Raw genomic sequence first — 288,358 nt, forward strand, 5'->3', positions numbered from 1 at the left:
TTCGTGGCAGAGCCGGGAATCGAACCCTGGCCTCTGGGGATGGCAGCTAATCACACTAACCATTACACCACACAGGCGGACTGTCACGATATATACGGCCAAATAAGCAAATCAGTCTGTGGAAGCTATCAAGTACGCAACCTTACCGCATCCTAGGCAACTGGCTGTTAAAAACAAGTACTTGCGTGGGATTCCAACCTTCGAACATCCACTACCGCATATCCCACCACGCTCTTGTCATGTGACCTACTGCCAGTCTTGACATGCAGCACGCAGTTTCCAGCCTATACAATACCTGCTCCTGGTCTCTCTGTGCACCTCCTGTTGTAAAGTACGTGTTCTTCGTATCTGTGTTCGTTTCACTGGTTCATTCGAAATACCCATAATGAATTAATTGTGGTGCTCACGATTGCTGCTGCCTTTTAGCCCGAAACCACATATCTCGTTATATTACCCCAGTTTAGGGAGAGGGACCGATGTATTTCAGAATTTTAGTGAAAACGGTGGGATGCATAAAACTAAATTGCAAGGGGCTGGTGAACCACCCGGTATAGCACACTCGGGTCCTCGCAGTGATGGCACCCGCCTCGCAGACAGTAGCTACTGTCTCCCGAGAATCTCTCTGTGTGGACCTGTCTGACGCATCCCATTGCTAGACAAGCGCCCTTTGGAGGTCAAGAATGGTCCGTGGTGGCGGTGTTAGCGCTTCAATCCTTCGGCCTGAAGCGTCCCATGAATATTCAACCCCGGTTTAGGGAGGGGGCCGATGTATTTCAGAATTGTAGTGAAAACGGTGGGATGCATAAAACTAAATTGCAAGGGGCTGGTGAACCACCCGGTGTAGTGCATTCTAGGCATGTGATAACTTTATGTCATCCATACAGACAACACCCATCACAGTACCCCTAGGAAATACATGTAGTGGGGTACGTGCTCCAAACAAATGCCGCCCCACTGGCGCCGTCATGTCAGCTCCACAATATTGGCAGGGTTGTAACGTCCAACGGGCGACAGACGGCGAGAGTCACTCTCCAGGCTAAACCACGACTCATCCGTGAACAGGACACTTCTCTACTGTTCATGGGTCCAGTCATGAGGAGTAAGGAGTAAGACATCACATTTGACAAGCCACCTCTTGAATTCGACGATAAACAGTCTGACGGGAGATGTTTGACCCAGAGGCTGCTGCGAGGTCTCTAGCCAGTGTAGGTGCTGTGCTGGTTGGACGTCTTCGGGCACTTAAGGCATGATAACGATCCTGACGTTTGGTTGTAGCACTTGGTCGACCTGGCCCATACTGCCGTTGAATGCCTCCTCCCTCCTGGAATTTTCTCCACAGCCGTGAAATGATGCTACGGGTGACATTAATCTCTTGACCCACTTGGCGCTGATTGTGGCCGGCCTCTAATCTGGCGATGATCTACCCAAGCGTAATCTCTACGTGTTCTCTGTGCCATCCTGCTTCCCTATCACTCGAATACTGTGCGCCAAACGCACACAACACGCAATCAGCACCGTTGTACCCAAGACCTCTGCTCACACGGACTGTTTCAGGCACACTGATCAGTCTCGTACGGAGCTGCGAGGATTGTCACGTGTTTTTGCGCTGTCCAAGTAACAGTGTAGTCCGTACATTATCGCCATGACACAGTGACATCTCGTGAATCTCCAAGAACCCTTAACTTACGGACATACATAAGAAAGGTGATACCACGATGTGTTCTAACTATAGAGGTATCTGCCTATTATCCATTGCTTATAAATATTTTCCAATATTTTCTTTAGCAGATGGGTTCCTTACATGGAAAATGCGGTTGGTGACTATCAATGCGAATTTTGCCAAGGAAGATCTACTATTGATCAGATCTTCACAATCCGCCAGATACTTGAAAAATATAAAGAACTAGCAAGATGCCCGTGCTTCCCTACGGTATTATACTGTCATTTATAATTGAATGCTTATTGTTTTATACATAATCCGCCGAAATTCGCGATCTGACTCGTCTTCTGAGAGAATCCGCCAAAATTCGCGATCTGACTCGTTTCCTAATAGATTACGGCAAGTTTCCTCCCATTTTCAATCTTTCTTTCCAGCAATCGATTTCGTACTTCCCGGCTAGGTCCAGGTATTCCACCCAGTCAGTTGGGTCCCTAAATCTTTGCCATCTTTTCCTATAAGCATTTTTAATATGGATCAAATCCTTCAGGAGATCCGGCGTGGTGTCGTCTTGGGTGCCTTGGTGGTACTGAAACCGCGGCCGGACTGCATTCTTAGTCATTACCCGTCCAGGACCCGTTTCCAGCGATGTGCGCACATTTGACGACGGTCCAGATTATTATTATTATTATTATTATTATGATTATGATTATGATTAGATGTTCTGGGCCCCACAGCAAGATGCAAGACCGCTACTTGGCGGTAAATTACATCTGCTGCCATTGTCATTGTCGACAATGTGACCAGCACCATTGTCGCGCGTAGGCAAGTGTGCGGGATTACTGGCGATACGAATGACATACTTCCGTGCATTATTGACCTTATTATAGAGGTGAACAATTTTATGGTCAATCTCATTCCCATCGTTTATTTCAAATGTGTTTACATTTTTATTTATATGCCAGGATAATCTACTGTAATCTAAGAACGTTCTCCGAAGGAAAAGATGGTTGTTGAAAACGAACCCAGGAAAGATTAAAAATGATCGGTTTATGATCAGAATAAGTACATCGAAAATCTACAGCCTGTTTCCAATCATTCGACAGGGTCAGGAATGGAATGAATAAAGCCCCATCTAGCGGCGACAGTAGGAATTTTGCCGGCTGCCGAAGCACACCTCTGGGGTAATGATCGATGAATGACAAATGCAATAAAATATTGGACAGTGTTGCTGGGATGAATGATGACAGGGAAAACCGGAGTATCCGGAGAAAAACCTGTCCCGCCTCCGTTTTGTCCAGCACGAATGTCACATGGAGTGACCGGGATTTGAACCACGGAACCCAGCTGTGAGAGGCCGGCGCGCTGCCGTCTGAGCAACGGAGGCTCTTTATAAGTACGTTATGAACAGTAAAATCAATTGGCCTCACCTCCTTTTACACCCGACCGCCGTTAAGTTTATTTACCCCCTCCCCAAAAAATAATTCAATGAAGGCGTGTTTCTTTGTGTTTAAAGGAGATTCCAAACACCAATGTTCACGTCTATTACCTTCAGTTTTGAGATATAAATACCCCATAAAAGTAATTCACTTTTTTTCACTTCCTTTCACCCCCCCCCGTAAGTGAATTTTCCGGCAAAAAATACTTGTTTCTTTTATAGTAAAGGATCTTCTAAATACCAATTATCACGACTCTAACTTCTTCAGTTTTTGATTTCTATGTCCTCATGAAAGGAATTCAACTCCTTTTCATTCCCGCCCCCCCAAGATGCTTTCCCCCAAAAACGCGTTTTTCTTTGTTTTTAAAGGAGATCCAAATACCAATTTTCACGTCTGTAACAACTTTAGTTTTTATTAGATGTGTGTATTCTCATAATTAAGTCAATTAATTTTTCAATTTTTTCACCCCCCCACCCCCACCCTTCATTGGATTTTCCGAGAATACGAGTTTATTTATTTTTAAAGCAGATTCCAAATATCAAATTTCACGTCTGTAACATCTTCATTTTTGAGATATCAGTAGCCTAATTCAAAGAATTCAACACCATTTTTAGTCACATTTACCCACCACCTCCACCCAAGTGGTATTTCCGAAAACTCAAAATACCATTTTTCACTTTTGTAACATATAAAGTTTTTTAGATATACTGTAAAAATTCTCATTTTAAAATTTCACCCCTTTTTAGTTCCCCTTAAGTAGAGTTTCCAAAAACAAATCACCTATGTTTCTTTACATTTACAGGAAATTCCAAATACCCACTTTTTACGTCTGTAACATTTTACGTTTCTTAGATATTCTGTAGATATAGTCCTTCAAAAAATTCACCCCAATCTGTCACTCCTGTTTAACCGCCGTTAATTGGATTTTCCATAACAAAAGTGCGTTTTTCTTTATTCTTAAAGGAGATCTCATATACAAATTTTCAATTCTATAATATCTTCAGTTTCTGAGATATACGTATCCTCATTAAAGGCATTCAACCCATTATTCACCCATTTACACCCCTCCTATTCGGATTAACAGAAAAAAACGTGTTCCTTTATTTTTAAAGGAGATTCTAAATACCAATTTTTACATCTGTAAACTTTTAAAGTTTTAGGATGTACACACTCATTTTAAAATTTCACGCCCCTTTACACCCCGCCCATTATTTGGATTTCCAAAAACAAAACAAAAAATACGTGTTTCTTTATTTTTAAAGGAGATCCGAAAAAAAAATTGTCTGTAATATCTTCAGGTTCCGAAATAAAATTAGCCTCATTAAAGGCATTCAACCCATTTTCACCCTTTTCCACCCTTCCTATTGGGATTTTCCGAAAACAAAAACTACGTGTTTCTTTATTTTTAAGGGAGACTCTAAATACCAATTTTTACATCTATACACTTAAAACGTTTTGAGATATAGATACACTCATTTTAAAAATTCACCCCCTTTTCACGCCCCATTAATGGGATTTTCCAAAAACAAAAAAATACGTGTTTTAAAGGAGATCTCGAATATCAATTTTCCGGTCTGTAATATCTTCAGTTTCTGAGATATAAGTATCCTCATTAAAGGCACTCAACTCCTTTTTACCCCTTTTCACCCCTCCTATTGGGATTTTCCGAAAACAAAAAAATACGTGTTTCTTTATTTTTAAAGTACATTCTAAATAGCAATTTTTACATCTGTAAGCTTTAAAAGTTTTGAGATATAGATGCACTCATTTTAAAAATTCACCCCCCTTTTCACCTCCCATTAATTGGATTTTACAAAAACAAAAAATACGTGTTCCTTTATTTATAAAAGAGATCAAAAGTACCAATTTTCAGGTCTGTAATATCTTCAGTTTCTGAGATATAAGTACCGGCATCCTGTTTAAAGGCATGTAACCCCTTTTTCACCCTTTTTCACCCCTCCTATTGGGATTTTCTGAAAACAAAAAAAAATACGTGTTTCCTTATTTTTAAGGAAGATTCTAAATACCAATTTTTACATCTGTAAACTTTTAAAGTTTTGAGATATAGATACACTCATTTTAAAATTTCACCCCCCTTTTCACCCCCTTAGCGACCCAATATCCAAAAATCCTCTCTTAGCGAGCACCTACATCTTAATATGAATATATCCCCAAAATGTCATTTCATTATGTCCAGTAGTTTTGGCTTGGCGATGATGAATCAGTCAGTCAGTCAGTCAGGACAAGTTATTATATATATATACTAGCAAGATACCCGTGCTTCGCTACGGTATTATACTGAAATTTGTAATTGAATGCTTATTGTTTTAGATATATAAAATGCCGAAATTCGCGATCTGAATCGTTTTCTGAGAGAATCCGCCAGAATTCGCGATCTGACTCGTTTTCCAATAGATTACGGCAAGTTTCCTCCCATTTTTCAATCTTTCTTTCCAGCAATCGATTTCGTACTTCCCGGGCTAGGTCCAGGTATTCCACCCGGTCAGTTGGGTCCCTAAATCTTTGCCATGTTTTCCTATAAACATTTTAAATATGGATCAAATCCTTCAGGAGATCCAGCGTGGTGTCGTCTTGGATGCCTTGGCGGTACTGAACCCGCGCCCGGACTGCATTCTTAGTCATTACCTGTCAAGGACCCGTTTCCAGCGTGGTCCGCACATTTGACGGCGGTCCAGAACATTATTATTATTATTATTATTATTATTATTATTATTATTATTATTATTATAGATGTTCTGGACCCTACAGCAAGATGCAAAACCGCTACTTGGCAGTAAATTACATCTGCTGCCATTGTCATTGTTGACAATGTGACCAGCACCATTGTCGCGCGGAGGCAAGTATGCGGGATTACTGGCGATGCGATTGACGTACTTCCATGCATTATTGACCTTATTATAGAGGTGAACAATTTGACGGTCAATCTCATTCCTATAGTTTATTTCAAATGTGTTAACATTTTTATTTACATGCCAGGATAATCTACTGTAATCTAAGAACGTTCTCCGAAGGAAAAGATGGCTGTCGAAAACGAACCCAGGAAAGATTAAAAATGATCGGTTTATGATCAGAATAAGTACATCGAAAATCTACAGCCTGTTTCCAATCATTCGACAGGGTCAGGAATGAATAAAGCCCCATCTATCGGCGACAATAGGAATTGTGTCGGCTGTCGAAGCACTCCTCTGGGGAAATGATCGATGAATGACAAATGAAATGAATTATTGGACAGTGTTGCTGGAATGAATGATGACAGGGAAGACCGGAGTATCCGGAGAAAAACCTGTCCAGCCTCCGTTTTGTCCAGCACGAATGTCACATGGAGTGACCGGGATTTGAACCACGGAACCAAGCTGTGAAAGGCTGGCGCGCTGCCGCCTGAGCAACGGAGGCTCCTTATAAGTACATTATGAACATTAAAATCAATTGGTCTCACCTCCATTTACACCCCACCGCCGTTAAGTTTATTACCCCCCCCCCCCCCAAAAAAAATAATAGAAGGCGTGTTTCTTTACGTTTAGAGATTCCAAAACCAATGTTCACGTCTATTACCTTCAGTTTTGAGATATAGCCTAAGGGTAAGGTAAGGGTTATTCTGCCCGAAGGCAGGTCCGAACCTCCGCAGAGGTGTTCCTGAGCCGGAGTTTATGTGCGGTAGGGTGGCCAGTTCCTTTTCGCTCCTCCATTCCCTTACCCCTCACCAACAGCGTGTGGCAACCCGACCAACTCCTGACCACGCCCAATGTTGCTTAACTTCGGAGATCTCACGGGATCCGGCGTTTCAACACGGCTACGGCCGTTGGCATGTAGCCTAAGTATCCCCATAATAATAATTAACTTTTTTTCACTTCCTATCACACTCCCCCCCCCGTAAGTTTATTTTTCCGGCAAAAAATACTTGTTTCTTTAATAGTAAAGGATCTTCAAAATACCAATTATCACGACTCTAACTTCTTCAGTTTTTGATTTATGTGTCCTCATGAAAGGAATTCAAATCCTTTTCACTCCCACCCCCAAGATGATTTCACGATCCTCCCCCAAAACGCGTATTTCTTTGTTTTAAAGGAGATCCAAATACCAATTTTCACGTCTGTAACAACTTTAGTTTTTATTAGATGTATGTATTCTCATACAATTAAGTCAATTAATTTTTCAATTCTCCCCCCCCCCCCATTGGATTTTCCGAGAATACGTGTTTCTTTTCCTTTAAAGCAGATTCCAAATATCAAATTTCACGTATGTAACATCTTCATTTTTGAGATATCAGTAGCCTAATTAATTCAACACCATTTTCAGTCACTTTTACCCCCCCACTCCACCCTAGTGGTATTTCCGAAAACTAAAAATACACGTTTCTTTATTTTTAGTAGAGATAAAAAATACAATTTTTCACATCTGTAACATGTTAAGTTTTTTGAGATATACTGTAGAAATTCTCATTTTAAAATTTCACCCCTTTTTGTTCCCCTTAAGTGGAGTTTCCAAAAACAAATCACCTATGTTTCTATACATTTACAGGAGATTCCAAATACCCAATTTTTACATCTATAACATTTTACGTTTCTCAGATATTCTGTACATATAGTCTTTCAAAATATTCACCATTCACCCCAATTTGTCACTCCTGTTTAACCACCATTAATTGGATTTTCCGAAAAAGAAATGCGTGTTTCATTATTTTTAAAGGAGATCCCATATACAAATTTTCAGTTCTGTAATATCGTCAGTTTCTGATATATATGTATCCTTATTAAAGGCATTCAATCCATTATTCACCATATCCAAAAATCCTCTCTTAGCGAGCACCTACATCTTAATATGAATATATCCCCAAAATGTCATTTCTTCATGTCCAGTAGTTTTGGCTTGGCGATGATGAATCAGTCAGTCAGTCAGTCAGTCAGGACAAGTTATTATATATATACTAGCAAGATACCCGTGCTTCGCTACGGTATTATACTGAAATTTGTAATTGAATGCTTATTGTTTTAGATATATAAAATGCCGAAATTCGCGATCTGAATCGTTTTCTGAGAGAATCCGCCAGAATTCGCGATCTGACTCGTTTTCCAATAGATTACGGCAAGTTTCCTCCCATTTTTCAATCTTTCTTTCCAGCAATCGATTTCGTACTTCCCGGGCTAGGTCCAGGTATTCCACCCGGTCAGTTGGGTCCCTAAGGCCCGGTTTCATCAACACATGTTAAATATATACTAACAAGTAGTTAGTTAATACGGAGTTAGAAATTTAACATCTTGTTAGGTTTCTTGCGTTTCATCAAACTTTTCTTGTGAAATGTTAACTAATCGACTGTTAACTCTCCCAATATTGCGAACTGGTGCGAATCAAGGAGGCAGTGGTACGAACATGCTATTTTACAGCGCGCTCCGATGCGCTTTTGTTTGAGCACAGCTGTAAAATATGGCGCGTGAAGTGAAACGGAATCGTAGTTCTAATTTTTCCTCTTTCGAAAAAGAGTTGTTAATTGAAAGTTATTAAATATATATAAGTTATTGAGTGCAAGCGCACAGATGGCTTGACGATAAAAGAAAAGGACGAGGCGCGGGAAAAGTCCGCGAGGGTTTCAATGGGGTAAACAGATACTTTCTTTAGCGGGTATCCGCTGTCACCTAACAAAATCACTTCGTTAATTGTCCCACTTCAAACTGTGCTCCGATATGGGAGTTATAAATATTGTATTGTCGTGTGCAGAACCAGACCACCTAGCAAGTATATCCCTGATTTGGAGGTTAGGCTCACGAATCACCTGAACATTAACATTAACAGAGAAATATCCCTTTCGATTACGATATATTTCGGCCCAATTGCCTCCAGGTGATTGGATTCTTACATGTGTGCAATCTATTGCACGTAGAACAAACACCAGGAAAACGGCTTATTTCATAGAAGTCGCGGATAATTTGCTGACGCTCTTCTACTGAAGGGAATGTTACATACCTCCTCATGGTTGCTATTGCTGCAGACACCCGACAAACAACTCTATTAACAGTGGCTTTAGAAATTCCAGCATTGTCTCCGGCCATTATGTGAAAATAACCTGTAGCAAAAACTCGTAATATTATCAGTACCTGCAACATTGGAGAAAGAGGTATGTTTCTCTTCGTAGGATATTCTAACCTCACTTGAATTTCGTCAACAACCTTAGCAACGACTGTTTTCGATAACCTGTATCTATGAAGAAATTTCGGATCCGTCAAATTTTCAAAGTCATTACGTCGCTGAATTCTTCTTCGATCAGGATTGTTTTGTAAAAGATCTAAATAGAGCAATTCCGCCTCGAAAGCGCGATTCACAGCAGCCATTTTGGAACAGGTTGCTAAATGCTAATGTTAGCCATTTAACATTGGAAATGGCTGATGTTAACTTTAATACGCTGTTTAACATTTGTTAATGTAAACATTTGTTGATGAAACGCACATTTTCTTAAATGGTATGTTAAAATGATTTAACACCTTGTTAAGTACTAACATGTGTTGATGAAACCGGGCCTTAATCTTTGCCATGTTTTCCTATAAGCATTTTAAATATGGATCAAATCCTTCAGGAGATCCAGCGTGGTGTCGTCTTGGATGCCTTGGCGGTACTGAACCCGCGCCCGGACTGCATTCTTAGTCATTACCTGTCAAGGACCCGTTTCCAGCGTGGTCCGCACATTTGACGGCGGTCCAGAACATTATTATTATTATTATTATTATTATTATTATTATTATTATTATTATTATTATTATTATTATTATTATTATTATTATTATTATTATTATAGATGTTCTGGACCCTACAGCAAGATGCAAAACCGCTACTTGGCAGTAAATTACATCTGCTGCCATTGTCATTGTTGACAATGTGACCAGCACCATTGTCGCGCGGAGGCAAGTATGCGGGATTACTGGCGATGCGATTGACGTACTTCCATGCATTATTGACCTTATTATAGAGGTGAACAATTTGACGGTCAATCTCATTCCTATAGTTTATTTCAAATGTGTTAACATTTTTATTTACATGCCAGGATAATCTACTGTAATCTAAGAACGTTCTCCGAAGGAAAAGATGGCTGTCGAAAACGAACCCAGGAAAGATTAAAAATGATCGGTTTATGATCAGAATAAGTACATCGAAAATCTACAGCCTGTTTCCAATCATTCGACAGGGTCAGGAATGAATAAAGCCCCATCTATCGGCGACAATAGGAATTGTGTCGGCTGTCGAAGCACTCCTCTGGGGAAATGATCGATGAATGACAAATGAAATGAATTATTGGACAGTGTTGCTGGAATGAATGATGACAGGGAAGACCGGAGTATCCGGAGAAAAACCTGTCCAGCCTCCGTTTTGTCCAGCACGAATGTCACATGGAGTGACCGGGATTTGAACTACGGAACCAAGCTGTGAAAGGCTGGCGCGCTGCAGCCTGAGCAACGGAGGCTCCTTATAAGTACATTATGAACATTAAAATCAATTGGTCTCACCTCCATTTACACCCCACCGCCGTTAAGTTTATTAACCCCCCCCCCCCCAAAAAAAATAATAGAAGGCGTGTTTCTTTACGTTTAGAGATTCCAAAACCAATGTTTACGTCTATTACCTTCAGTTTTGAGATATAGCCTAAGGGTAAGGTAAGGGTTATTCTGCCCGAAGGCAGGTCCGAACCTCCGCAGAGGTGTTCCTGAGCCGGAGTTTATGTGCGGTAGGGTGGCCAGTTCCTTTTCGCTCCTCCATTCCCTTACCCCTCACCAACAGCGTGTGGCAACCCGACCAACTCCTGACCACGCCCAATGTTGCTTAACTTCGGAGATCTCACGGGATCCGGCGTTTCAACACGGCTACGGCCGTTGGCATATAGCCTAAGTATCCCCATAATAATAATTAACTTTTTTTCACTTCCTATCACACTCCCCCCCCCGTAAGTTTATTTTTCCGGCAAAAAATACTTGTTTCTTTAATAGTAAAGGATCTTCTAAATACCAATTATCACGACTCTAACTTCTTCAGTTTTTGATTTATGTGTCCTCATGAAAGGAATTCAAATCCTTTTCACTCCCACCCCCAAGATGATTTCACGCTCCCCCCCCCAAAACGCGTATTTCTTTGTTTTAAAGGAGATCCAAATACCAATTTTCACGTCTGTAACAACTTTAGTTTTTATTAGATGTATGTATTCTCATACAATTAAGTCAATTAATTTTTCAATTCTTCCCCCCCACCCCCATTGGATTTTCCGAGAATACGTGTTTCTTTTCCTTTAAAGCAGATTCCAAATATCAAATTTCACGTATGTAACATCTTCATTTTTGAGATATCAGTAGCCTAATTAATTCAACACCATTTTCAGTCACTTTTACCCCCCCACTCCACCCTAGTGGTATTTCCGAAAACTAAAAATACACGTTTCTTTATTTTTAGTAGAGATAAAAAATACAATTTTTCACATCTGTAACATGTTAAGTTTTTTGAGATATACTGTAGAAATTCTCATTTTAAAATTTCACCCCTTTTTGTTCCCCTTAAGTGGAGTTTCCAAAAACAAATCACCTATGTTTCTATACATTTACAGGAGATTCCAAATACCCAATTTTTACATCTATAACATTTTACGTTTCTCAGATATTCTGTACATATAGTCTTTCAAAATATTCACCATTCACCCCAATTTGTCACTCCTGTTTAACCACCATTAATTGGATTTTCCGAAAAAGAAATGCGTGTTTCATTATTTTTAAAGGAGATCCCATATACAAATTTTCAGTTCTGTAATATCGTCAGTTTCTGATATATATGTATCCTTATTAAAGGCATTCAATCCATTATTCACCATTTAACACCCCTCCTGTTGGGATTTACAAAAAAAAAAAAAAAAAAAAAAAAAAAAAAAAAAAAAAAAAAAAAAAATTGTTCCTTTATTTTTAAAGGAGATTTTAAATATCAATTTTTACATCTGTAAAATTTTAAGGTTTTAAGATGTAGACACTCTCACTTTAAACATTCACCCCTCTTTTCACCCCCCGCATTAATTGGATTTTCCAAAAACAAAAAATACGTGTTCCTTTATTTTGAAAGGAGATCCCATACACCAATTTTATGATCTGTAATATCTTCAGTTTCTGAGATATAAGTATCCTCGTTAAAGGCATTCAACCCCTTTTTCACGCCTTTTCACCCCTCCTATTGGGATTTCCCAAAAACAAAAAAATACGCGTTTCTTTATTTTTAATGAAAATTCTAAATGCTAATTTTTACATCTGTTTTGAGATATAAATGCAGTCTTTTTAAAAATTCACCCCCTTTTCACCCTCCCATTAATTGGATTTTCCAAAAACAAAGGAATACGTGTTTCTTTATTTTTAAAAGGGATCAAAAGTACCAATTTTCAGGTCTGTAATAACTTCAGTTTCTGAGATATAAGTACCGGTATCCTGATTAAAGGCATTCAACCCCTTTTTCACCCTTTTCACCCCTCCTATTGGGATTATCCGAAAACAAAAAATACGTGTTTCCTTATTTTTAAAGAAGATTCTAAATACCAATTTTTACATTTGTAAACTTTTAAAGTTTTGAGATATAGATACACTCATTTTAAAATTTCATCCCCCTTTTCACCCCCTTAACGACGGTATATCCAAAAATCCTCTCTTAGCGAGCACCTACATCTTAACAGGAATATATCCCCAAAATTTCATTTCTTTATGTCCAGTAGTTTTAGCTCGGCAATGATGAATCAGTCAGTCAGTCAGTCAGTCAGTCAGGACAAGTTATTTTATATATATAGAGAGAGATTTGGAATTGATACACACCATCTCTTCATTGACTTCAGATCAGCCTATGGCAGCATTGATAGAAGTAATCTCTATGTAGCAATGGAAAGTTTGAGATCCCTAGGAAATTGATCCCCCCTGTGAAAGCCACTATTGAAAATACTCGGAATTAAATAAGGATCCAGAGTATGTTATCAAGTGCTGTAACGACTGAGAACGGAGTTAGGAAAGGTGACTCATTATCATGCCTTTTATTCAATATAGCTTGGAGAAAGTTGTTAGAGATGCGAGTATCTACACAAGGCGAACTATCTTATATAAATCAGTTCAAATTTTGGCATATGCATGATGATATTGATTTGATCGCAAGAACACCAAGAGCATTGAGAAAAGCTTTTCACAAGCCTCGAAAAAGCAACAAGAAAGATGAATTTACAGATTAATGAAGAAAAAACTAAGTACATATCCGTAACCAAGAAAGACTACCCTAGTGGATCTACATTCATAGAAATCGGCTCGTATAAGTTTGATGTTGTGCGTAACTTTACGTACCTTGGATCAGAAGTTAATTCCAAGAACAATGTTAGTTATGAAATCCAAAACATGTACTGTTTGCTAACAAGTGGTATCACGGCGTCAGAAAATATTTGAAGTCTAAGCTGCTGTTCAGGAAAACTAAAGTCCTAATGTATAAAGTTTTACTAAAGCCTGTATTAACATATGGTGCCGAGACCTGGGCACTCTTCCAATATGATGAAAGACAGCTCGGTATATTTTGAAAGAAGGATTTTGAGGCACATTTTTGGGCCAGTGGAAGAAAACGGTGCCTGAAGAAGAAGATATAATCATGAATTGTATAATTTATATAACGAACCAAACATTGTTAACTGCATCAAGATCAGAAGGTTGGTGTGGGCAGGACATGTGCTGCGTGCTAATGACAGAATGATAAAGAAGATATTTAATGCAGTGCCAGAAGGAATCAGGAAAGTTGGAAGACCAAAGGGCGAGAGAGGATGTAAAGATAATATTGGAATCAAGAATTGGAGGAGCTCTGCACTTAACGGGAAAGATTTGGGAAAACTACTTCAGAAGGCCAAGGCCCACAAAGGGCTGTCGCGCCAGTGATGATGATGATGATGATGATGATGACTCACCGGGCGAACTGGCCGTGCGGTTAGGGGCGCACAGCTGTGAGCTTGCATCCGGGAGATAGTGGGTTCGAGCCCCAATGTCGGCAGCCCTGAAGAGGGTTTTCCAATTTTCACACCAGGCAAATGCTGGGACTCTACCTGAATTAAGGCCACGGTCGATTCCTTCCCAGGGCCGATGACCTTCGATGTTAGGCCCCTTAAAACAACGAGCATCATCATCAAAGATTCCTTCCCACCTATATAATACAGGGTTATTCACCTAACATGTTACACGGAAATAACTTCTAAACCATTAAAGATATCGGCATATTTGTAAATGGTACCCAGGGTCCTGTAAAATATCGTGCTTCGTAGTCTCATGGGGTGTTTATGACCAATTATGATGATGCTTGTTGTTTTAAGGGGCCTAACAACGAAGGTCATCGGCCCAAATGTTTCTAACCGAGATATTGATACTTACTCCATATTTTTAAATGGAACGGCACAAATTCAAACAGCTGGCCTAAAAGTTCAACTGTGTACAAGTACAAATATGTAAGTATTTTCAAAATCGGACAATTACTTTTTGAGATATATATAAGAACAACACGCGTGGTTTTGCATGCCGCATCAGACGGCGTGAAGTCGGGCAAGGACATATTGACGCGCAAGCACTTTCCTGGGAGTGAGTTCAGCTACAGAACGGATACCAGGCATACACTGTAAACACAATGTGATGTACCGTAACATACCCTGGGTGTGCAACGGTATTGTATAACTGGCAAACACACAACGGGGAAGGGAGATTAAAGTTGTTTTGTTTTGCAATCCTGTCAAATGTTTATTAGCCTCTTCCAACCCATCTCCATACCATATGCCAGCATACGAACATTCCTTTTCAGGGCCAATAAACAAATAAATCTGTGAAAACTATTATGTATGCAACCTTACCACATCCCAGGTAACTGGTTGTCAAAAAACACTAGCGTGGGATTCGAACCTCCCACCTCGTAACCCTGGAGTACTATCCACTATCACCGCACTCTTGCCATGTGAGCTACTGCGATTCATGACGTGTACCGTCCATGTTCCCACCCTATACATGTGTAATAGGTTGCGCTCAGTTTAGCGTCTTTTTCCACGGATGGGAATGGGAAGGATTTGGAAAGGAAATCGGCCGTGGCCTATCCCAAAGGTCATCTTCTCATCTGTTTACCTAAGAATCCCTGCGTCGAAATTTGCCCTCTGTTACCGCTTTTTTATGTCCGTAACTCATATCATCACAATTTAGTGACGGACATTTCATTTTCCAATACATCCACTTAGTATTTACATATTTGTCCTATCCGGCTGTCCTCAGTTATAATCCTATTTTGATATTATTTTCAACTTTCTTCTGTAATTACTCCGTATGTATGCGAGTGCTAATGCTGAAACCTGGACATTCCTTCCTTAGAGGAAATATTCAAAGCTGTTCAAATATAGGCTATAACTTTTTGACTCCGGAGTATATCGAAATGTGGAGGCAATTTTAATTACGTTTGCAGACTTTCGTTTCAGGGCAACTGTTGGCTAAATGGTAAGTCGTATCACAGAACAGATGACACAATCGCCGATCAATTTTTAGAAATCTAGAACTTTGGGCCTGTGACTTTTGTCGTATCCCGATTCTTTGTACGTTAGCTAGCGCTGCACTTCTCGATTATAATCAGCTCTCTCCAACTCGATTGTGACTGTCATTAGGAAAAGGGGACTTTATTTATAATGAAAACTCTCCATCTCTATTTTGAACGACAGTTGGCAAGTGGGTCTTCCGTTATAGGTACATCATCATATATCATCAAAACTGCCCCAATGCCCACCTTACATCGGAAACATCGTCCTCCCTGTTTTGTTTCTCGGATAGCACTAAGAGACATGCAATTTAATACATCTTACTCACTGCGTGTACAGTAATTAACGTAGAACTCCGTATACATGGTAGAATACCGTAGCGAAGCACGGGTACATTTGGTAGTTTGATATAAACTGAAGGTTGGAAGTTCATTGCTCCATTCCGCTATAACATAAATCGCCACTGTTAAAGACAATATATAGCAGTTGTGACAGATAACGTGACCAATACTGTAAATGTTGTATATCAAATGAGCATCATAGCATAAGGCGATGGTTCAGGTAACGGAAGATTTCACATACGCGGCGCATTCGATTCACGTCATCAGCGAAATCCTGAGGGAGCCATTGGTTCAGGACCTTTGTGAAATAAGTGGAAGACTGGAGGAAACTTTCCTCATTCCAACATATTTTCCTCAGCTTTACAAGAAAAGGAACAGCTAAATATGCAGTAGCACAAGCTAACGCAGAGTATTAAAAAGAGCTGGAATTCCGAACTTCAAAATTTGAAACGACTGCTTATGAACGAGGTTTCTATCACCAATTTTTTAATTGACCAATCTCCTACATATGCTCTATAGCTAGAAAATCAGAAGTTACAGATATGCAAGTAGGATATCTTATAAAGATGTTAGAATCTCCATAAATGGCCACCAGCTCACCTGTATCGACGGTACGGCTAATTATCTCTAAAGAAATCGCTAACTACATGAAATATTCTGATAATAATTCCAAAATGACTATAATATTAAAAGAAAATATTGCATTCGGTGTTAAAAATATTTTTCATCTAGAGTGGAATGTTACATCTACCGTCAGTGTCCGCCAAGAGACCTCAATTCTAGATCCCCGCTTCAAAGCTTTAGTGGGTGAGCCGCTAGGGGCACGACAGATTGTCGGGGAACAGATTGCTACTCCAGGGTCAAGATAAACATCCTGTTGAAGATAGAAACGCCTCAACAACAGAAGAATTGGATAATTGTTCGAGGCAATTAACTCCTTTTTATTCCAGGAAATCGAGCCTTATCCCCTAGATGCCAATGTGCAGTTCCAGAATTAAGTGAACGAACCACAGCTGCATTTTAGCTTAAATCACTTCGAACGATGGATGTCCCGCTAAAAACACATATCCTGGACTGGTGCTCCTTGCTAAAATGTACTTGTGCATTCTATCTTCCTCAGCAAGTTCTGAACGTGATTTTTCGGCGGAGCTGCCTGAATCCGAACAATATAAATAGGCTAGTGTTTTTCTTTCAAAACAGGAAACTCATACCATGAATTTATATGCCAGTAACACATTTGCTGGTAATTTTGTTTTCTATGCGCTCTAATGAATCGCCTTTTTAGTTACCGGTATTCGATTGACTTGTACTGCACATGCTACGTTGGTTCTCTTTGTATTTCCTTACTTGATACAAAAACACAAACGAATTATTTGAATATTTATTTTATTTAAATCATTTTTTTACGGGAACGCCATATCGGCATACCGGACAAACTGGCAGACATCGAAAGTTTATTGTTAATGTTTGTTTGCTTTTGTTGAAAATAAAATGGCGTAGGCTGTTTGTGAGGGAAGACATTTGACCATATTTTTGAAAAATACTCATGAATACAAATACTATCCTTGTTCCTATCTTTGCTCTGGCAAACTTATTAGTAGAGTGTTTAACATTAGTGTTAATTTGTTATTTAACGACTGAGAGAAGTCTGGAAAGATTCAGATCTCTTCGACGCTGACAAAGTAGCTGTGAAGGCCCATCAGGAACTCTGAAAAGCGGTGGCAAAAGGGGCCCTGGTTAAGACGCAGCAGATCGTTATGCTAGTTAGGTTCTAAAATAAATAAATAAATAAATAAATAAATAAATAAATAAATAAATAAATAAATAAATACAATGTGAATTTTAATCTTATAGCAGTTGTATAGTATTATTTGGAGTAATTCCACATACTGTATATGCGTTGACTATGTTTGTAAGTACAGAATATATTATAAGGAGAATTTTGTAAACGATATAAATTTATTAAGGATGAGCTGTGTGTTTACTACAAAAAAATTTAGTGTAAATTGTATAATACTGTATTCTAGGAAAATGGCTTCTTCTACTCTTGTTAATTTAAAATTTAGTTCTTGATAATAATGTATTTTAGTATACCATTTGCCACCGAGATAGACACCTCATTTGCAAATAAAGTGATTTTGATTTTTGATTTTGAAGTACACTATAGACACAAATACATGTTAGACAACGTCCAACATGGCTAACAGACAAACGTTTATACAGTGAATAACAACAATTTAAACGTCTCATGCTATAAACATTTAATTGTTGGAGTCGTACCGTGTAATACGTATTAGTGGCAACGCCGCCAGTATACTTATCTGAAATACGTATGCCGTACTATACACATTATCCGTATCCACGTACACACGTTAAATATGGAGCACTGGTATATAACGATCTACAATTTCAATGACGAATGCTGTCAATGGAAATTTTGTTAAGCATTTAAATCCCTTCATTTCTGCTAGGAATGTTGGATCATTAATAGATTGATGGAGCCGTAGATTTTGTAATTACATAAACTTGTTAAGATAATTTATTTGGAAGCACAGTTATTCACATGTTCACGCTCAGGACTGCAAAAGATAAGGGCATAAGCAGTTATTTCATTTGAAACAGTTTACTAATAGTGGAAGTGGGTACTGTAATTCGAATAAAAAATGGAATACATAAACAAATTCCAGAATTTATTGCAACACACAAATACAAGACTAGCTTGCATTCTTATTATACATAATGTTATATGATTCATGTACCGTTATATATACTGATCCTGTTTAATAATCCAGTTATCAACATGCCAACAATTCTTGATGTGAGAGCCAATATATTTCTGTGTTGTATGCACTGTGTCAATTTATTTTGTGTTAAAGAGTCACATTGATAACAATTATTTAGTGCCAGTTATACACGTGGTTTTTTACTTATTTGGACAGTATGCCAATCAAAATATTAACAGGTGATCATTGAAAATAATTTCTCAGCTTTAAACGTGTGAGTCGTTGTACGTACATCTAATCAATTGCAGACGGCAAAGAGTTCGCATATTACATAATTATTATGAGATTGTCCTGTACATATAGAGGACAAAATTTTATTCAGTCTACGTAAAGGCTTCTAGCATTGTATAGCCCCTTACGTAGAGATAGGCAACACTTCATTGCTTAGAAAGACAAGTGTAGTTCTGGATATGTTTGCAACTTAAGATAAATGTTCAAGATCGAATCTGAAGATTGAAAAGTTAAATTTCCACTAAATTAAATTTGTGCAACATTAAATAATACTAATACTAATACTAATACTAATAATAATAATAATAATAATAATAATAATAATAATAATAATAATAATAATAATAATAATACCTTAGATATAGATGGTGTGATATGATATACCCATTTTAATATTTCTTAAATATCTTGGTCAAAAAAGTAGATCATTTTACTTGAAATAAACACACAGATCCAGAACTATATGTATCATACTAAGTACGCCAAATGTTTCAGGGCAAGGGAACTATCAAGAAATAGCTTTGTGCGATTTCATGAATAAATGGGAATCAAACACTTAGGTAATATCATGATTTATATTTCCATACAAATAACAAAGGAAACATCATAGTACATCATTTCTCGGTATGGTATGGCCTTGGATGATAGAAAGGAAAGAACTGTGATCCCCCAAAGGTTTATCACCTTCTGTCATTGATTTCATACTTTTTGAAGCAAAGAAAAGGAACAACAAGTACCTCTCTCTCTTTCTCTCTCTTTCTCTCTCTCTCTATCTCTCTCTCTCTCTCTCTCTCTCTCTCTCTATATATATATATATATGTGTGTGTGTGTGTGTAGGTGTGTGTTTGTGTGTGTGCACAATATGTAAGGAAGTTGTCGGGCTGACATTCTGAAAGCTTATTAAAAAGTAATTGTAATTTGAGACTCAGATACCTTAGGTCACTCCTTGTAAATTTTATATGTAGTATGTATTTATTGGAAAAGTAAATGTCAAATTAATATTTACTTTATGATATGAATACAAATATTTCTTATCATAGCTAATACTTTGATACTGTAAAATTATTATAGCGTGTATTATTTAAACACATAAAGCCTATAACGTCATTAAAACCGCTTGCATCTCTTTTAAATAAATAAATGTTTTATTGCGCATAAATGTGCATGAACGAAATTCTTATGAGCAATGACTTTTGGTATCATGTTCAGGATTGTTCACAAAATGAACGAGATTTTCTAGGTTCAGGAAGAAGTTCATAGAAAAAGTCAGAATGGACAATATCATAAACTGGTAACGTATTTCCCAATACCCAATACACAGCAAATATTGATCAACTCTTAATTTTCCTTTTATTTAACGTTAACTACCATCTGAGTCAAATAAGAGCGTCGGGTATAATTAAAAGTAAGACAATTGCTAAATAATATTGTGTGTCACATATTTCGGGGATCAGATAACCTTGTGTTTTTCATATTTTGAGTATCTTAGTTTCTAGCGAAAAATACTTTTCTCTTGGGCATTATTTCCGAAATTCAGGAGTGCGATGAAAGTAAGGCATATCTTGATTGCCGAGGGAAATAAAATAATCTGGTAAGATAACTGTGAGTTGTAATCAATTCTAAAGCAAGCCCTGAGAAATTTCTGTGATGCGGGCATAATAAAGAATGCTTAGAAAGTTTCAGGTTGTCTATATGGGAAGCTCATAAAATTAGTGTCTAAAACAGTTTTGAAACGAGATGTTTATTTCTGGAAAGGTTGTATGTTAGTGGTGAAAACTGAATACTTTGTAAATATGAGGCTACGGGCTACGAAAAACAATAGTCACCATCAATCACTCACGCCATACGCCGTATCTAGTAATTCACAGCCAGAGTAAATAGAACTCAAGTTTGCTTGGTCAGTATATACAGTACATAAAAATAGTTGACGTATTATACACACTTTTCTTCACCATCTCAATTTAGAAACAACTTGACTCATTTTCTGTATGTCAACAATTGAAAACCTGATCAGGAGATAACATCATATTTGTGCAAATATAAGATGACCAGCAGTAGTAAAAAACATTGTATCATACTCTGATATCGAATAATACATGTAGTCTTAAAATCTTGCTTCTTTCTTTTACTTTTTTCTGACAGCCTTTGAATACAACAGTGTCTTCCTTTGTCAAACATTCTTCTTTCTAAAAAGCCTAGCATTTTTATTTCTCTTTCAGCTCTCACTACATTATTAAAATTGATCTCTAACTCACATTTTTTTTGACAACTGCTGTTCCTCTGAGTCTGTTCACTAATTATTATAAAAGGAGAATGATTCAAAGGGTTAAGTCAATTTTTTTAAAGGTTCTGAGAAAGGAGGTTTACTGGGACGGATTATACCAACGAACACCACCTCGTTCTGATACAACAACATAAAATATATTTCCCTAGAGTTCTTTCTTATCACTTTGTTGAAGAAGTTGAACAATAGAGGAATGGTTCAGTATTCTTCATCCTCTGCTTCTGAATCTGCATCTTCTTGTACTTCTTGGTAATCAAGTTCTAGAGCAGCTAGGTCCTCTCGTGCCTCGGAGAATTCTCCTATAAAAATAATAGTAATAATATTATGTATGTTGACATCATTGCCCTGTACAAGAATAAGGGGCAAATTTATATGCAGAAAGGTTTGATTGGTTGATGATCTATCATTCTCCCTCTCAAGAAAACTTCGATATCACTTCAATGTAAAATATTGGTAATAAAGCTAGTACGGTTTATGAACTTGGTTCTCTTTGGTTTGTTACTGATATTTGACAAAGAATCACTACTAATCTGCAATTACGGCTGTTCCCCAGGTAGCAAATTACCTATCAATTGCTTATCTACTCTCTCTCTAAATCACTTCAAAGAAGTTGAAAATTTATGGAATATCTCCCATGGTAAATTGTTCCGGTCCCTAAATTCCTCTTCCTGTACACGAATATTTGTCCCAATTCGATCTCTTTACTTCAAACTTTATCATCATATCACTATCTTTCCTACTTTTAAAAAGCATATTCACCTACGAACTTCATTATGTAGATCCGTGTTGATACAGTTTAAAGAAACAATGTTAAGTTCAATGGTCCACCCAATTAATACACCTCACTTTACAAGTGAACACTATTTAATATAAAACATATTAAACATATTCTGGAACATGTTTCGTCTCATTTGAGACTTCATCAGCCATAACTTCGCCATCTCTCCACTGACGACACTGAACATACCGCTCAGTCGAACAGCTCCTCTCCTTAGCAGATATTTTGACCAAGTATGACTTTACTAGCAAAAATGTTTCTTAGCAATATCTGTGAGATTGATAATACACCGTATGTATGATATTGTTAACAGCATGTGGATTTATTGTTATAAGTCCGTGAATGCTGAGTATTTGTAGAACTACAGTAGAACTACTATCTACAATGAGTGAAGTTGATTTTAGTGGAGTTCTATAATGTATAAATTTAGCCGCGAAAAAACTTAACTCACCTTCCTCCATGCCTTCTCCAACATACCAGTGCACAAAGGCTCTCTTAGCAAACATTAGATCAAACTTGTGGTCTATCCTCATCCAAGCTTCCATGATAGCTGTTGTATTGCAGAGGCAGCACACAGCTCGATCGACTTTAGCAAGATCTCCTCCAGGTACCACAGTTGGTGGTTGGTAATTGATACCGACCTGTAGGGCAATTTAGGTGAAAATAAAATCCCTTGGTACCTCAATATTTAGAGTACCACAAACGATAATACATATTATACTGAAATAATGGCAGGCCAAAGCCGGGGCGTAGATATGGGGGGATTATCAGGAAGTCTGAAACCCCCAGACGCTAGCAATTTACAATAATAATAATAATAATAATAATAATAATAATAATAATAATAATAATAATAATAATAATAATAATAATAATAATAATAATAATAATAATAAATAACTTCTTTTATCATTGATATGTGTCCAAATACTCCAAGTCGTTTTATGTCAATTGAAATTTGAGCTGTTGTTGTTCTGTTATGAGTAAAGTGTATTAGACAAAAAATACATGATGGAAGGTAACTGATGCACCAAGTAACACGAGTAATCGATCTTGGAGATGGGATCATAGTGTTACATGTTACAAGTCTGTAGATTGAAGGTTCTCGAGGAAAGTCGCGTTTTGGGAATTGCAACGCAGTGGCTGGCGGTAGCTACTGATGAGGCTGACGGGATACGTACGCAAGTGTTTAAACGAGTTGTGGCCTGCTGTTATACCTTCAAGGTCGAGCGTCTGCTGTCAACAAGAACAATAACAACACGTATAGGAACGACTAGCACTAATGCATTGACGGAGTTTTGTGACAGTACAGGGCGTAAATTCACGCTTTAAACTTATCAAACGTAATGAACGTTCGGTAATTATTCAACAATATGATATTAAGTGAAACGTGTCCTTTTCCAATGATAATGATTTCTGCCCCTTATTTGTACCCTGGAGGTAAAAATGGGGGAACCATAAATCACTCTCTTCAAGACGGCCGGCAGTGTGATTAAAACAACTCACCATTCGATTGTAGCAAACTGGCCGGAATAGCGCGCCGCTGACAACTGCATCATGCTGCTCGGGCTGGCCAGCCCGTTAACAAATAATGCCACAATTAGAACAAAACTGTCCGGCTTCATAGCTAAATGGCTAACGTTCTAGTCTTCTGTCCTCCTGGCCTCGTGTTCGATTCCTGTCCGGGCCAGGGATTATTATGTTAATAAGTGCATTCCTATGGCTCAGATACTGAGCGTTTCTACCCTCTTCAACACTTGCACGCAGCACGCAACATGACATGACTCTCACCACCACTGAATTAATAAGAAGCATTTCTCCTGTAGGGGTTGGCGTCAAGAAGTGCATCCAGCCGTAAAACTTTGCTAAATCTCCTACATCATCATCATCAATCATCAGTCACCACTGATTTGCATTTAGGGCAGTCGCCCAGGTGGCAGATTTGCTATCTGTTGTTTTCCTAATCTCTTCTTAACTCCTTGCAAAGAATTTGGAAATTTATTGAACCTTTCCCTTGGTAAATTACGTATTCCAATCCCTAACTCCCCTTCCTATAAACGAATATTTGCCTCAATTTGTCCTCTTGAATTCCAAATTTATCTTCATATTGTGATCTTTCCTACTTTTAAAAACATCACTCAAACGCATTCTCGTGGCCGACTGAATCCCTCGCTGTGCTCCTTATACCGGCCTTGACAATCGCTTGTGAAACTCAGCATAAAGTTGTAACTGGAAAGTTTCACCATGATGCCGCTGGAGCGCTGGCCACCTAAGTCACTGACAGGAAGCTGTATACTGCAAATTAACGCATTTCCAGATTAATTTGTATTGTTTTGCTGTCGTAAATGTTGGTAATGTATTCGTAAAAAGGTATTTGTTGGCTTGTTATTGAGAGTTGATAGTTAAGCGCTAATCAGTATATTTTTTATTGTGTAGTGTGGTGATTTGGAATCTTGGAATATGTGTTATTGTTGTGAGCCGCGCGTTTTGTACTTCCAACAGAAATTTTCTGCAAACAAGAAAAATGCAATGAGTGGCTCAAAATGATTTCTCGCCGTAACTTCGTCCTAAACAAGAATTTTAATTTATCTGCTAATTCGTCTTTTTAAATTGTGTAGTGTAGTGATTTGTTTTTCTTTAACTGTGTTTGGAAATATTCGAACATTTATTGCGATGTGTCTTTTTGTACTTCTAACAGGAAAAAAGAGCAAAGGGACACTATCATTTCACGAAATTCCTGTAGACCAGAACAAAATTAAGGAGTGGCTCAAAGCAATTTCTCGCGATAACTTTGTCCCTAACACTAATTCTGCTTCTTCTGTTGTCTGTAGCCTTCATTTCAAAGAAGATGATTATTCTTTTGTAGGAAAAAGTAGAAGAGTACTAAAGAGAGAGTTTCTGTACCATAAGTGTTCTCTAACTATTCTAGTTATAAGGTGTTTAGTACCAAGAGTCCTAGAAGAAAACTTACTAGAACCGCACCACCCTCACCAAAGAAATGAAAAAGAGTTGAAGATACTTATCATTTATAAAATCCAGATGCAAGCTGTTCAACAGCCAATAACGAAGGTACAGACAGGTTTTATGGAAAAAATTATTGATATAGATTCAGTTTTGAAGATGTCTGTAGACAATACTACCAGAGATATATAAAGGTGTGGTATTTACGTGTTCTGAATTTCTTCTTTTCTGTGATCATTGGTTTTTGAAATTAATGTGATTAGGCGGTAAAAATTGTAATCTTTCAGGAAATCACTTCAAAGTTTTTGCATTTTTTGAGAAATCATTTATTCACTCCCACTAAATCTAACAAGCTGACACAAAGCTGAGAACGTTACGTTAAAATCTATGAGAACATAATCTGGTGAATTCTGATATTGTTGACATTTACTTACACATTCATTTTCAAATGTTAGTTTCACTGTAGAACTACTAGCATACCGTGAAGATATGCCTGAAGCAGAAATTACATTACAAGCACAAGGATGACTGAAACATCCAAGTTTGTATTATAGCCTATTGAATTAGCACTTTCATCTTAGTTTTCCGTTTCTATTTTCGTGTATTTATTACTTAAATTTTCTTTCACTGAATAATCCTTTAGGCGGAGTCATATTTGTCACATGACAGCAACACAACACATTTTTATCTAAGATAATCCGAACTTTAACATTTAAACACTGACAAGTAGGAACCATACTGTTATGAGCATGAAGCTGTTACCTGTGCAATGAACATTTTACCAAGTATATACTCAAAATACTTTTATCTCGCTGATTTTTTATTTAACATTCTAGTGCAAGGTATGAATGAAATGTAATCTGAAACTATATATATTGACATTAAAATTTAAACATGTTTGAGTCAGAATATTTATATTATCCATACACCAAATATTTAAACATAAAAAAATATGTTTCAACCACGCCCCCTTCCTGACAGCAGCACTTGAAGAATTTTAAAACTCTAATCAAACAATGACTCTTAATCTCAAGATTAACATCAGAAGACAAAAGTATTGTGGTAAGTTCCGGTATGTATCTAAATGCTATGGCCCTATGGATAGAAAAAGTGATTACTATTATTCCTCACAGTTAAGGAACGTCAGATGGACTACTACATCTCTCCGATGCTTCATTTCACGACGTCATTTTGGAAAATATAAACGAAAGTGGCCTTTAGGATAAATAATTTAACATTCTTAGTCAATGTAACATACTCCTTTGTTCCTCTAAATTAAGGTAAGTCGGCATTCAAAGCCAATATCAGAACGTAGCCTGAACTATACCATCTTTCCGCAGTTTCATTTCGTGACATTATTTTGGCGAATATCTACGAAATTAACCTTTAGATTAATAATTTTAACAGTATTAACCTATATAACATTCTCCATACCTATAAATTACGATAAATCGGCAATCAAAGACAATATATTTTCCATAGAGGAGTATGCATTTCTACCGCAAAACTCAGGCAGCCAGCGCCATGTGTAGAACTATGAAACTACACCGATTGCAGGGAGTGGAGCCGGTTGTCAAGGCCGATAAGGAGCTAGCTAGAGCAACGCATAGAGTTGGCCGTGGTATTCGTTTATTAACCTCATTCCACGCGCCATCTCTTCACTGACAGCTCGGAACATACCACTTAGTCGAGCATCTCGTCTCCTTTCTCCCAGGTCTTCCCAGCCCAAACTTTGCAACATTTTCGTAACGCTACTATTTTGTCGGAGATCACACAACCCCTGACTCTGCAGGTAAAACGGGATAAAATGGGGTGTAATAGAAACAATTCCAATGGCATCGTTGCTCGCTTCGTACCAAGGCAGTCCGGTTTTGATTCACGACCAATGCATGTGGTAGGCCTATTATAAGAAGAAATGTCACATCCTATGTGTCTTATTCTACATAAAAATCGTGGTCCCATGGCTTATGATCACGAAGTGTGAACAGTTTGTGAGTAGGGTTGAACGCAATAGTTGAGGAATGTAAAAACAGGTATGTTTAGTCCTCAGCCCGAAGGCTGGTTGGATCCTCAACAACTCCGCCATCAGCTGTCATAAATGGCCTAGGCATCACTGAAGAGGTGTACTAGGGAAATGAGGAGTGAGGTAGTTTCCCGTTGCTTTCCTCACCGAGCCAGAAGTTGCTATTACATATCAGTCTGCCAAGCTCACTGAAATGCATGCACCAACTGACCCTATGAGCAACATTTTCACACCATTCATAGCAGGGACTGGCTGCATAAGGAATGGCATTACTAGCATCACTTATACCTCAGTCACTTTCATCTTGTCAAAGCTAAGGATAAAGCTGAGACAGATCAATGAAAGTAACAATATTGCTCTAGCCCATACCAGAAGACATAGTGCGCTGTAAACACTACGTCCTGCCAGCAAAGGCATAACAACAGGTATATACCTTTAAAGGTAGTCAAGAATTGTAAAGACCAAGTATATTTTAAAGAGAAGTAAAGAGACTAAGAAGGAGGTGAAGTATGGACAGAGAGCTAGAAATGAGTGTGAAAGCAAGGAGAAATTGAAGGAACTTGCTAGGAAACTGAAGGCTAACATGACGGCAAGCATAAATAGCATTCTTTCAATTGTAGAGAAAATTGGATGGGTACCGTAGTTAAAGGCAGACACGTTCCAAGAAGGACATTACAAGAATAGTTAATGACCAAGGGGAGTATATATGTAAGGAACAGAAGGCAGAAGCAGTCAGTCAGCAGTATGTAACGATTGTTGGTTACAAGGGTAATGTCCAGGTAGAGGAGGTGAGTAATTCTAACGAAGTATTCAACAATAACCAAGACATTTACCATAAGATACAAAACCTGAAAACTAGAAAATCGGCTGGAATTATTATTCCTGTATATACCTGATTACTTATTTGATTACTGTTTACATAAATAAGCTTCATCAAATGAATGGAGAGTTGCTATAACAGTCCCTGTGTATAAAGGAAATGGTGAAAAGCATAAAGCCGATTATTACGGGTACAGTCTGCTTGATATTTGTAGCATGTGAGCTTTAGGAAAGCATTCTTTCTGATTATATCAGGCATGTTTGTGAAACTACTGTACTAACTGGTTTGATACATGAGTTTTCAGAAATATGTAGCAGCTATTTTGCTTTCAAGAAATCAAATAGACTCCATCACGATTTTCCGATCTAAGGTGTTTGACAGGGTTGATTATGGGAGAGTACTGACAAAGAAAGAGTACAATTGGACTAGACGCAAGAGTGGCTGAAGGGATGACTATATTTCTGGACACTAGAACTCAGAGAATTAGAGTAAGTGAACCGTTATCTGTTCTGATCCTGTAATAATTAAGAGGGGAATTCCTCAAGACAACATTACTGGACCTTTATATTTTATATACCTATATATATAAACTAGCAGATGTACCCTTTCTTCGTTAAGGTATTCTACAATGTACACGGATTTCTCCGTAAATTACTGTAAAGAAAGTGTGTAAGATTATATTAAATTGGATTATATTAAACTGCATGTCTCTTAGCACTATCCGAGAAACAAAACAGGGAGGACGCCATACGTTGTTTCCGATGTAAGGTGGCATTGGGCAAGTTTTGTTGATAATGGCAGGCCATATTTTCTACTGCCAATCACAATCGAGTTCGGGAGTTTCTATTATAACAGCAGGCTCACTTGGCAACCACCATTCACAGTAGAGTTGGAGAGTTTTCATTATAAAGATAGGGTCCATTTCTTAGTGACAGTCACAATCGAGTTGGGGGTATTTGCTTATCATCGAGAACTGTAGCACCCTCTAACGTATCGACAATCGAGACACAGCAATAAGTCATAGGACCAAAGTTGTGAATCTCCCCAAATTGAACGGTGACTGTGCCATCTGTTTTGTAATACGACTTACTGTTTAGCCACAAATTACCCCGAAACGAAGGTCTGCACCGTCATTAAAATTGCATCCATATGTCGACATTTTCCGGGGCCAATAGTTATACATGTGAACAGCTTGGCATTTTTCCTCAAAGAAAAGTGTCCAGGATTAGCACTCGCATTATTACGGGGTAATTTGGGAAGAAAGTAATACAGTTAAGAAAGTTGAAATTGATAGAAAATAGGATTATAACTGAGGACAGCCGGATAAGAAAAATATGTAAATACCAAGTGGACTATTGGAGAACAAAATGTCCATCAATAAATTTTGATGGTACGAGTCACAGATATAAGAAGTGGTAATAGAGGAGAAATTTAGGCGCAGGGATTCTTAGGTAAACAGGTAAGGAGTTGACTTATGGTGTTATTACTTAAGCCTAAGGAGGCAAGACAGAGGTAAGAAATTAAAGCGGAAAACAGAAGTGGAAGAGAAATACAGTACAAATTATAGAAAATGCCAGAAAACACCTTACGGTGTGAAATAATGGGTTACACACCGCTGTACTTAGTGCTATCCGAGGACGATTGTAACCTCCAACAGTATTCCACCAATATCCCGCAGAATGGCCGATTGACGCCTCTCTTGCTTTCTTCCCAAGGAACAATCACAAGTTTACAGGAATAATGACGAAAATGACTATAGCCTACGTAACCTGTAAGTTCGTTGTCTGCCTGTCAGTCACTCAGTGCAGATCATAAGACCCGCAGGAAGTAGTAATTTTCTCCGTCATTCGAAGAGGAAGCGAAATTATGTACATAACTAAGGTTGTTTATACTGAAGGGACATTTCACATACAGTCGACGGATTTTACAGAAAATCAATAGTATAAGAGAAAATGGAAGAAAACGGTTCTGATTTCCCTACAAATCCCCGTCTATTCAGATATTTTTTTTGCTAGGGGCTTTACGTCGCACCGACACAGATAGGTCTTATGGCGACGATAGGATAGGAAAGGCCTAGGAGTTGGAAGGAAGCGGCCGTGGCCTTAATTAAGGTACAGCCCCAGCATTTGCCTGGTGTGAAAATGGGAAACCACGGAAAACCATTTTCAGGGCTGCCGATAGTGGGATTCGAACCTACTATCTCCCGGATGCAAGCTCACAGCCGCGCGCCTCTACACGCACGGCCAACTCGCCCGGTTCAGATATTTTAAAGTGATATGCATGTCAAAATCTTTCCAGGGATAAGTATACTCCCAATATGAAGTTTGGTGAAGATATATCCAGCCGTTTCGCCGTGATAATGGAACAAGCAGATACGAAAAATAAAAACAACTGATACGGTCTTGAATTGACCTAAAGCAAATAAATAAATATCTGAAAAATTGGCAAAATAAACGAAATTAGAGACAGCGGACTCCCTTCAACTTTATTGATATAGATAACATGAATAACATGAACTGGAATCAGAGATAAAGGTTTTTGCGGATGGTGTTATAATGTGGTGGTTTGTAGTGTGATGTTTTGTATACAAATGAAGAAGTGTTTAAAGACCGACACAAGTACCCAGTCACCAAGCTAGAGGAATTAATCAGATAAAATTAAAATTCCTGACCCAGCTGGGAATCGAACACCGATGCCCTCTGAATCGACGGCCAGTACGCTGACTGTTCAGTCAAGGAGCATATGTGCCGAAGACAACTGAATGGCTGAAGTTTTCCATTATACGAAACTTGACACCTAACCCATTCGATACTTTACGAAAATCCTTGACTTGTTAAGGCCATAAGTAACCTACGAGGGGTCAATCACTACTGATCCGCATTTAGGGCAGTCGCCCAGGTGGCAGATACCCTATCTGCAGTTTTCCTAGCATTTTCTTAAATGATTTCAAAGAAATTGGAAATTTATTGAACATTTCCCTTGATACGTTATTCCAATCCCTAATTCCCCTTCCTATAAACGAATATTTGCCCCAATTTGTCCTCTTGAATTCCAACTTTATCTTCATATTGTGATCTTTCCTACTTTTAAAGACACCACTCAAATTCGCACACTGATGTCCTCCCACACCAGCTCTCCACTGACGGCTCGGAACATACCACTTAGTCGAGCAGCTCGGCTCCTTTCTCCCAAGTCTTCCCAGCCCATTCGTTGCAAAACTTTTGTAACACTACTCTTGTCGGAAATCGCCCAGAACAAATCGAGCTGCTCTTCTTTGGATTTTTTCCAGTAGAATCAAGTAATCCTGGTGAGGGTCCCATACACTGGAACCATACTCTAGTTGGGGTCTTACCAGAGAATTATATGCCCTCTCCTTTACATCCTTACTAAAACCCCTAAATGCCCTCATAATCATGTGGAGAGATCTGTACCCTTTATTTACAATCATATTTATGTGATTACCCCAATGAAGGTCTTTCCTTATATTAAGACCTAGGTATTTACAATGATCCCCAAAGGGAACTTTCAACCCATCAACGCAGTAATTAAAACTGAGAGGAATTTTCCTATTTGTGAAACTCACAACCTGACTTTTAACCCCGTTTATCATCATAACATTGCCTAATGTCCATCTCACAACATTATCGAGGTCATTTCGCAGTTGCTCACAATCTTGTAACTTATTTATTACTCTGTACAGAATAACATCATCTGCAAAAAGCTTTATCTCTGATTCCACTTTTTTACACATATCATATATATAAGAAAGCATAAAGGTCCAATAATACTGCTTTGAGGAATTCCCCTCTTAATTATTACAGAGACAGATAAAGCTTTGCCTACTGTAATTCTCTGGGTTCTATTTTCTAGAAACATAGCCACCCATTCAGTCACTCTTTTTTCAAGTCCAATTGCACTCATTTTTGCCAGTAGTCTCCCATGATCTACCCTATCAAATGCCTTAGATAGGTCAGTCGCGATACAGTTAAATTGATCTCCTGAATCCAGGATATCTGCTATATCTTACTGGAATCCTACAGTTGGGCTTCAGTGGAATAACATTTCCTAAACCCAAACAGCCTTCTATCAAACCAGTTATTAATTTTGCAAACATGTCTAATATAATCAGAAGGAATGCTTTCCCAAAGCTTACGTGCAATGCATGTCAAAGTGACTGGCCTGTAATCTTCAGCTTTATGTCTATCACCGTTTCCTTTATACACAGGGGCTGCTCTAGCAACTCTCCATTCATTTGGTATAGCTCCTTCATGCAAACAATAATCAAATAAGTACTTCAGATATGGTAGTATATCTTTAGTATATCTCCGCAACCTTATCAATTCCAGCTGCTTTTCTAGTTTTCAGCTTTTGTATCTTACTGTAAATGTCATTGTTGTCATAGGTAAATTTTAATACTTCTTTAGTGTTAGTCACCTCCTCTATCTGGACATTATCCTTGTAACGAACAATCTTTACATACTGCAGACTGAATACTTCTGCCTTTTGAAGATCCTTACATTGTTCATTAATGATTCCTAGAATATCCTTCTTGGAACCTGTTGCTGCCTTAAAGTACCTATACATACCCCTCCACTTTTCACTAAAAGTTTTATGGCCGCTATTATGCTTGCCATAATGTTATCTTTAGCTGCCTTCTTTGCTAGATTCAATTTCCTAGTAAGTTCCTTCAATTTCTCCTTACTTCCATAGCCATTTCTAACTCTATTTCTTTCCAACCTGCACCTCCTTCTTAGTCTCTTTACTTCTCTGTTAAATTTTGCAATTACAGACAGCGGACTCCCTTCAACTTTATTGATATAGATAACATGAAAAAGGAACTGGAATCAAATAGTGGATCATTACCATTCTTTACAACATTTAAAGGTACAATCGTATTTTCACATTCCTCAACAATTGCTTTAAACCCATCGCACAGTCTGTTTACATTTTTATTTACTGTTTCCTATAGATCAGATTTACTTTTTTTAAACTCCCTCATGCCTGTTTTATCAGCCATATGGTATTGCCTAATAGTCTTAATTTTAACATATTCCTTTCTTTCACATTTATTTCTAACTACCAAAAAACAGCTTCTTGATCACTAATACGATCTATTACTTCGGTTTCTCTATAGAGCTCATCTGGTTTTACCAGCACCACATCCAGAATATTCTTCCCTCTAGTTGGTTCCATCACTTTCTGAATTAGATGCTCCTAAATTGAAATCACCCGCTACAATCACGTTCCTTTCCTTATCGTTTCCCACATAGCTGATTATCTTATCAAATAATTCTGAATCAGTGTCAGCGCTACCCTTTCCCGGTCTGTACACTCGAAGGGCATAAAGTTGCCTATTATCTTTAGAGATGAGCCTTACACCTAGAATTTCATGTTTATCATCTTTAACTTTTTCGTAGCTTACAAATTCTTCCTTCACCAGAATGAATACTCCCCCTCCTACCATTCCTATCCTATCTCTACGATGCACCCTTCATTTCCGCGAGAAAATTTCTGCATCCATTATATCATTTCTCAGCCATGATTCAACTCCTATTGCAATATCTGGTAAGCATATATTTGTTAAGTTACTTAATTCTATTCCTTTCTTTACAATACTTCTACAGTTGAGCACTAACATTTTTATGTCATCCCTACTGATTTCCAGTTCCCTGTTCCCTTATCACAGCTCCCTAGGCCACTCCATTTTCCTGCTTGTACCTCCCTATAATCCTTCCAAACAAATTGGGCTAGTTGCTTTACGTCGCATCGACACAGATTGGTCTTATGGCGACGATGGGACAGGGAAGGGCTAGGAGTGGGAAGGAAGCGGCCGTGGCCTTAATAATGTACAACCCCAGCATTCGACTGGTGTGAAAATGGGAAACCACGGAAAACCATCTTCAAGGCTGCCAACAGTGGGGTTCGAACCCACTATCTCCCGAATACTGGATACTGGCCGCACTTAAGCGACTGCAGCTATAAAGCTCGGTTCTAAACAAATTTTTTAACTTATATGTACCACTGAGGTTTAGGTGAAGGCCATCTGAGCTCAGATCCCTATCTCCTACCCACCCATTAGGATCTAGAAATTTCACTCCCAGTTTTCCACATACCCACTCCATAGTCTCATTTAAATCCGCAATATCCTTCCAGTCAGTATCCCTCCTACACTGTATTCCACTGATAACAATCTCCGCTTCCTTAAACTACACCCGTGGTGCATTTACCACATCCCACACATCCCCAACTATGTTGGTAATTATTGCTGCTTGTCTTACGTTGTTAGTACCAACGTGAAACACTACCACCTTCTCCTTTCCCTGCTCCTTCTCTTCTACTTTCCTCAACATCCACCTTAACGTAATTTCTGGATAACACTGTACCCTGGTTCCCTTTCCTCCATACACTTTCTCGAGATGTCTAACGATGGAATCTCCGTGACCAGAACCTCAACCTTATCCACCTCTTTTGATACCGTTCCCTCCTGGTCAGTCCTATCTTCCCTGACAGCTGCAGAAGCTACTTCCTCCTCCCTTTTTTCTATCCCATGGCCTACAGGGTAACCACCATTACATTCTAAACGTCCGCCTTTTGCTGCTGACCACTTTGCGCTATATCAATTGCTGTTCAAATCATATAGGCAAATAATTTGCACCAAAATCATTACCTGTATTGATTTTGACTGTGTTGATGAGGATGTTGCTACCGCTGCAACGGCTTCTTGAAATAATTTCGTGAATTGAAGCAAGGAATACTGCCGACTTGAAATCATTTTCAAAGTTAACTGGAACATTATTATATGGTTTATGGATTTTAAAAATATAACTCAACGTTTTTTGCAGCACTTCTTTTCGTTTTCAACTACTAATCAATCGCACCATACAGTACGTTAAATCAGTGCAATAGATATGTAGTGAAACCCTACCGATAGATGTCTCACGGTATGCCATTTCCGTTCATTTTTAATAGAAAAGTATTGGCGGTAGTCTGTCACCATTGTAACGGCCTCAGAGTTTTGAATGTTTTGTAGCTTTACTAGAAATAAAAGACAAATAGCATGTAGCTCCCCTGGTTCACGTTTCTTGTTCTCTAACAAAGTTGTAATTGATGTAGATGCACCTTTATTTACTTCAAAGTAGTTACTTACTGTCAGTAGTGGCGATTAGTGGGGGGCGAGTGGCCCTCACTTTGTGGAGAAAAAAATTAAATTTTTATTCCATTTTAGCCGCTTGAAACAGGGAATTATTTTTTAAAACATTGTACAAATTCTGTTGTATTTTCAGCGAATTCTTTCCTTTAATTTATTCAATTATTAAGAAAAATACGTAGCGGAAACACGCACAAAATGCAAAACGTCGTTTGTCGCGGCTAACCTAATTCTACAGCGCCAGAGCAAATAGCAGAGACTTGCGGAGCAATATGTAGCATGTTCTGCGACGAAGGGTAGCAGGGGTATATTTTTGCCAGGGTCGTACGCCTGCCGCGCGCATTCGTCAGTCTGGCTATCTCAGCTAATGTGTCTGTATATTTCTATCTGGTGTCTGTTACCTTGTTAGTGTGTAGTCAAATCTTCAATTACTTTTTAATTGTATAATCACGCCGTAATTCTATTTGATTTTAATACACGTGTAACTATTGTCTTTTGGTGAAAGTTTATTTTATACTACGATTATTACCGTACTTAAGTTGGTAGACTTTCAACATTTACGTCTCTATCGAAACTCGCTCAGAAAGCACCATTTATAGCCATTTTTTCATTTTTGATGTCTACACCCCCTCTTCTCTCACTTTATCCTTTGGACCCGGATCTTTTTGTGCTACCCCCCCCCCACTTTTAATTCCTAATCGCCACTAATGCTTATTGTAAATTGTTTTCGCTGTTTCAGTTTCTCATAGTAACGCCTATTGCTTTCTTTTCATTTCATTTTTTATTCCTTCATTATTCACTTTTTTCTTTTCAGCCCTTCATTTTGCACGTTTTTGCCGAATCGCAATTAAGTCTTTATTTTCTACTGTTAAATTTGTTATTCTATACGACTAACTAGGATGTATTCTCAACGACAGATAACCTCCAGCTGGGCACGGGAGTCAACACAGCGCCATCTAATAACAGAGTATGTGTGACGTCACATATTTAGCACAAATGTTGCCTTACTTTAAATCGCTATTTCATTAAACTTCCCTTCAGATCTACAGTCTTATGTTTCTTGGAACAGGCATCCTCCTCCTTTATCTGTCAAGTGAGACATTGAACATAATCGTACGTGAAATACTCTCGGCGATATACCCATTCAACTCAAACACTAAAAGCATCTTAAAATATTTCTTTCCATGTACCTGTGGTCGAGGAATGCAAGTCTACTTTAAAAATGACCAAAAAGTACGAGAAAATCTGCAATGTATGACTATCGTTGCGTTCCAATGTTCCACAGTGAACGCCAACTGTATTCATTGCATCAGTTTCCTAAGCGGGAGCCCTTTCGGGGACAGTGGTTGCATGCGATTCATAGCAAGAACTTGAGAAATAAAAGTACGACCCGCAATATCAAATCTGTTCGAACCTGACCTTCCCTATAAAAATACTGCATTGGATTGTGCTGAACATTTCACAAATTCAATAAATCTCTGTGTCCCGAGTCACAGAGTGACCTAGAATTTGAAACTGGAGACCATTGATTTTAGACTTGTAAAAACGAAATAATTCATCGATATCAAGTTTTAATATTTAAGTTTCTCTTATGAGCTGAAATAATGTCTTGAAACTCATAAAGTGTTGAAAGGAAATTGGATTTAAAAGTTTTCCTAACACTCTACAACGAACATGAAAAACACTCCCATGGGTAAAGATGATGGTGATGATGATGATGATGTTGATTTTGTTCCTGATGAAAATTAATAACGATAATAATTATATTAAATATATTATTATTCTTTAGGTAGTTACTGCATGGTAACTGGCAATGGTACATTGTGTCATGGTGCTGCAAGTGTTGTGTCCAGACGTTCAAGTACACATACCGTCTAATTTGGAATGTATTAACTAGATATTGCGACAGAATTTGTGGAAAGTCATGCTAACAAAGGAACGTAGTATATTGTGTTTTAAAATTTATAAATATAACCGCCGGAGAGTTTTAATGGGCGGGAATATGTCTAGAATATGTCTAGAAGATGAATATACGGATTTGACAAATTTTCAAAACACCACTTACAGATAGAAAGAAAAAAGGAATGGACCCAGAGCTCAAATCAACTAATGAAGGTATTTGGCCGCTGAAAATCTTTGATTAAAAAAAAATCATTGTGAAAATGTTATTGATAATGGCGATGAAAGAAAAACTATATTATTGATACGTGAAAGTAATTTCATGCTCATTTTAGTCTAATAATGAAGGTGTGTTACCAGACAGTACAATTCAAATTTATCCCAATTTTTTCAAAGAGTGAAAGTAAACGAAATATGCTATTATTTTTTGCTTTTCTGCTTGGTATTTCAAAACAGGACAAGATTCACGCCTCTATTATCAATGTGATCGTTTTAAGGATTTCACTATCAGATATATAACGTGATGTTGCTATTTTACATTGAAGGTGGATATTTGTGTAAGAGACAAACCAGGATACAGCATTGCCAGAAAAATAACTGAATAGAATTTAGGAAATGAATGTGCCGAATTAGTTGAAAATGAATTATGATGGGAAATAGAACGTCAAGTACCTTATTAATTTTATGAGGCCAATTCCAATACTCTCTAGCCCCTTCGCTTTCTATTGTGTCCTGTTAATTGCATTTCCAACCTAGGAATGCCGGTTCGTCGTAGGTTAGAGATGAAATTTGTCTCTTTCAGTATGCTGAATTGAAAAATACTTAGTCAACACCTGGTCTTTAATTGTCCTGTCTAGTGACGAATGGAGGACTATAAAGTGGTCCTTGAGATCGTCAAGAAGGATAACCACGTTAGAGTGGGTGTAGTTATATTATTGAAAATTATTTCACCGATCTCCACAGAACATTTTTATTCATCTAATTATGAGCAGAGCGTAACTTAGCGTATATGCTAAGTCGGAAGTAGTCAGATTGTCCGTAGAGGGTTGTTTTATTTGAAGCATCAGTATGCTGCGTTACGGTTTTTCATACGGTAGCGAATGTTGCCGTGGAGTCAAAGGGCTGACGCGAACTCTTCGCTCAGGGGTAGGTTTGTCAAAAAATTCAATTTCTAGCCTACGATCACGAATACAGGAAGGTAAGGAGTAAGTCAGGAAAATATCAATTTGTGAGATGTAACAGAATTTAAAGTAACCAGCAGGCATTTTCATCCCTCTACTAGCCTTGCGTGCCACTTTGTCATTTATGTCCCTTAGTCTAAGTATATCGAAACTTGTTATTTTCTCCGCATCTTCGAACAGTTTGTATTTGTCAATATGTAGTGTATCGATATGTGACAAACTTGAGTTTGATCGTTGGGCAGTTAATTGAATATACGAGGGCAGATCTGAAAATAAGTTGCACTTTCCAGTTATGGCCATTTATTACACCACCTATACAACAGCAATACGACTATAACGACATACACTGTAACGTCACTTTTCTACATAGTTTCCAAGAGACTCCAAACATTTCTGCGAACGCACAACCAACTTGTCGATGCCGGATGCATATAAATTTCCTCCAGCGTTCTGCAATCACTCGGAGACAGCGGCCTTCACCTCCTCATCGGTCTGGAAACGTCGACTACCGAGCTCCGTTTTGAGCTTACCGAACAGATGAAAAACACATGGCGCTAGGTCGGGACTGTAGGGTGGGTGTTGCTAGACCTCCCACTTGAAACGCTGCAGCAGTTCTCTCGTTTGGCGGGCCTTGTGAGGTGTTGCGTTATCGTGCAACAAAATCACACCGGCGCTCAATTTCCTCCGGCGCTTCTCTTTAACCGCTTTACGCAACCGGTGCAACGCTTGACAACACGACGCCGCGTTGATCGTCGTTCCTTTCGGCATGAATTCCACGTGCAGCAAACCCTGCATGTCAAAGAACACTGTCGCCATAACCTTACCGGCTGAAGGTTGAACCTTGGCCTTCTTTTGTTGTGGTGATAAGGGGTGCACCCATTCCATTGATGTTCGCTTCGTTTCGGGGGTGAATTGGTGGACCCACGTTTCGTCGCCTGTGACGATTCGCCGCAGAAACCCGTTGTCGTCTGTGGCATAGCGTTGCAAAAATGCCAGGGAGGATTGGTAACGTTGTCCCTTGTGCTCATCGGTGAGACAGCTTACGATGTCCAAGGTCCTTGTGAACAATGGCGAACACACTGCCATACGACATGTTCAGCTGCGTCGCGATTTCTCTCAGTTTAATGCGCCGGTTCTGTCTAATGGTCGCATTCACACTGTTGACCTTTGCACTGGTCCTGGACGTTGCGAGCCTGCCTTCGTTATGGTTGTCCGTGATATCCGTGCGTCCGGCTTCGAATTGCTGACACCACTTTACGATACCTTGCCGGGAAATAGCCCGCTTTCCATACACAGCACTAATTTCACGATGGATGTCCGTACAATTCTTCCTTTTGGCCCGTAGGAATCGGATCGTCGCACGCACCTCATATTTGGAATGAACGTCCAGTTGACGCGCCATTGCATTTGGCCGCTATTCCCACAATACTAAAGGAGACACCACAGCGACCTTCCTAACAGACGTGTGGGCAGTGTCTGTCCCTTTCTCCGCTGTGCCCACGTTTGCGACACACAGCGCGCTGCTGCGGCGCGTTAGTGCAACTAACCTTTCGATCCACCTACGTAACATAAAAATGCGGTTGTGATCGGATACGCCTGGAACGGATACCTGTATATGATTCATAACGAGGTAAGGATTATTGACGAATAGAAGGTCTAATGCAGAGTGTTGCCATGTTTTCATTGATGGTGAGTATTTTCGTTTTGGTTATACTTACGTGATAATTTTGATTTGTTTTTCATTCATGTGGTATATGAGTAGGCCTATATATCCTGTCTTCTGATGTCCAATACTGTTTGCTGGGTATCTTCCTACTTCTCTGAACATTGGCTAGTACAAGGTTAAAAATGTCTGTTGATAAATTTTCCTTTCTGTTTTCTCTCTCAAATGGATATTTTCCTGAGCTTCTATGCCACTGACTTTCTCCTGTCCTGCATACGTGATCATAGTTTCCACTACACACGCTTCCAGATATAAAAAAAGTCTACATACTTTTGCAATTCGAAGTTTGATATGTATATTCCTTCCGCGTAATGATGACATGTTCTGTGTGCTGTGTAAATCTTGTATATATATATATATAGTGTATATACAGTCCACTGGCACAGGCAGTTCAAAAGAAGGCTTCTTTCCTTTTTTTCCTCTTGGAGTGATCTCGTTGTTCTCCATCGTCATCCACTTTGTGTAAAGCCTGTGGACATATCATCTTCCTTGGAAACCTTGTTGATGTATACAGTTAAGGGTTGCAAACATGATGTCAGTCCACCAGAAATAACATCTATTTTCAAATCGTTGAGCTTTATTTGGTTTCTTGTTCTGGTTTTCCTGGAAATATATCTCACATATAAAGCTTTGGGCATCGTAGTAAGATTCCATAGTGTTTCTTAGCCAGTCATGAACGGCTTTTGTGTCCATGCATCCGTTCTTTTGCACTCCAATGTCCAAACTAGGGGAATATCTCGCTTTGAGCATGGTTTCGCTTTTGTTAATTACATAACGTAGCAACTTCTTGCCGTCTGTGATGATTGCAAATATGATAGTGTAAAGTTACTTTTCATACTTTGTCGTGTGAAATCTGACACTTGAACACTCTTTACCTAACTTTGTCCTCTATGGTATGTCAAGATTGAAGGACATCTATCGGTAAGGTCTATTTCGGGTAGCATGTAGGTATGTACACGTTGTATTACACGCCAAGGAAAGGATGATATATTTTCATCAACATTTTTAGCATGTGATATTCGCCGAAGAAGGGCGTGGTCTTATCCCTTGATAAGTTTTGTGATTCATCCTCTGCTTGCCTTGAACTCACTTATGCCTGTTGTCACATTTCTCCGCCTACCTACGTGCTGTCTAAAATTTAATTTGTTTGCCCGTAGTAATTGTTACGAAAACATGAAACGCACCAGTAGTGCATATCCCTGTTCCGGAAAAGTGTGAATTTATGGTCGCCAAAACGCTTCCGTGGATTTATTTACTTTGGAAAGTATTTTTCTGTTTGTGGCAATTTCACGTATTTATTTCAGATACAGTGAATTCTCGGTTGGCAGTTTAATTATCGTATCTTTTGACACAGTCAGTTACTTTCAACTCGAAACCTGAAAAATAACTAACATACTTATTCAAGATAAGTGATAGTCAGCTCAACAGTTGCTATTGGGCAATGACGCGATCTTCTCGGTACTGCATAGAGCGATCGATTGCTGACTTTAGCAGTAGTCTACTGATGATTCACATTTTAAACCAGCATAAATGTCATCCCAATATCGAGTTTTAACTGACTTTCAATATTGCGTTAACAAATTGGAAACGTGTAACGAAAATTTCTTCCAATATCGAAGAGATATCATTCAAGGTGCGCATTATATGCAGGTAAATATGATAGTATTGGTTTTACGAAATAAATTCACGTAACCATGTTTAATCAAATCCAGTATTATTGGTTTGTTTGATTGGGTAGTATAATATGTACTAGTTTGAAAGAACTATGTGGTCAGACTAGTTGGAGTTGATAATCATGATAAACTAGCTCATCTGTTCGAAGTAGATTTATCGTCAACATATCGTTGTGGCTCTAAATACCGTTTTGTGTAAATGTTGAGGGGAGAAATACTGACCCGCAGCACATGTATCGCTTAGAACGAAGATTCGTTGAGATAGTTTATGCAATACTGATCTTTAGATGACAGAACCTTTCTGATCAGATTTCTAAGCTGAAATATTATCACATAAAGGTTTTTCCACGCTCAACGACGATTTGTTAGACAAGTTGACTTACGTAATTTAGGAGAATAATGTGCTGATATTGTATACTCACTTTGAATCCAGTTGGGCACCACTCCACAAATTGGATAGTCTTCTCTTTCTTGATAAGCGAAATGGCTGAATTAACATCCTTTGGTACGACATCTCCTCGGTAAAGCATGCACACAGCCATGTACTTCCCCTGTCGCGGATCACAGTTCACCTATATTCAATACATAATATTTGTAGTGGAGAGTGGACGCTATGAATGTATCTAATGTTATGCTTTTAATGATTCCAGTTTAGAAATGTTTTGTTATGAAGGGAACCATACTTTCCAATATCGACTCAGTTAAATGTAACTTAAAAGCTTTTCAGGGAATAAAATCCTTGTTTAATTGTGTGTTTTTATTACAGCTACGGTATGTTATAGTGTAATATTTATATTGAACTTGTGCGTTCGACAGACTAAAAAGCTAGCTTTTAAGTTACATATCACTTTAGAGATGTTCATCTTAGGAATATCTTAAAGAAAAATTATAGATGATAATGCAGCGAGTTTCTGTTAAAGCTTACCAATCAACAAAGGCACAAATATTGATTAATTTAGAATGAGAGATAGTCATTCTGATCCAAGTATTCATTAGATTCATTATTAACGTAACAAACCAACAAACTTGTGGTTTTTGAGTTGATGCTGTGATCGTGGTCACAACATCGCCAATTTTAACAACATTCGAAACACAAGGATCTGTTCCTTTATTTCAAAAATCTCACGTGAAGTGGCCAGGATTTGAACTACGACTACCTTGGTGAGAAACCAGTGACGACTGCACTCAATTGTTACATCTCTCCAGGAATTACAAGAAATCGAAGGGAACAAGAGATGAGGCTAAGGTAGATACTAAGATATGTAGTTTCTATAACAATCTAATGAAGGCATATTTTAGAAATATTCTTAATTTAAAAATGCTCAAAGGAAAATTAAACATTCAAGAAATTGGTGTTATTCGAGAGGAGTAGGCTATGTGCCGACACTGGGTTTCGCCGTCTATCTACCTCATTATCGTCATCATGATCATCATCACACCACACACATTATCACACACGCAGGTTGCCCATGGGAGTTAACTAGAAAGAACTGCACCAGACCTCTACTGCGGCCACACTACATCATATTTCAGCTGTGCAGATATTTAAAGAACTGACCAATATGAAAGTACCTGATGTTCAGGTGTTTGTTAACTGCTGGTGGTTTTTAGAGTAAAAAGTAGCTGAGTGAAAATTTGACAGAAGTCACAACCAGAAAGGAGAAATTAAGTGATGAACTGATGATATACACCGGAATAAGTTTGTATTTCAGATTATCTTCAGTCAGTGACCTTCTGGTCAGAGTGATAGAAACATGCGTCATAAACGTTGCATCATTAGGTGTTGAGGGTGAAAACAAGGCAGCATAGTGACTAGATTATCACCAAGGCAGCCGAGGTTCGAAACCCGATCAATGCATGTAGAGTTTTGGAAATGAAAAGTGGTTAGGATTTCACAGACTGGGAGATACTTCGACTATGGACACGATATCCATAGTCATGTAAAACTACAACTTGTTTTCTTACTTTAAACCAAGGTCCCAATATTTTTATATTTATATTATATTTTATTATGATTTCATCAAGTTTGAAAAGCCTAGAATATCATTCCCATCAGAAATGTGAGTTTTTATGTTCGTTATTCATTTTTCAGATGACATTTGGCTCACAATCCTGTGCTGAAAATGAGATATTCATGCTAAGGTTGAAAGTTAGCTGGTTAGCTGCAGCTGAGTAAGCTTTGCGAAAGTCATCTTGATAAGCTCACCATTTGATTTTGAGGCTCAAAGCAAGCTTTGGTGATTTCTGCGACGCTAATTTGCTCATGTCCTGCCCTCTCGGCAGATAGTACGGGAGCATATGTTGCCTTAAATGAAAGAAAATAATATCATTACCATTTGTTTGTTGAAACGATGTACTATTATCTTCATATTCCATAACTTACCAGAGGAAAGTGGATACGTGGATACGGTACAAGATTTGTTTGAAATTCCGTCAGGTCTACATTCAAAGCTCCATCAAACCTTAGTGATGCTGTAATACTGTCGAAACAAATACAGATATATATAGTTTTCTTATGTGATTGCCAAGAGAGATTCAAAGATTTGAGAAGTATTGAGTTGTCTAAATGGAATTAATAAATATACAAATTAAACTAAACATACAATATCATACACATTCTAAATCTCTCCTATTAATTATTAACTAATTATTTTTAGTAATGTACTTAAAATTATTTCCAGTATCATTTTATTCATATGTAGAGTTTGATAGTAAAACTGATTTGATATGGATGCAACACTTATCATACACACTTTGATTTAATTATAAACTTAATGGTATGCATATTGTTGTATTACAGTCATCTTAGAAATGGATTGCACAAAGTAAAACTCATATTGTAGGAAGAGAAAAAGACAGTTTCTACATGTTTATCAGATAAATAGCAAATTCAATACTTAATAGCACTCACACCGCACATAACCGTTTAAAATTTGCAATATGTTTATACAGAGTGTATCCGTGATGATGTTGCAAACTTTCAGAGATCAAATCAAATCAAATCAAATCAAAATCTCTTTATTTGGAGATGAGGTGTCTAGCTAGGTGGCAAAAAGTACACTAAAATACGCTATTGTCAAGCACTAAATTTTAAATTAACAAGAGAATACTATATTATACAATTTACGGTAACAATTTTTTCTATTAAACACACAGCTCATCCTTAATAAATTTATAGAGTTTACAAAATTCTACTTATAATATCTCCTGAACTTACAAATGTAGTCAACTCATATACAGTATGTGGAATTACTTCAAATAATACTATACAACTGGTATAAGATTACAATTTACATTGTATTTATTTATTTATTTATTTATTTATTACCCATTTTGGAACCTAAGTAGCATAACAACCTGCTGCGTCTTAACTAGAGCCCCTTTAGCCACCGCTTTTCAGAGTTCCTGAAGGGCCTTTACAGCTACCGTAGCGGTCCCAGGGCCCTCGAAGTCCCCAATGTACACCCCTACAGGCAGTCCTCTACTTCGGCTGTCCAATCTCCATAGACCAGGGGATGGAATTAATTTATTAACACTCATTTTTTATTTACAATAACCTGCACTGGTCGAATGCCTTCTACCATTTCGTTTATTTTCTCTCTTGCTGTTTATTCTCTTCTTGAATATCTGTACAGATTTTGGAAAAGGATCAAACACTACCCCTGGTAAATTGTTCCACTCCTTCACACCCTTCCCAATGAATGGAAATTAACCCCAATCGCTTCTGCTAAAATTCCTTCTAATTTTATACTTGTGGTCAGTCCTGCCGATATAAATATTTTCCAACTGAAGCCTCTCACGGATTTCTCCCCATGCTTCTTCTGCTGTATAGGCTCTATATAATCCTATAAGTCTAGTTTTCTCCGTTATCTTATTTAAAGTTTCCCACCCAAGTTCCTCTAACATTTCTGATACACTACTTTTTCTTCTGAAATCCCCTGTTAAGGTGCGTCCACACCAAGATGTTTTCGTTAACTTTGTTAATAAACATTGATAATGAACAATGTTCATGAACATTTCTGTCTGTTAATAAACAAAATCGCGTGTTCATTAACTTTTCGAGCATGTTGATAAAAAAAAATTCTTTAACTTTTGTGAATGAAACTTTTCATTAATATTTCGTGTTTTCGTTAACATTTCGGTTCGCACGTGCGCAAAGACGCAATTAGAAGACGCAAATTCGTAGCACGGAATACAATACAGTATTTTTTTTATTTTTCGAAATCGACTGTCGAATCGCAAGCAACTCGCATACACCATACACATACATAAGCGAAGTGTAGGAGTATTTCTCTTACATGATTCTTGGTAGGAGTCACCAGTCGCCAGGAATCTTCAAGTTAAAATAGTTAGCCTAACATTAATGGAGATGACATTCCAATAATTTGTATCATTTCTTAAAATTTCAGGCCAAATTGAAAGCCTGCTGCATCATGAATTAAAAGTTCTGATATAGGTCTAAGTGTCCTCTCCAAACTTAATTCTAAACGCTTTTCCAATATTTTTCTTTGCCACACTTTGCGTCTGCGCTTTTCTCTAATTGCACTCATTAAAATAATGAAAGCTGCAGCTGTAAGTTCGAGTATTTTCTTCTTCCTGGCCCTGTCCATTGTAACCTCACAAAGAGATATTTTGGTGTGGACACAATGTTAAAGAGGTTTGTTAACAAAAGTTTATTTGGTGTGGACACAATGTTAAAGAGGTTTGTTAACAAAAGTTTATTTGGTGTGGACACAATGTTAAAGAGGTTTGTTAACAAAAGTTTATTTGGTGTGGACACAATGTTAAAGAGGTCTGTTAACAAAAGTTTATTTGGTGTGAACACAATATTAAAGAGGTTTGTTAACAAAAGTTTATTTGGTGTGGACACAATGTTAAAGAGGTTTGTTAACAAAAGTTTATTTGGTGTGGACACAATGTTAAAGAGGTCTGTTAACAAAAGTTTATTAACATCTTGAGAAATGTTTTCGTTAACCTTGTTTATTAACTTTGTTTCGTTAACATTGTTTATTAACTTTGATGTGGACTAACCATTACAAATCTTGCTGCTTTCCTCTGCACACTATCTATTTCTTTTATTAGGTATTCTTGGTGAGGATGCGAAACACTGTTTGCATATTCCAATAATGGACGAACTATACTTAAGTAAGGACTGTAAATGGATCAATTTGAGATAAGGAACCATATTCCGGAAACGATCGAATCACACGTCAAACAAAATTCTACTCCTTTAAATCCGTTTCCCTGCACAATTTTCACATGTTCTCCAGTTAAACAAATGTTCGAAATGGCTTCCCCCTACGTCAATGCAGACATGGCATCGTCGCACAAAGTTCTGTCGTACCCGTTCGAATATCCCCGGTGCCGTTTGAACAGCGTCGCAGGCAGCGAGAATTCTTGCCAAGAGATCTTCTTCCGTCTCGACAGGTGTCTCATACACAAGGCTTTTCACATGTCCCCGGCACGTTAAAGATCTACTGCGGGACGAAATTCCAACACGCCGGCGTCTGTTAAGAACGGACGGACGTTAAACAACTTGGATTATCAATAACTCTTGACTCGAACCTTTCCGGACTACGGTTCCTTATCATATGCCGTCCTCCATCATCCCTGAAATTTTATAACATAATCACGGATACACTCTGTGTGTGACTGAAGTATTCTCTCTCCCCTTTGAAGGGAAAACTCTCTTCAGGGCTGCCAATTGCGGAATTTGAATGGAACGTAACAGCTACGTCAACCAAACCGCGTTGCCAACCCAATCGGTAACTATACATAAATTCCCTGGATATATTCTTAAGGCATTTCCAACGAATCTCTATATATCATTCAAAGTTTACATATTTTATTCCTTAGAATATGAGTGATATTTTGATACAATTTACCCATTTACCTCATTTTACGTTATTATTACATCCTATATAACTTTGTTTAAAATTCTAAAAATGACACATACTTTTAACTTTTCTTAAGTTGATTGATGTTGACAGTATTATAAACATTCAACTTTCACTAATTCTCACTACTGTCACTACTGTAAAGTTTCACCAGGGGTTGTCAACATTCACTAGCTTTTAGCCTATACTTTTACTGTTGTTGTCAATAACTGTAAACCTTTGTTAGTCAAATCTGAAAGAATAGTAGAACAAAGTCAGATATTTGTGGTTACTACTTTACCTGGATACAATCTGTCCGATGAGCCGATTGAGGTTGGTGTACGTTGGCCGCTCTATTCCCAGGTTCCGCCTGCATATTTCATATATGGCTTGATTGTCGACAATGAATGCTACTTCACAATGTTCCAGTGTGGGATGGGTGTACAAGATAGCGTTATATGGCTCAACGACTGCAGTAGAAACCTGCAGTTTACAGGTAGCATAATTGTTTCTTGTTAGGCTAGAATCTTAAGAATATTTTGCATAATTCATATGAGCATAGCATTAAGATTCAGTGGGGATGAAAGTCTTAATCATAATATGTGTTATAGTTTTAATCAATTTCTTCTTCCATGTGGTAATAACGTTTTTGAATAACGTGTTCTGAATAATTAGCCGGCAAGTAAAATTTTCACTCTGATACTAAAGTAAAATTATTCTCTATACAGCCAATGAGAGCCCATGGAAAAACCCAGAACTTTTCCCTTTCTAGAATTTTGCTGGAGTTAGATAATCAGATTATCACTGAAGATTAATAGATGAACGGTTTTAATGGAAGGTCAAAAACGAAATTTCTCCCGAGTCCATATGACAGAGAGGGGCTGACTGGCCGAGGCGGTAAAGGCGTGCTCGGTTCGCCCGGAAGGACGTGGGTTCGATTCCCCGTCAGGAAGTCGTAAATTTAAGAAACGAGATTTTCACTTCCGGAGGTGCATATGGCCCTCAGGTTCACTCAGCCTACACCAAAATGAGTACCAGGTTAATTCCTGGGGGCAAAGGCGGCCGGGCGTAGAGCTGACCACTCTACCCCATAACGTGCCGAGGTTAATAATGGTGGAAGCCTTTACCTTCCACTCCTCCAAGGGCCTTCATGGCCTGTACGGAAGTGACTTTGCTTTTGATTTTGCCATAAGACAGAATATTAAGCAAATGCACTGAAGGGCATTTAATTTTGCTATTCACAAATCTTCTCAATTATCTTTAACTTGAATATCAAGTAGAAAATTTTGGAAGAAATTTTAGTTGAACAGTTTGAAGTTAAAACATTGATGAAGGGTTGCAAATGTGTCTACAGGATGTACCAACCACTGAATACAGTACCGTATCATACTCGGTTCTATTATGTACTGCTTCTAGAGGTAATGCATACCATCGTACTATTTTTGCAACAAACAAAAACTACACAAAATTATTCTTCCTCCAAATCTCCAATTCTTTATACGTGTCTTATGATGAGTTATTGCATAATCACTGTATAAGACCTACGTATTGAATATGCATTTAATTTTGATACAGAGAAGGCAAGATGCCGGTTTCTTGTAGTTAATTACTTTTCTTTTGTGATTTGGTTCATAATTCTTTATTTCTTGATTTCTTTAAAAGTTGAAATATAATTGAACTTCAAAGATTATGTTCAAGGATTTCAATGTTAAAGTGCTATGTATCATCAACAAACAGGAAAGACATGTACTCATTGAATCTGAATATTACCAACGTCAGAAGAGGACTAAATTTGATACCATGCTGAGAGGTTTGATTCAGAGAATGAAAGGGAAAAGCTCTGCACAAGTAGGTGGAGGCATTTCAAATTAAGCATGACGATGCATAGTTGCTATCTAAGCCTAATATTTCAGCAGACTCTGGATTACAAATATAATCCTTTATAATTTGAATTTTTGTCAATAGAGAACAACTTAGAGGGCAGGCAACTGTTGTCATAGTAACTCATCAGGTTTTACTAATCACAACTTAACCTCACATTTAGTCTTTTAGATAAATATTATATTTATCTGTTTCTAATGTTATGAAAATGTTTTCCTTCTAGAAATTTAAGTCACTCATTAAGCCATTCATCCCCACAGCCATAAGAATCAAAGGAGAAGTATCGTTGTATTTCAAAATATTTACAAGTTCTGTATTCAAAAGTAAGAAAATTCAGCAGACTACTCTACGATATAGCATTCATTTAATTAACTTTCTTCAGTTATATTTTAAAGTTTAAAATCATGCATACATACAAATTGTTTTATTGAATTCTGGGACTTGGTTATTTAAAATAAACTTAACTAGGGATTTTGTTGCATGTAGAATGTAAATGATAGACATAAAATCCTTGATATTGGCGACAAGTGAAATTACAATGCACATGAACATCTGTAAATTTAACTGATGCTGTTTTATTTTTCTACTCATTAGATGTTTGGCTGAAAAATTTTCAGAAATATACGGTATTTAAAATTGTCATTCCATAATTTGATAGTAAATTGAATTTACTTGCAAACTTTGTATTTTACTTGATGATGATTATTAGCATGCCCTTTCTTCTCTTAAAAGTCGTAGTCAAATTTAATAAACACTTTGACTCATTGATTCTAGCATAATAAAGAGGAAACTCTTAGTGTCTGAGATGCCCAAGGACTTGAAATTAAATTTCAACCTGATGATTCTTGGATTGTCTATGAAAATCAAAAGTAATCAATTTTTAATATTGCGTATTTATATCATCTCTGTGATTAAAATGTATTTAACATAGACAAACATTTCAAATTTGTTGGTGATAAAGGTTACTTTCTGGTAATTTACATGGAAGAAGATGGACTGCATTAAAATGTTCGTATATAGTGTTGAACAATAAATGATAGGATAATAAACTGATATAAATTATTAAAGTAAAATGTCAAATAGTATATTCTTTTCATAAAACTTATAAATTGTCAGTATTGGTATTATGTGACACATTGACAAGGGAAAAATATTGAATAATGGACTGATATTTGAATTCTTTAATATTGATGTGCACTATGTAGTGATGACAAGAGTTATCAAGGAATGGTAACGACTTTCTTGTAGAGCATAAATAATATTACTAAAATTGTTATTCTTCATTGATGGATCCAGTTTTTGACATATTATTCATATTTTACGTAGTAGAAATTTAAAGGTATCATTCATATGTTGGTAACGTGTTTGTGCCTTCTATCACTTGCAAGAGGAATTTCACATTCATCATTTACATTCTGTAACGGTATATTCAGTTATAAAAAGAAAGTATTATTCAGCCAATTATATACCGTGTCTGAGATATTAGAGCCTTAATACTGGACTACCTAAGAGGGTTCAAACCCTCTGCCCTGAGTCCCAAAGGCAGGAGCTTGCTTACATTTGATAACAATTTTAACAGTAGTGGGCACGATCCTCATAAAAAGACTGTTTTGTTTCCAAATAAACATTGATTCTAATTACCATATTTTCATATTTGGCCAAAGTAAGGATGATCATATGTGTCCCTACTGAATTTTATTATGGTAGAATGTAAGTTGAGAAAATATGGATTGAGAGAGAGGTAATGACTAGTATTCCACCACGTAATGATTGTATTTCAAGATAACGCTTTGCTTTATGTATGTAAGAGCGTAATATGTCATGAGTTGATACTGCAGCTTATTTTTAATGATTTAATGTGATTTGTTTAACATAGATTCTTGTCGTAACGATTTTAGAAACTATAATAAAAAGTACCAAGTGGATAATTCACCAAAATCCATGGTATTTCAAGGTAGTTATTTCAGTGATATATTTCGTATAATATTTTCTGTTTGTCTTCATTTTAGATTGAGAATTTCTCACTAGAATCACTAAACTAACAAAAACTGGGAGTCATTAGGCCTCCTTTTACCATCGCAAACTCTTAGTCCTAATTTTATGTCTATAATTACCAAGAAAGGATAGTCCTAAAAAATTATTGGAATAATGACACTTGAAATTCTTGTGGAAATCGATACAAAATTGGCATATGAGATGACTATAAAGTTTCATTAAATGAAAATGAGTTCCGTGGAAACAGTGTCAATTATATTAGGGTAGTATTAATAGGTTACAAGATTGTGAGCGGCTGCAGGGTGACCTCGATAGTGTTGTGAGATGGAAGGTGGGCAATGGTATGATGATAAACGGGGTTAAAAGTCAGGTTGTGAGTTTCAAAAATAGGAAAAAGTCCTCTCAGTTTTAATTACTGTGTTGATGGGGCGAAAGTTCCTTTTGGGGATCATTGTAAGTACCTAGGTCTTAATATAAGAAACGACCTTCATTGGGGTAACCACATAAATATGATTGTTAATAAAGGGTAAAAATCTCTGCACATGGTTATTGAGGGTATTTATGGGTTGTAGTAAGGATGTAAAGGAGAGGGCATATAAGTCCCTGGTAAGACCCCAACTAGAGTATGGTTCCAGTGTATGGGACCCTCACCAGGATTACTTGATTCAGGAACTGGAAAAATCCAAAGAAAAGCAGCTCGATTTGTTCTGGGTGATTTCCGACAAAAGAGTAGCGTTACAAAAATGTTGCGAAGTTTTGGCTGGGAAGACTTGGGAGAAAGGAGACGAGCTTCTCGATTAAGTGGTATGTTCCGAGCTGTCAGTGGAGAGATGGTGTGGGAGGACACCAGTAGACGAATAAGTTTTAGCGGTGTCTTTAAAAGTAGGAAAGATCACAATATGAAGATAAAGTTGGAATTTAAGAGGACAAATTGGGGCAAATATTAGTTTATAGGAAGGGGAGTTAGGGATTGGAATAACTTACCAAGGGAAATGTTCAATAATTTTACAATTTTCTTGCGATCGTTTAAGAAAAGGCTAGGAATACAACAGATAGGGAATCTGCCACCTGGGCGACTGCCCTAAATGCAGATCAGTAGTAATTGATTGATTGATTGATTGATTGATTGATTGATTGATTGATTGATTGATTGATTGATTGATAGTTTGTGTTGTGTTATATTAAATGATCTAGCAAATACCTTTCCTCATCAATATCCCATAACTATTGGTCCCAATTTTTACATCATTACTAGATAAAAATTATTATTGTTTAGTCCCTTATATTGTACACGGTAACTTGTTCTCTTCATTGTCTAAAGTAAGTTTCTGTGATATCCAAAAAAGGATTTATACGGTGCCATGAATAAAATATCCATACACCTCAATAGTTCTAAAATTCTATACAGATCTATACGGCAAAGTCTCTTGCATGGTCTATCAGCTTATATAGCTTGGCAGTAAAAGTCATAGAATGAATCATTTACACCAGTGATGGTCAGTTTTAACTCAAATAAATGTACATTTTTATTACATGCAATTTTGATTACTCACTTTTGTCTTTAGGAGTCTTGAGAACAGTATGCCCTATATAGAGGATGACCCAAAAGTCAGATTTCCCGAGAAGAAAACTAACCTGGCGGTACCTTTTAGCTAGATAGATACGTATTTCTCACAACCAATACAACCACATTCTAACGTATATGCTCGATATGTTTCCACCAGATTCAAAACATTCTAAGCAACGATCAAGCACAGATTGATAAATCTTTGATAACAAACACTTGTTTCGATTTAGTTCATAAAACCTCTTTCAATTTCTTCGAATTTTGTGTGTAGACGGCATTCTTAATCATGCAGGATAAGGTGAAATCACTTAGTGTGAGATCGCGGGAGTGAGGTGGCACGTCGAACGTCCCGCGGCGTCCGACCCATTTAGGGACGTGTTCATTTTAAAAAATGCGAACGGATATCGGGTAGTGCGCCAGGTAATGGGCGGGACATTGCGATATATCGGGTTGTTTGCAAGCTCTGGCATCACACTTGACCGAAACATTTCCAGGCAGGACTGTCCCGTTACAGTTCCTGCGAAAAAGTGTGGCCCAATGAAAGCAATCCTATTGATCCCACCCGAAACATGGAACCCAGGCACACTGAGGTCTTTCTAATAGTGATGGCAATGCTCTCACTCGAGACTATCGAGACCGTCGTCGCCGATTCTCTTGTGCTGCGACCTGTGCGACGTCCCAGTAACTACGATCGTAAGCTTGATAGAATATCAGCAGTTATTGCGTGAAATAACGTTCTCATGTGGAAACGTGTGTACCGATAAATTTTGTCAAAAGCATGGAAAAGTACTGCATGTTCATCTATGAGCGCCCGTTTATACCATTAACGAAAGTGAGAACAGAATGTCAGTATCTTACATGGATCACGAGTTATTTGAGGTGGACATCTTAGCTGAATAATCCTGCGTAATTTGTAAATAACTGTAGATAGCTCGCAATTGTTGTCGACAGGGTAGCTTCTTGTGATGCAAACCGGCACTCTCTCTTCGAACATGGCATGTCCACGCTTTTTTCGGCTGGGTGGCGCTCATCTCTGCTGTTACCCAGTCGGCCCAAGGAAAATCAGACGGGCAGACGCCTAGATGGCTGTCGCCTCCCCTCTCCACTATGTACTCGTGCCTAATCAAGGGCGTGGACACGTCTTATTCTCCAACCTCCATCCGTGATGAAATTCGCCGCAACGGAACCTTTGTTGAAGCGGTTCTTCGTCTCCAGGATGGCCTCTCAGGACAACCTTCTCCAGACGTCGTCGCCTTCTTCCGCTTTCCAGGCCCACCGCTCGGCATCATTGAAAATGGTATACGACTCTATGATGCTGACTACGCTGCAGTCCCTACTCCGGAGCATCTACTACAGCAAATGATTTCCCTTCCTGACTTCCCCATCTCTCCTACCATCCCTCCCATCGTTACTCACTCCACCCCCACGTTTACTACTACTACCACCACCACCATCACCACTTCTGTACATTCTGCTCCGTCTAGTTCCATCTACACTGTTACGTCCAGTCACCCCTCTTCTATCATGTCTGCACCAGTTATCTCCCTACCTGCTCATTCGCAGCCGCCCCCTGCTCACTTCACAGATGCCACCGTTGCAGCTCCGCCACTCTCCCCCAACACTGAAGACTCCTCCGTACCAGCTCACAACCGGCCTTCGTCACCGAGCTGTGTCATCCGTGGTCTGGACCCTGCCTTCACGGAGCAAGACATCCTGGTTGAACTGACCTCCGCCGGCGTTCCTGCCCGTCGAACGCTCCGCATCTTGAACTCCAGCGGCCCGACCTTCATGGTTCGTTTCCAAGTCTCCTCTGCAGCCGACGTCGACCATCTCATCACCACCGGCGTCCGATTTCGCGGGCGAACATATAGAGTGGAGCCTTCTCGCTCCCCACCCCGCCCCGCTCGTTCCCCTCTTCTTACCTCTTCTCATAGTCTGCCGTCCGCCCCGCCACCCACGCCCCCACCGCAAGCGGTCCCCTTACCAGCTCCACAACCTAACTTCTTCCTACTGCCACTCCCGACCATGGATCTCCTCTGTCTTCTTGCCACTTCCCTTACCAACATTACCGCCTCCCTTTCCTACCTTCTCTCACAATACTACACTCCACCTTACACCCAATTTCTACCCCCACCGTATATGTAATACGATTATGTACATATCTGTAAATAAATGTCACTCTCTGTAATGCGCGCCCGAGATACATCAGTTTTCAATAAAGTCACTTGTCCTCTCTTCCCCTGCAGTTCGTAGGGGTTTGCCTGCGCGGGGTGCTTTGCGGGCTTCGCCCTGGGTTCCGGCTTGTTGTGACGGTGCCCTTAAGTCATATTCATTCACTCTTTCCCCCTCTGGTGTGTACAACACACACCCCCTCCATTTTCTCTTTTCTGTAAATTCTTCCCTTTACACGGCCGAAGAGCTCCTTAGTTGAGCTGATGGCCCGCCCCTCCTCGTCTGAGGAGAGGGAGTGAAATAACTTGTTTTTGCTTCGCTTCGCAAATCGGGCCGGAGGTGTTTTCTGACGCAATTCCTCTTCAGTGGTATTATTTTTTAAGTACCGGATCATCCCAGAAGTATTTCTGCTGACGTATTTCACTTCTTCTGAACAAACAACACAGTGGGCTATGCAATGTGCTACATCATCAAAATACATCTCACGTCCACGACTTATGCTGCGTTTCAGATATCGTCTTATAGTTGTCGCGTACAGTTAGACACAATTACACATCGCAACGTCATATAACGAAGTACCCAGTTATTACGTGACTACTCTATAAAATTGTAAGGAAATATTTCCTTCGTCACCATAATGTTGGTAAACACAAGCACAGGTTAAGTGGATACTGAATGTGAGGTCTGGTAAATTACGAGTGATAACGATGTACTCATACAATAGCCGTCAGTTTCTGTACTTAGCCTACTTATTTGTGTACTTACCACTGCATACAACGCCATCCTTTATAATTACCATGTTATAATGCGTCAAAATAGACCTCGGTAGAAATGAAAGAAATGGATGCCCTAGTCGCTTGTTGACACGTATTTACGGAATGGGGAACACCCGTGGTTTGCTCTTTGCATACTCGGCACAAACAACATTCAGCTCCGTCTACCTGTAGGCCTACGACACGTTGCTTGCCGCACAAAGCGAGGACAGCGGTCTCGAGATCTCTCGAATTTTTTCGCGAGAAATAGTGGTTGCACTAGTCTCGAGAAATCTCAAGAAATCTCTGAACCCCGTCTAAGAATGCCCATGACTACATTCTAGATGATTTCATGTGGGGTTTTGTCCACCCACTATCGGTACACACAGTTATGTCTATTCATGCGGCCATTCAATTTGAAATATGCTTCGTCCGTCCATAGTACTGATTTATGGAAATTCGCATCAGCGTAACAGCGAATCAAAAACAATTCACAAATTTCCAGTCGTCTGTCCCAATTATCCTCACGCAGAGCATGCAGCAATTAATTGTGGATGGACTGGTTTGAAGTGAAAAAGTTCTCTAAATATGTTGTGCACTTGTTCTTCGAATTTACAGCTCAGTTGACACTTTTCGCGTTGATTTCCTTGAACTGTTCACAATAGCTATTGCGACAATTTTCGTGTTCTCTTCTGTCAGTGCAAAACGTGGCCATCTGGACTAAGGAGCATCAAGAACGGTTCCAGTGATTTCAAATTTCATATTCCACTTACGTAATTGTTGTTGTAACAGCAACGGAATTTCACGCGGTGTTCTCTATGAACGGCGGCCGTGCGTTCATCAAATTTCAACCACAATTATTCTCTCTTCTTTAATAAACTTACGCGCCTTTTCGTATACAAGGAAAATGGCAGCCTAGAAACAACAGTCGTTTTCACTGTCGCGAAATGTAATTACCGTTAGATGACCTAAAATGTACTGCATACGCCTTTTCAGTGTAGTTTCTCCGTAGGAAAGACACTTTTGGGCCAACCTGTATTTAATGTCTCAGAAAAGGTTGAATTAATTTTTAGTTCAACTTCCATATGTGATCCTGGCAGAACTTCATATAGCTTAAATGCGGGACTGGCAAATAGTTGTGGTTACACAGTTACCATGGACCAAAATATTTACCATATATTATGCAGTAGGAAAAATCATTATCATTTTATTACATTTAAACTTATTCTAATATAAATGAGCGACTGTGTTTATGGATAACAGTTTAGTTTGATTTAAAACTTTTACTCTATCGTCAAGCAAATTACCAATAGAAGTAAATAATACATGTTTTTTTGTAGTAACATAATCCTTTTCATAATGAAAATAGGATTTTTCAGAAAAATTCAGTGTCTATCATTGTGATTGTATAGAATTTCACGCATGCACACCATTAAAATTTAATGGCGAAAATGTTACAGTGTGTAGTAAGAGGTTTACAACTGTTTTGCCGCTCCTGTGCATCGAAAAATTATAGCCTCAGCCCGTAACTGTTCCATATTTAAAATTAATTAGGACGTCATGACACTTATATTCATAAACAATTTCATTATGGAATACTTTTTAACAAATTTTATGTTTTATTCCTATCAATTGGGTGTTTTTAAAAATTATTTTAGAATATGTCATAAGTTGAATAGTTGAAAGATAATAAATTAAAATATGACCATATATTAAATAAACATTGCCATTGTTGTTCCTGTGTACATTTTTGCATAATCATATCATCACTGTGATTGCAATGCACTTCATACACTCAACCCTTTGTTTGTGCTATAGGATACCTTTTATGGTAATTTATATGAAAATATGTGTACTGTACTCAATTTCATATAGTTGTGAGCAATAAATTATAGGTACATAATATTAAATTAATATAAATTTTTGAAGCAAAATTTAAAATTATTTACCAGGTCCCAGCCCATTGTATTAAAGTTGATTTTTAAATCTATATGTTTTAGCGTCACTAGAACTACTCTACACAGGAAAATGTGCTGCCACACTACCAGTATTCAGGTGCAGATAGACCGCAGAGGGTAAAAGTGTAAATACTCTTTAAGAATTTGACTACGAAGTTTAGCAGGATGTTTAATGCTGTATATCAGCTATGTGTGAAATTTGCATCAGTTTCCTAAACATGAAGTACACCTAAGTTACTACAAATTCAAATGACAAACATTTTGTGGTTAATTATTTCATTGTTTGTAACATGTTTACAGTTATAACACGTGAAAACTGGTTCCTACTCTAACACTATGTCATGGACAAAGCCAGCCAGGAGATGAGGTAGAACGTCACTATCATAACAATTATACTTTTAAGGAAGGAAATAGACAGTTTGTTGAATAATATCTGTGTACCACAAAACAGAATAATGAACAACCTTGGTAGGTTCCGGTTCTACCCGCATAAATGGGGAAATATCCTGGACATTTTATTGTAACTGTGGAAATTGCCTCAGAAGTGGGGCAAGTAATGAAATCCTGACCACCCATCGCTCAGACAGCACAAATAGCTGGTATTGCCAAGTAGATATACTGAGACTGTAAAAATAATGGAATATCCAGGTTTATCATTATACGAGTAGATTTTGCTTTTACTGGATACCAAGGATTTAAGAAAATTCTAGGTTAATTGTGAAACGTTATCAAAGGATTTTCTGACGTTTAAGGAAAAAATAGATATTCTTTTGCCATCTTATTTTCATTCAGTTAATTCAAATGGCTGTTAGTGTAAGTTGAATAATGTTTCAGATTTGCTCTTCATGGCGGAAACTGATTGCTCTGATATAAATATTTGTTGTATGTAGTTTATATGCAATATTAATTTTTGTGCAACACTACAGGATATGTGTACTCTATATTACTTTACTACAGAATTTATATGTAGATTTAACATTTAAAAATGGTATTAACGGATAAAATCCTATATGTTTATTTAGATTTGAGCCGAGGGTATTCTATTTCCCTGACAGGATATGTCAGGTTCGAATCTCGGAGCAATTCAGTCTGTGAGAAAAAGGATTCTTTATCAGTATTGGCATAATGTGGCACACTGGCAAGTAGAAACTAAGTATTGAACAATCGATTGATATATAAGTTCTTCAATATTGATGTGTCCTATGAAGTGATGGCAAGAATAACAAAGAAAAACTATTTCTGTAGAATCTTTCTTCATTATTTGTTAATATTTATGGTTCCGTACATGTCTTTAAGACAAGTTTAACAGCCATTGCTTCATAATTGCTTTGTACACAATTAAAAATAAGCTATTAAACTATAAAGAAAAAAAATATAATTTCCTTATGATGTTGTACAGGCATGTTAGTCACACCTCCCGCCAAATAGTTATTTAAGATTTGTACTTCTTGAACAGTTCTTTTATTTTTTTACATTTTGGATTTACAGAATGGAGAAAAATTCCAAAGAATTATATTTTTAATATTTCATGAAGAATTCACCCCTTATTAATTTTATTCCTCCTGCCCTGTTGTTCCCAATAACTTACATTATATTGCTTAGCCACACTTTTAACATGATAACGGTACTATTCTATAAAGCATATTTTTTTCATTCCAGTGCTCATAAAGAAGTATCATGAAAAATATTTTATGATGTTCTTAGAGTAATTTCGTTCATCTTTCTTGGCATGTTTTCTAGCCTTGGGGCGTAAAATCAATACATTTCTTAATACTGTATGAAGCCGTCTTTTCTTCTCCTATTCTATGCATAATTTTGTAAGACTCTAGTATTACCCATCTAATATTTTGAAGCGTACTCTGTAATGAAGTTCTCTGTAAAATCTCCCTTTAATTTCTCTGCGGACAAATCTTCTCTTTTTGAAATGTATTGTATTACCAAATCTTATCAAAAACCAGATCCCATGGCGCAACAGCCTCGAAGCGCCATGGCCTACAAAGCGACCGATGCTCAGCCCGAAGACCTGCAGATTACGAGGTGTCGTGTGGTCAGCACGACGAGTCCTCTCGGCCGTTATTCTTGGCTTTCTAGACTGGGGCCGCAAACTCACTGTCAGATAGCTTCTCAATTGTAATCATGTAGGCTTATCACTTCTCATTTTGAAATTTAATTTCATAATTATTTATAAAATCGATTCTATTTATCGTATTGGTTCTTTTTCCTGCTTAGTGAAGAAGAATATTTCTCTGGCATTTCGAGCTGATGTTCCCTGTAAAACAAATTGTGAGCTTATTATTTGCTAAATAGTCAGCGTCGAGATCTTCGGTTCAGCGAATCTCAGGTTTGATTCATGGTCGGGTTGGGGATTTTTAACTGCGTTTTGTTAATTTCTGTGGCTGGGTGTTAGTGTTTGTCTCAATACACTACTCTTCATATACACAAAGCACTCCACACTAACAACCAGCACAGAAATATGCAGTAGTGAATGCATCCCTCCACACGTGAGGTTGCCGTCAGGAAGGGCCTTTGGCTGTCCAAGGGGGTCAAATCCTCATATACGACGCAGATTGTATCTGTGATCACAAGGGGTATGGGTAATGTGGTGGAAGAAGAAGATGAGAATAGAAAATGTTAAAAGAATAAAATAAAAATCTGTATGCTCTCTTGCTTGTTCATAACGTCTTTCACCTCAGGAGATACTGGGAGTGTAGTTTGGCGACCATGGGCCCTCAGCTGAGTCCTAGCATTGCTTCCACTTATGCTAGGCTCCTCACTTACATCTATCCTATCCGACCTACCTTGGTCAACATTTGTTATTTCCCGACCCCAACGGTATTAGAGCATTCGAAACCTAGGGAGACTTTCATTTTCATGTCCTCCGTGGCCCTTGCCTTTCTTTGGCCGATACTTTCACATTTCGAAATGTCGGACCCCTTCCATTTTCCCCTCTGATTCCCTCTGAGGATGGTTGCTTTGTTGTACTTCCTATTAAAACAATAACCACCACCACCATCTTTTCTCTTTGTTACTGATGATGCTCTACAATTTTCATTCACAATGTGTAAAATACACTATGTATACACGCACACTTGGTATTTTCGAGTATTACCCCAATAAGCCACAATACATTAATGCAGTAGGCCTTGCTGCCTGATACGAGTCTATCTATATGTGCTTTATCTGGAAACAGATATTAAATGCAGTCTTGCCATCATCTCCTTGATCTGTCTGCGCTCCTAATGAACACATTAAACTCTCAAAGAATTTCCCGTAATGTATTTGTATCCATCACTTGTAAAAATTACTGCAGTTACGTTTTTGTGATTGTCAGCTTCCATTTTTAATTTTCGACTTCATGAATGCCACGGTGATATATCGTATAGCAACAGTAACGATATTTCGATGATAATGAGAAATGTCGATAGTTGAATATCATTATATTCATTATTAGCTTTCAGGAATTACAATTAAGTTTGCAGTGTGCACACATTATGATATACCTGGTAGTTTAATATTTTTCCGTCTATGCTTGGATTATGGATTCAAGAACATGCAGGACTTTGTTTTGCTGCTTGTCCTACTACAGCTTTCCTCGCTGGAAGGTAGGGGATAGCTGAAGCTCCAACTGTTCACTCTGCGTGCAACTCGGGGAATGTGCCCACTACGGTGATGTTGTGGTCAGCTCCTACCTTGGGGGCTGGGTAGATGGAAAAGGTGAGTTTGCTCTTCTTTGGGTAGTCCACTGATAGTCGTTCCATGAGGAGAGACGCAAACCCTGATCCTGTACCACCACCGAATGAATGGAAGATGAGGAATCCCTGAAGTCCAGCACATTGGTCAGCCATCTTACGGATCCTGTCTAGTGTGAGGTCGATACATTCCTTACCTGGAAATAATATACATATTATCTTCCTGATACAACTGAAAATGTCTATAATAGTTTTACTACTGTGTGATTATATAATACGCACACAAAAATAAACTAGAATGAGCTATTAAAAGTGAGATTCTCTTCCGTCCGTTTTGGATACGTGTTATGTAGTAGCAAAATCTAAACTAAACCAGGGCTAAATACAGTTTATTTATTGTTTTAGCCTCCCAGGTTGAATGCTGTTCTCGCTGCAGATGTTGGAGTGTTTCGTGGACAGGGTCACAACTTCCTTAGCCATATTAATCGGGCGACCTCTGGACAGTCAAGCACTTGGAAATTCAAAAATATACATGAAAACATTCCCTAATGATTATCAAAATATGTACTGAAAATTTAATAATGAACTGGAAATAAAAATACGTATGATGTCAGTTAGCTCTGTGGTATATTTTAAACATTTAAGAGCACAGTTCGTACATTAACAAAATAAGAAACAATCATATAGTAAATAGCAATGGCTCAGTTTCTTGAAGAAATCATCTAAGAAAAAGCTGATCTTAAATTTGAGCTACAATATTTTCAAAGTGAAACACTTCCATCTGTTACAAATTCTTAAATTTTCTGAACATAGGCATTACATACTTCAGTAACAGTTCTCTTCACCTTACGATTTGTAAATTAATTGCATTTAATTTCGTGTGGCTATTTCTAGCCGAGTGCAGCCCTTGTAAGGTAGACCCTCCGATGAGGGTGGGCGGCATCTGCCATATTTAGGTAACTGCGTGTTATTGTGGTGGAGGATAGTGTTATGTGTGGTGTGTGAGTTGCAGGGATGTTGGGGACAGCACTAACACCCAGTCCCCGAGTCATTGGAATTAACCAATGAAGGTTAAAATCTCCGCCCCGGGCAGGAATCGAACCAGGTACTCTCTGAACCGAAGGCCAATATGCTGACCATTCAGCCAACGAGTCGGACAAAACTAGTGTCCTCATCCCGAGGTGGTGCAGCTCTTTTCAGGCACACCCCCAATGGAGGTGAGCTGCGTGTACCCTTTCGACCACATACCAGCCCTCCTGCCATTCTTAAATTTCTAGCAGTACCGGGAATCGAACCCGGCCCCCCGAGGACGGCAGCTAATAACACTAACCGTTACGCTACGGAGGCGGACAATTACTGTAATTGGTAACAACACAGTATTATATACTTTCCTATATAATGCGGACCTACTTCAACACATCTGAACAGTGACTGAGAGAACTAATAGTGCCTGGATGGAAATGGTGTTCATACAGTTTGGAAATGACATTTCTGTTAAGTAAAATTTCAGTCATCTTTACGTGTCTAATCAGGTTGCAGTGAAACAAGGTCAGGGACAGACGAGTGGGTATGCAGTGTGATCGCCCGAGTGGAAGTGCTTTTGTGTGTGTGCGTGCGTGTGTGCGTGTGGGTGCGCGTGCGTAACAAAAGTTTTGAGTGGAAGACTCAAACGCGAGTGGACTTGTAATTACATGTGCGTAGTAGTTCAATACATTTATTGGATAGTGAAAGATGCTTCCTCCCTATGTTGTAATTTTAGTTTTAAAGATCTTGATAACCTGCCACAATATCCAATAACTTACCTATGGTGAATCATTGAATGTTTGCTGCATTTTGAGAATATGTTAAAATATGCTATCATGTTGTTAGGTCATCAGCCCAGAGGCTGGTTGGATCCTCAAATAGCACCACTAAAGGTTATGCGGTTATAAGGAAACCCCAAAAATCAATGACAGCACCAAAATGAGGCGTACTAGGCAAGATGAGGAGTGAGGTAGTTTGCCATTGCTTTCCTCACTGGGTCAGAAAGTACTGTTGCAGCACGACTGACCCTATGAACAGCACCTTTCGTAACACCCAGACGCACTAGTTGTGCTCTGAATGTCATTACTCAGCACTACTCATACCCCAGCAGCTTCCATATTGTCACAGCCATGGATGTTGACTGGGACTTCAGTGGAAGCTACACTTTACTCTGGCCTGTGCCAAGAGATGGAAGCAAAAGTACTGTATCCATCAAGAAATGCCATCATGGTTGAAAAAAATACAGAATATTTTCTGTTAAGAGAAAACCACCCCAAGTATGCATAATAATTTTTCGAAGCTTAATGACGTGTATTCTACCTCTCTGAACAAAATTAAAATCCTTAGGTAGGTTAGAAGGCAAAGCGCTATCCCTATAACATGGCAGTGGATTAAGTAAGTACTGGTATGTAGTAATCCGAGGATTAACAATGTTATTCTATATTACATACTCTATGGAAATATAGCAAATGACTTTTAAGGGAATTATTATTAGGATACAAAATACGGAGAAGAAATCAGAGCAATTGTAGATTATGTGGATCGCCTTAACTGATTTTGAAAATGTATATAACAACGTATCAGAGCTAAAATCTGGGGAAGTCTGGGACAGAAAGAAATTGGAAAAGAAACAATTAAAACGGAAGCATTAATACATTTTAAGTATACCACCTGTGTCAAAGTGCAAGTTAAAGAAACAGACTAACTAGTTTTGACATTGAAATCTGACTCAAAGACGTTTCCTTTTATCTTCACTATAATCTACAATTGTGATTGATAATACGAGAGCCACAAACGGGTATATGGACGTAAAGTAATAAATGTGAGGCTATAATTGTGTTTTGTAATGAGGATGAGGGAGAAAGAGAAAGATAGATACTTGATACAGTTAGTGGGAACACTGTACAACGAATAACATTTAGTAAGGAGGAAATCAAGAAGAAATCAGAACGGAAACAATTTAAATGGAAGAGTTAATGCATTTTAAATGCTGCATTTGTGTCACGCTGCCAGCGGATAAAACAAAACTTGATTTGGAATTGATAGTAGACCCAAAACAAGGATGTGTTCTTTCACCTTCATTATATATATTTGTGGTGAGTTATAATATGAGGGCCACAGAAGGGTATATGGACACGCCATAATAAGTACAATGCTATTTTATAATGTTATTGTGATTTGGGATAAGGATGAGAGGGAGAGAGAGAAATTCAAGAGAAACTTGACTCGGTAAGTGGGAAGATTTGTCAACGAGAAAAAGAATCAGTGGGGAAGAAATCAAGATAGTGAGACAAGGAAAGACATCACCAAAAAGGACGAATAACAACAAGATAACAACAATACAAATAACAAATCAAATAACAATTTTCAAGTACAGGAGAATTGTAAGTACTTAGGAAGGGTGAATTATTGGAGAATTCAAGACTGGATGGACATCAGCTGTGGGTTTGTGGCATTCTCCATGGAAGACAGACGTGCAAGGTACGGCACATTGTCTACATCTTACCGATAGTATAGTGTCCTCGAGCATAGTTGTTTGCTGCATCTTCCTTGCCTGTGATGAGCTGCTCGGGATGGAATAGGTTCCGGTATGTTCCTGTGCGCACCTCATCTGGAACAGAACATACTGACTTGAAGTCTCTTTGCGTAGCATTAATTTAGGTGGTGAGAGAATCATCAAACATCAACTCTTCGCGTGCCAGCCGAGCTTATAACTCCACCTATTGCCAAGCTATTTTATCGAAAATGCATAATCTTTATATATTTTAACATTTTTAGAAATACCTTATGTATCTGCTTGTTCATTTTTCTATTTCAAAGCAGAAATTTTATTTTATAAACCAAGATTATCAAATTAACACCTTTGAACAATTTTAAAGTAGCAAATTTTCCTAAAACACTCACAAATTTTCAAACTTCGTAAATTGATTTTTAGTTGCAATTGCTTTTCAGCACAAGTACCGTGCTTATTATATTTCCATTAGATTACATCAAATAACTCAGTATTTTCACTTCACATTGCTTTCCAACACACCACTGCTTGTTCATATTCGATATGGATAGAGCTTCAGAAAATATTCATGCCTTAAATTCATTGGTCCACATAAGGTCAAGAAAGGGTGCTTAAACCTTCCAGTTGATTATAACACTGTTACACCATTTTCACAAGAAACATTCGCTATGCAACTGGCTAAAAGAGGTATAAAATCAAATACGATGGAAAGTTCAGCTGTAATCAGTGCTTATTGTATCAATTGTAGCTGCCCTTAGCGGTTACTATACATGTTTATGAGCCTAGATAGATATTGGTATATATGAAATGGAACTCAAATATAAAAAAGTGGTTATTCTACTAATTTTAGCTGTCCTTAAATATACTTTAAAAATGTTCGTGGGTCATGATGAAGAAACCTGTTAATTACAAATATAAACGCCTATAAGTAGACTGAATGAATGTCACATTTGTGCAGTAGAGAGTTGAGCAACTCGAAACTTCAGCGTACCAGTTAAAAGCTTAGCGTGAAATTTGAAAAATCGTATATATACTCCGTTATGGCAATCCACATCACATACGAGTGTTAAGCTATTAGCCCCAGTTAAGAATTGCCGGTAAATCTAAAACACTGAACGTAAGTTAAACATGGAAGCTTGAAATTTTCTTCACCAAACGAAAACGAAAACTAATTCATGCAGTACAGGGATAACTTGTCAGAAGCATCAGATTCAACTGGAAATACAGCTTTTTTCCAGACATGCTATTGAATATGGAGGCACTGAGCTGATTATCGATAAGCGCATGAAGGATGATAGCGTTACGGCTATGCAGGTTAATATAAATGTCGAATAAAATTCGCTCACAAAACAAGTTTTGCGAAGTTCTTCCATTGACAAAAAAGTGTACATCCAAAGGTTAAACAAGGGAAGTTGCACCCGATGGAATGGTTGTTACTTGTATGTGTCTATGCGGAATTACAAAATAGATTTTGTTGATGGAATGAAAATGCATCTAGAGCCACACAATTTTTGTTCCAATATTGAGGAAGAGGCAGTTATCCGTCCATTGTTCAATAATACTCTGGTTGACGTTGCCTAATTTTGACTAAGCTATATGTATGTTAGGAGGTCGGATCATGTTCTGTTGCACAATGGGACCATAAATGTGCTTTTTAATTCAGATAAGACAATGAGAAGTTGAGAGATAAGTTTGCCGCCCATGGATACAATGCACTGAATTGTATACGATGTAATATTCTGGACCTTAATTTCACTCACTTTTACTCATACTAAGAAGTGCGTGGTCTCTGTCAATTTAAAAATTAAATCCAGATTGGTTGGTATTCAGAATTTTGCTGATAAATAATTAGGAATGATATTGTCGGTAATTTCAATATCAAATGCAATGGCAGAATTTTCAATCTCTTCTTGCGATTGACCATATTTGTAAGTTACAATGTACGCAACTTTGCGAGTAACAATCTTGTAAACTGCCTTGAAATTCGAAACCTATGTCGATCCAGCTTTGAAATCAGTGAATTCAAACGTTCTGGCTTTCGTGCATACCCACCACTTATCATGCAGAGCCATTAGATTAGCTATTGCCTCTTGAAAATTAGACCAATGACGTTAAGTTTACTACGTTTTGCTCCTAGTTGTTCATAATATCCCTGATAATGAGATAGAGAGCTACTGTCATTGACCCAACTGAAGTAATGGATCAATGTTTTCAATTATCATCCTTTGTTTTTAGCTTCAATTACTTTCTTGACATAATCGAAAGGAACACAGTATTTAGCTGTATCATAATTCAAGGGCTCATAAACAGGCTCGACATCAGTGGTTTTCTCGTAAGTAATTTGCACCAGCTCTTTATTCTCCAGGATTTCAATGATAGTGGCATCTACAAATTTCTTGATCAACTAAAACTACCGGTAGTGTTTGTAATTTATCTTTCCACCTCGTGTATTTATCATGATGGAGACGGTAATTGGGTCTGGTGTTAAACCTCGTAACACCTTATTTGCATCAATTCTCATTGTTCAAGACACAAACACAAATGCACAATCTCAAGAATTCACCAATTACAGATCACAGAACACATTCATCACATTCATAAACGTAAACAGTTACTTTGAAGTCAGATAGATGATGATGCTTGTTGTTTAAAGGAGCCTAACATCGAGGTCATCGGCCCCGAAGTCAGGTAGAATAGCGTTGTAATAATCTGCCACAACAGTATATTGATGTACTCATGGAGTACCTCTAATGCTTATCTGTCACGAACGAATAAGTACCCGCAGGTAAAACTTGCGGCACTGCCATCTAGTGGATCATATATGCCTATTTACAAAAGATTAGGTAAATACCCGCCAGGCACTTCACGTACGTTCCTTGTTACACTTGTAACAAGAGAGCGATGTTAAGTTTGACACTAGGGCGGGGCCTCTCAAACGCCCAAAATCTCACGTGTGCAAATTGAGGCGTAGAGTTCCTGTGCACAGTGCATCGGTCCCATTCGGCTCGGCTCGGACCAACGCTTCGTCTCTGGGCTACTCGGCTAAGTTCGGCTCAACTCGGCTCGGATTTGGAGCGCTACGGAGCAAGTGAAGAAGAGGGAGAGAGGGGGAGCGAGCGAGACAGGCGTGGGGAAAGAGAGAGACAGCTCTATTGCTCCAAATCGAGGAGTGGGGGTCTGCACTCTGGTCAACCAAGCGAAGTCGTCTTTTGCACCGTGCGCAGTGCATGCACTCTGAGTGCCCCTGCTCTAGGGTTTAATATTTCGGATAAATAAATGTTGTTACCAAATTATTAAACATGAAATTGATACACATGCGAATACGTATCTTTTTCGTTGCTAACATACTGAATTTTAGACGCTCACGTGTGAGCCCAGTTCTATATTTGAGATCCTTGAAATGAATCATTTAATTTAATACTTCTTTGTACACCACTTTTGTCGTTTTGTTACCGTGAGCACAGAGAATGAGTGATTTACTGCTACAAACACGGGAGTATGTGACGTAAAGTTGCCCGTGTGAGAAGCAGCTCGACCTGAGGTCATGTCTTGCAACTTTCAGAGTCTAAACCTATGACTTGTTGATAGACATTGCGAAGCACGGATTGACGGGGAACTGCAAACGCTCGAAGTGGAGTAGGAATAAGCGGAATTCTTGGTATGACCACGGATTCTCCTTCGCCGCAGACAATGAGTATAAACGCCTCGACCACATGCCTGTGCAATGCCGGTTTTTTTGGTAGCCTGGTATCATTACAGAGTTTCGTCGAGGACAGGTTCTAGAGAAACACGATGGGTGGTCCTATTTTCAGAGTTATAATATGCGCCGGCAGTGACAGGGGCTGTCATATAACTGAGGTATTCAATAGGATAGTGCACCGCGTCATCCTGATTGACAACTCGGTTCAACCCATTGATAGATCTTCGTTATCGGAGTTGTTATTGTTTGCTCACAGAGCCATTCAGTTGAGTTCAGGTTTATTTCTTAAATACTGGAGCATTCTTTGATGATGACGTCATCGATACTCGGAAGTTATGTATAAATTTCATCTGATAAAATTATTATTCCAGTACTTCCACCCATTGTTCCATTGCTAGTCTTTATTTGTGGCGAAGTTAGGGCTCTTGGCCCTCTCTTACACTTGCGGCTTAATACTGAATCCAAACTTAATATTCTAACTTAACACAGTGTAGATAATATAATATTAATATAACTTAATATAGTCTAATACTAAAAGATTACATCCTAAGTCTAAAATTAGAAAAATAATAAATAAATTCAATATTAACTACTCTAGGTGGAATTCATAAAAAATAACAGTAATTTATGTAAACGTTTGGGAACTATTTAATCCAGACATTCACTCACACATTCACACATAACTACATGATATAGCCTACGTATTCAAGAGGAAATCTTTAGACTGTCTTTTGAAGGTAATTAATGAGGAACAATTTCTAATTTCAGGGGGTAAAGCATTCCATATTCTAGCGCCCAACACAAGGAAAGAATTACTGAAGGCAGATGTATGATGTGGAGGTATTGCAATTGTTGTCCCAGATCGCGTGTCACGGTCATGAAAGGAGGATAGAAAACGGAAATTACTGGAGAGATATTCAGGTATATTTTCGGTCAAGAGTCGATAGATAAGGGTTGATACATGGTGATTGCTCTGCTGCTCTACTTTTAACCAAGAAAGTCGTGCATAAAAAGGGGATACATGCGAGGCAAAATTCAATGAAAAGATAAATCTAATGCAGGAGTTTAAAGCTCTCTGCAATTTCCTATTTTGTTCACTGGTAGCATCCAGCAACACAACATCACAATAGTTAAAAATTGGAAGTATCAATGTTTGAACCAGTTTTATTTTTAAGTTGAGAGGTAATACGGTCTGGTGAATCTTAAGGGGATGAAGTGATGAGTGAACTTTCCTGCATACGTTAGTGACATGCTCATCCCAGTTTAAAGTTTCATTTATAGTGACTCCAAGGCTTTTTACTGATTTACAGAGTGGGATAGCAACGCCATTTAGTTGAATGACTAGAATTTGTAGACTGTGTAGATGGGCAAGCAGTTTTCTCTGCCCTAGTATGATAGCTTGTGTTTTCGTTGGGTTGATGGAGAGAGAATTCTCAGCTGCATAACAGCTGATCTGCTCTAAGTTTCGGTTCATATTTTCAATAGCTGCATTTATGTCATTCACTTTTGTGTGGCAGTAAATTTGAAGGTCGTCGGCATAGAGATGGTAGTTGCAGTTTTTCAACTTAGAAGAGATGTCATTCAAATATAAAATAAATAACAGGGGGCCGAGTATAGAACCTTGTGGCATTATTGTGGTACCTTGTGGTATTATCTCGGAAAATTGTGTGCTGTCGATATTGCCTCCAAGATCAACTCTCATATTTAGAGTGAGCGAACGTTTACAAATGAATGGCCATAAAGCTGATCTTTTCAGAGAGGCATTAACTTTATCTGCTCTGGTTACGTTGGCGACAACAGGCGAAGTCTGTAGAGTGTCACTAGAGAACCGTTACTCCAACAAAATATGTTGCAATGGCGAATATCTTGCAGCGTCCTGTCAACTGCCCCTATACATTTTTGTATGCCCTTGGGCACTTACCCTATATTATCAATACACAGTCCCGCAAAACTTTCTCTGGATTGTTCGTTTTCGATCTAATACAGCACACTGGTGCTTTAGTGTCGTCGAGACCAATAGGTACTATAACTATGGAATGTTTGATGTGTTGTGGCGATTCTGAGTGATGCAACAGCGACATTAATCTCGGCACTTGGTGGGGTAGAGTGGTTAGCTCTACGCCCGGCCGCCTTTGCCCCCAGGAATTAACCTGGTACTCATTTTTTGTGTAGGCCATATGCAACTCCTGAAGTGGAAATCTCATTTCTTAAATTTTACGACTTCCTGACGGAAATTCGAACCCACGTCCTTCCGGGCGAACCAAGCACGCATTTACCGCCTCGGCCAGGCAGCCCCTTGAATGAGTAGAATGACGGGGATTATTCATCTAAAATTCCCCTGGTAAAATGATCAGGTGTCCGCCTCTGTGGTATAGTTGTTAGTGTGATCAGCTGCCACCCCCGGGGGCCCGAGTTCGATTCCCGGCTCTGCCACGAAATTTGAAAAGTGGTACGAGGGCTGGAAAGCGGTCCACTCAGCCTCGGGAGGTCAACTGAGTAGAGGTGGGTTCGATTACCACCTCAGCCATTCTGGGGGGTGGTTTTCCTTGGTTTCCCACTTCTCCTCCAGGTAAATGCCGGGCTGGTACCTAACTTAAGGCCACGGCCGCTTCCTTTCCTCTTCCTTGTCTATCCCTTCCAATGTTCCCAGGCCCCACCAAGGCCGCTGTTCAGCATAGCAGGTGAGGCCGTCTGGCGAGGCACTGGTCATCCTCCCCAGTTGTATCCCATACCGAATGTCTGTCGCTCCAGGACACTGTGCTTGAGGCGGTAGAGGTTGGATCCCTCGCTGAGTCCGAGGGAAAAGCCAACCCTGGAGGGTAAACAGATTAAGAAGAAGAAGAAGAAGAAGAAGAAAATGAGCATGTTAGTTAATTATGAAAAATGCCATTGAAGTGGTGCTCCGTGCGTTCAAAACAACATACATTGGGTTTTCGGTATGAAAGCTATGCACTGAAAGTTCTCCAGATGAACATTAAAATGAATTACCGCAGGATACATATCATGAATTGGCAATGCGAGAATCCGCCAAACAGCTTCAGATGTACTTGCGCGTTTGGGTATTTCAGAGCTTCATGATGACCATTTTCCAACCCAAGAAAGCTTGAGCATTTCCCTAATTTACGTATTTGTAGATCTACTTGATAGGCTTCATACTACTGCAATGTGTTTGAAAGGCTCTGGATAAAACAGGCGAATACGACACAAGCCACCTATTATACATTTCAGTGACCTGTCCATTCGATGTAACGTGAGTGGTTAAGCCTAAAGTCTACCTTTCGATAGGTGGATTCTAAATATGAAGTTTAGTTGATATATGCCCAGTGGTTTTTCCACTTATAAATAAATCATCACTACGCACACCCACTTTTGGAATATGTCCGCCAGAACTTAGCCAGTAAAACATTCCACTAATAACATCTCCCTTATAAAGCCTCCTATCGAAAAAAGTGTACATGAGCCATTAAGGTTGGTAGATTTCCATTAAGGTTGATCATGGGTATTTTGTAGGAGAGTAAAATCACTGCTTACGTCTTCGTGTGAAACCCAAGTCCATTCAGAGATTTTGAAATTATATGGACCCTAGAACCTACCCTTCGATAGTTGGATTCTAAATATGGAGTTTGGTTGAAATATATCCAATAGTTATTGAGTTATAAGAAATCAAACAAACAGACACCAAAGCTAAAATATCTGTAGACGGTCATTATTTCACCTGAAACTAATAACTATAAGAATATTTCGCCAATATAATAAATGTACAGACACATGGTCATAACGAGTTTATTTATATAGATACCGTTAATGGACATTCAAAAGACGTAGTTAAAATTATATTACACATAAACATAATGGACATTGAAAGACGTGGATATACTGTAAAATGAACATTTTGGTAGTGGATATAATTACAATGGACTTACTGTACTTGTACTATGTGTGCCATTTCACAGTTCTATATGTGCACTAGTCGGAACAAAAATGGAGTTCAAGTTACTAAAATGTCAATGTGAAAACAGCTAACGTCAATACGAACTAAAATGATGATCTTTTCATCAGGTAGTTACCAAAAGAACCGTACATAGAAGGCGGTGAAAAAAGAATGACAAATGGAGATTATTTAAACCAATTATTAGAAAGAAGATATTTTTTCTAGGACATTCTTTAATCTGAACTTCAGCAAGCAAAACGTAGACGAGTACAAGTAAAGAAACCTGTTTTGACGGAGAGTATAATTCACGGCAACATGCACGACATCAGCTGCAGAAATTAAATTGCTGCGCGAAATTAAACGACCAGCGAAAAAGAATTATCAAGATTGATACAACGATACGTCACGACTTGATTTAGAAGACCTATATTTGTCCGATACTGCTTATTACAGACAGCAGAGACTGACCAGCTGTCAAGTGCATTTATAATAAAGAGAACATAGAGAAATCACATTCGCTTTCCAAGCAAGATGGATAGATATTACCTATCTCACCTTATTTGAAACTACTATATTGTGATTAATCGTCCCAAAGCAGAACTTACATAACATAAGCATTCCAAAACAGATATTAATTGTAAGATGACGACACTAAGTAACATATTTTATTATTCTGTTCCAAACGCACGAGATTCTACTATGATGCTGTAAAAGGACGAAGGCGATACTACTCGGGCTATGGCAGCGCGATCCGATGTTGATACTCCAGGATGATTAGAGATCAGCTGGGAGGAGCTGAGATGTACCCATGCAGCTAAAGGAGAACCATGGAGCGAGGTCTACCTTTCCGATGACCAGATGCGAGATGGCAACAGGATTCAGTAAGTAAAGTTAAGTCCTCTATGAGTCGTTTTCGTAAAAATCTTTCTTTATTTGGCTATGTGATAATATGTTTTGTGACAGTGTGAGTGTGTGCGTACATATACATCGAAATGAGGTTATAGGATATAGGTATTCATCTGCTATTAATGTCAAATCCACATGTAGGCATAGTCAACCAGTGATAACCGTTCGTAATATTATCAATGTGGTGTGAGAGAAGGTAACTCGTATTTTTATCATTATCAGTGAAGTGTATAAAGTGCGAGATAGATGTTAATACACATGTGCGATGATTTCATCAGGTTAGTGAGTTAAGAGATCGTATTTAGGAAATGTCTACGGTGAAATATGAAGTAGTACAGCTTAGAGTTATGATACATTTTTCTTTGACACTATGGCGGTAGGAATAATGTTATAATATGAGAAGATTGTGGCACATATGCATCGTGTTTAATGAAATGATGTGCTTATAATGTATTGAGATGTTTATTACGTGAAGTATGGAATAATAATTGATGAATAAGAATGATGATATAGGCTGATGATGATTAGTGATAGTAATCTTTGTTTTTCTTCGAGAGATAGGTCATAGTAGTCTTATGTGAGATGATGTTATTTCCAAGTTATGCATTCTGAGATATATATTGAAAACGTACTACTTTCAATTGCTAATTCTAATCCTAGGTACACTCAAGGTAGCTTAGGATACGATCTCAATACCATCAGTGCAATGTTATTTTGAGTATTAAGGGTCATCAAACGAGCCATGAGGCTAACGATGATAATAATTTGTCCTTCACTGAATTATTTATGACAATTTTAGAGAACTCTCACACATGATAACCTAATTTCTGATTTTGTTTAAGCAAGTTGACATATCACTGGAGATATCGTTACTCATATAAGGATTTTTTTGTTTGTTGAAGATAGAGTCTTCTAACATGCCGGAAAATTAGCAAAATACACTTTATAATGCTACTTTTAGCCAAATACGCACTTAAATTAATCCTTAACCTTGGATTAAGGTAATAATTTCTAGGATTTACCACATAAGCCATATGACTATATTATTTTAAGATCAATTACGACTTAGAGCGGACATGACTTTGCTTATGCTGAGGTCAAATACTAAGAAACAGAATGATGCAAGTACCACTTAAGCATATATTAATGAACTGAAGTTATTAGAAGATTGCAAATGATTTTCCATGTGATTTTCAGTTGTGTATGGACACAAAATATTAAGTACAGCACAGAATGACATTCGTTTTGCTAGTCATGTATGAGTTAAATATTAATTGACAGAATTTTTAAATTATTTTGAGGAGCAATTTAGCTCAAGAAGAAGAGATTCCAACTCTTAATGAAATATTTATTAGACATTTCAAACTGCATTCTACATTCTTTTGAACAATTGTGATCTGGAATAATGTACATATTAATTAATGTAACTTTCTTTTCATTTTCATCTAGGTAGATGCATCTAATATTTTCAATGTTATTTAGTATATTTTGCTTTACCAATACTTTTAATTTTTCAACTGATTTACTGGACATTATCTTATATTTTACTTAAATATTTTCAAGAGGCCAAAGTGTTAATAGATTTATAATTATAGCCTAGGTTTTAGTTACCTGCTACTAGCTTTCCAAACTTAATTTTTCTTTTACATCAATTTAGTAGTGACAGACCACTGCATACTGAATTAATGGATCAACGAAGATCGAATAACTTTAATTCCAAGCATCTTAGTTTGACAAACAAGAATTCTTAGAGTACTACGAGATTATTTACTCAATATGAGATATTTCAATGAGGTTGTAGGTGAACCTTTTTCCCAATATTTGAATTGAGCAACCAATAAATGATGAATGGTGAAACTTCGCACTTCTTTTAATGTCTACTTAGGATAGGAATTAGTTGTAAGACTATAATAATTTATTCTACCTGCGATTTCTTTGGCGACATATATGGATTAGTTGTAAGACCGTATTAACTTATTTTACCTGCAATTAATTTGGTGACATGTGTATATGGTATCTGACTGATAGCGTGTAGGAGACGTCCTTCGACGTAGGTTGAGATTTACCATAAGAACACCGGTATACTTTCTCAAGCGGAACTCATAGCCCATAAACGTTAATCAGCAAGAATTACTTATAGTAAGAACTAGTCTGGATCTCATGCGTCCTCACCTGGACGCAGGAACGGTGCATATGGATATTTATTTTTCGGATATAATTCCAAATGGACTGCATAAAAAGTGAATATTTTGTATATGGGCCTATCTCCTGAAACCGATTCCGGGATCTGCCACGTATTTAAGACCATTTTGGGGGACTAGAAACGGGATGTATTCAGCTTCGAGGAGTATAGTTTTAAAATTATATTACGTTTCAGCCACTATAAAAGTGGTTTTTCATGGTTTCCTGGAGAATGCCGAAATGGTACTAAATATCATCATCAACATTATAGTCATTTACTCACTAGTGATGGTAACGATTATCTCCTTAGTATATCGGTGTTGTCGATTATGGGTTCTTAGATGACTAAAAAGACTAATTCCAGAATTTCAAGCCCTGCCACAATTTTAGCACGTCAAATCTAAGTATAAGAACTTAGCAAATCAGTGTTCCAGTAAGGTGTTTGATAGTACGTTGAAAGTTGCGATTTTTAGAACATCACGACTGTAAACATTATTCTTGAGAATTTTCGTTAGTAGTACTTATAAATGAGCTTGTATTAGACCTATATCTTTATGTGCATAAATATTAAACATGGCTCTCAAACCCTTTATAGAAAATAATAAGAGTTACTATTGTCTTAAAATTGATTTTACACTACTTACACTACTTTACTTTACTACTTTACTACTACTACTTTACTACTTTACTTTACACTTTATACTTTACACTTTACACTACATAATCGATATTAAAATCACTGTTTCATATTCTTACCTGATTCTGACCAGAATTATACGGTATACAACATAATATTAAGTAAAATACATGCGTGAATTATTAATATAATATAATGACACCAATGACACTACTAAATAAATCTGTCAATTTATATTTGCTTTACGTCGCACCAACACAGACAGGTCTTACGGTGCGAGGGGTAGGACAGGAGTAGGACTGGGAAGGAAGCGACCGTCACCTCCAGCATTTGCCGGTGTTGAAGTGGGATATCATGCGAAACCACTTTTGGGACTGCCGAGAGTCGGGTTCAAACTCACTATCTCCAGAGTGCAAGCTGACAGCTACGTGACACAAAGTGCACAGCCAACTCGTTCGGTTCAGAACGAATTACCACATGCAGTTCAGCGTGGTGGAGCAACGGATCCGAAGTTTTGGAAAAATGATTATCTTCTTTCCTTCATAAGTTATTTCTGATCATAGTGGTGCAGTGAGTCATTGATCTTGTTTCCGCATGATTCAGTCCACCTAAAGTCGGTGGTATTTACGTTTTTTTTTTAAATGTGAAGGCTTTTTATTTTCGGGTTCCATCTCGTTGAGGAACTCCTATGGAGGAAAATTCCCTCATCTCGTTGTCTGCTAAAGACTGCGCAGTTGACGAAAATTTGGTGGCCAATGTGTCGGTTTTTACGACGCTAATAAAGAATGTCACTACCCAGATTGTATTAATAAAAATTGTGCTACCGGGCGAGTTGGCCGTGCGCGTAGAGGCGCGCGGCTGTGAGCTTGCATCCGGGAAATAGTAGGTTCGAATCCCACTATCGGCAGCCCTGAAAATGGTTTTCCGTGGTTTCCTATTTTCACACCAGGCAAATGCTGGAGCTGTACCTTAATTAAGGCCACGGCCGCTTCCTTCCAACTCCTAGGCCTTTCCTATCCCATCGTCGCCATAAGACCTATCTGTGTCGGTGCGACGTAAAGCCCCTAGCAAAAAAATAAATAAATTGTGCTATACTGCAGGAAGACGATGTTCCAGTACACTGATTATGAACAAGATTAAACTAATGTAAAATCAAGTTATGAGGTAAAATTTTGCTACCTCGTCTAACGTACGGCGTGCTTCTAATACATACAGTTCAATAAGTTGGGTGGACTAAAGTAACAGGTACTTCGCAGTACATTATTCCAGTCAAAACTTTCCATGTGCTGGCAACCTGTCTGCTTTATCTGTGCAGCGGGACGATCTACTCTATAGGAGAAAGCCTCGAGTAGTGAAACGAAGAAAAATGTAAAAATAACATGCAATTATATGCTCTACTGTGAGCGAAGTCACAGCGTCCGCAAATATCAGACCCCTTGTGAATAATACTTTAATCCTTGTCTAGTGAGTCGTAGAAAGACTTTTCTGCTTTTAAGATGACCCTATAGCATTCACCTTTAGTGAGAGTATTACCCCCACCCCCATTATAATTAATGCTTTAATCCCCTAGTGAGTTGTAGAAAGCGGTGGTGGTTGTGATTATTGTTTTATGAGGAAGTTAAACTGGGCAACCATCCTCTAATAAAACCAATCAGAGGGAAAACTGGAATGGTTCCGACACTTTGAAAAATGAAGTTAATGGCCAAAGAAAGACAAGGTCCACGAAGGGCATGAAAATGGAAGACTCCTAAGGCATCGAATGCTCTAATATCTTCGGGGTCAGAAAAGAACCAGAGTTTACCAAGTGAGGTCGGATAGGATAGATGAAAGTGAGGAGTCTGGCAGAAGTAAGTGGAAGCAATGCCAGGACTCTTATAAGAGTTCTGTGGTCACCAAACCACGCTCCCAAATTGAGAGCCCTTGAAGACCCTTTTAGTCACCTTTTACGACAGAAGGTGATACCGTGGGTGTTATTCTACTTCCCCACCCGCAGGGAATGGTTGTAGAAAGACTTATTACCGGGAGAGTTGGCCGTGCGGTCAGGGGCACGCGACTGTGAGCTTGCATCCGGGAGATAGGGGGTTCGAATCCCACTGTCGGCAGCCCTGAAGATGGTTTTCTGTGGTTTGCCATTTTCACACCAGGCAAATGCTAGGGCTGTACCTTAATTAAGGCCACGGCCGCCTCCTTCCAACTCCTAGGCCTTTCCTATCCCATCGTCGCCATAAGACCTATCTGTGTCAGTGCGACGTAAAGCAATTAGCAAAAAAAAAAGAAGAAGAAAGACTTAATTTGCTTTTGAGATGAACTTACAACAGTCGTCTTTAGTAAGAGTAGACCGTCCCGCTGCACAGGTAAAGCAGAGAGTTTGCTAAAACATCGGGTGTTGGACTGAAAATCTACTTCTCCAAAATACCTATCATTTCAGACAACCCAACTTATTGAGCAGTATGTATCTCAAGCATGCTGTACAATCCAGATTTTGTACCTTCTGAGTATAGTTTGTTGTAGTCAATAACACTATTTTTTCCAGGAAGACGATTTGATAATCTTGAAGGCATCACAATCACCTGAAAATCTACAGTAAGTATTTGTGTTGCCAACAAATTTCAATGCTGGCAGAGAGGTGGGTAATTGTAAATGATTGGCCTATGTTTTGAATAATAATAATAATAATAATAATAATAATAATAATAATAATAATAATAATAATAATGGAGTGAATTCACTAAAAGTAGCTATTCATAAATTATTTAAGCGATCTGTGCATAAAGTGTTAAATGGCTATACATGGTCAACACATCAAGATTCCACATTAAATATTCCAGTACGTGATAATTGTGCAAGAAATCTTAATAGTATTTACTAACGGCAACCATGCTTGACAAAATATGCTATTCGATTTACTAACGTAGAGTTAATCACATTAACAACTTATCAGAAAATATTAAATAACTGTAGAGTAATAATTTTGTGAAAGAAGAGATGGAGGCCATGTACACCTCTTTATATACAAATAAGAGACATACAAGTTATAACACAAAATAACTGAATGTTATTGTAAATCACAAGAACAGTAGTTGTATCAGAATTAACTGATCCTCTTGCCTCATAGTTAGAGAACAGTCCCTTCGTGTAATTTAAATAAATAAATAAATAAACAAACAAACAATTTATTACCATGTATTCTTTATGACGGAGTCCTACTTGTAGGAGGAACACTTCAGTCAATCTAATTTACATTCTGGAAGACTTGCTTCTAACTTAAAGTAAATAGAAGTTTTGTTGAACTCACCCACAACAGTGGGCTCCAGGTCCACGAACACTGCTCGTGGTACGTGTTTACCGGTGCCTGTTTCGCTGAAGAAGGTGTTGAAGGAGTCGTCCCCGTATCCTATGGTCTTGTCTGAAGGCATCTGGCCGTCTGGGTGTATTCCATGCTCTAGGCAATAGAGTTCCCAGCACGCGTTCCCCATCTGCACCCCCGCCTGCCCGATGTGGATCGAAATACATTCTCTCTGAAACAGTAAATACAACTGTTAATCTAGAGACGAGAGATTGGTGTGAATTACGGATGTCAGATACAGAATTCGTTTCACTCGAAAATGACATTGTAGGAGAAGGAACTACGGGACCATGAGAGGGAAAGTCAGCCATGAAGGTGTAGATAAATTATATTACTGAGCTCAAATTCCATTCACACATTTAGATATTTTCATCCTTTGATAACGTAATAATATAATCAAAATTTTAGACGAGTCACGTAGGAATTAGACGTTAGTGAATTAAGTAAACTACACCATGAGAACATTCACTCTTAGTGACATCGGGTGTTGGTGGATCTGATGTCTCCATATTACTTCCATCATTTGTCATGAATTTCTCTTACAGATACTTTATAATTTGCCCATGGTGCTAGTGATTCTTGCCGTTTACTCTATGAATCATAACCATCTCTCTTATTGGTATTGCATGAATAGTAATGAGCAGAGTCTGGTGTGTGAGTTGCAGGAATGTTGGGGACAGCACAAACACCCAGCCCCCGAGCCACTGGAATTAACCAATGAAGGTTAAAATTTCCGACCCGGCCGGGAATCGAACCCGGGACCCTCTGAACCGAAGGCCAGTATGCTGACCATTCAGCCAAAGAATCGGACAAAGAAATACTGATATCGTGCTTTATTCCACTAGAAGAAATACCTCGTCCCTTGTGAATAATGCTTTAATCTTTATCTGCGAGTCGTAGAAAGACTTTTGCTTCTAAGATGAACCTATAACATTCACCATTAGTGCGAGTATTGCCATCCCTTCTTCCCTTATATGCACAATACACTTGAGCACACACTTGAATTTACTTTCATATAATGAAACCGAAATTTAAATAATTATATTCGGGTTACTATTAGCATACAATAGTCGTTGGTAGAAATTAGGAAATAGTCATTGACTTCACCGGACAACAACATACATATTCTATATTTTTTCTGTTTTCCACTTTCTTTCAGACTATTAATTTTTCACTACCGAAAATGATATCCCCATTTCTACTGACACTGGAACATATGCAAATCATGTGACTGTTTGGATCACTATCTGCGTTTTTCACCTCTGAGATTAATCATTCGTATGTCTTTTAATTAATTAAAGTCCCCGTTATCGGCAAGAAACCGCTCATATGTTTCTCGTACAGTTCGGCTCACAATATGTGGATCCTCTTAAATTGCGTACTCAATGTCGTCCACAACATCCAGTGATTCTACCAGTATAGTGTTTCTCTTTCCAGGACACTTGATTGAAAACGGTACTGCAGAGTAGTTGGCAACAATAAACCAACAGTAACTGTTTCATAATGTGAATCGAATGATGTATCACCTTCACAAAGATTGCTACGAATATCCGGCATCTTGTTTCAGTTGAACAGTGCAGTGCCTTATCTACCCATTAGTCGCAGTTTGAATGTCGATAGATCACAGTGTAAGATTTTCACCGGAAAAGTTATGTGGCAACGGGAAGGGCATGTATCCTTAAACCCCCAGTTAAAAGCTAGATGAGACAGATGGCTCCAGTAACTACATAAATAAGTAGGGTAAGCTGGGATTTAAATAGTACATAGCTATGCGATCTTGAAAAGGAGGGTTCTTGAATTTACCCGTGCTTTATCAAGGATAGAGAGATATAAGTAGAATTGTATTCTGTGGACAAACTTATAGGAATATTTAGCAGTCTTAGAGAAGAATTATTATACAGCATATTTTGTGAAAGGATACGATATGAAGAAAGCAAACACTCTTCTGTAACTAATAAAGTTTTTCCAAATATTTTTTTCATAAGCGGTTTCGGGAGAAAAAAATGTTCGTCTCATTAGGATTTACCAAATTACGACACCTAGTTCAGTGATGAGGTTGTTATTTTAAAATAACAAAGAACACATTTTTCAGATCCTTGTTTTACCAATTAGATTGATGAGAAAGATGACTGTTTTATCGAAGAATGAGTACACATGCATTGGGTAGAAAGGAGAGAGCCTGTCAAGTGGCTAGTGAAAGACACCCCTATGTACTGTGAAACACATATCGTCGAAGATGAAAATACAGATAAAACGAAGGTAGCCTGGCGATCTAGGGTCCCATGGTATTAACATAGAAGCTGTGAGACACTAAAAGAAAAACACTTGATTAATGAATATTTCCTTTTTTGTTTCGTTTTACTATGGTATAATGAAAAGTACCCAGCTGACAGCATAGTGTCAGAATGTGTAGCAATCAACGTGTAATGAAACATCACACAGACATAATATTTTTAAAATTAACACTTAAGGCTGTACACCAAAAATGAGTACCAGGTTAAGTCCTGGGGACAAAGGCGGCCGGGCGTAGAGCTAACCACTCTACCCCATCACGCGCCGCGGTTAACAATGGTAGGAGCCTTTACCTGCCACTCCTCCAAGGGCCTTCATGGCCTGTATGGAGGTGACTTTGTCTTTTTGTTTTTGTCTAAAGGCTGACAACACGCTCATTCAGTTACGGTAGAATTAATAAGATTCTCCGGTAAGGAGAAAAATTAAATTATGGTGGAATGACACCTGTTATTTCTTAACAAGGGAAGGCCATTTAAACAACAAATCGGTAGAGACAACCATGATCTTTGCACTACGGTGTACATATCTTATTACCATTTCAACGACTTTTAATCAGTTGCAATGAATGGCAACACAGCAATGCATTGATAACTTTTCTTAGAAATTGCTTTACGTCGCACCGACACAGAAAGTCTTATGGCGACGATGGGGTAGGAAAGTCCTAAGAGTGGGAAGGAAGCGGCCGTGGCCTTAATTGAGGTACAGCCCCAGCATTTGCCTGGTATGAAAATGGAAAACCATATTCAGGGCTGCCGACAGTGGGGTTCTAACCTACTATCTTCCGGATGCAAGGTCACAGCAGCGCGCCCCTAACCGCACGGCCAATTCCCTAGGTCGCATTGATACTAAAGGAATTTGAATTATTGGTGCGTCCTTGGCCATATCCTACACCGATGATAAAAACCAACAGTACTTATTACAACAGTGAGGTAATGCTATTGTTTTATTATCTTTAACGAATATTTTAGATGCGTTACTTAGGTGTGACAGTGGTGGTGATTATTATTTTATGAGAAATTACAATTAGGTATCCATCCTCTATTAACACTGATCAGAGGGGAAGAAAATTGAACCAACACTTCATTAATGAAGGTTTCAGCAAAAGAAAGGCAAGGTCCACGAAGGGCGTGAACATGAAAGACTCCTAAGGCCTCGAATGGTCTAATACCGTCAGGGTTGGTAAAGAACAAGAGTTGACCAAGGGAGGTTGGATAGGATAGATGAAAGGGAGGAACCTGGCACAAGTAAGTGGAAGCAATGCCAGAACTCAGCTAAGGGCCCCGTGGTAGCCAACCCACGCTCCCCAAGCTAAGAAACCCTGGGGCCCCTTCTAGTCGTCTCTTACGACAGAGAGACGTGGGTTGCGTGTTATTCTGTCACCCCCACCGACAGGGGGGCGTTAATCAGGAACAAGTTTCTAGCCGTTTAACGTCGCACTAACAAGTGGTACGAGGTCTGGAACGGGGTTCATTCAGCCTCGGGAGGTCAACTGAGTAGAGCGGGGTTTGATTCACTCCTCAGCCATCCTCGAAGTGGTTTTCCGTGGTTTCCCACTTCTACTCCAGGCAAATGCCGGGATGGTACATACTTAAGTCCACGACCGCTTCCTTCTCCCTTCCTTGTCTATCCCCTCCAATATTTCCATCCCCCACAAGGCCCCTGTTCAGCATAGCAGGCGAGGCCACCTGGGCGATGTACTGGTCCTCCTTCCCAGTTGTATCCCTTTACCCAAAATCTCACGCTACATGACACTGCCCTTGAGGCGGGAGAGGTGAGATCCCTCGCTGAGTTCGAGGGAAAAATCAACCCTGGAGGGTGAACGGGTTAAGAAAAATAAATGAATAAACTTGTTTGCTCTTTCTTTTACATTACACCGACTCAGACACGTCGTATGGCGACGATATGATAGGACGGGGCTAGGAATGGCCTTAATTAAGGTACAGCCCCAGCATTTTCCTGGTGTGGAAATGGGAAACAGCGGATTCAACTTTTTTAAATAACAATTAAATCAAGAAGCATACAAGTAAGAACTGCAGTATGTCGAGCATGCTGCAACACGCTAACGATCGGGGGACAACTTGAGGCGGGGAATTCCAGAAACTGATAGACCATTAGAAAGTGTTTCGTAGAAGCGACTATTGAAACATAGCTGATTATTACAATCTCATTCCCTTCTCCCCAATCGTGGTACAGTATCAAGTTAATGGATGACTGAATACACTTAAGAGGCCGTGGCACTGGGCATCTGACAACGCAGCGTGGGATCGGTAATTCCGAAGATGAGTATGCTTGTCTCTGCCACACGTAATCTGTCTCAGTCTCATCCTCGGCTTCCACAATTTGAAAGTAACTGAGTTCTGTGATGAATGGCGTGAAAGTTTCGCTTTTATGGTCAGTTGGTGTGTGCATTTCAGTGGGCATGGCAGATTGGTATATAATGTCACCATCTGGTTCACTGAGGAAAGCAACAGGAAAATACCTCACTCCTCATTTCGTCAGTGCATCTCTTCATTTCTATGCCAGCAGATAGAAATGCGGATTAAACCAGCCTTCGGGCTGAGGACTTGACATACATATCAGTATGTATCAAATCTACTGTATAACATTTTCGATTCTGTACGAATGTAGGCCAGATAAGCCAATTCAGAGCCTTTCTGGAGCCTACAGGAACATGTATTAGTACAGGTAAAGGTGTACTTCGTCATGTAGAGTATGCAAAGTTTCAACTTAAATAAGCTGTGTAAAGTATTAGGCCGGCCCCGTGGTGTAAGGGTAGCATGCCTGCCTCTTACCCGGAGGACTCGGGTTCGATTCCCGGCCAGGTCAGGGATTTTTACCTGCACCTGAGGGCTGGTTCGAGGTCCACTCAGCCTACGTGATTAGAATTGAGGAGCTATCTGACGGTGAGATGGCGGCCTCGGTCTAGAAAGCCAAGAATAACGGCCGAGAGGATTCGTCGTTCTGACCACACGACACCTCGTAATCTGCAGGCCTTCGGGCTGAGCAGCGGTCGCTTGGTAGGCCAGGGCCCTTCAAGGGCTGTAGTGCCATGGGGTTTGGTTTGGTAAAGTATTAGACACACAGGCCTAATTGTAATTTTGAATTTTATATATTGTTCATGAGAACAGTCGGTTGGCTGAATAGCCAGCATCGAGGCCTTGGTTTCAGAAGGTCACCAGTTCAATTCCTGGCTGGGTCGGAAATTTTAATAGCGTCTGGTTAATTCTTCTGGCTCGGGAACTGGGTGTTTGTGTTTTTCCCAGCGCACTCCTCTTCTTCCACACACAGCAGTACCAACCACTACAAAAACTATAGTGAATACATCCCTTCGTATAGAGTTGGCGTCAGCAAGGGCATCTGCCTGTAAAACAAGACCAATTCCACTATGTGCGACACGGTTAGCACCCGCCATCCCCACCAATATGTGGGAAAAGTGGTAGAAGAAGAAGAAACAGCTCATCAACGAATAGTGATTATGTTATTTCATTTTTCACCCAATAGATCAATTTCATCATCATTATCATATTTTATTACGTTATACAAGCCGCCAAGGCCCGTGGCAGAAGACAAAAGTAACAGATATTTTCAGTCACAAACGGTCACAATCGCACGTATTAATCACAGATGATATTCCGTCTTCTTCTGTTGCTTGTTTCCTCTACATCAGCTGCTGGCTCTGCCTGTTGCAACATGGATCCTTCAATCTCGTTCTTGGACGACCTTCTGGTCGTTTTCTGGATAACCAAGAGTAGATTACTCGATTTTGGAGAGAACCCTTTCACTTCCAGACATGATCTTTTCCGTCTTCCAGCCTTTGCGTTCTCGAATGCATCAGTTCTGGAGTTTTCCATGTCCCGCACCCAATACCGGCAGTAAAAGAGTCACGTAAAGATGGATCTTACTTCTCTGAGATGCCAAGAGCGACGAGAACAGGTGGTTTAATATATAAATTTACCTAATGAAACCTTAATCTGAACTAATGTCTATGTTCCAGGCACTTCTTTATTCCGATTATACCAACAACTATACCTCAAATCAAGAAAGATATATGTATATATCAGTATTCCGAAACCCTAATGATTATGATATCGTGAACAAGACACAGCAGGTGTCCAAATCAAATTGTAGTGTATATTTTTTGATGCAAAATGTTAATCTTCTTGAGATAATGGTCATTACTGTGAATGAAAACAATATCCATTTACTAGAAAGCTAGTAATAAACACAAGGAAATTCAGAAGAAAGAAATATCGATGAATTTATTAACAGTTTATAATAGTAGATTGTATTACCTTGAATGACAATTAAAATGTTATTTGAACTGTACGTGATCGTCTACATGTTTCGTTTACCTCATCACCATGTAAGAAAATGATTTTGTTTTTATTTTACAAATCTTCCTCCATCTGGATGCTGTCTGAGACAGATAATATACTAAAACAAGGTCGTTAAAAATAAGGTAATTAACTGTCCGGTGATTACAAATCATGTCTGACGATCAGGAGAGAACACTTATTACATTCCCTACATTAATTAGTTTATAACACAGTCACTATTTTGTTCCAACAAAGATTTCTTCTAGAAAAATCAACTTTAAGAGAAGTTTTCACATTTTAGCAGACAGAAAAACGTCGGACTCCGATGAATGACATAAAGGTGTTGCCACGTAGCGATGTAGGGGGCCATTTTTATTACCACCACCGTTACTTGATATGCGTGTGAGTGTCTTCGAAATCATTAATAGAGATGAAATTAATTACTAAGAGAAAGGCTGTTAAAGATTTTAAAGAGGCTTTAACATCGCGTGCGTTACACAAATGAGGAAAATTACACTTTGGTGATGTAAACTTGTGATAGCTATTGAAGAAAGAGGAAGTGAAAATTGTAACCTACAAATATATAAGACAGTATATTTTTTTAATCAACCCACTGGGACTGTCTGGCTAAAAGTTAGCTTAGTCCGCTTGGATAGACGCGAGTTAGATTTTTTCTTCAGGCAGTTAGGAATTTAGAAACGAGATTCTCACTTCTGGGGAAGCACATGGCCCTAGGGATCACTAAGCGTACAACAGAAATGAGAGAGCATTAATTGTTAGAAGAAAAGGCATCGAGTATGCAGCTAACCACCCTATCCCTCATGTTGCTGAGTATGCTTTTTGCTAGTGGTTTAACGTCGCACCAACTCGGATAGGTTTTTGGTCGCGACAGGACAGGAAAGGAATAGAGCAGAGAAGAAAGCGGTCATGGTCTTTTTGAAAGTACCTGGTGTGAAACTGGGAAACCCCGGATGACAGTCATCAGGACTGCTGATAGTGGGGTTCGATCCCGCCATCCCCCATATAAAGCTAACTATACAGCTCGAAGTTAGGAGGTGATGAATACTGAATAGAACGAAATAATGATATTGTCCTTAAACAAAGCACATTTGTAACTGTCAAAGTCGATAACATAGTAAAATGAATTATTAGTAAATACATAAATTTCTTCCTGTATATCAGTGCTGGGAGCCAAGGTCTACAAACATTTAAAACTACAGTATTAACTCTATGATCACTTTTGCTCTTTAGAATATTGTGATCGATAGTATCGTGAAGGACGGCACAAGGAACTCATGGAAGTGCAAGAATGAGCACAATACTATTTGCTGATGAAGATTATGATTTGAGGAAAGGGGTTACGCATAGTGGAAGCCTTTACCTTGCACTCCTTTGTTAAAGGCCGCGATAGCCAGTAGTGAGATGGATATGCATCTTGTTTTCTTCAGGGAATGGTTCACAGAACTCAGGTACGGGGAATAGCATTACATTGTAATGAAAATTCAGAGAAAAGGAAGACATCGAGAAGGACAATAGACGACATGGATGTAGAGTTTCACCGGACTGAGTGGCTCAGACGGTTGAGGCGTTGCCCTTCTGACCCCAACTTGGCAGGTTCGATCCTGGCTCAGTCCGGTGGTATTTGAAGGTGCTCAAATACGTCAGCCTCGTGTCGGTAGACCTACTGGCACATAAAATAACTCCTATGGGACTAAATTCGGGCACCTCGGCGTCTTCGAAAACCGAAAAAGTAGTTAATGGGACGTAAAGCAAACCAAACTCACGTCAAGAAAATGTTAAATGTATACCTATTATCATGCTGACCTCCAGAAGCAACAGCGGCTATGATGCAGGTCTTTCTAGTTGACGCCTATGAGTGACTGCGCTTCTGGGTGTGTGTGTGTGTAATGATGATTGAAGTACTGAGATAACGAAACCCGATGTCGGCACATAGCCTGTTTCTGTTGAATAACACCAAGGGAACTGTTCAAGGTTTTATGCTCCCACTATGTAGAGTTTCCTTGAAACGGTTAGGAAAGCAGCACATAACATATCTAAAATATTCGTAGAAATGCACCACTGAAGTGTACTGGTAAATGATTCATCCAAGACTATTCCTGAAGAGGACGAGTTCCCTTCAAATGTCATTACCTCATTCATAATCCACTCAAGGTCGTCAGAGGAAAGATGGTTTCCACTCCTATGTTCCAAACCCAATTACCCATTCACCCAACTACTCTAAAAATGGTCGAGAATGTAATTTCTGAATGACCTGTCATTACTCAGAAAGAAGGTGCAGGTGCTACTTCATTGAAAGCAAAACACGTGATTATTGATCCTCGAGAACGTGTTATCAAAGAGCTCCTCCAGGTGGTGCTGAGGAGGCCTGCGGCGGTAGCCATGACAACATGAACACAACAATGGCCTCAATAGCGTAGTGTTACTCGCAGTTAAAAGTACACGCAATGCTGATAATGTATGACATTTTGCTCCATTAGTCAACTTGTAACCCTTGTAATTTAATCTCAGTAATCACATTCTGACCGAGGATAACTGTTGCTTAAGGTGATTAACAAACTGTGTAAAATATGGTCCATGAGTGAGAAGACCAGGACACCATATTATGAACTAGTCCTGGTGTCCGATGACTGCTCCCGAACTCACGTCAAGAAAATGATAAATTTCTATTATCATGCTCACCTCCAGAAGCAACAGCGGTTATGATGCAAGTCTTTCTAGTTGACACCTATGAGTGACCTGTGCGTCTGGGTGTGTGTAATGATGATTGAAGTACGGAGAGAATGAAACCCGGTGTCGGCACATAGCCTACTCCTGTTGAATAACACTAAGGGGACTGTTCAAAGTTTTATGCCCCCATCCGACGGCGAATCATTATCAACAGCGCCATATGGGCCCACTCCATATGAACACTGCGGAGAAGTTTGGAATTGAACTCAGCCTTTTGGTATGCAATCTAGTGATACGAAATTGTATTCCACCACCTCCCCTACCCTGCCGGTAACACATTGTTCGTGACATTTTTCCATCAATGGAACTCGAGCCAGTTAACCCCAAAAGGCTCCCCCTGTGGATGGGGCGGTAGAATAACACACGCGGTATCCCCTGCCTGTTGTAAGAGGCGACTAATAGGGGCCCCAAGGGCTCTGAACTTTGGAGCGTGGGTTGGCGACCACGGGGCCCTTAGCTGAGTCCTGGTATTGCTTCCACTTACTTGTGCCAGGCTCCTCACTTTCATCTATCCTATCCGACTTCTCTTGGTCAACTCTTGTTCTTTTCGACCCCGATGCTATTAGATTTGCGAGGGCGAAGGAGTCTTTCATTTTCACACCGTTCGTGGCCCTTGTCTTACGTAGACCGATATCTTCATTTTTCGAAGTGTTGGGTCCCTTCCATTTTTTCCTTCTGATTAGTGTTATAGAGAGGATAGTTGCCTAGTTGCACTTCCTCTTAAAACAATAATCACCACCACCAAAAGGGTTCGACGCCGTAACGATCAAAGCCACAGGCTGTCAGATTAACGGGTAACGCTCTTAGCAAGACTATCATCAAAAAGGGCTAGAGGAGGTTCAATTTTGGATACTGCCAGATATTTAAGCTTGATGTAAGTGCTGATACGAAGTTAATAATGGCGCGAAGTACACAATTAAGCAAAGTAAAAAGATGATGAGATGTGAAACTCAGGACTGTTAGTTCGTATTTTATATTCACCGGGATTTGAACCCCGATCACCTAAATGAAAATTTCCTGGCGAAAAAGGTGTTATAACAATGGAAAAAATTAAATAAGCAAAACTTAAGGTCTCCAGTATCAGAAGAACCTTCAACCTCTAGCGCAGCGGCTTGGTAACCTCCTCTCACGGCAATCCAGAATATCTAAAACCCAGCACGGAACATTCAATTGTTAATTTCTTCCAAATCGTATCCTACACTACAGTATCAAAATACACTGAACGATCACTGGTTTTTGAAAATATACTTAATAACGAGCTGGTAGAGCCTCCGTGGCTCAGACGGCAGCGCGTCGGCCTCTCACTGCTGGATACCGTGGTTCAAATCCCGGTCACTCCATGTGAGATTTGTGCTGGACAAAGCGGACGCGGGACAGGTTTTTCTCCGGGTTCTCCGGTTTTCTCTGTCATCTTTCATTCCAGCAACACTCTCCATTCTCATTTCATAGCATCTATCACTCATTGATAAATCACTTTGGGAGTGGCGACCCCATCGTACTAACAGCCTATATCTGCTTCATTCATTACATCCCTGACCCGGTCAATGACTGGAAAACAGGTTGTAGGTTTTCATTTTCAACGAGCTGGTCCAGCTCTCTGGCCGATCATGTCTTGTTGACGTCGGAGAAAAATTTCAAAAACTGGCAAACATGTTCCATGGGAAACTTGATCCATGCCTGTTGCAGTAGTTTCGAATATGGCCCACATTTTTCCGAGGAGCGGGAATGAATATCGTAGCGTTTTCTTGCATACCCTGAAAGTGTTGAATGGTGTTACAGTCCGGTGCGTTTGGTGGTCGGCAGTGTGGAGTATTCTCTAAACACTCTCTAGTGAACAAGATCGCTGACACGGTGCGTTGTCTGTTGAAACATGCCACAACTGTCGTGAAAGACTGCCTCAAGTTAACAGTGTAGATGGTCAGCTACCAGGTCTCTGTAGTGATTACCATTAAAGAATTTCGGTCCTAGGACATGCCAAGAGAACGCTACCGAGACCACGACGCGACCACCACTGGCCTGCTGGACCTTAGCAATCAGGAGATGCGACATGTTTTTTTACACCCGATGCGGACCCGACCGTTCCCATGATCAGCAGGAAATGCAACTCGTCATTTCAGACAACTTTATTCCATGGCCCAAGATCCACTTCACCTTTCCTCAGGGGCCCCTTAATGGTCTACGTTTAAGTAAACCATCCGACGCAAGGCACGTCGCACGATCATTTTCGAAAAATCTTCTCCTTGTCTGCTATTATCCTGGTGGGTCACATTCTCTAGTGTGGTAAGTCGATGCCGAGAAAAACAACTTGGTTATTCGACGCTTGCTTCACGGACCAACCACACGCGGACAGCCGCTGTGTTTTCTTCTGTCTGGTTGTGGTGATGGTGGTGATTATTGTTACTGGGCAACCATCCTTTAATCAAATGACGGAATGTAAGAGACAGACGTTCTGAAGACTGATGTCAGTCCATAGTCCCTTCACTTCTAATACGCCCTTAAAACCATAGCAAGCGAAGCTGTTTCCGAGATGCTGGTACACCTGACGGCCGCAGCTGTCTGCCCGGATCATCTCATATACCCGCGAATGATAAATGTTGCCTTCTGTTGTGCAAAGGCATCATCGACTAGCTATATAAGTGCGGATCGTGCCGTGATCACTGCGTGGCATGCAACATCGCTCGCAGGATGTCAGGCGCTTGGTGCTCTTAAACCAGTCACTCAGTACTTCAGTGTATAGCCAAAGCCATTTATTTTACTTCAAAATTTTTTTTTTTTACAATTTTCTTTACGCCACACTTACACAGATACTGTAGGTATTACGGCGATCATGGGATAGGAAAGGGCTATAAGTGGGAAGTAAGCGACCGTGGCCTTAATTAAAGTACAGCCCCAGCAATTGCCAGTGTGAAACGGAAAACCACGGAAAACAATATTCAGGGCTGTCGACAGAGGGATTCGCACCCACTATCTCCCGAATGCAAGCTCATATATACGTGATCCAAACCGCTCAGTCTCTTCAAACTGAAATTCACTCAAACATGCATAAACATTTAATTAAAGAGTATATGACTTCCGAGTATGGCTTTCTGCTTGCTGGAAAGTCATCCTGTGAGAAAGGTGACGTAATAAGAACAGTATTCCAACGATAGAGGAGGGTGCAGCAGATAGAGGGAAGTAGCACATCTGAAGTGTTAACGAGTAGCAGGGAAAATGCATAACAAATCAATAAAGATTGAGAAAAGTTTGCTAAATTTGTATGAAAAATGAAATACACAAAACACGATGGCGGTGTGGTGGTGATTTTTGTTTTCAGAGGAAGAACAACTAGGCAACCGTCCTCTTTTAGCACTAATCTGAAATAAAAATTGAAGAGGTCTGATACTTCTAAGTGAAGGTATCGACAGAAGAAAGAGAAGGTCCAAAATGCACCGTTGTCTTGTAGGACGCTAGCGGGCCTTCGGATTCCGGGGAGCCTGCACCGACATGCTCGGAGGTGTCGGAGACTCCACGAAACATCAGACATAGAGCCAAGAATTTCTTTGCTAACGTTAACGCCTATTCTCTCCAGAAAGTTGGAAAACTGAAACAAATCACAGATGTCCTCTATGAACAACAAATTTTGATTGCAGCAATTCAGGAAATGAGATTTACAGATGAGCAGGACTTTGAATCTAAAGGTTACAGGTTCTTTTAGGCTAAACCTAGTAAACGTGTCATAAAAACTGTCCCCCACCTCGGCAAAGGATTTGTAGTCAACACAATGATTCTGGACTCAATCACAAATTTCACCATCTCCGAATAGCAGAGTCTCGGCTCTGTCCTTTCAAAGCATAAACAAAATGTATACTATTGTGAACGTTCATGTGCCGATCAAGCAAGCGAACAAGAGAGACCCGGAGGAAACTGATAGATTCTGGGAAGAACTTGAGGATATTTTATCTAAGATTCCAGACAAACATACCATCACCTTGCGTGGAGATTTCAATGCCCAGGTAGGCAAAGAGAGGAAGTTCCGAAACATCGTTGGAAACTATCCTGCTCACCAGAGAACAAATCGTAAAGGAGCTGTGTAAGTCATTTAAACTCACGATGAAGTCTACTGCTTTCAAACACCTGCCCAAGAAACAGAAGAACAGGAACAGCCGAAATCCCCACCTTGGTGAATTCCAGATTGATCATGTCGCGATCGCACGAAAGGCTCAAAGAGAAATTCAGAATGTGAAAGTTCTAAGAAATGCAAAACTGGGCTCAAATCACTATCTATTCAAGATAAAAATCAAACTGCTCCCGAGAAACACAAGGAGAGTTCGAGCCAAAAGACTGAATGATTTGACATAGAAGAAGTAAGATATAACCATGAGTTCACGCAGAAACTACAGTCCGTGGATGCAGAGAACTGGGAACAACTGCGCGAGGCCCTGGTCGGAACAGCTAAAGAGACGGTTAGCATACTAAGCCAATGAAGCATGCTTGGTGAAACAGTGAATGCAATGCAGCAATAGAGCAAAGACGGTTCGCCTGGCAGAAATGTAACTCGCTAAAGAACCAAGTCAACTGGACAAACTCCTTGAATGAGAGAAAGTGTGCAGCAAAAACCATCCGCAGCGTTAAAAGTTCTTTTGATAAACACCAGCTGGCTCAAATCGAGCAGGATTTCAAGAAGAGCAATACACGCGACTTTGATAAAACATTAAGAGGCAACTTGAGGAAATAAGACCAACCGAGCCTACAGTTCAAAGATTCCAATGGAAAACTAGCCCATAACGACGAGGAAAACTGCCGGGGCCTTGCAGAATACTTTGAATCCCTTCTTAACTGCGAAGCCCCAATATCCAGATTCACATTTGAAGATAAAGCACAAGTCCAACCAGATTCAGCCCCATCCACGAAAGAGGAAATCAGACAGATCATCAAATCCTTGAAGGACAATAAAGCGCCGGGTGAAGATTCGATAATAGCTTAATTGTGGGAGTTGGCTAGTGACAATGCAGAGGATATATTAACATACTAGTAGTACGACGAGAGTAGAGTGCATACGCCATCCGGTTCTGTGTTTAAGACATTAATTACTGCACTGTTGCCTAGTTTTATGCATTGATTCCACTTTTCGTTACACCCGTTCACGAGGCGTGACATTTTAACATACGAGTAGTTACATGGTAAAAGGAGTTGGTACATGATTTCAAGGGGTCGTGTTTTGCGAACGGATGATATAACAATTCGCTAGGGTTCAGAATCTTGTGGAAAATGTGCTCACTGAACATTAGTACCATACAGTACACCTGCAGGGGAATAGCACCCCTATAACCATGTGCGCGTTAGTTGGGCTGCAGCAAACGATATAGGAAGGGGCTGTTGTATCACACTGTATGATTATGTGATGGCGGTACTTAAAATAACCGTATGCACTATGTTACCATTTGACAGGGTAATATCTAACAATTGTTTGCAATATCCCCCCTCCGAGTTATGAAAACGTACAACTTTAAGTGTTTGAAAAGTGTTTGTGGAACATGAAGAACAAATTACTACAATAATTTTTGTCGAGAAAATTGGAAGAAATTATGTAAGTCTTCCTCCTAGTAAACTGCATCCACGAAAGTTTAATTGCTTTACTAAATTTCCTCAATACTATTTTTAGGGATATAGTAGAATTATTCCAGTGACGTTCTGAAATGCTTTGAAAACTTACTTCTTTGATTTAGAAGTTCAGGAAATATCGTGTGATATACTTCTCTAGTTTCTCTTATTTTATGTTTTTAGCTTTCGGTTTAATGTCGCACTAACACATGGGGGTTTTCAACGCCGCTTCTTCTTCTTCTTTTATCTGTTTACCCTCGTACCACTTTTCAAATTTCCTGTCAGAGCCGGGAATCGAACCCGGGCCTGCGGGGGTGGCAGCTAATCACACTAACCACTACACCACAGAGGCGGACTGCGGACTTCGGCGACGCTACGACGGGAAAGTGATAGGATTGGGATTTTAGCGGCCGTAGCTTTAATTAAGGTACAGCCCCAAGCATTTGCCCTTTGTGAAAATAGGAAACCACAGAATACCGTTTTTGGGGCTGCCGACGGTGGGATTCGAACACACCATCTCCCGCAAGCAAGCTCAAAACCACGCGCCGTGCACGGTCAACAAGCTCGGTAGCAAACACTTTCACGTGTTCAGTTCTTTTAGTCATAAGAATTACTATTGACAAAATATTCAAAAAGTAAAAAAATCATGAACGTCATCCATCTTGTAAAGAGAGATATTTTTCGTCCGAATACGTATTCGATAAAAACCACTTGCCTCTGTCGAAGATTTCGGACGTTATAGTCAGAGTACCAGTTCGTCAGAATACCCGTACAATGCAACCGTATTCTAAGACTCTGCTTCACTTTACGGAATGTTTTGTTTTGAATATTCAAATGATCAAAGAACATTAAATATTAATAAGATCCGTAATCGCTTAAATAACTTTGTACAGTGAACGCAAAAACATTTGAACGACCGTTGCATTCCATGCCTTCTTGCAAACGAATGGCTTACCTAGACTATCAAACCTAACGCTACACTTACTGATTAAAGAGTTTATATCTGAATAGAGTGCACGTTAACATAGAATTCCAGATAGGTTTTGTAAATAATAATAATAATAATAATAATAATAATAATAATAATAATAATAATAATAATAATAATAATAATAATAATAATAATAATAATAATAATAATAATAATAATAATAATAATAATAATAATAATAATAATAATAATAATAATAATAATCTGCAAATGTTTTCCAATGCTTTGAGGTTTTGTCTCTCAAAGCGTCTTTTCCTTTTCACGCCAGTAAAGAAACCAAGAAGAGACCTCCGAATCAGGTTTCTAGAATTCTACAAATTTAATCCGCGATTGATTTTACTTCTCTTGAATTAGAGGCAGGGGCTGCCTTGCCGAGGCGGTAAAGGCGTGCTCTGCTCGCCCGGAAGGACGTGGGTTCGAATACCCGTCAGGAAGTCGTAAAATTCAAGAAACGAGATTTCCACTTCCGGAGGTGCATATGGCCCTGAGGTTCACTCAGCCTACACCAAAAATGAGTACCATGTTGATTCCTGGGGGCAAAGGCGGCCGGGCGTAGAGCTAACCACTCTACCCCATCACGTGCCGAGGTTAACAATGGTGGAAGCCTTTACCTTCCACTCCTCCAAGGGCCTTCTTGGCCTGTACGGAGGTGACTTTTCTTTGCTTTGCTTTGGAATTAGAGGCCTATCTCTAGACCACAAGGCACACTTCTCTTCAACTTGCAAACGTAAGCTATTGTCGTATCAGAGACTATATTCCACCGACCTATGAATTAGCCCTGACATCAGCGACGTACCACAGGCAATTATGTTGCCCTCACGCAAGCGACTTGTTTCATTAATTGGGCAGTTAAGATTAGACCGAGTTATATGTAAAAGGATCCACTTGTAATCCTAACGCTAATTATGAGATTTATCACTCACTGGATTGCTTGAAAGCCGATAGTTCTGCTTTGGTCTGGAAGTGGGTGCGCAGATTTTTGTAACGAGGAATAGTAAAATTATTCCCAGATTTAATATACTGTACAAGCTCCTGTTTCGAGAATTTCCTGAAGTGAGTGTGGACAATGTCGACCCACTACTTCGGGTCGATACGAAATAGATGCTTATTGAGGTTTACTTCTTCTTATAGTTTACCGTGTGAAAGCATGATCCACGATTTGTTCTTAGTGAAAGAGAAAAAATAATCACAAACGATTCATACTATTTTTATCTATGCGAAATTTATCGATAGAGATTTTTTTTCACCAGGTTGCTATGCTCCAAGTAAAAAGTGGCAGCTCTGAAACACATCTTACCATCCCGCCATACCATCTTATGAAGAAGGTGTTTGCATTTCTACATCCACCATTGGATAGAATAAAACTTTAATCTGGTTCAACAATTGCACTGGTGTGGTTAAACGCACGTCTCACAAAATGGAAGACATTCGTTGTAAACAAAGTCGCAGATATCCGAAAGTTGACTTCTACGTAGGCCTATCATTGTTTTCATGTCAAGTAAACTCACAGGATAGCCCCTCAGATCTACTCTCGAGGGGCGATACGCCTAGGACTCTTAATGAAAAAGTTGAATGGTTAAATGGCCCAATTTGGTTACAATTAGAGCCTTCAGATTGCCCGATAAAAATAAGCTGGCTGTAACTCCGACAATGATTCAAATATAAGGGCAATCTCTATGAAGAGTGGGTGTAAAATGCATCCACGGTATCCCCAGTAGGTTGTAAGAGGTCACTTCAGGTACTCTCAACTTGGGAGCGTGGGTCTAGCACTTGTTCTATATCGATCCTGACCGTATTAGGTTTGCAAAGCGAAGCAAAACTTTCACTTGCGTGTCTTTCGTGGCTCTTACTTTTCCAGTACTCATCTTTAATGAACCAATGATCTTTTCCATCCAAATCGAGATCTGTTTAACTTTCGGCCTCTAACATAATGATAAACATTTATTCGTCCCATCTAACTTATTGCAACTTTATAGCGTCTCTCAACTTTGGACCACGGTTAGTAACGACGGGCCCCCTAGTGCAATCTTTGTGATTTGAAAGTGATCTGGCGAAGGTGATCAGTAAACACGTCGAGTTTTTGTGTTCACACTTCTCCAATGAATTAGACAGGTAGAACGAATTTCTACTGTCGCTGAATGCCGAAAAATTACCTATTCCGTCGAAAACTAATCGCTTCGTTTATCCACCCAAGCCATATGGGTTACCACACATCGATTCAATGAATGAGCTGTCTGATCATCCATTAAGCTATTTTAATTATTGTATAGATTGTCCAGTTTTATGATATGGCAGCCACGCACGGTTTTGCCTGGCTAGACTACTTTGAGATTACTTAGCGAACATTCACGTTAATCTATTTAAGTGAAATAAAAGGCCGATATACCGATAGCTCTATGCAACGACTTCAACTTCAACCTGACACAGAACACGCAGTTCGACGGTTTCATGAAGGGCACCTTCAACATAGATTAAGCGACATGGGTGATAACGGACAATACTTGCCTAGATCTAACTTTTGCAAACAGCATTACCGTGGAATGCATGAATTACATCCCATGTTTCTTGTACCATCGTCTTGTGTCAGCAGAGCTGTGAGACGATTTTTAGGGGTTCCACTCGTGATACTGCTGTCACCTAGACGTAGCTGTGATATATAATCAATGACCCTGTTTCAGGATTTTCTCTTTTGCTAGTGGTTTTACGTCCACTAACACACTAAAGAGTTTCGGTGACGCAAAGATAGGAAAGGGCTAGGATTGAGAAGGCAGTGGCCGTGGCCTTAATTAAGGAACAGCCCCAGCTGTTTCAAGAATAATATTTTAATATAAAGCTACTTTACTTCAACAATAAAACCTGAACAAAAGCAATATTGTGATATTCAAACACAAGGTATCATTATTTGAACTCTCTCAATTTACACCATGTATTCACGTTAAAACAAAATTTGCGGCCGTGTCCCAACATAGTCTGCCCAATTTATGAAGAGACTTTGAGGTGTCGGTGTTTTCTCCCGAACTAGGTTCCTTTAGCGTGTCGTAAGCCAATGACTTACAATTTTATTAATTAAATGCCACAGACTTCAGGCGGAATCGGACACAAGATGAACGACTAACTGACTGCATGAGACTGGCTGCAAATGTCTTGTCCGAGAAATTGCTAAGCGCCATAAGTTAGCTTGGTGAGGAATTAACACTCACATGCAGCAAGTTGTTCCTTGCAACTACATTTCTGAAATAACTTGCTAGCATAAACCTAGCCTAACTGAGGTCAGCAAGAGCTTGAAGTGGCTTTGATCATTAGACCTGCGTCCATTGTGTATGGAAATTCCGATAAACTATGTCATTGCGGAGTCTCTGGTAATGTGTATATATACAAATTCGGGGCGTGGTGACGCAGGGACTTCAAATAAGAAACTACGCCAGCTTTCGGCTACCTGAAGTAATTCTAGAAAAACCTGTCTAGGATACCCATTATCAGCATTTAGATTATAGCCTAAAATCCTTTGTTACAAGTCATAAAATATTGTAATTGTGTGATGGTTGACTAAGAGGTTAATATAGGCTTGTAGATCAGAAATTGTGTAGAATAATCTCCTCACTTGCTAGCAATGAATTACGAGAATAGGGATACCTCCACAAAGGATAGTCAAGAATACATTGATAGGAGTGATTAGAATGAGTAATACAATTGTGATCTTTCAAGCCAGTGAGTGGTGATGTTAACAATTAGAACGCGAAATACGATATAACCGTATTAAAAAGGGATGGTCTAAATTGCCTGATATGATCTAAGCGTATCTTTGGTTTTCTTAACATTGCTCTTTTGTTACAAGGCAGAGAATATTGTAATTGTGTGATGGTTAACTAAGAGGTGTAAGATGAATTTACTTGACAATTGTTTGAATGCTATGGAACCAGACAAAGGACTATACTTTGGAGTACAATACATGGCGAATATGTAAAAAAAAAAAAAAAAAAAAAAATGAATAGCGTCTACTTTTAAGAGATGTGAGGAGAAAACACCGAGTTATTTGATGCAAAATATACATAATGCAAACTTATTGTGAAATGAAAGTGTAAATATTAAAATAAAATAAAGATTTTAAAAATAGTCTTCTTACGTAAGGTTCACTACAACATAAATGTTCAGAAGTGTTCATTTATTTATAAATACTTAAAATATTTATAAATATTTCTCAGTATACTGAAACCATATCAGAAGTCCTCATAAGCCTATTGTCCGGCTCCATGGCTATATGGTTAGCGTGCTGGCCTTTGGTCAGAGGGGTCCAGGGTTCGATTCCCGGTAGGGTCGGGAATTTTAACCAACATTGGTTAATTTCGCCGGCTCGAGGGCTGGGTGGACGTGTCGTCTTCATCATCATTTCATCCTCATCATGACGCGCAGATCGCCTACCGGAGTCGGATCAAAAGACCTGCACCAGGCGAGCCGAACATGTCCTCGGACACTCCCGGCAATTCAAGCCTATTCAATTACATGATAGGGAAAGCTGCAATATAATAATAATAATAATAATAATGTTATTTCCTTTACGTCCCACTAACTACTCTTTTACGGTTTTCAGAGACGCCGCGCTGCCGGAATTTACTCCCGCAGGAGTTCTTTTACGTACCAGTAAATATACCGTCACGAGGATGACGTATTTGAGCACCTTCAAGTACCACTGGACTGAGCCAGGATCGAACCTGCCAAGTTGGGGTCAGAAGGCCAGCGCCTCAACCGTCTGAGCCACTCAGTCCGGCAGCTGCAATATCAGCTGGGATTCCAGGGGTTAGTTTGTCTCTGGTCACTTCTGTTTATTTTTCTCCTAGAGTGCACAGTGGTTCTGGACTGATAGTAACGTTCGTGAAAGGGAAAGCGAGGTGCGTTCCATACGGTGATATCCGAGACCAAACAGGCATGCAAACAGGAAAAAATGACCGAGCTCGATAGCTGCAGTCGCTTAAGTGCGGCTAGTATCCAGTATTCGGGAGATAGTAGGTTCGAACCCCACTGTCGGCAGCCCTGAAAATGGTTTTCCGTGGTTTCCCATTTTCACACCAGGCAAATGCTGAGGCTGTACCTTAATTAAGGCCACGGCCGCTTCCTTCCCATTCCTAGGCCTTTCCTGTCCCATCGTCGCCGTAAGACCTATCTGTGTCGGTGCGACGTAAAACAACTAGCAAAAAAGGAAAAAATGTATTAATATGGGTTACATTAGATAAGGTTTGTGCAACATGCAACACATTTTAGTTTAACTGTCGACATGTCTGAAACTTGTTGAGGGTCAGTGACAAGAAAGTGTTAGTAAAGAGGTCATATGGATCGATGAGGTTGGCAGCTATGGGAACGACAGCACAACACGAACATAAACACTTGATGCTTAATATTTCTCAGTTTAATAATCGATATAAGCCCAAATTTTATAACGACCACGAGTATAGAAAAATCTTAAAACCCCAGCCCACATTAAGAGCATCAAGAACGCATAATTTGGAGTAAAAATTTCCAGCTTAGTCCACTCTGAGGACATCAAACATGGACGTTGGGTGCGAGGTCTTGTGCTTCAATCATCAATGAACACAAAAATCCTTGCAGTTTGATGTGAGGTCTTATGTTCCAGTCGACATTAAACACAACAAGACTTAAAGTTTCTTATGAGGTCTTGCTGCTGCAGTTGACCTCGAGGACAAAACCCGGAAGTCTGGTGAGAGTTTAAAATTAATTATTACATTGCTGTCCACCAAGCTCCCGTGGCTCAGAAGGCAGTACACCACCGGGTTCAATGGTTCAAATCCCAGTCAATCCATGTGAGATTTATGCTGGAAAAGCGGACACGGAATAGGATTTTCTCCCTGTACTCCGGTTTTCCGTGTCATATTTCATTCCAGCAACACTCTACAATACCATTTCATTTCATCTATCAGTCATTAAGCATTTCCCCAGAGGAGTGCGACAGGCTTTGGCAGCCGGTACAGTTCCTATCCTCGTCATCAGATGGGGGATTCATTCATTCATTTCATTCCTGACCCAGTTGAAACTGGCAACAGGCTATGAATTTTTCATTACTGCCCACCGTCGTACTCATAATCTCGTTGAAAGGTACGATGTTTGAATCCCGATCACCATAGTGTTTACACTGAATATGACGATGATAATTATAATGCAGCCAACGGCCGTAGCCGTGTTGAAACACCGGATCCCGTGAGATCTCCGAAGTTAAGCAACATTGGGCGTGGTCAGAAGTTGGATGGGTTGCCACGCGCTGTTGGTGGGGGGGGGGGAATGGAGGAGCGGAAAGGAACTGGCCACCCTACCGCACGTAAACTCCGGCTCAGGAACACCTCTGCGGATGTTCGGACCTGCCTTCGGGCAGAATAACCCTTACCTTACCTAATAATAATGCCATGTTTTCAAAATTTCTTCAGTTGCTGTGGATTTGAACAGATATGGAGTGCCAAAATTTAGCCGTGATTTGGTGTTCTTTGAAGCTGAACCAGACATTCCTTCTTTCTTGTGCCAGGCTTCCTACTTTCATCTCTCCTATCCGACGTCCCCTTGACCAGCTCTTGTTCCCTTCCAAGCCCGATAGTACTAGGTCTAGGGTGTCATAGATTTTCACGTTCTTCGTGGTCCTTCCGTCCTTCTGCTCCTCCCGTGAGGAGGTATACATCTACAGTATCCCCTGCCTGTCGTAAGAGACGACTGGAAGGGGACCTCGGGAGCTCTCAACTTGGGAGCGTGGGGGCGACCATGAGTCCCATAGCCTGGTCTTATCAATGTTTCTACTTACTTGTGCCGGTCTTTTCACTTACACCTTTCTTGTTCAACTCTTGTTCTCTTCCGATCTCAATGGTAATAGATTTACATGGCCAAAGAAGTCTTCCATTTTCACGCACTTCGGGCTATTCCATTTCTTTTGCCGATACTTGCATTCTTTAAAAGGCAGCTACTATTCCATTTTCCTTTTGATTAGTTTTAATAGTGGATGGTTGCCCATTTGTACTTCCTGTTAAAAAAATAATCACCACCACTTATTTTTCCCGATTAATGTTAAGAGAGAACTGTTGTTCGCTTGTACTTCCTATTAAAACAATAATCACCATCACCACCAGTTTAAAATACTAAAAGATGTCTTCTAAGCCTGAAAACCTGCAGATTACGAGCTGCCGCGACCAGGACCGCCACCTCACCGTCGGATACCTCATCAATTGTAATCTCGTAGCGGAGTGGACCTCAGACCTGAGGTGCAGGTAAAAATACCTGACCTGGCTTGGAATCAACCCACCGGACTCGTTTACGACACCACTAGCCTATATGTCTGGAAATGGTTTGGACAGAGAGACAGCGGTGTTAAAGTAACGTGTCCTGTGTGGCTGGACGCTGGACAACGACATTCTAGGCGTCGTTCGTGCTTGTCGGTGGATGAAACGATCATATCACTACCGCCTGGAGCCTGGTCGCCCTCTGTGTTTCTCCGCACGTATCCTTTGCTCTCAACACCAACTTGCAGCTAGGTCAGAACGCCCCAGACCACCACGATTCAACAGTACAACTACCCTACTTCTCACAAAGCTATGATACACCCGTCTCCAAGACCGGGTCTCCGTGTGCGTCATAGAGACATCTCTATAAAAAATGTCAATGCTCTATTGGTGAAAAATACCTAACTCCCTCCATGGGAGTTTAGAATGTTCCATTTCCACATCTCTATCAGTCAATGATTCATCCACAGCAAATCAGCTTCACATATGCAGCTCCGTAAACCTCTCTATAGGTCAATGAAGACATCTTGGACACGCACTGATGGCAGGACCCGGTGCAATCACACTACAACCGTAATCAATCCTGCGGCCCATTCGCACACTCCGTTTTGAAATGACACGGTGTTTCTTTTGGGTGCGTCACGTAATTGTCAAACAGTACAGACTTACATTTTTGGAATTCCACCACAGACAAACTAGTATGAGATTATAAAATACTCCGTTGTACTTCAACTTGTGCCTATTTGTGGCACTGGTAATTAGAACAGTGGGGAGTAAGGCTCCTGTTTATTGATCTCTAAGGCTGTACTATCTGCTCAAAGCTATGCACGAGACCACCGTCCTTGCAGGAAGAGAATCATATCACAGAAATTCCTGTCGATTATCTGCTTTAGAAATTCAGAAAAATGCACAAGCTAGGAAATGTGAACCCTGAGTAAATTCTATCTGTGTAACATAACATTTTTTTCTTAAGGATATCTTCCATTTCTTCTTCCTGACCTCTTTGAAATTATTTGGGGTCGGTACTAAATGTGAATTAAAACTAGTTCTATGCCGTGATGCCTTTCCTGACGCCAACTCCATGTGAAGGAATGTATTCATTATTGCGCATTCCTGTGCTGGTCTGTAGTGTGATGTGTTGCTTGTAAATGGAGACGAACACAAACACCTAGACTCTGAGCAAGAGGAATTAACTGAGAATTCCCGATCCGAATTCGAATCCGGGGTCCTCTGAATCGAAGACCAGTCTGCTGACCATTTAGAACCGAGCACCCTTCTTAAGAAGATATAAAATGAAAACGAAATGAAAATCCACAGCCTGTTTCCAGTCCTTCGACCGGGCCAGGAATGGAATGAATGAAACCCCCTCTAGCGGCGAGAATAGGAATTGTAACGGCTGCCGAAGCCTGTCGCACTCCTCTGGGGCAATGATTAATGAAAGATGAAATGAAATGATATTGGAGAGTGTTGCTGGAATGAAAGACGACAGGGAAAACTGGAGTACCCGGAGTAAAACCTGCCCCACCTCCGCTTTGTCCAGCACAAATCTCACGTGGAGTGACCGGGATTTGAACCACGGAACCCAGAGGTGAGAGGTCGGCGCGCTGCCGCCTGAGCCATGGAGGCTACTAAGATAAAAATATTATTTTTAAACTTACGTTACTACTAATGTTAACATTACTTATGGGGAGCAAGTCAGTAAAAAATGGGTCCACGTACCGAAATTGAGATCTTTTCCGTTTCTCTACTGTGCAGTAAACATTGTACTGAAAGTTGAAATATAAATTCGATTATTTAATGCTTAAATTCGAATTATATCTAAACTGTGTCACTTAGCATCTAAGACCCCCTATGCCTTGTCAGTCATTCCAGAAAAATTTTGGAAAATATATTTAAATATGTTTTATGAAATAGAAAACATTTCTTTCACGGAATCATTTGATCATTGTTCGTCACACCGTCTGGCAATTGAAAATCTCTCCATGCTGTTTCTGGTGGGAGTTTTAAGTATGTTAAGGAGGTAATATGTCAGTTGGAATGCTCTAACATATTTTTTCAGTTCACCATTTTCTAGTTGTCGGTGTAGAATTCTCCTACACTATTAATTCCAAAATACTGACATTACTACAGCAGTTAATATATTACACAGATACTAAAATAAGAAGTGGTATTCTATATCTTCAGGGCTGCCGACAGTGGGGTTCGAACCCACTATCTCCCGGATGCAAGATCACAGCTGCACGACCCTAACCGCAAGGCCAACTCGCCCGGTTGAATGCATGAAATAAACCATTCGTGAAAATCAATCTTTCATGGTACGAAGTATATCTAGGGACATGGCTTCTGAAATATTTCAGCTCGCATCGTTTGTACAAGTTCCGCATATCCCATTACTGTCAGATACGTTTTTCTCAGATACACTTTTGAGAATAATGCCGAATAAATGAGAAGTGAGTTATATAAAATAAGAAAAGGCGAGAATAAAGAATGTGTTGGGTTTGAAGAGAAGTTTCAATAAACAGGTCACACTTACTATATTTTCACTCACATTCATTTACTGATAATTTTCAAAAAAAAAAGTAATTTACTTTTAGGAACTAAACCTTTGTTTGAGTATATACATGCTCAGAGATGAGACATATTGAACGAATGGATGGAAGGAGAATACCGAAGAAAACCCTAAAATATGTGCCCACTGAGAAAAGACCTACTGGACGTCTGATTTAAAGACGAGCTTGGGCCGTAAGTTTAAATGTCGTACGTATAATAATATATCTCCCCATGTGTTTCTCCTTTTTCCTGAGTAAGTTGTCTGTGAACCCCGCCACCCCCACCCCACGTTTGAGAACCAATGGAGTAGGAAATACTGGAGTACTCTTGCAAGAGATAGCACTCTTCACACTCAGTGCAGATCTAGCGAGAACAGCTGTGATTCAACAGGTCTTCAGTTTTCTCCTTACTATGGGATTAACGTCACACAAGTTTCCGGTGACATTGAGACAGTAGATAGAAAAGAATCAGAATAACTGGAAAGTGACTTCATTTCAAACAATTTACATGCATTGACCGGAATTCGAACCGCGACTACCTTAGTAATAAGCTAGAGACTATGCGACTCGGCGATCACGCCTTGACAGGAATATACTAGAACTGGGAGGGATTGTGTGGTTTTAATTAAGATAAATACCTAAATTTTTCCTGGTGTGAAAATGGGAAAACCCCATGTAGTTAGTGTTATAAACCGGCTATGTTTAGTTTGTCCATCAGAGATTCACTTTACACTGCCGTATGGCTATACGGACGTGATGGCCTATTAAGTGACTGCTGCTCATCCCAAAGGACTGTAGATTGCGATGTGACGTGTCGTCAGCGCGACGAATTCTCTTGGCCGTTATTGCTGACTCCCGACCGGGGTTTCGCGAACTATGTCTGGGTTAAATTCATTTTGTAGGATAATGAGCAAATGTGTCATCACATACTGACATCGTACGACATTGAGTGTCAAAGCGATTTCATTCTCTCCTTCAAATATTCGACTACCTCTACCGGGTTAGAAGCCGATTTCTGGGAATCCGAAGGCCGATACTTCACCTCTGACCCATAGAAGGAGCTGCTTTTATAAGTCAGCTCTCTGAGGGATGCAGGCAGCATCAATGTGTTGTTTTTTCTGCTCTCCAGAGCTGTTTGGTACAACGTGCTAGGGTATCTTAGACAAGTGTTGTTCTCTAACTGGCAGGCTCGTGTGATAACAGTACATTAGCGAGCGCTGGTTAATAGCCTTGGAGGGAATGAACTTTACTCTCTGGTTTAGCACGGAAGGCTGCTACTTCACATTATCTCACTATGCAGTGCAGCCTCGTGTTTATTATCAAGGGTTACCGTGTAGGTAGGATCTGTAGAATACACCCACGTATTATCTGCCTGCTATCAGAGGCGTAAAAGGAGTACCTGCAACTCTCAACTTGGGAGCGTGGATTGGCGATCGCAGGACCTCTAGTTCAGACTTTGCTTACTTCTCTACTTCCATCTTTCCTATCCAGCTTCCCGTCGTCAACTCTCAGTCCCTTTCGATCCCGACGGTATTAAGTTCGTGAAGCATAGCGGGTCTTTCATTTTCACCATCTTCACAGCCTTTCCCTTTCAATTGCCGATACCTTATTTCAAACATTACATGCTTTCCTCTGATTAAAATCAAACAAGATCGTTGCCTCCTAAATACAACAATCACCACCACCATACAACTAACAGGAAGAACCTCCAGGTATAATAATTGTGAGCGTGGGTCCCTAGATGAGTCTGGCATTGATTTCTCTTATTTGTGTCAGGCTCCTCACTTCCATATTTCCTAGCTGACCTCCTTTGGAGACCTATTCTCCTCTGGCTCCGACGTTGTTAGTTTGCGAGGCCTAGGGAAACTTTCCTTTTCAAGCCTTTCTTGGCCGGTCCTTTTCGTTTGCCAATACCTTCATTCTTTGAAGGGTCAGTTTTCTTCCATCATTTAAAAAAAATTGTTTTGCGCCGCACCGACACAGATAGGTCTATGGCGACGATGCAGTAGGAAAAGGCTACGAGCTGGGAGGAAACGGCCGTGGCCTTCTTTAAAGGTCTATCTCTGGTGTGAAAGTGGGAAACTAGAGAAAACCATCTTCAAGGCTGCCAACAGTGGGGTTAGAACCCCGCTATCTTCCAAATGCGAGATCACAGCTCCGCGACCCTAGCCGCATGGCCAACTCACTCAGTCTTCCATCTTCTCTCTGATCAGTGTTAAGAGAGGATGGTTGCCCAGTTATACTTCGTCTTAAAACAATAATCACCACTATCACCAAATTCATTTTGTACTTCTTCTCTATTATTTTTATCTTCGTGTTGATTTCAGTAGAGAAGTTAAATTTTCAATGGAGTATAATGGACATAGACCAATATTTATTTTTAAAGTTTATTGTTACAATCGAAAGCTCTCTGAGATGAAATTCAATAATATCTTAAGAGCACGCCAAAGGAGCAATGATATCTTATTGAGCACCTCCTTGTCAGAGATATTCACTCTTCCAGGTAACAAAATGCAGTAGTTATCTTTTCCAAAGTAACCATTTTACCAGCGACATCCTGTTGACTTGTAAATTACTCGTTGGGAACTCACAAATGGTAACCATTCTTTGCATTATCACACTAGAACTGCCTAGACACTATTTCTCATACGTCTCAATAATCACATCGATAGTTTGGTCACATTTCCAAATGAATATCTGCATTTGCTCAAATGTTAAATCACCGGGGAAACCAACCCCTAAATAAAAATTTCTCAGCGTAAAGTTTCGGCATTAACTATCTAGTGGGGACGTTAAATCCGTTCGCACTGTAATCCAAACAGCAGGAAAATTCAGCCTGGGGAGGCCACAACCCGCTCTACAGCAGCGATAGAGCAGTTGCTGCCTCACTCAGTCACGTAGGCAGGGAAGAATGCCTCAGTTGTTCGGTGTGTACCTGACTGACGGTGACCTCGCTAACATCTCCTGCGGTTCATGCACGCAAGTGTTTAAAAACATGGCAAGTTTAAGTGAGCATTTCAGACACCTCATGCTCTTTTATTATCGCAAGAACAAAAACGCTTCACAAACTCGGAGGAATATTTGTGCTGTTTACGGTGAAGATGTGGTAACCGATCGGACATGCCAGAAATGGTTTCCTAGGTTTCGATATGGAATTCTGTCCTTAAAGGATAAACCTCGTACCGAAATATCCATTGTTATAGATGAAGAAAGATCAAGTAGACGGTTGGAAGTAAGCTAAGCTTGACAGCAGGAGAAATAGCTCAAGTACTGAGTATATCGTCCCGTAATGTGTGGAAAAATCTGAAGAGACTTGGTTACATATTTCGTTGCGAATGTTTGGTACCACATGAGCTCAGTGAACATATTTTGCTACATCGCGTGTCCATTTGTGATCTTGACTAAGGCGCAATGAACATGATCCATTTCTGAAACGTCTGGTAACGGGTGATGAGAAGTGGATCATTTATGACAACATTGCAAGGGAAAAGTCATGGCGAAGAGAAGGTGAACCCCCACTCACAGTTGTTAAACAAGATCTCCGTTCCTGCTTTATATTTTGTGGCATTCTCTACTACGAATTGCTTCCTATGGGCATTCCATCAAATCGGTGAGGTATTGCTCTCAGCTGGACCATCTAAAAGAACCCATTAAAGAGAAGCGGCCAGAATTAACAAACAATGAAGTGGTGTTCCATCAGGACAACGCAAGACCACACGTGTCTATTGTGACTCATCAGAAGTTGCGGTGTTTTGGCTGTGAAGTGTTACCTACCCGCCCTACTGCTCTTGGATGGATCCTTCAGATGATTATCTGTTTCTTTTCCTCCAGAATTTTCCGAATGGTAAACGCCTTGCTTCGTTGGAGGACTGCAGAAGTACCATCGAACAGTTCATGCAACAAAATTCTGCAACGTTTAAGCTACACGGGAAATGGCCGAACGTCATTGATAATAATGGAGAGTACTGTACGATGAAATAATGGGGAATTAGAGATTTGGAAATAGTTTTTTTAACACACTAATGCCGATTTAAGTAAGGTGTGATAGATTTTGTTCTTTCATATTTACTACTGCTCAGTATAGGGCGATTTCCAGGAACCGGGCTGGTAGGCTCAGTTGGAATACTGCTGGCCTTCTCAGCCCGAGTTGGCAGGTTCGATTCCCGTTATTACCGGGGCCACTTCAAGCTGTTCGAATACTTCAGCCTCGTGACTGCAGGTTTACTGGCACGTAAAAGAATTCCTGTGGGACAACATTCCGCAACCTGTGCGTCCCCGAAAAATCTTAAAAGTTGTTAGTGAAACTTAAAACCAATATTATTGTTTGAACTATCCCACTTCTCGACACACTTTTTGCCATGGTCTCTCGGCTCGAAGTAAAAGGGTTGGAGATAAAGGGGACTATAGCTGAGTTAACATTTCTTTTGCCGATACCTTCACTCTGTATTTTAAGTGTGGGGTCGGACCTCTTCCTTTTTATCTTCTGATTAGTTGTAAGACTCCATTTGTACTTCCTCTGAAAATAGTAATTACCACCACAGCCATCAACGACGTGTTAGTCACCGTTGAAATAGAAGAAAATTTGAACAATTCCATTGTCCTTTGGAACGGTCATCCATAACGAAACGTTTCTTACCTTGCTCTGTCCATAGGACCGTATAATATTTCTCGATCAATTTCTGTCTCCACAGTATCGATTATGGGAATGGCACCAAGGTTAAAAGTGTCTTACCGGGCGAGTTGGCCGTGCGCGTAGAGGCGCGCGGCTGTGAGCTTGCATCCGGGAGATAGTAGGTTCGAATCCCACTATCGGCAGCCCTGAAGATGGTTTTACGTGGTTTCCCATTTTCACACCAGGCAAATGCTGGGGCTGTACCTTAATTAAGGCCACGGCCGCTTCCTTCCAACTCCTAGGCCTTTCCTATCCCATCGTCGCCATAAGACCTATCTGTGTCGGTGCGACGTAAAGCCCCTAGCAAAAAAAAAGTGTCTTAAGATTTATATTTTAGTTTGTGACTTTACTAAGACCTTGGCAGTAGAACAAACTTTGCTCTGAAACACGAACAGACAATAAAATTACACCATTTGAATAAACATTCTTTTGAAATTTTTCATTTAACGTATTAATCAGTAAATAACTATTAAGATAATTTAAAGATTATGATGGCTGGTTTTAAGTGGTGAAGGTCAGTTTCGCTTTATAATAGTTTATTTTAAACTGCATATAATAGTAGATACTGTAAAATAACTGTAACTCGTAATATTAAACCTTTTATACGTTTTTAGTCATTTAAGTTACTGTATTTCAATATATTATGAAATATCCTGTGATAAATTAAAGCCTTATCTAATTATACCAGGGACATTTCCCACGTTAATCTTTCTTGAAGGGTTTCACTAATATGAATTAACTGCATAAATGCACAAAATATATTGTGTGTCCTATTTTTGACATTACAATGACCTAGCAAGGAAGAAATGAATGTATACAAGTATAAATGAAGAATGTAGACTAAATTAAAGAATTTGAGGATGAAGCAGAAACATGGGTGTTGAGAGAGAGAGAGAGAGAGAGAGAGAGAGAGAGAGAGAGAGAGAGAAATTGTAAACATTTGAAGTGTGTTTGTGGTAGAAGATGTAGAGAATGCAGTGTGTGAAGACCTGTTCACGAAAAAGGAGGTGCTGGGTTGGCTTAAATAGGTAGAAAAACAATTAAAGAATAGGAAATCCAGATGTATAGACTGAGTATAGAGGTGGAAAGGTAATTATGTTTTTCAGAAATACAATTGTACAGGAAAAGAACTATGGGTAGGAAAGAGAACTAGAGGGAGTTTCATAATGCTGTACGATTTAAAAAGGAGAATATAATGTAGACTGCAGGAAGACTCTCAAGATATTTGCGTAGAGATAGAAACACAGTGACCACAGTGGAACTGACCACATTAAACGTTCCGGCTCCTTGGCTGAATGGTCAGCGTAATCGCCTTCGGTTCAGAGGACAGCGAGTTCGATTCCCGGCCGCGTCGGAGGTTTTAACCTTAAAATGGTTAATGCCCCTGGATCGGGGACTAGGTATTTGTTTTGTCCCCCAACATCCCTGAAACTCCTACACCTCACAACGCTATTCTCCACCACAATAACACACACTTCCCCATATACAGCAGATGCCGCCCCCCACATTGGAGGGTCTGCCTTGCAAGAGCTGCACCAGGCTATCAGTAGCCATACGAAATTCTTCTTCCTTTCCTTCTTCTTCTTATTATTATTATACCACTTTAAATGAACCAGTTAATTCGAATCCTTTTTCTAAACTGTTAATATGAAATAGACGACATTAGAAACATTCCCAGCTGTCGATCACTGTCAGTCCCTGTGCCCACTCCCATAATACATAGAGCCACAGGCTGTTGCTGATACATACTCGTCAGAGAAAAACTACAAGTAAAATATATATCCATTTATAACAAAATTCAAAGAACCGCTATCCTCTTATTCCTATAACTCGCTCCAAAACCACCCGAAAACTTCTGCACGACGGCTGTAGTCATCAAGCTTCTGTGTTATGTGTCAGAAAAACGAATGTTAGTCTATACGGAGTTTGATATCTGTATGAATATTTGTCCATCTCCTTAGAAGAATGGTCAGTGTGGGCCCTTCGGTTAGGAGAACCCTAGGTTCGATTCCCGGCCGGGCCGGTTATTTTAACTGTGTGGTTAATTCCTCTGACTTGGGGACTGGGTATCTGTGTTCGTCTTAATGCACGACTCTTTATCTACACACAATACATCACACTACCAACCATCACAAAAAATGCAGTAGTGAATACATCCCTGGGCATAGAGTTGGCGTCAGGAAGGGTAACCGGCAAATTAGGAAGAAACTATAGAAGTGGAAGAAAAATAATTCTAATAATAATAATGTTATTTGTTTTACGTCCCACTAACTACTCTTTTACGGTTTTCGGAGATGCCGAGGTGCCGGAATTTAGTCCCGCAGGAGTTCATTTACGTGCCAGTAAATCTACCGACACGAGGCTGACGTATTTGAGCACCTTCAAATACCACCGGACTGAGCCAGGATCGAACCTGCCAAGTTGGGGTCAGAAAGCCAGCGCCTTAACCGTCTGAGCCACTCAGCCCGGCGAAAAATAATTATATGATGTTTCCTATCCCATCGTCGCCATAAGACCTGTCTGTGTAGTTGCGACGTAAAGCCACTAGCAAAAAAAAAGTATTTCAGTTTAATACACAATATGAAGTTTGGTCGTACTTGCTCGGGGATTTAATGTCAATCTTTATTTCAGAACGATAATGTGACCTGTATTTGTTCAAGTGATGATATTAAAGAGTAAAGAGCACTATAGTGGGCATCAAACCTTAATTATTTTTGTCATTGGTAGTTCACTGCGTTGCCCTAGTTGAAAGGAGAGCTACTATACGCGAACCTTTTGTTAAGCCCTGAGCTCCCTAGTGCTGAATCGGTAGACCTCGGTTATCTTTGACATCCATATTGGCAACCTTTGAAACACAAACTATGAATCGCTTATTCATCGCTGTGCGATATCTGGCGTTCACTATACGAACTAGTACTGTTATTGTTTACACAGCAAAGCCAAACTATATCATTCATGCTAGTAACAAGATTCACATCGGAAAATGTTATATAATGTTAAATAATGTATGTGTGACACAGTTGTTGACGTAAGATAATAAATGTTTAGAAAATTCATATCGATCGATCATATTATCGATTCGATTCAGATTTCATTTTCACCCACTTGGCAGTATAACCGTAACCGGCAGCGCTGCCTCTTTACTCCTCACCCCGTAAAAATCGGGCTCAAGGAAAGGTTCGCGTATAGTACACCTCGCAGTAAAGCGTAACTATGAATATCATCTCCGCCCAGACAGATTAATGTTATACCGAGCTCGATAGCTGCAGTCGCTTAAGTGCGGCCAGTATTCAGTATTAGGGAGATAGTAGGTTCGAACCCCACTGTAGGCAGCCCTGAAAATGGTTTTCCGTGGTTTCCCATTTTCACACCAGGCAAATGCTGGGGCTGTACCTTAATTAAGGCCACGGCCGCTTTCTTCCCACTCCTAGCCTTTCCCTGTCCCATCGTCGCTATAAAACCTATCTGTGTCGGTGCGACGTAAAGCAACTAGATTAATGTTATGTAACAAAAAGAACGGAGAACTATGAATATGGAAAACAGTTTTACAAGTGGCCCAGTGTTCCTTATCCTCAGTAGTTTGATTTATAACACATTTAATATTAATATCTCCTTGGCTGAATGGTAAGCATACTGGCCTTCGGTTCAGAGGGCCCCGTTTCGATACCCGGCTGAGCCTAGGATTTAAAATACATAATGATTAATTCCTTTAGTTCGAGGACTGGGTAGGTACTTGTGCTTGTTTTAATACACTTATCTTCATCTACACACAATAAACCACACTACCAACCACCACTGAAACACACAATAGCGAATACATCCTTCCATATAGAGTTGGCATCAGTAAAGGCATCCGGTCTTAAAACTGGGTCATATTCATATTAAGTGCCGACCGAAATAAATTGGGGAAAAGGCCAGGACGGAGAAGAAAAGGCCCATTAATATTAAGAGATAATTGGACATGAATATTAAAATTCCACGAGATACTCGTTTTAAATTTATTCTGTTAGCATTACGAAATTTATAAACGGTATCACAAATCTATGTCCTTTCTCACCTTATGATGTAATTATCAGGTATATCTGCTCTTTAACGTAGTTCCGGTCCTTTGGTTCGTTATGTATCATCATAATCGGGAGGAACTGCAATACTTCTGTTAGTAGTTGAAAATGTCCGTTTTAGTGCTTTGGTGTTATATGCATGTACCAAAAACATATCACTAAGAAAACTATATAAAAGCACAGGAAACATGTGTAAAAGAAGGGGAAGTGATGTTACAAAGTTACTCTCGAAACAGAACTGTTCCTGTGTATAAACGTGTGCGAAATCGTTTGGCGTAAATAAATAGGCGTTAAGACATGTGATAATGTACAATCATTCGCACTGCATGCTACTGGATGCGATTCCTGTTTGTACAGTAGTGTGACTATGGCGATGATTATTATTTTAAGGTGAAATACAACTAGGCATGTTTGTATGAAGTACATTTTGTATTTATAACAAAAAGGTGAAAATAAAGAACAACTTCGATTAAATTCAGGCATAAAATATCAATTATCGCTACACATATTAACGTTAACATATGTGCATTATGTTCATAAAAACGAGAACACCTCGAAAGACTACAGATAAGAAGTTTATATTCACAGGACATCTGCATTAGTATATTCTAAAGAAATGATTAGCATTCGAACCATGTCGGCTCTCAGATTCAAGGTCCACATCGATATCTCGGCGCACAGCCACCGGCTGATAAAATATGCCTGCGGCTATCGTTGTCGCTATAAACAGAAGGTAATGGATCAGTGTGACTTGAGCAGACGTGCAGTATGACTCGCAGACGTATACGAGAACCGTACCATCAAATGACTGAGTTTGAAAGAGGGCGCATTATTGACATGAGAGAACGTGATTGCATCCATCCGGGAAATTGCTGTTCATGTGGGACGAAGTGTGTCGGCAGTGTAACGGGTGTGTACAGAATGGTTAACAGAAGGCCGTAGAACACGACGAGATGGGTCTGGTCGCACCACCCAGACCACCCCCGGAGAAGATCGACACTTCATCCGAATGGCATTGCAGAACAGATCTGCGTCCTCCTCGGCTCTGGCGCAACAGTGTAACACATCGTACACTATCAGGAGTGATAGTCCGTCGAAGTTTATTACGGTCTGGGTTACCGGCGCGTCGTCCACTTCTCCGCCTACCTTTGACTAATGTGCATAAACATGCTAGACTGCAATGGTGTATGGAACGACGTCACTGGGGACAGGAATGGCAGCACATAGTGTTTTCGGAATAACCGAGGTTCTGTTTATTTGAAAATGATGGCTGCATTTTGGTTCGCCGCAGACAGGGGCACATTGACTGCATTCGCACAAGACATACAGCGCCAACGCAAGGCCTTATGGTGTGGGGTCCTATTGGGTACAACCACAAATCACAGTTGGTGCGTGTCCAGGGCAATGTGACTAGTTTGACCTACTTGAATGACATCCTGCGACCCGTAGTCATACCCTTGCTTCACGACACCCGAGACGCCATACTTTAGCAGGACAATGCGCGACCACATGTTGCTGCACGAACACGTGCCTTCTTGTTGTCACAGGTCAGACTGTTGCCCTGGCCCGGACTTGTCGCCAATCGAAAATGTGTGGTATATGGTGAAACGACAGGTGCAACGCTGTGACCCAATGCCAACCACCAAAGATGAACTGTGGAACCATGTGAATGCAGAATGGATGGCTATACCCCAGGACGCCATTCGCACCTTATACGCGTCGATGCCATGACGCATGGAGCAAGTTATCAGTGCCCATAGAGGACCCAGTGTCTAATAGGCAACAGGACACATGCTGAACCTAGGTGACTGAAATGCTTATCGTCTCTGCAGAACATACTACTGAACATGTCCTGCGAATATGAACTTCCTATCTCTAGTATTTCAAGTTGTTCCGTTCTGTATGAACATGGGTGTATTATCTTCGTATTAATATCGCCCCTGAAGAAGAAAGAAAATTCTCCCCCTTATACAAGTTCAAATCGGTTGATCACACGCTACCGTATATTACCTTTGACGTCTTATGTTGATGACTTGAAGATATCATGAGACATTACGTTACTTCCCTTCGCACTAGTATCATGTGCACAGCACGAGAATCTGGTGACACAGTTCGGTTTTTGAATAGCTGTTGCCTGTTGCTCAAATCACGTAATGTTTGTTGCCGAGTTTAGCGTTCATGATCAACGTTGCCAGCTGCTGGGAGCTCAGGAATGGGTACGGCTCAATAAACATGCCCAGGATAACTTGCTTCTTATTTGGAAGCTGTTGTAGATAACTTTTACAAAATTCTTCCTGAGATCAAGACTCTGAGCAGAATGCAGAAACAGTGTCACTGAAGATATGCACCAATCTTGTTCTGAAGCTCATGATGCTTGAAAAACTTGTTCTAATTTTAAAGTTTCTAAAACATTTCCTCTTCCATACTTTGTGCTAAATAGTTTAAGTTTTGTAACATTGCAAAGCAGACTTCAGTAACAATATTTGTTGGTCGGCAGCTGATGAGGGCCAGAAGCTCCCACGCAGTGCAATGCGGCACAGTTGTGATAAGGCCACTGGCGCAAAGTAGCAAGCAGATCGATAGTCTGACATGCAACATCGAACGGACAGGAAATGGGTCATTTCCGTTCAACAGGACATGTCTTATCGATAACATGCGATGTTCCGGCATGTAAATCTCCTTTTCAACTAGCAACCAGCTTTATTCGCCGTTAATAGCATAGACAGAGAGAGGTGGTACTGTTGATTCATATTCTGGACTTTTGTTATTATTACATCTGTCCTAGGATATACAGTTATTCTCTGTGAATAATATCATCGCTGAAAAATAATCACAATAAAAAACTTAAATTAGCTTCTTTCGTTTTATAATTTTTCACTTCATCATCAAGTTACTAATTGATTTATTTATTTATTATAGATTCTTCATATATTTCACTGACCTAACCCTCCTGAGGTCCTTAGAGTCGTGATGCAAGTAGCTGATGTATTGAAGGAGAGAACAATGGCCCTAGGAACCATGTTTACAATTCGCGCCCTAACCTTCTTAAGGAGCAGCGCATCAAGCGAACCTACTACTGTAAGTTCCAAAGAATGCGTCATTGCCACTTTTCCTCATACTCTCATGTGATCATGAAATTAGTCTAAATCTAGATTGATCCGTCGAACTACTTACAGCAGTTGCTGCGAACTCCAATATAAGCACCTCAACGACCCTGAAATATTATAACGCTCAACGCGGTGTAAACACGCAAACGATCGGGCGTTTGTGGTTTGTAGTTAGGGACACGTGGCTGTGAGCTTGCATCCGGGAGATAATGGGTTCGAATCCCACTGTCGGCAGCCCTGAAGATGGCTTTCCGTGGTTTCCCATTTCACACCAGGTAAATGCTGGGATTGTACCTCAGTTAAGGCCACGGCCGCTTCCTTCCAACTCCTAGGTCTTTCCTATCCCATCGTCGCCGTAAGACCTATCTGTGTCGATGCGACGTAAAGCCAGTAGCAAAAAAAAAAAAAAAAAAAAAAAACCACACGCAAACGTCCTTCTTTATTCCTCGATTACACTGTCATATATTTTATAAACAATATTTTACAAGATATCTTTGACAATTTTCTTTGATAGTGTAATACCAGACTAAGGAACGAGTACTATTATATTACGATCTTTCCGAGTGCTGCTAGCAGAACGTCAATTGATGGTACAGTTTCTTTTTTTTGTTTGTTTGTAATTGGCTTTACGTCGCACTGACACAGATAGGTCTTATGGCGATGATGGGATAGGAAAGGCCTAAGAGTGGGAAGGAAGTGGCAGTGGCCTTAATTAAGGTACAGCCCCTGGTGTGAAAATGGGAAACCATGGAAAACCATCTTCAGGGCTGCCGACAGTGAGGTTCGAACCCACTATCTCCCGGATGCAAGCTCACGGCTGCGCGCCCCTAACCACACAGCCAACTCGCCCGGTGGTACAGTTTCTAGGAAGCTGCTGAGCCTATTTTGTTCCGTGGCTGCAATAGTCAGTCCCCACATAAGATTATGCTATACTATACAATGTTTATTTCCTTACGGTCAGAAGATCTACCAACACGTAAAAGCAAGGTGTTTTTTTTTATTATTATACTTTTAAACTGGAAAACAACAAATTAGTAACTGAACAATAACTAGTACAATCAGAAAAAGTCAAAACCATTTCTTAAGAAGTTCCACACTAATTTCCCATAAATTAAGCACATTCAATAGAGTCACTGTTCCTTTCTTCCATTTCTTTTTTCACGTTCACACTGTAATATCGGGGCACTCATTTTGTGAAACCGCACTTGCACTTGGTTAACATAGGCCAGCTAGTTTACTGGCATATTTTCCGAGGCGCTTCCTTTTCTTCGGACTAGGAAGAGCTTTCCTTATTCAGGCACTCATATCCGAGAAGACATCTTCTTCACTTCCAGGACTCTTAGTTTGTAACACTCTGTGCATACAACACCCTAGTAGCAGCAACGTCAGTAGGCTGCTGCATCACAGCTGTTGGAGAACGAGGCAAATGAACACAGCTTTCCGATGCGCTAGTCCCGCGTTTACGCTAATGTTGTCACTTGCTGTTACGAAAAACGGGTCGGTCGCTAACAATGATAGTACAAAACTAACGTTAGCATGGCAATGAAGAAATATAGACATGTGTAGGAATACACTGACGAACGTTTCCGCTCCCAAACGAGAATGCACTACAGTCATGTGGAGTGAGCAGTATAGCGACTGCAAATTACCTTCTTATTCTTCTTCTTCTTCTTAATCTGTTTACCCTCCAGGGTCGGATTTTCCCTCGGACTCAGTGAGGGATCCCACCTCTACCGCCTCAAGGGCAGTGTCCTGGAGCTTCAGACTTCGGGTCGTGGGATACAACTGGGGAGAATGACCAGAACCTCGCCCAGGCAGCATTACCTGCTATGCTGAACAGGGGCCTTGCGGGGGGAATGGGAAGATTGCAAGGGATAGACAAGGAAGCGGCCGTGGCATTAAGTTAGGTACCATCCTGGCATTTGCCCGGAGGAGAAGTGGGAAACCACGGAAAACAACTTCCAGAATGGCTGAGGTGGGAATCGAACCCACCTCTACTCAGTTGACCTCCCGAGGCTGAGTGGACCCCGGACCTCCGGGGGTGGCAGCTAATCACACTAACCACTACACCACAGAGGCGGACGACTGCAAATTATACTTCGTATAAACAGAGTACTTTAACAGAGGATTTTGTCCGGCCCCGCGGTGTAGGGGGCAACGCGTCCGCCTGTTTATCTGTGCAAGTTTATAAGGCGGCCCCGGGTTCAATTCCCGGCTGGGTCAGAGGATTTTGATTGTAAATGATTCATATCCCTGACCTGCGGACTGGGTGTTCGTATCGTCCTTAACGTTCCTTTCGTCACATTCAACACTCTGCAGTCCCTCCATTCCAGTGATGCAAGTAGGGGCAAAAGATCTCTATAGGTCGACGCCCCGAACAAATAACATTAAAAGAAACAGGGTATTTTAACTTCGTCTGGTTAATTTCTCCAGCTTGCGGGCTGGGTGCTTGTGTGTGCCTTAAATGTATAAGTTAAATGAATCAAGTCAATTAATAATAAGAAAAATAGAAAACTGCAGCTTGCTGCATGGTCGATAACAACGAAAGCCAAAATTAAAGGAAAAAGAACGGGGTTCTTAACCGACTTGCGGATGTGTGGGAACATCATGTTTGCTTAAAATTACTGCGGTCATAAGCTTGTTCTTCCAAAGGTATTTGTGGATATTATGACCGTCCAATGGCAAGTGAGTCAACTGTTGAGCCATTGAAGGTCATGTTAAAGAAATGATTAACAGGAATTACTCGGAAATACGTCCAGCTGGGTCAATACCTAGAATAACTCGCCCATTCAGACAGGAAATTGGATGGATATAAGATGAGGAATGAAATTCCTAAGCTCAAAACCCCGTGGTCACCGCACGCTTACAGTCACGAAATATTATCTTATATGTGAGCAGAGATTAGCAAAATAATTTTACATTCTCAACAGTATTAAGAAGTAAGTCGACTATATGATATTCAGGTCCAGCGGTGTCATGAAGGAGGCCATGAATTGATGCCATATGTTACAGGATCAAGGCGGCGCTGAAGAGGTTAGGTCGATTACATACGACATAAAGACAATGGTGAAGTGTTCCTTTGTACATCTTTCCAGTCAAATGGGATGACGTTATCTTGGAATTCACATTCGAACTGTCAAAAACAGATGGAAGAGAGGTTACAAGTCAGTGAGTTGAGCCTAACGTATGGAATGCAGACCGATATTATTAGCATAACAATGTTAATGAACTTTTTTTTATGAATAATGGTATGGCATAAAAAAAACGGAGATTGAAGGTTGAACTGACAGTAATTAGCACGTCTTTAAAGGGAACGTCTACGTTCGCAGAACCTAAGAGAAATATTAGAGAACGTGATATATAAAATAATATTACTGTGTCGAATAGCGATCTGAGGTTTAAATACTGAACAAGGAAAGTTTCGGAAATAACTGTGAGATATTGTAAGACGCCTGTGTCACTGTGTTAATTTTGTTTTTCTAAGTTTCAGGTCCATGGACTCAAAAATGTATGAAGATTTTTCCAATGATGTAATGATGGAAATGAATATGAGTGCTTAAACATTCCGATATCCTAACAGGCCCGGGAGATAATGCCGAAGTGAGGGCCAAAACTATGACCAATGGAGCAAAGGACTGAGAGCGGTATCACATAATCTTCACTGATAAGTACCAAGATTTCATTTTCTTTACCCTATTTTATTGTAGTTGCATAGCTGTAGAAAAGAATGTATTTTTCTTTCATAATGAAGTGACGTAAATTTAAACAACTTGAGTGACCTAATGCGACTATCATTTAGTGCCCGGTTACTTGTGATTACGGTTATGTCCGAGGTTGTAATATTAAGATAATCTATTATACGCAAGATTTAGCTTGTAAATACGTGTCTTACCGCGAGTTACTCGGAATCTTCTTCACGTTTACGGTGAATGGAGGAATGCGGTGTCTTCATTAGTGAACCATACTTGTATTGCACGAATACTTCGTGAGGTGACTTTATTTTAATATTTATTTGTAGAAGGTCTTCTGCATGATAATACAATACGTGTTTATTGCGTAGTGGCGAATGTTTCGTGAGATTATTGTTGCGTTGATTGCGATACATTGGTGATGATAAAAGAGATTCTTCGGGAATGCTTGTGAATTCTCTTGGGTAAGTAAAGTGTGAATATGTATGATGTGCTTGAATATGGTGAATAATAAGGACAGGGTCGTCCATAAAGTGTTTTATGATGAATTAATGTTGTTATGGTAAGTGTTTCGTTGAAAAATAGATAATGGGAGTGTGATAAATAATTATTTGAGATTTAGAGATGGATTTAAGCGCTCGTCATACAATTAAGAACCCAGAATAGGCAAGCAATTGTGTCGTTGTTATTTTTGGTGGTATAAGATGTCCGAAGGTCGAGCGTAGGGATTGTTATATGATCATCGAAACACTGTTTCGCGACGGGATACGATGCAGATACCATTTAATTTGAGGAAATGGTCACTAATTAGACGTCTTCAACATTTAATAAGCATAATACGTGTGAAGTAGAAGGTCGTATTTATTGAATTATTGTCACCTGGTAGTAGATTGTATTCTTGCGTAGTTGCTTATAGTTTCCCGTAGATTGTGTGCCTTCAAGATTTTTCTTTCAGGAGGGCAGTGCCGGTGGAAGCAGATACTGTTAATCATTCTTTTGGATCATTGATGATTTTGTAGCGGCTAGATATTGTGTTTTATTTAGGTGGCTGATACGGATTCCTGGGACATGCTGTTGTTGACTGAGTTATGTCGTTATGAGATTCAATTATTATGTGGGTTTTCTACACTGTTTTTGCACTTTATGGATACTTATATTGAAACTGGTCACCATTAGAGAACTCAAGTTGGTTAGCAATTAGGCAATCTCTGAGATAATGGATAAAATGTAGGGTATTTTAAGATGAAATCTTGGATAAGTGACGGTAAAAGCAAGTGTAGTATTTTGAAATGTTTTAAATTTTTGAAATGTTTGAACGAAATTTTATTCGATCCTATTATTCATTGCGGGCGGACAATTAATGATAAATAATGATGATTTGCCTTCAGCAAGTTCTGTATTCGTTTCCATCAAGTTCGTATTTTCAATCAAGGTTTAAATAATGATGGTTTATAGGTATTTAGCCAACAGAGATTTTCGTTCGTCTATCTAGCTATTATCCAATCATCATGTAATGTATTATTATTGTATTAAGTCAGGTTTGATTTCATTAAATTGGAAAAAGGTCCTTCCAAGAAACTAACATTGGTTTTCTTATTTAAATGAGATATATTTAGCCTTCCGTAGTTTATTGAATACTATTATTACTATGATCATGAACGTCTTGCGTCAAATGCTAGTCAAAGTGCACAAACAGTAGTTGAATGTCCATGCCCTGGGTGGAGAATTATGCGTCACGACTGACTTTAGCCGAGGCTTATCACAAAAACCTACGAACCTTCTATATCCCCGGGCAATGGACGGGTGTAATATGTACCAAACATATACATGGTGGTCAAAATAAAACAGGCCCGGAAAATATTTATAACGAAATGCACACGTCACACTTCTGCGCGTGCGTATCTCCCGCGTCTCCCGAGTACGTGGCTGTGTCATTACGTGTGAGTGGGAGGAACAGACGTGTTTGGTGACCAGTTGAGTGCAACACAAAATGGTGCTCACGATAAAACAGCGCGTGTTCATTGTCGAGTGTTATACGAAGCACGATTCGCGGAAAACCAGTGCGGAACTGTTTACGCAAGAGTTTAAGACTGGAAGTGTTTTGGCAAAACCTCCTGCAATGCAAAACTTAGTCGCAAAATCGTCTGAAACGGACTCTGTAGGGAACAAAACTATCCGAAAAGAGTTCGAACACCAGAAAAAATAGCTCGAGTGAAGAAAAGCCTGGAACGAATGGAATGGAATGGCATGGAATGGCGTATGGCTTTTAGTGCCGGGAATGTCAAAGGACAAGTTCGGCTCGTCAGATGCATGTCTTTTGATTTGACTCCCGCAGGCGACCTGCGCATCGTGATGAGGATGAAATGATGATGGAGACGACAGATACACCCAGCCCTCGTGCCAGATAAATTAACCAATTGTGATTAAAATTCCCGACCCTGCCGGGAATCGAACCCAGGACCCCTGTGACACCTGGAACGAAGTCCGACGAATTCTCAACGCCGCTTATCTGTGCAAGTTTGATTTTTTTTTTTTTTTTTTTTTTTTTACCTTTTGCTTTACGTCGCACCGATACAGATATGTCTTATGGCGACGATGGGATGGGAAAGGCCTAGGAATGGGAAGGAAGTGGCCGTGGCCTTAATTAAGGTACAGCCCCAGCATTTTCCTGGTGTGAAAATGGGAAACCACGAAAAACCATCTTCAGGGCTGCCGACAGTGGGGTTCGAACCCACTATCTCCCGATTACTGGATACTGGCCGCACTTACGCGACTGCAGCTATCGAGCTCCGTCAAGTTTGAATTAAAAGACTGTCGTGTCGAAACATTATCAAAAAGAACCTACATCTGTATCCTTACAAATTGACTGTTGTGCATGTGTTAAAACGTCCAGACGAACCTTCGCGTGTTGAGCGTGCGGGAGATGTACACACACAGACATGTGACAACAACCGATTGGTTAATCAAAATCACGGTTTCCAGCATTTCCTCTGATGGGAAGTTCATTAACAAGGGTCGATTCCGCACCAGTCTTATAAATATTTTCCGGGGAAGATTCATTTTTCCCATCCGGTAGAATGATAGAACACGTGTCTGCTCGTAGGCCTATAACTCAATTATGGCGAATATTCCAGAATACAGCTTTCCGACCGGAGAACTTTTGAAGCCGTCAAACGACGTTATTCTCTATACACTCTCAGTAAATTCACCAGACGAGGGAGGCAGTGAATCACCGATCCGCCGCTCGAACAGGGAACAATGTGAATGAGGTGTATAATTAATTGGAAGGTGCCCTGTCAATCGTCACTAGTGTCAATCGCTCCCAGCTTACAAATGTGTATGTTACTGATGTACGATTGACATTGTTCCAATTACTAAATATGTATCTTTATACACAAATTCTCTCCTCATTATTTTTATTTCCAGAAGAAGAATATTTATACGTATCGAGGAGGGAATCATTTTCGCATTCACGATTTTTATTATCACAGTTTCTCCGTAATTCCATTAGATGAAATCTATTTCATTTTGAACGAAAATATGTTTAATATTGTATACAATATGAGTTCAAGTTTCATTTATAATTACCCCAAGGTTATAGTGCACTGTCTGCACTGCAGACATCTATGCTTACAGTACAACAACAGCCGTTTTCCATGCATGCCTCAAACCTCTTGTGGTGGTCAGCGTCCTATTATAGTGGAGTTAAGGAGAATTCAGGGTATAGATCTTTGCAGGAGTAGTGGGGAAAGTGGTGTCATTCACATGTATAATTTTCTTTGTATATAAAAAAATTACCACTATAAAATATTTATTCGTAAAACTGCTTTAAAAATGGTAAATATATCACGTTGCGTAATTGCTGCCAGGGTCCGGCGGTTGAGAAACACTGGTCCATGAGACAGCCGCACAAAGACAGACCACTGGGTCAGAAAAGAGTGACCTGCCATGGAGACTTTCCAGATTGGTGATAAGAATATCAAGTATAAGCCTCTTCTTGATCCCAATAAAATATTATAGTATTCCCGCTACATATAACGTTAGGCCTCACAAAGCAATATATGAAGGCTCTGAATAAGGACTGTGCTTTTTCCAACTCTATCTCCTCTAAATTTGCAGCATTGACACATGAGAAATTGAAATCCGAATTTTTGGTTGTCCTCAAACAAGGCTTCTAATAAAAGATAAAGAATTTTAGGAAATTATGAAGACCTTGGAGTATAATGCTTTGTGTGACATTTCTAATGATGAAATAATTTTTTTTGGTAACTTCAGCGCAGAAATCTACGGGGTTATAGTTGAAAAAAATGTTGACAGCTTATAAGAAGACAGAAATATAATATGAGTTTCAAACCGCATTTCCTTCACAGCCATATAAATCTCTTTCTCTCAAGTCTTGGTGCTGTGAGTGACCTATTCCATAAAGATATAAAGATCTTAGAACAAAAATAACAAGGTAGCTGGAACACAAAAATGGTATCAGACTACTGTTGGTTTACTTACAGCGTGACATTAATGATTTCAGATACTCCAGAAAATCAAAGATGCGAAAGTTCCTCTATAATTAAAATAGTATTCTGTGTTTCTGAACTTTGTGTACCGATATGCTGTGCAAAATTAATTACACTAGTCACTGTTAATTTTTTTGACCAAAGAAATGTTAGTACTACTTATTTAATACGCTGCCGTAACTCACACAAATTATAAATTATTGTAATAAATATTTTGTGACAAATTGTGACTTGATGGAAATTTATGACTGCGTATTTCGACCTCAAATTATGTAAAATCAGTTGAATCATCCTAGTCAATACAGAAAATCAATGCAAAAAATAGATCAGTGATAATAATAATAATAATAATAATAATAATAATAATAATATTGATACAGCCCTTATGACAGAAAATTTCGAAAGTGCAACAGAACAGATCAATGTGTTGAAGGAAGTAGCAGAACAAACAGGTTTACAAATTTCCTTTCAAAAGACAGAAGTAATGTCGAATATCAAAGATGATACGGCACAACTAAACACCAAATATGGAACGATAAACCGTGTTAGTAAATTTAAATACCTTGGGGAATGGATTCAGCAAAATGGACTTGACAAAGAGGCCATAGCAGCAAGAATCAAGAAAATGGAAGTCACTTTCCAAACCACCCGCAACATATACAACAAAAAGTGCTTTTCTCTGAAAAAAAAAATTCGTCACTACAACACTGTCATCAAACCAGTATCGCTGTATGCATCTGAATGCCTTATCCTTTCCGAGAAATGTTTGCTTGCGGATTTAGAGAGGAAATAAAGAAAGATCCTACACACCATACTTGGTCCAAACTACAAAAATGGCATGTACATTAGAAAATCCAGGCAAGAAGAAGATAGAGAAGATCACAGACACAATGCGTAAAGGCAGAGTTCGCTTCTACGATCATATACGACGGATGATCGACTCTCGATGGACGAAACGTATCTTCAGTATATTTGACTCAAAACCAAAAACGGCAATGCCATGGTACGTTAACGTCAAGAAATATCTTAAAGAACTGAGGCTACAAGCAAAAGATGCACAAGGCCGAAACCTTTTCAGAGCAGCCATCAATACTTCTGGAACTTTCCACGTCGAAAAACGGGCAACTGGTGCTAAATGGACAGAAGAACGTCGTGCTAAACACAGTGAGCTGATGAAGACGATGTAGATCAAGCGAAAAATGAACAAATGTCAGAATGTAAAGTGAGGCTTATCGTCGTCCCTAGTTGGCCGATTAGCGAAGTTGAAATGAAATGAAATGAATTGAAATAATAATAATACTTTACCGAAATAGAAAAAATTATAAGTGTGAGCTACACTGGAAACATTTTGCGATAATTTTTCTGATACTGTCAAAACAAAAGCGAAGATCAAAATTTAGACTTAATTCTTACCAAAAATATTTTGGGTGGGTTGGTTATGTGGTACGGGTGTAGATATGTAAGCTTAACTTGGGGAGATGGTGTATTCGAGCGACATCGTAGGCAGCCATGAAGAGGGTTGTCTGAGGCTTCCCATTCTAAAACCAGGCAAAACATGGCACTGGACCTTAATTGCTGAATAAATCCTTTCCCATCCCAAAGTCAACGGAAATGAGTTAGTGTGGCGTTATTTACTTGCAAATTATACTCTGTTGTTTCAACTGACTATTTAAGAATTAAACGCTGACAATTGCCGTTCACTTTAAACTCTCCATTTCTTTAGATTACTGGTTGGAGTGGTCTGTATGACTATATTTGTACGGGTTTGAGTGAATTCATCCCTATTTTTATGGTGTAATTCCATTGATGTCACTTAATTCGTAACAGTAGCATTATCCCGCATGTGTATATTAGCCACAGGTGATTTATTGGTCATCATTTCAATTGGTCACATTGCCTTCCTAACATAATTTCTCGCTTTACTGCAAGTTTGATGATGATGTTTGTTGTTTAAAGGGGCCTAACATCTAGGTCATCGGCCCCTAATGGTACGAGGTGCAACAAAATGAAACGATAATTAAAACTTCAAAATGTATCCACCGACTAGAATCTAAATCGAATGATACTGAAAAACTGACCAAGACTCCAAGCCAATCAGTGGATCCAGTTCACAACGCCGTATTTTCTGAGATGATGCTTGTTGTCCAAAGGGGTCCAAAATCCAGGTCACTGACCCCTCATAATAACACTAATCACTGGTAAAGCAGAACCATTGTGTTACTCCTGTAGTAGTACTAATCACAGGTAACGCAAATTCATGATGTTCCTCGCACATGTAATGTAGACCCATGATATGTCACACATAATGGCACCACTCATAGGTAACACAGACATGGTGTTCCTCACATAAGGGTACTACTCACAAGCAACGCAGACCCATGGTATTTCTCACTTAGTGGGACTAATCACAGGCCACGTATACTCATGGCGTTGCTTACATAGTGGTAGTAATCATAGACAATGTAGACCCACGGTGTATCACTAAACACAAAAGGGGGAAATACCACCTACAGGCAACACACACCCATGGTGTTCCTCATGTAACGGTAATAATCACAAGTAATGTAAATTCACGGTGATCCTCACATAGTGGTACTAATCACAGGTAATGTACTACTCACAGGTAACGCAGACCTATGGTGTTTATCACATAATGTCACCACTCATAAGTAACGCAGGCCTATGGTGTTTCTCACATAGTGGTACTAATCCCATTCAACGTTTTTTTTTTTTGCTATTTGCTTCATGTCGTACCGACACAGATGGCTCTTATGGCGACGATGGGAGAGGAAAGGCCTAGGAAGGGGAAGGAAGCGGCCGTGGCCTTAATTAAGGTACAGCCCCAGCATTTGCCTGGTGTTAAAATGGGAAACCACGGAAAACCATCTTTAGGGCTGCCGACAGTGGGGTTTGAACCCACTATCTCCCGGATGCGAGCTCACAGCTGTGCTGTAAACCCACTCACGATAATACTAATCACAGACCCATGGTGTTCCTCACATAGTGGTGCCCATTGTGTTCCTCGCGTGATGGTATTAATCACAGGTAATTGCATGGTTCAAGATCCATCATCCCTTGGTCACCCCTTTTAGTTGCCTCTTACGGGAGGCAGGGGATACCCACAGGATTTCACTGCAAGTTTGCCCTTGTATCATGATACAATGTCTGGAGATAGTATAAAATAGTTTATTCCTCTTTATATTGTTCGTAATTTTCAACGATGCGAGAAATACAATGAGTGGCCAAAAGTAATGGGAAGACACTGAATTTGATGTTAATAATGGGTTTCTCTCCCGCGAGGCCTTAAAACGGCAGCAATACGGCGAGGCATCGACTCTACAAGGTGTTGAAATCGTTCTGGAGGGATCTCGACCGACGTACCTTGCACTGCTACCCACAATTGGTGTTGTGCAGTTGGTGCGGGGTTCATGGAGCGTACACCAGCATCGACAGCATCCCATAATGCTCGACTGGATTAAGATCGGGAGATCTGGAGGGCCAATACATGGTCGTAACTTCACTGGAGTGCTCCTCCAACCACCTGCGTGCCACCACAGAGCGGTGACGTGGTGCATTGTCCTGTTGAAACATGGCAACTCCATCGGATTACACTAGAGCCAGAAAGGGATGCAGATGGTCTGATAGAATGTCCACATAACGTGTACCTGTCAGCGTTCCCTGAAGCCGGAAAATGGGGCCTAATTGTGACCATAGGAACGCCGCCCAGACCAGAACTGAGCCACCTCCCGCCTGGACACAGCCTTGTTGACACGCAGGATCCATAGCTTCATGGGGCATACGCCACACTCTCACGCGCCCATCAACTCGATACAACTGGAACCGGGATTCATCGGACCATACCACACGCCGAGGTCCATTGCCGATGTTCGCGGATCCATGCACGTCGTTGAGCTCTGTGTCGAGGTGTCAGCAAAGGGACACGAGTTGGTCGTCGGCTGGTGAAGCGTATGCTGTGCAATTGCCTCTTTGCAGTCCTGGTAGAAATGGGTTCCTGAGTTCCAACATACGACTGGGCGGTGATCTGACTCACAGTAGCCCGTCGAGTGCCCAGTATGGTTCTGCGGAGACGATGTGATGTCCGTTCGTTAAACACCTGTGGTCTTCTCGTGTGGCGGTTTACGCGGGTGGTAATATTCTCTTTGCAGTATTGAAGATCCACCCTCGATACTGTTTGGATCACGTAGCTGCCAGCTTGCATTTGGGAGATAGTGGGTTCGAACCCCACTGTCGGCAACTCTGAAGATGATTTTACGTGCTTTCCCAATATCATACCAGGAAAATGCTGGGGATGTACCTTAATTAAGGCCACGGCCGCTTTCTTCCCACTCCTAGCCGTTTCCTTAAAAAAAATAGTTACACTCAGCACGAAAATCGCAACACCACACTATCCTAGTTTTTTACGATTCTATGCTTGTTAACCATAAAACCATTATATATAAGTTTACAGCGTGCTCTTTCGGTTTATATATATATATAATTTCATCACCTGTAATTAACGTACCGGTACTGAGATAAAAGAACGGGACCTATCACTGAATAGTAGTTTTGATATACATATATTTTTGTATAAACTTCTGTATAATAATATTCCTACACCTTATAGTTAATCCTACATGTTCATTAGGAAGATAAGTACTCAAATATATCCGGATTTATGGAAGATTAGCAGAATATGCCCTATCTTCAAGTCTGGTGATAGTACAAAGCTGGAAAATTGTAGACCTGTATCAATATTGTGTGCTCCAGCGGAGGTTTCTGAACAAATAATTTACTGCCGAATTTTTGCTATTTAAAATGTTGCATTACTTCCTTTCAACACGGTCTTTTCCCTTGAAGGTCCACAGTTACCAGTCTTGTGAATTTTGCTGAAGATATTTATAATGTAATGGAAAATAGGAATCAAACATATATTATTTACACTGATTTGTATACATATGGTGTGTCTCAAGGCTCTAATTTAGGGCCTCTTTTTTCACAACATTTATTAATGACTTACCAAAGATCATTAATTAGGTACTTAAAATGTCTAATGTATGCTTATGCTGTTAAATTGTACCGAACTGTTGCAACTCATGAGGATGTTTTAAAATTACAGACTGATTTCAATAATATGCATATGTGGAGCAGGAACAACAAAATGCGTTTTTAATATCAATAAGTGTTTCACAATAATCTGTTCAAGGAATGGGTTGGCAGTACTATTTGAATATAATATGGATAACACTGTTTTAAGAAGGTCTAATTTAGTAAAAGAATTAGGAATTTTAATGGACACTACATGGCCCTTCAAAGGACACATGGAAAAAGTTACAAATTAGGTTTTGTGGTTCGGAATTCGATGGAACGAAAAAAAAAATGTTGGTACATTAATTACTCTCTATAATACATTTGTGCGTAGTAAAGTTGAATATGCATGTGTTGTTTGGACACATCCTTATCAGTCCCATATAAATAAAATCGAAAAAGTTCAGATAAAGTTTCTTCGCGATCTGTGATACAAAACGCATCATACTTCAGCACTGAAAGAAAAAAGTTTCATACAATAACTTGCTAAATGAATTTAAACTCGCATCATTATGTAATAGAAGGGATATTCTGCAACAAATATTTTTGTACAAACTCGTAAATAATGTGAGTGATGACAGTGAGCAGCTTGCTAGAGTGAATTTTAATGTAAAAAGTGCGAATTTACGGACAAGGCCTACGTTTTATTATGAACACCCTAAAACAGTGAGTCACAAAAAACATTCTCCAGTAGTTAGAATGTGTAAAATTGCCGCATGTAATCCGATAATTGATTTCACAATGACTCTTCGAGACTTCATGCATCATGTAGAATCTACAGCTTCCCACAGATAACATCTTCTGATAAAAAAATCAAATATTGTATTATCTAGTAGTCAGTGTAAATAAAAATCGGGTAGGTCAATAACATATTTTTGTTAAAATATTATGTTGCATAAACTGTATTTCTGTATAACAATATTTATGCTAAATATGATGGTGAAAACAACAAGCGCACCGGGTACTGAATTTATTGTATTCTGATCTTTGTTTTTTCTCTTTCTCTTATTTTTGAATAACTATTTTCTTGTTATTTTTATTTATACATTCTGTCTTTTATAATGTGCACTATGTTTTATAAAATCCACCTATAAATAGATAATGTCTCTGTTGGTGGCATATGTTTGAATAAATATATTTAAATGAAATTCATATACCAAAACATTGAACCATATAATAAAGACACACACTATAAAATTGATATAGAAAATGACAGATAAGTCCCGTTTTTTATTTAAACAACTCTCATTTTGCCAAAACTCAAAGATTCGTAGACATTTATAGTAAGATGTACGCATATTACATGTGCGCATATTAATACGCATTCCAAATCAGTGTATAAACATGCGTCATATAACAAAACATACATATCAGAATCGACGCTGTCATGGAAAGACAAGTTAATAACCTATCAGTAACTTGACTTGTAACATGGAAGGGATAATACAAAAGGATTTTCTTACTAAACAACCCAGGATATTTGGTCAGACACCTACTGTATGTTCATATTTGATTTGGACGCCAGATTTCACTCATGATCACTGCCCCAAACTTTACTTTCGCACGACACAAAATTTCAACACTGGTTTAGACAGGGAAAGAGTTACTCTACAAGCCTCATTTTAGCATCAAGAGATGTGGAATCATATAGAGATAAGAAGGACAGTAATAACTCATATGCCACCTAAATGATGACTAGTCCAGTTTTTTTATCTCAGCACCTCAATTGTGAAAATACTGAGAAAGTACGGTGGAAGAAGTAGTGAAAATACTTCAGATTTGGAAAATTGCAAATACTTGTTGAAACTATAGAAATAAAATGCAATATTTTGAAAAGGAAAAACATCATGAAAGGTAAATAATCTGATATTCAATGATATACGGTGAGATTTGGTGAATTCTGATAAAATCACTGTAACTGTGACGAATCGTAACTTTTACCAATTTTATTTGTGTTACGAATTATGATTCTGTGTTGAATTGTGATGGTGACAAATACATTGTGGTGAATTCCAAATTCCTCATTTACACACTTATTCAAAGCCTGATTTGTAGGGCGAACTCACATCATACTCTCTTGTCTTGGGTCACTGAACCACTGTGTCGCTGGAACCCTATTAGGACCAGCCGAGAGACTGGCACCGAGGGTTAATTAGGTCAGAAGCTATTCAGAGACCAGCGTACAATAGATCTTTTGAAGCTCTTGTTTTCCGAGCAAAGTGAAAGAGGCTTTCTACCCTGACAAGTATGAAGGATGCACTTTGTCTTCTTCCACTCACTTTCTCTCAGAGGAAGTATGATTGAAATATTTTCTCAGGAAACAATACGTGAAATTATCAAAAAAAAAACCATATCTTTAAAAATGTAAGATAAATACAGTATATTCCAGTTTACACGAAAGACCAGCGGAACTAAATCCTTTCTAAGACATAATTTTTATCATCCTAATTCAAGTTGTCGGGCTTAAAGAAGTGCATGAAAATCTAAAGGAAGGAGGCATAGAGGCATAAGACAGAACCATCTTAAGGAAGAAAGTTGCATGTTTGAAAGAGAATCCAGAGACACGTCCTGCTAAACAGCTCAACATCTCGGTGGAAGAGCGACGGAAGAGGAACATGAGATTAAAAAACCTTTGGCTACAACATAAAGGAAAAGGTGTGAGCCTCTGAAATAAAAATGGCAACCAGCTTGTGTAGCTTTAGCCCAAAGCTGGCTGTATCGATTGGAGAAAAATAAATCTTCTGTTCTGGCTTTCAGCGTTCAGTCTACAAGATTCTGTGAACTAAATCTTCATCTCCACAAGCATTTATTTGCAACTAACTCTGTGGCCTCATTTAGTCCTACAGCTCTTATCTTTAAATGGTTAAAAACTGTTAAAAATAGAATAAAACATAGCGTTTCTCACCTCTGTTTGACGCTGTAAAGACTAGCTGAAACTTATTTTGTGACATCAGAATGATATTCGATATTCGGAACACGCAGTGAAGTTCACAATGTTCAACAACTGTCCACCTCTGTTCTAGAAGAAAGTAGTTTAGCATGCTGGAGATAAGATATACAACAAGTATACAGACCATTCCAAGACTGTGATATTCTACAGCGTATAAAATCGTGTGCCCAAAAGTGAAAATGAAAGTGTTCTAGTACAGTTACATCAAACTCAAATTCCACAACCATTGTAGAAGTTAAGGGCAGATGATGCAAGAAAAGTAGGTTCAGTGAGTAGAAACAAAGCACTGCAGCTTAGCAGGTACAGTTGATGTTGGCGACCACATGGCTATGACCGACTGTTCTTATTCAATAAATGCAACCATAGAAGAATAAACAGATAAACGGAGAAGTTAGTATTTCATATACGATACCATATAACCCCCCACCACCATGGCGCAAGAACCCCGAAGGGCCATGGCCTACCAAGCGACCGCTTGTCAGACCGAAGGCCTGCAGATTACGAGGTGGTCAGCACGATGAATTCTCTCGCCCGTTATTCTTGGCTTTGTAGACCGGGGCCGCCATCTCACCGTCAGACGGATCCTCAATTATAATCACGTAGGCTGAGTGGACCTCGAACCAGCCGTCAGATACAGGTAAAAATCCCTGACCTGGCCTGGAATCGAAACCGGAGCCTCCGGGTAAGAGGCAGAAATGCTTCCCCTACATCACGGGGCCGGCACGATAGCATATATTATATTTAAATGATGATGATGACGATAACAATAATTTTTTTATTATTATTATTATTATTATTATTATTATTATTATTATTATTATTATTATTATTATTATTATTATTATTATAAACCCATTGACTTTAGTGGGTGAAATAAAAATACAGAAACACATTCTGAATCACCACTGTTTAATATTCATTTAAATATAATGCAGCAACAATAGAAATTCACTTTAGAGCCGTTTATGCCATCATGAACACAGTGTCAACCTCCATTCACTGCCATCTTACAGGAAAGGCCTTCGAGCTCTGGGCACAGGCTTGTGGCAAAACGAAAGCGAAAGCCACCAGTGGTCGTTTTTGACAACGTTGCCCTTCTACTACTTCATTTGTTGCCTTGAAGGTCATTATATACCAAGTCTAACTATCGCCTGCGCTCTCTCTCTCTCTCTCTCTCTCTCTTACAGGTTTTCCTCTGGGATCGATTATGTTAGTATCCTAGGTAACCAACCATTCTCTCCAAATCGCACGACAGGTTCTCGTAGTATGAACAACCTTAATTGATATGCATTTACTAACAAGGAACATTTGAAAACTACCTGACAGATAATGGTATAAAATCAAATACGACGGGAAGTTCAGTTGCAATCAATGCTTATTGTACAAATAATATTAGCTGCCCACATAGGTGAAATGGCGTATGGCTTTTAGTGCCGGGAGTGTCCGAGGACATGTTCGGCTCGCCAGGTGCGGGTCTTTTGATTTGACGCCCGTAGGCAACCCGCGCGTCGTGATGAGGATGAAATGATGATGAAGACGACACATACACCCAGCCCCCGCGCCAGCGGAATTAACCCGACCCTCGCTGGAATCGAACCTGGGACCCCTGGGACCAAAGGTCAGCACTCTGACCATTTAGCTATGGAGCCGGACGTTGCTCCATGATGGTTTTAATAAGCGATGTATGACAAAATTATAAAATTAAAAGTCATTACAGGTGCAACCAAGAATCAGGTAATTTATTTACCGCCGGGCTGAGTGGCTCAGACGGTTAAGGCGCTGGCCTTCTGACCCCAACGTGGCAGGCTCGATCCTGGCTCAGTCCGGTGGTTTGAAGCTGCTCAAATATTTCAGCCTCGTGTGAGTAGATTTACTGGCACGTGAAAGAACTCCCGCGGGACTACATTCCGGCACTTCGGCGTCTCCGAAGACCGAAAAAGTAGTTAGTGGGACGTAAAAGCAAATAACATTAATTTATTTACCTTGGATTGGTTTGGTGTCTACTGACAGTAACCTGCAATTCATATTCAAAGGGAAGCAGTTACCGTTGTGTCTTGCTTTCTTAACGACCATTAACAAAGCACAGGTATTTACTTATCTCCGTGCGTTTTCAGCCACGCTCAGTTATATGTGGCATTTAGTAGAGTTAACGCTGCGAGAGATGTTAAAATTATAACTACACCATATCAGGGTCAGTTCCCCGAAACTGAAGGGTATTTCAAAAAGAGACATAGTTTACAATGAAATACTAAACGAAGTCAATGAATAGGATAGTCATATGCAATCATTTACAGAGAACTGTAGCCTCCTTTATTGAAGTTATGTCCGGCTCTATGGCTAAATGGTTAGCGTGCTGGCCTTTGGTCACAGGGGTCCTGGGTTCGATTACCGACAGGGTCGGGAATTTTAACCATCATTGGTTAATTTCTTTGGCACGAGGGCTGGGTGTATGTGTCGTCTTCATTTCATCCTCATCACGACGCGCAGGTCGCCTACGGGAGTCAAATCAAAATACCTGCACCTGGTGAGCCGAAAATGTCCTCGGACACTCCCGGCACTAAAATCCATACGCCATTTCTTTTTTTTAATTGAAGTTATTAAAATATAACTGTTACAAGCATGCACAAAAAGATTCGGAAATTGCCAAAGTTCAAAAATTCCATATGTATAGTCACAACGGAAGTGTAAGTTTAAGGGCAAATAAGTGATGTTCCGGAGTTCAGTATATTTTCTGTTACTTTCCTCACGCTTTCTTTATTATCAGTTTCATTTGTAGTCTTTGTTTGTTGCGACAGGCCACTAGTATGAGTATAATAATGAATACGACAGGAAATTCAACTACAAGTAATCTGATCTTAGCTGTCATTAAACATACCTAAACATATTTGTGGGTCTTGATGTAGAAATCTGTTAAGAACAAACGTGAATTATAATAAGCACATTGGACAAATTATGCATGCGTGCAGTTGGGTGTTGAGCAACTCGAATCTTCAGCATCCCAGACAACACTATCAGGAGCAACGAAGGCATCACATTTGACTGGAAATGTAGCTGTCTCTCAGGCATGTTTACTAATATTATTGAATATGATGACTCTGCAATGATCTGGATAAGCGCATGCAGGTTGATGATAGCGTTTACGCCTCTGGAAGTCAGTATAAATGTGTTGTCGAGTATTGTTAAAAAGTTGAATGAACTCCTTCCATTGACGGTATATTGTACATCCAAAAGTTGAACAAAGGAATTTGCACCCAGGTGGAATGGTTGTTATTGATGGAGTGATGAACTAGAGAACGTTTTGTTCCAACGTTGGGAGAGAGATGGTTATCACATCAATTTTCAAGAATACTCTTCGTGATTTTGAAAAGTTATGTACATATTAGGAGGTCGGATCACGTTCTGTTGCACAATGGGACAAAATGTACCACTTGGTTCACGTAAGTGGACAGAGTAGTTTACCTTCCATGAATACAATGGGCTGAATTGTACACTTCACTCCGACTACCATGTCCTGTTTCACCGATGCTACATAGTGGGCGGTGACTGTGATTTTCGTTATTAAATCCAGATTTGTTGATGCTCAGAATTTCAGCTGATGGATAATTAGGAACGATTTTGTCAGTTAATTCAAATGTAATCCCGGAATTCTCAATCTCTTCTCGCGATTGAACACGTTCGTAGGTTACAAGTGAGTAACTTTACGTCTAAGAATCTTGTGAACTGCCTTGAAATTCCAAACCCTGGTCGATCCAGCATTGAAATCAGTCAGTCCAAGCGCTCTAGCTTTCTCGTATGCCCACCGCCGTACATCAATATCATGCACAGCCACTGGATTAGCCCTGGCCTCTTAAAAAGGTAGACCATACGAACTCCGACATGACCTTACGTATCCCACGTTTCGTTCATTTTTGTTCATAAGATCTCTGATAACGAGATAGCTGCTGTCCTTGACTTTCCGAAGTTGCGCCTGATTGTTTTCAATGACCGTCCTTCGATTTTAGCTTTCTTGGCATAATCTAAACGGACATGATCTTTAGTTACATCATCATTCAAAAGCTGATAAACAGACTCGACGTCTAGCCACAGTCAGTTTCATGTGGGATGAGTGAACTCCAACCCTCAGAACCAGGTAATAATCCCTGATCTTACCTGGGTTTAATTCCTGGCTAGATCATGGATTTTTACCTGGATCTGATGGTTGGTTTGAGTTCATTCATCCCACGTGAAAATAAGTGAGTGGCCATCTTGGCCGAAATCGTTCTTCGCGCTGATCATGCCTCACCTTGTAATCTTGCAGGTACCGAGCTCGATAGCTGCAGTCGCTTAAGTGCGGCCAGTATCCAGTATTCCGGAGATAGTAGGTTCGAACCCCACTGTCGGCAGCCCTGAAGATGGTTTTCCGTGGTTTCCCATTTTCACACCAGGCAAATGCTGGGGCTGTGTACCTTAAGTAAGGCCACGGCCGCTTCCTTCCCACTCCTAGCCCTTCCCTGTCCCATCGTCGCCATAAGAACTATCTGTGTCGGTGCGACGTAAAGCAACTAGCAAAAAAAAAAAAAAAAAAAAAAAAAAAACTTGCAGGTCTTCGAGCTGAGCAGCGGTCGCTTGGTAGGCCAAGACCCACCAGAGCTGCAGAAAAGGGGGGATTAAATAATCTGATTGTAAGCTACGGGAACGAGAGTTTCATGTGGAATATGAAGTAACGCCATGCCACACATGTCCTGTTCCACGCAAAAAGGCTATCACGTGAGTAATGAGCCGTTCTATCGTCTCATCTGTCATCCACCCACGAAGTCCAGTTCATGTCAATAAGAACTAACCCTGGTCAGAACATTAGCGGTCGATATGTCCTACTTTTCAAATGGCTAGTGCTGAGGTTCAGTATATTAAACATTCAAGACGCGGTCGATATTCACACATTCTGTACTAGCAATTAGTGGTTCTACTTTCTCTCTGAAAGTGAGCAAACACAGGGAAAAAGGCTCATGTATTACCAAGAAAAAATTGTCAACGTCATCATATGTCGAGTGACATATTCAGTAGCGGCCGGCCCTTAAGGACTCCCGGACGGTGTCCTCCCTAGAGAACGAAATGGTTCTTTTATTTTCTCTCGACATTTGAAGTCAAATATTGGACTCGAATAATGCTAAGAAAATTACACTTATTTGTAAGACTGTAAATTCTCGTCAACATGGAAGAGTTCGGCGATATCAAACTTAAGTGACTGACTTTCAGGGCGCAGTTCACGGGTAAGTGTTTTCAGCTTGACGATGGGCACGGACTCTCGAGCTTCCGTCCGAGGATATAGTGTGGGTGACGGGGTTGAGACGTAAGGGGGAAGCGCGCAGATGGACATTTTCGGGGGGAGGAAAGGTGCGGGAAGAGGCCTTCACTTGAGAAGAGTCCACAGCAGTGTAGCAGTAAGCATGTCCTCACAAACCCCTATACGAGCATGCGCCAGCTAAATCTCCATGGTCGCAATGCATTGAAATTAAATAATTTATGACGTTGTTTACCCTATTATTCATATTTTAAGAAGAAAAAAATAATAAATAATTACATTAATGTGTAACATTTGAGACCAGTAATTTTGATTCAAATTGGGCCTCTGGCTTGCATTCCACGTTTTGTGAGGGTTGGCAGCAGTGGATTAGTTACTTTTGCGCAGAAGACTTGAGTGAGTGCGGTGGTACTGGTCAGTAGCAAAGAAAGAGTTGTGGGAAAAAGTACTGTGCACCCTTCCCCCCCCCCCCCCAACGACGTGAGAGAAAACCGGCCGCCACTGCTGATGTTATCAGTGAAATCTCCCTCGTGTGTGAGGGCATAGAATATCCCCCGCCTGATGGAAGAGACGATTAACCCCTCAGCGGTTCTTAACTAGGTAGTGTGAGCTGGCGATCAAGGGGCCGCGTTTGACCATGGCATTACCTCCATTTACTTGTGCAAGGATCCTTACTTCCTTCTTTCCTATCTGAACTCCCTTGGTCAATCCCTGACGATATGGACACTGATATCCCCTTCCTGTCGTAAGGGAGCGTTCTTTGGAGACTTTGGAGACTACGCGTTTCCTAGATGGATCTGGTACTGTTTCCACTTACTTGAGTCAGGCTCTTCACTTTTAAATTTTCTACCCGACCACCCTTGGTTAACTCTTGTTCTCTTCCGACTCCGGCGATATTAGGTATTTTCACGCCTTCTCATTCCCTTGCCGGTACCTTCATTATTGAAAGTATCACACCTCTTTCTCTAAAAGCAAGCGTGTGGGGATACTGTGACCAAAACCACGAGACCTCTCGAATTGTAAATGGAATCCGAACTACAGGAACGCGACTTCAATTCCAAATTAGAACCATGGACGCCTTTGTAAGAAGCCAGTCACTATGTCTCCCGGCTCTCTCCTTTCTTTCTAGATGAACTTCCCCTGTAATCACTACCACTATCACCGAGATCTATATTATCTGTGATAGAATACACCCACAGTATCCCCGTCTTAAAAGGTGATTGGAAGGGGATCCTAGGGGCATTCAACTTGGAAGTGGGTTTGTGACCGTGAAGCCCTTGCTTCCACCTACTTGTGCCATGCTTCTCGCTTTCATCTTTCCTATCTGACTTCTCTTCCGACCCTGATTATATTGGGTTGGCGAGGCGTAGGAAGCATTTTATTTTTTTACGCCTTCCATGGCCATTCTCTCCCTTTTGCTGATACGTTCATTCTTCGAAGTGCCCGACTTCGTCCTTTTCCCTTTATGTTTAGTGTTAAGAGAGGATGCTTGACCAGTTATACTTCCTCTTAAAGCATAAATCACCACCACTACTACCGAGATTTGTGGTAGAGGGACTTTACAGAGAAGATGATGCTAGGAAGGACTGTGGCACCCTCCTTACCTGTGAAGAGGGTGGTAATTACTTCTGCTTCGAGGAGCAAAACAATGCGACTGCCAGACTCCCACAATGTTAACTGAAGTAGGAAAAGGAAGACTATCAACCCTTCGAAGAAAGTGGAATATGAAAGGATCATTGGAGTTTTAAAAATGAAATACCTTCTGGGCTGCAAAAACAAAATATAATTGGGTTTGGAAGAACACATTCTGTACAGAACACGAGAAAAACTCGGTACTTTTTTAAAAAATTTGCTTTACATCGCACCGACTCAGATAGGTCTTATGGCAAGGATGGGACAGGAAACGGCTAGGAGTGGGAAGGAAGCGGCCGTGGCTTTAAATAAGGTACAAACACAGAATTTGCCTGGTGTGAAAATGGGAAACCACGGAAAAACATCTTCAGGGCTGCCGACAGTGGTGTTCGAACCCTGTATTTCATGAATGCAAGCTCACAGCTGCGCGAACCTAACCACACGGCCACTTCATCGGTTACAACTCTGAACAAATTTGTACTGTACTCATCGAATGACGACTTACATAATATTCATGTAATGTTCTGTAAGCAGATTAATAATTTTTAATTTCGTTTGTCTATTTTAGCCGAGTATAGCCCTTGTAAGGCAGACCCTCCGATGAGGGTGGGCGACATCTGCCATGTGTAGGTAACTACGTGTTATTGTGGTGGAGGATAGTGTTGTGTGTGGTGTGTGAGTTGCAGGGATGTTGGGGACAGCACAAACACCCAGCCCCCGAGCCACTGGAATTAACCAATGGAGGTTAAAATCCCCAACCAGGTCGAGAATCGAACCCGGAACCCTCTGAACCGAAGGCCAGTACGATGACCATTCAGCCAACGAGTCGGACCTATATGCAGATGATTTTATTTTTTATTGTATGGAATGTGTAAGGATAACTACCACCGCTTTCCACATTTAGCAATGTACTCAAGTGTCGAAGTATGGCATGTCTAGGTGATTTTAACACTACTTTCCTGTTTTACAACGGTTTTTCTCATTAAACTTTCAACTCAGATAGGCCTAATATTTTCTGAAATGCAATAATATTTAATTGATGTCACCACGTGCCTGTGAATCTCCACAGTACCGTATATCTAATATTTTACTTAAGAGTTTCATTATTTCAATTTTCTATATTGCATAGAGTAAACAAAATCAACTTCAAGAATTTTTCAAAGAGTTTTTGAAGCATAAAGGAAGAAATAAAGTTATTCGTTTGAAATACTGATGGTGTACTCTAACACAGAACTGTTTCAAATAGAAATGCAAACAAATTTGGAACATAATTCGATGCTTACATCAAAAAATTGCGAAGATTGCAATTTTAAATGAATTTATATGATCATTGTTACGGGAACTCGAGTTTTATGTTGAATCCGGATAGCAGGGATGTGAATTTTCAACTTGAAAATTCAACACGCAATGGACGGGACTCGAACTGCGGCCTCCATGGTGACATGACTGCGACGATACCGTGTGGTTTATCACGCCCATCGGGTTTGCAGCAAGGTCACGAGAGTAAGAAATTGTTCTGACATCAAATGCTCATTCAATTTGTTTTAACTGTTTTATTTAGTGTTGCTAATAACATCTCCAAGAACTAGTTCGAAAAATTATAAAAAAACGTCTAAAATACGTACGAAGATTCATTTCTATACTCCAGAAGTATATTCCATTTTTCCCTGGTTACTCAGGTATACGACGTTATAGGATCTGAAAACGAATCAATTTAATTTTAAGTTCTCGAACTTCATCACTCATCTTTATGGTTTTTCATTTTTAATTCTCTGCCACGAAGCAGGCTCTTCATTTTCCTGTTGTCGCACAGGTATCAAGCAATTATTTCAAGACTTCAGAACACCTTCTCAGATCTTCTGAAGATGAATTTTGCAGGGAAGTGTACGTGTCCCTGAGGTGGAAAATAATTAAGAATATTTCGACCAACAGACGACATTTCTATAATTCTAATATTTTCACAGCAGAAGTGTCTTTTTTGTCAAACTCTTGTTAAGAGACGCACGGGGATAAGAGAAACGCAGAAAAAGAAAGTTAATATTAAAAACCAAACCCCATGGCACTACAGCCCTTGAAGGGCCTTGGCCTACCAAGCGACCGCTGCTCAGCCCGAAGGCCTGAAGATTACGAGGTGTCGTGTGGTCAGCACGACGAATCCTCTCGGCCGTTAATCTTGGCTTTCTAGACCGGGGAAGTTAATATTATGTTATTGAATATTTAGGTCCCACGATCATACAGTATATAGTTTCAATGGGCTTATTGCACTAGGCTGTACCTACAGTACAGATCCTAGCCAAGAGAGTAGAGATGGAAAGGTCACCGTAGCTCAATCGGAAGATAATTTGTCACGAAAGCTGAAGGATGTGGGTTTAGGTTTCACCAGTATGCAATCAGCCATTAATACCTTGTACTTAACATCCCTTTGGAATATATTGCATTTATTCAACATTACCCACTAGATAAAAGCATTTTGATGTCTTGTTCTCAACTTATTCTCTCCATCCCCTTATGCAGAAATTTAAAATGTAGATTTATTTCACGACAACTCTCCAATCATACGTAATGACTAAGTGGTCTTCTCTTTAAATAAATAAGAGAAGGGTTGTTGTTCATGGATCCTGTCGTCTCAGACTCCACTTAATCGGTAACCAGTAATTTAAAGCTTTCCTCCTAAAGGAGAAGGTAGTGGTAGTAACAATAGACCCTAGTAATGTAAATATTTGGCCTATGTAATAGAAATGGCCGTGCATCACTGAAAGCTCCAAACTGATATCAATTTTTCAGTTCTGAAATTATCACATCTTCTCTCCTTACTGTTCGATTGTAAAATGTATTCCTTCATAAACCAGGAGTTTGCAGAAATCATAGGTTTCAATAGCTGCAGTGGTCTAGCTTAATAAATAGGATATTGGTGCCAGTAAAAAGGTACGGTGAAGCAGATTTAATAATCAGAAAAGAAAGAGCTCTGATGTTAAATACACATATTGATTTTCAGCTGCTGTATTTGTCTCTTATTCTGTCACACCAACCTATTGTAAAGCACTGTTCATATGTTTAATTTCTGCCGTGTGACATTGGAAACCGATATTTATTCATATTTCATATCCTGCAATAGCATAAACCATATTTAGGTTGTGGAACCTACACTCAGTTCACATTTTGCACTTTCATAAATCAGAATTCAATTCAGAACTGAATAAATTCATTATAGGTATCTGAAAGAAGATGTAATTCATCAAGAAGTTTGCTTAGAAAATCAGAGCAGCTCCTGTAATATGTTAACATTAGATATTTTCTAAATCGTTAAAAATACCGAAATTTAGTTTTCCAGTGATAAACGGTAACAAGGGGCTCGTAATTGTGTGTACACCGCTTTTCGTAACACTACTAATCACTAAGATAGGAGCACCAACTTTGTTTTCTTGAATAAAACTCTACTAATTTAGACGGTAAACACAATACGTACCGAGCTCGATAGCTGCAGTCGCTTAAGTGCGGCCAGTGTCCAGCATTCGGGAGATAGTAGGTTCGAACCCCACTGTCGGCAGCCCTGAAAATGGTTTTCCGTGGTTTCCCATTTTCACACCAGGCAAATGCTGGGGCTGTACCTTAATTAAGGCCACGGCCGCTTCCTTCCCATTCCTAGCCCTTCCCTGTCCCATCGTCGCCATAAGACCTATCTGTGTCGGTGCGACGTAAAACAACTAAAAAAAAAAAATCATTGCTTGAAAGGGTAGGATATGCATATTACTCGTCGTAAGGGATATGTTGTTGTTGTTACATGTTGGTTCAATGTACCCCATGTAAAATGCTTGATATACTTGTGTCGATGTGATGTGTCTACTCTTTAATTCACTGGGGCTAATGTTGGGAAGGAAATAGCTGTGATCTATGCCTTAAATACCACCCTGTAATTCTGAAGCGGGAAAACACACTTCGCATGTTCGAAGGTAGTAGAGCAAACAGTTCTTCTTGTCAATTATAATGTTTTAGGCTGAGAGCACTCTTCCAGTCTGTCAATCCATTGTTAAATAATGACAGAGCCAGGATTGGAAGCCCGGTTAGCCAGACGGAAGATCACTATGTTAAATAGTCCACGATGGAAAATGTCGAAATATTGTTATGAAAATTAGTCACAATGTATATGGATGCTCACACCCAGTAATCAATTAGCTTCAAATAAAACAAATCTGATGTGTTCGACAAAAGTTTGAAAACTGTAACAGTATTTAACGTTTTAAATAAGTGGGTTACTGACAAGCTATGTCAAAAGCCTGTGTAGTTTGATTACAAATGAATCCACCATTTAGAACCAGATGCAGCTAAAATCTCCAACCCAGAATCACCCGAGCCGAAGCCTGCGACGCTGACCATTCACCCAACGAGCCGGAATGCGATAGGACAGAAATGCTTCTATTTCCTGCAAATGTATGTGTTCTGTTTCAAAAATAATTACCCCCCTGAACACAGATAAGCAAGACATTATTTGACACGGAAAAACCGAAATATTATAATATATTTTAATACGTCTTTAATCGTTTTTAATTACAACTTGATATGAAAGAGCCTCGTAGCCGCGCACACGAAACTAGTACCTAGTGATTGCATCACTATCAGTTCAATTATTTTTTGAGGGTTTCATCACTTCTGTATGAACCTACTGGTATAGTAATCAGGACGGCTTTGGTCAGATTTTCTTCTCTTCTAACCCTGATGGTATTAGTTTTACGACGTCTAGGCTGTCTTGCAAATCTACGTCCTCGTGGCTGTTCCCTTTCTTTTGCCGCTAACTTCATGTTTCGAAGGATCCCGTATCCACTGCCTGTCGTAAAAGGCGCCTAAAAGGAGACCATGGGTTCTCAACTTCGGAGCATGGATTTTCTTCCATTTTCACGTTTTTTCTGGTACTTCCGTGTCTTTTGCCGATACCTTCATTCTTCGAAGTTTTGGACCTCTTCCTTTTCCCTTCTTGTTAATATTAGCAGAGGATGTTTTCCTAGTTGTGTTTACCCTTAAAAATTAATCACAACCACTACCACTACCGAGACCTTCTAAGAGAGGATGGCTGTCTAATTGTACATACTCTTAAAATAATAATAATAATAATAATAATAATAATAATAATATAAATAATAATAATAATAATAATAATAATAATAACAATAATAATAATAATAATAACTGGACCGATTTGCTTCATTTTTGTTTTATTCTCTCCGGAATTACCTGCCGGTGAATTATCAGGCATTGATAGGACTGTAAGTTCAGCCAACTTTGAGTAATCATAAAATCAAATCATGAATGATCACTCCAATAACGACAGGCGATGGCTTACCCGCAATACATTCTGTACTTAGCGGGTTGCTGAGCGACTAACACTATCATTAACATTCTGAAATATGCGATTTTCATCCTAAGTAATGCCATTGCATGCAACCATGATTGAATACTACCTGTCAAGCCAGAGAGTATACACTTCCTGTGATTACGAAACAATACTATTCCCTCCTAAATACTCTTTGATTCTTTAACCTTTCCCAGTTTCCAGATATGAAATGGCGTATGGCTTTTAGTGCCGGGAGTGTCCGAGGACATGTTCGGCCCGCCAGATGCAGATCTTTCGATTTGACTCCTGTAGGAGACCTGAACGTCGTCATGATGATGAAATGATGAAGAAGACAACACATACACCCAGTCCCCGTGCCAGCGAAAGTAACCAATGATGGTTAAAATTCCCGACCCTGCCGTTAATGGAACCGGGGACCTTTGTGACAAAACGATATATTCAAACGATTGCAGAGCGTTCTTAATAATGTAGATGCTGCTAAACAAAAATGTCTCCTACAAACAGACCCCATCATGATATAGAACTTAGACATTATCTGGGAACACCTATCGAAGGATAACCTAGCTACACGAGAAAGTGTGAAGTTCTCTGCCTGGCAAAAATACGCTCCTTCGAGAATAACATATGAGCTCTCAAGACAACCGTTATATATAGAAGAACTGCGATTAAAAATGCCATTGTCTTCTAGGACACAATACCAAGCTTTGCATCAAGAACTGCAAGATAAAAAGGCGAATATATGGATAGATATTTTACTAAACAGACGGCATAATGACGTCAGAATGGATGCATTCTGACTACGAACTGCCGCACACCACAACGCGCTTCTTATTATTAATTGTTCATAAAACCATTGAAAACCGGGCGAGTTGGCCGTGCGCATAGAGCCGCGCGGCTGTGAGCTTGCATCCGGGAGATAGTAGGTTCGAATCCCACTATCGGCAGCCCTGAAAATGGTTTTCCGTGGTTCCCCATTTTCTCACCAGGCAAATGCTGGGGCTGTACCTTAATTAAGGCCACGGCCGCTTCCTTCCAACTCCAGGCCTTTCCTATCCCATCGTCGCCATAAGACCTATCTGTGTCGGTGCGACGTAAAGCAACTAGCAAAAAAAAAAAACCATTGAAAAGGGCAGGTAAAACAATACGATTACGACAGGCATATGAAGACGAGTTATCTGACCTGTTTATAAGGACTGCTGCGGAGCAGCGCGGGTCATCTAGTTTATGCACTAGAAGAGTTTACTAAAAACAACTTTGTCCAGTCCGTCTGTCCGTTCTACTGGACTGGTTTGCTTCTTTTTTGTTTCATTCTCTCCGGAATTAACTGCCGATGATCCATCAAGTATTGATAGGTCTCTAAGTTCAGTCAACTTCGAGTAATCTTAAAATAAAATCATTAAATGATAACTCGAATCATTGCAGGCGAAGGCTTACCCTAACCCGCAAGACGTTCTGTGCTTAGCGGGTTGCACACATTAAGGAAGCAGTATCTTTACATAAAGATATCGAAGCTAAAGGATTTAAAAATTACGGCAACTAAAGACAAACCTGCAATTTCAACCAAACTTGGTACACATATGACTTAATACTATCTGAAAAAAATACCGCGGGGGAAAGACACACCTAGTACCTCTAAGAGTGAAGTGGGGAGGGAGTGAGATGTAAAAATAATCGAAAACGACCTGTATTAGTATTGCATCCATAGTTTTCGGGGTCACTGAGATGGATAATGACACTACGAATGGAATTTAAGCCCACCTTCAACCACCATAGGCATTGGGGTTGAGAAAGGGCGAAAAAGAAAATGTCCAAAATAACCAAAATGATGTGTGTATATGTGTATGTTCCAGCATAGCTCTCAATCAAACTTGGTATATATTAGAATTTGTAACAAATGCTGCGAAGTAGCACGGGTTCTCTAGTAATAATAATAATAACAACAACAACACTTTTAAATGGTTGGACCATTTACAGTCTTAGAACAAAGCCAGTATTTATTGTAAAGTAACAAGAATTGAGTTGATATGTTTCCTTAAATCTCTCTGCAAATAAGTCATAAAATTATCTTTACGTAATAAGACTGGAGATACACACAAAACTAAAATCCTTTAAGTTTCCTTACTTTCAGCATAATGGATTAACAAAAAAAAAGACTACAAAGTAGACATAAGTGATCTCGAGTACCTGACTGTATAACGAAATTAAAGTCAAAAAAATATTTGAACCACTCTCTATCAGCCGCTCGAAATACGTTACCGTACCATTGCACGTAGAGGAGCGGGTCGCCGGGAGTGGTAGGAGTCTCCTTCGTCTTCTCACACTGGGGAATGCAGTGAGGATGTGTAGGCCATGGAATGTGAAGTCTAAGGTTCGGAAGTGTTCGTCTTATCTCGGCCTTCATTGGACTATGCTAATAATGATCGCGCACGCGCTTCGGGGATCTTTTGTTCCATTGTTGACTTCCGAGCAATAGTGTTTTTTTATACGGAGCTGAACTTTCACTGGATAGAATGTATTGATCTCCAGTGATTGGGCACCGGTTTTTAACGCATCAGAACTGACCAGAAATATTATCACTATTATGCTGAGTGTGTTGGATCTGCGATATGGTTGTAGTGTCTTTAGTAATCGGAAATCTGTTCTATCCTACGAGACGTTCTTACTGACCTACGGCCTTAACAACTCATTGTAGAAAGTTGTTCTCTTCTGCAGCTGTTATTTCTCTGACTTTCAGTCTGTGAACTCCAACACTTATCACTAATCCCATTGATGGATTAATAATAGGTTATCTTGTTCTTCTGTCGCTTCTCCTACTTCTTCTGTGGGTGGAGTGGTAGAATACCAACACGGTATCCACTGCCTCTCGTAAGAAGCGACTAAAAGGGGATCCCAGCGGCTCTCAGCTTTAGAGCATGTGTTGGTGACCATGGGGCCCCTAGCTGAGGCTGGAATTGCATGTACTTACTACTGTCAAATTCCTCGTTTTCATATCCGATGTTTATCGGTCAACTCATGTACATTTTAGGCACCTACCCTTAAACGTACAGCTTGAATAAAATGTATTTATGACTTAGACTATAGCACCTTATTCCCTGATTTTACATACCACTTTTCGTTAAATTCTGTTCACTCATTTTCTCGTGGTTCGGCGTTGATATGGACTTAGCATCAAGAATCTAAATTTACGAATGGCTCTCTTATCATAGTCGGTACGGTATAAATGATAGCAAATTTAATTCCATATAACTTTGGTTATGTAGTATTCATCGATGGGACGACTAATAACAAATATTTGAGAATTTAAATTTTAGTGCATCATTCCCCGACTTTACATACCGGTACCGATTTTCATTAAATTATCTTCAGCCATTTTCTCGTGATGCCCGTACAGAGAGACAGACAGACAGACAGACAGACAGACAGACAGACAGACAGACAGACAGACAGACAGACAGACAGACAGACAGACAGACAGACAGACAGACAGACAGACAGACAGACAGACAGACAGACAGACAGACAGAAATGAAAGAAAATTAAAAAGTGTATTCCCTTGTTACTGTGGACATGGTCGATACAGATATACCATTCTTTTTAAATTATGAGCAATGCATAGACAAATGTCTTATTATATATAATGCAGTATATTGCATAAATGAAATGAAATGGCGCATGGCTTTTTTTGCCGGGAGTGTCCGAGGACAAGTTCGGCTTGCCAGGTGCAGGTCTGGTAGGAGACCTGTGCGTCGTGATGAATTCCCGTTTCAGCGTAATTAACCAATTATGGTTAAAATTCCCGACCCTGCCGGGAATCGAAGCCGGGACCGCTGCGACCAAAGGCCAGCACGCTAACTACTTAGCCATGGAGCCGGACAGTATATTAACTTACCTAGTTTATGTGTATTGGGTAGTACAGTAGGATAGGAGTGTTTCAGATCGCATGTTAATTACGCATTTAATGGTTAAGTGTGAGACAGTGACAAGTTCTCTAACTTTTCTAGTCCGATCCATCCGTATATATGTATATTGTATATCAGGGTTCACAATTTGTTGGACGTGTGTGGTAATCGTGTGGCTAAGCTCATCCAGACTCTTTCCTGTTTGACCTCAAATAATTCTATTTTTTTTTTTCTTCTTTCTGAACTCAGTTTTTAGGTTCACGAGACCCAGGCAATCTTTCATTAGTTTGCCTTTCCTAGACCTCCTGTTTCTTCACTGAATATTCGCAATGCCCGTACCGTCCTCCGTGAGGTAATAATCTTCCTACCTTGCCCCTTGAGCGAGCAGGGTACACAGTGCTCGACGGCGAGAACCTACAGTTACCTCATTACCGAGCTCAGTCCCTGATGCACGCGATTCTCTTGACTACAATTCCACTATAATCGCTTTCTCTTGTGAGGGCGAGGAAGATGACGCAAAGTGTTAGCTGATCTGAGGAAATTAAGTGCAGTGGTATTGTAAAAAAAAATGGCGTATGGCTTCTAGTGCCGGGAGTGACCGAGGACATGTTCGGCTCACCAGGTGCGGGTCTTTCGATTTGACTCCCGTGGCGACCTGCGGGTCGTGATGAGGATGAAATGATGATGAAGACGACACCTACACCCAACCCCAGTGCCACATAAATTAACTAATGCTGGTTAAAATTCCCCACCCTGCCGGGAATCGAACCCGGGACCCCTGTGACCAAAGGCCAGCACACTAACCATTTATCCATTGAACCGGACAATGGTTTCGTAATGTGAAATTACTGCACAAAATTATTATAGAAATTGGCTGGGATTTGGGAAGGGGTGAATGATGATTGAAATAAAAGCCATAATGCAGGGGCAGAAATCTTACCAGTAACCATCAAAACTGAAATAACTTATTGATACATTGATTTACATTCCTCTCTCAATTCATCCGTCCAGTAGGCTGATAGATATAATCTAATACTGAGTAGGTCTATATAGGTTGCGGGTATAAACATTGCGGTAGCGAGATGATTAGTAGCACATACAAGTGAGAAAATTACAGACAGGCATTATTTTTTCTGAGAATTGGCTGTACGTCGCACCGTCGCGACGATGGGATAGAAAAGTACTAGGAGTGGGCCGGAAGCCACCTTAACCTTAATTAAGGTATAGTCCCAGCATTTGCGAAAAGGCATTCTTGATGAAAAAGTATTGGCTAAAAAAGTTTGGAATATCATGGTGGCAATGCAATAATAAAGTAAAAATAAATAGAAGTAGTACCAAAATTCAAATATCTCGGAGTTACTCTTCAAAAAACATTGGCATCTTTTTTTTTTTTTTTTTTTTTGTTGCTAGTTGCTTTACGTCGCACCGACACAGATAGGTCTTATGGCGACGATGGGATAGGAAAGGCCTAGGAGTTGGAAGGAAGCGCCCGTGGCCTTAATTAAGGTACAGCTCCAGCATTTGCCTGGTGTGAAAATGGGAAACCACGGAAAACCATCTTCAGGGCTGCCGACAGTGGGATTCGAACCCACTATCTCCCGGATGCAAGCTCACAGCGGCATCTTTCAATAATCATAAAAAAGAAAGAGAAAGAGCAACATCAGTAATAAAAGCAATGTACAACTTTGAATAACCACAAACAACTCAATAAAAACAGCAATGATACAATTTAAAACAGCTATAGCACCAGTAGCAACTTATGGGATTCTATATAATCTGGGATAAACTTAACATTAACGACCTGATAACGCTAGAGAAATTTAAAGCTCCTTATATGAAACGAATCACCGAGCTTGATAGCTGCAGTCGCTTAAGTGCGGTCAGTATCCAGTATTCGGGAGATAGTGGGTTCGAACCCCACTGTCGGCAACCCTGAAGATGGTTTTCCGTGGTTTCCCATTTTCACAGCAGGCAAATGTTGGAGCTGTACCTTAATTAAGGCCACGGCCGCTTCCTTCCCAGTCCTATCCCTTTCCTGTCCCATCGTCACCATAAGACCTATCTGTGTCGGTGCGACGTAAAGCCAATAGCAAAAAAAAAAAAAAAAAAAAAAGAACGAATCCTGGGTATCTGGAAGATAGCACCATCAAGACTGACCTATTCTTATTCTTATACCGCTTTTCCCACACCTATGAGGTCGCGGGTTCGAACTGTGTCACACATATGTGGATTTAGCGCCGTTTTACGACCGGATGCCCTTCCTGACGGCAATCTTATATGGAAGGATGTAATCACTATTGCGTGTTTCTGTGGTGCTTGGTAGTGTAGTGTGTTGTCTGAATATGAAGAGGAAAGTGTTGGAACAAACACAAACATCCAGTTCCCAAGCCAGAAGAATTAGTCAAGCACAATTAAAATCCCCGACTTGGCCGGGAATCGAATCCGGGACTCTCTGAATCGAACGCCTCAACGCTGACCATTCAGTCATTGAGTCGGAATCCATCAAGACTGACCAATGTCTTACTAAAAGAAACTTTCTTCTTAGAAGCCATCAGAATGCAAATACACCTGCCAGACACTAAGGCCTACGAAAACACATTCCAGATTCTCATAGAACAACGCAGCTATATCTGGAACGTGGACGGATGACTGGAAGCAAACAAATTACGAGGCTCGACACGTAATAACGCGATATGTAACACATGGTTTTCATCACAAGTTCTACCAAAATAGATATTTCATGATCCGAATAAAAATTGTGTTTGTGTGAATTGTACAATGAACACTGTGAAAGATATCACGCAAATATCTGCAGTGAAAGGCAATTATCAATAACAATACTAGGACTAGAGTAATGTAATATACTTTTTGTATGTTGCACATTGTGCGTATTTTCATTAATAATAAGTTAAATGCAATAATAAAGTTACAGAATGTTGTTTATTGTATCACAGAGACACACAGCCTTCAAATGTAAACTTTTATAAAGTCAAATGTGTTTCTTCGAATATCTAACGAAAATAAACAGTAGTAGTCTAATGAAAAAGTTACATTGTGTGTGTGTGTGTTCCTTTTAGTGAAGGCTGTCCTTTCTTCACTCAGCCTTAGTACCGTGTATGGCCTCCGCTAGCACTCTTCAGGTCACTGATACGCTGTGACATGATTGCGATCAGTACACTGACGTCACTTTGAGGAAGAAAGTGAATTCTGGCCAGTTTATATAATTGATACGCCGCCCCTCTCATATAATTCCTCATTGATGTACCTCGATGAGGGCGAGCCTTGATGTGGACGAAAATAACCCAGCATCATGTTCATCCCTGAAGGGTTGTACAGATGGTCAAAGTATGCCATCGGTATACTCCTGGCCAGTTATCATCCCTGGAATCAGTAGCGGCGACAAAGGGGGGCGAGGGGGGCACTTGCCCCCCCACTTTGTAGAGAAAACATTATTTTTTTATTCCATATTAGCCAGCTGAAACTAGGAATTATAGGAATTATTAAAAAAACAATTTGTGCAAATTTTAATTATTAACAAAATTATTATCGAAAATACGCACAAAATGTCGTGCGTCACGGCTAACCGATTTGTATAGTGCCACAGCAAGTAGTGGAGACTTCGCAAATGCCATGAGGAAGGGTAACAGGGGTATATTTTTTGCCAAGGTCGTGAACACTGAGATATGATTCACCTGCTTGCCGCGCGCATTCGTTCAGTCTGGCAGTCTCTTTAATATTGTCTGTTAGTTTCTTAGAGTGTAGTCAAATACTAAATGATTTTTAATTTTATAATCATGCCGTACTTCTATTTAATTGTAATACGTGTGTAATATTGTTTCTTTGGTGAAAGTATAGTATTGAATCAAAATCTCAAAAAACTATTAATGTCGCACTTAAGTTAGTAAACTCTTAACCTTTACCTTTCTGTTGAAATTCGCTCAATGAGCATCAAAAACCTTTTTTTTTTTTTTAGCTTTTTTGTTCAGTTTTGATGTGTATAACCCCCCACCCCCGTTATATCCCTCAACCCGGCTCCTTTCTGTTGTCTGTATATTTTTTTGTCCCCCCACTTCTAATCCCCAATCGCCGCTACTGCCTGGAATTGCTATCAAAGCTGCACGACGGCCATGCATAACCCCAGCCCAGCACCTCCAAATGCGTGTACCTATTGAATATGCTGGTACTACTTTCACCGCATCCTTTACGTCTTCACACGCTTTGTCGTCCTGTACATCCGTCTTTCATCTGCAAACATGACATTACGCCTTTTATCCAACCCCAATTCAGATGACGGATCGGCCATCTTCTCGTCTCAGCACGATGACTTCTCTAGTGGAACACGTCGAATGGGTCAAAATGACCTTAACTGGACACTACTCAGCCAACTGCGTACAGTTTGTGCAGATACACGAACCCCGGTTGTCCCCTGTAGTTGTTGAGCAGTCGAAGTTGGTTTCCCGTGCGCTGTTACGCGGATGTGGCGTTGTCACCTTCAGTCTGTCAGTCACATCATTGGTCTCACGATAACCCCTACGATGCGTATGTACACCCTGAATCAATGCCATAATTATGGCTCGTTCAGACTGGGAAATACGTACTGCACATGAAAGGTAAATAGCTGAAGCTCTTGCTGAACTGTATACTCTACCAACAGTGTTCACCTCAAATTGCATAGATCATCCCAGGCTCAACACAGACCGTAGGTAGTGACATCTGCTGTTTAGTAAATAAGCAATTGAATTACTTATTTGTATACAGTGTTATCTACCACTTACAACAGGACTATACACACCATAATACCAATATAAATGGTCCGTTATTGGACATTATAAATTTTCCAGCTAGCTCATTCTTGGTTGCCAGCGTTTCGCCCTCGTGTGCTAGGGTGGGCTCATCAGTTGGTACCTAGCACACTTACCAATACGCTGGCTAGTGCATACCGTGGAGGCCACTGCGTAGGCTAACTGGAGCCACCGGCAGTGCCAATGCACTAAGAGACTTTGTCTCATCACTAAAAATTGATGCCTGCTTGGCCATCAGATGATATAGATGTTGATTCCCATAGGGAATCTGTAATATTTGTCCTGAATGAGCAAATTTATAATACCAATATAAATGGTCCGTTATTGGACATTATAAATTTTCCAGCTAGCTCATTCTTGGTTGCCAGCGTTTCGCCCTCATGTGCTAGGGTGGGCTCATCAGTTGGTACCTAGCACACTTACCAATACGCTGGCTAGTGCATACCGTGGAGGCCACTGCGTAGGCTAACTGGAGCCACCGGCAGTGCCAATGCACTAAGAGACTTTGTCTCATCACTAAAAATTGATGCCTGCTTGGCCATCAGATGATATAGATGTTGATTCCCATAGGGAATCTGTAATATTTGTCCTGAATGAGCAAATTTATAATACCAATATAAATGGTCCGTTATTGGACATTATAAATTTTCCAGCTAGCTCATTCTTGGTTGCCAGCGTTTCGCCCTCATGTGTTAGGGTGGGCTCATCAGTTGGTACCTAGCACACTTACCAATACGCTGGCTAGTGCATACCGTGGAGGCCACTGCGTAGGCTAACTGGAGCCACCGGCAGTGCCAATGCACTAAGAGACTTTGTCTCATCACTAAAAATTGATGCCTGCTTGGCCATCAGATGATATAGATGTTGATTCCCATAGGGAATCTGTAATATTTGTCCTGAATGAGCAAATTTATAATACCAATATAAATGGTCCGTTATTGGACATTATAAATTTTCCAGCTAGCTCATTCTTGGTTGCCAGCGTTTCGCCCTCATGTGCTAGGGTGGGCTCATCAGTTGGTACCTAGCATGAGGGCGAAACGCTGGCAACCAAGAATGAGCTAGCTGGAAAATTTATAATGTCCAATAACGGACCATTTATATTGGTATTATAAATTTGCTCATTCAGGACAAATATTACAGATTCCCTATGGGAATCAACATCTATATCATCTGATGGCCAAGCAGGCATCAATTTTTAGTGATGAGACAAAGTCTCTTAGTGCATTGGCACTGCCGGTGGCTCCAGTTAGCCTACGCAGTGGCCTCCACGGTATGCACTAGCCAGCGTATTGGTAAGTGTGCTAGGTACCAACTGATGAGCCCACCCTAGCACATGAGGGCGAAACGCTGGCAACCAAGAATGAGCTAGCTGGAAAATTTATAATGTCCAATAACGGACCATTTATATTGGTATTATAAATTTGCTCATTCAGGACAAATATTACAGATTCCCTATGGGAATCAACATCTATATCATCTGATGGCCAAGCAGGCATCAATTTTTAGTGATGAGACAAAGTCTCTTAGTGCATTGGCACTGCCGGTGGCTCCAGTTAGCCTACGCAGTGGCCTCCACGGTATGCACTAGCCAGCGTATTGGTAAGTGTGCTAGGTACCAACTGATGAGCCCACCCTAGCACATGAGGGCGAAACGCTGGCAACCAAGAATGAGCTAGCTGGAAAATTTATAATGTCCAATAACGGACCATTTATATTGGTATTATAAATTTGCTCATTCAGGACAAATATTACAGATTCCCTATGGGAATCAACATCTATATCATCTGATGGCCAAGCAGGCATCAATTTTTAGTGATGAGACAAAGTCTCTTAGTGCATTGGCACTGCCGGTGGCTCCAGTTAGCCTACGCAGTGGCCTCCACGGTATGCACTAGCCAGCGTATTGGTAAGTGTGCTAGGTACCAACTGATGAGCCCACCCTAGCACATGAGGGCGAAACGCTGGCAACCAAGAATGAGCTAGCTGGAAAATTTATAATGTCCAATAACGGACCATTTATATTGGTATTATAAATTTGCTCATTCAGGACAAATATTACAGATTCCCTATGGGAATCAACATCTATATCATCTGATGGCCAAGCAGGCATCAATTTTTAGTGATGAGACAAAGTCTCTTAGTGCATTGGCACTGCCGGTGGCTCCAGTTAGCCTACGCAGTGGCCTCCACGGTATGCACTAGCCAGCGTATTGGTAAGTGTGCTAGGTACCAACTGATGAGCCCACCCTAGCACATGAGGGCGAAACGCTGGCAACCAAGAATGAGCTAGCTGGAAAATTTATAATGTCCAATAACGGACCATTTATATTGGTATTATAAATTTGCTCATTCAGGACAAATATTACAGATTCCCTATGGGAATCAACATCTATATCATATACACACCATACCACAGAACGTGCCTAATCCCACAACATTCGGGCCTTTTATGAGCTGTATAGAATGAACACGCTGGAAGACATAGTGCCTGTGAACTGGTTTCAATAGTAATGCCGTTTCATACGCATTGAGAAAATATAATTCTATTTTTTACGTCACACTAATTACTTTCACGGTTTTCGAAACGGGTTGAGAAGAATGGGTTCTTAAAATAATAATGGACTCTGGAGGGTAAGATGCTCTTACGGTAAGAGGTGTAGCAAAAGAAGAGGCCACAAGGCACTTGTTGGATAGCTAAGTCCACTTGCAGAGGCTAGCAGACTGAACGTCTAGGAGAAATAATCTTCAACGGGTATGTATGTATTGTACCCATTGTTTCGTTCCAAGGGAACAATATGTTTCTATGCAGGCCTACGCACGTAAGGTTCCAGTTTTTTGTGAAGTACTGCACTATACTGTAGGTGTTCCATTTCGTCATAGTTAACTTCAAATATTCTTCTGTTTCCTTCAAAGGACTCCGGTGGTCAACTTCACTTTAATGCAAATGACTATGCGTTCTCAACTTCTATACAGCCGACTGGCGTTTAAAGAGGCTAAAAGTGAGAATCTCGTGCTAGTATCAGCAGACTTCCTGTACAGGGACAACTCAGAGCAAAATTCCAACAATCCGTCGTTTCTTAAGAAGAGACAGTAATAACACACGATTATACTTACTGTCTTAATGCTGGCGTCAGCGGTCACGTGTTAGTGTGATACCTTCTTGTGGCCCGACTCGCGGGTTTGATCTCACTCTAGGTCGGTGACCTTCTGAAGACAGAAAATATACAGCACACCACGTCATTTTAATATCTTTGGTATTCGCTCACACATCTAACGGGCGAGTTGGCCGTGCGGTTATAGGCGCGCGGCTGTGAACTTGCATTCGGGAGATAGTGAGTTCGAATCCCACTGTCGGCATCCGTTTTCCGTGGTTTCCCATTTTCACACCACGAAAATGCTGGGGCTGTACCTTAATTAAGGGCACGGCCGCTTCCTTCCAACTCCTCGGCATTTCCTATCCCATCGTCGCCATAAGACCTATCTGTGTCGGTGCGACGTAAAGCCAATAGCCAAAAAGAAAAAAAATAGAAAAACAACATTATCTTGGCATTATAATCTGCCTAAATAAATATAGAGTTCCTATTTCACTGTTAGTAGAGTTGACTGTATTTAAATTTCTTCTGCCTTGAAACAGTATCAATTATTTAAATGAAATTGATCAAAATATCTGCCAGTAAACATTCAGTTGCTGAATACCACGCTCTAAGTGGCGGTGATCATTATTTTAAGAGGAAGCAGGAAGTTCAAATGGTCAACCATCCTCTGTTAACACTAATCAGAGCAGAGGGGAATAGGAAGAAGTCCGACCTTCCGAAGAGTGATTGTATCGGCAGAAAAATAAATAAATAATGAGAAGGGCCATGAAGGGCGTGAAAGTGAAAACCTCCGAAGGACTAGTAAGCCTAATATCGTCGGGGTTGGAAGAGAACAAAAGTTGACAAAGGGAGGTCAGCTATGAAGGTGAAAGTGAGGAGCCTGGCACAAGAGAGTGGAAGCAACATCAGGCTCTGTTTGGGGCACCGTGGACGCCAACCTACGCTCCCAAGTTGTTATTTATTTATTTATTTATTTATTTATTTATTTATTTATTTATTTATTTATTTATTTATTTATTTATTAACTAGCTGACGTACCCGTGCTTCGCTACGGAATTCTACATTGTATATATAATTGTAGATTAAGTAGTTTACATGTTGTGAGTAAGATTATATTAAATTGCATAGCTCTTAATGTTAGCCCAGAAACGCGACGGGAAAGCCATCATACGTCTTTCCTCATGTAAAGATTGGGTTAGGAAATTTTCATTGTAATGGCAGGCCCACTTGCCTACTACTAGTCAATCGAATTGGGCAGTTGTCATTATAATGGCAGATACTGCCTCTCCACCTGCCTTTTCACATCCTCAGAAAGACTGTCTTTGTGGTTTTCCCAAATTAAATCAACATAAGTCATTACAATGAAGTCAGTAGGATTGTCGCGGTTAAAAGCAGTATACGAGTAAAATACTCGATCAAATGAAAAACCACACATTTTCTCACCTTTAACGAACAGTACTACGCTGGCGAACTAACAGTCCATAGTTCCCGAACTGGATTGACGAGGCTACAGACAGCCGTAAACACTCCTCTACTACTAATACTAAAATGTTTTCATTCCTCCCTAGAAGGGGGAGGCGGGTCTCCTAGACGGTGACGCCGTCTCTCAGATTTGTTACGGTGAAGGAGATGTGCGGAGTGCCATTATTCATTTAAGTGTGCACACTGCTCATTCCAATCAGCCCTTCAAAATAGGGATCCAATAGCTGGAATACTATGATGAACCAGTGTGTTACTTACCAGTAGTATCAGAAAATTTATGTACCAGAGGAATGGCATGCTAAAGAAGAAAGTTATCTAACTTCCCAGCTACTTCCCGCCAATATTCAGACAGGCTCCGTACGCAGCAGTAATCCCATCTGTCGGAGATGAGTGGTAAACAAAAGAGACAAAGCATATCACAAAAATCAATGGTCAATGTAATGTTATTGTCGATCACTTTTATGAGCTTTCGACATTGTAGGCCTTCACATTTAGTTCCTTTCCGACCCTGGGATATTGGGGCATTTAATGTAAAGGGAGTCTTCCTTTCTTTTATGATTCCCTCTTGTCTTATTCTCCAAGCGATCCTTCCTTTACGACCTCCCTTGGTCAATTCTTGCTCTTTTCTTGCCCCGACAGTATTATGTATGGAGGCCTAGGGAGTCTTTCATTTTCACGCCCTTCGTTGCCTTTGTCTTTCTTAGGCCGATACCTTAATTTTTCGAAATATCGGAACCCTTTCATCTTTTCTCTCTGATCAGTATTATATAGAGGATGATTGCCTAAGTTGTACTTCCTCTTAAAACAATCACCACCACCACCATAGTCGATACGTAAAACTGAACGAAACACAAATGATAGGAAATTGTATTCTCTATAACTTCAGTTGTGTAGTACTTTTTTATAGGATAAATAACAAAGGTATTTAAAAATTAAATTTCAGCTGCCTTCCCCTAAACTACCATTCCGTCCATCGTGAATAAAATTATTTATAGCCTAGACTAGTTTCTTATTCCCCGACTTTACCGATTATCAATAAATTGTCTTCAGCCACTTTCTCGTGATGCCCGTACAGACAGACAGACAGACAGACATGACGGAAAATTAACAAGTGCATTTCCTTGTTACTGTGGACACGACTGATACAAAAATATCATTCTTTTTACATTCTGAGCAATGTACAGACAAAACTTTTAATATATATATATATATACAGATTAATTGTCCAACTCGTTGGCTGAATGGTCAGCGTACTGGCCTTCGGTTCAGAGGGTCCCAGGTTCGATTCCCGGCCGGGCCGGGCATTTTAATCGCTTCTGATTAATTCTTCTGGCTCAGGGACTGGGTGTATGTTCCGTCCCAACACTCCCCTCATCATATTCAAACAACATACCACACTACAAACCACCACAGAAACACGCAACAGTGCTTACATCCCTCCATATAGGGTTGCGTCAAGAAGGGCATCCGGAAGTAAAACAGGGCCAAATCCACATGTGCTACGCAGTTTGCACCCGCGACCCCACAGGTGTGGGAAAAAGCGGTAGGAAAAGAAGAAAAATACATACAGATTAATTCATTTATTTACTTACGTAATGGGTTTTAGTGCCGGGAGTGTCCGAGGGCTCCATATAAATACTGCGGAGAAGTTTGGAATTGAACTCAGGCTTTTGGCACGCAATCCAGTGATTAGAAATTGTATACCACCACCTCCCCTACCCTGCCAGCCAGCATTCTGATGGGGAATATATTTTCGACCATCGCGACTCGAACCGCCTAACCACGGTGTCAGACCATTTAGACTTGACGCCTTAACGATGATGATGATAATAATAATAATAATAATAATAATAATAATAATAATAATAATAATAATAATAGACTAATAACCTATGGCATGTAAAGAAAGGTAATATTTCCGCCGTACCAAATGGCCTGCAGATATTGGGGGAGGGGGGCATTTAAATAGTGACGAGAACCTCACTGTACTGCTTGCCTTTCGTGACAGAATCTACTGCCTCTCATATCAGCCAGCTACTCAGCTGAGAACAGGAGTCGAATCGCAGTCATCTTGTCACTACTAATTTATCAAGTTTCAATCTCCTAGCTCAGAAACACATTAACTGCTGAACCGGGGATATTAGTGTCGTCAAACATATGACTGTTATGAAGTGCGATTCGTAGTTGTCATCCGCGTCATCACGATTCTTCTTCTTTTCCTGTCGCTTTTTCCCACACCTGTGGGGTCGCGGTTGCGAACTGCGTCGCACATGTGGATTTGGCCCTGTTTTACGGCCGGATACCCTTCCTGATGCCAACCCTATATGGAGGGATGTAATCACTATTGCGTGTTTCTGTGGTGGTTGGTAGTGTGGTATGTTGTCTGAATATGATGAGGAGATTGTTAGGACGGACACAGTACTAATATCCAAGTGTCTGGAAGATATTGTATGTGAGGTCAAAATCCATCGTCGACTACATTTAAAATAATTTTACCAGGTGTTCTACTTGAACTACATGAATTCCCTGCTGAAATTACAAAGACAACATATCAGATAGACCAATAACAAGACGGTTCTTAAGATTCCAGTTATGCAATAGTGATTGATTCCGTAACTGAAAAGAAAGGAAGGAGTAGATTTCCGGATCATCAATGACTGAGTGTTGTTCTTGACAATGTTGTTCGGTGACAATTGCATAGAACTGGGACGGAAATCGCCGTGGCCGTTGTTAAGGTACAGATGCAACATTTGCCTGTCCTGAAAACGGGAAACAACGGAAAAACGTTTTCACGGTTGCCGATAGTGGGATTCGAAACCACTATCTTCCGAATGCAAGCTTATCGCTTCACGGCACCGAGAGAAAAGGAATGCAAGGGCAAAGGAAGACTCTTTTCGTTTCTCAGACAATGTTATCGGAACGAGAAAGAAAAGAATTGACCGAAAGAAGTCTGAAAGGAAGAAAAAGCAGCATCAGAGTGACACAAGCATATGGAAGTACTGACAGACAAGAGGGATCTGTGGTCTAAAAAGTTGTGTGCTTCTGGAGAGCAAATTAAAAAGCGGGACTGACGACTACAATATCTGAGGATACTTTATAGGAAAACGAACAACTTAACGAAATTTTACTCCCCATTTCTTCCTCTGAGTCATTTCAGTTTTTGTGGAAGCATTATCATATACTAACTTAATGATAAAGGAAAGCATACAGGCCATAAAGGTCCCTGTAAGAGCGGACGATGCTTGCAAATGAGTAACCCTGGCTCTAGGTGTAGAGAGGATAGCTAAATTTCTTCATGAATTACGCTGACATTCATTTCTGTTGTAGGCTAAGAGAACTCATTTGATTCTCTAGAAGCTGTAGGCCTACTCTATTCTAAATATCACGACTAACTAACAGGGAGTCGAACTTACGTCCTTCCGCATCTACGAAGCATGATTAGGCATATCAGGTTCCAATGGTAGTTGACTTATGTAATAAGACGTTCACATAAATGTTACAAAGCGTAAATCGAGTATGGATGTTTCAGGCGGAGTCAATCCTTCCTATGATTCCTCTTATGATTCCTTCTAACTTTTTCGTAATTATTTTGGATCGTCAGTATATGTGACTTGTCCTAGTTTTACGCCTGTCTGTCATGACACCGACCTTATGTTGTATTTCAGTGGAGGTGAGTACTGCATTGTGTTGTTTGAATATGAAGAGTTGTGTATTGAGACAAACATAAACAATCAGCCCCCTAGCTACAGAAATTAACCAGACACCTAAAATTCCGGCTCGACCTGGAATTGAACTCGGGATCCTCCGAACCGTAGGACGCTACGCTGGCCTTTCAGTCAAAGAATTCAATCTTCTGGACAAAAATCTTATATTTATCTTGCTCAAAGTTCATATTTCTCTATACTACTTGCCCTATGGAGATATTATTACCTTACTGTGGGGACTGTACATTGAACAATTCCTATTCTAATGGTATATCTGAGAGGTACTTACCATTTTCGGAATGGTGACGGCTTTAGAGGAACACTGCTCACCAAGAAACTGGCGGCTCTACTGAGGTGTCGGGTGAGAGTACTGTTCTCAGAGTAATGTGCCCGCACCTGCGCCACAATACTAACAACTTCGATCAGCGCTGACAAGTCAAGAGTAGAGTGCAGGTTTCGGAGTTCTTAACAGCCCATATTTAATTTTCAAACTTACCAAAATCTGGGGACTGTAAAGACAAGCTTAGTTTACCTGGAACGCTCAGTGAGTTACTCCCGTGTAGGTGGTGTAGAGTAGGTATCTGTTGTCCGTCGTAAAAAGCGACTACCAACGGAATCCCAAGGGCTATCAACTTCTTTTGCCGATATCTTCATTCTTCGAAGAACTGGACATCTTCCATTTTACTCTGATTACTGTTAAGAGAGGATAGTTGCCCACTTGTACTCTTTCTTAACAATAATCACCACCATCATTTCTGTCAAAAAAAATTGAAACAGATTTCCGCTTCTGGAGAGGCACATGATCATGGAGTTAATTCAGCCTACAAAAGAAATGAGTACCAGGTTAATTCCTGGGTTGAGAGACAGCCAGATAAAAAGACCATACTATTTCACCCACAAGGAAATGAGAGATGGCGAATAAGATTCACCACTTGTGATAGAGCATGAAGAATTATGCCTCTACACAAGATATTAGCTGGTGAGTGCAAGAAGAAGAGCCGACAACTGCGAGAAATTGGAGAACCGTAAACGTCGCAGAGATTTTGTTGAGGTAGCAGAAATCCTTGGGATTTCTACATTCTACCAAATGAATGGAGAGTTGCAATAGTAGGCCCAGTGTACAAGGGAAAGGGAGACACACATAAAGCGACCGGGCGAGTTGGCCGTGCGGTTATGGACGCGCAGCTGTGAGCTTGCATCCGGAAGATAGTGGGTTCGAACCCCACTGTCGGCAGCCCTGAAGATGGTTTTCCGTAGTTTCCCATTTTCACACCAGGCAAATGCTGGGGCTGTACCTTAATTAAGGCCACGGCCGTTTCCTTCCTAAGCCTTCCCTCTCCCGTCGTCGCCATAAGACCTATCTGTGTCTGTGCGACGTAAAGCAAATAGCTTTTTTCCCACTCCTACGCCTTTCCTGTCCTATCGTCGCCATAAGACCCATCTGTGTCGGTGCGACGTAAAGCAACTAGAAAAAAAGAAAAGAAAGAAAGAAAAAAGAAAATTATCTTCATTGGGGAAATCATATTAAGGAGGTTGTTAAGAATTACAGAGGGTGTAAAAGTCTCTGGTAAGACCGTAGTTAGATGTTGTTGATGTTTGCTGAATAAGGGGCCTAACAGCTGGGTCATCGGCCCCTACCGTAGTTAGAGTATGGCTCCAGTGTATTGGACCTGTATGGGAGCTTCACCAGGACTACTGTCCGGCTCCATGGCTAAATGGTTAGCGTGCTGGCATTTGGTCACAGGGGTCCCGGGTTCGACTCTGGGCAGGATCGGGAATTTTAACCATAATTGGTTAATTTCGCTGGCACTGGGGCTGAGTGTATGTGTCGTCTCCATCATAATTTCATCCTCATCACGACGCGCAGATCGCCTACGGGAGTCAAATCAAAAGACCTGCACCTGGCGAGCCGAATATGTCCTCGGACACTCCCGGCACTAAAAGCCATACGCCATTTCCATTTTACTAGGACTACTTGATACGAGAACTGAAAAAAAAAAAAACAAAGGAAAGCAGCACGATTTTTCTGGATCATTTCTGAAAACGGAGTAATGTTACAAAAATGTTGCAAACATTGGTCTGGGAAGACTTGGGAGTAAGGAGAAGAGATGCTCGACTATGTGGTATGTTTGCAGTTGTCAGTGGAGAGTTCGCGTGGAATTACATTAGTAGAAGAATAAGATTGAGTGGAGCTTTTAAAAGTAGGAAAGATCATAGCGTCAAGATAAAGTTGCAATTCAAGAAGATAGATTGGGGCATATATTCATTTATAGGACGAGGAGTAAGAGATTGAAACAAATTATTAATACATTTCCAATAATCGATAAATGTCCAAGTTCGTTGAAAATATTTAAGGAAAAACTAGGAAAACAATTGGTAGGGAATCTGCCACCTGGATGACAGCCCTAAATGCAGATCATTGATATGATGTTGTTAGGATGTTTACGTATTTCCACAGCTTCCCGCATTTATCCTAGACCTGTAGTGCTTAGTGTGGATAAGAGCTCGAACATCTTGGAACACATGATCCGTTGATAGGGCGTGCTCAGCTGTTGCTGACGTGTCTAGCTGGTTGAGACGGATATTACGTTGTGTTCCTTCATACGAGTACCAATGGAACCGGAATGTTTGGCCAATGTATTCCTTGCTGCAAGTACAGGGGATTTTTGTACACCCCAGGGTGTATTTTGTGTGGATTTTTGCTAATACTGGTGCAGCCGTTTAAAGGCAGACCCCTCAACTATGACGGGCACCATCTGTTGTAAATACAAGGTAGCTTCAAAAATATAAGGTAACAAAATATTGCATGGAGAAACTTTATTTTTCATGCAGATAAGATATACAGAATAGTAGGACACTGATACACATTACTATTCAACATACCGTACTCAACATTCTCATCAATCGCAAATTCCAACGGAGCACGAAGACATCGATGCCGGCAAGGAAAGTCTGACTCCAGTCTCTGAAGCCAAGTCATGGCGACCGTATCGTCACTGAATTGCTTGCCATCCTGGTGATTCATCAGCTTTCCGAAGAAACAGAAAACACTGGTCGGGGCTGTTTACGTATTGCCAAGTTGTCAGAAAAGGCAAGCGTTAGACCTAATGACCAGGGGTTTCTACAGTATATTAAAGCTTCCACAAACTTCACGTCTTGTAGAGGAGACGTAAATGAAATGGTGAGCATCAAATCTCGACTAGCATTAAGTTGTGATCTTCTGGAGGTAATTCCCCGTAATATTCACATTCTTACTGCTGGATGTTTGACCAGTAATTAACGAATGTCTCAGGACAAGGTATAAAACCCTTTTCACTGCCGGAAATGTAAAATATTTTCTTAAATGATAACAGTAAGAAATGGAATAACCTGAAATTAAGTTGAAGTAAAGAATGTCAATGGGTTAACGGGATAACTGGCGGTGGTGATGGTTATTGTTAAGAGAAGTGCAACTAGGCTACCTTGCTCTCTTGACGGAGGTGTATCGGGGTCACTGCCCGAAGTAGAATACCGGTACGTATCACTTGATCTAATAATTCATCGCCATATTCTAAAGGCTTATTGCTGCAGCCATATATGTCTATCTTGAGGTAACATATTGTATTTTCACGCTCAAATCAACACCTCCTTGGGCCACCAGCGAGATGAGAAACGTGAGGCTCACTATCACATTTCCTAAGGTTTAATAATAATAATAATAATAATAATAATAATAATAATAATAATAATAATAATAATAATAATAATAATAATAATAATAATATGATACTAACCGATTTTGAAGTTCAAAGTAATTCCATATGCGGATGAGAATGTGATATTCAAAACAAAAAGCATAATAATTCACTCATTTCTTCCTTCCTTCCTTCCTTCCTTCCTTCCTATGCCTACATGCTTCTTCAGAGCAAAACTAATGTTATGAAGTGACTTTTCTATATTTTGCTGTTGCAAAAATATATCGCATCAAAGTTTTGTATTTCTTATTAATGTTGGTGCTCCCTGTGAATCATGTGATCTTGCCGTGGAGGGGAGACTTGTGTGTCCCAATGAAGCAGGTACTCAAGCCGTAAATTTAACAATATCGAAAGAGTATGTGTTCATTGATCAGACTAACGAATGGCTCATCGAAAAGGGGGTAGCAGCCTTTCAGAAGTTACAAGGGAAGCAGTCTGGGTGATTGATTGATTGATTGATTGATTGATTGATTGATTGATTGATTGATTGATTGATTGATTGATTGATTGATTGATTGATTGATTGATTGATTGATTGATTGATTGGGCCTTGTAGTAATATGGCTGTGTGGATACTGCTATACAGCTGAAAGCAACAGGACACTACTGCCATAACTGAATCCCGAGGACATGAAGCTCTTTCTGTATCAATGAATGATGTACTGATGATGGATTCCTCCTGGGTAAAATATTCCAGAGGTAAAATAGTCCCTCATTCGGATTTCTGCATGGGGACTAGACGAGAGAGGGCAATTATCAGGAAGATGAATACTGAAATTCTATGAGTCAGAGCGTCGAATGTTAAAAGTTTGAATCGCAGTGCTCGGTTAGAAAATCTAAAGAGGGAAATGGATAGACTAAAGTTAGATGTAGTTAGTATACAGTAAGTGAAGTATGTTGGCAGGAAGAGCAGGATTTTTGGTTAGGCGTCTAGAGAATTGTTAACAAAAATGAAACAGGGGAAATGCAGGAGTTGTTATAATAATGAATAAGGAAATAAGGCACCGGATAAGTTATTATGACCAGCATAGTTAATGGATTATTGTATTAAAGATATCCGTACGAGATATCGGTACGAGTCACTGCAGACCGAGTGAAGATGAGGAACAGGAAACTGTTGTTGAGAAGTGTGGAAGTAGGAGAAAGGGAAAAGATAGGAAAGGGAAATGTGGAGTAGTGGATAGGAAAAAACAGGTAGAACAGGGTGATGGGATGGAGAAAAGGGAGGGGGAGGTAGCTTCTGCAGCTGTCAGGAAAGATAGGACTGACCAGGAGGGGAGGGGATCAAATGAGGTTGGTAGGGTTGCAGCTCTGGTCATGGGAGATTCCACTGTTAGATATGTCAGGAAAGTGTGTGGAGGAAAGGGCACCAGGATAGAGTGTTATCCAGGAATTAGGTTATGGCAGATGTTGAGGAAAGTAGAAGAGAAGGAGGACGGAAAGAAGAAGGTGGTAGTGTTTCACATTGGTACTAACAACGTAAGAAAAGCAGGTATAAGTGCCAACATACCTATAGTTGGGATGTGTGGGATCTGGTAAATGCAGCACGGGTGGAGTTCAAGGAAGCGGAGACTGTTATTAGTGGAATACTGTGTAGGAGGGATACTGACTGGAAGGTGATTGGGGATTTAAATGAGACTATGGAGTGGGTATGTCGGAAACTGGGAGTGAGATTTCTAGATCCTAATGGTTGAATAGGAGATAGGGATCTGCGCTCAATTGGCCTTCACTTAAATCGCAGTGGTACATATAAGTTAGGAAATTTGTTTAGAATGGTTATAGGGAGGTACATTCAGGGAAGCGAGGTGGCCTAGGGAGCAGTGATAAGGGAACAGGGAACTGGAAATCAAGTAGGAATGACATAAAAATTTTAGTGCTCAACTGTAGAAGTATTGTAAAGAAAGGAATAGAATTAAGTGATTTAATAGCTATATACATACCAGATATTGTAATAGGAGTTGAATCATGGCTGAGAAATGATACAATGGATGCAGAAGTATTTTTACGGAACTGGAGGGTGTATCATAGAGATGGGATAGGAAAGGTAGGAGGGGGAGTATTCATTCTGGTGAAAGAAGAATTTGTAAGCTACGAAAAAGTTAAAGATGACAAACATGAAATTCTAGGAGTAAGGCTCATCTCTAAAGATAATAGGCAATTTGATGACTTTGGAGTGTACAAACAGGGAAAGGGTAGCGCAGACGCCGATTCAGAATTATTTGATAAGATAATCAGCTATGTGGGAAACGATAAGGAAAGGAGCATGACTGTAGTGGGTGATCTCAATTTACCAAATGTCAATTGGGAAGGTAATGCAAATGACAGGAAGCATGACCAACAAATGGCAAATAAGTTAATATGGAAAGAGCATCTGATTCAGAAAGTGATGGAACCAACAAGAGGGAAGAATATTCTAGATGTGGTGCTGGTAATACTAGATGAGCTCTATAGAGAAACCGAAGTCATAGATGGTATTAGTGATCACGGAGCTGTTTTTGTGGTAGTTAAAAAGAAATGTGAAAGAAAGGAAGAGATTCAAGTTAAGACTATTAGGCAGTACTATATGGCTGATAAAAGAGGCATGAGGAAGTTTCTAAAAAAGTAACTATGTTCAGTGGAAAACTGTAAATAAAAATGTAAACAGACACTGGGATAGGATTAAAGCAATTGTTGAGGAATGTGAAAATAGGTTTGTACCTCTAAAGTTGGTAAGGAATGGTAAAGATCCACTATATTATAACAGAGAAGTAAAGAGACTAAGAAGGAGGTGCAGGTTGGAAAGAAATGGCTGTGGAAGTAAGAAGAAATTGAAGGAACTTACTAGAAAATTGAATCTAGCAAAGAAGTCCGCTAAGAATAACATGATGGCAAGCATAATTGGCGCTCATACAAATTTTAGTGAAAAATGGAAGAGTATGTATAGAAGGATATTCCAGGAATCATTAATGAACAAGGATCGAGGATCTTCAAAAGGGAGAAGTATTCAGTCAGCAGTATGTAAAGATTGTTGGTTACAAGGATAATATTCAGATAGAGGAGGTGCCTAATACTAAAGAAGTATTAACATTTACCTATGACAACAATGACATTTATAGTAAGATACAAAAGTTGAAAACTAGAAAAAGCAGCTGAATTGATAAGGTTTCGTGGGATATACTGAAGACAATGAGCTGGGATATAGTACCATATCTGAAGTACTTATTTAATTATTATTTGCATGAAGGAGCTATACCAAATGAATGGAGAGTTGCTATAGTTGCCCCTGTGCATAAAGGAAAGGGTGATAAGACATAAAGCTGAAAATTACAGGCCAGTCAGTTTGACATGCATTGCATTTAAGCTTTGGGAAAGCATTCTTTGTGAGTATATTAGACATGTTTGCAAAATGAATAACTGGTTTGATAGAAGGCAGTTTGGGTTTAGGAAAGGTTATTCCACTGAAGCTCAGCTTGTAGGATTCCAGCAAGATATAACAGACATCCTGTATTCAGGAGGTCAATTGGACTGTATCGCGATTGACCTATCTAAGGCATTTGATAGGGTAGATCATGGGAGACTACTGGAAAAAATTAGTGCAATTCGACTTGACAAAAGAGTGACTGAATGGGTGGCTATGTTTCTAGAAAATAGAACTCAGAGAATTAGTGTAGGCGAAGCTTTATCTGTCCCTGTAATAATTAAGAGGAGAATTCCTCAGGGCAGTATTAATGGACCTTTATGTTTTCTTATATAGGCTATGGTATATAATAATAATAATTTCATGTGGCTATTCCTAATCGAGTGCAGCCCTTGTAAGGCAGACCCTCTGATGAGGGTGGACGGCATCTGCCATGTGTAGGTAACTGCGTGTTATTGTGGTAGAGGATAGTGTTATGTGTGGCGTGTGAGTTTCAGGGATAGCACAAACACCCAGCACCCGGGCCACTGGAATTAACCAATGCAGGTTAAAATCCCCGACCTGGCCGGGAATCAAACCCGGGACCCTCTGAACCAGAAGGGCAGTACACTGACAATTCGGCCAACGAGTCTTATATATGGTATATCAATGATATGTGTGAAGAAGTGGAATCAGAAATAAGGCCTTTTGCAGATGATGTTATTCTGTACAGAGTAATAAATAAGTTACAAGATTGTGAGCAACTGCTATATGACCTCGATAATGTTGTGAGATGGACAGTAGGCAATGGTATGATGACAAATGGGGTTAAAAGTCAGATTGTGAATTTCACAAATAGGAAAAGTCCTCGTTGGAAGGAAGCGGCCGTGGCCTTAATTAAGGTACAGCCCCTGCATTTGCCTGGTATGAAAATGGGAAACCACGGAAAACCATACTCAGGGCTGCCGACAGTGGGATTTGAAACCACTGTCTCCCAGGTGCAAGCTCACAGATACACTCCCCTAACCCCACGGCCAGCTCGCCTGGTACAATTAAATAGAAGTACGGTATGGTTATGCAATTAAAAATCATGTAGTATTTGAACACACACTAAGAAACTAAGAGACACTAAGGAGACTGCCAGACTAATGAATGCGTGTGGCAAGCGGGTGAATTATAACTCAGTATCCACGACCTTGGCAAAAAAATGTATACCCCTACTACTCTTCCCCACAGCACATGCAAAGTCTCTACTACTTTTCGTAGCACTATACAGTCCGACTCGTTGGCTGAACGGCCAGCGTACTGGCCTTCGGTTCAGAGGGTCCCGGGTTCGATTCCCGGCCGGGTCGGGGATTTTAACCTTAATTGGTTAATTCCAATGGCACGGGGGCTGGGTGTATGTGTTGTCTTCATCATCATTTCATCCTCATCATGATGCGCAGGTCGCCTACGGGTGTCAAATAGTAAGACCTGCACCTGGCGAGCCGAACCCGTCCTGGGATATCCCGGCACTAAAAGCCATACGACATTTCATTTTTTTCAGCACTATACAAATTGGTTAGCCGTGATGAACGGCGTTTTGTATGTATTTCCGCCAATAATTATGTTAATAATTAAATTAAATAAAGGAACGAATTAGCAGATAAGACAACAAGGCTTGTACAAATAGATTTTTCTAAAGAATTCCTAGTTCTGGCCGGCCAAAGTGGAATAAAAATATAATGTTTACTACACAAAGTGGGGAGGGGGGACTGACCCTCCTCGCCCCACCCCCTAACTGTCGCTGCTGTTTGTAAACACACCAAAGATGCAGAAAAAGAAATTTAATAACTTATTAATTTATACACGTGTAGACATTCCACTCGATAAAAGAGTTGCTTGTATGAAACAAAAACTAATACTGTTCAGCGAAATACATGTGTAGAAGGCAGACGTCTGTTTGGAGCTTCAGCCGCATTCTGTCCAGGTTGGCCAGATTAAAATAATGTCTGTGTATTCATCGCTGCTGAACACGCTGGCCACCGCCGATATGCAGACAGCAAATATAGCGCGGCTGAACCATACACCAGCCTAGAACTGTGCAGTGGAAAACGAGGTTTACTAATGCAACGGGTGCATTAGACCGGTAGTGCTGAGTAACATGCTGCGAGCGACAGTCCCGTTCTTATCTCTTCATATTCTGACGTAACCTGCCCGTTGGCAGTAGTGCCCCTGTGAAAATCAGTTGGTAGACATCCCATTCATCATTTGTGCATGTGGGACATTTATAAGTAGAAAGTAAGGTGATCAGGAGACACCTGGTAATGTGTGTATATACATATATATATAGTTTCTCTGTACCCTCTATATGCCATACATAATAATAAATAAATAAAATAAATGTCTCCTTATTTTAGAATTTGGCTTAAGGCATCCTGCATTCGATTCCTGGCACTGACAGAGTTAAGATAGGAATGGGACGGGGAAGAAACAGCCTTGTTTGTGGGTGCAATAGAGTTGGCCTTGGTCTCCCATAATCGAAATGTCTATGATTTGGAAGGTAGTCGCCTTCACAGGGTATAGTACCAAATTGCTTTCTTTTCTAAGAAGACAAATAAAATGAAGATTCTACTTCCTCACAAACAAAGAATGATATTACTAATTGTATGATCAGTTTCAATAATGCAGCCGGCTTATGTTAACAATACAGAAGGTATGATTTCGATTATTGGATATAAGTACATGGTAACTATCAAAACCATCAATATATATTGAAGATCCATCACAACACTCGGTATGATCGGCTTTCTTTTCATATCCTCCTCCCAAGGAAAAGCTGTATACATGCTACTGGCCTGGAGTTAGCCTATACCTCACCCAGTGAAATTATTTTTTGGGTATGCCACTGCACCCATTCACCATTTAAGGTACAAGGTAAGTCCAAAGAAGGGTTGAATACTCAAAAATTCACCATCATAAATGATGCGGTTATGGTTCAAAAGTAGTAAAGAAAAGTAAGCAAGCTTAGGGTTCGTGAGATTTTAAATCTTACAATCATTAGCAATGGGATCCACGGTTTGAAGTAGAATCCGAATCAATAGAATGTGATGTCCCATTTCAAAATGTTGGTATACATTGACTACGATTTAAGCCTTGACCGTCTTGATGAGAAGATAGAACCATTGGAACTGACCTATCATGCCCGCCAATTACAAAATAGTTTCCCGCACTTTTGAGGGTGCTTTTTGATGTTCCAATCAGTCTTCGGGCATTTGACAAAACAGACAGGTCTACCTATAGAACTTACGCACGCATCCGTGATCATGTCTTGCTACTACATGCTAGTCCTGCTGTTAGAATAAAAAACTTTTTCATAACTTACCGAGGATGTACATAGTTTTGACTTCCTTATGACAAAATGGTCCATCTACCAAAAGGATACTAATATGCAAAAAATGAAGAACTAACATGCAGCCCACAATCCTGTCAGTCTTCCCAACACTGCAACTTAAATACAGCACATTTCTCAACCGCAGTACAACCCGATAATCGTAACCACGCTGTGCCAAGGTCCCTGGGACATTCTTGTTTCCAGGAACCGAGTTACAAAAGCCAACGCGATGTCGTAAGCTTGCAACTCTTTCTGGGCGTGGCCCCCGTTTTCTCGGTGGTCACATTTCATCCCCCTACAGAGTAATCCCTTGCTAATTGCTCTTCTTCTCATCTCTTGACATTTGTCAACATGCAGTTATATTCTCAATACTGAGGCATCTACAGAGGAATATATTCCCACGCATCACAATCCTAAGTGCTTCAAGCTCCTTCAAGTAGTACAGACATGGCCCTATTGAGCCATGCTAGAAGATTCTTTGTGTCTGCGTTAATTTAACATTTTGGTGTAAGTTCTTAATTTGTCTGTACTGTACGTTAAACGACAACTGATCCTTGCTCTAGTCTCAGGAAATGTTTTTTGGGGTGGAGGCCTGCCCCCTCCCTGACTACACCAGTGGGAAAAACCTTAGAATGCTTGATAAGCAACCCATAAAGCCAGCAACACCACGTAGTTCAAAAATGATCGGGCAGATGGGGGCACAAATGGACGAGTACTGTGGCAGTTGCTGATTGTAAGACAAATTATGATTGTGGTTTACATGTACTTTACACTTCAGTAAATATATAATAAATTACAAGAGTTTTGCTTTTAATTGCACTTCTCTTACATTTGCACTGATATTAATTAGAGCAGCTAATCCATTTTTACTTTCCAATGTTCATATTTGTATTTCTGGGAGAATGTGACCAGAGAAAATTAATATAGTTGTCCCTCTTTTAATAGTTATCCCTTGCAATAATTCCACTGCATGATAAGGAATTTAAATGATTCCTTCCTTATACTTGTTTAGTTGGAACTGTGCCGATGCCCGTCACTGCCTGTTACTCAGGTTTACGAAAGAGGGACGGATGAATGACTACTAACTAGCTGCACTGTATCTCTGCTCAAGGTAAAGAACTAATGAACTTGTGGTTTGTGAACTGGTAATAATAATAATAATCTATGGCTTCAGCTGCCATGATGCAGACTTTCTGAACTGGTGCAATCTAGGCGGCCTACCTACCAGTTTCGACATTCCGATTACACCACTATCTAGCAACGAAAGCGGAATTTTACTGGATCTGATACTATGGCTTACCTGTCCATTGATGCTGACTGTGCCACTGCCGCCACCATCACCACCACCTTCACCACCTACAACAACAACAATGATGATATGGGGTGCCAAGAGTTCTGACAGTCCTAAAAAAATCAGCTACCTCAGCTGGGAATCGAACCCATAAACTTGGGATCATGAGTTGAACACTCTACCATTGATCCACTAAAGTAGTTGTGAAGTAGTAAATGCCCATGCGTGCTTTAGATGTTTACCTATTTGAGGCAATAAAAACGTGCAGTTCCTCAGTCAGACAATAGTACATTATACAACAAGCCTATACTGGCAATAATTAAGACACATGTTTATAAAATGAGTGAAGCAAGTTTTATAAATTCCATATGAGTATCTTAATTACCATTATAGGCGAGTTGCATGTGACTGTTTATGCTCGATTATAATTATAATACAAATAAGTGCGAAGCTAGTGTGTTGAGCGCAGGTGCAGTGCTATCCTTACCTAATTGGTCCAAACAGTTGTATCATATTACTTTTTAAATATTTATAAATTTCTGTTGAGATGTCACTTGACAGTTGAATTTACTGAACAGAGTGCAGAGCGCATGCGCTGGGTTATTGATTTTCCCGTGAGTGGATCAGAGACCTTGACAATGTCATATGTTATCAAAGCTTTGATAGAAGGTTATCATAACCTAGCTTTATTTCAAATGCAAATTGTTTATTGTACAGTTGGTGAAGTGAATTTGCGGGAATGTGCCGTGTGGTTGTGGAATATTGGAAGTAGAAGGTGCATTGATGTTAATATATATGCCCGACATGTTTGATTTTGAAAACACGTGCAAAGTTAGTGTGTTTAGCGTAGGTGCGATGCTGTCCTTACCTAATTGGTCAAACAGTTGTATCAAAATGAAAATCTGAACTCTGATTGGTGGAGAACTTGTATCATTATGAAAATCTGAAGTCTGATTGGTGAAGAACCTGTACCATAATGAAACTTGAACTATAATGAGCCCCATTCAGATTCAGTTTTCTGGCATATAATATTTATATTTTGGCATCGTCGAGCATAAAAATATCTTTAAAAGGAATAAGAAGCTGCAGGTAGCCCCAGATCCACAAGAGTGCAAGAATACTTGGTGATGAAAATTCTTGTATGGGAGTAACTAAAACAGGGAGGGGTCCAAAAAAAAAAAAGGATTTAAAGAAATGTTTTCCATTATCATAGAGAACGCATAATGTCCATTCATTAACTTCCATTTTAGAAAATATACCTGATCGAGAATTCACTAATCGAGTGGCTCTAAAATGAAAAAAAAACAGTTCTCTAAAGACTAGAAGGTCTAGAAAGCTCTAAATTTACATGCAGATAGACTCTTACCTGAAAGGATGCAGGAATACTTGGTGAATGAAAGTCCCCACAAGGATTCCAACAAAAGGGGTTTTCCGAAGAAAATTTGGAATTACAGACGGAATCTTGTCACATTGACTTACCTGTTACATCAAAAGACAATGGCTTTCAAACTTTTGTTACTATATCAAGAAAGCACCATAGAACGTCGGTACTTTCCTCAAAGGGACAACTATACGTAACTATATTGTAAAAATGCATTGAAGAAATGAGGAGGGGGTATGATTGGCTTAGTGCCTTGGCTGCTGGCTTTCCACCTGGATGACTGAGGTTCAATTCTCTGATAAATCACTTGGTATCAGGAAGGACGATCTGCCTTAAATCTCCAGCCAAAATACAAAATGAGGCAGGATGTCTCCAGTGACCCCAAGAAAACCTGCGGTAAACTTAAGAAAATCCCTTAAAGACAATGAGGAATTAGAAAATGAAGAAGCATTTAAAACATTAGTTTATAGTATAAGTTACTTATTATTATTATTGAATATCCAAAGCAGTTTGGAACCCTATTTTACATAGTATACTAGGGTTATAGTTAAAATACATATTCAGTTTTACAATGAAAATGAATTTATGTATCTAATCAGTGGAAAATGAAGTGGATGAAGTTAATAAAATATTTGTAACAGCATGGCTTCTTAAACAAATGATACAGGGATTTTGATAATGCAAAGTTGCAATAATTCAAATTAGAATTCAAGTCATGCCTTCTTCTTTCAAATGCAGCACATTCAAACAGTAGATGGTCCACTGTTTGTGAGGATCCACAGACACACACGTAGTCACACGATATTTATATTTGCTTCCGTCTCTGAGGAAACAATGTTAGCCATGCTGGGGGTTATGAGATTAGGGGTAGGTTATTACAGATAATCAAAGACATTTATGTTAACAATCGGGCAGCAGTGACAATTAATGGTAGAATTAGTTTTTGGTACTGGGCGAGTTGACGGTGCAGTTAGGAGCACGCAACTGTGAGCTTGCATCCGGGAGATTGTGGATTCGAACCCCACTGTCAGCAGCCCTGAAGATGGTTTTCGTGGTTTCCCATTTTCACACCAGGCTGTACCTTAATTAAGGCCATGGTCGCTTCCTTCCCATTCCTAAGCCTTTCCTATCCCATCGCTGCCATAAGACTTATCTGTGTTGGTGCGACGTAAAGCAAAATAACAAAGAAAAAATAGTTTTTGGTTGAAAGTAGTTTCAGGGGTTGGGTAATATTGTAAACTGTCACCTTTGTTGTTCATGGATCGCTTGCTGAAATTTATAACATGGGAGGAAGGGACTCAGATGAAAATGCAGAAATGCTGATGATGGTGTTAATGGCAGACTGTGCTGAAAGACTGCAGTCTAATATTTTGGAGCTTGGAAGAAGGTGCAGCAGTTATGATACATAAATTGGCATTTCCAAGACTAAAGTGATGTCAGTAGGGAAGAAACCTAAGTGAACTGAATTGACAGGTGGTGGTGGTGGTGATTATTGTTTTAAGAAGACGTACAACTGGGCAACCATCCTCTAGTCAGAGGGGGAAAAATGAAAAAAATGAAAACTGAAGATATTGACCAGAGAAACACAAGGGCCATGAAGGGTGTGAAAATGAAAGACTCCCTAGGATTCACAAACCTAATAGCATCGGGGTCAGAAAAGAACAAAAGTTGACCAAGTTATAGGATAGATGAAAGTGAGAAGATGGCATAAGTAAGTGGAAGCAATGCAAGGCCTCACCTAACGGCCCCATGATCGCCAACCCACGCTCCTTAGTTAAGAGCCCCTGGACCCATTTTAGTCACTTCCTACGACAGGCAGGGGATACGGTGGGAAATTGACAGGCAGGAAATACGAATCTGGAAGAGGTGGATAATTTCAAGCTCTTAGAGTGTGTATTATCCTAAGAGTCACAAAGTAATGAAACAAGATATTAGTATCCACCTATTCAATACTAACCTCGTTTCAAAGCGGACCATAAAAATTAAAATTTTTTACATTAAATTATCCTCCTAAGATGGTGGAACACTGAATGAAAATGAATCAAGGTGCAGCAAAGCCAATGTAGCAAGCTCGCAGTTGCGATCAGTGGTATTCCGTAAGAAGGAAGTGAGTTTTCGTACAAAACTCTTTACATTGGACTGTTTTCAGACTTTGCTGTAAAGGAGTGAAAGCTGGCTGGACTCAGGATAATATATTCAAGAGTTGGAAATAATAATAATAATAATAATAATAATAATAATAATAATAATAATAATAATCGTATGGCCTCAGCTACCGTGTGCAGACATTTCAATTTGATGCCATCAGGCTGTCTGCTCGTCAATTTCAATGTTCCGTTTTACTCTAGGCCCCCACTAGGTGGCAGACCAAGTAAACTGAAACTCTCTTGGGCGTTTATGGCTGAGATTTAATGAATTTTGTCGGGTAAACACCAAATGTGTCACCAGAGATCTTTTACATGCCAACATCGTACGACATGGAGTGTCGAATGGACTTTTTTCCGCCCTTCAAAAATCTGACTACCTCTGCCAGGTTTGAACCCGCTATCTTGGGATCCGGAGGCCGACACTCTACCGCTGATCCACAGAGGCAGCTGAAAAAGCAAATACAGTATATGGATAGATTTTTAGCAAACAAACGACATGACGACATCAGAATGGATTAATTCTGACTACGAACTGCAGCATACCACACCGCTCTTCTTATTAAATGTTTATAAAACCACTTAAAAGGGCAGGCAAAACAATATGACTATGACAAGCATATCAAGACGAGTTATCTGACCTAATTATAATGAATGCTGCGGAGCAGTGTGGGTCCTGTAGTTTAAGATTAAAATCCTCAATCCAGCTGAGGTTTGAACACAGAGCCCTCTGAACTGAAGGCTGCTGTGCTGATCATTCAACCAGAAAGGCATGCAATTTACAACTTGATCAAGTTAAAAGTGCAACACTAATTTCACCTTGGAAGAAAGATAATCTAGTTCCTAGTCAATATAAGTAAAAGCAATGGATTAGAAATATATCAGATCATGTAGGAACATGAAAAGGAACACAATATGATTAAAATAATGACAGGTCAATGTGAGAAGAGAGAGCAACAGAAAAAGGAGATAAGGCCAAACACAATAGGACAAGGACATGCTCCACATCACACACTGCCATCCTTAAATAAATGGGCTCTCTAATAATCAATCCCAGTTATTCTTCATCATCCAATTTCTTCTCAGCTGCGATGAGCTTGTTTCTGCTTTCCAGCTTTATCAGTAGGGTGAGCAATAACACTTTCTCAGGAACCATCCTGATAAATATTTCATCAGGATGTCAGAGCTGTAGTACAAGAAGAAAGAGTAGGAAAAGAGTAGAGATAAAACGACAAAGATGTAAACAGGTTGTAAAAGACTAGGAACACAAGCAACTACAGAACAAGGAAAAGACCCCAGTAGGTCAACAGTCATTGAGTTTATTCTACTATTTGTATCTGTGACCCGATTGTGACTCGTTTGTTCCTTCCCATTACTAATATTGACCTGCTGGCAATGGGGATAATTTTCTCTTTTCAAGAATAGACTCCAGCATTCTGTAAATTGTGTGTAAATTTCTATGTGATGGTGTCATATTTTAATGCAATGCTCAATCCACTGTAAATTGCAGTATTAAGACACCTGAATTATTTCATGTATGTGTGAATTTGTACATGAACGTACTGCAATTACAATGCTAAGATAATAGTAAATGGTCCGCTCAATCTACTGTAAGTCAGAGTGTAAAATTTTAAAACACTTATGGTACATGTAAATTTGTGTATGATGGTGTTGTAACATTAAGCTATGAGGGAGGATCAAATATAAACAGGATTTTATTTTTTATATGAATTCATTTATTGAAAAACACAAGGCAATTACAATTTATTTTACCACATATTTCCCTCCTTTTGAAATGCATTTGTTCAGCATATGGGCAGTTTTTGATACCCTCATCATAAAAAGAACAGGGTCGTGTCACCAGCCAGTTGCACAGAAAAACTTCCACACTCTCGTCATCTTCAAATCGTTGCCCTCCTAGAGCTTCTTTAAGCGGTCTGAACAAATGGAAATCGCAGGACGATAAGTTTGGGCTTAAGGGGTTGATGAAGTATAGTCCAGTGCATTTCCTGTAGCCTGGAGACAGTTACAGCTGCAGTACAGAGCCGCGCATTGTCGTGGAGGAGGATGACCTGTCAAATCAGTTGGTCTCGACTTTTGCAGCAATATGCAACTCTCACCTTGTTAAACAGCTTGCAGTAGTAAGCAGCATTGATTGTGCATCGCTCATGCAAAAATTCAGTCAGCAAAGTGCCTCACTGATGAAAAAAAAAACGGTTGCAAGAACCTTGCCAGCTGACAGTCGAGTCTTGGCTTTCACTGGTGCTGTCTCCCCTTTCCTCCGCCACACTTTACTGGCTTGTTTAGATTCGGAAGTATAGTGGTGGATCCGTGTTTCGTCACAGGTGTTGATCGAGCTCAAAAATGCATCACCTTCTTCCACAAACCCTGCTGTAAGCCTCTGACAGACCTCCAAACGTCTCAACTTCAGATTTTCGGTCAAAAGGTGAGGGACCCATCTGGAACACACTTTACGGAACTGTAGGTCATTTGTGATGATTGCTTGATAGCTCCCATAACTGATTCTGACTTGTTCTGCAATTTCTGATACTCTCGCCTGTCGATCATCATCAATAATGTCTTCAACCGCATGAATGTTTTCGTCTGTAATGCTGGTCCGAGGACGGCGATCGTGTTGTTGATTTACCACATGTTCTCGTCCTTCCTTGAACATTTTATGCCAGGAAAACACACATGTCCTTAAGAATGTTTGATCATCAAACTGTGCAGTCAATCTCTGGTAAATTTCTGCCGCTGTAACTCCTTCACGAGCATGAAATTTTATAATTATGCGTTGCGCAGTGGAGGGGTGCACCTGTTGCTCCGACATCATGAGCGTTAATGATGAAAAGTTGGGAAATATCTAACAGCACGCTCTCCCCACTCCTAATGGCCCCACCTAAGCATAGCAGAAGCGCGGGACCAGTCCTACGAACTGTTGATGTTCAGGAACAAAAATCACATTTATATTTGATCAACCTTCATAGTAGTAAGTTCAACCTATACTATTGTAAGCCATAGTGTTAAGCACTGGAAATACTTAAGTTGTGTGTGAATTTGTATATGATGATGCTGGATTTAGAATGTTAAACTAATAGTACTTCCTGTAATATTTCCTTTCCATGGAATTGCTTGTTATACTCTTGTTGTTGCTGTTGTTGTTGTTGTTGTGTAATTATATTTTAACTTTTTTGCTAGTTGCTTTACGTCACACCAACACGGATAGGTCTTATGGCAACGATGGGACAGGAAAGGACTAGGAGTGGGAAGGAAGCGGCCGTGGCCTTAATTAAGGTACATTTGCCTGGTGTGAAAATGGGAAACCACGGAAAACCATTTTCAGGGCTGCCGACAGTGGGATTCGAACCTACTATCTCCCAAATACTGGATACTGGTCGCACTTAAGCGACTGCAGCTATCGAGCTCGGTTATTTTTACTTTATTATCACACTACTGTATGTGATCATTGCCAGTGTGATATTTCTCAACTGCGATGTATTTGTTAATAATAATAACAACAATAAATATAATAATAATATTGACCTGTTGGCAATTGGGATAATAGTGCTTAACACTATGTATCCGGTGTTCCTATAGGTCTTTTCTGCTCTGATGGCAGGCAGACTACATGCTGTCAGGGGAAGTGGGGTGCGGGCAGTATGTCACTGCCCAATCAGACTAAAGATCGCCTAGCGGTGGCGCTGAGAACTACCTACTCAGTCGCCCGGGGAGTTTGCCACGCTCACTTCGCTCTATGAACTGCTGTGTTGCTGACTAGTTTTACAGTGTGTTTGTGAGCTTGTTTGACAAGTTTGTTTTAGGAATATTCTTATTTTATGAATAATTATTGCCTCGTCCCTTACTGCATTCTTCGATTCACGTGTTTGTGGCATGTGATGTGACGTTAGTTTGTTTCTATTTGTGTTGCTCTATATTGTTTTTATTGTATGCAATAACTGCACTATATGTCTTACAATGGTGAAGAGGAAGGAGATAAGGAGCCAGGGTAGAAAAATGATCAGCAATGTTCATGAATATTTTCAAAAGGAAACAGAAAATATTGGCCCTTTAGTGAGTGTGTATAAAGTGCAGTAGAGAGTGTCGGAAGCTTGTCAAGTTAGTGCGTGAACCATTAAGCATATAGTAAAGGAAATTGAAGACAGTAGGCCTACCCAGTCATCTGGTTCCATCTCATTTCAATCACTGCACAACAAGTCAAAAGGAACTGTATAACAAAGGCAATTGATGGGTTCCATAAAGGGTACCGGTACCGTAATAAGAACAACTCTCCTCAGTTATTACGTAAAGGGTGAATACCCGACACTGAACACATTTTTATGTGGTGATTTAGAAAGAGATATAAAATATAAATCGGGAGTTATTTTACTGTGGAGGATACTGAAGTCTATGGGGTTCAAGTATTAAAAAAGCAATGATGGAAGAAGTTTAATGGAGAGAGCCGATATAGTAACAGCCAGAGTGACGTTTTTGAGAAAAATACATCTTCTGAGGACCCTTCACCTCATATATATTTATTTAGAAGAGACTTACATTCATCAGAATTACGCTCCAACAAAAATCTGGCAAGATAAAGAGGGTACAGGAGATATAAAGGTTCCTGTGGGGAAAGATGGACTACTTCAAAATGGCGCCCGGTAATGACGACGTAGGCCTAGTGTTTTATCCTCCGTGTAAATTAACCGTAAAATATGACGAAAAGTGCGGAAAATGTCGAAGATTAGTGAAAAATGGAATGTTGTGTGATTCATGAGATCGATGGTGGCATTATAAATGCGGAAATTGCCCTAGAGACGTAAAAACTCATGAAAATGTTGACCGGATTTGTGAGCAGCGTGTTCGGAATGTTATTGTTGTGACGGCGTTGACGAAGCACCGAAAACAATCGATGAGAAATATAAAAGTGCATTAGAAATTATAAACATTCTAAAAAAGGACAATGAGACTCTTATTAAAATTGAAAAATCAAGAATTAAAAGAAAGACTGCGATCGCTAGAATTTGGGACTGACCATTCTTCGAGTGATATACCGGTACCAGTAACAAACTCGAGCACGTGGTGTCAAGTAGTTCGTGGATGGCCGGCTAAGAAGAAATCTACAGCCGAATTTCCGGAAATAAACATCAGAAATAGGTTTTCTGCCCTAAATAATTTAATTCTGGAAGAAAGTGATCGCGCGCGTGAAACCAAATCATCGCGATCCGCTGCCGTTCCCGTGCCGAGTTTAAAATTTAGGCCTAGAATTCAGATTCAAGACCCAGTTAGGCCTAAATCAGCGAAGGTAGCTGTGTTTGGTGATAGCCAAGGAAGGGGAATTGCGGGAGTGATTAACGACGAGAATATAGCAGCAACCGGAGAAATATATCCAAGAGCTTCTATCAGCAGTGTTCTGGAAAACGTAGAAGCAGCAACTAGGAAATTCGGGAGCGTCGATGCAGTGCTTATCATCGGTGGGACGAACGACGTACCTCACGACGACGCCAAGAATGTAAGATCACAACTTAAACATACACTAGGGAAGCTGACCCACACTAACGTCTTTGTAGTGAACGTGCCCCACAGGCATGATTTGAGTAGAGACTCGTGTGTGAACATTGAAGTGGACAAGGTCAATACAGATATTGTTGAAATTTGTAAACATTTTCGGAATACTCAGGTTATTGAATGCAGCAGTTTTGAGAGATACTGTTATACAAAACATGGCCTCCATCTAAACAATTCAGGTACCGGTACCGGTAAACGAAAGATAGCAAATATTGTTCTAGATTTTATTAATCTTAAGATATGTACTGTAAAACAGGCAACTCCCTTGAGTTATAATACTGACCAGGAAAACTAGTAGAAAGAGCCAGCTGTACTTCAAGCTGGCTCAGTCAACTAGAAAAAGAAACTCAGGATAGTAAGGAATTCCAAGCTACCCAATTGCAACAGTCAAGTTTTAGGGAGGAAGGGGGTCTGAGATTGTTCTTGGTAAACTGTCAAAGTGTAGTACCGGTAAATAAACAATTAAAATTTGGTACATTGATGGAATCTTATGAGACTCATGTGGTGATAGGAGTGGAATCGTGGTTGAAAGAAGGGGTGGGTAATAGAGAAGTATTTCCAGAAGGGTACACGTCTATCGTAGAGACCGAGGAGATAAAAAGGAAGGGGGGTGTTCATTCTGGTGAAGGAAACTTACTGTTCACATGAATGCTTTACCGATGAAAGGGATGAAATATTAGGGATAAAATTAGTTTGTGATAATATGAAGGAGGTTGCAATTATAGGAACATACAGGCCTGGAAGAGAGGAATGAGACATGGAAATATTTGAGAAAATACCGGTAATAGATTATACTCATAAAAAACAATAATAATGATATGGTAATAATTGGGGGAGATCTAAATTTGCCTGAAGTTGAATGGAATGGAGCTGCAAGTGAAGCCCATGAACAGAAACTGGCAAATAAGTTAATTTGGGAGGGAGGATTTACACAAGTAGTACAAGAACCGACTCGTCTCAATAACTTACTAGATGTATTCTTGGTTAAACCATGGGAAATTGTTGATAAAACTGAGGTAATTGAAGGAATAGGAGACCATAAGGCTGTAATAATGAATGTAAGACTCGTACCAAAAAGGCTTAATAAGAGGGTTACACAAGACAAGAAATTGTACAGAAAAACTAAAGTTGATGAATTTGGGACTTACCTTAAATCACAATTCAGTTGTTGGATAAGTGAAGGGGGTAACGTGGATAGACTTTGGGCTAAATTTAAAGGAATCATTTGGGAAAGAGAGAAGAGATTTGTACCTGTTAAGAAGGGTAAAATGACCTCAGACCCTGTTTATTATACAAGGGAAATAAGAAAATTAAAAAGAAAATGTAGAATAGTAAACAGGAAAATCAAAGAGGGTAGGAAGAGTAGAGAAACTAGAAAACAGCTAATGAGGGAACTGAATAGAGTGAAAAAGGAAGCAAAAGAGAATTATATGAATGGCATACTTCAAGAGGGTAATGACCACAAAGGGAAATGGAAAAAGCTGTATTCATATATCAGGAATCAAAAAGGAAAAGGAATCCAAATTCCTACAATGATGGGAGAAGGGGGTGAACACTATTTAACAGATACTGAGAAAGCAAACCTATTTAGTAGGGAATTCAGAGATTCAGTAGATGATTGTCAAGAGTTGGAAACCGAAACAGAAGATAGGGAGAGACACAGAGGGAAACACGAAGCTTCTCATTCACAAATGAAGATATTTTCAGAGAAATCCAACTGCTTCAGCAAAGAAAAGCAGCAGGAAGTGATCAAATTACTGGGGAGGTATTAAAGACAATGGGGTGGTACATAGTGCCTTATTTAAAATTTCTCTTTGACTATGTCATAAATAATAGTGTAATACCAAAGGAATGGAAGGAATCTATAATAATACCAATTTATAAAAGAAAGGGTGATAAAAGGAAACCAGAGAACTACAGACCAATCAGCCTGACCAGTATAGTTTGTAAAATACTGGAGAGTTTAATATCGAAGTACATCAGAGGGATATGTGATGATAAAAATTGGTTCATGAGGAGCCAGTATGGATTTAGAAAGAAATTTTCTTGTGAGGCACAACTGGTGGGATTTCAGCAGGACATATCAGATCAATTGGATTCAGGAGGTCAGTTAGATTGCATAGCCATAGATCTTTCCAAAGCCTTTGATAGAGTGGAACATGGAATATTATTAAAGAAATTGGAGGAAATAGGATTGGACGTAAGGGTTACATGTTGGATAAAAACATTTCTAAATTCCAGGGTTCAGAGAGTCAAAGTAGGAAATAATGTATCTCAGGAAGAGAAAGTTTGGAAGGGAATTGCACAGGGTAGTATAATCGGTCCGTTACTTTTCTTAACATATGCAAATGATTTAAGGAACAATATAACATCAAAAATAAGATTGTATGCAGATGACATAATTGTTTATAGGGAAATAAATAACATTGAGGATTGTTCAGAATTACAAAGGGACCTTGAAAGTATCCAACAATGGGTTGAGGAAAATAATATGAAGGTTAATGGAGGCAAATCAACTGTTACAACTTTTACAAACAGGAGCTTTAAAACTGAATTTGAATATACTTTGGATGAGGTGGTTATTCCAAAAGATGGCAAGTGCAAATACTTAGGTGTGAGATTTGAAAGTAATTTGCACTGGAAGGGTCATGTTGATAACATTGTTGGGAAAGCATGTCATAATGAGGCTTCTTAAAGGATGCAACAAAGTATTAAAAGAAAAAAGTTACTTGAGTATGGTTCGTCCATTATTGGAATATGCAAACAGTGTTTGGGATCCTCACCAAGAATACCTAATAAAAGAAATAGATAGTGTGCAGAGGAAAGCAGCAAGATTTGTAACAGGGGATTTCAGGAAAAAGAGTAGTGTATCAGAAATGTTAAAGGAACTTGGGTGGGAAACTTTAAGTAAGAGAAGGGAGAAAACTAGACTTATAGGATTATATAGAGCCTATACAAGAGAAGAAGCATGGGGAGATATCCGTGAGAGGCTTCAGTTGGAAAATAATTATATCGGCAGAACTGACCACAAATATAAAATTAGAAGGAATTTTAGCAGAAGCGATTGGGGTAAATTTTCATTCATTGGGAAGGGTGTCAAGGAGTGGAACAGTTTACCAGGGGTAGTGTTTGATCCTTTTCCAAAATCTGTACAGATATTCAAGAAGAGAATAAACAGCAACAGAGAAAATAAGTGAAGTGTTAGAGGGCATTCGACCAGTGCAGGTTATTGTAAATAAAAAAAATGTGTGTGAATAAATTAATTCCATCCCCTGGTCTAAGGAGTTTGGACAGCCAAAGTAGGGGACTGCCTGTAGGGGTGAAGTACAGTGAGGACTTCGAGGGCCCTGGGACCACTACGGTAGCTGTGAAGGCCCTTCAGGAACTCTGAAAAGTGGTGGCAAAAGGGGCTCTGTTTAAGACGCAGCAGGTCGTTATGCTACTTAGGTTCCAGAACGGGTAAAAAAAAAAAAGTAAATAAATAAATGCAATGTAAATATTAATCTTATACCAGTTGTATAGTATCATTTGAAGTAATTCCACATACTGTATATCAGTTGACTATATTTGTAAGTAGTACAGGAGATATTATAAGTAGAATTTTGTAAACAATATAAATTTATAAAGGATGAGCTGTGTGTTTAATAGAAAACATTGTTAGCGTAAATTGTATAATATTGGATTATAGGAAAATTTTCTTCTCTTGTTAATTTAATATTTAGTGCTTGACAATAATGTATTTTAGTGTATCATTTGCCACCGAGGTAGACACCTCATTTGCAAATAAAGAGATTTTGATTTGATTTGAATTATTGTTTGTCACGTAGGTTCCAGTCACACTGCACAGTGGGTCAAAATCGAAATCTAGGAGGACAAAATTATTTTTTTCATAGTTAGAAAATCAAAATATATTACTTCTACAGCATTCTCATATAATTGCCATGCACTATTCTGGGATATAAACACATCTTAGTGTAAATCTGTCACCACTGTTCAAGCTGGAATTTTATCTCCTGCGCTGTGCGTGCATATCTTGCAGTCTGAATTGGAGAGTGAATGTAAGTGGCTGTGGTTTGTTTGTCTTCAAGATTAGTGTAATGCTTTAAGATGGAACATGCAGCTGAAGGTATGATCTTTACATCTGTAATGGGTTTCAGTTATTAATGGCGTAATTGTTACATAATTTTAGCTATATTTGCATCATGTAATATTTAACTATTATTTTTAAAATTATATTTTCACTTAGAGTTTTAGTGTGTCGCGTCACTCTGCATCACTGTCTACTTAATGTTAAAATGTAGATAAAGTCTTGTAGTTTATGTCTGTTATAAGAATTTTTGCATCTTTTTGCAACTTACTTAGTTATTTTACATTTTAGAAGATGCCGCACAACCATTTCTCGCACGTTTACAACTGTTTGAAGCACTGGGTTCAAAGATTGTGTCAAAAGTGGAACTTTGTGACTTTGTCAAAAGTAAATTAGGGATAGACAATTGTTCTGAAGAAATAACTGAATGCTTACAAGGAGATTTAAAGGATTTAGTTGATAATTTTACCAGGCAGTGGAAGCAGGTTCATAGAAGTAAAGCAAAATTCATTTCAAAATATTCTGATTGGTTAAAAGAGAAGATAACATTTTCGAAAATTGTGTATGATTCTAAATTAACAGAAAATTTAAATCCTCCTACCCCATCCGCATCAAAAGTCCGAAGGCCTAGAAAGCTTTTTCATGAAAGTAGTGAAAAATCAAAGAGACAAAAAATTCAACCACTACTCTCTGCACATTCAGAACTTATTCATACCACACAAGTATCATTGCACATGTCTGGAAAATGAGATGCTGCAAAAATGGTTAAAGAAACTCTTAAGTCTCCACATAGAGCTACGAAAATTAAAAAATCCTATATATCACCAGCTGTTAAACCTGTACCACTTGCCAGTGAAGAGGCTCTATCATTCCTTGTAGATAACAATTACAGCAAAAGCCAATATATGAATATGCAACTTGAATGCAAAAATAGGAACTGTAATATTTTCCCACCTTACCACATCATTAGAGAAACAAAACAGAAATGATATCCACCAAGTGAATCAATAACATCAGCCACAATAACATTGCAATCACTGGTCGACCATACAATTGAGCGCCTTGCAGTAGTTCAAGAAGATGTTTTGAAACAGTCTATTTCTAGCAACGATACAGTTTGTATTATATTAAAATGGGGGTGTGATGGTTCAAGCGGACATAGTCAGTATAAGCAGAAATTTACAGAGATGACGGCAGTGACACTGATATTTTTGTAGTTTCAGTTGTTCCATTACAAATGTATTCTTTAAATGTAGAAAGCAACAGTGAAAATAAAATTTTATGGCAGAACCCACGACCTTCTTCGACACGATTTTGCAGACCTCTTAAATTATTGTTTGAAAGGAGACTGTCGAATTGACTAGGCGAGAGGTTCAGTTAGTTGAAACTGAAATAAAGTTCCTCCAACCAAGTAAAATAGAAATTGATGATCAATACATATATATTAATCAAACTCTATTGCTGACCATGGTGGATGTAAAAGTCTGCAATTCTATTACAGGTTCATCAGCATAGAGGTGTTATGTGTGTGGTGCTGTCCCAGAGAAATGAATAACACACTCACAAAAACAGTTTGTCCTGAAGAGAGCTATAAATTTGGATTATCTACCCTCCATTGTTGGATCCATTTTTTTTAATGCCTGCTACATATATCTTATAAAATAGAAATTAAGAAATGGCAAGCAAGAGAGGATGAAGATAAGACAAAAATATAAAACAGAAAGAAAGTAATACAAAATAAATTTCGATCAGAAATGGATGTGCATATTAACAAACCATGATCTGGAGGTGTTGGAAATTTGAATGATGGCAACGCTGCTTGCCATTTTTTTTTTTGAGGATCCAGTCTTGTCATCCAAAATTACGGGTATAAATGAAGAGCTAATCAGACTTTTTCTACAATTTTGTATGCTCTTTCTTGTCAGTTCCCTATAAATACACCCGCTTTCAAAACCTGCACCCAGGATACAGCAAAATTGTATCTAAATCTGTTTCCATGGTATTATATGCCAGTCACTGTGCATAAAGTATTAATTCATGGTGCAGATATAATTGATTTTTGTATTATACCTATCAGGCAATTGTCAGGAGAAGCCCAAGAAACACGTAACAAAGATCTGAGAAAATACAGATTTGGACATTCTAGGAAATCCTCACGAAAACATACAAAAGAGGACATATTACATATGCTGCTGATATCTTCGGACCCAGTAATATCTCATAAAACCAAAATTCAACATAAAACGAGAAGAGCATTATCCAGTGAAGTATTACTACTCCTGAAAGAACCAGATGTACCGGCTCATCATGAACAGCATGAGGCAGTGAGTGACGTTGATGCTTCAGATGACACATGCGATGAGTCATCAAGGTCAGAGTTATTGAGTGATTAGTGATAGTGACTGAAGTGCTGTCTGCAATTATCCACAATTGCAGTCTTACAAATTAAAGGTAAACCGAGTACAATCTATTGTAGTTTAGGCTCTATCCAACTCCTAGTCATAGACAATTTCTTGCATGTATAGACATAGATGTAGCTTAAAAAGGGTCTTAAGTGATGTTTATTATGAAGTAAACAAATTATATACATTGATTTCACTCTAAATTTCGATTTTGACCCACTGTGCACTGCTTTTCTACAGGAATGTAAATTGGTTTTCAGGCCAAAGGTGAAATCGACCAGTGATGACTACCACACTGATATGAACACCATGGTTTTTAAAGGGTGGTTTTTGAAGTTTTTAGATGCTCTTGACGAAAGGAACATCAAGGACGCAGTGATTGTAATGGACAATGCCAGCTACCATCTGGTACAGCTAGAACAAATCCCTACAATGAACACACAAAAAGTTGATATTATATCGTGGTTATCTGCTAGGAATATTCCTCATGACAGCAACCACACCAGAGTCGAACTGTTGTCTCTTGTGAAACTAGTCAAGCCAAAGGCAAAAATGTATGAAATTGATACACTTGCTGACAGAAGGGGTCATACCATTGTTCGCCTGCCACCCTATCACTGTCAATATAACCCCATAGAGCTGGTTTGGGGAAATGTTAAAACTGCTGTAGGGAAAAGGAACAAAATGTTCAAACTACCTAACGTCCAATCTTTAATGGAAGAGGAGCTGGATGAAGTAACCAAACAGAAGTGGAAGGCTTGTGTGTCACATACTGAAAAATTTCAAGAGGACGATTTCAAAAGGGTTGTGATATTGGACACAGTCATGGATGATATCATCATAAATCTGCGAGATGACAGCCACAGTGAGGAGCTGAGTGATAAGGATATTTCCGGTGACAGCTCTGGTGATGATGACAAGTTTCGGAGTGCTGTAACACGGATATTTGAACTGGAATAAGGTAACGTAAGGTGAGAAAATAAGAAAGAAAAAAAAAAAGAAAATATGTTGTGTAACTGTACTTTTGAACAAACTGTTTGTCGGTCTGTTGTCAATGCACTTGTTATATGCATTATTAATTAACTCGTATCATACTACATCAAAGTTATAGTAATAAAATACAAAAGTAAATAAATGAATAAAAAATAAAATAAATATATAAATAGAAATAATAAAACTCATCCACAGGCCATACTCGAACTATAACATACGAAGCTCTGTATTTCATAGTTATGTGGATTTCAACACAACTTTAACGCGCGTGCGGGCACTCCTAGCAACATTGTAGTAGTGGCCTCTGTCTCTTTCCCTTAACAACCTCTCGCGTCGTGCTGGATTGGTTGGCCCCATGCTCCTCGCTTCTGCTGACAGCATTTAGGTTGCCCACCATCAGAGCAAGAAAGACCTATAGTCATTTACAACCTCAATTCATTTTTATATTTCTGTCTCTTACCTTTTCCTTGTTTACCAAGCTTCCTTTTTGTCTTGCACTTCCACATCTAATTCAAAATGTGTCAATGTGGCTCCACAATGAGTGTCAACATCTGTGCTCCTGATGAAGTTGGGAAGCAGAAACAAGCTTGTCAGCGGCTGAGAAGAAATGGGATTGAAGAGGGAAGAGTAATCTATGTGAAGATGGCAATGTGTGAAGAAGTATTGTCCTTATTCTTTTGTGTTTTTGTATTTGAACTTGTATTTTATTTCTTCCCATACTGACCTGTCATTGTGTTTATCCTATTGTAATGTGTTTCCGTTCATGTTCGTATCTCCTTAATTTAGGTTTATTAATTTATTAAGGAAGTGTTCAAATACATTAAATAAAAATCCATATTTGTAACATCAAGTTAGTTTATTTATATAAAAAGAACTTGCATTTTTTGAAACCTGATCATTTCGTTCTTTCATATAAACATACAAACAATACTTTCCAATTCATCTTTTTATCTTTTAAAATAGAAAATAACAGTCCATTATATTACAAAGTATTCCTGTAGTTATCCATTGTTGTCACACGAAAATAAAGATCTAAATCTTTTCTCATTTTACAGGCTTCATCTTCATGGATAAATATTGATTTCATTCTCTTTGTTTTGGCACTCGGCTAAGATACTTGATATCATAGGATGTATATCCATAAGTTAAACAACATTTTTAAACTCTCAAGATTATAACAAATGTTACACACAAGAATATATACAACAGAAGAACTACATATTACCACAACTGAGAAGAAGAGCAGGACTCTAAATACACAACTACATATAAATTATAAACTTTTACTACACACTTATATACAATTCAGATTGGGGGACAGAAACATAAAATGTGAGCAGTCCATGCCATCCACAAGAATGGCTGAGAGTTTAAAAATAATGTTGTTCAAATTGTGGAAATGGTCCTCCTTCTTCAGTCCTTCAATAGGTTATTTAAATTATTATTCACTATAGTGATACAGACATACACACTTTCACTTAGTCTTGTTTGCTGAAACTCTACACTAACACATATACACTGACTGTCCGTCACTCAGCCTTCTTCATAGAGAGTCAAAATTGGAAATATCACTCCCCTGGAAACAATAGGAAGTCATTAAATTAATACTGCAACATAGAAAAATATTACAAGTGAAAAAAAAATGATACTGTACTCATTAGCATTTAGCAGTAATAGCATCAAGAATGGAAGAGAACAAAAAGTATCAATCAAGAGGATGAAGAGTTGAAAGATCTTACAGACTGCTGGGAATTTTCTGTGATTATTAATACGAGGGCTAGTTTTTCTTTCAACCTCTGATCAGTCGCAAAATTAAAACCACGGTTAGAATCCAATGAAGCATTGTGCAGATTGTTGCAAAATGTCTCTAGTATGCCTGTTGATCGTATCACAACACGCTTGTCAGGTTTGAGTGAGCAGTGAGCACGTAAACATGCCTAGAACAATAGAGTCTCCCGTCAAGTGTGAAGTGCATGCTGTCATTTGATTTCTTCATGCTGAAGAGTGCAATGCAGTTGAAATTCATTGATGAATGAGTAATGTGTACGGTGAAACTTGCATGAGTGAAAGCAAAGTGCGGCAATGCTGCAGACACTTTGAAGCAGGACGTACAGATGTTTATGATGCAAGCAGTCAGGGAAGAAAGCGAGTGTCAACCAATGATCTTGTTCAGCGAGTGGATCAGGCAATTCGAGAAAACTGCATTGCACCCCTCAGCATGAAGAAATTGAATGACACCACGCACTTTACATTCGGCGGGAAACTCTATTGTCCTAGGCATGTTTAAGTACTAACTGCGCGCTCAGAACTGACAAGCATGACATGACGCAGTTGACAGGCATGCTAGAGGCACTGCGCAATACATCTGCACGACACTTAATTTGATTCTCACTGTGGTTTTAATTTTGCGACCGATCGAATGTTGAAAAAAAATAGCCCTCGTAATTAATGTCTTGAGCCAAGAGAGATGAAAGATAAAAGTTTAGAGAGAGAAGGTGAAGGCAATGATATACCGGCACCGAGTTAGAGAATCACTTTCTCTTGTTAGTCTCTTTACAGAGAAAATGAATGAGAGCAACACATGAGGGAAAACATAACAGAAAGTGAAGCAGTGGGAGGTTGATTATACTTGTAAATTAGAAACCCAGCACAGGCTGACATATGAGTGAAGTAAAGAATTCCCAGTTGGTAACATTGAATATCACTATCAAATCCTACTTACATTCATTAATGAAATCCTTTATAATAGAGCATCATGAAAGAACCAGTAAGAATGAAATATATACCATTACATGGACAACAAAAGAATGAGATGAGAGTGACGTTCAGGCAGCCAAGATGAAATTTCTTAGAGGTATTGAATGGGAGACAAGAAACAATAGGATTAGAAATGAAGAATTTATACAAATATTGGAGTTTCAAAAGTACACAAAAAGATATAAACAAGCAAGTAGAAATGGCCCTTGATGGTAATAGCAGAAGACTAAGTTCCAAAGAAATTATTTACACAGAAACCAGCAACAAACAGGCCACGAAGAAGGCTTTGAAAGAGGTGAATGGATACAGTGGGCAAAAATACATAGAGATGAGGAAAGATATAAAAGAAATATTGGAGGCAGAAAAGAGTGGTGCAGAGGCAGGCAACAATGGAGGTCCTTAATTCATAATCTGACCCAGGAGAAAACTGGAAATGGGAACTGAAGAAGAAACCATTACAAAAGATGTAAATTATTTGGTCAAAAAGCATTATGAAAGTTAGTATGCATTTATCATGCACAATATTGGACAGGATAATAGTGGTATCAACACTATTGTAAATCTTTACTGGAATCCATAAACATCAATCAGAGCATGAGCTTTCACAAATGCCTCTTGTAAATAATCTGTTTCCGGAGAAGACATACAACAGTTTAGACAAGTTATACTTGGGTATTCTGTGGATTATAAAGACTGCAGCTAGGTAAAAGCCATTGTCTCTCTTACAAATATGATTGAAGATTTTCAAGTACCTGTTTAAAACTCCATTTTAAGAACAAACTTTTTGTATTGATCAAACAACAGATCTGATTATTAACATTACTGTGAATGATTTACTGTTTAAATGTATTCCGGCATATGCATATTCAGATATACAATTGAATTTAGAGGAAAGAGCAAGTTTTTATTTTATTTATTCTTCCTCAAACATATGAGGCTGCCAAACTGGAAAAGAATATCATACAATAAAAATTCAGAAATCTAAGTACAATTTAGAATAAAAAATTTAAAATAATTCTAATGATGATCTAAAGAAAATAATCCGTAGTGTCAATGATATACAGAAGAAGTAAGGTACTGTAAAAAAAAACCTGTACTTTGAACAATTTAATTAAGAGGTTGGTGCATAGAGGTGATATCTCAAGATTAATATTGATGCTTTCAATATATGTATGCCCCAGCTCCCAATGGTTTCATTCGGCACACCAAAGAATTGTAAGTGGGTGACCAATAGTCTAGGAGTTGTGCTCCTTGCACCAAGTATGAGACCAAATTGTCCTCACGGTTGTACTTATTGGAGTAATAGGGAATGGTTGGTAAATATATCCTCTTCCTTTTTTTTTTTTCTTTTGTCAACTTTAGCAGGCTGTTGAGCATGTATTTCAAATCTGATTGTCATATGAAACCTTTTCTTTGCTTCTGGTTTGGAAGATGATCATATAGATTTGTCTTGTGGTAGGAGTGGATTTTTCCAAAACAAAAAAAGTATGTGTCGTTAGTTTTAAAGGAGATCCTAATACCAATTTTTCACGTCTATAACATCTTCAGTTTTTGAGATATAAATATCCACATAAAAAAGAATTCAACTCCTTTTTCGCTTATTCCCCCCCACTCCTACTTATGTGGATTTTCTGAAAACACAAAAATACATATTTCTTTTATTTTTAAAGAAAATTCCAATACCAATTTTCACATCTATAGCATTTTCAGTTTTTGAGATATAAGTATCCTCATAAAAAGAATTTAACCCATTTTTTCACCCCCCACCCCCCCACAGTGGATTTTCCAAAACCAAGTACATGTTCCTCAATTATTAAAGGAGATTCCAAATACAAATTTTCATGCCTGTAACATCTTTAGTTTTTGTGATAAGATGTGAAATAAGTAATAAAAATACATAACAAAAATTCGATTGCAGCTCGTATGCAGAAAAGAATGATCTAACCTACCCGATCTGGCTTGTAGAGGTGAGTCTGGGGCATGAGGAATGTTGAACCAACATCACGTTCTGCCATCGTATGTGCCTCCTGCAACAAAATATGACCATCATAATTAACAAAGTACCTGATTTGTAAAAATTTGATGTACTTTGTACCAGATCATCATATGCAGTAGAACATCCCTGAGCTAGATACTGATTGGTACCCCTAACAGGAGTGTCACATACCAGTCTTATGTACATCTTGTGTTCTTAAATGGAACGTGGAGAATAACTAGTACAGAAAGAAAGACAATACATTTTGAAATGTGGTGTTACCAAAGAATGATGTAGGTGAGATGATCCAATTATGAGTTGAGAATGATATGATATGAAATTTGATCAGAATATAGAGAGAGATTGATGTCACATTTTGAGACTCCCAGAACTTATTCAGTTGGGTTTTGAGGGAGGTTTAGTGGGAAGCTAGGACATGAATATGACAAACAGATTTGAGTAAATGTAGAAAGCAGATGTTATGTAGAAATTAAGATGTTTAGCATACCATAGGATGGTACGGAAAGCTGCATTGACCAGTCTATAAACTGATAACCTATGTAACTACAGCAACAACAATGCCTTGAGATATAAACTTTAATACACTACTTGATCACTTGTACCTTAGATTAAAGGAAAATAATATTAAAACTGGTTTCCTGGACTCAAAGTAGTGATGATGTTGGCAAATATACTCACATCATTGTTGAGGTTTCGTGAGGAAGGCTTGGAGCCATAATTGCTGTGTAGATGCCTAGTCGGAGGCTGAATAGTGGTCTCATCGTATGACCTGGCTTCTGAGACAGTCCTGTAATAAACATTGTGAAGTATATATCTGTTATCATTCATTTAAGTGTCCTTGGGAAAATAATATAGGACAGAATTCTGAAGTCAGAAGGTGTTCCCATAGATAGTATTATTGAAATTCAAGAAACAGGAAGGTAAAAGAAGTTATCACCAAAACCACAAAATGGAAAAGCATGCCCACATTTATGGTATTTAAATTTAATTTACATTAAAGTAGTCAATGTTCAAACCTAAGAAACATACAAAGCATAATTGTTAGTCTTTCAGGTTTTTGTGTGTGAAATAAGCAGACCAGCATTAAATCTCCATAATATTCAAAGATCTTAAAATCTCTTCCTTAGAAAAATCCCACAACTATACTCTAAATGGTGAAGTTTGAATCAAACGTCATTCTGATACATATGATGAAAAGCTACCACATTCCTCAGTAAATGGACCATCACCTGCTACTATTTACAAGGAAGTTGGTCATTAGAGCCAGCTGTCTTAAGTAGAGAAAGATTTCAATGTGAAAAGAGAATATTAGGCTATTAAACCTAATAAAATAAAAATTCTATATAGTGCCATTTTTTCATAATTACCAGTGATCAATACATTTTGTTTTGTGTGCTTCGACTTCTCAGTGTTTTGAAGTCTAGAACAGTGGATTTCATTCAAGTAGGTAATTCAGTGTTCTTAGGCATAAGATGCTAATGACGCTAATATTTATTTAGAAAGGGTAGAGTTGGACAAAGTTTCTTTGTTGATATGACTTCTATCATCCTCTTCAACATAATTTGTCTTCATCCCAATAATGATGGTCATAAATGAAATACTGTGTGGCCTCCAGAGAGACCTGGTGCAGGTCTTTTGATTTGGCGCCCGTAGGCAACCTGTGTGTTGTATGATGATGATGATGATGATGATGATGAAGATGATAATAATAATCTGGCTCCTTGACTGAATGGTCAGCATACTGGCATTCAGTTCAGAGGGGTCCAGGATCATTCCTGGCTAGTTGAGGGATTTTAACCACATGTGGTTCATTTTTTTATCTTGGGGCTGGTTGTTTGTATTCATCTTAATGCACATATTCATTTAAATACAGCCCATCACACTACAAACAATCACAGAAATACACAATAGTGAATAAATCACTGTCTGAGAAGGCATCCAACCGTAAAGCTGGTCTAAATCCATGGAAAATACGAAAATCCAAGAATTATGATATGGAGTGCCAAGATGGTTTCCTGTCTTTCAAAAAATTGGCCACCTCAGCTAGGATCGAACCTGCAAACTTGAGATCATGCATCAGATACTCTGCCTCTGATCCACTGAGGCAGTTTCTATCACAAAAATCCCAGTGTATAAAAAGGGGATCTTTAGCCTTGTATTCTACTATTTGTTTTTCCAACAATACTCCTAATGAATTTCATGTCAGCTGCTTGGATCCTACTCACTTCCTTCATCCTCATCATTCAAGTTTCATACCCTTATGTCAGAATTAGTATGTTTTGTAGATAGCTCTTGCATTTTAGTGGCAAGTTTTGGTTCTGTATTAGGTTGTAGGAGGCTAAATTTAGTAAAATTGATTCAGCTTTTTTAAAAAAATTTTTAAAGTTGCTGAATATGGCTATATTCAAGAATGCTTAAAATTTCTAGATTTGAAAGCTATTTCTTTGTCACTTACTCATTGTTTCACTTCTTACCAGTCTATGTCTAGAAATCGGGACCAATAATTAGTACCATACCGTATATCAGAATGTAATGTGCTGCAATAATAGAGTTAACTACCGGTATACCGGTACAGTATGTTTGAGATGATACAAAGTTAAGAATGAAGGAATGTAGGCTGGAAGGAAATTGTTTAGCAAAAACATAGGTATTTTGTACAATATTTTGTTATAATGATTTGTTTCAGTTAGTCCTGTATCTATTGGATTATTAAATAGAAAGTTAAAGAAGAGATTGAAGAAAAAAGATGACAGAAAGTCAAGAGGAAAGATAGGACAGTCAACGAAGAACGAGTGCTTACAATTCCTGGACTCCTGATCCTGTTGTAGGCTGGGACTCAACGTCTGTCTGCTCAGGTTCCTTTGGACTGTAAACAGGTTTGTAAATTAAATTAAGGATCACAACATTCACCATTTAATAACACTGAAAATAGCAATAAATATGATGAGTTGAGAGTAAAATTCAAAGAGATTTTGGGTAATAATAATAATAATAATAATAATAATAATAATAATAATAATAATAATAATAATAATAATAATAATAATATCATTGGTCATAAGATAAGCTTATATGAATGAAGCATGTCCATGGTAAATGTGAAAAACCAAGTCATATATAATATGAAGACGACAAGTGTAAACACAAACCTGGGATGTACTAGCTGAATATTGGTTACTCTGGTGACAAACTGTCTCTGGCATTGTCTCTGACTGAGTGGGAATACCATAGACATGAAGTGGCCATCAAATTCAATTATGTGCTCCCTCATCTAAACAGTGTAATATGTGTGGACATATGCTTCATGCTAAATTGTTGATGATTGTTTGATTGTTGTTTAAAGGGGCTTAACCATGCTAAATTCAACCTAGAGGCTGATGACCTTCATAATAATGTCCCATAAATTGATTCAACAACTGACAGCTTCTGCCTCTTCATTTACCAGAAATACAGTCATAAGCCAAGAATTGTTAGGAAAGGAAACCTATAGTCAGTGATTATTATTATTATTATTATTATTATTATTATTATTATTATTATTATTATTATTATTATTATTATTATTATTATTTCACTCGACACTTCTATATGGTGCCGAAGTCTGGGCTGAATCTCTGAAGTTTGAAAAATACCGGCAAAGGATAGCTGCAGTACAGCGGAGATCAGCTTTGCGTATTACAAGCGCATATCGCACAGTATCCGAACCTGCGGTCCTTACGATAGCAGCGGTAGCACCGATTGATTTACTTGTCTTAGAGAGACAGGAAGTCTGGCGAACTAAAGGAGAGCTCGGAAAGAAGCGCGCTAAGGAGCTAGCTTATAGGCAACGGATGGAGTGGTGGCAGCAAAGATGGGAGGAAGATCCTCGAGGAAAATGGACTAAGCGGCTGATACCACGCCTAGCTGATTGGGTTGCCCGAGCTCATGGCGAGGTTAACTTTTACATTACGCAACTATTGATGGGTCACGGATACTTCCGGAAATTTCTACAAAGGGTAGGTAGAGCGAGCGACTTGGCGTGTATTTATTGCAATGATATAGACGATGCATTTCACACAATTTTTTCATATGCTGTCATTGGTCAGCTCAGAGAAGATGTTTATATACTGAGCAAGGAGAGTTGACGCCAGAAACTATTGTGCTGGCGATGCTACGAAACCAAGAATCTTGGGATCAGATAGCAGTATATGTAGAAGGCATCCTGCGTCAGAAAAAGATAAATATGAATGCTGATGAACGGCAGTAAGGAGAAATAAGGAAGAAGAAACCTAAGAAATTAGCACGACACTGCCCTGAAGTAATGCGAGAGCGGTTCCAGGGCGGAGATATACGTCGTGGGAAAAGGTTGTGTGGGTTTTAGTGAGTAGGAATCTCACACGCTTGTGGAGTGCAGACCCTCACAAGTGTCTAATGAAAGATTTCCCACACTTCCCTCATAAAAAAAAAAATTATTATTATTATTATTATTATTATTATTATTATTATTATTATTATTATTATTATTATTATTATTATTATTATTATTATTATTATTATTATTATTATTATTATTATTATTATTATTATTATTATTATTATTATTATTATTATTATTATTATTATTATTATTATTATTATTATTATTACTGCAGTAGTACACCTCTCCCTGAGTTTGAACTCCTGCTTTATCTACTGACAACAGTGTAAGAAAACCCAAAGGTTTAACCAGTAGCGACTGGAGAAATGCCATAAAATTGACAGCAAATGTAGCTCCGATTCGTGCATTACCTGGCAGGTCCCAAGACAATAACCACTGTCGGTATTGCCAAGGTGAGATTGAAACAGTTGGTCACGTCTTGGGTTCCTGTCCATTTAATGACACCCTACGGAATTCACGACATCATCGTATACAATCTATGATTGCTGAAGCCCTGAGAGAAAAGCATTATACAGTCTATGAGGAGGTACATGAATTGTCTCAGACAGGGTCAAGCCGGCGGACTGACATGATAGCTACACCACCGGGGTCAAGTAAAGGGTTCATAATAGACCCCACAATTAGAACCGAAGCATCATCCACTCAACCACTTGATGTACACAAGGAGAAATGTGATATATATGAACCTACAATTCCATACTATGCTGAGAAATATCATCTGGACTCCATAGATGTTTTAGGATTGATGATAGGAGCACGAAGCACCATTACTCACACATTTCACAACTTTTGTAAGAAATTTAATTTACATAACTTTATTAAGGACATTGGGTTAGCAGCTCTGAAAGGATCGTTAGCAATAGTTAAAAATCATCTATACTCTTAGGTACGTCTTTGTCCTATGAGGAATTCCTCATGGATTTCAAAATTATTGACTGATACATATTTTTTAATTATTAAGTAGGCTTTAATATAGTATACCTATCATTTATGGACATATTTTAAATGACCCTTGGAATTATTAATCAAATTTTCATGTAAGCTTTTTTTTTTGGTAGCCTTCAAATGGGGGTAGCCCGAAATGCATTTCTCTCTCTTTCTCTCTCTAACAAAGACTGCTTGAACTTTTCTATACCAACTAAGTTTTATGTATCTTCACTAGAAAATCGGCCAACTATGAGTTGAGACACCTCTACATGTGAGGAGCAATACATGGTTTTCACTATTTTATCTGTAATAGGAAAGGCCATCATCAAGTGCCCAGTGAATGCATGTGTGAAATCTGCAGACTATACTGCTCATTATACCACCTGTACAAGGGCACACTAAGAACCCAGCCAATCTCCCATTATGCTAAAGATGATAACTGGCAATGACAGTCAGATTTTTTTTCTCAATGTCTGTATATACTATGTTTAATACATCTATTATGTATCTTCACTAAATGTCACCACTGTTGATTCTAAGTGATACATAGAGTACTGTACTGTAATTAACTTGCTTGGGAAATGCTCATGTTTTGAGATTTGATAACCTGAACTCCTTGCCACTACTGCCTAATACATAATGATCAACCAATCAGCTCTCTGCCTTATGATGTCATGTTCCACCAATCAAATGTCTAATTAGATCAGTTTCTAAATCTGCATGCAGCCTGTCCATATATATGGCTGTGAGTTTGAACATTAAGTGTCAATTCTGATAGGGACTTTGAGAGTGCTACATTAAGTGAGGTCTCCCTCTGGAAGCTGGGGATCGCTACAATATAGTGATGGCAGTATAAGGTAGGAAGAACTATCACCTAACAATGTGAACTTTATCTATGTGTGGCAAAGGGAAGATTCCGGTGTTCTCCTTTAGTATGCAACTGTTGGGTCAAGCTGCATTTGCCTTAAATTTTATTGTAGGGTTTTCTTCTTTCCTGTTAGGACTTAACATGTAGGTTTTCTAGGTAGTTAACGGACATTATGTAAAACCCGTCTCGGGGAATATGTAAAATGTAAGTATGTACGAGTGTGTAACCTTGTTTCATTTATTCACTTTGTTTTCTGGTGACTTTCATAATTGTAAAGTTTTCTACCTTGTTTTCCAGACTTAAACTTTTCCTATCTTAGTTGCCAAGTAGCATAGCTTATCCTATGTGTCACTGGGCCTTATGCCCTGTTAGGTTTTATAACAAATCTTGTACTGAGAATGCTTGAGTAGGTTCAGCCTCCCTTTCAATTTGTTCTCGGCCTTTCCATTAAACTTTCTTTTCCATTTCTTGGCCCATGTAGTATGAGCTTCAGCTCCTGTGTTCTGGATCTTTCGATCCGTATTTGATGTGGCTACCCTATGAAATAAGGGTAGCGAGTGTAAAATCTTTAAGGTTTTAACTGCAGAAAATGGTGTGCTCCTTAATGTAACAGGAGGTGTTCTGATGTGAATTCATGAATCTAATGTTAATTCATGGCCCATTAGACCATGGTAAACTGTAGATTATAAATTACTGTGTAGGGTTCCAGGCCCATCTGATATGTAATTTTGAATTTGAATTTGAAGGTTCTATTCTTCTCTTGGTGACTTTGTTCTGGAAGCCCCTGCTTCTTCTCTTTTGAACAAAGTAAAGTTCCATATTCCATCTGCTGAGGGACTGAGGGACTTCATTTATAAAGGCTAATATCATTAATGCCAAAGATTTGTATGTTTATAAGACTTATTGGTCTGGTTTTGACTATAAGTCTCGTATGAAAATGGGAGTCCTTTTTCCCTGGTTGTGAATTAGCTAAACTTCTAAACTCATTTATTTTATTCTTGTTATTAAATTGCTATTATTGTTATTTGTTTTTGGAAAAGATTATCATTAATAAAGTAAAGAAAAGAAACAATATTTTTTTTTTTTTGCAATTATATTTTTCAAAATTTAATCTTTGGTTCATGCTTTGTCCAGTCATTTATCTCCTGTCTCTAATCCACTAGTCCACTAAAATTATTATTATTATTATTATTATTATTATTATTATTATTATTATTATTATTATTATTATTATTATTATTATTATTTAGTTCCATTTGGGCCTGCTATGGACTATATGGTTCTTATCTCTAGCAGCTTTCTTCTTAGACCTTGACTTGACTTAATTCCTGTTGTTCCTTGTGGAACATAGGGCATCAACAAAGCATCTCCATCTGATCCTGTTGTCAGCCAACCTCTTCACCTCTCTCCAGGTCTTGCCTTCTTCCATTGCCTCCATGTGTACAGATCTTCGCCACGTTTGTTTGGGCCTTCCTCTCCTCCTTTTACCCTGCGGGTTCCAATCCAGTGCCTCTCTCTCGATGGCTTCATTCCCTTTCCTCAACGTATGCCCTATCCATTTCCATTTCCGCCGCTTCTTCTTAGACCAGTACTCCTTTATTCTTGCACTGTAAACGTCTTTCTGCTTCTGAGTCTATTATTATTATTATTATTATTATTATTATTATTATTATTATTATTATTATTATTAGGTCTGTTTTATACCCTTCTTCAAATAAAAGTTAATAACAATAAATAAATATTCTAACCTGTTCAGAATATGAGTAAGTACTTGGTGGTCTATGCAGTGTTACATAAAAAAATTGATATTGTCAGTTCAGTATTAAGTAAGCAAAATTGATTCTATATTCAAACATAACAGTAACAGATTTGGAATACAAAGTGAATGATTTAAGGACGAGCAATTTCCATACAACTGGAACAGTTTTTACACGCACCTATCAGCAGTCCTCAGTGTGGTGAAGTTGGACCCATGACTTGCTAGTGTGTCCAACACTACACCTGTGAGTTCTTGATCAGAGTCTGCAGAGCCCTTCTTGCCTACAGTTGCCGATACTTCAAATCCAGCCGACACTAGTGCTCCTGGAGGCAGCCCCAAGTTCTCTGGGGGTTCTGTGAATTAGAAAGTAGACTTGTTAGAGAGAGATAATAAAATAGGGGAAGAAGGAAACCACTTGAGAAAATCTGTCTAATAATGCTAGGCACAAAATTAAATATTGTTGCAGAACAGGGTACTCTGTGGTTAAATGAAATATAACTCATATAGTTTAAACTAACCAGAGAGTAATAAGAATGTTAGAAAAGTTCGTAATATAAAGATTGCTGAAACATAGGTAAAATGCAGGCTATCTAGCTGAGAATTAAGAAATGTACTGCAAATAAAGAAGTTCCACTTTCATCTAAGATATGCATCCATTCACTTACTGTAGATGCCATGTACTAAGGTAGTAAGATGATCTTTCTTTTTATCTATTGTGTATGATCCATGTTACAATTAATATAATTTTTCAATTTATTCTTATTTAGGTCAAGTTTTCTACTGTTCTACAATTACTTTTCCAAAATATATGTTTAAGCCTATTCTTCTGTTTGTACCGTATATGACCATTATGTTCTGGGGATTGGTTTTGTATACATGGATTGTTTTGATTCAGTACTTTGTGTTGACAAAGGAAATATTTATAAGAAGCAATTTCATCTCCTTTCTGTCCAGCTCCTTGGCTGAATGGTCAGCATAGTGTTCTTCAGTTCAGAGAGCCCTGGGTTCGATTCCCAGATGAGTTGTAGGTTTTAACCTTAAATGGTTAACTCCCTTGGCTCGGGGTCTGGGTATTTGTACTGTCTGCAACATCCTTGCAATCATACACCTCACACAACACTATGCTCTACCACAATAACACACAGTTTCCTATTCATTACAAATGCCACCCACCCTCATCGGAGGGTCTGCCTTACGAAGGCATGTTACAAAATCTATTATATCTCGTTACTAACAACTGTCAGGTTAATCATGGAGATACTTTAAAAGTAGGCCTAAGGCATGAAGTCAGCCAAGAGTCCTTGGTTCTTTATTTTTCATAAAGAAAATTTACAATAATTATTATCTCTAATAAAAGGAAAAATACAGTGATTTTCTTTAGAAGAGATCTTAGATTTATGTTATAAATAGCTGATGTACCCAAGCTTTGCTACAGAATTCTACACTGTATACATAATTCTAGGTTAAGTAGAGTACCGTATGCGTTATGAGTAAGATTGTATTAAATTGCATAGCTCTTAATGTTACCCCAGAAACGCGACAGGGAAGTCACCATACGTCTTTTCTCATGTGAAGAATGGATTAGGGAATTTTCAATGTAATGGCAGGTAGGCCCTCTTGTCTACCATGTCACAATCAAGTTGGAGAATTTTCTCTATGATGGTAGGCCCACTTGTCTACTGCTTATCAGAATCAAGTTGGGCAGTTTTCATTATAATGGTGGACACTCACTCTCCACCTGCCTTTTTTTTTAAATTATCAGAAAGACTATCTTTGTGGTTTTCCCAACTGAAATCAACAAAGGTCATTACAATGACATCAGTAGGAATTATTATTACAAGATATTAGAATCATTCCGTACTGATGGTTTTCACTTTACAAAGGTGAAAAATTAGAGTATCCTCTTAATTCAATAGATTATATATTCCGTCATTAGACGGAGTAAACAAATTCAAACATGTTTTGGCTCGTTTGAGCCATCTTCAGTGAAAAATTAGGGGGGTTGAAATAATTTACATAATATAAGTTGAAAAATGCTAAAAAACCTAATGAAGGAGCAAATGAAAAAACAAACAAAAGAGAGCCTAGACGGAAACAAAATTAGCACAAATATACAATATTTACATCAATATGCAGAGCAAAAAACAACTTACTGCGACAAAATTCAGTGAAACAGGTGTTAATTTAAAATAATAATTGAAACTAAAAATGTTTTAACCTTGGGTCGCGATTAAAAACAATGCTATCAAAACATATAATGTCCAATAACGGATCATTTATATTGGTATTATAAATTTACTCATTTGGGACAAATATTTCAGGTTCCCTATGGGAATCAACATCTATATCATAGTACTATGCTGCCGATCTAACAGTCCAAAGTTACCGAGCTGGAATGACCAGGCGCCGCAGATAGCCACGATCACTCCTCTGCCATTATTCCTGTAAGTGTTCACACTGCTCATTCCAATCAGTGCCTCAGAGTAGGGATTGAATAGCTGGAATACTATGACGAACCAGTGTGTTACGTACCAGTAATATTAGAAAATTTATGAACCAGAAGAATGGCATGCCGGCCCCTTGGTGTAGGGGTAGCATGCCTGTCTCTTACCGGAAGGCTCCGAATTCAATTCCCAGCCAGGTCAGGGATTTTTACCTGCATCTCAGGGCTGGTTCGAGGTCCACTCAGCCTACGTGATTAAAATTGAGGAGCTATTTGACTGTGAGATAGCGGCCCCGGTCTAGAAAGCCAAGAATAATGGCCGAGAGGATCTGTCGTACTGACCACAGGACACCTCGTAATCTGTAAGCCTTTGGGCTGAGCAGCAGTTGCTTGGTAGGCCATGGCCTTCGGGGCTGTTGCATCCTGGGGTTTTTGTTTGGTTTCGAACAATGGCATGCTAAAGAAGAGAGAGATCTAACTCTCCAGCTACTTCCCACCAATATTCAAGCAGGCTGTTATACTCCGTACACAGCAGTAATCCCATCTATTGGAGATGAGTGGTGACTGAAGACATAAAGCATATCACAACTAACAATGGTCAATGAAATGTTATTGTTGATCAGTTTCATGAGCTTTCTATATTGTAGGCCTTCACATTTAGTTTTCTTCCAACTCTGTGATATTAGGGCATCGTATGTAAAGTGAGTCCTCCTTCCTTTCATGACTCCCTCTTGTCTTATTCTTCAAGCGATCATTCCTTTACAGATTTTACTCATTTTTATATTCATCTTCACAATCTTCAAGACTAACAAACAACTGATTAGCAGACTTCAGACTTCAAACATTTGTGAACAGAAGTTTGAGGAATATCCTGAGGATAAGGTGGCCACAAGTAATCTTCAATGAAGAGCTATGGAGAAGAACCCATCAAATACCCATTGATATTGAGATGCACCGTAGGAAATGGAAGTGGATCGGGCATACATTACGGTGAGATAAAGACAACATAGCAAGACAAGCCCTGGAATGGAACCCACAAGGTAGCAGGAGAAGAGGCAGACCAAGGAGCACACGGAGGAGGAGTGTAAAAGCAGAGGGGATGGAGAAAGGAGGGAAGACCTGGATCGAGATCAGGACGATGGTGCAGAACAGAGTTGGGGGGCAGAAGTTCATTGATGCCCTATGTTTCACTTAGGAGATACAGGAAATAAGTCAAGTAAGTCAAAGTCACAATCTTCCTTGTCGATATGGACCGATGACAATGTGTTTTTACGAAATCCATCGCCAATAACACGATTAAACAATATTTCTATGTCAGCAATGTTTGGTGTAGATACGAACTAAGCAACAAAAGTCTAAATTTATCTGAATTCACAAATTCTTCTTAAAACAATAATCAGCATTCAGAACCAATTGTGTCATAGCTGGTACGGTAAAACTGAATAAGACATAAATGATTGGAAATTGTATTCCCTGTAACTATTATGTACTACTTTTCAATAGGACCAATAACATAGGTAATTAAAAATTACATTTAAGGCACCTTCCCCTAAACTACCTTTTCAACCAGGGTGAAGAAAATTATTTACAGCCTAGATTTTAGTTCCTTATTCCCTGAGTTTACGTACTGATTTTCATTAAAAATCTGTTCACCCATTTTCTCTTGGCTCAGCAGTGATATGGACTTTGCAACAAAGATTGAAATTCATGAATATCTCTGTTATCATAGCGGTATGGTAAAAAATGTATAAGACATAAATGATAAAAAATTTAATTTTATATAACTTTAGTTATGTAGTACTTATCGTTAGAACACTAATAACATAAATATTAGATAACTGAATTTGAGGCCTTTCCCTAAACTACCATTTCATTCAGCGTGAATAAAATTATTTATGGCCTAGATTGTAGCTACTTATTGATGGTTATGAATTTCATGTTTTTGGTCCGTATTGAACTGAGAATAATATACAAGTAATAATAATAATAACGTAAATGTTTCCACCTTTTCAATACAATATATTCACAAAATTACAAAATTATACGGTACTAGTTTCGACCCATGTAGGGGTCATCATCAGCCGTATTGGAGCAAAGATCATTTGTGGTGAAATCCTAAGACAATATTATTTTAAAGAATAACAAGTGAAATGAGATGTTATGGTAATAGTTAATAATACAAGGAATATACATACTAAGAGGTTTTTAACAAAGAATAAAGTATAAATGGGGTGTTGTAAAAATTATAATCATGGAAATCAGTAAGTTCTTGTATCGATCTATTTATCACTTTCCTCAGAAACAATAATGCAGCCAACCTAAACTCAATCCTAAATTTAATCAAAGGTACTTTTCCAAGACAATTACACTTTCTCCCGCACCCTTCAGCCCCACCTTAAGCCCTCTTCCTAAGCCATATTTCATTTCAATACAAGAACTTACTGATTTCCATGATTATAATTTTTACAACACCCCATTTATACTTTATTCTTTGTTAAAAACCTCTTAGTATGTATATTCCTTGTATTATTAACTATTACCATAACATCTCATTTCACTTGTTATTCTTTAAAATAATATTGTCTTAGGATTTCACCACAAATGATCTTTGCTCCAATACGGCTGATGATGACCCCTAGATGGGTCGAAACTAGTACCGTATAATTTTGTAATTTTGTGAATATATTGTATTGAAAAGGTGGAAACATTTACGTTATTATTATTATTACTTGTATATTATTGTAGCTACTTATTCTCATACTTTACATACCGATTTTCATTCAATTCTCTTCAGCCATTTTCTCGTGATGCATGTACAGACAGACAAATTACAGAAAATTGAATGAAAATCCACAGCCTGTTTCCAGTCATTCGACCGGGTCAGGAATGGAATGAATGAAGCCCCCATCTATCGGCAAGGATAGGAAATGTACTGGCTGCCGAAGCCTGTCGCACTCCTCTGGGGCAATGATAAGTGACTGACAGATGAAATTAAATGTTAATGGAGAGTGTTGCTGGAATGAAAGATGACAGGGAAAACTGGAGTGCCTGGAGAAAAACCTGTCCCGCCTCTGCTTTGTTCAGCACATATCTCACATGGAGTGACCGGGATTTGAACCACGGTATCCAGCGGTGAGAGGCCAACGCGCTGACGCCTCAGCTACGGAGGCTTCTTTACGGAAAATTAAAAAGGGTATTTCCTTGTTACTCTGGACACAACCGATACAGAAATACCATTCTTTTAAAATTTTTAGCAATATACAGACAAAACTCTTATTTTATATACATAGATATTTTAAGATTTATCTAACTTTAAACAAAAATGGAGAACTGAAGAAACTGAAACTAAAGAAAGAAACTACTGCATAAGAGCACTACAGAAAATATTTTATTAAATTTAGCAAAGAGTCACAAAGATTAAAGTATATTTTAATGGCAGAAGCTAGTTAACAATAAATATTGAGAAACACTGCTACCTTCAGGAGGTCGTTTTGGAGCTGACGATTTTCTTGGTGCTGCTGGATCACTGGGCTGGTTTTTAGATCCATTCTGCTTTTTTCGAGAGGAAGCAGCAGTCTTTGCATCGTGTAGCACCTAAAATGAATATGATTTTGTTAACTCTTTTAAGTGCTATGTATTTCCAGATGCATGAATACCTCTGTGCCGATTGATTTTCACACAACTTAGTCTCATTCTACATCAAGGCCCTAAGTAAATGTAACATGTTCTGTCCCTTTCTGTTGTTCCATATAATACATTAGGTCACTATTCATGCACATACACATGTGTAAATATAAAGTAAAAGGTTCTATAGACAATCATAAGATAGCAGGTAAGTCTATTTTCAAATGACAGTGCCCAAAAGAGCTGAAATATGTGTGCATAGCGACGAACTATTTCATCAATAGCATCACTGCATGGTAGCACTCGTGATGAACCATTTTGTCAATAGCACTTCAAGCAGCTGGAATCTGGAACTAAAAATGTGCACACAAAGAGAGGAACCATTTTGTCATTAGCATTACCATATGGTACCACTCATGACAAAGAGTTTCATCAATAGTACTGCAAATAGCTGGTATGTGAAACTAAGAAGTTGCATGCTTAGTGACGAACTATGTCATCAAGAGCACTCTTAAGGCTAATTTAGGTTTCTACTGAACACCTATCTTTTATAAAGATTTGCAACTGTTGCTTAAAAGCTGATTCATGAAAAGTGTAATTTTTAACTTCATTGAGTGAAACATCTAAAATATTATCTGTAGGTATATGGGCCTACATATTTCTGATGGCTTGTGATGGAAAAGCTGTGCATAGTTTCTGAAGTCTGGAGTTGAATCACTGGCATCACATTGCATTCTAGCTGGTACTGATAGTGTTACTGATGGTGTTAACAGAGGGAGTGGTGACTATATAAGACCAAGTTATCATGTATTGTGTTGTTTTATACAAAATCAATTATTTCATTTACTGCATTTGTCCCTAATTCATCTGATGACCTTGCTGTTTATTTTGCATGCACATCCAATGGAACAAGAAACATCTTAACTGGAGCTTGGAAGGCTAGCGCAGTGACGAACAAAAGTACCAATTACTACAGACCAATGGTAAAGCATTCTTAAATTCAGCATTATTAGAGAAGTCTTGCTCATGAACAAATGGGATTTTCTTCTGAAGACGTGGAGCAGCAAAACATAAAGAATTTCACCTTGTTTTCTGACATGGCAAAAGCCCAAAAGCTTATTATCATGTCTACTATCAAAATGAAACCTTTCTTTTGACTATAACTGTTCAATTGCATACCAATTATTTTAGTCAGCCTCTTTTTCAGAAATTTGTTCCTTTAGTTTTTCTCTCTCACCTTTGGTCTTGATAATACTGTAATACAAAAGTGACTGAGGTGAGCAATATTGTATGCAGCCAGTCCTTGTTATGAATGGTGCAAAAGTGTTGCTCATAGGGTCGAGTGGTGCATGCATTTCAGTGGACTTGCTCACTGATATGTAACAGCGCTTTCTGGCTCAGTGAGGAAAGTAACAGAAAACTACCTTTCCCCTCTTTTTCTTAGCTTGCCTCCTCAGTTAGAGTTAGGCTACCCATGACAGCTGATAATGTACCTGTTGAGGATCCAATCAGCCTTTGGACTGAGGACTTCACATACATACATACATACATACATACATACATACATACATACATACATACATACATACATACATACATACATACATACATACATACATACACACATACATACATACATACATACATACATACATACATACATACATACATACATACATACATACATACATACATACATACATACATACATACATACATACATACATACATACAGTATATATTCAACATATATTCTGTAATGAAAGATCTGCTTTACTCAATATTTTGATGAATCTAACCTGTCTCCTTTTGTTAGTGTAAATGTACTACTACTACTACTACTACTAATAATAATAATCCTAGGTGGGGTAGGAAAGATGTGCTCAGTTTACCCAGAAGAACATGGGTTCAGTTCACTGTCACAAAATAGGAAAAATTAAGGAACAAGATTTATACTACTGAAACAGCACTTGGCGTTAAGGTTCACTCAGCCTACACTAAAACCAAGTAGTAGTACCTGGCTAATTCCTTGAGGCAACAGCAGCTGGGTGTAGAGCTAATAATAATAATAATAATAATAATAATAATAATAATAATAATAATAATAATAATAATAATAATAATAATAATAATAATAATAATAATAATAATAATAATAATAATAATAATAATAATAATAATAATAATAATAATAATAATAATAATAATAATAATAATAATAATAATAATAATAATAATAATAATAATGATAATAATGATAATAATAATAATAATAATAATAATAATAATAATAATAATAATAATAATAATAATAATAATAATAATAATAATAATAATAATAATAATAATAATAATAATAATAATAATAATAATAATAATAATAATAATAATAATAATAATAATTTGTTATTTTCTAACAGAGATGCATAACTTTACTGGACTTTCCCTAAGGCTAGGTTTCATTTTGTTGGGTGGCTGCAGAGTGTGCCAATATGCTAATAATTATGACTGAGAGTGTCAAGGGGTTTGTCCTTGCTTAGAAAAGGCTACCTCAGTTAGGATTGAATCAAGAAGCTTGGGATCATAAATTGGACACTCAGTCTCTAATGTACACCTGGACAGCAGAGAAGAAGAAGAAGAAAAAAAAAGAAGTTTCTCAGTTAATTCACAAGAAAACAAACCAATTTCTTGGCAAATTATTCCTCAATATAATCAACCACTCTTAAAAGAGATCACTACTGTAAGCTTTCCTTGAGAATTTGCTTTGTATGCCATTAGTAATAGGAATTTCTCTCTAGTTTACACTAAATGCTACTAGAGCAAATTTAAATATATTGCTTGTGAATAACAATTTTTGAACATCGTTCAACTCCATATGAAATATCTGGTATTAGATATGTTTTGAGATGTTATTTGTAGAGGTAATATGAATGACTCACCTGTTGCTTCTTCCCTGGCTCCAACATGGCCAACAGTTTCTGCTCCTGTGCAATGGCACGTTTCTCCTCTGCTCCAAATGTGGACATTGTGAGGAGAGGAGATGTGGGTGGTACAGGTCGATACTTGGCCCGGGGTATCATCACAGTGAGGGAGCGATCTCGTTGCTCTGAAAAGCTCTGCTGTTGCTTCAGTTTTGTGGAGAATGTGCTGGCCGGCTGAACAGATAATTTCATAAACTAAGCAACTATTCAATATAGGTGTATAACATTGATAACTAGAGGAAAATGTACGTCACAAGGATTTAATTGATGTAATTAACAAATATGCATAATAATAACAACCAGAGGAATATTGTGAAATGAAGAAAGCAGGCTAACAGGGAAGACTCTTCAAATATGATTCTGAAGGACATGAGGAAGTGTTATAATTTACATTTAAGCAATAATTAATAAATAGGTTTTAATTTGCCTGTATACTATCATCATACTGAAAATCTACACATTGTAATTATAATACCAGTAGTTCTGTTGTTCTAACAACTTCAACCAAGTGTATGTGAAACCAAATCAGCTCTCTGGTTTTCTTGTATAGGGAAAGAATCTTTCTAACACTAATTGTGCTAAAATGGCCACAAAAAATAGTGGTAGGCTTATAATCTGTTATTTGTTATGGTGTGTTTTTAATGAATTGTTTCTAAATCAAAATATTCCTACTATCCTGAAGTTATTCCATTAAGATAGTTGAGATGGTCCTCCTACCTATCGATTATGTATAAATATGCTATTTCATTTCAGTTTAGCTTCCCAGAAGTTAAAAAAATTTACTCTCCTTTTTATGACAATTAAGAAGAATTGTGTTTCACAATCTTCCCTACTCAATATTTCTGTTATCGTTTTGCAAAGGTAAATTTGGAACATTATTTGAATAGAGAATAGAGAAGAGCTGACTAAGATGGTTTGGACACATAAAGCGAATGAGCGACGAAAGAATGCCAAAAAAGGTGATGGAAATGCAAATCCAAGGAAGGAGAGGGCGTGGACGACCACGATTGAGATGGAAGGATACCATCCAACGCAACATTACAGAAAGAAACCTGGACTGGGACACAGTGTTGGAGGAGGAGTGGTGGAAAGACCGAAGAAAGTGGAGAGGAACCATATTTGCCCCTACCCGGCTACAGCTGGATAAAGGGAAATGATGATGATGATGATGATGATTTGAATTATACCTGAATAATACTGAATTGTCTTTGATCCTCAGGAGCTTACTATTCTTGATCATTGTTTTATTAATTATAATGGAAGAATGGTTGTGTTTATTATGACAAGAACTGTAGAATGAGCTTTATTCAAATTTGTATATGAGGTGAACATATTTTGACCATTTAAATGTCACTGGAACTTGCCTGCTGAGTAGGAGTCATGTATGCTATAGGTGGTGGAATGTTGTCCCCACTACCCTCACTGCTTGTATCGAGAATCATGGCACGTTTATCCAAGGTTCCATGAGGTGGTCCACGGTATCTCAAAAACCCTGGTGCTCGAGGCTGTTGGTTGTGTCGGCTTCGTTTGAGGCAAGTGAGGAGAATGCACACCAATAGCAAGGCGAGTAGAATGGCTCCAATTGTCACCAGAGCAATCAGCAACACTGTAACAAACAATAACATTATTATAAAAAATAAGGTTCCTAGAAGGAAACCATAACCTAATTTCATTGATTCCAAATGTTTTACTAAAATTGTTAGTTAACTGGTCAGTAATTTAAGAACACTCATGGAAGAAAGTCATCAAGGAAGTTTAGAAAACAGAAATGTGATCAATTTTTTTAAAGCATATCCTAAATTGTTCTATTTTATAATTCATGATGACAATTAAAATAATAAAAAATTGTATTTTTAAAGGAGTTAGAAACATTCAGGGCTCTTCAGGAGCTATAGCAACTGGTGAGTTCTGTCTTCAATGCTATATAATCTTTTAAATGTGAAAGAGGGTACTGAAGTCCATTCTTCTATAGGAAACTGATCACCACTGCAATGCTTTAAGATGAGTAAAGGAATTATGGTCATATGTTTTCTAGGCCTATCATCTAACAAAAAACTGAGTTTACTGCTGACAAGGGAACTATCCATATGGTCGTATTGAAATCTACAATGAAATTTCACAGAGAGGATGAGGAGACCATAAGATAGCGATGTACAAAACCGTAGCTGCCATTTCGAACTCCAAGGTGTCGAAATCTTGTCACAAAATCTGTGTGACAATGCAGATGCTGGACAACCCTTGAATATTGCTGGTTCGCTCAGTGCACAGCACAGTGGAGTTGCAGTTGTGCGGGAGAGGGAGAGAGAGAACGAACTACCAGGCTACCACACGCCAAAGTCACTTCACTGTTAGGGAATGAATGTGAAACATAAATGAGGTGTGTTAATTGCATGATAAAAACACAAATATTTTTGGCACCATGCACAATGAATATGCACTTTATGGCCACACAGTCCTTCACAGTTTTCCTTACTTGCTTGAAGGCAATATTTCGCAGGCACTTTGAACTCCATTGTGTAATTGGTTGCGAATCAAGAATATGTCCTTGAACTGTGGGGAAGAAAACTGAAAATGAATGAAGGATTTCATTTGCATTTTCAGTATACTGTTTCTCTAATAAACATCAAACTGATAGCCTTCACAAGCCAGCACAACATCTCTTAAACAGTGATACAAAGCCTTCCATTGCTGAAAGAAAAACTTACCCAAGGTCTGTATTTTCCCTGTAGTGCTGGGAGGAATCTGAAGAATGTCTATACTGTTTCCTGGAGGAATGTCTTCAAGACAGCTTTTATCACTATAAGTAGTCCAGGAATGTAACAGTAGCAAATACTTCTCTTCCACGAATGGAAAGTGGGATTCTTTAAATCAGTAACTGAATTCCATTTTGTCCATTCTCTTGAGTTTGTAGCTGTTACAATTATATTTATGGCATGAAAAATTTTGGGTCCAAAATTCCAGTTGCCTCCTGTAGTACAATGAATATTTTCGAGAAAAGAGTACCGGCCATACTAATTCTAGGTATAATTGTGTACGAATGGGTGAGTGCACTAAGTGATTGAGCAACTGTTTCTGTATGTTTCTCACCAACAAACCATAGAGTCCTTTTTGCTTTCATTTTGCACACAAAACCACTCTGATCTGTACTGCACATTGAAGAAGGCATGAAGTCTAAAAATTGCTCTGTAGCTGCTTCCACAAATTTCTTTGCAACTATATTTTTCATCTTCTTCTTGAAGATATGCATGGAATAAAATTTTTGTGATTTTTCTACTTTGTCTCTTGAAATTTTCAAGGCCCGCAGTCACAGATCTTTTGTAGTGAACTGTAAAAAGAGCTATTACATACCAAGTGATTTGTTGCAAAAAAATGGAATGCTTTTTTTTTTTTTTTTTTTTTTTTTTTTGGAGAGAGATGTGGATTTATACAGTTCATGCAAAGTACATGCTAAATGCGGTGTACTGATGCCAGATCGACTGTACATACACAGTTGCACTAGGCCAGGCATATGATGTGACAAAACTCTCACGAAATGCTGTATTTTAAAGGACGAGAATTAGCTGCTGCACATGGAATCAGTTTATCAGATTTGAAGGTAAGCCGAGGCTGGGTGATTAATTTTATGAAGAGAAATGGACTTTCCCTTCGATGAAGAACAACAATATGCCAAAAAATACCAAATGATTTCAACCAACAAGTAACTGATTTTCATCGCTTTGTGACTGAGAAGTGTAAAGTGAAGGAATATTTGCCCTCCCAAATAGGAACCACAGGTCAGACGCCAGTCGTTTCCATATGCCACAAAGTCGAACAGTCGATAAAAAAGGGACATCGAGTGTAATCCTACACACTACTGGAAGTAAAAAACAACGATGTACTGCAATGCTTGCTGTAACAGGTGATGGTAGAAAGGTTCCACCTTATGTTGTTCTAAAATGAAAAACAATGCCTAAATTAAAATTTCTGCGAGGGATCTAAAATTTGTATCCAAGAAAAAGGGTAGATGGACACGTCACTCATACAAGATTGGATACAAACAGTTTGGGAGAATCTAGCAGGGTCCTTCCTTTGATGTCTGGCCCTTCTCATGTTGGACAGGTTTCCTTTTTTGCTGGTATGTCATTATTATGTACTTGCATGGATTGTACTTTTATTAGTTCATGTTTATTTCACTTTATTTCATATTGTCAGCTTTTAATGGGAAGAATATTTTCTAGTGTTGGTACTTCAAACCCCCTGATGTAGCCTTGATTTTCAGAAAATAACTCATGCTGGAATTTTACACCAAATGATGATAACCTCAAATGAGTTGAACCAATTGTGTGTATATTATATTTGATGTATCTTATGAATGTAAATGAATTGTAAATCATTTTTTAAATACCAGAATTCCTTGAATAATTTAAGAAACAGAAGATTTTGCCTGTATTTTTCATCAAAACAGTGCATTAATTACACAAGAAAATATGGTATATGTCATAAATAAGCAGACAGTTGGTTAAATGGTAAAAATCATGCTCACCTTTGAGGTTGATGTGACAGTTCTCACCAGCATACCATTGGAAGCACTCACATAACAATTGATCATCACCTCGAGAATAGCAGGTACCATGATAGTGGCACTGTTCACAGCCCACTAGCTCAGCTGAGAAACAGAGACAAGTGACCATGAGAAAATGTAATGTATTAATGATAATAAAGAGACAATATATTTCTGTCTGTGGTACCTGAGCAAACACGGCCAGGGAAGAGTTTGTTCTCTGAGAGGTCTGCAAAGCCTTCTTTACAGCTGCAGGTATAGGTACCCCTGAGGTTGAAGCAACGAGCGTTCTCTGAGCAATCGTGGAAGCGAGGATTTTCACACTCATCAAAATCTGAAATGGAATTACAGTATTTGAACTATTCAGTCACTGATTATTTAATTATATGCATCTTAATTTTACAATAATTATAGCTTATCTGTCATTTTATAATTAGTTAACTAACATTAAGAATAGGGTTCATATACATCCCATATTTTACAAGATCCTACAGCCATCCCAACAACAAAAAATGGGATGCACAATTATCCTGTATTTTGTCGATTTATGTTGAACATGAGCCTGAATAACAAGTCATATATGAAATAATTCAAAAATCAGAATCAAAAATAGATGTCTCATTCATAAAAATTTCTTGTCAGTTCCAAATACTGTCATTTTGCAAGAACAGTGTCACTAGTGCCTAGAGTATTGGGTAATAAATAAGCACAACTTACTGAATACAACACTGATTTGCTATAAAAGGAACCCCCTGTGGGTGGGGGTGGTAGAATACAGCCATGGTATCCCCTGTCTATCATAAGAAGTGACAAATAGGGCCCCAGGGGCTCTTGATTTGCAAGCATGGCTTGGTGACCAAGGGGCGCTTAGCTGAGTCCTAGTACTTCCACTTACTTGTCCCAGGCTCCTCACTTTCATTTAACCCATCAGACCTCCATTGGCCAACTCTTGTTCTTTTCCAACTCCAACGGGGTTAGAGTATTTGAGACCTAGGGAGTCTTTCATTTTCATTCCCTTCATGGTCCTTGTCTTTCTTTGTCCGATACCTTCATTGTACAAAGTGTCGGATCCCTTCCATTTTTCCCCTCTGATTAATGTTAATAGAGGAAGGTTGTCCAGTTGTAGTTCCTCTTGAAACAATAATCATCACCATCACCACCAAAGAAATACTGCTATTTGATGAGGTGATTATGGAGTAAAAAGATACAAAGCCAAAACCTATTGGAGGAATTTATTTTGAATATTGTTCAACAATGTTGAAGTGAAGGGTTGTATACATTCAATATTTTACAGAAGATTGATGACTTCTACACTGCTGACACAAATGCTAGTACTGAAAGACTACTTTTCTGGATGAACTTCTTGTGGAGAAATGAAGAGGTTATTTGTAGAATCTGTGAAAGCTATGCTGATTGCTTAAATCTTTTTCAATGGGAACTGTATGGAATTTCATTCTTTAATTGAAAAAATACATTTATCTGTGAGGTGTATTGTAGATATCATGCAAAGATCAATGCATTAGCCTTTCCTTTAGTGTTGTTTTAAATTCAATTTTAAGATTGATGTGTGTTTTTTCTTTTTGCTGATGTTTGTTAAACAAGAAAAGCAATAAAATTCTGCCAGCTTATTCAAACCAAAAGAATTTTGTAAATGTTTAAAAAAAATATGAGCCCTAGGGACTATTATTAAAGTGCTCAAATATGTTTAGTGTATTCTGATTGAATGTAGCCCACCTTTTATTTTACTACGTGTACGTACATGCATTATGATTATATATTATGGAGGATATGTACAAAGATAAAACAACATGCAGTCAGCTATGCAAAACAACAGAAATCTAACAAAAACATACAGTTGACAATATGGGATTTTGAACTCAAAATAATTGTTCATTATGTGGATGATCAATTCCGTGTATAGCCACATCAGGCCTTGAGGCATACTTTAACACAACAAGCCATCCTCAGTACCAAGAACTTTTTTTTTGGCCCAATAATCCCACTCTTGGATAGCAGCTTCCATCAGTTGCATATTAACTGGAGTGTTAGAATTGTGGACAATTGTTCACTTCAATTCACGTCATGCATATTCAACAAAGTTCATGTCCTTTGAATATGCCAGCCAAACCATTCACTGTATACCACGTGTCTGAAGGAACTGATTGACCACCCTGGCTTGACAGACATGAACATTATCATTCAATAGTGTAAAACCCTCACCCACAGTGGCAGCAAATTCTGTAATTACAAGTTCGAGGATGTCGTTTCTATAAACCAGACCGGTCATGTTACGCTGGATATGATTCCATCCCGAAACTCCCTCATTGCTGATGGTGTTCTAGGATGAAGGGCTCATTTCATCTCTCACCAGATTGCCTCCAGATGTATGGGTGGAAGCATATGTTGACCTCATCAGAAAAGAGCGTACAGTTCTATTGTTCTCAATGCCAGGGGCTATGAGTAGTTGCCCACCTCACACAAGCTGCCCTGTGGTGTCATTTAAGAGAAGCTTTTGGTACAGGCCTCCATTAAATCTGGCCTCTGCCATACAGCTGATTTCATACTGTCTGATCTAACACATTTACTATGGTGGTTCTCCAAATATCCTGGCAGTTACAGTGGGCCTATGATGTGCTGAAAGCAACAAATATTGATTCTCTCTGTGAGTTGTTTTGATACAAATCCCATCTGTTGTCAATCAGCAACCATTTGTGTCTCCCTGAACTATTTCCAAACTTTGGAGAGGCAACATCCACTTGCCACCATCCATCATGCAGCAATGTCATAATTTTCAAATGCAGTTGGTAGCAGAAATGGGTTATTTTAACAAGTTTACTTCAGCTCTGCATGTGCTGTCTCTACACACCAACCTTACAAGTAATAATGTTATACTGATCAATATGACAAATAACCCCCCAAACCCCATGGCGCAACAGCCCCGAAGGACCATGGCCTACCAAGCGACTGCTGCCCCGCCCGAAGGCTTACAGATTACGAGGTGTTGTGTGGCCAGCACAACGGATCTTCTTGGCCATTATTCTTGGCTTTCTAGACCGGGAATATGACAAATGCCTTCTATCAAATAAATATTGAAGCGGATGTGGGTTTAGCACCATTGTATGTTTCAGACATTGGCCTACGGTGCATACTGTAAACATTTTTTCAGCACTGTAAATGAAATGAATCCAACTAAAACTAAATTAATGACAAATAGGAATGGAACGTCTATCATCAAAGGTAAAACTGAATGAAAATGAAAACCTGCACCTACACAGGCCAGATGGTATCTATGAAGATCAGGACCAATGGAGAAATAAAGAAAATGCATAAGCTTAGCTTAAAACAAATTTTAGAGTTTGAAATTCATATACATATACGGTTTATAAAGCACAATTTGTATCAGCACACAATAATTTTAATTTATCAAAACCAGTATTCACAATTATATCCCATCATCAGTGAAAAGTTTAAAATTAAATTTAAAATTATTTAAAACATAAAAGACTGTATCCACATAAAGGTTACCATTAATTGGTTTAAAATAAATGGCCAAGTCAATTTGTACTGCATAGAAAGAAGAAAAGGAGAAGGTTAGGCATATATATTGTTTGTTGGTTTGGTCACCTTTATCATTATTTTTTTCTTGTCTAAATATAATTTTGTCAATCATTCTTTGGTCATAACCATTCACTTTTGCTAGTTGTTTTATTATTTTTGTTTTTTTAATTCTTTAAAGGAAATGAACAATGTAATCTTTACATATTTTTGAAATGAAATAAATAGAATCTTCAATATTTTCAAGAAATTCAATGTCAAAGCATTCAAAATCAAAAATATTGTAAGAAATGTATAACTATAATATATTAAATAAAATAATATATACACTAATTGAGGAGTATACAGGCCCACATATAATTACTGTACCAAAAACATTTTTTCAGCACTGTAAATGAAATGAATCCAACTAAAACTACATTAATGACAAATAGGAATGGAACGTCTATCATCAAAGGTAAAACTGAATGAAAATGAAAACCTGCACCTACACAGGCCAGATGGTATCTATGAAGATCAGGACCAATGGAGAAATAAAGAAAATGCATAAGCTTAGCTTAAAACAAATTTTAGAGTTTGAAATTCATATACATATACGGTTTTTAAGCACAATCTGTATAGAAAGGACTAGCCAGGTACTAACTGTAATATCTTGAAGGAATAGGTACTATTAGGTACAGGTATTAACATAGTTGGGGAGATGAAGGATCTGGTTACAGAAACATGGAAGAAGTTTAAGGAAGCAGAGGTTATTATCGATGGGATACCGTACTCTTTAGGAGAAATACTACTGGAAGGTAATTGAGGATTTAAATGAGACTATGTGTATGTGGTAAACTGGGAGTGAGATTTGTAGATCCTAATGGGTGGGTAGGAGATAGGGATCTATGCTCAGGTGGCCTTCATTTGAACTGCAGTGGTATGTACAAGTTACAAAGTTTGTTTAGAAGGATTATAGGAAGGTGAATTCAGGGAAAAAGGTTGGACTATGGAGCAATGATAAGTGTACAGGGATTTGGAAGTCAAGTAGGGATGGCATAAAAATATTAGTGTTAAACTGTAGAAGCTTTTTTTTTTTTTGCTAGGGGCTTTACGTCGCACCGACACAGATAGGTCTTATGGCGACGATGGGATAGGAAAGGCCTAGGAGTTGGAAGGAAGCGGCCGTGGCCTTAATTAAGGTACAGCCCCAGCATTTGCCTGGTGTGAAAATGGGAAACCACGGAAAACCATCTTCAGGGCTGCCGATAGTGGGATTCGAACCTACTATCTCCCGGATGCAAGCTCACAGCCGCGCGCCTCTACGCGCACGGCCAACTCGCCCGGTAAAACTGTAGAAGCATCACAGTTCATAACTTATGACTGTAGAAGTATTGCAAAGAAAGGAATAGAGTTAAGCAATTTAATATGTTGTATTAACTTACCAGATATTTTAATAGCAGTTGAATCATGGCTGAGAAATTATATAATGAATGCAGAAATTTTCTCATAGAACTGGAGTGTTTATCATAGAGACAGGATAGGAATGAAAGGAGGTGGAGTATTCATTCTGGTGAAAGAAGAATTTGTAAACTACAAAAAAGTTAAAGATGACAAACATGAAATTGTAGGTGTAAGACTCACTCTAAAGATAGTAAGCAACTTGATGTTTATGGAGAGTACAGATCTGGAAAAGATGACGCAGATACTAATTCAGAATTATTGATAAGATACTCAGCTATGTGGGAAATGATATGGAAAGGAACGTGATTGTAGCAGGTGATATCAATTTACCAAAAATCAATTGGGAAGTTAATGCGAATGACAGGAAGCAAGACCAACAAATGGCAAATAAGTTAATCTATGAAGGACAGCTGTATCAGAAAGTGATGGAACCAACTAGAGGGAAGAATATTCTGGATATGGTGCTGGTAAAACCAGATGAGCTCTATGGAGAAACTAAAGTAATAGATGGTATTAGTGACCACAACACTGTTTTTTTTATTTTTTTTGTAGTTAAAAATAAATGTGATAGAAAGGAAGGTTGTAAAACTAGGACTATTAGGCAGCACTACATGGTTGTTAAGACAGTCATGAGGGTGTTTTTAAAAAGTAATTATGATCAATGGAATATGGTAAATAAAAATGTAAACAGTTTGCCGGATGGGTTTAAAGCAATTGTTGAATGTGAAAACAAGTATGTACCTTTAAAAGGGGTAAGGAATGATAAAGACACATCATTTTTTAACAGAGAAGTAAAGAGACTACTTACTGTATTTACAACCTGCACCTCCTTCTTAGAGTTAGAAATGATTGTGGAAGTACAGAAAAATTGAAGGTAATTACTAGGAAATTGAATCTAGAGAAGAATTCAGCTAAGGATAACATGATGACAAGCATAATTGGCAGTCATACAAATTTTAGTGAAAAATTAAAGGGTATGTGTAGGTACTTTAGCAGAAACAGATTCCAAGAAGGACATTCCAGGAATCATTAATGAACAAAGGGAGTGTGTATGTGAGGATCTACAGAAGGCAGAAGTATTCAGTTAATATTATGCAAAGATTATTGGTTACAGGGATAATATCCAGATAGAGGAGGTGACTAATATGAACAAAGTACTGAAATTTACCTATGATAACAAAGACATATACAATAAGATTCAAAAGTTGAAAACTAGAAAAGCAGCTGAAATTGATAGGATTTCTAGGAATATAATAAAGACAATGGGTTGGGATATAGTATCATATCTGAAGTATTATTTGATTACTGTTTGCATGAAGGAGCTACTTCAAGGAGTTATATGAAATGAATGGAGAGTTACTATAGTAGCATAAAAGCAAAAAAAATTTTTTTTTGCTGGTTGTTTTACATCGCACCGACACAGATAGGTCTTATGCCAACGATGGGGCAGGAAAGGGCTAGGAGTGGGAAGGAAGCGGCCATGGCCTTCATTAAGGTACATCCCCAGCATTTGCCTGGTGTGAAAATGGGAAACCACGGAAAACTTTTTTCAGGGCTGCCGACAGTGTGGTTCGAACCTACTATCTCCCGAATACTGGATACTGGCCACACTTAAGCGACTGCAGCTATCGAGCTCGGTAAAAGCAAAAATACAGGCCAGTCAGTTTGACAAGATTTGCATGTATGCTCTAGGAAAGCATTATTTCTGATTATATTAGACATGTTTACAAAATTAATAACTGGTTCTATAGAAAGCAGTTCAGATTTAGGAAAGCTATTCCACTGAAGCTTAACTTGTAGGATTCCACCAAGATATAGCAGATATCTCAGATTCAGGAGGTCAAATGGTCCCTATTGTGATTGACTTATCAAAGTTATTTGATAAGGTAGATCATGGGAGACTACTGGCAAAAGTTGGTGCAATTGGACTAGACAAAAGAGTGACTGCATGGGTGGCTCTGTTTCTACAAAATAGAACTCAGATAATTAGAGTAGGTGAAGCATTATCTGATCCTGTAATCATTAAGAGAGGAATTTCTCAAGGCAGTATTATTGGATGCTAAATAAAACCCTTGAAATAAGTAATTTGTTGTAATTTTTGGAGAGGAGGAAAAGTTATTAGGCATAGAAAATGTAATAGCAAGGTATGGTATGGTATCTACCCAAATATTTTCATAGATTTTGCTGGATTTCATGAAAGAGCAGTGTGAATCCTTATTACAATGAGAAGTTGAAGATTTCAGACATGATTAGAATATTTGTCAATGTCTAAATATTTTGCAGATGACTGGTCTTAAAATGGAGAAAACTCCTCATTATAGAGCTTATTCTAGATGCTCTAAATGCTAGGGAGTGTACAGTCTGAGAGCCCTTAATTTCAAGTAAGAATCATAACAATGAACAGACTTTTTCAATTTATTTTATATTTACACTATTTGAATGATAATAGTTAAATTTTTGTTGATTACCTGAATAGATGAATGTAAGGAGATATAAATCTGTGTTATTTTACATTGGTTGAGAGATGTGATGTAATTAAACACACCACTTCAATACTTCAGCGTTACTGAACAGAGTGTATTGTCTCCTCACCAACGTGTGTACTGCGTGGGAATGGAATTTTATGTAGGTAACCTAATTTATCTTCTAAGAACATTTAGAAAGTTATTATAGTGACTATTTATTTTCTTTAATATCATACTACAGTATTATTAAATATAATTATTCTGGTTGGTGAGGACTTGCTTTAAGAAAGAAGTACCTAAACAATTTGAGGAGCACAATGGATTGTATTATTTTTCTCATACTACAATTTACTATGGCATATCTGAATGAACAATAGGGTTTATCTGCATAAAAGTACTTTCCTGTGTGCGATAACAGACATCCTGCTGATCCAAATTTTACAATGCTACTAACCTTCAGCTTCCAGGTGAACTACTTGATCCTTGTCTGCATACAGCTGGGTACCACCAAGGCTGTAGTTGGAAGTGCGCAGGGACTTTCGGAATACATCCTTCAGACGTGCCTCATCAGTGTTGTCAGATAACTACAAAATACAGGAAAAATGTAATTGATTATTCAATGCACAGTAATAAAAAATATATGCAATATGATAATTTATATCCTTAATGATACTAATCTGACAAAATATGATAACTGGCCAATGAAAAACAATAAAAACAATTAATTGTAATTTATACCAATAGTACATTACTGAATGATTGAATGGTACTGTAGTACATAATTTTTCCATTTGTAATTACTGTAAAGGAAATCATGTACTAAGTGCAATTTAAAATTTGACAGGATTGAATGATGCTCATGCTTGCAAAGATGTGTTTCCAAAATATATTTCCATTCAATATTTTGTGTGTTAATAATCTTGATACTGAATTACAAAAAATTTTCTCTAGGAGAATATAACGTTAAATATGGCACAAAACTTGAACTGAAAGACGATACTTTTAACCCATGAGTGGTCGCTATGTGAAATGTTCTCTCACATTACTTTGTATTGTGAGTTTACATCTCAGTGATGCAAGGGAGATGACTGTTCCCTCATCTAGCTGAGTTGATAACTGTCGTGAGTAAGGCGATTCACATTTGAAGGGTAGCATCCCTTCCTCTAGTCAGAAGAAAGATTCATGTGAGTTTGTGCACCCTTTGTGAGAGGTTCTTTCATCATGCAACCAGTGGCATTGGTGTTATGTTGAAGTCGAGAGGGAAACTTTCTCCTGTTGTACGCGTTAGTATTGGACTTAAGTCGCACACAAAACATTCTCCATTTGAAATTACTGATAAATGAGTCTTCAAAAATTATAAGTCAAGGCTGGGTAATAAGAGCTATTACAAACTCCAGCCAACTCAAATGTTAGAGAGAAGACCTAAATGTATTGTACCAGTACTTTATTCTTGCATTTGTATTGCAACTGTCAGAAAGTTCTATATTAATAACAATGTTATTGGTTTTACATCTCAATAATTACTTTTTACGGTTTTCACAGATGCCAAGGTGCTGGAATTTTGTCCCACAGGAGTTCTTTCACATGCCAGTAAATCTACGGCTGACGTATCTGAGCACCTTCAAATACCACCACACTGAGCCAGGATCGAACTGGCCAACTTGGGCTCAGAGAGCCAGCGCCTCAACCGTCTGAGGTGGCACTCTTGTGAATAATACATACTGATATGTGACTGAACAAATGACTAATTTCCATTAAGTGGTAATTTGTTTCTGTAATACACGGCTAATAATTTTTTTTTAAAAATCTAAAATGTATAACGCATACTTTGCGTCTCATTTCAGTAATTCATTTCACTTTTACACCCTGCAAAATTGTGGAAAATATATTTCTTTCAAATGAAGTTTAATGTGAAAGAAAGTCTCACATACGACTACTCAGGTTACATTTAAGCTAGCGACTAATCGCGCGTTAACAATGTAACATTGTAACATCCGCACGAGTGGCATGTGATGTGATCTCAATGAAACAAATTAACCTACCGCCACTAATTCTATAAATTAGCTGTTAAATTAACAATGAAAGCAACAATAATTATAATGTCTACCCGTTAGTTTGGTTTACTGATACAGGGTCGGAGATGAGGTGCGATGAAATCATATGGCATGATTTTATAGCCAGATACTCTTCCTGATGCCAACCTCAATTGACGAGCTAATGAAGATGAAATGAATGATGGTGAATGAAATTGGGTAAAGAGTTGGAAGGAATCGGTTGTGGCTTATGAATAGGAGCTGTCCCAGCATTTACCTGGAAGTGAAAATGGGAAGCCACACAAAAACCATTCTCAGGACAGCCAATGGTGGGATTCTAGTCTACATATCTCCTGAATGTAGAGCTCAGTTCCAGAGCCATAGAGCATTACCATGTGTAACCACTTTGTTTATTATTATTCTTATTACTATTATTATTATTATTATTATTATTATTATTATTATTATTATTATTATTATTATTATTATTATTATTATTATCATCATCATCATCATCATTTGCATATGGACCCTGTTGGATCATGCATTACATTTATGATTCGCCTTTCTAACAGACCATATTGCTTTCATTATTTCGCTGTGTGCCTGTCTTCTTTCTGACCACTTAAACACTGATCTTTTAGGGACTTCATTCTCCGGCTTTACTACCCTTGTGACGGTAAATGTTTCTCTCCACTATTTCTGATGGTTCTATCTGGTCCTTTTCCACATCATTTTTGACATCTTGTATCCATGGTACGTTCTTGTGTTTTTCAATGTATGTCAAAATCTTGTGGGTTAGTCTTGAAGACGATAGTCTGTGAACGTGTCCATAGAATTTCAGTCTCCGTTTCCTGACATCTGCGGCAAGGTTAGACAGTATTTCAGTAGCTTTGCGTGATTTGAGTCTATACCCTTCTACCTTTTTATCTGGGCCCAGAATTTTCCTCAAGATCTTCTTTTCCTCCTTCAAGATGTTTTCCAGATCACCTTTATTATTAAGAACCAAGATTTCACTTGCATACAGCATTTCAGGTTTAATCACCACATTATAATGTTTGATTTTTGTATGTATAGACATGCATTTCTTGTTGTAGATGTCACGGGTTCTCCAATATGCTCTTTCGAGTTTTTGTAATCGAACTTTCTGTGCTTCCTTTTCCAACCCTGTTGGTTCTAGGATCTCACCAAGATATTTAAAGTATGGAACTCGTTTGATGTGTCCATATTTTGTTTGTAATTCCTGAATGTCGAATTTAGTGCAAATAAACTTGGTCTTCTCAAAAGAGATTTTTAGTCCAGTTTTCTCAGCGCATTCCTTGAGGATTTCAATCTGTTTGATCGCTGTCTGTTAGTATCGCTAGGTCGTCTGTGAAAGCTAAACAACTGACCGTAATGTCATCGTTCTTTCAGCCAAGTTGAATGGGTCTCCAGTGCTTCTGAACTTTTAATTCCTTCTCCTATTCCCAAATGGCCTTGTCTAGAACAAGGTTGAAAAGCAGTGGTGACAGTCCGTCACCCTGTCGCACGCCGGTCTTAATGGCAAAGGGCTCCGATACTTCATCCATGAATTTCACTTTTGACTTTGTGTCCATGAGTGTTTCCTTGATGAGTCTTAATGTCTTTGGGTCAAGCCCTTGTTCTTCTAAGATGTTAAAAAGAGCTTTCTTGAAGTCGACGAAACTACAAATAATCGGAGAGTTTCGGGTTGCTCTATATTTCAATATCATCTTCAAGTTAAAAATTTGTTCAACACAGGACCGCCCAGGTCAGAAACCAGCTTGATATTCTCCAATTTTGTGTTCAAGCTGTTCTTGTACTCTTTGAAGAAGACACACGGAGAGAATCTTGTAGGTGATTTGAACGAGAGAAATCTCTCTGTAGTTATTTACATCGGTTTTGTCACCTTTCTTGTGTACCGGATGGATAAGTGCACATTTCCATTCTTCAGGTAGCTTTTCTTTTTTCCAGATGCCTATGATTATTAGTGTGAGCTCCTCAAGTGTATTTGGGCTTATGTTCTTTAAGAATTCTGCAACTATGCCATCTTCTCCAGGGGCCCTGTTATTTTTGAGTTCAGAAGATGTGTCTCTGGATTTCTTCTTTGGTAGGTGGTGGAGATTCAGGGTTTATGTGTACAGGAGTTTCTTTGGGCCATCGTAATGTTGGCTCCTGGCAATTGAGTTATTCAGAGAAATATCGGGCCAAATCCTTACAATTATCCTGGTTAGACAGCGCAAGTTTTCCGTCCTGTTTTCGGAAGCACAAATTCTGTGGGATGTATCCACAGATTCTTCCTGCGAAAGTCCTGTAGAAGTCTCGCATATTGTGATCTCGGAAATCTTTTTCTATAGATTCCAGTGGGTCCTTCATGTTTCTCCTCTTCGTTTGCCTGATTACTTTTGACGTTTCCTTCCTTGTCTGAGGATAGTGTTGTTGAGCCGTGAGTGACTTCTTACAGTTATATTTCTGAAAGGCTCTCTTCCGCTTTTCCAGTGCTTCTTCACATGCAAGAGTCCCACCAAGGGTGTTTCGTATTCTTCTTCAATGGAATCGTCTCTTTAGCTCTTGTAATGATCTTGTCACAGAACTGTTGCCAGGTGTTAATAATAATAATATTAATAATGATGATGATGATGATGATGATGTTATTTTAACATTTGTTATAACTGCTAAAGGTTTTAGCAGACACTAGTACATAGAAATCTATTCTGTAGGAGTTCTTTGGCATAATAAAATCTCATAACAGGCATTTGTCACATGTACAAACCCTCAAATGGCACAAAGTAGAGCTAGGATTGAAAATGCCATGTGGGGAACAAAAGACTAATGACCAGGGAGCAATTTATATGTAAATACATATCTCTTTAGGAAGCTAAAATGAATTATATTTTGCATTATCTTTATGAATCATGATGTGTGGTTGAAAAATGGAGTATTCATTTTCCATATTTTGGAGTTTAGCACATATGTTCCATATTCTTCATCATTAAAATCAATATAGTCCATATTTTGGCTAAAAAGTATTAAATTATATTAAATTAGCAGTCCTCTCAATAATGGAGAAATAAATTAAAAATCTATATTTGAAAAATTAATATTTTAACTGGTGTGCAGGTCATTATTATGCCTGTCCACATCTGGGCTGATAAAATAAGCTGATAAGTGGTGTGAAGAAAAAGAGAGGTTGAGCGTGGAAGTGGTGGAGATCAGCCGGTCAGTACCGTGACTATCTGAATCACACTTACAGCACTGATAACTGCATTACATAACATCGACTGTGTCTGTGCCATAATTTCGTAATTAGGGAAATCTCATTCATCGACGATGTGCTAGTGGTTTCCAGATTAGTTCGTAATTCGGGCATTCCCTTTGATTGCTTCATAACTCCATCTAGTTCACTACCAGTCATTCAGAGTTTGAATTAGCAGTGAGACGGATCATAGTGTTCTTGTACGTTCAGTGTGTGCAATTGTATAATGATATTCATTGAAGACATTAACATTGTTTCAATATGCCTAAAGTAGCTCAGTCAAGCAGCTAAAAATTGAAAAGTTACATATCAGAATTTAAAGAAGATGGTTTATCAACTGACAGTAAGATATTATTTTGTAATTTGTGTCATTGTACAGTGACATCTACTCAAAGATTCCTTGTGCAACAAGTTTCAACCAGCAAACACCAGGCTAACAAACAACGAGATTCCAAGCAGAGACAGTTGTTTCTGACACAACCAGCAACTTCCAGTGTAACGTCCGAGTTCAACACCGATCTCTGCTGTGCTCTCATCTTTGCTGACATACCTCTCTTCAAACTGAATTCCTCGAGAAATATACTAAACGATCTACCCTGGATGAGTCAACGTTCAGATAAACGTACTGTTCAGCCATATACGATGACACTGTTCGGAAGATAAGGCAAGAGATTAAAGACAGGCCAATCTGGGTTTCCATTGATGAGACAACAGACAAAGAAGGCAGGTTAATTAGCAATGTAATCATTGATTTATTAAGCGAAGATTATTGTAAATGGATTCTCTTACACTGTGATGTTCTAGAAAAGTGCGATAACAAAAATATAGCAAAACTGTTCAATGAGGCTATGGGTATCCTCTTGCCACAGGGCGTTAAGTATAATAGTGTTACTTTTTATTAGCGATGCCACACTTTATATGATAAAAGCTGGAGAAACATTATATGTTGTATATCCTAAGATGACTCATTTAACATGTGTAGCGCATGCCTTTCATCGTGTGGCAGAAGTGGTAAGAGGCATTTACCCCAAAGTAGATTTATTGATTTCCTCAGTGAAAAACGTTTTTCTCAAAGCCCACAGAAGAGTTCATCTTTTGAAAGAAATGTACCAGAGATTCCATTGCTGCCTAAGCCGATTCTAACTAGGTGGGGTACGTGGCTGCAAGCGGTTGAATATTATGTTGAACATATAGTCTGTATTAAGAACGTTCTGCATGCCATGGACTCTGAAGATGCAGCCTCAATTGAAGCTGAGAAAAAAATTGTCTGCGATACAAGTGTGAGAAATAACTTATGTTACATTCAGCATAATTTTTCAAGCATCACAAAAACTCCGAAAAGGCTCCAAAACTTGCATCTCTCACTTTCTGAAAGTTGTGAAATTGTGAATAAAACTGTGGAACAACTAAATTGTGGTACAGGTAAAGTTGCAGATGTAGCAAACGTGAAGATGGCCACTGTACTTTCAAAGAACCCTGGATATAAAGAAATGACAAAGATTGCTGCAATGCTGTGTGGAGATTTAAGTGTAAAATTAACATTGGATTTAACCCCAGCAGATATTTTGAAGTTGAATTATGCCCCCATTACCTCTTCTGATGTTGAATGCAGTTTCAGTCAATATAAATCTGTTCTTAGAGATGAGAAGATTCACTTTCCAGCACTTGAAAGAACATTTTGTAATCCATTGTGTTGGTAACAGAGAATAAAAAATTGTGTGTTCTTCAAATATATTAAAATGAGAAGTGCAACATTATGTTGCATGTAGATCTACTTTGTTTAGCTTCTTTGAACTTTGATATTAAATAGAAATTAATGTTATATGTGTAATTTTAAGTCCATATATTATTCCATATTTCAATAAAAATAACTAAATATATACGTACATCTTTCAATAATTATTAGTACATATAAATCCGTTCCCTGCTAATGACTAACTGATTACACCACCAGGTTGGTGAAATTAAAATATTTTTAATAAGTGGATCAGGGTTGCTAATGCCTGCACAGTCAGCCAGTATTTAAAAAAGAAAAAAATTATAGGAAGGAGAGTTAGAGATTGGGATAATGTACCAAGGGAGATGTTCAATAAATTTCCAATTTCTTTGCAATCATTTAAGAAAAGGATAGCAAAACAACAGATGGGGAATCTGCCACCTGGGTGACTGCCCTATCAGTAGTGATCGATTGACTGATGATTGATAATTTGTACTGTGCAGATCATGTCTGTCATTTCTTTCATGTCTACTGTTCGTGCACCTTTTAGCGATACATGGACACCCTAGTGCTGAATGGGTCGACCTCGGGTATCTTCGAGTTTTGTATCGGCAACCTTTGAAACACAAAATATGAATCGTTTATGCATCGCTGTTCGACATATGGCGAACACTTTACGTACTAGTATTGTTGTTGTTAACACAGCAAAGCCAAACTATAGAATTCATGCTGGGAACAAGATTTGCATCGAGAAATGTTATATAATGTGTGTATGAAACAATTGTTGGCTTAAGATAATAAAGTTTAAGAAAATTCATATCGATCGATCATATTATCGATTCAATTCATATTTCATTTCCATTCAGTTGGCAATATTACCGGAACCGGGAGAGCTCCCTCCTTACTCCTCCTACCCATACAAAGAAATATTTCTAAAAGGTGCGCGGACTATACTACTACTTCTTGTACACAGTCGTCATAATGGGCATAATTTGATGGTGACTCTTGTTCTCCAACCAGATACAATTTTGAATTTCAGTATGATTAGAGAGACTTTTAAGGGTCTCATCACATTATCAGTAAGAATTTACACAAGTCCTTTAATCTCATTAAGAAATTGACCATTCAATAGTTCTATTCTAGAGACAATAACTTAAAACATACCGGTATTACACAAATTTTTGTCTTGCATTATTATCAAGTATATAAGAAATTATTATCATTATTAATATTATTATTCAGTACTGTAGTAAGTTATTAGATTTGCAGTATGTTGTTATTGACTCAGTTAAGGAGTAGATAAGAAACATCAAAGAATAATACAAGCAACTAGATGCTATGTTTATTTCTAATTAAGTCTGATGATTTCCACTGATGTCACACTTCCTGGAAGGTATGATAAGGATCAGGTATCTACGAGATACCAGTTAGAAGGAGGTGAAATGTATTCTAACTTCAGGTTATTAAGACACCAACAAAATCATGCACTTAGTACGTATGAATATTATTTGTCCAGTATAGATATGAGTAGGATATAATTGAAAATATTTAATAAAAAATAACAAAACTGAATTGGATATTACCTGAACATAGAAGTTGACAACTACTCCTTCTCGTTGTGGAGCAGGTTGAAAGCCACTGACAGCAACTCCATGGAATATATCTCTGAGATCAGACTGCATCACCATGCGATCTAGACCTTGCCTGGAAGCTTCCGCCAATTGCTGGAAACGAGGACCACCAGGTTCTTGTAGAGCTGGTTCATACCGCAATGGTTCCAAACCAAGGTGACCCAATCCCAGGTGCATGCTGTATGTATATGTGGCTGTAATTTCCAAGAGATGATCAATCAATAAATGAATCAACTTAGAACAACAGAAGTCAAAAAATTATTTTGTATATTTTAACTTATTTTTATGATGATGAAATGAATTATAATCATAAAGCATGGTGGATAGATTCAAGTTATCATTGGTAAGTCAACCACGGGATGCAAAAATAATGGATGCCATCAAAGACAATTAAGTTGTAATATACTTTTAATTAAGTTCTTAAATTTATTAAATAAGTAGAGAAAGTGGGTGAAGATTTTAGTTTTAAAATAGTGTAAAACTTTCCTTTGGGAAAATTAATTGGTCATAAATATGTCATTCTATAAATTAAACTGAAATTGATAACAATTCATTTATTTGCAACTAATGAATTATTTTTGAGAGATATCTATGCATCAAAAGGGGGAAACTGACTCAGGATCTATGAAACTACCATGAATGAAACAATCACTTCTCTGGAGTATGATGAGATGAGGCCTCTTTAATAAAAGATTATTACCTATGTACCGTAACTTCTACCACAGATGTAACTATTCTAATGCAATTTTAACCTTCAATAAAATAAAATAAAATTTCAAGGTCTATTCTTCACTAACTTTGACAACTGTTTATTTATTATTATGTCCATTGTTACTCTGAGTAAGTAACTCAAATTCTGATTACAGATGGCCTAATAGCACAGCCAAGGTACTGGTACTGAAATCTGGTCAACAGAGGACTGATTACATTCCCAAAGACAATGGATTCATTTAAACACAAATTTTATCAGTACTGTCTTCTAATTGATAAATTATATTGACTCTAAATGTGTGATCAATCTTAGTAAATGAGAATCAAATAGAGATGAGAATCCTTCTCGTTCGAGAGTCTCAAGGCCGGTAGCCAAAATCTCGTATCTCATAATACCTCTTGAGTCTGTGTGTGTGGGCGAACCATAATATTTTATAAACATTTCTATAGAGAAGTGTGGACTGGAGCTGTTTTTATAAAATGGTCACAATTCATACCGGTTTAGTGACTAACACTAACCTAACTTTCCACTTCAAAATTCATTTACCAATAATACAAAATACAATATACAGTAAAGTTACTATTTAAAGAACAAAATAATGACTAAATGTAGCACTGTGTGAAATCCACAAAAAAGAAGGAGAAGAAGAAGAAATATCACATTTTTGTTTAATCTTTTGTAACATATGCAGTATCTTTTTAAGATTTCTTGCCTCCAGAGTACTGTATAATGGATCTTTTAGATAACTGCTCAATGCAAATGGAAATGAAATAGAACAAAACCTGTTTAGGAATTTTTTAAGAATAGATGAAATATTGTTTGCAATTAGGTGTAAATAAAAATTGAGTGTTGTTATTCCTTTGAATTACCGTAACTTATGCTTTCTTTCATTTAAACTTTGCATTTAACTGTAAATGTACAACTACTCATTCATAAAGAAAGGAATGAAGAAAAACAGATTGTAATTTAAGCTACAAACACACCCTACAAAGTACAAGAGTTAATAGCCGATGCTTGACTGCCTTGAAATGCCTCAGAACTCTTCAAATGGCAAATCGTGCTTGGTGTACTTTTGCTTTCAAAACTAATACATTGGAAACAAATATTACAATACACTTTATTTTCTGGCACTTTTATGGAATACTCGCAGGCTTATTATCTTCTTTTAATAGCCATCAGTGAGCGCTAAAAATGTTACACTCAATAAATTATGCAGAAGGCTGCAGATCTTTCCACACCAATGTAAATCAAAGGCTCAAGCTTAAATGAAATGACAGATTATGTTACCTGCCTCGTGGGTTTATTGGGGTAAATGAGACCTTGCATCATCTTTCTTCTCTGCCTGTACATATGTGTTTGCTGTGAACAGAAGGGCAAACTGCCCCCAGACTTGTCCAGTTGATGGTGATATCACAGTGTGTTATCGCTCTTGCGTACTGTGTGACTCGAGACATGCACTCTTGTTCCCCATTCATAGAATCAAGTGATAGATAGAAAGGAACACTGAAAGGAACAAAGAGAAAGCAGAAACGAGTTTGTAAGGGGCTGAGTGGAAATTAATGTATTAGAGAGAGCTAATCTCTGCGCTGCTCTGCAACATTTGTTTTAAATAGGTCAGATAACTCATCGTGATATGCCCATTGTAGTCATATTGTTTTGCCTGCCCTTTTCAATGGTTTTATGAACATTTAATAAGAAGCGCTTTATGATACGCCGCAGTTCGTAGTCAAAATTTATCCATTCCGACCTGATCATGCCTCCTATTTGGTAAAAATCTAGCCATATATTCCCTTTTTTTTAATCCTGCAGTTCTTGATGTAAAGTTTGTTATTGTGTCACAGAAGGCAATGGTATTTTTAATTGCAGTTCTTCTAGATAGAACAGTTGTCTTGTGAACTCATACGTTAGTCTTGAAGGAGCATTTTTTACCAGGCAGAGAACTTTTTTAAGATACATGGCCTTCACTCTTCCTAGTGTAGCTAGATTATTCTTTGTTAGGTGTTCCCAGATAATATCTAAGACATATGTCATGATGGGGTCTGTTTGTACGTAGACTTTTTTCTCTTACCAGTATGTAAGTTATTAGAAACACTCTGCCATCTGTTGAAAATTTTTGGAAGCTGGGAAAGGTTAGAGAATCAAAGAGTATCTAGCGGGGAATAGTATTCTTCCACGATCAGAGGATGTGTAGTCTCTGGCTTGACAGGTAGTAATCAAACATGGCTGCATGCAATGACACAACTAATTCCTTATTATACTGATAGCAAAGTCTACAACATATTACCAAATAGAATAAGAAAATTAAAACACAAGGAATCATTTAGAAAACGGCAAAAATTTTACTTTTGGAGAAAGCACATTATTCTGTAAATTAGTATATTTTAGACAACTTAAACTAATTCATTTTGCCACTGAGTTTGTCATCATACTTTGTCCACAAAAGAAATGTACATTTACATCCTTGTATATAATTCCAGCTCATGTATTTAATTTTAAGTTGAAAAGTCAGCAGTTTACCAGTCATGCTGACTATGTAAATGATTATGTGACTATAAATCATTAAGTAGAGCATTAAAGAAAAATACAACATTTGTTACCAAGATAAAGAGATGTGTTGTTCAAACCCTTAACCCTTTAGGACTGGCCATGTTTAAGAGGAGTAGGTAGTTTAAAAATATGAGGTGCTGTGATGAAAGGGATCCAAACATGTATTTTCTGTTCTCATTTGTTTTTCTCATAATTAAGATTTCTATATGATTATTTTCCAAAATGCTGAGAAACTACTCACTTTCACAATGAATAAAAAAAACCACAGAAATTTGAAAAAGTAATTGTCTTTAAAAAATTTAAGTTTAATCTATCAATGAATTATCATCTGTTGGTCTTTCCTACTAATGTGGACATTGGCAAGATATCATCAGTTAGTCCTGTAAGGTTTCCTGGTTTAATATATTATTGTGCAAATACTAAGTGATTTATGCCTTTGAAAAAATTAGTAATTCTCTTAATTTAATACTCACGTTTACAAGGGCGATCTGGGAACATTCTGGCAAAACCTGGACGGCACACACAACGCATGTGGCCTTCTACCCGCTGGCATCGCTCATTACGAGCTGGACTACAGTCGGGCCTGCACGAGCTGCTTGCTGTACTTGCTGTGGGTCCAGCATTATGCCTGGGCGGGGCTGCCACCAGCACTCCTCCGAGTAACACAGCATGATTGACACCATCAGCCTCATCATGTCGAGCCACATCATTAGCATCATCTCCACTACCAGGACGTTGATCATTCACAACAACGAACATGGACTCATTTTCTTGTTCTGTCGTACTTGTTGGGGTTGTTGTGCTGGTAGAGGTAGTATTAACAGGTACAGTGGTAGGTATACTGGGTGTTGGACTGCTGAGAGGCTTATGTGCTGGCTCGTAGGGAGTGCCAGATGGGTACTGCGTAGTTGTAGTGATTGCTGACACAGTTGTAGTAACAGTAGATATCACACTGGTAGGTTTTACTAGTGTCTGAGTCTCTGTAACTGTATCAATAATGGTTGATGTGTGGGTATTAGTGAGAACAACTGTGAGAGTGGATGGTTTCTGACCCTCACTACTTAATATTATTGTTTCTGTAGTAGTAACTGTTAAGGTCTGAGTATGAGTTAGGTATCGAGTTGGAACCACTGGTTCAGCATCATAGATAATTGTTTCATCATTAGAGCTTGCAACACCCAAATCATTCTTCTTTATTTCTGCAGATGACTCATCATCCTCAGATTCCTGTGATGCATTGGATTCATGTATACTTACTACAGGTTTCTGATGGGGTACTGGATCTCTAGAATCCACTGTGTGTATCAGAACTTCATTAGTGATTGTCTGCGAAGGTTGGAAATCTCCAAGGGTAGATTTTGTTTCTTGGTCACTGAAGACTGTCTTTGATCCTGATGTTATGAATATAGAATTATCAAGTAAAGTATTATGCAGTTTCTGTGTAGTGACTATGTCCACAGATGGTGTTTTGTACTTATTCTCTTCCCTTATATCAGTCTTGGAACTATGGAGTTCTGGAGTACTTTGTGAAGTTGAAGTTGGTTCCTTTGCAGTAGTCGTCCTTACTGAGCTAGGAGCAATGACAGGACGTCTGATGGTTGAAGTAGAAGTTCTGACTGGTATATCTTTCACAGAGGTAGGCAATATGTCTGGTGTTATTCTAGAAGGTGCAGGAGATGGTGGTGGGGGTGGTGGAGGTGCTGGTGCTGTTACTGGTTTTCTAGAAGGTGGATCTACTGAAGCAGTAGGTATAGTGACCGGTTTGCCAACAATAAGAACCTCTTCTGATGATGGAGTAGTCAGAGATGGCCTCGGACGTGGACGCGGTCGAAGATGTGGGCGATGGGTTGTTATTGGTACTACAGTGTTTTGAATATTCTGCTCAGCTGTCTCTTGTTCCCTAATGGGAACGTTTGATGGCCCTGGGATCTCGTAAATAGGTGGACGTGGTTTTTGACCTACAGTGTTTGGTGTGGTGGTCGAGATTTCTACCTTGTAAGGTGGTTGTGATGGAGGTGGTGGTCGAGGCTTTGGCCTTGGTGAAAGGATTGGACGTCTCTGGCCTCCAATATTAACAACAGGTCTGTGAGTCGACTCATCAGCACCTGGGAAACGTATACCTGAATTGCTTGATACAGCAATATTGGGGGGAGGTGGAGATAGTCCCATAACAAAATCATCTTCTGCATCGTGGTCATAGTTCGTTGGTCGCAAGTACGGTCTTGGTGTATTGGCTTGTGTCTCTAAATCCAATAGTGGTTTAATAGGTTTAGGAGGCTTGGGAGGCTTATCAATTTCAACCATTTCCAATTCTATATCTGATGGATACTGATGATTATGATGAACCGGTCTTCCATCTACATTACTTCCAACAGGAGCATTGCCAAATAGTGGTAACTGAGGTTTACCAACTTGAGGTGGTTTGGAGTGATGGCTGTTATCAAAGTTTATTATTGGAGATTGTTCATTGTAATTACTGGTGCCAAAAGGTTTTGGAACATCACCATGTGCAGGTTTCTGGAGATGAGAGGAGTCATCTATTTTGGATAAATCAGACCCTTGAACTTCCGGTCTGGCAACATGCGACTTATCTGGGCTTGTTTGTTGATGATGAGTAAAACCTGTGAACGGTGGTCGGAGATGTGTAGAAGAGGTTGGACGAGGTCGTTGTAGCAAAGGCTTCTCATCAACATGAGGCACCTGACCTGGCCTAAGTGGGCGAGAATTGGATGCTTGTATAACTTCCCCATCATCTAGGTCAGCTGGCTCTTCAGAGTCATCTTGATCTTCTTTATCATTGTGGTTTGTAATGACTAGATCTTCTGGTCGAGGACGAGGAATCTGGGGACTGTTTGGATTCAAAGGAATTAAAACAGGGCCATTGCCTCCCGAAAAGTGATTATGTTGAGGGGGTGGAGGTGGTGGAGTCATGAATTCCATTGGTCGGTGAGGCATAGGACGGCGATGTTGACCCAAGTAATTATGAGGTCGAGATGGACGATGTGGTCGTCCTGCAAGAGGTACATCTAATACAATACCACTGGGAGATATATTATGTTCAGAGATTCCATGCTGATGTACATGTCCTGGAGAAATTTCTACATTGAAGCCTTGGCCAGGAGTTACTTCCACATTTATTCCAGTCGGAACTGGTTCAGGGGGGTCCATTCTAGTTCCTGTATCTTTCGGGACATCCAGCACAGTTCCGATTCCATGAGGAGTAAGAGGATCTTCATCAACCTCGCCTGTATCATATTCTCTTACAGGAATACTATGATGAACTACATCAGAGTTTTGAGGATTCCCCATACCATGGTGTGCAAGGGGTCTCTGATTATTGTTAGTTCCTCCTGAAGATGCCGCTGAATGATGCCCATGGAACTGTACTATATTTGATTCTGTTCCAGCATGATTACTTAGAGAACCTGCATGCAGAATTATATCTATTCCTGGGCTTTCAGAACCAATTGTTACATGATTTGCATCTATAGATCCTGTATTTACTGCCTGATTATGATCTAAGGCTCCAATTTCTGAAACTTCATGTACTGGAATTGATAATGTATTTGGCTTGTGGTTATGGAATGAAGCATCACCTCCGTGATGTGATGGTATTCCATTACCTAGATAGCTAGTGTGGCCTAGGGAAATGTTATGTCCACCAGTATATCCAGGTTTGGGCTGCTTGTGACTGACAGGGCCAATGTGCACATCACCTTGATAGCCTACAGGTATAGACTGATGTAGTCCAGGCTCAGGAGGGCCAAAGTTCAGTGGACGAGTCCCTACGTTGATATGAGGTCCATGGTTATCAGGTTGCAACGGTCCCAACAAATTGTAATCAGGAACGGGATGTTTTGTTGCACCATTGGGTTTTTTGTGCTGGTTTGCTTGTTCTGTCTTCTGCTCATGGTGGCCAAAAGAAGAGCCAATAATGACCTTATGATGACCTGAATTTCCATTTTGGGCTGGAAAGTGTGTACCAATATGTTCATGATGATTTATTGGATCTTTATCAAATCCTACAAAATCTGGACTGGTCTCTGGCATTGGAAAAGGTGCTGGGTCATGTTCTGGCACTTGCAATGGCTGAATGTTCACCTGTGGTGTTGGAGGTGGTTTGTTCCATGCTGGATGTGGCAATGGAGGAGGTCTCATACCAAGGGGAACATCTATCTTTGGTGGACGTGGTCCCATGATGGCAGGTTTGCCCACTATAACATCACTGTTTGCTGTAATAACTTCCCCAGGACTAATGGGAATGCCATCTCCAAGTAATGGTTTCTCCATGGTAGGGCGACCAAAAATAACAGGAGCAGGTTCCGCTGGACGGTGCCGTAATTCAGTATCAGAATAGAGTGTCTCATCTTCATCTCCTTGCAACTTCCAGCCTAGTTTTTCACCATTCAGATTGACAACACCTTCATAATTCTGACTTTCTTCTCCAGCTAGTCCACCTACAGGGATGTAAATTGGCTCATGTGTTGAAGGTATATATACTGGATGAGGATGTTCTTCTTGGGCTGGCCGAGAATCATTTCTGCGGTGAACTTCAGGTTGAATATTACTCTGTATCAGACCTGCCATAGCATTGATAACTGGTCCCAGAGCATTGAAGCTATTGATTCCAAGAGAACCCAAACTCAGTAAGTCACTCACTTGTATTTCACTACCACCAGGACCAATATTTACATTATTATTATTATTAACAGGTTTTTTGTTTGTTGGATCTGAAATGGGAATCATGGTGACATTTCCATTGGCTTGTGTCATCATAATTACTTGTTCCCCAGCATTGATGGTGGAACCACTTGTTGTGACTGTGCTTGTAGGCAGTACTGATGTTACTTCAGATGGAGTTTCAGCCTCTGTTGTGCTAGTCAGTGCTTGTGCTGAGACAGTATATATATCTGTTGGAGTACCAGTATTAATGAAAGTGGTCTGGAGAGACAAGGCTGGTGTTGGAGTTTTAGAATGATCTGCTGGTACACCTATCGATAGAGATGGAGTTGGAGAAGTACTTGTGGAAGAGTCCAGTAGATCATCCTCATCAAAGAAGATTATGGTAGATCCTGTAATGATATTATTATGCTCCTCCATTGATGATGATACTGTGGCAGTGGGAGTGACCTGAACAGAGTCCACGGTGGATGTTGGCTTCATATCCTCCAGGCTCTCCATGGCAGTAATTGTCATTGCTTGTCCTCCAACCATTGTTGTCATGGCTACGACTGGTGTACCAGCCTGAAACATCAAGTAAAGAAAATTTGAGATTAAACTTCAACCTTGCACCTTGTGATGGTGATCATTGTTTACAGTAAGATATGACTTGCTGTGACAATTAAAGTAAGATAGTTCCTAATTTGTTAATTGTCCTCATGTAGACCAAGTGGACCATGAACTAGCTCTCAGATCTAGGTAAATATTCTTGACTTGGCCAGGAGTTGAACTTGGGGCTTTTGAGTACTGTAACTTTCGGGCTAGTAATGCCCACAAAATTAAAGTATTAATCGAAGAAAAGGGCCGTGAGAGATTGGCTTGCAAATCTACAATCACCTGAATCAAGAGAGAAGAAAAGTTTACCAAGAACTTCAGAATGGAAAAAAGAAAGATTAGATAGGAGCCTACTGCACGACTCAGCTCGAGCCCTGTAATTGCTACATACACCTCACATCTTGTGAGTCCCTGTGTGAGTCATACAATAAAAAGTATGCCAAATGTTGCTTTAAAAAAAACTGATTTAGAATTCTGGTTAACAACCACAATTATATAAAAGTAATGTGTAAGGAAGGACTTCCATTTAACCCTTTCAGACCGAGTACGCACAATTGTGCGGGTTCGTATTTTAGTTATCCCTGACCGTATTTGATGTTTTTTTCGGCACTACACCGGACTGCAGTGATTGTGCAGGACACGTGGCGTGTATTTCAATTGATTTTAGTATGCGCTTGACCGCCAGGGCGAAGGAAGAAGAGTTTAAAAAGCACAGTTGATCAGCGAGATGGCAGGAAGCAGTAGTGCCGAAAGTAAGTATTTATTTACTGCGTTTATATTAATCTAGAAGCTTTACTGAATACCGGAATATATTCAATGAAGTGTGTACATTGGTTAGTGAACGTAAATTTTGAAGCTACACCATCGTACGTGATACAACGAGGTTTTGAATTTTGATACGCACAATTGTGTGGGTCCTGTTTTTCGGATGTTACTTTTTATTTTGTAAAATAAACTATTAATATGTGTATTGAGGAGCATTTTAGTCAGTTCTCGACGTACAAACAAAAATTCACACCTCCAGTTTTCTTTCAGGTCTGAAAGGGTTAATATTTTCTGTTTTAATATTCAATTTTTCTTAAAACTACTAGGATGACAGCAAACAAGGGCAGAGTTAGGAAGGAATAGAAAGAAGAAGAACCTAACAAGGCTAGGGCATGGGAGAAACATAGTGTAGCAGACTAACAAAGGGAGGGAATTATGTAGAATTTATATTGTCATCGTTCTGAGATGAAGAAGAGTATGGCGAGGGAGTATGTAATAAGGAAAACAGTTACAGGCAACTTTTGTACCTGTTTGGAAATATTATAAATCTGAACTCCAATCAACAAGAGGGAAGAAAGAAAGAAAGAAAGAAAGAAAGAAAGAAAGAAAGAAAGAAAGAAAGAAAGAGAGAAAATGCTGAGAAGAATGGTAAGTGATATAAATGAAGAAACATGAAATGCAGCTTACCAAATACAGAAATGAACTCAAGCATGACTGAAGAGCCCATATAACTGGAAGATTATTATAATTAGAGGTATTATCATAATTGTTTGGCTATATAGCTGCCAGCCATGATCCCTTGAATAAAATTTTCTGCTTATAAGATAATAATGGTAAAAATAATAATATGCTTGAGATATATCACTCACCTGTAGTGAACTTTGTACAGATAGCAGGTATTCAGAGCCCAGGAGGCTTGGTGGAATGATGTCTGTTACCACATTCTGCACAACTCTCGTCCTTGATTTGATTATCGTTGAAGTTTTGTCATGACCAGCATCCTGTAGCAAGGTTGTGAAATATGTGTATGTGGTGAGGTATGTCTTAGTTGCAAACACATACAGTGGCCTGTCTGTAACCTGTGTGGCTGTCACTGATACTGGCATAGGAGGACTAGATGTTCGCTTGGGAGGAATAAAGACCTTGTCTGTCATCACCTCAGATGAGATGGACACTTCTGATTTCACTACCGTGCTGCCACCCTCCAAGTAAGTGCTATAGTATGTGTAAGTTACAAAGTAGGTGTTAACAACATCTGTTGTCTGAGTGATGGTGCTGCTTAAGGTAGTAGCCATGTGTACTTCACTGGGACCCTCTGTTGTGCCTGTTGCCACACTTGTCACCACGTGCTCCCGGCTTGTCACCGATGTAGTACCGCCATGCAGGAATGTTGTCATGTATGTATATGTTGTAAGGAAAGTCTGCGTCACCTCCTGTGGAAATACAAGTGTCATTAACACATTATAGCTATTTACATACAGCATTGTAGAGGAACAATATTTAAGAAGTTCAAGTAAACTATAATTTTAGAATCAAAGATATCAAACTGCATACTTTATATTGACATATTTGCTTTTTTTAATATGCTTTCAATTTCAATATTTCCTTAGTTTGCATAAGTTAACTAGTTTTTATTTCATTGGTCCACTAACAAGATGAAAGATGGAGAAAAAAAAAAAAGAAACCTTTGTACAATTGTTATTTTCAAATTGAGCGAATAAGAATGCGTTTTGATAATCAAAAAATCCCTTATTACAAACTTCTAAATATATTTTTAAATGTTAGTTTTATATAAAAACTATATATGACAACAATTATAGAAAATGCAATTTCTGATCATTTATTTCTCATACAGTTTTACCACATGAGCTATGGAGATGGAGACTTTAAAGAATTTCGATTTTTGTTTCTAAGTCCATCAACAGTGAGCATCACTGACATGGAAATATTGTTCAGTCGCCTTGATGATGGTAGTTATTGATATACTTGTTTTAATAGTACAAAGAAAACTGCTTATTGAGCCCCCATTGATCAGTAAACTAACAAAAATTACTAGTGAAACAAGAAGGAGAACATGAAGGAATTATCGCTCAAAGAATGAGATTAAGGAATATTGAAGGGGAAGCAGCGTGAAAGCTGAATGAAAGTAAACTTTCAAGAAGAGAGGTCGACAGGGAATATGAAAGAAGAAAGGAGAAGCAGGTTCGATAGTCCCTTCTGGGTCTCTTGGTTGACAAAAATACTACATTGCCTGACTTTCGTTAATATCAAATGTTAGTGCCACCTATCTCCACTGGATGTCATTAATATGACCATCGTACAAGAACTAACCCATCAACAATGTGTACAACAGCTATAATATACATATATACAGCAGAACCTCAATTATCCATCATAATAAAGGGGAAGGCAGGAACAGATAATCCTGATAGATGGATTGTCCTTTCAACTTATTTTATATGTTCTCTCTTCTGAACTTTAATACTTACATTTCTTTTTCTGAAGTTCATTCAAATTCTCCAGAGTAAAATAATCTCTGAGAATGAAATGTTATCCCCTTGCTCCAGCAAAGAATGAAAAGATCAATGGATAATCCAATGATTGGTTGATTGAGAGATGATTTTTTTTTTGCAAGGTGCTTTACGCCGCACTGACACAGATAGGTCTTATGGCGATAATGGGATAGGAAGGGGTTAAGAGTGGGAAGGAAGTGGCCGTGGCCTTAATAAGGTATAGTCCCAGCATTTGCATGGTGTGAAAATGGGAAACCATGGAAAACCATCTTCAGGGCTGCCGACATGGCTAACTCACGTGGTGAGAGATGAATAATCAAGGTTCTACTGTATGCATAAAACTGTCTTTCTGTCTCTACATTTTGAATTCTCAGCTAAACTGAAAAGGTATATACTTATCATTTCCACCATTGGTTTAATTTCTTTTCTCTTTATCTGTTATTAGAAGTATCCTGCCAAATCTACTGGAGTGATATGCATGAAAGCATTCCTGCTGAAGACATTCTGGAAAGAAAACTGGGCTTCAAAAGATTACAATATTAATAAGAAGAAATTTACAGGAAAGCTCCCATCTGTTTTGTGTGTGAATATTTAATGAGTTAATTTTCTGAAAAATTATGTAAATAAGAAGAAATATATTGAACATTATTTGTTCAACTTATTTTAGGGCAGGACAAGCTATTCCTGATATATCTCCTGAAATTATAATATTTCATTAAAATCTTTGATTTCATGTGACTATTGCTAGCCTGATGCAGCCCTTGTAAGTCAGATCCTTCAAAGAGGGTGGGCAGCATCTACTGTGTATGGGAAACTGTGCAGTATTGTGGTGGAGGATAGCATTGTGTATGGTGTATGAGGCACAGAGATGATGGGGACATCACAAACATCCAGTCCCCAAGCCAAGGAAATTAACCATCTAAGATTAAAATCCCTGACCTGGCTGGGAATCAAAACCATAGGCCCTATGTACTGAAGACCACTACTCTGAATATTCAGCCAAGGAGCCAGACTTCTTTAAAGTCCTTAATCATGTTCCTATACTGAGTGTAATATTCTACACTCTCCACAGAAATGCTGGGATAAGCCTTATTTCAAATCTGACACTGACACTGACAGACTGTTGTTAATTCAGAAGCGCTGTGCCCCTTCTGCTGCCACTCATCTCTACCAGATAGTATTACAGTCAATGTTTGCAGACTGTCAATAATGTACCGGTAGATCTTCCTTACTGCTATTGCCACATACTCATTATAGCTAAAACACTATTTATAATACATGACCAAGTTCCAGATATTATTATATGGATGTTGGTCTTGATTAATTTAAAAAAAAAAAGTGAAAAAAAAATTCTTGTATTTGATTGAGAAGTATTCTGTGGGAGTGAATATGAAGATACATTTTCTGAAATTATACAAAACCTAACCCACAAATGACAGGTTAGTCAGCTAGTTTACACTACTGTATTATTTGGGAGGAAATTCTTTAATTACAAAATACCATATGTAACTCACTTTATTTCTACAGTATAATTATAACAAAATCTACACTCCTACACTTAAGATTAAAATCCCTGACCTGGCTGGGAATCAAAACCATAGGCCCTACGTACTGAAGACCACTACTCTGAATAATCAGCCAAGGAGCCAGACTTCTGAGTTCAATGAGTTCAAATAACGGGCTACTAATTTAAAGAATCATTTGTCATTGATCTCATTGAGCTGGTCTTCACTGAGAGGTGCAAGTTGGCAGCAGTTACCCTAATCCCTTCAGTACGCGCCTACAGGTACCTAAGTATTATTATTATTATTATTATTATTATTATTATTATTATTATTATTATTATTATTATTATTATTATTTTCTTTCTTTCTTTCTTTCTTTCTTTCTTTCTTTCTTTCTTCCTTAATTTGTTTACCTTCCAGGGTCGGTTTTTCCCTCGGACTCAGTGAGGGATCCCACCTCAAGGGCAGTGTCCTGGAGCATGAGACTTTTGGTCAGGGGGATACAACTGGGGAGGAGGAACAGTGCCTTGCCCAAGCGGCCCCACCTGCTATGCAGAACAGGCTCCTTGTGGAGGGATGAGAAGATTGGAAGGGACAGACAAGGAAGAGGGAAGGAAGTGGCTGTGGCCTTAAGTTTGGTACTATCCCGGCATTTGCCTGGAGGAGAAGTGGGAGATCACGGAAAACCACTTTGAGGATGGCTGAGGTGGGAATTGAACCCACCTCTACTCAGTAGACCTCCCGAGGCTGAGTGGACCCCGTTCCAGCCCTCGTACAACTTTTCAAATTTCGTGGCAGAGTCGGGAATTGAACCCGGGCCTCCAGGGGTGGTAGCTAATCATGCTGACCACTACAGCACAGAGGTATATATTATTGTTATTATTGTTATTATTATTATTATTATTATTATTATTATTATTATTATTATTATTATTATTATTATTATTATTATTATTATTATTATTATTATTATTATTATTATTATTATTATATGGAGACATTAAAGAGGTAATTCAGCTCACCAGATTTTCCATGAAACTATGCAGTCTAATAGATTGTTTTATACAAAAAAAATTTGCACAATTACCAATTGACTACACCAGGTTTCAATACTACAACCTTGATCGATGATTTTCAACTTCAAATTATGAGTAGGCTTCAACTTTGTAGTCTCTCATGCTCTATGCTATCAAAAGCCATAGATAGGTCAATAACAATATAGTCTATTTGACTTTCTGAATTTAAAATATCAGCTAAGTTATACCTTGCTGGAATCCTAAAAGTCCTCAGTGGAATAACCTTTCCTGAATCCAATCTATTAAACCAGTTAGTAATTCTACAAATGTGTCTAATATAATCAGAAAGAATGTTTTTCCAGAACTTGCAAGCAACATATATCAAGCTGACTGGAATGTAATTATCCACTGTATGTTTATCACTTTTTCCTCTCCATTCGTTTAGTCTAGTTCCTTCATGCAAACAGTAATCGAATAAATATATTTGCTGTTTGAATAATATTGATCTTCTATAAAATATACATGTTAGTAATAAGGCACATTTTTATACCAGGAAAAATACCTACCTGAGGCAGAAGAAGCATCATGTGATCAGTTAGAGTACTCGGAGCTAAAGTTGTTGGGCGTAGCGTTGATGATGACAGTATCCTCAACACATCTGGTTCTCCTGGGAGTGTGCTCTTGTCACCAGCCACTATCACTTCAACACCATTACTCATAACCTTGGTGGCTAGACTGTAGCGAGCCTCGTTAGGGTTCATATTGAGGCCTCGAGCAGCAGCATCATCTGAGGGAAAAATTACTCCGATCATACTTTGTCTACATTTTTTTTGCTATTGTTAGTACAATGATTAGTTATTAATAAATGATGTTTCTCTTCTAGATAGTTCTTGAAACAGGAATGGCATGACCATTACATATTTTAAAGTTTAATCAAGGAATGATGATAAAACCTTGTAACATGATCTCAGGCAGAAACCAGCTTAAAATGGAGATAAATATAAACCTGAAGTGATGAGGAGAAGAGAGTATAGATACAATTGGATAGAAATAAGGGGAGAGAGAGAGAGAGAGAGAGAGAGAGAGAGACAGAGAGAGAGAGAGAGAGAGAGAGAGTCTCTATGCCGGGTAATTCACAGCTAAACTGACTACTGTAGTGCAACATCTGAGGGAAGATGGTTACAGTAAGATATTCAGTGCATATTTATATTATTATAATCATTATATTTCTTTGGGGATAAACAGAGGGCCAGTGGTAGTCTAATTTAAGTGTATAGATTTAATAATAATAATAATAATAATAATGCTAATAATAATGATAATAATAATAATTTATTGGTTTTACGTCCCACTAACTACTTTTATGGTTTTCGGAGACGTCGAAATACAGGCATTTTGTCCCGCAGGAGTGTTTTACATGGCAATAAATGTACTGACATGAGATTTAGGTATTTGAGTACCGGTACCTTCAAATACCACCAGACTGAACCAGGATTGAATGTACCAAGTTAAGTTCAGAAAGTCAGCCCTCTACCATCTGAGCTACTAAGAGCAGATCAATCAATCAATCAATCAATCAATCAATCAATCAATCAATCAATCAATCAATCAATCAATCAATCAATCAATCAATCAATCAATCAATCAATCAATCAATCAATCAATCAATCAATCAATCAATCAATCAATCAATCAATCAATCAATCAATCAATCAATCAATCAATCAATCAATCAATCAATCAATCAATCAATCAATCAATCAATCAATCAATCCTTAGAAATCTCACCCAGGTGGCAAATTCCCTATCAGTTATTTACCTAGTCTTTTATTAAATGTTTTCAAAGAACTTCAAAATTTATTGAACATTTCCCTTGATAAAATATTATAATCCCTTTCTCCTAGTCCTATAAATGGATATTTGCCCTAATTCGTCCTCTTGAATTCCAACTTTATCTTCATATTATGATCTTTCCTAGTTTTAAAACTCCACTCAAGCCTACTCGTCTACTAACGACATTCCACGCTATCTCTCAACTGACAGCTCAGAACATACCACTTAGTCAACCAGCTCGTCTCCTTACTCCAAAGTCTTCCTAGCTCAAAGTTTGCAAACATTTTTTAAGACAAGGTAAGTAGCCCTACTCTTTTGTCGGAAATCACCAAAAACGAACCGTGCTGCTTTCCTTTAGAACTTTTCCAGTTCTCGTATCAAGTAGTCCTGGTGTAGGTGCCATACGCTGGAACCATACTCTAATTGGGGTCTTAGCATAAACTTATATGCCCACTCCTTTACATCCTTACCACAACCCCTAAACACCCTCATAATCATGTGAAATATATTTATATAGGTCCTGTTGTATTAATTTGTTACTGTTTGGACGTTGGCAAATTATCACTTTTTTGGTGTTTATTTTCAAAATGCCATTTGAATAAGACTACCTGTATTACTGATCGTTGGTAAATTCTCAAAGTACTTCTGTTTAATTGTAATAAGTGTGTGATTGTTCCTTTGGCGAAAGTGTTACGGTAGGTACAGTATAGTATTAATCAAAATCTAAAAAAACGCAGTTAAGTTGGTAAACTGTCAACCTTACTTCTCAGTCCAAATTTGCTCAGAGAGTATCAAACTCTTACCATTTTGTAGCTACGGTATTTATAAACATTATGATGTCACGCGACCCCGTCTATACCCCCAGACCCACGGTACTTGTTGCCAATACATGTTTGTGTCTCCCCACTTTTCCTCAACTTCTACCCCACTTTTCCCCAACTTCTAACTTCCAATTGCCGCCACTGTCTATACAGTATGTGAAACAATTTTGTACGCGCGATGAACAGCTACTACGCCATTTTGGTGGTATTTCGCGTTATGACGTCAGTAATTTTGGTTATCTTATCGATTATATTAATGTGTTCTTTTCTTTCTGATTGCTATGTAAAAATATTCCATAAATTTCTCCGCTACACGGACAACCATGGAATCATGGATACATTTTTGAGCTTAGAAGACGAGAGAGCAAGTACAGATTCTTTGGTTGTTCCCTTCTTAGTGTTCTCTTAAGACATGCAGAGGGTACAGGTACCGTAATGCATCCTTTCACTCCACCTACAGGAGAGAAAAAAAGTTCCAATAAATCGAAAGAAACGTATAGCATCATAATCTACGTCCAACAATATGGCAGCTGACTCCGCATCACAGGCCGCCTTGATCCTCCTGTACTGCCTGCTCTATGGGAGGATTTTTGCGAATAGGCTGCGACAAAAATTCTCCGCTAGATGGCAGGCATAGACGCACCAAGTTCTCAATTCACTATTATGACGACAGCCTACAAAACACTATGCAGTATAGTCATATGTTCACCGAAGTTCGTAAATTACATCAGTAATATTAACTAACGAAAAAATTACCTGTATGAAGTCGCAGTTGCCTATTTATGTCACAATTTCCAGGTTTTCCTGGACGAAGGCTTGGAGTGATACACCGGGCGGTTAACATTTTGTGTTCTTGCCAACACAATATCAGTTGATAGAGGTCTTAAGAACTTAGTTTGCTGATATTCTTTGACCTCACACTGTAACAGAACACATTCTCGTATTACGCTCGTAAGTTTGAAGGACTTCCGACCGTAGGGCACAGCAGCTTCAACAAACTCCTGCAAATGCTTCATCAGATCAACAAAACAAGGTTTTGGTTTTCGAAGTCCTCCTCTATCCTCATGCATAATCAGTTCCATATATTATTGCCCATGCGCTAGGCAGGAAGATGTTGTTGACGCAAATGTTTCACTCCATCGTCTCTTCGACAACACGAACCATGTACCCGCGAATTAGAGTTTGATTTTCTGTTTCAATATTGATTGGGACATTATCATTTGGATATATGAGGTTGTCCAAAATCTGTAAACATGAAGGCTTTTTTTGTGATTGTCCGTCACAATTCTTACTACAGTGTATCCACTATCCTCCACGACTTAAATCACTTTCTGAAATAAGGTGTTAAGGTGTAAAGGCTACAGAGACGAGAGTAATCTGAAGATATCAAGCTATTTCCTTTATTAGGATCTTGCCTAGACATAGCCGACAACCACTTTTCTCTTAATACCCCTCTAGAGGATATTTTGTGGAATCGTATCCCTTCGGGCTGCGAACCACCTTGACGAGATTTGCAAAATGGTACACAACAGTTGAATATTTCGAGGAAAAAATCTGAGGTTTCAGTTATATATATATAAAAAACTTGCAAATACGAAAGAAAACAAGTACACTTTAAAAGAACTTTGAAAGTATCTATAGGCATAACGTGATTAGTTCATTTCACAGTTCTATAAGGCCTACAAAATATCACTTGTACAAATGGAAGTGGACAGGCACGTTTGCTCATTGTACGAAATAACTCAGCTTTTCGCATACATATATGCAGCAATAACACAATGCAACACCCACACTGACCGAGAAGATTGTGCGTCTACTACTGCACTCTTACGGCGACGTGAAGAAATATTGGTATTCGCGCCTTCCTGTGTTAAACTAGGGGCATAGAGCAGGCAGTATAGGAGAATCGAGATGGCGCTGCTCCGCATGCAACATTCCCGTCCACCTCTCAAGTTCTACTGTACGTCCAACAGAATGGTCGCTAAGTTAGCATACAATTTTATGGTCATAAATATTCGCAAGATACGTATTATCAGAGGAAGACTAATAGGGACATCACATGTCTCCTCGAGATAAAACTAACCACCTTTGAACCTAATCATGATAAATACAAGAGCCGGCATTTTACTATGCATATATCTACAACTAGATATGGTATCAAGCGAAATTATTGGATAAATCTCACTCGCTTTGGAAGAAGCGTCGTCAGAAGATACACTCATACTAGCAGATCCAAATTGCCGTTTAGATAAACAATCACAAAATAAATATTGGACACATTGTGTATTCGAATATCTAGAAGAAGAAGGACTAAACCTTGTAAATAACAAGTACCAGTAAATGATGACATATATATGCTATAACGAGTCGAGTGCAATTGACATAGTCTTGACAAATAGCAAGAGCATTATCCCAATAAAAACAGAACTCCGTAGCAGAGTAAAGCAGAACACTGTAGCAGAGACTTACAGAAAACATCTTTCAGTTGAAACCATCTTTGAACTAACAAATAGACTATAAGAAAATAAGAGGACAGAAGAATAAAGAAGGTATCTTTGAAAATACATCCCATAACGAGGAGAGGGAATTATACAAGAAGCAGAAATGCATTCGTACAAGGCGTTGAATCCTAGACAGCCGAAGTTCCCACGAAACATACCGATAGAGATCTGGGAAAAACCTAATCACTCCATTTCAAAGTAGGAAGACTCATCCAGCGATACGGAAAGATGTAGACTCCAAAATGATAGAAGATCCAGAACTCTTCACAGAAAATGAGGTTATGAAAGTCATTATGCAGTCTAAGAATAATAAAAGTTTGTGGTCCGGACTACATTAATTTTATAATGAACATTTGAAAGGTACTGCTACAGTGCTAGAGAAAGTCTAGTCATTCTCGTCCATCTCGTTTAAACGAATGTCTACGGAGAGGAACAACCCCAGAGAACTGGAGAATATCCACATAGAAGATGCTATGTACAGAGGTGTGGCACTAGAATGCATGCTACTAAAAATATTGACCAGATTGGCATGCGATAGTTTTTTCAAATGCTATAGAAATGTATATACCCGATGAACAGTTCGGTTTTAGAAAAGGAAGATCTTCTACGCAGGTAATTCAATGCCTTTTGACAGGTATAGAGAAAGCCCTGACTTTACCACGGAGGTAATTTCATGTGATCGTTTAGGACTAACCGAAGGCTTTCGATGCGATAAAAATAGAGAGAAACTGATCGAAAAGCTGGAGACTTTGATAGGGAAAAATACCATATGTCTAAACTCATCAGGAAGCTGCTAAGTAATAACCACGTAAAAGTATCGACAACTTAACTAAGTCGAAAATCATACAGCAAACGAACGGAATCTTCCAGGGGAACCCCTAAGCTCTTTACTTTTCAACATTGTTACAGCGGACATCATACGGACCATAACAAAGACTGTAAAGATCTACATCTATGCTGATGACAAGGCACTGGCTTCGTTAGATCAGGAGGACTAGCAACTAGCTATAGACAGGTTAGTAGACTGGCGAAAGAGAATGGACTGCATATATATTTATTTTACAAGTTGCTTTAGGTCGCACCGTCACAGATAGGTCTTGTGGCGACGATGGGACAGAAAAGGGCTAGGCGTGGGAAGGAAGCGTCCGTGGCCTTAATTAAGGTACAGCCTGTTATGAAAATGGGGTTGCAGACAATGGGGTTCGAACCCACTATCTCCCGATTACTGGATACTGGTCGCACTTTAGCGACTGCAGTTATCGAGCTCGCTGAACTGCAAATAAATGAGGCAAAGACGGTATTAATATCGTTCAGAAAAGGGGATAAACCGGTGCCGATATATTACAAAAACAGTCCTCTTACATCAGTGACACACTTCAAATATCGGGAAATGTTTTCACTTTTCATGCGAGCGAGAAAAAGAAGGAGAGAGAGGCTGCTGCCATGAAAGCCAAAAGCGATATAAGACAATTCCGAAATATTTCACTGAAGACGGCGATGGAATTGTTCAGGTTAAACATTACGCATGTAGCTACATATTGATTGGAGAGCATATGACAACGCCTCAGATACAAAAACGTGGTGAATATGGAAAAGATCAAAGCCATCTACCTCAAGAGAGCCTTGTGCTTATTGAATTCACGCCATGGCGTCCACTCTATATCTGGCAGGTGAACTCCCATTTACTGAGGACTTGTTACTGCCATCTACATCCGGATGTGAAGAACTTGCAGCGGGATATGACAAAGAAGAGGAATGAAATATGGTATGAGTTGTTGCTACTGACGCGAAGATCTTTCCAAGATCGGACAAGAGGTTCGTACGAATTGCGACACGTAACAACGATGGCCGTGCACGGTTTTCACAACAGAATGTGCATAAAGAAGAAATACCATCAGTCGGACCATCAGTGCGTGTGCATGCTATGTAATAATAAGTGCTACCACCGGGCGAGTTGGCCGTGCGCGTAGAGGCGCGCGGCTGTGAGCATGCATCCGGGAGACAGTAGGTTCGAATCCCACTGTCGGCAGCCCTGAAGATGGTTTTCCGTGGTTTCCCATTTTCACACCAGGCAAATGTTGGGGCTGTAGCTTTAATTAAGGCCATGGCCGATTCCTTCCAACTCCTAGGCCTATCCTATACCATCGTCGCCATAAGACCTATCTGTGTCGGTACGACGTAAAGCCACTAGCAAAAAATATTAAGTGCTACCAGTCTTTTCTGCAAGGACTTTGGTCATCACCTTAAGAATGGCACATGGAAGTCCTATACCTCCGTGTGCATCTGGGTCTGCCACATCTCTTTAACCCTTGCGCCTGTAGATAATTTTGATGGTTTGTAATCCGATCTCTCCTGAAATATTTAATAAGATAAGGGAAAGTATAGAGATGTGAGGCATTGGAGTGAAGATGCCAACTATAAGTAAATTTCCTTCTCTTTAGTGGTTGTTTTAAATTATTGAATTATCTTTCTAGTATTTTCTTTGGAATATGTGTACCTAAATGTAGAGTAAGGTAGTATTTATAATTATCTATTTCATTCAGTTGAGTAAACCAATTTTAAACAGTATCTTCGTACTTTAATTGAACTGGGATTATTCGTTCATGACATAATCATCATGTCCTATTCAAAGAGTAGGGATATCCATATGTTAATTGGTTTGTATAGTAGATGATTGGAATCTTCTAAATGTATAATGAGCGTTGCCGCGTTAACATTAATTCAACATCAGTCATACTACACTGGCAGAAAACGAAATCGCAACACCAAGAAGAAGTTGTTCTAGATAAATGAAATTCAGGAGGCGTGTTTGCACATCTGAAAGATGACGCCTATTCAGGTTTGCGCGCTAGTCGACGAAGAGTAGCGCTACTATGACGTTACAAACAAGTTGGCTTTAAATACGCGCGCGCTGTACCCTTCGTGAACGTTAGTCATTGTCCGGTATTGACATTGTGAGGTAAGTGTGTCAAACACGCGTTTAAGGAGATTAAGAAGGCAGTATCTGCAGCTTACTGAGTTTGAACGAGTCCGTGTAATAGTGCTACGTTAAGGTGGATTTTATTTCCGCAAAATCTCAGAAAGACTTGGTAGGGATATGTCCACAGTGCATCGATGTTGGTTACAATGGTCACGGGAAGGCACTGTCTCAAGGCCGGGACCCGGCCGCACGCGGGCCACTACGGAGAGGGAAAACCGCCAGTACTTCTACACAATGGTAACAAGTTTCCTTCTATTCCTGTGGTGTATGCTACCAATACAACAAAAGAAGCGTGTACATACATGACAGCATCTTGATAGGAGTAGACTATGACAGACACCAGTGGGAAGTCTGTGGGGATTTTAACGTTATTGCCATATTATAATATTAAATTAGAACTGCACTTTGGTTACACCAATTACTGTTATTCCCTGTGCGAGTGGGATACCCGTGATAAAGAAATACACTATTCGCAGAAAACTTCGCCCAAGAGACAGTTATTAACTCCTGGAATGAAATATGTTATGCAAGGACCATTGATAGCGCCAAGCAAAGTTTTGCTTCCGGCACCGCATATAAAATTGGGGGCGTATGAAGAGTTTTGTAAAAGCTTTAGATGTAATTGTCTCTGCGTTCGCTTTCTTACGTCAAAAGTTCCCCAAGCTCAGTTTGGAAAAAAACGTGAAAGCTACTGTGTTTATTGGTCCACAGATCAGAGAACTAAAAAAATACTCAGTTCGAATTAATACTAGAAGACAAGGAGAACACAGCATGGCAATCTTTTAAGAATATTTCGAATAGTTTTCTAGGAAACTTCAGAGTGGAAAATCTCGAATAACTTGTGGATGATATGATGCATTCTTATGAACATCTGCAATATATCGCTAGCAATGGATCTTTTCAATCACACCTGGATTTTTTCCCGACAAATTGTGGTGCTGTGAGCGATGAACATGATATGAATTTTCACCAGGTTATTTCAGTAAAGGAGCAAAGTTACAAAGGGGAAAGGAGTGCTGCCATGTTAAGCGATTATTGCTGGATAGTAAAAAGGGATGCTCTGTAACGCAGTATGAAAGATAAGCCAAAAAGAGAACCGATGAATGAATTTTAATTTTATGGTTATATGACTCTAAAATCATATAGAAATCATGTTCTTTTCACCATAACATTCAGCTTCTCAAAATTTGTGGAACGGAGTTATGGCTGAAAATATTAATTTATTCGCTATGTAGTAAGGAAAGTGAATTTTCATTTTTAAAAATTGAATCATAAGTTAGATCATGTACTGGTAGCTGTTTCTGTAGTTAATTTTAGGTGCTAGGGATAGCACAGTTGTTAGCTTCCTTTGTATATTGTCTAATATTCTGTGCAAATGTACTTTCCTAATTTATAAAACACTGTGCCCAGCATGCATTAATATTTAACAACTAGATTCAATGATTCAAAAATACATTTTGTAGAATGGAAATGAAGTGAAGTAATTTTGTAGAGATGAGATTCAAACCTAAAGAGATTAATATATTGTAATTAGGATTTAAAATATTAATGGGGAGATATGGTATCAGTGGCACTGTGTTAAAATTTACAGCATATTATTGGAATGCCACAAATCAGAAGGACAACAGATGATTCGAAATGTGAAATGTCATAACATTAAAGGAGATTGTACAAGGTGAATTTCCACAAAGTATTTAAATGTGACATTATTGCAATTTTACAAATGTTACTATATCATATGAATACTGCCTTCATCCATAGTTTGGTATCTATGTAAGGGAGAAACACATTTAGACAAAATAATTTCGATAATTGATTTGTCAATAAAACAAAATTGAAAAAGGAGATAAACCAATAAGGAATTTAAAACTTTATCACTCAGCATAAATAGTCACAAGTCACTCAGTGCTGTATGTTAAGTGTAGGTAACTATACTGTGGTGGAGGAGCTCTTATTCTCTTGTGTCTCCTCCTTGACGAATATCCTGTTAGTTAAGCTGTAATAAATAATAATCTATCATTTAAAAAAGTACATAGTAATACCCTTCTTTAAAAGTTCAAACTTTAAGTATAGTACAGGTAAAGTAATGTAATTGTTATTTGGAGACTAAGGGCCTGGTCTCTTAGAAATACCGGTAATGATCCTGTTTAGTGTTAACATTCCACGCTTATTTGATCAGTTTGTTTCAGCACTTGCCATAGTCCATAAAATAACTGAGAAAACAGAAATTTTAAACATTTCATTAATACCATTCGTCATTCATATTTTTATAGTACTGATACCGGTATGTAAAATTAGACATTAATATTATACAGTAATCATACTGATATAGGCCTAGTAAATTCACTCATAGTACACATAATTTACAGAAGACAGTTAATCAAGTATAGTACCGGTACCTCTCCAATAGAAATGGATGAAATTAAGTGGAAATGAACATACAAACTCATATATAACTTACATCAATTTGTACAAATTATTCATGCATAAACCTTACTTATAATAGATTGCTCTCCCAGAATGAATTCATTACCAGTACTGTATTTAGTTCATACATTTTACAGTCTATAACATAAAAACAACAGTAAATGCTGCGAACAGAGGTTAATAAGAATACGTTCGTCTACTTATATACAACTGTACAAAGTCTTAAATACACAAGAGGAACATTGCATGTATGGTACACAGCACAGTAAAAATTAATTTAAAATGACTAGCAAACTGAGAACTCTAATGTTAGACAGTTATAAGAAGACGGCTCTATTCACAGCTCTGCTCATCACATTCTGTTGACATACAATAATCTACTCAAGGAACTCATATCCAACATATTCAGATGTATATATGCACCATTTAATTTAATCGGAACAATTATAAAAGAAAAAAAGAAAGAAGAAAAATATGGAAAAGTGGCCTACTCAAGAGAAATAATGTAGCCTACTCTTGTCTGTTGTATTTTGTAGACTGGTGTACTATCTTGTCCTTTTTTGTTTTGTTTGATTATGTGCTTTGCATGTCCTTCCTTCTCAGCGCCCAATGCTGGTGGCTGTTTCTCACATAAAGCATTGGAGCAATGAACCTACATTCTCTGTGCTTATACATTGTTCTATTTATTGATTCCTTACCCTGGCCAGAAACACATTTGAAATACGCCGTCAAGCAGCTTGTAATGTGAGACTGCTCACATCCACAGTACGAACAACGCAGGCGCTTCTCGGAGACTGAACACCCCCGAAAGTGTATCAGTGAGGTTGAGCCAAGACCAACTACAATATTATAAGACCTGAATGCATATATCGATACGTGACAAAATGGTCGCCACACGTTTGTGGTTGATTGAGGTTATCTTGCTACTGGAATTCGCGATTTAATTATCCACCGAATATTTTTGTGTTTTAATTAATGTTCCAGTGTCCTTTTATTGGTTCTTTTATTGGTTATCTAGTTATTTTAATGTGTTAGTAGTGTTTTTAATATTTAGAGGTGATTTCAGTAAGTGGTGGAAAAGTGACAAAATTACAGATTCCGTTCTACCCCATTCATCTGTGAAGTTCAGACGAAATATGTTAAACCATTCACTGTAATAGTGAAGAAAGTTTACGTGTTACTTGTGAAGGTGGATGATGAGTCATTTAATGTTCCATCCGTTTCAGTGAGTTTTAAGGTTTCAAGTTCATTTGAAACTCAAACATTTCACAAAACGTGTGTTTGCCTATAAAGTATTTTTGTTTTAAATTGGAATCTGATGGTTGTGAAGACCTGAAACGTGACAGTTGGACGAAGTTTGATACTTTGCTAACTCATCTCACAAGTTATTCTGATGATAATATCGGTCTTACGGTACTGTTAAACTTTCTCTTTTCACGAACCTTCGAAAAAATGCACTTGCGTTAGACTATGAGTTTAATGCTGAGACAACTAGTAAAATAAAATTTGTCCTGGAACAGTTAGAGCTCTCTACAACTAATAAAATAAGATACTCTCCAGAACTATTGATATGGGCTCCGACAATCCCTTATTATATCAAACGTTGATAAGACATTTGCTGTTTTAAGTAAAGTTGCCAATGTTGATATTGCTAGAGAGTCAGTCTGTAAATTTACAACTACTGAGGCCAAATTTTCAGACCATAAGAGTTGTTTCATTCAGAGAATGCTAAAAATAGCTCCAAATTTATGTAGTAAATCTCTGTATCCAACACCTATAGAGACATCTATGGGACCTTCACCAGGATTACTTGATTCAAGAACTGGAAAAACAATCCAAAGTAAAGCAGCTCCATTTGTTTTCGGTGATTTCCGACAAAAGAATAGCGTTACAAAAATATTGCAAAGATTGGGCTGGGAAGACTTGGGAGAAAGGAGACGAGCTGTTCGACTAAGTGGTATGTTCCGAGCTGTCAGTTGAGAGATGGCGTGGAATGACATCAGTAGATGAATAAGTTTGAGTGCTGTCTTTAAAAGTAGGAAAGATCACATAATGAAGATAAATCTGGAATTCAAGAGGACAAGCTGGACTAATACTCGTCAATAGGAATGGGAATTAGATATATGAGTAACTTACCAAGGGAGATGTTCAGTAAACTTTCCATTTTTTTGCAATAATTTAAGAAAAGGCTAGGAAAACAACAGATAAGGAATCTGCCACCTGGGCGACTGCCCTAAACGCAGATCAGTAATGACTGATTGAGAGAATGTATCATTAGCAGTAACAACTTTACGTTATCGGCGTTAATTATATTATTAGGAATTAATGTCCAGTTGCATCTCACAGCAGACAGTGGCCCAAAATTTCCGCCATGTTAGATGCTGCATTAAGGTCTGATAGATTGGAGTTGGTCTTGGTTGAGCCAAGACCAACTACAATTACATCAGACCGCAACCCAGAAAAAACATGGCGGACATCGATTGGCGACATGAGAAGTTAAGGGGAAGGTTATGTATGGTTATTCGCAGTAACTTAAAGAAAACATCACAAGTCAAACGTCATGAAACACAACCCATTAACTCAAAATATGAATAATTATGCACCAAAAGCAACGTTATCATGTAATTCTAATTGTAATTTCAGTGGGAAAATAACGAACGGAAAATTATTTTATCAACGTCAGGTTGAAACACACACGCGTATTTCACCCATGAAACTTCGTACAGTAAATAAGATAAAAAGAAGTCAACGGATAACATTATTAATCTTACATGAAATACCATGTAACATCATAACCACATCGTATTTCGTAAAACATGCAAGTAAATGCATTTCTTGAACAACATTTCAACTCTCCACAATCCACTTGAAATACTGAGTAGGTACTATGATATTAAATACCACACATTTCGTATGCTATTTCAAGCACTAGTCACCTTAAAACTCATCTGAATTGATGGTACATCGCCCTCTTGCAATTTATATAAAAATAAGGCAATCCTCATTTCGACTAATGAGAAATGGGGTTAGATTTCTTTTACGTACCTCCATTGTAAAACACTAAAAATTATTCAGTTACATCATTCTTGTACCCGTTTACAAGAATTCATATCTCAGTCGTAACTCTGAGTCGCGATTTTTCGGATCTTTCTTAATTTTGTAGTTAGGTACGTTGGCTAATTGCGGAAAATGCTGAGATAGGCATTATTAGGTAAACTTCAAAGGTTTGCGTGGCATTCAACTGTATCAACACCTATTATGGGTATAATGTTGTATCTTCCCTAACAATAAATTTGACATCAAATGATTAATGCACTCAACTGATGACGCAGAGCACAGTTCTCTGCGAAACGTAAATAATTTCACCTTATTTTCTTGACACGGCATAAGCCCAAAAGCCTACATCATGTCTATAGGTACGGTCCGTGAAAGCATCAATGGCAACTGAAGCTTTTGCTCTGCCCCTCTAATTGGACTTACATTCAGGCACACAACACATACGACCCATCTAATTAAACTATACACATACTCACAAGTAAGTGAAAATATAGAGAAAACAGTTTCTGAGAAGAACGTGAGGACAGTAACCGTATCATCACGAGAATTGTTCGAATACATACGTTTGAAAAATGAAGAAACAGATTCTTACAGCACTGAAAGAGGCTCTATAGCATTTTAAATATATATAATTTTCGAATAATAATATTAAAATTTCCGTAAATATTTGGTAACCTCACGACTTACACAAATCAAAACAAACACATACTAGCACTCCAACTGGCACCATTGTGTGCAGTTTCGATAAGTCGATTAAGGTCTGACGTCTGAGGTATTGTAGTTGCAAGACCGACTACAATATATAAGACTTTAATGCTACTATTGATTGAGAGTAAAATGGCGCCTCCATAGGCGAAGTTTGTGAGATGTGGTTGGTTTATATCTATATTTACATTGTGTTAAAACGTGTTATTTTTATCGAGTCATTGAAGCATAAAGTATATATTTGGTGAAATAGTAATCTTGCTGCTTGTTGTTTTAAGGGGCCTAACATCGTAGGTCATCGGCCCAAATAGTAATCTATAACGATTTTTTAGTATGGTGTATATGATGGCATTTTTAGTGTATAGTAGTGTTTATATTGTCGTGCTGTAACATTTCACAAAATGGGTCGTTCCTGCTGCGTTCGTGGTTGTAGATCGAATTATACGGTTGCGGATACTTCAACTTTTAAATTCCGTAAGGATAGATTTTTAAGGGAGAAATAGATAAGGAATATTCACCGGGAAAGTTTAGAAGTCAACGATCAAACTGTTGGATGTGGGAAACCAAAATTTGTGGTTAAGGACGATCTTTTTCCAATTGAAAAAAATGTGAGCCTATTCGTTTTTGTTGTTTCCTTATTCAGTCGGTGTAATTTCATGAATTTTGAAGATAAATATTAGTTTTTTTGTAGAATGTAAGTGTGTGAGACTATTTATGTGAGTCAGTGGACACGTAGGATCTGTAATTACACGCAGTAATGTGCGAATGTATTTGTTTTTATCGTGTTGTGAACCAGATTAAAATCGAACTACGGCAATGCCTCTCATACAACTATTCTTAAGTTTTCTAAGGAATAAAACATTAAGAGAGAAGTGGATTAAGAATATACATCGTGAATATTTCGACAAAAAAATAGTGTGCATGTATCATCTGAGAAAGAGTATGAGGTTAGGGAAGACTTTTTTCTTAATTCTAAATGGAGAACCTATTCGTATTCCTCAAAAAACGAAACCAATTCATTTAGATAGATGATAATTGTCATGGTGATGTTCCGTCAGTGTCTAGGTGCTTCAAAGTGTCGCGTGATTTAGATGCAATTGTATTTTACAAGAACTTATGGTTGCCTGCGGAAAAGTTTGGCTGCATCTTGGAGTATAACAAAACTTATAGTGTGACAGATGGAGCAATCTGTACACCGTTACACAGAAGAAGTAGTGACTTGCAGGGATTAGCTGCGTTTTTAACGCAGGGGTTTTATGGTACCAATACCTTCCGATTCATGCTATGGATATCTACTATCAATCAGTCTACACCAAACTGAAGCTCGTCCATATAGGTTAAAGACATAATTGTTTCGAGTCAATAGAGTTTTTATACTCATATGTCAACATATGTTTTAAGAGTTTCCAAGTAAGGAAGGCTTAACATCACCAGGGCCGTTCTTTGGGATAGCATAATAATTTTGAGTGTACTTCCCTTTCATTGAGTGCTGAACATTAGAAATTTTTCACCACTTCGAAAATAAGGCAACACGTTATGTTTCATAGTTCTCATGAGAGTGAATAAATTGACGAATTTTGCAACTTAAATTATTTTTAAACATTCAAAATGATGTTATAAATATAAATTTAACAGTTTTATTGTGTATTTCCATCTATCCAGCGAAGTGAAATAGAAGAGAAAACGTTATTTGACTAAGTGAAATTTCTAAATAATCAGCTTCTTGTTCTCTTTTGCTGTGGGGCTGTCCATCTATTGTAGCAGGATATATGTGATTCTAGTTGATTATATGTGATGAGTAGTTGTTCGCGAAGCGTTTTCATAGGTGCAACACTGATTTTCCCTATTATGTTACATTTATCATGTTAAATTACTTCCGTTGGCAAAATATGTATATGATATTTTCGTAATTTCTGGCGGATTAAACTAGATATTGTGTAACACTTTCAGTGGTATCAAGGAAAGTAATTTAATGTGACGCCGGGCTGAGTGGCCCCGACGGTTGAAGTTCTGGCCTTCTGACCCCAACTTGGCGAGTTTGATCCCGGCTCAAGCCGGTGGTTTTTGAAGGTGCTCAAATACGTCAGCGCCGTGTCGGTAGATTTACTGGCAGGTAAAAGAACTCCTGCGGGACTAAATTGCGGCATCTCCGAAAACTGTGAAGAGTAGTTAGTGGGACGTAAAACATTATTATTATTATTATTATTATTATTATTATTATTATTATTATTATTATTATTATTATTATTATTATTATTATTATTATTATTATTATTATGCGACGGTTTATCTTCGAAATGAAGTTATTACGTGCTACCCTAACCCCCATCAGTCGGCACCTACTGCGCCCACGACGTCCGCCATTTTGGTTTCGATATTACAGTATGATATTGTAGTCGGTCTTGGTAATTGGTCTTGGTTGAGCACCGAGCATAGTCGTGTTGAGTTTCAGAATACTAAACATGCGCAGAAGCTTTGTAACGCACCTAGCCAAAGCGAGTTTCAATACCCGTGTATAGAGCGAATTCCACGTTTCGAGGTTCCTTCCGGTAACACTGTATGTATGTAGGCCTATTCATATTATTCTCTGCAAGTAAAATATTTCTTACTATTTTAATTTAACGAAGATTTTAGACTTTATTTGTGTGAAAAAAATTATTATGTTCCATTTGGGACAAATATTACAGCGACGTTTCGTAGATATGTTTGCGCTCCGTAACCCATTGTAAGATAGCCCTTATCTCTTGAAAAATGTACCTACTAGGCTCAGTTTGAAAATGATATCCTTAACATATTCTAGTCTAGATGGTCATTGTTTACTCTATTTCAGAAAGAGTTGATAATGTAGGCAAAATATGTTCTTTTTTTATTATCAGCAAACGTCATACGGGAAAAATATCTGTTGTACTTTATTCCAGAAGTACTTTCAATGCTACAGAATCTGAAACATACGCAGTGGCTCTCATCTCTGGGATTCAATATCGGAAATCAAAACATAGCTTGCACATCTCCTCAAGAAACCTACAAAACTTCATTGTAAATCATGTAACAATAATTTCAATAAATAGCACACTCATCATGTAAACTGCTTGCTCATGAAGTTCGTGGCAGCGCTTCAGTATGTGTTTTGTTTGTCTAACATTTTCGTGTGTGATGTCTTTGCTCACTGAAGTTGTTTGAATTAATTAGGTGTCGTTTTCTTCGTGTTTATCGTTTGTTTTGTGCCCTAACTCATTCGTTAAACGATATACTTATTGGTCCAGGGATCATGCTATTTTGCTGTTTGAAGTGCCCGCGCTACTGATATGGACAAAGATAATGAGAATTCAAAGACATAGCACTCCCATTCGTCGATGCTAGCCCTGGACCTGAAGAAAGAAACAAAAGACGGCACGAGCAGCGGAATGCAACATAAGGGAGTCCTGTCTACAGCTCGTAAGTACATATATATATTTATTTCTAGTAACGACGGTATTTCTTAATTTACCGCAGATTTTTCACTTCATTTGTGTAAAAGCAATTTTTATGTTCCATGTGGGACAAATAACACTTTGTAATAAACGGGTTATAATTAATTAGCCAGTAGCCATCTCCGCATTTAGATTAAATCACCATTTAAAATATTAAGAGAAGTGTTGAATGTATTCATTTTCTGCAGCTAAATTATGGTATAGAATGTAACCTGAACATGTGTGTATATGTTCATAAGTTATAGTAGGTACCAGGATTGTAATGAAAATGTTCATACATTGCCTACTTAAAGCAGTTATTAGCATCTACGTTTCATATTGATTTCTGTATAATCTAATTACACGCAGTTATGGAAATGGAGTTGAATGGATGTCTAAGACCACACATCCCAGTTGTCGAAATCTTTCTTGCAGAGATGTCAAAATCTATAGCAGAATCACTGAAGTAACCTTACAGTCTAATATTTTATCTCAGATGTATTAAAATGAGTAGATCATTAACAAAAGTACCGTAACAGAATTGAACTTCCACTCGATATGTAATGAATCCTTCACTAAAAGAGCCATACAAATAAATATTTTTCTTCTTTGTTACTGCACTGGTTGAATAACAATCTTGGTCATATTTTGCTTCAAAAGGTACTTTTATGTTGTTTGAGATGTTTGTCCACCTGAAGGCCTACTCAAGGGGTACCGGTATAGAGTACTGTTGTACTTCTTTATAAGAATTATGGTTTTTGGAAGAAAACAACAAACAATCTGTGTGCAACTAAGTAAACTTAATATACCTAAATGAGAATCGCTTACTTTATTTCATTTAAGAGGAACAGAGCGATTCAGGATTCATGGAATATGTTCTGACGGCAGAATTGTGAAAGAGAATGAAATCGTCAAACCATTACAAACTGGATAGCAAATTAGAAATCAATAGAAAATTCCTACAAATATCTGTCCTGAAGAGAAATGTACTCTAAAGAACAGTGTATTATCTTTGGGGTTACGTGTGTAAAGTGGGGAATATTTTTTTGCTGTTTTTTATTATTATTATTATTATTATTATTATTATTATTATTATTATTATTAAGACCACGGAATATTGGTTCTGCGCCGTAAAATGGTGATGAAGACTGTTTGAAAATCCCTAATTCAATTGAAAATGCGCTTTTCAGTGCTATGATACGCAGTTTGTTGCGGGAGCAGGCAAACTTAATATTTTACTTGTAAAGTAACTCATATCATTGTAATTTACTTTGTTTTCATGTGGGCTAGCCCACTGAACTAAAAGAATATTCAGTTAACTAGGTTTACAATTGTGCAGTATATGACGCCGCCGTATCCATTATATGTATGGTCATGTCTTCGGAATCTAGCTTACTTGTGTTTCCTAAGTTGGCACTGTTAACCTTTGGTTCTAAAGTTTTAAATTCCTTTTAAACCTTTCGGCGTCTATTTGGTGCACGGAACATCCCGGATTCTGAGGGCCGGACCACGAACCCAAGTGCCTGTGCACACTCCATAGTGAAATAGTTGATTTAAGAATTTTGTATTTCATAAATTTCTGTATTTTGACAGTATATTTAATTTCTAATTTCAAAGAATAGACGTTTTATGTTTAATAGATAGTATGTTAAGGAATACGAGTGTATAATTCAAGAGTTTGAGTGTATTCAGGTTACGATCCAGGTAGGGTTCTCCAGAATCTTCCACATCTTGTTCTCCGTCCATTTATATTACCTTCAGCCGTCCTTGCATAAGTGTATTTTCTTAGTATTTTCCTTGTTTTGTGTATTATGCTCATCTTTTCTCGTGTGTTTTAATATAGTTTTCTTTCCAGAAATAAAATATGAAATGAGGAAAATTAAGAAAATTTATAATAATACTAGAACTATAGGCCCTAAGTGATTTCACTGAAATTCAAATGACTACTAGAAATATGAGTTTATATAAAATTCTTTGTAAGGGTAAGTCATTGCACACTTGTGGAGTATTACATTTTGTACGACCGAATTAGAACTTTCTCTCCCCTCTTCTAACTTGTTTTCGTTGATAATAAACTCGTGTCCTTACTTTTCAGGCATACCCCGAATGGAAATGAGCTGCATGTATCATTTTAACCACATACCAGCCTTCCTGCCGTTCTTAAATCTCCGGTAGTACCGTGAATCGAACCCAGGCCCCCGAGGATGGCAGCCAATAGCACTAACCATTACACTACGGTGGTGGACTTGTTGGTTGATAGTTCTAAATGACTGAAATTGGTAATGGGTTTGCATGTATCTCACATCAAAATGCAAGGAAACTTTGGACATCTGAACTGTAATATTTTCTAACCATTTGACGACTGACTTACAGATGAGTTTTTTTGCCAGTTGCTTTACGTCGCACCGACACAGATAGGTCTTATGGCGACGATGGGACAGGAAAGGGCTAGGAGTGGGAAGGAATCGGCCGTGGCCTTAATTAAGGTACAGCGCCAGCATTTGCCTGGTGTGAAAATGGGAAACCACGAAAAACCATTTTCAGGGCTGCCGACAGTGGGGTTCGAACCTACTATCTCCCGATTACTGGATACTGGCCGCACTTAAGGGACTGCAGCTATCGAGCTCGGTACACATGAGTTTAGGAACAGTTTGAATGTTTAAAAGTTTAAAATGAAACATATCAGCCCTACTGATAAAGGATCGTAATCCGTCAGAAATGATGTGTGGTTGAAAAAAGAGACCAGTCTCATGAAATAGGAATGTTAACTAAGGGAAGTTGGATAGGACAGATGCAAAAGATGAGCCTACAATTAAGAAACAAATTATGCAATCAGCTCAGAGTTTATGGTTTCCAAATGTATCTTACTCTTACTTAATCAATACAGGAGAACTGAATAAAAATGAATTTTTGCTGTGTCACTGCTACTCTTCTTTATCTTGAACATTTCGAAACAAATATACCAAAATGCAAAAATCAAATATCAGTGAGGATATGGCCTTCCTCAAATAATATTATTAAAGAGCATAGCTATGAATGGAGCCTAGTTAGTGAAAGAGAGAGACAGGGAAGAAGAGAAGTTGAACACTCACCTGTTGCTACCACAGTCTGGGATGGCAGTGGTTGTGTAATGGTCACTGTTGTCACATGGGGCTTCACCTCTGTGGTGGAGGTCACTTGCTGCTCCGTACCTGCAACTCGTGTCACTATGTATGTGTACGTCCTAAGTCGGGTGCGAGTCACAGTTCGTGTCAGGTACTGGGGTTCACTAGGAGTGGATACAGGATAGTAATTGCTCTCTAAGATCGGGAGGGCAGAGGAAGTCAGGTTCTGTTCGGTCTCTGGTAACGTATTATTTGTCTGTTCCATCAGTGGTGGTACAGTTGGTAACGTTGTGGATTCATTGGTTGCTGCTTCCAAGGGCTCTGTTATGGGAAGAAGGATAGTCGTGTCTTCTACAGGCTCAACTGTTGGAGATAGCATGTGTACATATATGGGAGAGGTTGTGTCTTCCACAGGCTTTACTTCAGAAGATGGTATAGTAACATGCATGAGGGTAGTAGTGTCCTCTACATCCTCTGTTTTAGAACTAGGGGTAGTAATATATGGAGGAGTAGATGTATCCTCCATAGATTCCATTGAAATAATTGAGGAAGCTTCATATTTAGTAGTAGATGTATCTTCTGCAGTTTCTATTGTAGGCACTTGAGTTGCTAATTCTTCAGATGTTGTAGTTGTAGGTGAAACGAAAGATACTGATTTGGTCCTGCTTAGTCGTCCAAAAGTTCGGGTTGATGTAGGCTTCCGATATCGGTAAGACTTTGTAGTGCTAGGTGATACTGCATTAGGAGCTGATGAAGTAGAGGATGCACGTCTTCGTTGACCTAGGAATGTTGCTTTGGTTCTTGGAGGACGCCGTGTGACACTGAATCTCGTGGGGCGAATATAACGTGGTCCCTCGTACGTTGACTCAGGCGTAGTCACTATGACACTCTCTTCAGATGTAGTGGTGGTCTCTTCATTAATTTTATCTGTGCTTGCGTCTTCAGAAACTGTCGTTACTTCTTCTTTTTCGCCGTTGAGATCCATACCAGTAGTACCCTCTGTTGGCAGAGTTGATGTTGTAGCTGGAGGTTCAATGAAGTCTGCTTTACCAGGAGTTGTCTCAAAATCCTCCTTAGTGGTTGATATACTGTATTCATCAGCTGTTGTTGTCTCAACTGGATCTTGCATCATTTCTAACAGGACAATACCAGAACCACTCTCTGTTGAACCATCTGATGTTTCAAGAGAGCTACTGGCCTCCTCAGTTATTTGTGGAGCTTCTGTCGGAGGAGCAAGTGATGTAGTCTTCTCTTTGGCTAATTGGTACGCCTTATTTAAAGCCTTGTTGCTATAAGGTCTCTCAAGGAATGGTTTGATGTGGAAAATAGGAGAATCGAGCGCATGGCCTTTCCTCACATTTGTGGATGACGTTACTTCAGCACTTGAAGTGGTACTTCTAAAGTCATCCCGATCTGTCATATTTTCTTCATCATTGACTGCTGAAAATTGATCATGTTTCTCTTCATGTACCTCAGACACATCTTCTGAGTGTGGAGTTTCAGAAAATTGTGGGACTGCTTTCTCACTGGTTAGCTCTGAAAGTCCTTCTTGTACAGACTTCCCCTGAGTATTCCTATCCTCTATTATGGTGGTGCCAAGGGTCTCTTCTGAAACGTCATCAAACGATTGCTCTTCAGGTTTAACTTCATCAGGCTGCTGTCCTTTTCCTTCTGTCCATGTTGTGAGATCTGTACCAATAGATTCAGTAGAATCTTCTTCATCATCGTTGTCATCATTATTAAGATGTACTCTGAATGCTGCTGGAATATTACCACTCATAAATCTAGGCGGTGGAGATGAAAGTTTTGTCACTGAACTTTGGGTAGGTTTAGTCCTTTTCAGAACAGAATATTTGTATAGATAATCTGTATTAATTGTAGATTCAATTACTGATGTTGGTGTGATAATGTCTTCCTCATATCCAACAGCTTTCGGAGTAACTGGCCTTTTCTTAGTGATAACTATTCGGCGCCTAGTGGTTGATGGAGTTACAGCTACAGGGCGCTTCTTGGTAATGGTAATGCGGCGTCTTGCACTAGGCTTTGTATCCTTTGACTCCTTCTCATATGTGGAGGTGTATGAGCTAGGTATAGAAGAGGAAGTCTGATCTCCAAGTGGTTTTCTTCTACGCGTCACTATAATACGTTTACGGTGATGATCTTTGTTTTGGGAAGTATCTTCTCTAGCAAGTTTCTTTCCATAATCTGAAAGGCTAACAAATGAGGATTGTTTCTCTTTAGCCGTATACTCCAGTTCCATATCTGTCACTCGGTCCATCTGCTGAGCCTCAGAGAGGGAAAGAACTTCCTTCTCATTTTCATGACTAGCCTTTTTACGGTGAACGGGCACTCGGATTCGTATGCGCTTGCGTTGCTTTGGTGGACTGTCAGTGTTGTCAGTGTTGTCTGTGTTATCAGTAGAGGTGCTTCGCTTCTTACGATTAAGAGAACTGTTTTCGTGCTTTGCGGGAATGTCATGGCCCCGGAGAATGTGGGTGGCGCCTTTCCGCTTGAGTGGGGCTGACTCAGCGGCGCCATTCAATAAAAAATGACCGGTCCCTTGACTAGTAGTATTAGAGGAAGAACTCTCTTCATTAGATGTAGTATCCTCAATGCCTGATGGTTCATCTATGGTAGTATATGTATCCTTATTTCTGCTGAGTGTTCGTGAAAGCTTTCCAACAAAATTTCGTGAAGAAGAGGGATCGATCGAGACATGTCGACTAACATCACCCACAATACTTTCTAGAGATTGTGTTTCGGATTCACTGCTTTCAAGAGTTATGTCATTAATGGCAGACATAACAAAAACATCAGTGTCTGGAAAAGAGGTACCAAGTGTTGGAAAGTCAGAGGTTTCTACGCGCAACTTCGGTGGTGTTACGTCACGTTTACGTATATTACTTTCTTCACCTAACGTAACTGTGGATACTACAGTACTGAACTCTCCAGGACGTCTGCCGGAAACATATAATGTTACCACACTCGTCTCAGGAGGAGCTGGAGGTGGATCTGGAGGTTTTCTGTCTCCTCGTGTACTCTTCTTTCGTGCAGGTTTCCAGGAATGGCCAACGTCTTCCTCTTTAGAGTTCTGGAAGGTTTCTTCCTGTAGTGAAGACTCTCCTTCTGACTCGCGAGAGTGACGGTCTGTTTCCTCTGATGGCCTCTGTCGGCGTCGATTTCCCTGTCGCCTTGAAGGAATTTTCTCCTCTTCTATGGAAGCTAACTCATCGTCGTTGTCAGGGAACACATTCTTCTGTGGGTCCTGTAATAGCTGAGCTTGCTGCAGAAGCTGAGGATTCTGCGGTTGAAGGCCTGCTAATAGGGGATTGTTACTAGTTTGCTGTGCTTGCATTCCTTGGTTACCAAGTAACTGGGCCTGAAGAAGTGCTGGTATTAGTAAAGAGTTCAACTGATTGTTTGCTGCCAGAGTCGCAGTTGGAGTGATAACAACGGTGTCTGTGATGAACTCTGTGGCCGTGATTACTTCCTCGGAACTATCCACGATGGTAGTGAGGATCTGTTTGCCTCTGAAAGTGAGTGGGATCACTGTAGACGTGCCTTTCGTGACCGTAGTCACATAGGTGGTAGCTCTTGTCTTGTACTCTGTGGTTGGTGTCGGAGGTGGTGCTGCAGCAGCGTTACTTAGAGCCAAAAGGGGATTTAGGTTCGGTTGAAGACCTCCCAGATTGCCTAATAGCAGTTGTGATAGCAGAATATTAGCAAGAGGTGCATTTGGCGCTATCTGGGGCTGTATAGTGTTTACCACTTGCTCAACGTCATAAACAGTACTAGGAATTATATGCGAGAAAGATGTTTTTCTGCCACGAATTGTAGTTGGAGTGAAAGTAACACTTGTTGTGGGTGTTTCGTGTAGGACGAATTGCGTCACTTCGGTCACGCCATTTGGAAGAGTACCAGTTACTTCACTGGTTAACATTAATAAAGTGTTACCATCTTTGGCAAATGCTGTACTGTATTGATGTGGACCTAGAACTTCTGTACTGGCACTAGCAGTCACAACATTACGATATTCAGTCACCTTACCGTTCACTATTGGAATTGTAACTTCTGTTGGAATGTGATGCGTTACAGTAATCGTGCCATCAAAAGTTGACTGGGAGAAGGTGTATGTGTCAAGATCTGGAGTCTCGCTTGTGCGGTAGCGGCTGCGTGCATTGGTGTTACGCCGGCTGTTTGTGTTCGTATTAGTGTTGGTGTTGGTGTTGGTGTTAGAGTACCTTTGACGGCCCCCATTCCGCGTGTGAGTGCTAGATTCCTTCTGCTGAGTTCGAAGGCGGGGAGGTTTCGGTCTTGCTACAGTAGTCGTTGCTTCCGAATTTTTGTTCCCTCGTCTTCGTGTTGCGGTGTTAGAAGGTCGTCGAAATCCAGAGCGAGTTGAAGTGGTCGAGTCTTTATTTTCTCTTAGGGTAAACTGAGATCTGGACGAGCTCGCAGACGCTGCAGTAGGTTTCACTCTCGGTTGGTTGGTCTGCTGCGATTGAGAGCGTGATCTACCGGAATAACGTCCATTGGACTTGGATTTAGGTGGATCTGGAAGTGGTTTAGGTTCCTCTTCTATATCAACCCGCTCCTGGGCCACAGGCTGACTGTTCTTACGGTTATTTACTGAACCTGGTCGCCGAAATCTGGACGAGTAACTCCTTGACGTAGTATCTCGAGTAGCCTGACGTTTTGTACGTGCCCTCCGATTAAAACCTACGAAAGGCTTTATTTGAACCGTGTTCAAAGGCCCAACTCTCCTGTTTGCTGCAGTCTTTTTCTCCTTTCTCTCAGATCCTTCGTAATCATTATCCCCAATGTCTTCCTCATCCCCCTGTTGATCTTCCTCTTCAACGTTACCATTCTCCTGCTCCTCACCATTATTCTCTTCTTCTTCTTCTTCATTCTTTTCTTCCTCTTCCTCTTCATCTTGTCCTGGACGTCTGAACAATCCTCGGGGTGGGAACAAGCTGTTTGCCGGTCGCGGTCTGTTTGATATAGGAGAGTACCTATTACTCTGAGTAGGTCGGGCACGAGTAGTTGGTCTGGATGTGGTCGTAAGTCTGTTGTTGTTCCTTGAAAGTGTACTTTTTCTTGCTGTGGTAGAAGCTGGTCTTGCTGTACTAGCAGGTGTTTGTGTCCCACGGTTGAGAGGTGGTCTTCTGAATCTCAGGAGTGGATTAGTTCTCCTTGATGACTCTGTAGTGGTTGGAAGCGGTAACGTAGGTGTTTCAAATTCATTATCTGTAAACTGAGGGGTCTCTTCCGTCATGAGAGTTGTTCCGAATTCATCAAGATCACCTGTCACATCTATAGGTGGGGTAGTATATGCGTTTGTAGGCGATAGGCGCGAATTCACTTGAGTTGGGCGAACTGAGAAGCGTGATGATCTTCCTCCGAAATATCCCGGAGAGGATGAACCTCTTCCCGGAGACACTGAACTACCACGGATAGAACTTGAACTCCTGAAGTTACCTCGTCTAGATGAACCACCTGGCCCAGAAGTGGCGGTTGGGGCAATGCGTCCGGATGATCTTCCCCGTGCAGTGCCGTATGAAGAAGAAAATGTATTTCCAACACTTGAAGTACCACGTCCTCGGGAGTACTTCCTACTTCCAGAAGATGCAGTAGGTTTCACATCTGTTGAACTATAATACTGTGATGATGTACGACGATTACCAGAAAATCGCCCACGTCCTTCGCCAGGTTTTGCGGCCGGTGTTGCAGTAATGGTGGGCGTCAGTTTCGTGCGAGTTATGGTTGTAGCACTGTCGGCAGCAGGAGGTTTTCGTCGGGATGGATTGAATGGCTGCCTATTTCGAGACGCAAACGGGCGAATTTGAGGAGTGAAAGTTTTCTTCGGCGGGGAAAAGCTAATCCTAGATTTAACTCGACCTTTCCCTCGGCTTGCATTCTTATCATCGTCATCATCTTCACCATCCTCGCTCTCATGTTCATGGTCTTCTTCTTCACTTCCCTTTTCAGTTCCTAATCCATCTTCACTTATTGAACTCTCTATAACTACAGCGCTTGGTGTGGTACTAGGAAGAGCCGTACTCGTTACTGCCACATCTGGACTAAGGGTAGAAGTTACTGCAATTTCTGACACCACAGGAACTGAGGTGGGGTTAACAGCGACTTTGAAACTTGAGGTACTCTCAATGATTTGCGCATATCTTCCATCGATAAGGGTTCCCAAAACACGAGACTCGTAGAAAGTGGTAGTCTGATTCTGAACGATACTACCTGCTATGAGTCGAACTAGGCCCGTCTTGTGTGATTTGCTTCCTGACTCAGTACTAGGAGATGCCGCCAGGATTTCTGATTGTCTTGCTGTATCCACTCGAAGAGACGTAGTACTTTCAATTACTTGAGCATAGAGGTTGTCAATAATAGTGCCAATAGCATGAGTGGTGAAGTAGATTGTACTCACTCCGTCAGCGTCAATGATTTGTCCCTCATTAAGAGAGACGATGCCAGTTTGCAGTGTAGGTTGAGGGACTGGGGTAGGAGTGATCACTTGGGTTGTACTCTCAAGAACCTGAGCATACAGTCCATCAATGTACGTACCGTACACGTCAGTAGAGAAAAGAGTTGTAATTCCGTTTTCTACAATGCTATTGACCACAGTAGAAAGCAAGCCGGTAGGCTCAAGTGCAGGAACCTCGGTCTTAACACTGCTAGTACCAATCAGTTCTTGGTTAGCAACGCTAGTACCTATAGCTCTTCCAGCTTGTACATCATCTGCCACTGTCTCCGTACTATTGACAATATTTGTGACCGTCTCCAGTCGACTGTTTAGAACGGTACTGTTACCGATGTACGAAGTTGTGAAGTACGTATATGTTGTGTAATACGTAATTGGCTCAGGAAGTTGCGTAGTTGCCGTTGGAGTGATCTCTATTGATGACGTGGGCGTCGTCTGTAAAGAAGGAGTTACCACATTAGAGACTGTTTCTTCTCGACTGGTCACCACAGTAGTTCCCTCCTTGTACAACGTTGTCCAGTACGTGTAGGTGGTAAAATATGTGATGGGGAGGGAGGGATCTTCCACTGCTACAGTATTTGAAGGCAAGAGAGTTCTCTGAGGACTAATGGTCTGGGTAACGATATCAGTTACTGTTTCTAGACGACTCACTACGTCACTCGACGTGCTACCTTTGTATATCGTAGTGAAGTAGGTAAAGGTAGTGTAACTGGTCTGCAGAAGCAGAGTAGGTGATGGGTGGAGCTCTTCAGTGTTACTCTCTGAACTTATTTGATCGTCCAGAGGTTCCAGCATTATGGACTCGCTGCCACCTGATGAACTACTCATGCTGTGTACTACAATTTCTGATTGATCGTCGTCAGCTCCTCGCGAGAAAATGGGGGACTTGATGCTCACTGAAGTATTTTTCTGATCGTTTTGCACTCTTGATATTGTTGCGTATTCGCTCTCATATTTTGCGGTATTCTTATAAGCGGTATCAATTCCTCCTAGTATGGGTTTGGAAGAAATAATATCTGAGTGATCATCAATCTCATTCATCGCTATCTTATTATGGTCTCGTATTATCGTGCTGCTGTATTCAATCTTTGGTGACCTCAGTGTGGGAGTTTCATCTACGACGTTAAGAACCTTATCCTCATCCAACAATAACTCTTCAATAGCTGTCTCCAATGTTGGGAAACTTGTAGGAACTATGGAGTCTGTTGCAACTTCTCTTACGCTGGTAGGAGACACTACATTCGTATATACTTCTGTTCGGCTGGATATGGTCGTTTCTCCGTCCACAAAAATTGTTGTAAAATAAGTGTACGTAGTGTAAAATGTTTTTATCACGTTGGGATCTTGGGCCAAAGAAGGCGTGGCTCTCATTTCATTGTCTATATCGACAGAATCAATCACAGACGAAAAGAGATCATCATCGGGATTTGTTCCACTGTCTGGGAAGAATTTTTCGGTTGGCCGGCCAACACCAACACTGGTGGGTAACGTTGTAATAACATCAGTGGATGCAATCAAGTTGTCATCTCTGTCGAAAAGTCCTGCGACAGCGGGATCAGATGCGTGTAGGAAGAAATCTTGACGAACTGTAGCAGTCTTCACGTTGGTTATTACTTCCTGTCTGCTAGAAATACTCGTCGTCGAGTCCTCAAAAAACGTTGTGAAGTATGTATAGGTTGTATATAAAGTCTTGTAAATGAGCTCGACCTCCTCTTCATCCTGGCCGGTTGAAGTTGGGGTCACAGGTGTAGTGGTAGCCTCCTCGGACAAAGTGTGTTGAGTAGAACGCTGTTTCTGTAGCGGAAGCTGTGGAGTGACTGGTATTTCTGGCGTGAGACTTGACGTTTGCAAGGCATCAGCAACGGCAGAGCTCTTGATAGATGTAAATAGCTCTTCGGGATTGTCTGTTACTGTAGCTCTCACGACGTGCGTCACTTGACTTATTTCCGAATTGACCACCTCCCGCGACTTCACTGACGTGGAAGTTGAGCCTTCAGCAGGAAGAAAGAAAGTTGTAAGATAAGTAAATGTCTTGTACACAGTTGTAGGAACCAGCCTTGTGATGAAATCTCCAGATGAGATGATAACTTCTTCTGGAGTAGGAACATCAGCAGGTGTTGTCACAGTAGAGTCTGCTACAGTAGTACCCACATCGGTCTCTTTGGTATGTTCTTCTGTTTTTGGCGTTGTTGTGGGTATCTCAAGATCTTTAGGAGTTCCTTGAGGAAGTATGTCATTGCTTCCAATAACAATTTGATCTTTAGGGACACTATTTATTTTACGGCCTGTCTCTACTTCATTTGAAATTTCCACCTCAGGAGTGGTTGTTTCTTCTATGGGCAATGTGCTGAGCGTGTCGTCTTGGAAAGTGGTACCTACTTTGTCTCCTCCTGTGGTGCCACTGACACTTTCAGTGGTCCCTTGAGCGAAGGTACTAATGCTGTTCTCCTCTGTAGTAATAATTATTTCCCCTTCAGTCAGTGGGACTGTCGGTGGTGGAGTGGTTACTTCTTGCGTAGGGATGGTTGTAGATTGAGTATGGATGATAATCGTCGAAGGCTCTATCAATTTTGGGACTTCCAAAGTAACTCTGCTGTCACCTTCGCAGTAGTAAATGTTCGATGTGGAGTGTATAACTTGAGCGTAGTCACCGTTTATGTTGGTGCCATACACGAGGGATGTGAAGAGAGTGGTTGTTCCGTTGATCGCCTCAGTTCCACCAATTGCTTTGATAAGGCCCAGTGGGTACTCCGCATCTCCGGTGGGGAACAGCTGAGTCTGAGCAGTTCTATAAGATTCTAGCGGGGTAGTAGTCGCTGGGCGATATTCTTCAGTCTCTGATGGTTCCGGTTCGGTAGTGTCCTCATCTAATACTGGCGGTGCTACTGGTTCTGTCACTACTTCAGATGGTTCTACATCAGGTAACTCGTACAGAACTGATGATGGTTCTATCGTATCTGTGAGTTCGTACTGGATCGAGGAAGGCTCCAGTGATTCAGTATTTTCAAATATTATGGTTGTAGTATCTGTATCATCGACATTGATAGAAGGTTCGATGTAATCTGTAAGGATGGGTGCTTCCGTGTCATGTTCCGGAGTCTTGGCGAATGACTCCTGTTCACGTGCTAGGAAGGTAGTTTTAGTCTCCTCATCTGGTTGTTGGTGCACTGGCAACTGTTCGGTTACTGCTTGCACCACGTAGACAGGATCAAATCCTTTCTGGTCCCTGGGGTGTGCCGGGGGGCTTGGTTGTGTCTCTGGGAGAACAACCATCGTGGGTAGTGCTGTCTGCATGCTAAGACTGTGTCCAGTTACAGTTCGTGTCACCATGCCGGGACTATGTGACATGAACGTCTTCACGCTGGTTACAACTCTGATAGGCTCACTAGTGTGCTGTTGGTTAGATGTTTGTAATGTAGCATCTCCAGTGATTGTCGTAGCCTTCCTTCCTTGATTGTTAGGAACACCTAGTCTGCCGATAGCTGTATTGGGCATGAACACAATTACAGTATCACCAACGGTTGTAGTGAAATCTGCGAACCCCATGTACGTGACTGTGTCTAGCTTCTTTATTTCTGGTTTATGAAGGCCTGTTCGGAAGAGGTTCTTGCCCGTCCTGAATCTGCTCGTGGTATAGTCTTTCTTGTGGGTATCTTCCTCTTCTTCGATTGTCGAGAAGCCACTAGGCGAGAAGTCATGTCGCACAGTGAGAGTCGGCAGCTCGTCCAGCGGTCGCACCACTTTAGCAGGCTTCAGATCGTTCAGTTGTGTTTCAGTTGCCGCCTGTTTATCCACGTTACGCTTATTGAACACATCCAACTTTTTGGCTTTCAGCAAATTGTCTATTTCCTCTCCTGATGAAGTTTGTTTCCCTCCCCTTAGAACGAACCCTTTATCTTCCTCGGATGAGTATTTGTTATAATAGTCCTTGGGAGTGAAGTGGTTGTCATTCTCAGGGTAGATATCAGGTTTGATCGCGGACACCGTGATTACGTCACCCGTTCTCGCATATTTAGACTGGATTAAAGAAGTCTTTGGTTCACTCATTTGCGTGTGGAACACCTGTCCAGCTTTCGTGTATCCTAACGGTACCTCCGGCTCCTTTGTTTGCAGGGGTTGATGGACTGGAAATACGAGGGTGGGTTTCACAATGTCAGCTAGGTAGGGTGGTAGGGAGGGAAGCGTCTTGCGTGATACGTCCCGTCCATCAAAGAACACCCTGGAGCTGGTACTGAGGACCTGTGCATACACTCGGCCGTGGTCGAGGCGGGTGCCCAACACATGGGTTGCATACTCCGTTGTTGTGCCTTCCTGCACGAAAGTCCGCGCCGTGGACGAGAGCAAGCCTTCGGGTTTATCCTGAAAGCGGCCGCCACCCACCAACAGGACGGTGGTGACATCTGGCCACCAAGAAGAGCACAGGTCAGAAAGGGGACAAGCATGGCCACCCGACGCAACCTATTCGCTTTCAACTAACATTCGTACATTCCAGAACATTCCAATTCCAAAATCGCGCTTCATTGTATACGAGCAACGAATGAATATACTGTAAAGAAGATAAACATTGTGTGTAGCTCTATCTATAACCTCGCCAGAAAATATGGTTATTACTAATATAACTGTTGAATTATCCATGTAATTTAATATTTGAAGTGGAAAATATTAATTCAAGCTACTATCGAAGCACCAAACGATGAGAACAATGTCTGATAATAAGTTATTTTGATAATCTTATTATAGATTTGTCAGTAACAAAATCAACTACCAATACGGGTGCATATTTTCTATTTATATTATATACTATTTGTTAATTAGATCTGAAATTATGCGATCTTTACGATAAATTGCTTCGGGAAATCAATGTGACAGTCTAAATTTGTATTAAAAATACAGTATCTAATACAGTTAGTCCATTAATTCGCTTAAGAAATATATTTGAGGCACTGCATATTCTTTGTTATTTGAATTGCTAAGTCCGAACGCGGACTAACTTTATTATAGGATTCTTAGTGGGACCGACACTCAATCGTGACGTGAAAAGATGAGTACCCAATACTTTTGGAAGAGCTTAAAAACGCAAAGTGATATCCGTACAGCCACGAAGGCCCTTGGAGGAGTGGAAGGTAAAGGCTTCCATTATCCGTAACCTCGCACTTGATGGGGTATAGTGGTTAGCTCTACGCCCGGCCACCTTTGCTCCCAGGAATTAACCTGGTACTCATTTTTGGTGCAGATTGAGTGAACCTCAGCGCCATGTGCACCTCTGGAAGTGGAAATATCGTTTCTTAAATTTTACAACTTCCTGACGAGGATTCGAACCCACGTCCTTCCGGGCGAACCGAGCACACCGTTACTGTCTCGGCCAGGCAGCCCGTCGGATGAGCTTAAGGAATCATTAAATTATACGTATAAAAATCCCTTACATATTTTTGAATCGAGCCCGGGACCTCCGGGTAATATTAATAATCTTATGGCCTCGGGCATCGTGTACAAGCATTTCGATCTAACACCATTAAGGCTGCCTGCGTGTCAATTTCGATGCTCTATGCTTCTCCACTAGGTGACAAAGATAATTATAATAATGTTACTTGCTTTACGTCCCACTACTACTTTTTCGATTTTTGGAGACGCCGAGGTGCCGGAATTTAGTCCTGCAGGAGTTTTTTTACGTGCCAGTAAATCTACCGACACGAGGCTGACGTATTTGAGCACCTTCAAATAACACCGAACTGAGCTAGGATCGAACCTGCCAGTGACAGAGATACAGGAAGTCTATTGGTTGACTTATTTCTGAGTAAATATCGAATGTATGTTTGGAAATATTTTACATGCGGACACTGTATGATATGCAAAACTGAATTGATTTTTCCGTCCTTCAAAAATCAGACTACTCTGACAGGTTTAAACCCACCGAGTGAGTTGAACGTGCGGTTAGGGTCGCACAGCTGTGAGTTTGTATTCGGGAGATAGTGGGTTCGAATCTACTGTCGGCAGCCCTGAAGATGGTTTTCCTTGGTTTTCCATTTTGACACCAGACCATGGCCGCTTTTATTCCTACTCGTAGACCTTTCCTGTCCCATCGTTGCCGTAAGACCTATCTCTATCGGTGCGACGTAAAGTAAAACAGTATACGACTAGTCTACAGAAGTACTTTTACAAAGCTTTCGAAGTGAAGTGCACATAACAGACATTCTAACTCGAAATAGGCATTTTCAGTTAATTATTCTTTTTGTAAAATTTGTATTTGCGTAAAACATAAATACAGGTTACTGTTAGCTGTTCTGTAGTTGGAAAAGTATGAAGAACTTTTTGTAGAATTCCTATGTTCCATTAATACTGGAATGTACTACGCTGGCTATAAAGGTTGCGACGGGGATGCCATGATTGTGCGATCCTACCAGTCACACTCATACTGAATGTGTATACTAGCAAGTCACACTCAGAGACAGACACAGAAGAAATTACAACTGACATGTCATGCACACAAAACACAAATTGAAAACAAGACAGTGAAGACAAGAATGTGTGTGAAACCTACTGTACATTAGGTGAAAAATGTGCTTTCAGAGGAGTTACTTACTATGCCAGCCGGGAGACGTCATCTTGTCTTCTGGATAAGATCATCACGTAATTTTAAAATTTTGTATATGGTACGTAATTACGCAAATAATTTTTAAACTTTGTTAACATACTTCTATCAAGAATTTACTTTATTCCATAAATACATTTTCACGGAAAAGACGCGAGAGAAATATTTTCGTTCATAAGACTGGTTGTTGGCTTTCATGTAAATAAATAGTTAAATACCGGTACTGGATGCTCTATCTGATGTATCGTGATTTTTCAGGTGAGACCGGCCGGGACATGAACCTGGGCTGTACTAATAGAAAGCCAGCAGGTAAGGAACTGCGCTAATCACATCATCTCCAAACACACGTTTATTCCATAACATAACTAAAATATTGAATCATTTTATTTTAAAAAATGAAGTGCAACTTTTTCTTCCAGGCTTTTCTTTGTTGAAAATAAACGCACGTCTGACGTAAACTTGGCATAGTACGCCACTCTCTGAGTCTAACACCAGTGTGACCTAACAGGAAGATATGAGTATAGCTTTTGTAAATAGGTGTAATGGATCGTGCGGTAAAGTGACGTAACTATGGAATTTGGCCACGATCAATTTTGACTGACCAACAATTTCTTCTACAGTAAGACTGGACACCATTGCACTTATTTACTTATTCTAGAATTGAGTTCACCAGTCAATAATAATCTATTTAAGGAAGTAATTTAAAATGATTTAAAAATTTTGCAAAGGAAAGAACTATCACTGGCATTCTCACAAAGCATTAGCACAAAATTATGTTTGAACCGTATCGGCATCAGAACTCTGTATGCTGTTCGATACAGGTCGGGCCCAGGAGTGAAAGTGATGGGATGTTTGGATATTAAGGGATTCCTTGCCCTCTAGGAACATCTGGGTTAAAATTCATACGTCATACTATGAATTCTTCAGCTAAATTTGAGGATAAATACCTGCTACTGCCAAATGTCAATACACAATGAGGAACTGGCTTAGTCAAGAAATTACTCTCTACTTGAAGTGCATGTATACAGGGCGTAGTAAACTCTACCAGCAAATTTTTCAGAGGTTGATCCCGGTTTTTGGCCAAATAATTTAATATACAATTACTCAGTAATGGGTCATTACTGAGTGATTGTATTTCTTACTTTTAACGTAAAATACGTTTTTGGGTGGACCTACTTGATCAAAAACGACACACAGTCGTACAGCACATACGTATACTCTGCTGTTCTCATAGTTAGGCCTACCATAAACTATTAATGCATTACTTGAGTGTGTGAAAAATAGATCCATTCATATATTACATGCTTCATGTATCTATTTTTACATTTTGAACAATGTTAGGGCAAATGCTAAAACGTTACTGCACCGAGTAAACGTGCGTAAAAGTATATAGTTCTATAAAATAAAAAGTAATCATGTAAATAAACGCAAAGGCACTCGAGTGTAAAACAGAAAGAACGCAATTACTCAGTAATGAGTCACCAGCAACCTTGCGTTCCTCGTATCAAAATATTCGGCCAACTTCCCTGAACAACCTCTGAGAGTTTGTGGGTAGAATTCACCTCCTCTCTGCATGGCCTATTTGAGAGAAGAGAAGTTGATCACGAGAGTTGGTTATCAGGAATGAAAGAAAAAAACTTGTAGTTTTACGTAGCTGTTTGATACTACGATCATAGCCATGAGACCTCTAATATTACGTGGAATCCGAACCATTGGGACATGACTTTTCGTTTTTTAACAGTTGCATTGTCCGGGAATCGCTCCACGGACGCCTTGGTGAGAAGTTAGTGACATGCCCTCAGAGGTGAGAAAGAAGAGTGCCTCACAAGTGAGTGTGGTCGTCACGAGTGGCGATCCCCTGCGGGAGACTAGATAGCGCTCCTCTCTCCGCTATCTCCTCTATCCACTCACCTGTGCTCGGCTCCTCATTTCCATCTTTTCCATCCAATCTGTCTCGGCCATGTTTTTTGTTTCAAAGCCACGGTCATTGAATGTGTGAAGTCTAGGGAGATTAATTCTTTACGCCTTTCATGGTATTTCTTCTTCTTTCGTCTCATATAACTTTCTCTTTCCTAAGAGTTGGACCTCTTTCTTTTGTGTGAGAGATTGAGAAAAGATGATTATATCGCCGTATTTTCTCTTAAAACACTAATAACCGCTACTTTACTTTTGTTCGCTCTAATCGGTAGATTTGTCTCCTATAACACAAGCCAATAAACCCCGTGGTGCTACAGCCCTCATGGGCATTGGCCTACCAAGTGGCCACTGCTCAGCCAGGTCTGTAGATTATGAGGTGATGTGTGGTCAGCGCAATGAATCCTCTTCGCAGTTAATTTTGACTTTATAGATCGAAACCGCCATTTCACTGACGGACTGATCGTCAGTTGTTCTCATGTAGACTGAACGAACCTTGAGCCAGTCCTCATTTCAAAGTAAAACTCCCTGATCTGGTCGAGAATCGAACCCTGAGCCTCCAGATCAGAGGTGGGGCTCGCTCCCCTAGATCGAGTCGGCGTATAGTATAGTAAAATTCGGTATAAGGACGAAGGACTAAGGGCTGCCTAGTCAAGGCAGTAAAGGTTTGCTGTGTTCACCAGGAAGAACGTGAGTTCGAATTCCCATCGATAAGTCCATTTCTGGAGGGACATATGGCCCTGAGGTTTACTAGTCTACATCAGAAATGCGTACGAGGTTAATTCCTAGGGTGCAATGACGGCCGGGCGTAGAGCTGACCACTCTATCCCACCTAGTGCAGAGGTTACAGACAGTGAAAGTCTTGACCTTCCTCATTTCCAAGGATCTTCCGAGGACTGTTCGGAGATGGCTTTGCCAGGTCAAAGGTCTTGGACTAGAATTTGAAAAGTTGGAAAGACTTTCCTGGGCGAACACAGTGGAAATTCGCTCATAACGATCATCATATTGTAGTGATAGTTTCTCGAATTCCTCTTCTCCCAGCATTACGTGCACTCATGCACCAGCTACTTTTGAAGCAATTTGTAGAACACGGATCTTTTGGTTCACAGCATTCATTTGGTACATATATTCCATTGCCTCGAGGAGTAATCTTGTGCCGTGCTTAAAGCGACTTTCTACTCCTGAGCGTGTTAGTACTTCGAATTACGTGCGGTCGGCCCCTACCGAAAATTATGTGGAGAGCTTTTTCATTCAACTGAAGAGAGCCGTCGAAAGCTTTCTCCTGACCAGTCATAGAGTTCAGTTCATTTACCAACCACAGACGTCCGGCTCCATGGCTAAATGATTAGCGTGCTGGCCACAGGCGTCTCGGGTTAGATTCCCGGCAAAGTCGGGAATTTTAACCATAATTGGTTAATTTCGCTTGTACGGGGCTGGGTGTATGTGTCATTTTCATCCTCATAACGACGTGCAGGTCATCTACGGGCGTCAAATCAAAAGACCTGCATCTGGCGAGCCGAATTTGTCCTCGGACACTCCCGGCACTAAAAGCCATACGCCATTTCATTTCACCAACCACAGTATTTGTTTCAGATACTTCATAGTACGATATCGTTGTCCAGGACCATGCGCCCCTTATACGTGCTTTCAAACACAGTGCCAAGGGAAATTTCACTATCGACGCTGACTGTAAGGAAACCTTGACAGCTCGTAAGACCATCATAAATGAGAGACACACTAAAGGAGCATTATTATTATTATTATTATTATTATTATTATTATTATTATTATTATTATTATTATTGAGAGCTTCCTAGCCTTGGTGGTAAAGACATACTCGGCACCCCGTCAATAAGTCAACAAATTTAGAAACAAAGACTTCCAATTCTGGGAAGGAAGGCACATGGCACATCAGTACAGCACCAGGTTAAGGTGGCCAAGCATAGAGCTAACCACTCTATACTCTTACTGCTGAGATTATGAGCAGTGGCCTTCAAGGCCTGTGCGAAAATAACTTTGTTTTTCTTCTAGTTACTTATATTTCATTTTCAACATGGTACCTTTTTTTTTTTTTTTTTAGAGACTTGGGACAGCTTGGATCACTAACGCAATAACCTGTGCTGTAGTGAGATTTATAACTTTTGTGTAGATTATTCGAGATAGTGGGTTTGAACCCCACTGTCGGCAGCCCTGAAGATGGTTTTCCGTAGTTTCCCATGTTCACACCAGGCAAATGCTGGGGCTGTACCTTATTAAGGCCACGGCCGATTCCTTCCTACTCCTGACCTATCGTCGCCATAAGACCTATCTGTGCCGGTGCGACGTAAAACAACTTGTAAAAAAAAAAAAAAAAGATTATTCGAGTCTAGAATTGAGGAGGATACCTAAGGATTTAAAATAAGGCACTGCAACAGCAAATAACCGAGTGTGAGGTTCTGTTGGTTAAGTGCTCACTTCTGTTAAGAGAACGAATCTCATCACAGTTATTCGGCATTTAAAGGCACTTAAATTAGAGATTTATTGACAATTAAAAAACAATAACTTTCTAGGACAAAGTTTCGTAACTCAGGGACCTATTAAAAACTAACATTAACTATTCTTGAGGCCTCTGTGGCTTAAACGGCAGTGCGTTGGCCTCTCACCGCTGGATACAGTGGTTCAAATCCCGGTCACTCCATGTGAGATTTGTGTTGGACAAAGCGGAGGCGGGACAGGTTTTTCTCCGGGTACTCCGGTCTTCCCTGTCATCTTTCATTCCAGCAACCCTCTCCATTCTCATTTCATAGCATCTATCAGTCATTAATAAATCACTTTGGGAGTGGCGACCCCATCGTACTAATAGCCTATATATGATTCATTCATTCCTTCCCTGACCCAGTCAATGACTGGAAGACAGGTTGTAGGTTTTCATGAACTATTCTTGAATGTGTAATATAAACTGAATAAATGCCACTCAGTATAACAATGCCAACGCTCAGATGTTGAGTGGTTTAATTCTGAGTGATATAGCTTCCTAACGTCCTCGTAGAGCGCAATTTAACGCTCTCCATTACTCTAGAGAAGGTGAGGATAATTCCCACTCAGGATGCAGTGAAATTGCTTAGGTTTGGCTCCTATCGGGCAGCAGTGGAATGTTCTCACCAGTGCGTGAGAGAGCGTAGGATGAGGTCATGGCAATTGGGGACGAGCTTTCTACAGCCTCTCTGGACCGCCAGCTCTACAGAGGTCTGAGCCGCAGGTGTACGAGGAGAAAGTACCAATAATACTTACCGGGAGTATCTCGTCTCCCTCTGTCCCCGTCCCGCGGCCAAGAATCGCTCCTGGCACCTGCAACAACACGGCACACTATTAATATATGCTTCTTTCAACTGGTTCATAATACTTTTACTAGGGGTAGTGTTGAATATTTTAGGAACTAAGGACATTTTTGTTCATCCTTGCACAAAATATTACAGAAGGAAATCAAGTCTTAAACGAGGTAGATGGGTACTGTTTCTTGGGTAATAGAATGACAGAAATAAGAAGAACATAAAATGCAGACTAGAAAAAGCAAGGAAAACCTTTCTTAAGAAAACAAATTGTTCACTTTAAACATAGATATGTATATTAGAAAGATGTATATGAAAATTTTTGTGTGAAAGTGGAACATGGATATTCACTAGTGCAGAAATAATAGAAGCTTTGAAATGTGGTATTAGAGAAGAGTGATGAAGGTCAGATGGATATAATGGATCACAAATGAAGAGATACTGAACTAAGTTGTTGAGAGGGGAACAGTTTGGCAACATTTGAAAAGAAAGAAATATAAATTGATGGGACATATCTTGATGCGTACAGGACTTGTTCAGTAAGTTTCCTATGAAAGTGTAAGCGGTAAGAACAGTAGTGGTACACTAAAACATGATATGACAAACACATTACAGCAGATGTAGAATATATTGCTTGTGTAGAAATGAAAAGTTTAGCACAATGAGGCGACATACTGTAGACAGCTGAATAAAAGGAGTCTATTGACTGATGACAGCAGCAATATATATATGTTTTAAATCAGACCAGTTTTATATTCTAGTTCATGTGCACTGCCTAAAAGCAAATGCAACATACTAACCAATGTCTCAATTCACCCAAAAGTAAACCTGCAGGTAAAATAGATACGTTACAGTAGAATATATCTTCTTCTTCTTCTCCTTCTTCATCTGTTTACCCTCCTGGGTCGGTTTTTCCCTCGGACTCAGCGAGGGATCCCACCTCTACCGCCTCAAGGACATTGTCCTGGAGCTTCAGACTTTGGGTCGGGGGATACAACTGGGGAGAATGACCAGTACTTCGCCCAGGCGGCCTCACCTGCTATGCTGAACAGGGGCCTTGTGGAGGGATGGGAAGATTGGAAGGGACAGGCAAGGAAGAGGGAAGGAAGCGGCCGTGGCCTTAAATTAGGTACCATCCCGGCATTTGCCTGGAGGAGAAGTGGGAAACTATGGAAAACCACTTCGAGGATGGCTGAGGTGGGAATCGAACCCACCTCTACTCATTTGACCTCCCGAGGATGAGTGAACCCCGTTCCAGCCCTCGTACAACTTCTCAAATTTCGCGGCAGAACCGGGAATCGAATCCTGGCCTCCAGGGGTGGCAGCTAATCACGCTAACCACTACACCACAGAAGCGGACGCAGTAGAAGATATACAGCTGAAAACATACAAGTTCCGCACAGTTACACATAATAATATACGCAT

At 39.1% G+C, this 288,358-nt stretch overlaps 2 protein-coding genes across 2 annotated transcripts in view; both read right to left on the minus strand.

The window, feature by feature from the left end:
* Positions 1-21,113: 21,113 nt before the first annotated feature.
* On the minus strand, positions 21,114-163,043 carry LOC136858023 (tubulin alpha-3 chain). Its single transcript, XM_067137227.2, has 10 exons — positions 162,961-163,043; positions 79,557-79,779; positions 64,901-65,005; positions 61,372-61,568; positions 47,659-47,840; positions 43,865-43,961; positions 43,688-43,786; positions 41,904-42,053; positions 22,506-22,695; positions 21,114-21,575 (listed from the first exon to the last, which is right to left on the minus strand). Exons 1-10 carry the CDS (start codon positions 162,961-162,963, stop codon positions 21,475-21,477), a joined length of 1,347 nt encoding a protein of 448 aa, XP_066993328.1. The 5' UTR covers positions 162,964-163,043; the 3' UTR covers positions 21,114-21,474.
* A 28,816-nt stretch (positions 163,044-191,859) lies between these two features.
* Positions 191,860-288,358, minus strand: part of LOC136858083 (mucin-17) — a 103,029-nt gene continuing 6,530 nt past the window's right edge. Inside the window, exons 2-18 of the mRNA XM_068225292.1 lie at positions 286,896-286,952; positions 268,621-279,522; positions 248,322-248,542; positions 243,591-244,154; positions 237,156-241,926; positions 233,376-233,617; positions 225,244-225,373; positions 217,514-217,660; positions 217,309-217,431; positions 214,151-214,392; positions 212,745-212,960; positions 209,652-209,775; positions 203,917-204,091; positions 198,568-198,633; positions 196,446-196,554; positions 195,721-195,798; positions 191,860-192,590 (exon numbers count right to left, since the gene is read on the minus strand). Coding sequence (XP_068081393.1) covers positions 192,558-192,590; positions 195,721-195,798; positions 196,446-196,554; positions 198,568-198,633; positions 203,917-204,091; positions 209,652-209,775; positions 212,745-212,960; positions 214,151-214,392; positions 217,309-217,431; positions 217,514-217,660; positions 225,244-225,373; positions 233,376-233,617; positions 237,156-241,926; positions 243,591-244,154; positions 248,322-248,542; positions 268,621-279,522; positions 286,896-286,952 — 18,200 coding nt within the window. The 3' untranslated portion in view covers positions 191,860-192,557. The remainder of the gene's footprint in view (positions 192,591-195,720; positions 195,799-196,445; positions 196,555-198,567; positions 198,634-203,916; positions 204,092-209,651; positions 209,776-212,744; positions 212,961-214,150; positions 214,393-217,308; positions 217,432-217,513; positions 217,661-225,243; positions 225,374-233,375; positions 233,618-237,155; positions 241,927-243,590; positions 244,155-248,321; positions 248,543-268,620; positions 279,523-286,895; positions 286,953-288,358) is intronic.

Source organism: Anabrus simplex, chromosome 1 (genome assembly GCF_040414725.1).
Source record: "Anabrus simplex isolate iqAnaSimp1 chromosome 1, ASM4041472v1, whole genome shotgun sequence".
Lineage (NCBI taxonomy): Eukaryota > Metazoa > Arthropoda > Insecta > Orthoptera > Tettigoniidae > Anabrus > Anabrus simplex.

What these genes read in the sequence shown, in the direction of transcription:
- LOC136858023 (XM_067137227.2), bottom strand. An exon ending in CACGTATCCACTTTCCTCTG is followed by an intron (nt 43,787 to 43,864) that starts GTAAGTTATGGA and finishes CTTTCATTTAAG; the next exon opens with GCAACATATGCTCCCGTACT. An exon ending in GGTGCCCAACTGGATTCAAA is followed by an intron (nt 22,696 to 41,903) that starts GTGAGTATACAA and finishes ATTGCCCTACAG; the next exon opens with GTCGGTATCAATTACCAACC.